General features: G+C 39.6%; 3 protein-coding genes and 1 long non-coding RNA gene across 15 annotated transcripts; 1 reads left to right on the plus strand and 3 right to left on the minus strand.

Moving 5' to 3' along the window:
• Nucleotides 1-5379: 5379 nt before the first annotated feature.
• PRRC1 (proline rich coiled-coil 1) lies at nucleotides 5380-36585 on the minus strand. 6 transcript variants are annotated; one of them, XR_013924911.1, is made up of 10 exons: nucleotides 36271-36398; nucleotides 28936-29052; nucleotides 24760-25146; nucleotides 23325-23482; nucleotides 19344-19446; nucleotides 14616-14779; nucleotides 13361-13464; nucleotides 10654-10756; nucleotides 6505-7054; nucleotides 5380-6400 (listed from the first exon to the last, which is right to left on the minus strand). XR_013924911.1 is itself a non-coding variant. In XM_080372402.1 (9 exons), the coding sequence occupies exons 2-9, from the start codon at nucleotides 29030-29032 to the stop codon at nucleotides 6845-6847; spliced, it is 1326 nt and encodes a 441-aa protein (XP_080228528.1). In that variant the 5' UTR covers nucleotides 29033-29052; nucleotides 36383-36585; the 3' UTR covers nucleotides 5380-6844. The 6 variants fall into 6 exon arrangements, 5 of the variants coding, with proteins under 5 accessions (XP_080228528.1, XP_080228527.1, XP_080228529.1 ...); XM_080372402.1 differs by having other exon boundaries at nucleotides 5380-7054; nucleotides 36383-36585; XM_080372401.1 differs by having other exon boundaries at nucleotides 5380-7054.
• A 3578-nt stretch (nucleotides 36586-40163) lies between these two features.
• Nucleotides 40164-172923, minus strand: MEGF10 (multiple EGF like domains 10). 6 transcript variants are annotated; one of them, XM_080372397.1, is made up of 26 exons: nucleotides 149658-150035; nucleotides 144760-144823; nucleotides 123987-124118; nucleotides 121097-121198; nucleotides 119599-119699; nucleotides 111231-111323; nucleotides 96799-97045; nucleotides 96063-96183; nucleotides 94036-94172; nucleotides 90390-90602; nucleotides 84309-84483; nucleotides 83331-83451; nucleotides 80862-81025; nucleotides 77451-77553; nucleotides 67528-67674; nucleotides 64606-64740; nucleotides 64109-64237; nucleotides 61019-61147; nucleotides 59120-59248; nucleotides 56437-56565; nucleotides 55727-55963; nucleotides 54252-54379; nucleotides 53959-54082; nucleotides 48156-48200; nucleotides 45489-45695; nucleotides 40164-44532 (listed from the first exon to the last, which is right to left on the minus strand). In XM_080372397.1, exons 3-26 carry the CDS (start codon nucleotides 124100-124102, stop codon nucleotides 44372-44374), a joined length of 3393 nt encoding a protein of 1130 aa, XP_080228523.1. In that variant the 5' UTR covers nucleotides 124103-124118; nucleotides 144760-144823; nucleotides 149658-150035; the 3' UTR covers nucleotides 40164-44371. The 6 variants fall into 6 exon arrangements, with proteins under 6 accessions (XP_080228523.1, XP_080228521.1, XP_080228518.1 ...); XM_080372395.1 differs by having other exon boundaries at nucleotides 144760-147379; XM_080372392.1 differs by lacking the exons at nucleotides 144760-144823; nucleotides 149658-150035 and adding an exon at nucleotides 150066-172923.
• A 296-nt stretch (nucleotides 172924-173219) lies between these two features.
• LOC308056678 (glutaredoxin-like protein C5orf63 homolog) lies at nucleotides 173220-182612 on the plus strand. 2 transcript variants are annotated; one of them, XM_080372416.1, is made up of 5 exons: nucleotides 173220-173355; nucleotides 174565-174640; nucleotides 178733-178853; nucleotides 181345-181401; nucleotides 182162-182612. In XM_080372416.1, the coding sequence occupies exons 3-5, from the start codon at nucleotides 178737-178739 to the stop codon at nucleotides 182339-182341; spliced, it is 354 nt and encodes a 117-aa protein (XP_080228542.1). In that variant the 5' UTR covers nucleotides 173220-173355; nucleotides 174565-174640; nucleotides 178733-178736; the 3' UTR covers nucleotides 182342-182612. The 2 variants fall into 2 exon arrangements, with proteins under 2 accessions (XP_080228542.1, XP_080228541.1); XM_080372415.1 differs by having other exon boundaries at nucleotides 173239-173355; nucleotides 174527-174640.
• Nucleotides 182613-183532: 920 nt separating this feature from the next.
• LOC308056683 lies at nucleotides 183533-190229 on the minus strand. Its single transcript, XR_013924916.1, has 2 exons — nucleotides 184589-190229; nucleotides 183533-183584 (listed from the first exon to the last, which is right to left on the minus strand). It is a non-coding gene; the product is annotated as an uncharacterized lncRNA (long non-coding RNA).
• Nucleotides 190230-225884: the final 35655 nt, after the last annotated feature.

The following is a 225884-nucleotide window of genomic DNA, read 5'->3' on the forward strand; positions in this document are numbered from 1 at the left end:
ATCACTGCAGTAGCTCAGGAGCAGCAGCTGAGTTTTTTGGATCTGTTATTCCTCTGCAGCACTGTGTATTCACAATTTAATTGCCAGGTCCCAGCCTGGCTGCCTTACAAGTTCAATTGGCTGGAATATCTAAAGCTTTTGACAGAATTCTGCACAATAAGACTATAAATCAAACCAATTGGCATTTTTTCCTTTTAGGAACTGTAGCTCTATACACCATTACTTCTATGCAAATAGGTTTTCCTTAATTGTATAACCGTGGATGGAACAGAGCCATGAAGTCAAAGCCAAATGGCTCCAAGATGCAGGATGTCAAAATGTGAGTCCTTGATAAATTAGACAGACTTAATTGTTGAAGTTAGAATCCACATTGAAAAATTAACCAAGTTCAAAGCTATTTTATTCTGGTTTTCAAGTCTGTTAACAACTTTTGATGGGATACAGAATGTTCTCATTTGCTACTCATTCCAGTGTCTGCTAACAGTAGGAAATTAAGAAAGTTGCTTTTTTAAAAAAAATTTGCTTGGTCAAAAATTATTAAATGAAATTCTAAACTAGACCCACAAAGTTCTATCTTTCAGAGTGAATACTGTTCAGTGATAAACTCATGTTCCATCTGCAAAATTTACGTCACATCATACTGTTATGAAAAAAGACTACTTTTACAAATATCCTTAAGAATTTTTATTAAAATTCTTGTTTTCACATAGAAGTTCTTCAAAAACCTGCCACTTGAAAAACTAAAAAACCTACCCTAAGCTGCATGCAAGGTTAAACATCAAAGGCGACTTGTAAACTTATTAAACACAGATACTGAATCACTATTATGTTAAGGGTCTCTACTGCAAGATGTGTGTATGTTTGGGTGCTCTTCTAAAGCTGGCCAAAACCAGCAGTAGCAAACATACCCGGTTATTCCATGTTCCCACCTGATTTTTCAGCTACCCTCTACTATCTCCTGCATCCAGGGCAACGAATAAAAGATAATTAAGCTGCTGTACCTTTTCCTCCACTACCCACTAGACATTCCTACTTCTCTGATACTCCCCTGATCACTTTCATATCCTTTCATATTAAATTCTTTTGTCCTTTTCTGCCATGGCTCACTATCTTACCCAAAGTGAACAGGTGTCTAAAAAAAAAAAGACTAGTACTGGCAGGCATTTCTAAAAACCTTTTCCTAAAGGAAAACATTCTGGAAAGTGTATGAGCAGTCATCAAGGCTGTCTTGCTTCTGATTTTGGATAAAGATGTTCCAACAAACTATATTTGCTGTTTCAGCAGGCCCCACGTGCCCCATCCTTTCATCACAGATGTTTATGGCAAATTTTGAGAGGGGTAGCTGGATGAAGCTTATCAGATTAGTTTCAACAAATGTGTGGGGAATCTATAACCAAGATTTTTCTAACAGAGCCAGCATGCTGTTCTGAATGGTGCCGTGATAAGAAACTGAGGTCAGGCCCAGAGCAGTAACATTTCAAGTCATCCTAGGTACAGCCAAAACAGAGCGTAAGAGCAGCCCCACGTAACTTCAGCTGACTGAGCAGAGAGAGCTTACTCTGTTAGGCAATCTGCAGGGGCAGAAACCTCCACCAACAAAGCTGTAACATCTTAACCCACTACAGCTGCCTGTATAGTCAGTATCTGATTAAGGGGTAAGAGCTGGGATAACCGTATACCAAGGCAAGAGGTTGTTCAGGCTGCTGACTCTGCACATGAAGTCCAGAAAAATGTTTCATCTGAGCAAAGCAGTTTTTGCACTTAAATTTTCAGACCTTCTATACCAATAACCTAGTCGCGCCTTCCTTCAAAATCCTTATTTCTGACATGATACCTACAATTCATCTATCTAACCCCACAGAGAAGGCATGCCAGTGTATTTGTTTTAAACATTAAGGAGTTGAAAAGAGTAATAGTTACTTGCTCTTATTCATGGCTGTTGTATCTTCAGTGAGATCAAATCAATTGCAACAGGACTGAATTTGACCCTGGCACGTATTTGCATCTTACATCTCATTTTAACCTTTGTTGTTCTATGCTATGTATCCTTAGGGCAGGGCACTTGGATCTCTGTTGGATAACTTTTAAGCAGGCCACAGGTATTTTGAAAAAATATGGAGTATCCTTTTTCTGTACAGAATGGATATACTAGCCGTGGGATAGAGGGAGTACTGGGGAAAAAAAAAAACAAACAAAACTAAGTCTAAACATTTCATTCTCATCTGAACACTCATTTTTGAACCAGACAGGCGGGCAAACAGTGCTTGCAGCAAGCCTCTGAGAATCCTCCTTTCTCAGTTCTGGCCTCCCAGCTTCCTAGTCATGCAGTCTGGTCCAATGTTCACAATTCACTCATTCCGCTTCTGGGAACCTCTCACCCCATTTCAGTTTTCAGCCTCATCACTGCATGGGAGTATTTGCAGGGATACTTCTTAGCTGAGCCATCCTTTTATATTTTCTGCTTATTTTCTTTAAACGTTATACTTTCATGGAGGGTTACTTGTGAAGCTGGACCAAATGGACAGAAGACATTTATTTAAAAAATCATACCAGAATTTCCGACTACCCAAAACTCCTGCTACAAATGGGAAAGCTTGATAGTGGCCACTAGGAGTAACTGGTCACAGAAAGTGTGTGACACAGAACATCTTTTTCACAGAATGGCTGTTGCCATAGCAGGTTTACTCCCCTTCAAGTAAACCAATTAGAATAAAAAAGCTGAAAAAACACCTTCAGCTTCTCTGTGATTTACTAAAATGTCACTTGCAGAAACCAACAAAAATTCTTTCACTGACTCTTAGAGTTGGTATCACATACATATAATAAAGGAATTTCAGAGGGTTCTACACTCACCAGCAGGTGCTAGCTCTCACTTCTTTACACTGCTTTCTTAAGTCCTGAAACTATTGTTCAGCCTCAGAATAAAAATCCAGTATCCTTCCTACATATAAAACCCTTGTGCTGATTTTTCTGAAGCTCCATCTCTTACTAGCCTAGATCTTAAGTTCAACCTGAACTTATCACAGCTCTGTTAAACACTGCTTTTACCTCTGCTAAATACTACTTTGCATAACAGGTAAAATCCTCCCAATGTGCAATGCACAAGTGAGTTAAAAGTCACTTCCTTAACGTGTATAAAACACTGCACTTGAACACTTAGCATAAGGAGCTGCACAAAAGCAGCAAGGACTGCCGCTTAGGGTACCAGGCAACAGCAGAGCTGATGAGCCATCTTCAACATCTTAAAGACTCTGTCTCAGTTTAAAGATCATGTAGATCTGCTTCCATTTAACGCAAGCTGAAGAGTTTAGCTGCATCTAACTGAAACACACCTTAAAATACGTAGTGTAATGGACATATTTTAACGTGCATGCAGGCATGTAAAGGTTTTTAATCAGGACATCTTTGTCAGTCATGAAATAGTGATTAGGCAGTGCCTGAGAAGTAGTGCTGCAATCACCTGTCACAGTCTGGCCCCAAGGAACTGAACTGACCGTGTGCTGGCAGTGAATGAAATTACCGTACCATTAGAAAGAAGTGCGGCAATAACAATCAATGCACCACCACCACAGCAGTGTGCGCTTTTCACTACATTTTGGCTTACCTGCAGAGCAGACCATCTCTTGCAGTCTGGCCTTCTGCTCCCTGCTGACTACGGTGCAGCAAGGCAAGCGTTTCAACAGAAGCTGGTCAGGCCAAATTATATTCTTTTCACAATGTTATTTATCATCATGATCTCCTTGCTGAGGCAAGTACATCCAAAATGTCATAACAGTACTGAACAAGCCCATGGTCATGGAAAAATTGTTTTAGTACCACTTGCTACAAAAGATACAGTAAACAAAACAATCAGAACAGCAATTACAAATGTGGAATAAATATACCACAATTAACATAGCTAGTCTTCCTCTCTGGATGTATCCCCAGGATGATTTTCAGCAGTCCTCTATATCCTCCATCTTCAAATGTGGGAGCTTTTCCAGAGCTTTTGTTTATGACACCCATATTTGAGCAAACTTACCCATTCACAAAGCAGAAGAAATGGCTTCTGCAGCTGTATCTACACTGATGACTAGCAGTTTAGAACTGCCTTTACATGTCCAAATGTTTCCTGCTATCTGTTTTTCTAAGTTTGTTTCAATATAAATCCAACACAGGATGCCAGTTGAGTTTCCTCGCCTATTATAGCCCACAACACAATCCAGCAGATGGTAAAAAGCTGAATGTTAACTTCCTCCAGGATTCATAGAATGGTTTGGGTTGGAAGCGGCTCTAAAGATGATTTAGTTCCAACCCTCCGGCCAGAGGCAGGGACACCTTCCACTAGACCAATGGAAATCATCCATGCCAACTGCAACTCAGACCCTAAAAAGGGTCTTCACTCAGACATGGAGTAATTTCAAACGTTGTTAGCTTTCCAGAGCATACTGCAGACATTTTTCCTTTCCTTGGCTTCTCAAGGAAGAAGCTGAGCTCCTGGCTTTTATGTGAGGATGTTATTTTTTATACATAAACAAGCAATGCTCAGTAAAGGAGGGAACTCATCAAAAGTTATCAAGTTGAGCCATTTTAGTGATTGGGTGAACAGTCAAAACTACATAAGACCTTCACTGAGCCAGAGAATCTGAATGGAGAAAGACCAATTCACTTGACCACATCATACCCCAACACTCAACCATGAGGAGGAAAGCATACGGACAGAAGATCAGGTGAGGCAGCTGCTCTCATTTTGGCATAAAGCAAGCATTTTTCTACATGAGAATAGAGACCTAAAAATTCTCTAAGGCAGGCCATGGCAGCTTTGGAGTATGCCACATTGGCACTCCTCATGAAATAACTGGAATGCTGGGCCAGTGTCAACACAATGAACCTCGTGCTGCAAAATGAGAAGCTGCCTTCTGCCTCTACTCTTTCCACCTCTGAGAAACAGTGAAGGCCAGGAAAGGAAGAAAGAAAATAGAAATTCCTCTCCAGTTTTAATTTTAACTCATGCTGGGACACAAACCTACTGATGATTTCATGTCCTCTTCTTTTACATCATGGTGGATGCTGTAAGCAGGGGATAAAAGGGAAGCATTCAACATATATATACTGCAAACTGAAATTACAATAAAAGCAAAGATGCCTTTACTTGATAATGTAAATGTACTTTACAATGATAAAGGAAAGTCCCCATATCATCCTTCAGTTTATGACAGAAAGAAGTGATCCCAGAAAGAGACCTCAAGACCACAAGAGTCAGGTTATGTTTGTTTCGGTTTTTTCCCATGCAAGACAGGCATTTAATTTGCCAAATTTGTAATCTGGCCATGAAAATGTAATTTCAATAACAGATGTTCGTCAGCTATATTAAAAAAAAAAACAAACCTTTAAATTAGATATAGTCCTCCATGAAAAACATTTATTCAACTAATTTACAGAGTAAGCCAATTAAGGCAAAATATATTACTTGGAAATGGGCTTTCACTGGGTACAAATATGAGCTGGCTTAACAGTATATTGCATATAAAAATTCCTTTGAAAGCATCTAAGAAAGGTAAAAGCACAGCAATATAAGCTGAAAAACTGCTTCTTTAAGGCAAACAAAAAGTATTTGTTTATTCTTCATTTCTTAAAAAAAGGATTATTACCAAAATATGTTCTTCACAACTACTTCCGTATTTCTAAACAAAGATGTAAGATTGTGTGAGTATGGATAGAGGGTATTTATAGGCATGAAAAAATCAGACACCACTGAAGACTTATATGAAAAGCAATGAGCTCATGACATCCAAAAGGCATTTAACACTTTAAAATGTTTAGAAATCTCAGGATAGCAAAGCAAGTGATACACATTGCACCATTTTCCACATCAAATTGCTGACAACCATAACTTGACAGAAAAAAATTATAGAATTCCATATAAAGTTTTTTGACAGAAAAGAATTAAAGAATTCCATGAAGTTTGGAATCAGTGGAGTAAATTATGCTGTTGAAATTACTGAGATAAGTTCATGGGTATGTGGTATGTGATCTAAAACCCATTGAAGCTACTCAAAATTTGTCTGGTGTTTTACCTGGACGTGAATTTCACTACTGTTACATAAGAATACAGATGCAGCATGGAAAATGAGATTTCAGAATTATTTAGCAACAACTTTAACTAATGGAGCATGGATTTGTGCTCTTCTTCAGCAGCTCACTGTTATGTATTGTAAAAGTTACTCAGCATCACTTCTGAGAACTTTATATATACAGACATCAAACCTATGATGTGTTTAGGTATCACCTAAGCACAGGCCCCAAGAAAACATCTAATACAGAAAGCAGTCTCTCTGGATAGAAATGCATGTATAACATAGATGTTATGCAGTCAGCATGTTTATATTACTAATAGAATTGAAATAGCTGAACAATTAACCTCTTCTTTGAAAAAGTATGCTAACTAAAATATCCCCACAAATGCCTAGTATGCAGTCAGCATGTTTATATTACTAATAGAATTGGAATAGCTGAACAATTAACCCCTTCTTTGAAAAAGTATGCTAACTAAAATATCCCCACAAATGCCTAGTAAGATGTCAAATAATAGCACATTCCACTTTACAAACTGTAATGCTATTTGTCCCTGTTGTAAATACGTCTTTGTTCTGATTTCCTGTTTTGTGAATCATATGGGAAATCATATAGTAATTAAAAACTGCAACTGCTCATTTCCACTATTGGAAATCACTTTCACTTCTTAAAAAGTTTTACAGTTAGATTACGGATCTGTGCTGTATCGACTAAGATTCAGAGTATGTAGCTTTCACTTCAATTCTAGAATCAAAACCAGTATTGCTTAGCGTCATGGATCAGCCTTCTTTCAAATGGTCCTGGGTGGTAAGTGTTGTTTGTACATTCCTGCTAGAGCCTTAGCTGCACTGTAGATCATCTGCCGACGGGACATGCCAGTGAATACCACGTGCCAATCCGTCCTGTTGACATTCTGTATATTCCTCTCAAGCACTTCACCCACGGTCACCAACAGGCCCGACCATCTCAGATTGTAGTCCTGAGGAGTGAGACTCTTAGCCTGTGTAACATTGTGAGAAGTGATTATTGAGAGTTTGAAATGAGTAGTTTTCTTTCTGTCTTCACCATTACTAACTTTCCTACGTAAACATCTTACACCAGTAGGACTACACAGGAAATTAAGAGTATTAGAATCCAAATTTCAGACTGTCCCATAATTTGCCTAGCCAATTATACTTTTTGTATTTATTTGCATGTACCATGATCCAAATAACACCTGCACAGTATAAAACTAAAATATTATGCTTAAGAGAGTAAAGACATTCTGCCATTACCAGGAAGTAGTTTTCTCTTTTAAAGTAGCCAACAGATAGAATCGATAATGATACATATTTATACAATGACTCTTACCCTCCAAAGGTTTTAAAAATCATGAAAATGTCCCTCTGAAGCAGTGAAGCAGCCAAATACAGGAAGATAGCTCAGCCTGGCAGAAACAGAGGCCTGAGCTATTTACGTGGGATCACAGAGGGACTGCATACTGCAGTTGGAAGCTGAAGGAAAGAGTGCAGGAAGTATCACTGCATTTATCTGATCTGGTGTTCATCCTAGGCAACCACCTCTGGACAATGTGGTATACAGTGAAGGGAAGACTGTTCTTAGTTCTCAGTTCTTTATAGCATTGCACATTGGTTTTAACTCTTCATACAGATTTTAATTTGACAAATATTGGAGTTAGTCTACTTCCATTGCATGTACGGCGGATCAAAGTTCATTAGTATGTTCCAGCCTTCCTAAAACTACTGTCTTGCAACAATAACATAAATGTGTTTAGAATATGCAGTCTGCTCCAATATTAAAATAACTTGTTATTATCAAGAGGTACATAAAAAGGCAGATTTCTTAAGCAAAGGAACAGGAAATTTTCCTTATTAGTCAGAACATGTTGGCAGCAAAAGCAACTAAGAGTACAGTTAGCTGCAATCAGGGACTGAATATCTGCTTATGATATCTCATGATCCACAACTGCATGTAACTTCATAAATCACTTGTTATTTTTACTGCTGAAAATCAGTAAACTTCAAATAAAATTTAAAAAAACCAACAAACAACCTTGCAGTAGCTTCCCTTTATGTTTACAATTTTTGGCTCAGCAATAAATGAGGTGACACCTGGTCTCTCAACAGAAAAAGGTTCTCAGAACAAGCCCTCAAATCCACCTTTTCAGCTCCTCAAATCAAGCTGTATTTAGCTACAAATAGCCAAGAGTCTCATATCATGTGCTCAGAAAATCCATGCCATTGGTAAAGACATTAACAAAAGAATTATCTATTCTATACAGTTTTACCACGATCTCCACTACACAGAACAACAAAACACATAGCTAGCAAGAATTTTGAGAAGCATAATTGTTTTTAATGTTGCCTCTATTAAATAGTTAGTACTATGAATAACAAATAACATCACCTGTCCAAAACGTATTTCTTTTCTGTTCTTAGTCTGAAATACAACTATATAATTGCTGGGTTTTTTCCTGCCATAATCTAGATTTTGCTTAAAGGTATTGGATAGGATATATACAAACACGTATTTCTTGCACACCCCTGAGAGAAATCCACCCTGATTCTAAAACAGACACAACAGGAACAAAGGTAACAACTGGCATGTACACAATCAAGAGCCCAGTAATTCACCACCACACATTTTGTGTAAGTTAACTGAAATATATAATAACAAGACTAGGAAAAAATTAACTCTGTCTGCTGTTGATGATAAGAACAGTTTTCTTTAAATAGGAGAGTAGAATTTGATCTCACTCAATTTAAATGTTTATAGTTCCACAGAATCTCTGCTATACGCCAAGCTATGCAGTAAATGGGTTGCATAAAAGTTAAGAATTTTTTCTATTACAAGGTAAACACTACCTCTCAAAGTTACAAAGTATGCTTACTCAAGATAAAAAAAAAATCAAAAAGTTAAGCTGTTCACTGTGGTTTTTAAATGATGAAATAGAGAATTCTGTGAAACAAAAATTGAAGATACCTGTTGTACTTTATGTTTTAAAAAAAAATTTACTTCATATCAATGCTCCATAGAGAATGTGACAATTATTTAAGTAGTAACCTCACATTGCTCTGTCTGTTTTCATAGCATCCTAGAATGGTTTGGGTTGGAAGGGACCTTTGAAGATCATCTAATCAATGAAGTTGTATCTGCTTAGTATTTTTTTCCTGCAGCTTCACGTCTTTCTCCAATCTTTTTGAAAAGTATTCTAGAAAACTTCAGAAAGACAGAGCAATATTTCTCCTTTGTCATCATCAGCTTTTCAAAATGGTAAGAACTCTGAAAAATAAGAACTAAAGCCAATCCCACAAACACTCTTTCTATTGAAATTGGTACTATAAAAAAAAATCAAAACAAAACAACTAAACAGTTACTATTTGTTTTCTCAAAACAACTCCTTGAGGGTCAAACCCCAAACAGTTTTGTTTTGAAATTCTTCATGGAAACACTTATTTACAAAGACTTTTCAGAGCAGAGTTAACTAATACGTGACTCATATCTGCTGTCAGGCAACAAGCAGTGACTGGAGTTTAGAGTAATTCCTAGTGTGTGAGCAAAGAAATGTAAACAATGTTATGAAAAATTTCTATTGGTGATATTTAAGAACTGCACACTACTGTGTTATTTTCAATGGGATGAACTATGATATTTTCAAGATTTAAATCTTTCCTTTTCAGAAATTTTACACCCTTGTCAGAATAGCACAGTCAGAAGAATATCAGCCTTGCCTTTTAAGTTCATGGCGGAATTAAGTCCAAGCACAGATCTGAAGAAGGGGTACCCTTTATTTATTTACTTATTAGGAATGAGTTTTTAGAATACTAATCAGTACAGTATGCTGCCTGATTGCTGGTAATCAACAACTTTATAAGCTTTATTAAAAACTGAGTGGTTAAGATCTCAATTTATAAACTTCTGCCTAAATTAAGTGTAACTTGACTGAATTGCTAACACATACACATGCACACATACACACTTTATCGTTACATAGTTTTGTTGGCATTAGATGAAACTACAATACATATGTATAGCAAGTTAAGGAAAGGAAACCAAGCCTTCAGATGGGTAAGAATGCTTACTGCACTTCCTTGGTGCAATGTTTAGTGCACTACTTAAGCTGCAAAGAACTCCTTCTACACCTGAGGAAGAATAAGTATTCTTACTTCTTCCATGTCAAGATTCATGAGGGTTAATTTTGAGTCACTGAAGCAGACTGATGACAATATTTCAATGACTAAAGTTTTACTTCCTTTTTAGGCGAGCACGTCTTTGTGATTAGTTTCTTCTGGGTTAGTATTTCTTCTTGGTTAATTTCTTCTTGGAATATTTCTTCCTCATTAATAGAAAAGTAAAACTAGTATTTCCAAGTGCCATGTACTATAGAGTAAGACTCATGGATCAAGAATTGCTTTGCCACAAATGCCTGAATATTTTTACGTAACACATAAACATGAATCAAAACTAGTTTTTAACCTCATTTCATAAATTAAAACATTCAAGTGGAGCAATTATCATTAAAAACTGACATCATAAATGAAATTAAAATCTAAGTCTTATGTCTCAACTGCTAATCCAGTAAGAAAACAGAAAACTCACCTGCTGAACATATTGTAAAGGCACTGGTGTTGCTTGAGTAAAAGCTTCCAGATGAATTCCATGAATTGGATCCTCAATAATCAGACATCCAATGTCAAACCACCTACAATGACATGACTTTTAAGTACTGAGTATCGCTCAATTAAAAACAACATGTTAGCAGTTGAATTATGACCATTTTACAAACCCTACTAACAGATATAATAATAATGTAATAATAAATTTCATTACTGTTCTAGGTCAAGTAAAAATCGAGTATCGTGTTACATATATATAAAATTATAGTCCACGTGTATGCATGTAAGTAAACAATATACATAAAAGTATGTAAAATACATGAAACTTACAGATCAAAGAAACAAAGAAAGCTGGTGGGGTTGGCATGTGTGCAGATACATTCTCTTGACCCTATTTATTATGCTACAGTTCCCACTCAACCTTTGAAAGAATGTTCCTCTTTCCCTAACAATTAAAAAAAATAACCTATGTCTCATTCATGCTCTATATTGAGAAGACTTTTGGGTATGTCTAATTCTGTTAGAATATTTTAAATTACTTATTCAGAGAAACACTTCTGCGCATTTCAGAAGAGTGCCTGCTGTAGCAGACAGAGTAAAAGCTACTGAAGCAGTACCCAAAATGACTCCCCATCTAGCTTGCAAGAACATTAAATCATTTCTCCCTATCAACAAACTAGTAACACTGACATGATGCAAATAAAACCAAGGGCAATGCATCATCACCACCTCACTGTATTCAATTGTTGTTACAGTTTTACAGTTGAGCTGCCACAGGACAAACATACTCCAGGGAAAGCATAAACACAAAAACCAAGGCCAAGAACTGTAAAAGATTTAAAAAGGAAAACATTATTTTAGTTGTTGTTTCAGATGTCGTATATATGTGTCTACATATAAATTGTATTTTATTCTTTAAAGCATGGGAAGCAGGGTGGTTGTTATAAAAAAATGCAAGACTTCAGTTTCAAGGAACAACTGGCTGGGCCACATAAGCATGTTAAAGAGTTCAGTGGAGCAAGACAGGAAGAAATAATTTCACTTGCATCATCTTCATAGCAGGGAACAGAGCACTGCTATGCTCTGTAGTACAGGACTACCTCACTTGCACTTATGGAAGACTGTTAAAGTTTCATGGTTAAATGTAACTTGCTTCTAATTAATAAAAGAGTCAGAGTCTAACGGATAAAATATACATAAAAGAGTTTGCAACCTTTTCAGCAAATGGTATTCAGGACATGCAATTGGAAGGGGAAGTAACATCCTTAAGCTGTCTGATGGACAACTGAGTTGGTTCAGCTAAACAGTGTCTGATGCTAAGTATTAGTTGCAGAGCTCTTAGTATATTGGTGGGTGGTTACTTGGAAAGTCCTCTCCTTTGGACAGGCAACAATGCATCCCCCATATTAGAACTGTAACACCATAATGGTCACTTCAGAAAAGTAAGTAATCAGTTACTAGCACCATGACCTATCATTTCATTGCAGAAAAAAACAAGGGCCAAAAATAGTTTTCTGTAACAAATGTTTTCTAATTTCTACTTAAATGTTTTCTGTAACACCACAAGTTTTCAATGCAAGGAGGCTGTCAATGTTGCCTACTGGATAAAAATTAAAGCATGCATTAAGTTATTATTTGGTTCTACTCTAATATTAAGATTAGAAGATTAAGACATTCTTGAGGCCTGTAATGTGTGGACAGAAGAGCTAGCATTCCTTTCCATAGCACTGGTCCTGGGTGAGCTCTTTCATGTTAAGTACTTTAAGCAACATTTTCAAATTTAGGAATGAGTAAATGCAAAGGACAAGAACAGCAATTACTGTGAAAAAGGAATCTCATTGTCATAGTTTGACCTTTGTGGAAATAGAAAAAAACATCTAAATCAGATAAATAAACACTAAACAAAAATTGAAGCATTTCTGAAGTCTATTTACTTTAGAAAATTCACCAAACCATCTTCCACTAAAGGATACTAAATGTAGCTTTAAAAATGGAGCAGGAGTAGAGGATGTGTCAAAAAAATAAATCAGAGTCCATCACATGAACAAAAATGCAAACATTAGGGAAAAAAATGAGTTTGCATTAAGAAAAACGTAACATTGTCCTTAATGTTTTGGAACCTAATTATAAAGCTACTTCAAGAACTGTCTGTCAAAATGCATGTTACAAAATGAAGTTGTAATGTATTTGAGAACACCATTGCTATGTCTGTGCGGTGCAAATTAAAAGTAGCAAGTACATTCTTGGTGAAAGGAAAATGAATAATACGTTATCTGATAAAATTGTATTACTATAAATACCAGAACATCTCCCAATATACTTTCTGAACTGAATACAATTTCAGAGAAAGAGAAGAGAGAGTGCGCACACAAGTGTGAGCAAACTGCTAGCCAAATTCCAACTTTTACACCTTCTTAATTTGGTTATTTCAGTATAACTTCATTGTGGTTTTATCCTGTGAATCTTGAAAAACTTGACAAGAATTTTGTATATTAAAGTCTCAAGATGTCTGGACAAACAGCTGAACATCATCACCAAAATCAAGTCTGCCAAAGCGAAATGGAAAATACTCTCTCCTTTCTTCTGCTCAGTGATACTGCCAGCAACTTCTTAGTGGCCCCTCTGAGTCAACAAAGAATATTCCTGTTTGGTTTTTTTTCCCCTCCCAGGCATATATTCAAAGTTCTCACTTGTCAGGAAGCAATTCCTCAATGAAGCTTTCTACTGATACAGCAGGCTGTTTTTCATGTATTACTCCTGTCCGACGCAAGCTGTCTATCCTTTCTTGGGCTCCCTAAACAGTAACATAAGCTGTTAGACAACATTCTCTTAGAATGACAACATATTACAATGCTTACAGAAGAATGTGAAACGAACTCCAAAATATACTTTTCATGTTAATCAGAAAATATAAAAGATTTTTTTAAATTACTCTTATTTCAGCGTTAGAAAAACAAAAAAAGCAAGAAAAACCATAATGGAATCTCAAACTAACAAAAACTATGGTTAAATGAATCAAGTATTTTTAGCTTGTTAGCTTTCTATGAAAGAAACCTAGATTAGCATGCAAAGAATTCCTAACCTGTAACTGTACCAAGTTTCATTATTACTTAAAGCATCAGTGTATTTTTCTGTTACTCACACCGGCATTTTTGCCACTTAAGATTTGTTGCATCTAGATCCTTTAAGAGCTTTGGACCAACTTTGTAAGATCAAAGGAGAAAATCTTTGTTTTGGCACCTATCCAACTAAAATGTAGGAGTCATTCACTCCAAACCCATTATCTCTCTGAAGTTGTAATAGAAATACTACTACTACTACTACACTGCAGTAGCTAAACTTGTAAATGTAAGGTTTGCTTACATTTAAGGAACAGAACACTAAATAATTGTTTTCAGGGGTTTTAGTTATTGACCAAGGTAGCAGCTACACCTAGATACACCTGATGAACATACACATTTTTAATTGCAAAGCTGCACAGCGAATTCTTACTTTTTAAACATAACACAGACCTGTTCAGGAAGATCCCTGACAATCGTTATCAAACTATCTTTAATCTACAGAATTAATGGGGAGACAATTCAGTCTCAAAGAGTCTCTTTTAATTTCTAACATTCTCAACATGGCATGCTACTAATAGACTAAGAAGAAATGCCTGATATACTCTGCAATTATAGTAATATCACAATGTATGCTAGATGTGATGGTAATCTATGACAGTATAAGAAAATTTACATAAATGTTCTTCATTCACTGTGAATGCGTTTGCTAAAAAACCCAAAAACTATTTCAAAAAGCTGCTTTAAACTTACCTAATGATCCAGATGGCAATTAAGAAAAAAAAAATTACCTTCCCTTTATGGAAAATCAGATCACTCTGGGTGAATGTTTCCACACTCTCTCTTTGCACTGGAGGTACCTTAGTACTGTTATATATCAACTTACTTTTAAACCTGCAGCATAGCCCACAGGTTGGGGCGCGATGTTAGATTGTGCAGCCTCTCCAGTAACAACAGCCATTCCAAAGACTTCTTGAAAGGCATCTCGGATTGCTGCGACTTTTACCTCCTTATTAGAAGTAACAACTATGTCCAGTTCTCCCCCAGTTTCTGTAAAATACATACAAATAAATATATCTGCACATGTATTTTTCCTCATTCTCACTGTAAGCTAGTTCAAATACATTCTACATCTTAAAAGTATGCTTCAGATGGTCTTCTTTTTCTCGTGCACTGTACCAAAGTTCTTTTGTGAAGCAGAAGTAACTTAAGTTAGCAAGTAAAAGTTAGATGATCAGCTAAATGGTTCATGGATGAAAGACGGATAACAGGAACTGACAGTTGTTCAGCACTTGAAAAAAAGCAAACCACTTATTTATGGTGACAATTCATGGGTGCAGGCGAATAACACAGACATCTGTTTCTAAGGATGTTCTGGTATTCTGGGAAGTGGTAAGGAACGTTGGTGTGACACAGAAACTCCTCCTTATGAGAGGGACCAAGAACACAGATGCAGTCCATAAACCCCAGTGAACAGCTGTCAAATTACATGAGCTTTAAATGAAAGGATCGCATTACTTTCTAGACGTCCATGGACTGTGAATTTCAGTGTAATTTTATTTTTATTGCCTGTCTGCCTCCCTACAGCTTTACTTTGGTTTTTTAGATATTAAATATCTATGGAACCAAAAAGTATTTTTGTACCATTTCCATATGGCAGTATCTCCATAAAGAATGATGAGTCTCCACTAAGCTTTTTTAGAATAAAACAGAACAGTTAATTAATTAAAAGAAATCTAAAACTACTACAAAAGATTGATGAGCTTAATTATACCTCACATCTGCTTTTATCACAGCTGGATCATTTTTATTGTCAAAATTTATGCAAAAAACCCTCATCAAACTTGCCCCTGCTGTGACAAGCTTTCTTACAAACAGCTTAAGCTTTTTTCAAAAATGGAATATGACATTTGAGAAAGCTGCATAAGTAAATTGCATCAGCAAGTGTAAAGGACAAATTAATGGACATGTCCACAAACAGGCACTACAAGCAATAGGTACGGTACATGCCTCTTGCCACCCTTAGGCCAGTGGCTGTGGATGATGGAGGAGTACAAGGAGAAAGCACTACAGAAGTCAGGAGATCTACTGTCATTTACCATACAGCATCTCCTACCGCTTCTGCTGAAGACAGAATATTAGGCTAGATGAACCACTGGCACTAGAGCATCTCTTCTATGACTAAAAACTGACAGAGTTGGGAATGTCCAGCCTAGAGAAGAACAGGCTCAGGGGAATCTTACTGATGTGTACAAATACCTGAAGGGAGGCTGCAGAGGATAGAGCCAGATTCTTTCCAGTGGTGCCCAGTGACAGGACCAGAGGAACAGGCACAAACTGAAATACAGGAGGTTCCATAAGAGAATCTGGAAAAAATTTTTTATTGTGAGGGTGACAGAGCACTGGCACAGGTAGCCCAGAGAGGTGGTTGAGTCTCCATCCTTGGAGATACTAAAAAGCTGCTTTGACACAGCCCTAGGCAACTGGCTCTAGGTGGCCTCACTGAAGGAGGGGGATTGGACAAGATGACCTTCAGAGGTCCCTTCCAACCCACGCCACATGATTTTGTGAACCAGAAAGGCATTTATTACGACAACAGTAGCAAACTAGTGAAGAAACAGCCTTTTTAGCCTGTCATTTCCCAAGCCAACTGACTGTAGAAAAATGTTAAGCTACCTCTTAAAATTAAAAATAAAAAGTCCAGTGGGTTTGCTTCTAAACACTAACACTCCACTAATTACAGATGCTGACAAAATCAGTATTTATCCTGATGTAACAAAAATTCCTCCATTGATAATGATAAGTCTGAAGCTTAAATTTCAAAGAAAAAACGTTTATTATTTTGCTTGTATTACTTAGCAGACCTCAGTTACAGGAAACATCATCCTTTTATGAAGACTCACCAGAGACAGACTAGAAGAGTAGTAAAACAATCTATTTGGGATTTAGGCTATTTTGTAGCTTCTTATTTATCAATTGCTTTACTAAATGGAAATGGGTGTATACTGAACTTTGGGCAATTGTTTTAAACACTGGGTAACAACCGGGCTAAAAAAATTATTGAGAGTATCTTTTTTCATTGATTCTTTCTCGATAGAAATCAAGTTAACATAAGTAAACAAGTGCTGAAAACTGCCTGCAGGTTTTTGCTTAAGTTAGCCTTGTTTGAATGCCCAGGGCCAGAAAAACCATTAAAGAGATTTTTAATGCAACTGAAAAGTAACCTGTAACATACCTAGTAAATTACTGCATGGGCACTTAAGAATGGTAACTGTGCCCCATGCTTGTGTACTGCAAGAGCAGGATACAGATTATGTTCTTTTGTATTAAGGATTATCATGTATCAAAAGCTTATCTTTGTTCATTACAGATACTACAGAGGGGAAACAAAGATATTACATGCATTAAAAGAAACAATTTCTGACAAGATCTGTCACACGCTGTGGTAATAGTAAAACCTAAAATACAAGAAATTAGATATACCCTGGTAAATTCAGAGCACTGTCACATTAAGTTAAGCTCTGGCACTCGAACATGAAATTGCATTGTATCTTGTGTAGTACAAACTTAAATGACAGTTCCACATACAATTCAAGATTCCCTGATGCCTTGCATTACAAAAGCATTGATGATTATGCTTAATAAGGTGACCATTTTCCTGTGCAGACAGGAATTTTCTATTCCAGGTGCCTGCCTCAGATGACATCTTCACAATATGCTAATGAAAACAGTTCAGCTCTTTTCAAGAAAGAGATTACAGAAATACATTTTCTCACATGACCAAAAAAAAAAAAATCAACCACCTCATCCAGAAGTTTTGGTAATTGCAGGCTTTGCTGTGAGGAATCTGAAAAGTGTCTGGAATTGCAGCAGTGGAGATAGAGAGAGCAGAGAGAAGTGGGGCCACTTGTTGAGGATGTGGCTTTTGTTGATCCCAGAAAACATTTCTAGAAGGAGGTAAATACTAAGTTTACAAATCTCTGCCCTATTTTCACCATCTGCAACTACAAAACAAATGCAATATATTAACAGCCAAGATGTATATAGATACTTCCCCTTTTAACATAACTTTACAGAACTTTGAGATAAACACTGAATTTTCTTACACTAATTGAACCTTACATTTTATTAGAATTACTTCCTCCTCTAGGTAATGTTCTCTCCAACGAATACCATGGCAAACTATCCAAACTGTTACTGGATACTGACAGATCCTATTTTAAAAAGGGACAGTCACAACTGCAATATAAACCTTAAATACAGCTCTCCAAATTGAGCATAATCAACATTTACTGAAGCTTTGCGTTGCATCCTGCTACTCCACTCAAATACTTTCTTAGCTGCTGGCTGGCCTTCTCACTGATTTCATATCCCACTATCTCCTCACTGATCAGCTGCTGGAGTATCTTCCCTTAAATGTAAGAGAATTAACTACTAGTCAATAATTAGGTCAGCTTCCCCTTTTATTCCACACACTGTCCACTGAATTAGTACAACAGTGCAGCAATGTAGTTAGCTGGATCACAGAATAGCTCCAGCTGAAAAATAGCCCAGAAAAACAAAATGCAAAAACGTTTTAATAGTTTCTCCTCAGCCTTACCAGTTTCCTGAATAGCTTTACCTACATTCAGACAAAGTGCAGTACTGGCACAACTAAGAAGGATGACTGCTTACCAGACTGCTGGAAGGAAAAAAGAAACTAACCAAAAAACCACCAAACAAATAACCTCCCCCTCCCCCCAAAAAAAAACCAAACCAAGCCATCACCTTAATTACATCTTTTGCTTCCCTATTTTAATGAAGTAGAAATCTCAGGTCAGTTATATGTGTCATGCAATGTACTCTAGTAAAACAAAAAATGGTGAATACCACAATGCTTCTCCTTCCTATTAATTTTCAAGCTGTAATTGAAATGCTGTGCTCTTCTTTCCAGGTTCAATCCTCAGCAATACTTCAGACTTCAATAGCCCATTTTAGAAGTTTAATGTTACTACTAACTGATTCAGGAACTGCTTCAAGTTTGCCAAATTTCCTAAAAATAGTATAAATACTATTAGGCTAGAAAGGTGGAACAGCTGGAAGTCAGAAGAAAGCCTCAAAAGCTATGTAAATATCTCTGTCCTATGCCCCTCTGAGTATGTCTACCTTTTGGGTTGTTTTAACTTTAATGTGATGGCTTACACAATAGTATTTAAGCATGTGATCCAACAGAACACATAAAGTGTATTTTAAACTCAATTCTGTAAGGCTTAAATACAGACAGTGGGAGAAAACAGTACACAACTTAGAGATTATAGACAAGATCTCATCATCTTTTTTTTTTTTTTAATAATGTCCTCGTATTTCACAATCTGAATTCAAGGGTATTACTATACCACTATCTGAACTATAGCAAAATACAAAGTCAAATGAACCTCAAGACACACTAAAAAGTCATCCTCCAGAGTAAGAGTTTGTTTCACTGGACAATACACTTCAGAAATCAGTACGGTGTTGTCAGTTTGAATTAACACACTGCAAATGCAAACTGTTAAAGTGTACAACTAGTCTGCCAATATATTAACCTCTCTAACATTTACATGTATTACTCTAATGGTTTGTCACAAATACTTACTGATATATGGAACCATGCCAGGATCCAGTGTTGTGATCATGGTCTCCACTGAATGTTTGGTTTTATCAAGAACAGACTTCACCATGGGATTCTCAGCTACACCCTAAATTTAAGCAAATAGATTTCCATGTTATCTTCTGGGTTTTTTTCTCCCTAGAGACTCAAAATGTTACAGTTAAAAAACAAACAAAACCCAAATATTAAGCTACTTTGTGTTTTTACCACATTTACACTTTGTAACACTTACTGTATCTCAGTCCTCAGCAAAAATGCTACAGGATATGACTATCTGTGCTTAACTTTTCAGTTACAATGAAGTTCAAATCTCATCTTTACCATCTTCAGCATTAATGCAGAAGCAACCCCACCAGTGATGATGGGCAACACACTTGATGTAGTCCTACTCTGGGACCAGAAGTATTTAGCAAAGTTGTAGATTCCCAATGCTAATTATAGGTATCATCAGACTAGGTAGCTAGATTTAGACAGTGATAATTCAAGCTGAAGAGTCTTTCTTTTCTAACATTCTTAAAGACAGTGGGATCTATTTTTGAATGGCCCATTACTAACAAATGTTTCTAGTGCAACTGAGCTGAAAGTCCTCAGTTTATAAATAGATTCTAAACACTGCTGGAAAAATATTCCACATCCTCCAGCCAAATCACAGGTGGAACTGCTAACAGACCTAAATGTTCATTAAATATAAACACAAACACTGTACTATGTCTTGCAAATAGTCTTAAAGAATGTATCTTGTCAAAATTTTGTTTACATTCAGATAAGATCACAGGGTAGAAGAGGAAAAATACCAGTGCTGAATCATTGAGAGACCAAGCACTGGAAACTATTTAAGAGAAACCTTCTTCAGTAAACAGACTGCTTTCAGTCTAATATTAAAACTGCACATGCTTGTATTTGTTCCACTAAATGACAAGCATTACACAGGACAGCACTGTTCACATACATTTTTCCAGACAGTTCTTACTTGCTACACCTACACAGTATTTCAGAGAACTGCAGAATCAGATTAGTTTTAATTATCTCAGAATCTCTTGCTCTGTAAAGCTTCTTTCCCACAAACCCAGAATGGTCTGGGTTGTAAGGGACTTCAAAGATCCTCCGGTTCCACCCCCCACTGCTATGGGCTGGGATACCTTCCACTAGATCAGGTTGCTCAGAGCCCCACCCAACCTTTGAATGCTTTCTATTTCTTCATAGCAAACTTAACAAATAAAAAAAAAAAAAAAAAAACCAAACAAAAAAAACCAAACCACACACAAAAAAGCCCACAAATTCCACACCTCAATTCCTGGGATATTGTATGGCTACTAAAAAAGGATTATCTTATTCCATGCCTCACACTGAAATAATTCACTACTGGGTTCAGGTACTCTTCTCACCACTATGCAGAACACTAAGTCTGACTGTAGAATTCAGTAAGGAAAACAAAACAATTACAACTAAGCTTTTTCAAGCCAGAGACCACTGTACCTACTTGCTTCTTATGAATATAACACAAGACTTCTCTGAATGGCAGCATTCACCAAGTAATACATACACTCTTGTGACTAGTCATGCGCCCACAGAATGCTATCAAGAACAGGAAAATGAATATTCCTCCCTCAGCTCTCTCATAATTTGAAGTTTGTCTATTGTTTTAACAAAAAATGAGTAAATGCTATGAGATCCTTAGAAAATTTTAAGTAGGCATTTCCAGTTCTAGCATCAATCCAGTAATGCAAAGCCAAGCAGCACTTCTCCAATCAGCAGACTGGTTGCCTAACTAACATGAAGTCATTATCCATTTCCAGCAGATACTCAGGTTCCTAAGCAGCAAGAAGCTGCTGCTTCTACCTGTGTAAGATGCCTTTACTTTCATCAGCCCAGCACAAGCACGGAGAAATAATCCATAGTTATAAACCAATGAAAAACATGAAGTTATCACAACACTGTGAACCATAATGCACCTAAGTTTAGAATTTCTACCAAGTCAATTCTAAGTCAACAAAAACCTGAATTGCTCAAATGCAGAATCTTCCACGTCGGTAGAATGCAAACACAAATCTTTTGAAAATTCAGCTCATGGCTATCTTGCTCAAACAGTCGAATATGCAAGCTGTCAGGTGCAATGAGTGCAATAGTATCCAACTTTGCCTCTCATGTATTACAAAGAAACTGACCTTGGAACTTCTATGAAACTCTCAGCCACCTTTGACATATCAAGGAACTGAAACAGTCACATTCAATTCTAGTCCATTAATATGTCAATTTTAGATTGTCACAACCTTGGATATTCTCTAGCTTGAAGGAAATTTGGAAGAAAGGTGCATGATTTCTCAGGAACAGCAGTGGGAACTACTTCAAGAACAGAAATAAAGATAACAGCTGCAACTCCTGTGTAAGCTCTTCAACAGGGACTCCAGGATGCACTTCTGTAATAAGTATCAGTTTATCTCCCAGATTCTGGCTGATTTTTAAATAACCCAGACTCTGATGTGTGCTTATACACATCAGGAACTTGATGGCTTCAGTATTAATGAATGATTCCTCATCCTTCCACCTAGGAAATTCTCAAAAACAGGTCACTGAACACACAGAGCACATGTAATGCTTAATAGTTCAAACAAAATCTAGATTTTATTAATGAAGTCAATGACACAGACTTTCTCCATAAATAGAAAGAGGACACCTTTTGCATCTTACTGGTACAAAGGCAACAGTAATGTGCATGAGACCACCTTTAAAACTAATTTGCCATTATAAGCTCTGGTACTTCAAAGCAGCTACAGAATCATGTTAGAAGAAAAATGTTCTCTTCTGGAACATTACTATCTACTGCAAATAGTAAAAGGAATAACATCTTCCGAGAGATGAACAGTATTATCTGAAGGAAGAAGTGTTTGTATGATCATGAGAAGACATCTCTCTTGAAAAGGGCAGAATGACAACTCTGCTCTCACCGTACTGATGGAGGATCCATCTTGCTCTTTAAGCCTGTATCACTGTCAAGATACATATCCCTGGAATAAGTGAGGGTTCAGTCTGTTGTGTCACATAAATATTTTTTCCCCAGCTTTTCACTTCAAAAGGACTTGAAAGTCCCTCTAAAACTGCAATCCCATTGGGACATCAAAATTACCAATTCTTTCTTCACATTTATAGTATGAGACAATACAGAAAATGTTACTCACGTAGCAACTTTCACAGCTCTGAAAAGGGTACAGGTTAATGAAATTCTGTTACTTCATGTTGCTGCTTATTTCCTCTGTATGATTAAATCACACCACAAGGAGCATCTGTTCTGCACTGTATACTCCATGCCTTCTAGCAGAATAGAAAAATCCTACAAAATATCTTACACACTACTTAGGCAAACTGTTCTTTGATTGAAGAAACATGTATTTGTCTCTTCTTGAAGAGACTTGTTTGTTATAGAACAGGTAGGATTTGCATCCCATAGAAATCAAACTTAGTTCATCTGGAAATGATAAAGAAATGGGATGTGCAAAGAATTCTGGTGAGGTGAGGAAAAACAAGACTTTTTCTGCATCCAGTGGCTGTGAAGTAAAAATTAGCATTCAAGTCTTTAAGAGGTTCTAAAGCTTCAACTGATTTAAGAAGACGTGATAGAACCTGTTCGGTACGCATGTCTTCCTATCACAAGCACTATTTGTTACAATAAATTATTATTTTTATATTTATATCACAATATTTATTTATAATATTATAAAATATAATATATTATAAATATTTTTTTAATAAATTAACCTAGACACCTGCATTAGTGTACTCTTTGCTCTCTATAAAGAGGAAGAGCAAAAGCATAGTTTCAGCAAACACCACTATTAAAAAGAGCCACCATGCACGAGGCTGGTAAAAAGAGGATTTATAGCAACGTGCATTTAAAAAACAAGATACTTCTTATTATAATAAGTAAAAAATGGTAATTCCTCATGAAGGGTAACAGAGAAAACCTCATACCTTTATAAAACCCCACAGTCCTCCAGCAGGTACTCCACCTTGGGCAGTAGATACTCTGGGGTCTTCATGCTCCTCAGGAAAAGTGATTGCTGAACCAGTCCCAGGAGCCAAAGGTGATGAGAAAGTTGCTTGTTGAGTAATAGGATCTGCCAAAACGCCTATTAAGAGGGAAAAATAAAACACAAGTGTTCATTTATTTTATTGTGTTTAATTTGTTATACTGTAACAACATGCAATTGTTTAACAGGAAAATGAGCAGGAAGAACAGAAGAATACTGGGCTGATTCACTTCACTTCTTGAAGACCCCAGAACAATTCTGCTTGTTAAAGGTTAGCAGATACAGCCACTGTAAATGAGTTCACCAACATCTGCTAATAGAACCAGGACTGCCAGCACATTATGTATAAAATTAAACACTATTTTTTTTCTTAGCAGATTAGTTTAATAGTGGTGCTTTTTATTGCACTCAAATTTTCATAATAAGCCCTCAGTAGAGGAAAAGGAGGAACGGGTGTTGCTCTTAAACAAAGAAATAGGAATGTTCTCATACATAATAAAAGAAAGAGAAGTAGGAAATTTTCTAACACTGAGTGCTGGAAATCAGTAGCAGCAGAAAAAGGAGCAAGCAAATTAATAGCTTTAGATATTTTAAAGGAAAACAAAAGAAACTCAAACAGCAGAATAAGCTTGAGTCTTCGCCCCATCACACAAGCCTATTTTAACAGATTTTGCAACACTAGCCTTAATCGAGAGTTATTTTTATTTTACATTGTACAACTGATAGGCCTTTTTAGACATTTTCCTAATGGAGACTACTTAAGGGAGGTATCACCAATAATAGTAAAAGCCTGGACCAATTGCAGTTGAAGAGCCAAGTTTCCATTCCACTAACAGAAAATTCCATCAGTTCAGCAACTGCAGCAATTGCTTGCATGGAAGGTATGTATTATTAGCTGTTCTAATGCAGTTTAGTGGCTGGAAACTAAAAAATAGAAGCTGGTGTCATGTGATGAACAGCTTGTTATAGATAGCTTTTCAGAACAAAAAAATGAAAATTATGAGACTACAGCCTAGAGATATCATATAATTCTGTGGAAATCCAATGGCTGAAGTTGACTCTCTGGTCTAAACAAAAGATAGACATATATATTCAGCCAGGCTCTCCTGTGCACGTTGAAAAATAAAGCTTCTCAAATTAATATTTTCTTTCAGCCTAAATGCCAGCAGAACTCTACTAAAAAGCACTCTCCGTCTTAGACCAGGACTGTATTTTAAAGCCTACTCTCTCTTCTTCTGAGTGCAGCTACATTAATTAAATGTACCCAGAATAATAAAGCAGGTGAACTTGCAGGACTCCATCAGAGTGGTGGGAAGACACTCAGGAGATCCCTCATCCTGTCTCACAAACACAGAAGCATATAAACAAAAAGTTACCTGTGACTGGAGGTGCAGAGAATGATGGCATCAGTGGGCTCTGTGGTGCTCGACCAGCATGACCTCTGGTAATGTCATAGGTTGAAGACATGGAAAATCCTGAAATGGGGGGACCAGCGGGAGGTGCAGAAAGACCAGGGCCAGTAGTAGAGCTTAATGGAGGAGGTGCAGAGAACTGGGATATGGAGGTACAAAAAGCTGAAGGGACAACAGGAGGTGGGGCAGGAGTTAGAGGCGGTGCAATAGTAGAAACTGTTGCAGAAGGCACAGGTGGAAGAGAAGCTGAAGTCATCACAGGAGACGGAAGTGGAGACACTCCAGCTGGCAAAGATGGCGAGTATGCAGGAGATGATGACATGCTTGGTGTAGCAAGGGAACTGGACATAGCTAGGAAAAAAAAGAGGAAAAAATGAATTTAAAAAAACCTGAATCACAGATTCAGTTATGTAATTGTTCAAATATTTGACAAGTTTTGACCTGGTCAACTGTTTTAGTTCTGCTTGAGTTTGTATACAACAGCAACTGCATACAGTTTTTGGTAATATCTCATAAGCCACATTTTTTTTCTTTCATGACCCTATTTATAAGCTTAAAAAGATGTCAATATTTGACTACAGAATTTATTGCAGCTGAAGCCTGCCTCAGAAATTTCTAACTAGTACTGTTCTTTCTGAGTGACTGCTTAATCAATACAAATAACGATGATGCAGGAAGTGCCCATCTTTAAGAATAAAACCTACACACGTAACGTCTGGGAAAGTGGGACTTACTTCAGAGGTATGGTTCTGTGAGATGGACTGAGCACCAGGCTGTCCTCTCCTCCCTGTCATCCAGCCTCCTAGTCCTTCTGCTTCCTGTTTCAGTCTGGCCCTCTGCTGATCCTTAGATAAGCCAGTACTGCCCTCTAAGCCAAGTTTAGCTGGAAAAATTAGGCCAGAAAAACAGAAATTGCCAATTCTGATAGCAGTAAACTGCTGGATCAGCTCAAGCATCTCACTGACATCAGCCTAAACACCAAGGGCAGTCAAATGATATGCCAAGTTGCACAAATGCAGTGGGCTCCAAACTTTATCACACACACCTATCAGTAAAAAAATTTTTGGGATGCACCCTGCCATGTAAATTTACTTATTTGTAATCTATTTAAATGTATCATTGTACTAGTGTGCTACGTATAAAACATATACAATAGAAATTTAAAAAGTATTAAAGATGAAAGGAACAAATTAAAAATAACTTTTTATTTATGAAAAGTATAAACACTTTTCTGCTCCCACTGAAAACTGATTTATTAACATACTATTGAAATAAAAAAATACCATGTTAATAAGGGTCAACATAGTATATAATACAATTATTATTAATAACTTTTTAATATGAGCAATGTGATTAAAGAAGCCTCATTATTTTTTAAATCTTGGTTTAGCACCTCATGATACAGCAATTTTTGTATTTTGATTCTTGGCTTTAATGGCTGTCGTAGCTGGAAAAGATACCACACAAAGACACATAGATCCAAATGGAAGAAGTGCATTGTTGGCTGTGCTTAGTAAATCATGCTGTTTGTTTTCCATTCCTACACACCAATTACGCAAAGGTTCTTCTTGATATTCAGCTAGCAAATTTCAATCTTCCCTGATGTCAATCAATTGTTTTTGCAAACTAATCAGAAGATGTTGCACTTTGGAATTTTTAACAAATGGGTTCAAAAGCCACTGACACTCTTATGTCTAGAAGATTTTTATACAGGTCAGGAAATTCTCTTTGCAAGTTTATGTGTATAGACCTGACAGGTTTTATATGCAACATTTGCATTGTTTTCAGCAACAGGGTTGCATAACAATTGAAACATTTCCAAATACCAATTTTCAAAATGCTGTCTCAAAAGCATGACTTTCTTACAGTAACTACTTTTTCTATCAAGCCTTGTCAAATGTCACCTTTACCTTAAAAGTGCAAATTATGTATGTGTATTTTTTTAAAAAAAAACCTACTAGGTAGCACACTGCTGTCAACCTACCTGTCATCACAGAAAATGTCAGCAAGTCTGGAAGACTTGGCTTTTTGTAAAAGAAAAAAGTTCACGTCATCTTTTAAGTTCAACAACTCTTTTTAATACCTTGCCACAGAAAAACTAGCAAACATCTGTGCAATACAAAAAAAAGTCATGGTCACTCATTACAAAGTATTGTTAAAAAGAATCAACTATTTAATGACCATTTTTACAAAATCAACCACATTGATGACATCCTCTAGCACTCTGTGCACTTCTGGCTCCAGTTTCTTTGCTGCAATAGCTTGCCTATAAATAAGGCAGTGAATAAGTTTCATGTGTGGTGATCCCTCTGTAACCTCATTCCAGAATCCATTTTTATCCTAGTCAAAGCAACTACTCCATCAGCAGTTACGCTTACACAGTTTTAATAAAAACATTGCTTTTATTAAAGAAATAATTTACTGTTGAGGATATAACTTCTCTGGCACATCCTCCTTTAGGATTTGAGCTTAAAGTGTTCTTTCTGTATTTTATTATTGAAACAGAATTTGGTAAAAAAAGTAAGCTGAAATGTTAGGAATATCTGTACTTTCAGGCGATTGTGTAGCAAACCTCCCACATTGTGTAATTTGTTTAATACTTGTTTCTTCAAATCTTCAGCAATGTTTTTTATGCGTCTTCCAACACTATTTGCTGATGAATGCATTTTAGTTTGTCACCATACTGTTATTCATGTATTATTTCCGACATTTTTGCCACGTCATGAAGAATGAGAGTTTCGCCAATGCACATAGCTTTTTGTCTTCATTATTAGGTAAGAAATCTCCAAAGAGGCTTCTAAAGATTTATCATTAAGTTACTGATTTATTTATTTTTCTTAAGTACTGGAGTGAGTACTGTATCATTTGAAACATTACAAAAAAGGGTTGTAGAGGTTTATTTGCATGTTCTGCTTGGTTTTCAGATGTCTTGCTAATCATGGTGACTTTGTACTATCCTTAGCTAATACCTCAAGGCACAATATACACTAGGGCAAGGTTCATAGTTAACAGCAGCAGATGTAAAGTTTATTTCAAAATGGACCTCTTGAAAATTCTGAATTTTTTTTGGCCAACTTTTTGTCAGATCTGATTGTTAGCCATACTATGCAGTAAAAACAATGGCAAAGAGGTTGTACTAGAGTCAGAGAAGTGTCAGCTCTTCCATTTTCTTGTTGGTTGCTCATGCTCGCATTATCAGTAGTATTTTCAATCTGTGGTCTCTCTGCAGAAATCTTTTTTAAGTCAGTTTTCCATATTGGGGGGGGTTAGTTAAAACCAGATACCATAATCCATAAATCCACTTAAGCAGGCACACAAACTGCAAGGCACTGCAACATGATGAAAGTGATCAAACATGTGAAGATGTGATTGTCATCCCCTTTGCGTCACGGAACACTCATTCTTCCCTCAGGATGTGAATGTCCAACTTTGGACCAACTGAGTGAGTACACGGGTGTCAAGCAGTATATTAAATATTAGTAAAGCTTAGTTACTTTTTTATTTTTTAAAGAAAAGTAAATAAAAATGGAAGTTCTATTATTTTCTTCCCGCACCCCAATGGACTGCCTCGCACACCCCCTGGGGTAAGGACACCCCACTTTGGAGTCTACTGCACTAGTGTTACTCAAGGTAACAACACCAGATATGTCAGAAAATTAAACATTTGGTATTTAAAATACGGTGTTCAGATTCTTGATAACATGTGTTCAGATACAGTGTTCAGGTAAAGTGCTTTAATTACCACCCACAATATTAAAAACCAAGTGATTATCCAGGTTTGCCACTATCCCTGACAAGAGTGTAAATTTATTTTGGTTCTGACCCCCTTCTATGCTGCTCATCTTAACTGTGCACTGCATTAGAAGGTATTATTTCTCTGGCCCCACATCCTTAAAAAAACACAACTCCATTCACATGACTTCATAGAAAAGTCAAGAACAAAAAAAAAATTTAAAATACTCTGTGTGTCAGGTGCACATCAGATAAGCAGCACACTTCCATGATTAAGAAACAATTTAAATTCTTCCAAGTAGTCTGGAGAAGAGCACTAAAATTATACTGATTGCAATGTTTTTGGACGAATCATTGTACTTCAAAAGACATGAATAAATGTGACCAAGTTGCTGAGAAGTTCTGTACCTAATGAGACAGGTGTAGCAGTGGTGGCAGCAGCCTCTGCTGGGCTCAGTGGGGGCGTGCCAGGTGGAGTTGTCTCTATTCCACTCTCTTCCATCATTTTCCTTCAGCTACAAAAAGCTGTGAGAAAAAAAAAACCAAACACGTGTATCTTGAGAAACAGGGGAGAAGATTTTAAGTTAGAATGTAAAGGCCACAACACAGTGATTTACATTTCTGAACAGAGCAGGTAATTCAAACTCTTGAAAAAAAGAAAAAAAATTGACTGATCTCAAGTACATAATTACCCAGTATGTCTCATTTCACCCAGTGTATACTCGTTTCCTGTATCTTCCCTTTATTTTTAGTGCTGTGATTAACAGCTTAAACTCCAAGCCCCTTTCTAAAAAACCTTACTGTGCATGCCCAGTTACTGCTTCCAATGTATACTCGTGGTACTTAGATGAGTAATAATAGAGACGTAATTATACATCACAAACCCCATATCCCATTGTAAGAAAAACTTAACTACAAGGTAGTATTTTGCTGTATTATTGAGCTGTAGTAACTCAAACAGGAACCTGTTATTTTCAGAGCTGATACACGACAGGATGTAAAACGTGGCAAGAGGCAAGACAGAGGACCAAACTCTCCCCTTTCTGGCTGGGAAGGTCCCCAACTACCCAAGAAGCTGTAGCTCTTTTGGGCTAAAGCACTTTAGCTGATACTCCTGAGCACCACACCTGAGCACAAGCACCTTGCTAAACACCATGAACTGTGGCATAGCTGCCAATACCCCAGGAGTCCTGACTCTGTGACCTAAGCTCTAACCACGACCTTGTCTACCTTAAAGCAGAAGCATTTTGGGGTCAGCTAAATAAACCTCCAGAAAAGCCAGAAACCAGCTGAAATTCACTTCCAACATGAATAAAATTACATTGAAATTACTTGGCTGAAGGCCAGATTATGTTTCAGATTATGTTCAAAGTATCTTTTAACAACTTTGAGTAAACCTTTAATATATACTAATTCTGGAAAAGTAAAGTTATATACTTATTTTAAAATCTTAAATAAAAGGGCTTAGGAGAAGAAAAGGAGAGGGGGGAAATCAAGACTCATGAACACCTTGAGATTTTTGCTCTTCACTGCAGAGGCAGCTAACTGGCTTCCTCCCAAGTCTGGTAAACTGGACAGCAACGATTTGTACCACTCCCTGAGGTAACAATTGTTAAAGAATTCTTAAGGAAATAAAAGTCCCATATAATGTAATCCTACGTATGAAAAATAGATGCATTTTCCACCACATCCATTACATCAGCAGCTACTGAGGATTCCCAGCTTATTCCCTTTCACAACTTAGAGGAAAAGACTTAGATAATGCGTTGAGTAAAAATATCCAAGTGTAGATAACCAGAACTCCACTTACAAAAATACAGTGGGTTTCCTGTCTTTAAAAAACAAAACAAAACGCACCAAACCCCTCACTGTTGTTTTAAATGTATATACAACTCTTAAGTTTGTATGGATGAAAAAATCATCAAACTGTTATCACCAAACTGAAAAATCTAGGAAGTAGGATGTCAATGTTATGTCTTGACAGGCTTACAAAGTCTCGAAAACAAATGAAAGTATCAAAATCACACAGAAGAAATTATAGTCCCTCTGACAAACCAGTAGATTTTGCATAAGTAATTCAAGATGAAGCATTTGAGCCCAGCCTCAGAAAGGAAGTAGATATGGTTTATGTGCAGCAGTCTTCATGAAACAGTTATGACAGAGGGATTTTAGGTTCTGAGTACCTCTTCAATTCATTTAAAAGCTTCTCTTCAGATGGGTCAGCAATTGCATGGTGAGGAACTGACTGTCCTTGCAGAATAAGTACATCTCATCATCCCTTAGAAAGGAACTGCAGTCTTTCATCAGACTTCACTAAGCAGCAGAATTTGTAATAATAAGATTCTGTCTTTTAATCAAGCTACACACATTTACACTCCCCCTCATAGAAGTATTTCTGAAGTCACTCTTCTTCCAATTACACAATGCAAAATGAGAAAGAATTTTCCTTTGTGCAACTAAAGTATTTGCTGACCAAAACCTCCCAGAAACATTTTATTTTATCATAGCTTTTTTTAATCTGCTGCTTGGTATCACCTAGTGCCATGACAAAAAACTGCTGAGATGTACTTACTAAAAATAAACACCACGGCCATGTAAAATGACTGAAAAAGTTCCACAGTGTGGCTTTTCAAAAACTCCGTACAAAGCTTTTTGAAAGCTTCACAGAGCTATTAAAGTTGGGGAGGGGGAAGCAGGGGACAACCCCCAAAAAGCAACCTAACTGACATCTGGAAAGTTAGTAAATAGTAGAAATGTAAATAACTCTGTAGTTGCTTTTCCGTATTAACTTTACAATGAGAAAAGTGAATTAAGCATTAAATAGAAACAGCAACCCCAAACCTGCAAAAATTACCATTATAATTCAGCAGCTGACTCGATAAACCACATGGAACTGTCTTAAAATTTGAATTTAAAAAAAAGCAACAATCAGTAGTGTCGCATTTTCTCCTCTGACTTGTAAGCCTCTCTGGGAATGGCAACCATCTGCAAATCCCGCCTGGCCAGGAGATGGAAGCTTGAGAGAGGAATCCTGCCAGTCACAGGGCTTATTTCCGTTCCCTTGAACTTTGTGGGTCCAGGTATGCACCCCTAGGCGCCACAAGCTGGATACCCTCAGAGTGATGCCCAGTCAGAAGCATACTGCTACCTCCCTTCTGTTCTGGCTTAAATTTTAATCCTTTGACCCTAATACATCCCATACTCTTTCCTACATCATCCACTACAATAAGTAGAGGTTTTGCCACTAGCTGGGGAAAAGGAAGACTTCTCCCTTCCTTTTGTTGGAAGAGTAGACAACCTCCTTTGTTTCAAAATGCACAATCACAATTTCCCTTTCTGTCTACTCACCCCCGATGCCAATTAGAAAACCCTGAAGCCTAAATGCTCCTATATTCTTTTCCCTTTAGCTTACCCATTCCTTCACACAACCATCAATCTCATTGTGAAGTCCTGATCTGGTAGAGACTAAGATGAAGCCTGCACAAATAACAGTTTTCTATACACTGAATTCTTAAGATAATAGTTAGTTTGCATGTACTGCATGAAAAAATATAGATAATTTTTTTAAAAAAATAAGGCTAAAGGAGAAAGATAAGACATGAGAAGAGGGAATACACAAAGGGAAAGGAAAGCAAAGTACAACAGGTGTGACAGGAAGCTAATAGCTCATTGTATTGAAAGAATCCAGCACTACTTATAATAAAAACTGATCCTACAGGATGTATGGTTAACACTTTAATCTAAATGACCTACCTGAAACCAGTTATATGTAAGAAATATGAAATCACCGGGGTGGAACAAGAACATGGGGGAAAAAAAACCTCAAGCAATCTAGAGACTTCAGTCCCCAACATTTCCAATGAGGGTTTCCAACTTCCCTTAGGGTAGTTGCAGGAAAAAAGTTCCCCAGTAAGACCAGTTTACAAATCCTAATGAAAGCTGGATGTCAAACTGGACTGCCTTTTCAGTGATTCTTCACAGTCCAAGCCACAAACATATAATTTGCTGCTAACACCTAAAAATTCAGCCTAACTTCTTAAAGAGAGATTTTTGTGCATTCTTGCGAACTAGAACACTTTGTATTACTAAATTGAAGAGACAAAGGAGAAACCTAGACCGGCAACAGAATCATATGCAATTAGGTGAAAATAACAGCAGTAGTGCCATCTAGTGATTTGTGATCGTGAATTTATGTCGCGACGGAGGGAAGACACAGTCACTCAATACGAGTGATCAGCAGACTTCATTTATTGTCTCTTACAGTCACCTTTTATGCCTTCCTATAATTAGCTCATACATATTACAAAAGTTAAGCTCATTATTGGTTAGTTGCCTAAATACCAAGCCCACCCCTAGTTTCTCTTCTGTAGTTATCTGTTCCCACCTGCAACATTCTTTTCCCACCAAAATCTTCCTGATACTGTGTAACAAGGACAGCCAAAGACAGTGTATTTTGCTTTACTTCAGATAAGCTGAGAGCGATGTGCATTTTTGTCCAGCCAGCTGGACTATGTCTATGAACTTTTTCAGCTAGCCAGTTATCCACAAATTTATTTCATAGATTTTGTAATTTGCCACATTTAGCTAGAATGAAACCTTTTTTTATGCTTACATGAAAGTAAAACAAAGGGATATGGAAAAGCAAAATACAGAAAAACACAGAAAAAACATATTCCCAATGATCAGTCAAGTCATCCTTAAACCAACCCCTTTAAGAAACAGAAGCACGAGTTTTGTGAGGCTTTCATCAATTATTAGTATTATCGAAGACAGTATAGAAATGATGTTAAACCCCCAGATTACAAAGAAAATATAGCATATCCTCAAGGTCTTTCCCTAGTTGACTGGTAACTATATTTTACTGATTTACTGATTAATTTCATCAATTAACCTAAAGCCGAATCTTATCCATTAACCTAATTCCCAAATGCAAGGCCTGTGTAAACTGAATGGAAAACCAGGCTAAAATTGTAACTGAAAATTTTAACAGGGTTCATGTTAAAAGCAGGAATGAAATAATTTTATTGAGAGACTGAAAGGCTGAATGGGCAAATTATTCATCTTTTGACTTAAGTTTAATAGGAACTAATTACCTTTGTGCCAGTATTTTGCAATAATCTTAATGACATAACTACACTTCAAAAGCATTCTTCAACTCATTACTCTAAAATATAAAAATTCACAGTTAATGATAAGATTACCTTAAAATGGAGATTAGCAAATTTCACATGGATAAAACCACATTATCTAGGAATTAGCCATATTTTCAGTCATCCTTAATTAACACCTTCTTGTATTTCCGTAGATGCTCCTACTAAGAAAAAAACCTCCACAACATACTTCAGAACTCTACAAGGCAAAACTATTCTCTAAACAGAGCCTCAAATGAAACAAAACCACAGCTGCAATACTAAATTCAAATGCTAGTAAACTTCTCATCTTTAATCTTAATAGGTGTAACTATTTCAAGTAAGTGTGTGGACCAGTAATGGTTACACACATTGTTAATGGCTAAGCACAAGTTGACAACTGTCTGGAATAAGGACCAGTCATTTATTTATTTACTTGAACAAATCAATTGTTTGGAGCTATTCCCAATGCAACAACCTCTGGAAATAAAATGTTACATCCCAGGTTGCTGATAGACAGATTCACAGGCACATACTTCAATTCAACAGGAGAGAAGTCAAAGAGAAAAAAAGCCCAGGAACGCAAAGATGCAAACAAGAGATTAAAAACATAACCACCAAGAAAAAAGTAAGAAAGAAAATGACAAATGAAAAACCTTCAGCTACTAAAGATGAAGTGAAGCTGACATCCATAAAAAAAAGATTAACACTTAAAAAAACCTAAAACAAAAACGGAGTTAACTGTCAGTATATTAAAGTTTCATCTGGAAAATTGCTCACATTGGCTTACTCCACTTTAGAAAGGGAGAGAACAAAGTCAGGGGAAAAAACTTCTTCCAGGCTCTGGTCTGTTAAATGCAGGTAGGTTCCAGAGGGCATATAAAGGTTCAGTGAAGGTAAAGGAAAGGCACAAGGGGATCATCTGTTTAATTACATTGTGTTAAATTACTTGGTCTGAAATACAAAGCCTTAGACAGGTAATCAGGAAAGGGAGAGGGATGGGGGGAAAGATAGCAGAACCCCTCTATACCTGTTTCATATTCATAGCATAAACACTGTTAATTGCACCACCAAGATCACTTTTTCACCCTTTAAAAAAAATTTTAAAAAGGTCTGTTTACCAAGCAGAATCCAGTACATCTCAGACCTAATGCAGTACCCAGACAGCATGAAACACCAGGCATGCCAAGAAGGGGTTCACCTTGTATAAGACTACTGCAGATAATCATAGGCCATAGATACCATAAAAAACTGGCAATCTGACTTTTCTAAAAACTTCCCCATCCCTGGGAATTGTTTCCCACATTCTTAGTGCCATTGCCAAGCCCTGGGATTTGGTCCAGACCATACACACCCTTACTACCAAATATTTAAGTATCACAGTGCTTACCTAGCTCCACGGACCATGTACTTCCGTATCACTGATGAACACAGTCAGAGAACTACTGATCTAGTAGGCAATGTTACATATGACTACAGAAAACCATCAAAGAAACAGCTAAACAAAGCCACATACATTCTACCAATTTGCACCAATAGCTGTAATGTGATGCAGCAGCTCCAGCAGTGTTTTTTCCCCAAAATAAATAATGCTTTTTTCAAGTGACAATAAAAATAAACAAATCACATAAATAGGGCACAAATCACTTCAACAATGCCTCCAGAGACACTATAATAACTAATACACCTCCTGAAGCATCGCTTCTATCAGTAACTAACAGACCCTCAAGTGTGTGATTTCCACGGTCAATTGCACTAACTCAAGCTGAAACCACACGGGTTTACCCAGGCCAGCATTTCCAGACCTAGCTGCCAGGCTGGAACACAGAGCCTTGAGACACAGTGCCTGTCACAACATATGTGACCTAGCAAGGTACCAGGACCAGCCAACTGGAAGTTCTATAGAGTGCAGGTCCATGCATGTGTTTGCAATGCCAGCAGCCACTGAGGCAGCAAGGAGTCCTGCTCACAACCCCACCTTACAAAAAGCCCCAAAACGTGTTCCTGTCAGCAGGGAGGACAGGAGCTGCTGCCGCTGCCCTAGAAGGACAGGATGGTTCAGAACAAGAGGAATATGCCAGAGTGTCCACAGCAGGGTCAGGCCCCTGGCTGCTCTCCAGGACTGAACCCGAGGAGAGGACGACAGTGCACCCCCAGGTATCCCACCCAAGGGGAAAGGCGCCCAGGCGGGAGTCTCAGGACGGCTCCCGGAGCTCAGGCCGGGGCCTCTACGCTCGCAAACACACGCAGCCGGGCCCGCAGAGCCCCGGCTCCGACGGGGCACAAAAACAGCGAGGCCTAGGCCGCAGGCCAGCCGCAGCGCGGGCTCCCGGCACCCCCCGCCCCGGGAAACACCTCTGCGCGCCCCCACAAGTCTCCCGCGCTGCCCGTAGCTCCGCCGCCCTAGCCCCCGGACCTGCCCGAGCCGCTTCGGGCCCCAGCGGTACGCAACAGCCACAGCCGGCACCGGGAACGCGGGCAGTCCGCCGCTGCGGTACAGCGCCGCTGTACAGCGCCGCGCCCAGCCCGGCCCGGCCCTCCGGCCGCTCCCTCCCCGCCGCCGGGGGCGACGGGAGCCACGAGTGCCCCTGCCCGGCACGACGCGCGGCGTCACGCAGCCCAGGCGCCAGAGCCCACCGCCTCCCTTCCCGCGGCCCACCCGGCCGTGACCGCTGCGCGGGGAAGCCGAAGCCCAGGCCCCGCCGGCGACGGATGGAGATACCGACCGGCTCCGCCGCGGACTACAGCTCTCAGCAGGCTTAGCGGCGGCGCGCAGGCGCTGCCCGGGCCCGCCCCGCGATGCCACGTCTCCCGCGGAGCTGCCGGGCGCGGAGCGTATCTCAGCCCCGCCTGCGGCGCTCGCCCTGCACGGCGGGGCGGCCGCCGGGCGCGTCCCTCCCGCTGCTCCGTCCGAAATGGCGTCGCGGGGCGAGGGACGGCCCTTCTGCCACGTCGGCGGGCGGCGGCGGGAGCGCAGAGCGGCCAGCGCGTGCTGCCGGGCGCTGGGGCGGGGGGCGCTGGGGCGCGAACCGACACCCCCCACCCCCCGTGTTTGCGGGCTGTCGCACCCTCACACCTGTGCGAGTCACCTGCTGCACAGATTTGAGCGGCCCCTCTGCTGCCTTTCTTTGGCTACCAGGGAGAAAAAAATGTGAAGGACTTAAGTTTTTACATCCTTAACAAGCCCTCGCGCACCCTTTTCTGGATTTCTGATTGTGATTTTAGTTACAATCGCTTGTATTACATCCCATCCGTCACTCAGGGACGTTACATCACATCAGGCCATCCTCAGCCCAGCAGCGCCCAGGCAGCGCTGGCTGCCCCCTCCATCCCGCCGCCTGCCCCCTTCATCCCACCGTCACCCATCCTGAGCTCGGCATCGGCGTTCCACACCAGTCAGAAGGCCTCAGCCATGGCCTCCCCAGGGCCCTGCCTTACTACAACCCAGCAAAGCTGCACCCACAGCCTGCCCCGCACCCGCTAGGCGGGTGACCTTGTCCTAGCAGGATCTCAGATCAGCTAGACGGGACTTTCCCTTTGTAAACCCATGCTGCGCGTGCCTGGCAAGGACATTGTCCTTGAAATGCCTGTCAGTAGCACCCAGTAGGATCTTCTCTGTAATTTTTCCAGGTACTAATATTCCAGCCTAATATTAGTACTTGGAACTAACTACAGTACCTGGAACTAATTAGCTCTACCCCAGGGAAAGGGGAGAAAGCAGCACAGGTGGGGATAGCAATGACACCTGCACTGTCAGTAACACCGAGACTTCTTCTGCAGTTTTCAGGCCTTTATTTTCTTTTACTGCCTGAAAATTAGACTTAACGCTCCAGGAGCCCTTGACAGCCGGCACGTGCCCCAGCTGCTGGCCCAGCCCTGGTTTTGGCAGCACCTGGGGCGTCTTCTAGTGCTGCTGGTGGGGTGACCTCTTCTTGGCTGGAGAAAAGGGCTTGGTGCTGCCGGCCCTCCTCTCAGGGGGTCTCCGCAGCCCCTCAGGGGAGCATTCCCTGTCCCAGCTGGAAGAAGATGGACGTGCTGCAGCCCCTCTGGGCTCGTCCTGGGGCTTTTCTTGCTCCCTGGGGATAGAAGCAGGGTCAGAGAGATGGCTGCCAGGACACCCACGGAGAGCAGCTGCTGAGGTGCTGGGGAAGTCGTTCATGTTGGGTCCTGCAGGGCTGTGGGAAGGGGCTGGGCCAGATGTGGGAGACCTTCCTGGGGAGGCACCAGGGTTGGGGGGCAGCTGCAGGGCCACCCTCCCACTGCCCAGCAGCATGGCCGTCCTCCAGGCCCAGCAGGTGGTGGGCCTCCCTGCTGCACTGTTATATAGTGACATCAATAAGCTGGTGCACAAATGTCACCACATGGTTTTGGAGGTGGGATCCCAGCAGCTGGACCAGTAGATCTTCATCCAGCCTGAAGAGGACCAGGAGGAGTGTGACAAGGCCCTCCACTATGGCTACGCACCAGTGCTAGTTCCAAAAGATCAGTCCCAGCTCCAGAGGCATGCAGGTCAGAAGGGGCTGGAGGAGAGATGGGTGGTCCCAGAAAAGGGAAGCCCAGATGCTGGGTTGGAGGCCACTGGGAAGAGTCCTGGGCACCATCCCCACAGGCTGTCACTCTGTTACCGCAGGTCTGCAGGCAGCTGGACAGCCAGGTGCTCCTTCTGCCTGGCGGCTGACAACTGATGACGCCACATGGGGTGTGATGGCACGCTCCTCAAAGTCATCCTCCACCCACACCAAGTGCAAGATGGAGACGATCCTCCTCTTGCAGAGGGGGCATTCAGGCTTGGTCTCAGCCCACCGCAGGATGCACGGGTAGCAGAAGCGGTGGAGGCATGTCATCACATAGCTGGCCTCCTCCCAGCTGTCCAAGCAGATGGAGCAGCAGTTCTCCAGCTCTGTGGCCGTGCTCTCCACGTGCTGCGGTGGGCTGGGGGGAGCCGGGGATGGTGAGCAGCTCCCTCTCACTGGCGCTGCAGCAGCGGGTGTCACGCTAGAAAGGGAAGAGAGGCCACGGTCACTGGCTGGCCCGGGGAGGGGTGGAAGACATGCCCAGGCCCCCCCAGAAGGAAAGCCTCCCCGCTCCCCAGGGCGAGGTGTCCCCCGCCAGCTCACCTCTGCTGCTGCGAGCGCCCCTCCTGGGTGCCCCGGCTGCCTGAACCTGGCAGGGCCGGGGGAAACCCTCCGACGGCTCTGGGGTTAGACATGGAGAGCTGCAATGCACAACTTCCCAAGCATGACACCAACACCAGAGGCCTTGCTTAATAATCCACGTGTCATGAACTCAGTCAGCTGGAGCATGGGCACAAGCCAGATGGGTGAGGCTTGGCCTGTGGATATTAAGCAGGGAAAGACACCTGGTCACAATGCATTGCTTGGTGATGCTGTAGCCCATGTCATGGAGTAATTCATCCCTCGGTGGCATCAGACCAATTGCTCAGTGACATCAGAACCCATTGCTCAGAGATACCACAACGGGACATCCTTGCCTGCAGTGCTCACCCCAGCAGTGCCCCAGGACAAATGTCTGAGGTTTCTGCAATGCCAATGCCCCTCTGCAGCCCCCCACCTCTTGTCTTGTGCTTAGCATCAGTGTTTCATGCCAGTCACCGAGGCCTTGGCCATGTCTTCCCAGGGGCCTGTGATGTCACACTGGTCAAGGCAGACATCTGCAGGCACATATGGGAAGGGGGTTCACTTGGTGACACCTCCTGCCTCTCTGGGAGGCTGCAGGACAAAGTCCTACAGGCTTTCCTCACACCCCAGCACTGGGCTGGCCAGCCCTCTGGGCTCCCCTGATTCCGTCAAATGCAGCACATCACTCACATAAGTTTTCTCCTAACTTTCTTTCCCATCCAAACCATTCTATGTTCTCTGACTTTATACTTAGATCTTAATGGCAAATCTCTCATCCTTGATGAGACTCTGATAGCGAAGAACAATCTCCCAGACCATCTCTCCGTAGCCAGTGGTTTAGATTCATTGTAGGGGGTCAGAGTTACAAAACAGAAACTCCAGTATGTTATCACCTTTTATGATGTTTGTACTTTTGTTACTGACTTTATGTTTAATCTAAGGCTATTATCCTCTAAAAAGAGGAAATGTGTTGCTTTTGGCAACTCAACACCCTAACTTTCTCAGAGTTAAAGCTTTACGCATTCAAGAGACAGGCTTGAAAGAACCACCAAGTTAACATTAGTAATGAACAGACAGTAATCACAGAAGTTCAGTTGTTCACAGTCAGCCTTGATTTTCCACAAAACTTCTCATGAACTACTTGATTTTTAGAAGAGGGAAAATAAAATATTGCTTTGTGGTCCAGCATGGGCATGATATCATTTTTTTCTATTACCCATGTTATTCCAAGATCCATCCGAAACAAATGAAAAACAAAGGAAAAAAATTCAAAGCATTTCCCTTCTTTCATTAGAAACTTTTATTACATTAACCTACAGGTATGTGAAGCGAAATAAATGGTAGTGAAGGACAGAATGATGAACATCAGTCATCTTTGGAAAATAGATATATTTTCACAACCAAACACTTTTTGTTACAGCAAAGAAAAAAAGCCAAGCATATTTGATAGGTTTTCTTTAAAAATATATTACAGTTCAATCATATCAAAGTGAAGTCTTGTGGGCTAAAAAACTGAAGACAGAAGAGTTAGATTCAGTGCTCTAGCACTAGTATGAGTGTACCAAATTACAAGATATTCTGTATAGTAATTAATAAACATGCACCCATCTGTTTTCAGTCATTTAAACTACAATATATACAATCTTTAATATAAAGCATTTTTGTCAAAATTAGCTCTGTATTCTTCAGTTTGGACTTTAGAGCTTCAGTATAAGGATTATTATTTGGACATGTATCTAATAAAAAATTCAACTGTAGTCACAGTACTTGGAAAATACAATATATTTTAAATAACGCATTCCCTGGTTTTGATTTTACTTTATTCTAATTTCACTTCAATATGGACTTGACTTTGCAGATTGTCTCAGCAGAAAGTATGAGTATAATGAAATCTTCTTTCCCCTGTAATCTGCATGCACTTCTCCAATTAAAATTTATGGGAATTCTATGGATATCAAGATAAGGACAAATTTTGTGTGTAACAATGTGTTGTGATTAAAAATCTTTGATACAGTAAAAAGCCTTGAGGTTTATTATGCTTCTAAATGACCAGAATTAATATATCTACATTATTGAAAACCTAAAGTTTATACTCACTACTTACTTTTAAATCAGCCGTTAATTTCGTGCAGTATTTTGCACTTTATTAAGCTGATAACAAGTTGCTAGGGAATAGCTATCTCCATTTTCAATGCTATGTTTCTCACTACTGTAACATGAATATATAGAGAGAGGCAAGGCATCTCTTTCCATTTCTGTCTGTGGTGAAGCCAGTTCTCTCGAGTAGATGGTGTTTGCTGAGATTATTATATCAACTTACTCATTAAGTTCCCACCACAATACAGTATGCATGTTCAGAAATATTTAAGTTCTCTAAAGAGCATACTGCAATCTACAAAAAGAGCTATGTGACAGTCACAAGGACTGAGCTGAGGGTCTATTAAATTGACAGCAGAGCGTACTCCAGAGCAAGCCTCCCTAGTCACGCAAGAGACAGCAGGATTATGAATGCAAGTCCCATGTGCTTTTTTACCTCTGGAATGATACACAGCTATCATTTAAGAATAATGCATTACCCCTGCAGGCAATCTGTTTTCTGAGTGTCTACCAAAAACCATTCACTGAAGTAAATTCACAAGTTGTTTACTTGACCTATATGTATTGCAAATCCAGCTCAGATATATGCATACATTGCTTATGCTGACTACACAGCAGGGGTTTTACCCAGATATAGAAAGGCAAACTTTGGTAATGTGTATATTTAGAACATACACAATAGGCAAAATTACCAGAAACTCATCTGTTTTCATGAATATTTGGCTGAATAGATCACTTGAGGATATGTGACATAGTCAAAATTTTTAAACAAATACAATTTAATCAGCTCTTCACTTTTTCATATAAAATCAGAACTGTTTGTATTATGAAGATTAATTTGTGTAGTGGTCTCCACATTTTACACAGAGTAAGAAAATAAATTTTTGTGAGCTCACAATTGCTAAATACAGCATTTGCTATTCATGGCTTCAGAGAAGAAAGGTTTTATTTTAAAGTGTTTCACACAGTACAAACACATGTATATACCAGTAGCTCTACATGTTACCTTTATGCATACAAACCCAATCGATACTTTGTCTTACAGAGGAATTAAATTGTAACTGGCTTTTGAAATCTTATAGTTAATTTCTGTACTTGCAAAATCCAAAGATAATAAAATTATTTATTCCAAGGATACACAAGCTATGCCCAGGGAATTGCAAAACAGACAGTGCTCATGGCCAGCGAGAACGAAGAATGTTATGGGGCACTTCATACAGGCATATACATTGTCAGGCCTGGGCACATTTGCAACAATGTCTTCAGATGCACATCTCTCATCTATCATCACTTCAGTTACAACAAATAAAAGTAAACTGTATTTCCATTTCATCTCTGGGGCTCCTTTTAAAAAAAAATTGTAAAAAATTTGTAAAAATTTTTTTTCAGATTTTCTTCCAGTTGAGCCTCTGTTGTATTTAGTATTCCAAAGGCAACAGGTTGCAACTGTGGCTGTCACAAGTTTATTCTTTGCCTCAGACTGTTTTGCAGTCCAGAAGTAAAGACAAAAACGGTCATGGCACTCCCTGTGCTAAGCAGGAGAGCACATGCACCAAACTCTTGACCTATTGACTGCTCTTCACATCATTATAGGATGTCACAGGTGTCATATGCCAAAATGTGACCTCAATACAGAAAGAAGAGATGACTGGTGCTTCCCATTATATGCCATACAATGCAACTGCCTGTATCCTTTCTCCATCCATTGGGGGTACAGCAACCCTCAGGACAAACTACTCACAAAAAGCTACAGGGTCACCTCCAGGACATGGTGGAAAAGCCTGCTGGGCGGGGTTATAAGCATGTTAGCAGGTAGCATCACTGACAGCAGCAGCAGCTGGAAGTGATGCTGCCACATCATTTTTAGGTTTCTAAAGGTAACTTTCCACTGAAAAAGAATGTCCAGTTTTATATCAACCATTTTATTTTTAGGCTGATGTGTCTAGGGGACAATTTTGCTTCAATGGATGGATACTTTGGCAAATTTAATTTCCATCAAATTGTGCAGTTCATAACAGACTCCCCTTTGGAGGGACAGAAGGCAGCCTTGTGGAAAGATAGTCTCCACCCATACAGTCAATAGAATAAGCTAAACTTTAAAAAGGGACTGTTCTTTACTTTCTTCCATATTCGTGCTATTATCCTTGACAAAACCACATTGATTTGTCTTCCCTATTAATTCAGTTATGCTATTATGCTAACCACCTCTGACAGACACCAGTAAGCCATGAATTCTTACTTTAATCCTCTTCCCTCTGCCCAGAGGTCCCTTTAACCAGACAAAGTAAGGCCAGTTCACAAAAATGCAAAAGAAATGGACACACAGTAGAATATTTTTGCAATTACAAGCTAGATCACTAGAAACACAGACACATAGCATAAAAATGGAGACAAGTTAATGAAGAATGAGGGTATATGTGTCACATTATTAGCAATGCAAAAGACCAGCTTAAGCATGTGTTTCCCTACATCAACTATAAAAAAGAAAAGGTGCCTTTTTAGCAAGTATGCACAGAGATTGCTTAGTTATTTCTAAAAAAAAAAAAAAAATCAGAACAACTTACTATTTTTATCCTATATTACAGTCATTATTACTACCTGTTTATAAAATGTAAACCTTTCCTTGCAGTTAAGATTTACAGCAGTCATCACCTTTGTCCACTCCTTACATAATCAGTCCATGGTGACAAAAATAAACAAACTGATTTAATGAAGTAATTACTGATATGTTATGGATTATTAGTTGTGTGTGGCAAAAACAGACATCAGAACTGCAAAATACAGAGTTGAACAGTAGCAAAAGATTTCTTGAAGATTGGTGCTGGTCTGGAGTACCAAGAGATCTTGAAACATCATATAATACTGATGTATGCAATGCTTTTACCTCCAAAACTATTCAAAAGTATACCCACCACCAGTAATGGACAAAAGAGCCTGTTGATAGATTTCCCAAACAATTGCAGCATTGTGCTTACTTATCCCCAGCGGATTTCTTAATACATCCTGACTAAAATGGAAGGTAAAATTTGGCAAGGCAGTTTTTCTTCTACAGAACTGGTGAATCAGATCACTTGTACTAGGTGGTATTTGGTAAATTGCACTGTCTTGGGAGTATTTCTACTCTGAAACATGAGAAATATGAAGTCTATATTTAAAGCCGGTGAAATTGGATGTTATCAAAACTGATCTTCAAACTAGTATTTTTAAGCCAGTATATTACAGTATAAATGTGTTGCATACATGTTTCTATAAAATTTACTGCCATGAAAAAAAGAATGATCAGGATCCCCAGAGTGTGGCATTTGTCCATCTGTCACTTTTATACACAATACAAACCTCATGTTGAGATTCTGTTTAATGTACAGCAGTTCTCTGCTGGACAGATTAGGAGCCAAATATGATGGTAAACTACAGAAAGGAGCACAATCATGCCACTTTGCCCCTTGAGAGTCCCACTGTGCTACACATCAGCTTTTGGGGTCATTCATTGCTGACCCCCTTCGCAGAGGATGTGGGGCTATCTCGAACTGGTAGCAAGTCATAATGACATGGAATATGGCTGTTTTTTGGAAGATCATAAGGATCCTGGCTGAAACGTCTGCTGCTGCTGAATGTTCCCTGGACAACACTCACCGTAGGTTCTGCGATAAAAGAGAGCACACACATTCAACACTACAAGTGGCAAACAAAAGGCAAACACTGTATTTCATTTCAATTTGTGTTACAAAATATCCTCTCCTTTCTGCTTGAAATAAAGATTCCTTTTAATGATGAGTCCTGAAATGCAGGTTAAAAGAAAAGGTTGATGTTAAGGGGGTTTGGCTTTATGGTGAGTTACACCTGTGGGCTCGCAGCAGTGCCCTGCCACACTGACAGAAGTGGACCAGCATCTGTTCTTTGTGTGTGGACAAACAAACAAACAAAAAAAAAAATCCCAAATTTGGGGCTTTCAATCAAGATTTTATAAAAATCCTTAGAAACACAATAGGAATATTGACGGATTTCAGAGGAATCTCTAATTGGGGACAGAATATCCTATGACATGTGAAATACACTTTATTCCAGAGTACAGAGACCATTAGGATAATTACCATTCCACAAGACCCCAAAGTTTCCTGTAACTATGGTAACTATGGTAATGCAGCAACTAGATAGGGCCCACAGCAGTGAAATACTATGTTCCTATGTCTGTGGGTGAAGATGCTGCTTTTGCTGATCAGGGGGAGATAACAGATCTTTTCTATCCCTCCCATACACTTACTCAAGCTGCATTCAGTACTTAAAAGCCAAATCTAGAGCTGAATTGTATTGCAATGAAATGCTAAGTTTATCTCATGCTGTTTAAAGAAAGGTTTTCAAGCCAGGAAAATGGAGAGGTTATAAAACAGGGCTGAAGGTATTTCAAACTCTGTTCTTGTGAATTACACCACTTGTCTCAAAAGAATGAGATTGTTGTTATAGCTTTTGAGTAGAAAATATCATCTGAATGCATTATCATTTTTTCAGTAGTTTTTCATGTGTTTTGGATAAACTGATTAAAATAAAAATGGCCCTGTGCTCTCGACCTTCAACATCTAGAAGTATATTTTGTACTTGCCAACTTCATAAACATTCTTATTGGCTGAAGCAGAGCCGGCGATCTCAGCATATGGGGAGTCCCTGCGTGCTGGTGACTTCATTTCAACATATCCGCATTCTGAACTTTTTGGTACAAGAGCTGGTGGGTCTTTTATGGTAGCATATGGGTTCTCAGAACTACTTAATGAGCAATTACTTAAATTGTATTCTGAGTTCTTCACTATATCTGCAAAAAGAAAAACATATTACTTTGTCAAGCATGCTACTTACTATGAACATGGCTACTAATCAGGGCTTTCTTTAATTTTGAGTTCTAAAAAGTAACTCATAAATTAACATTTAAATGGAAACCAGTCATAACATTTCAAAATAGTTATACAGCAATTAATGAAAGCACCTCTACTGCTATGCTTTTTTATGGGATTGATTTTGCCATCAGTGAACTCCTGTTTCAAAGTCTGAGAACCTTCAATTCTGGATAAAATAGTAGCTAGCATGAAATACAGCTAACATGTAGAATCAGTTTTTAATATGCACTTCAGAATACTTTTTGCCTTTCCAAGTGTTGAACTATAAAAATAAGTGATCTAAGACTGTTCCCAATAGCAATGTCTGGGCAGATGGTAAGGTGACTTCCATGGATGGCCTGTTTGGTGCAAAGTCTGAGTAAGCAGCCATAATAAAAGAGTAACAAGCTTGTCTTAAGTTTCTGTAAGGTGCACATAGAAGAACTGAAAAGGACAAATCAGGTGGCTTGTAATTTCAGGATTTAACTGAAGGATAGATAACTAGTTTAAGAGAAGATGCATTTTCTTATGCTGGGAAGAGATTTTGTGGTGTCTGTGTTACTTTGTTCCTGTGTTCTTTTGTGATATGCTGTGTTATTACAGCTTTAGAGCTGAGACTTTCTCAGTTGTTCCCACCATAGGACTGACCGCGGTGAACATATCAGTGCTCATAACTTTGTGACTTCTTTAAGATATATAAATTGGGCTTCTCCTAATAATAGAATCATAGAATCATTTAGGTTGGAAAAGACCTTTAAGGTCATTGAGTCCACCTGTTAACCTAACACTGCCAAGTCCACCATGTCCCTAAGTGCCACATCTACACATATTTTAAATACCTCCAGGACTGTGACTCCCCCCACTTCCCTGGGTAGTCTGTTCCAACAACTCTTGGCAAATTAATTTTTCCTAATACCCCATCTAAACCTCCCCTGGCACAACTTGAGGTCATTTTCTCTTGTCCTATTGCTTGTTACTTGGGAAAAGAGACTGACAGAGCACTGGAACAGGCTGCCCAGAGATGTTGTGGAGTCTCCTTCTCTGGAAACATTCAAAACCCGTCTGGATGCAATTTTGTGCAACCTGCTTTAGGAGAACCTGCTTTAGCTGTGGGTTGAACTAGATGATCTCCAGAGGTCCCTTCTAACCTTGACCATTCTGTGAATCTGTCTCCCTACAACCTCCCTTCAGGTAGTTGCAGAGAGTGATAAGGCCTCCCCTCAGCCTCCTTTTCTCCAGGCTAAACAACCACAGTTCCCTCAGCCACTCCTCATAAGACTTGCTCTCTAGATTTTTCACCAGCTTTGCTGCGCTTCTTTGGATGCACTCCAGCACCTCCATGTCTTTCTTGTAGTCAAGGGCCCAAAACTGAGCACAGTATTCAAGGTGTGGCCTCATCAATGCGAAGTACAGAAGGATGATCACTTTTTGCTGGCCACACTGTTTCTATACAAGCCAGGATGTTACTGGCCTTCTTGGCCACCTGGGCACACTGCCAGCTCATATTTAACCAACTGTCAACAAACACCCCAGTTCCTTTTCCGCTGCACAGCTTTCCAGCCACTCTTCCCCAAGCCTGCAGTGTTGCATGGGGTTGTTGTGACCCAAAACCAGGGAATGTCAGGTATAATAAATCACTCCTTCAGCTTAATTGGTTTGCATTATACACAAGGTGACAAACCAGCTGCTGTTGTATACATATTTAACTTATTATTCATATGGACTTAGCTACACTTTTTTCATTGTTTGGTTATCCAGGCATTCCAGTCACTGTTGGCATACCTTAATCGTGTAACAGAAAGTGCCACATACCAGTATGGTCCAGTATGAAGTCTTACAAGAAAACCGTATAATTCAAAAGATCATAATATCACCACCACCCTACATTTCTGTAGCTTTTCATTCCTCTCTATGTATTAATATTTTGTTACCCTTTCCAAAGGCCTGTACTGAATGGGATGAAGCACTGCAAGCTTGTACTCATGCAGTCCTACATTGACCACATCAGTTGCAAGAAGATTTGGCTCTCTTCCAAAGCCTTTCATGAGAGGCAGCATACATCCTTACCTGGCTCACTAGGCTGAATTCAAGGCCATCCCCCTTGTGCTGTCTAGAATGGAGCCATTTCGTGACTCGAGCATTACAGAAACGTTTGATGTATGTGACACATAGGGGACTTAGAAATGCTTGGTTTGTTGGTTTGTTTTTTTTAAACCTTCCCCTCAAAAAAAGAAAAAAAAAAAAAGCAGCAAGCAAACTTCATGCATCAATTCATTATCTAGGAATAATGTAGTCCAAAATTATTTTACATTGTCTTTACAAAGAAACCAAAGATAATTCAAAAGATTAAACTGAATGTCTATGTCGCTTCATCTAAATGCAACAGAAAATAACCTCACCTTTCAAGGACTTTCCCAAATATCCTCTATCAAGTCCAAAAGCACCTGGGAAAAATGATGTAAAAAAGAGTAGTTTTTAAGACAAAGAAAAGTGATTAGATAACAGCTTCTAAAGCTGGACTAATTTCTACCTCAGCAGAATAATTCTCTTACAAGCACTGTGAAAGCGCACAGTATAGGGTTACAGAACCATTGTTATTACTTGTTTGCACACTTTCAAACAGTAGCTCTATGAACAGGGAAGGCAGCTAAGGTCATAAGGGACCATTAAATTATCTAGTTTAACCTCACAGGCCACTACATCTTCCCCAGTCACTCTTGAATGAGCCTAAAAATGAATGTTTGATTAAAGCACATTTTTTGTCTGGGTAAACAGTATCTACCAGAAAGGCATCCCATCTTGACCTGAAAATCTCAGAGTATGCAAAGTTTACTCCAATTCTTGGTACTTTGCTTCCAAAGTTAATCACTCCCATTGTGTTGTCCATGGTTACTCTGTTCCAGTCCCTTGACCTGCAGGAATGGCCTTAAATATGTAGCATCTACATATTTAAGTCTACAGCTTTGCAATCATCTGTTGGTAACAGATTTCACTCAATATAAATGCCAATATGAACATCAGCAAGCAGCAATGCCTGACAACTGAATTCAGATCTTTGAACGATATTATGGAGTGCTGGTTTTTAATCAGATTGTGTTGTGGTACTATGCTAGAAGCCTTACAGAAGCCTATCACTTTATCTATACGTCTTTATAAACAAAATCCATAGTTTCCAAGAACAAAATTAGGTTGTTTGAGGAGATCTGAACAGGAAACTGCCAGAACCCCTGCCTCAACAAGTTCACCAGATGCACACCACTAAGCTTAAGCCAGAGAATTGATTCAGCAGGTGGAGGTCAGTTGGCAGGAAATAAATCAATTCCTGGTAGAACTGTGCCCTCAGCCCCACAACAGAATTTAATTGATTTAATAGATTGTGCAATGTTAAAACCACTGATTAGAGGATTCTGTCAATTCTTAAACCCTATCTAGCTGCAAAACAGGATGACATTAAAAAAATACTGACTATAATAAAAAACAAAGCAATAATACTCCTAAGTAGCTCCCTACATGGGTGGAATTAATGTAGGGCATTGTGAACTATAGTAGTGAAATGGGCTGGGACGATACACCAGCTGAAAAACAAAACCTGAAGTTATGGGGAGGAGATCACAAAGTAAGACCCTTGAAACAGGGGACAGAAACTAGATCAAAGGTAAGCAAATCTAAAAACCCGTGAACAGGAGGAATTAATTATGGAAGGATGCATTAGTCCCAGGCATTCCCTGATTTCAGGTCAGCCTACTAGCATTTTTTTGAGTCTGACTGAAACATTCCAGAAACAAGATAACGGTGAAAGGAAGGAGCATATTTTAACAGTCCCCAGAAAGAAGACAGCCCTTTCCTCCTTCTTAGTGAGGAATTGAAGGACATGAAGTGAAAAAAAAAAAAAAAAAAAGTAATGTCTGGAAGGCAATTGGGCCTTTGGGCCTGCCTGTCTGGAAAGTGGAAACTTATCAGTGGATAAGTGATGATGGCCCATAGATTTTAATTCCAGTTGATCCTTAGAGACAGTTGGCGAAGCTTTTAATAGACACAGGAGCAAAAAATTCAGTTCTAACACACCAAAATGCCAAGAAGCCAGGTGCGTGATCTGGACGGCAAAGAGTTCAGATTACTAGTGTGAACAGCTTGTAATCCTCACACTGATCTGGAAACCAAAATTTTAATATGGACACGGCTAACAAACCTGTGATATTGTTTGAGATAATAAACTAAAACCACTTGTGTGTATTAAGGTGTTGATCTAAAATGCATGTGTTTGTATTATTAATTCAGAACTTCAGTTGTCATTTAACAAACAATAGTCCTAATACTATGTGTGAGTAGTTTTAGGTATATTTACAATCCAAAGTTATCGTACCCAAATGAAACAAAGCTGTAGGCTGTGAGGTGAAGGATATAATTAGGGTAAGTTATGCTTTGGGTTAATATGCTTATGGATAATACTACACTTGGAATCAAAAGATACCAAGAGTAAAAACAGAACATCATCAGTCCAAGTCACCCATGGTTTTATAACTTAGTTCTAACCTTTACATAGGGATTTTCAGTTGCCTTCAATGAATCTAGTATTCCTGCTTGTTTGCCTCTACCTAAATCTGTGGAAGACCCCCTTCCCATGGGTATTCTTCCCACAGACATAGCAGGGAGCTTGCTGAGATTGTGGAATATAATGAATACCCTCCAAGCAGTGAATCTTCATTCCTCTGAAAAAAAAGTGTTGCTGTGAAATTCAGCTAGACAATTGATTTCCCCACCATTAGTAGCACAAAGTGTATGTGTTTTGAAGAGGAAAATGTAACTTTCCCTGACATCATATCATATGGGCAACAACAGATTTGTGACCGCGGATACAAGTAACCAACAGCCTGAACTATAATCAACTTGTAACTACATCCTGTGTGTACAGTGGAATAAAAGGCAAGATTGTCCCAAACCAGATATCTGTAATTATAATTGTGCCTGGTTCGGGTTTGATGAGAATGGACCTCAGGGTTTTATTCTGTTTGACCTGGGATTCTCTTTTGTCTCAGTGTCAAATGAGTCAGTGTTTTGGTCTTGCCAAAATGTGATAAATTGTTCTAGTTGGAACCAACATGATTGGGTTAAATACTATTGGATGCTTTACATCACCCTAAAAATAGACTGTCTGTGCTGGAATCACAGTGTAACATATAAGGCAGTAAATGTAGACTTTGCAGTGATTGCTCTGTTACCCCTGGTGACGCTCCAGATGGTTTGATCTGGGCCTGTAATGATGGTAATATGTATACCTCTTTATGGGCTGGGTGACCTGAACTCCAGTGTACCTTCGGCTTCCCAACATTGTGCTCCATGTGAAAAAGGACTAGTGTCCGACCCCACTGGGTGGTTCACATGGAACAGATGAGAACAGAACTCAGAGGACATGTGGACAGGTGGCAATACTCAGGAGCTGCCACCCGCATAACCTGGGGAATGGAAGGATCATGGGGATTTTGCTCTACTGAAGCCAGTTTTACAAGCTATGTCACAAATGACTCTTTGGAATCACATGGCACTGGGCTTTACGTTGTTACATCAAAATGGACTTTGTGGCTACCTAAACCTCCCCAGTACTGATTGCTGCATCTATATCCATGGTACACAGGACCTCAACATCCAACTAGAGAAGATATGACAGGTGGAGGAAGACACCTATGGACTTCGAGAATCAATGAGGAATAGCTGCCTTTCAAATGTGTTTCATTGGTTTGGGCTTGGTGTTACTGGTTGGATCCAAAGTTTAATACAATATGCTTTGATGTTTATTGTGATTATAATTATCATAACCATAGCAATATCTTGCATAAAATCAGCTATAATGAAAGCTGTTAACATTAAGATGATTCAACTTACTAATTATACAACTTTACTGGGAAAAGATGAAAACATGGGAGAGAGAGACAGACTGCTCAGTCAGTCTAAATCCACATTATATGGTGGTCCGCTTGGTGAGTTGTGACTAAAGTCCACAGGGTGGGATGTGGTGGTGTGCTCCCCACCTCCACCATCTTGACCTAACAATGAATGGCTGTATTCAGCTCGAAGTGGAGTGCGGAGTTTGACTTGAGCAGCAGCTCTATCCCGCAAAACAGATAATGGATGCAGTCTGACAAGTAGGCTAACTGAGTGACACCCCAGGTAGGCAGGGACCTCACAGCCTGGTGTTGCTTCAGTGAAGGCCAGGAAGACTCCTGCACATCTGTAACCATAAATCTGTGTCTGTACCGAATCCTTCCCACTTATGCACTGAGTCACTGGGCCCAACTGACCTTCCCGAACTGACACCTTGTTAAGGGCCAATTGGCACACCATATTGACTTAGTCCCACCCTGCCATAAGTATAAAAACTGGCATTTTAGATTTTTTTTTTTTTTTTTTTTTTTTGAGGATGAGAACTCTTAACTACGTGACAGATTGACATGCCTGGACCTCTCTCCTCACCAAGAAGAGATGCCTCTTTGGTAAGATTTGCACCACTGACTACGTCAAATGTTACTTGGGATAATATTACTAACAGAAGTGCTCTACTCTTAACTCGAGCTCTATTTTTGCAGCAAGTGTATTTACCAACAGCAATTCCACACTTCTTGTATCTGTCACTTTAATAAATCATCTATTTGTTCAACTTTGTGAAACTGTTTCAGTGAAAGTCTTTAATGGGACTCTGACAGGCAAATGTTGACTCTCAGTGAAAGTCCTTAAACTGGGCTCTAACACACAAATATTAAGTCTGATGAGTGGCTGTACATATAATCCTTTAGACTTAAACACATCGACCAAGTCTGAGACTAGGATTGGATCTAGCTGCACCTAGAGTCCTCTCTGAGGAGTTCAGAAAGCAAGGGGACCCTTTCTGAACCTCATGGTTCAACAGAAGGGCTGTCTAAAGTCTATCTCCCTCCCCATCCTAGACGTATAATCCTTTAGGCCAAAATACCAACCAAATCTGAGACGAGGATTGGATCTATCTGCACATAGACTCCTCTCGGAGAAGGTGTTTAGAAAGCATGGGGATTCTCTCTGAACCTTATGACTCAACAGGAGGGCTGTATCGTCATGCTCGTCCACTCATCAGACACCCCATCTTTATTTATTTGATCTCATGTCAGCTGTTCTGTTGTTTTTATCTAATGCCCAGGTCACCAGCTTAGAGTAACCCAAGTAATCTCATTTGATCTTCTAGAAAACAGACATAATACCAGAATTCATCCAGTCCTCTAGAATTTCTGTGTTACTCAAGATCTACTGCAGTGGGTTAACCACAGCCATTATCTTGCAGCAGTCTTAAGTGCTAGTACAAATGCTCTAAGAAAATGTAAAGTTAAACACTGACAATTTCGACTGAAAACCTTTCCTAAAATAGATCTGAGCCTGAATTGTGATTAGACCAAGACTGGGGATGAGCACAAAAAATTTAATACTGCATACTGTTGTTCCAATTCCCACAATCTGATACTGATAAGGACCAGAAATGAAGGCAATTAATTAAATTATACTGGCACTGAAAGTCCCTTTTAAGGCTTCCACTGGTCAGAGACATGGTCAGTGCAATCCAATCTTTCTGGAATGCATGAGATTGGGAAAGGATGAAAAGACAGCAAAAGATAGCATAAAGCAGGATATGGCAACTCTCACCACTTCTCGGGAATTTTTATTCCTAAGGGCAGTGCTCTGTCTTTTGACAAACAGGAGGCTTAGTTGGGAAGATGCTCATAGAATTTACATCTGAAACAGCTCAGATGAGAAACTACTTTCTAAAGCTTTGACTCTATTTGGTCAAGATTTTTTTTTTAAAAAAAAAAGGATATATGTAACCTCTCATTTCTTTAACAAAGATAGGTAATTTTGCCAAAGCAGACTGTTAGTGTACAATACCCATTATTTTATGAAACTATTTAATAAGCAAATATTTTAATAAAAATAATAGGAGTTATTTTGCATATCATGTCTGCACTGGGCATGAGACTGATTCACCATTCCTTACAAGGAGTCACATTTTTACCTCTAAGGATACTTAAAGGAAGATCAAACCTATAATCCTGAACCTCACACACAGTCTGAGATGCCTGGCATTACCTTGAGCAAAGAACCAGGAAAACAACCCTGCCTTCCAGTCCATTGCAAGCACCATGAATCATACCCACATTCGCCTCCTTTGTTGTTTTTTTTCCTTACCAAGCTCATTGAGGTAGCCACCATGTTTCCAGTCTGCAGGCAGTGTTCCTGTGTAGTCCATGATGGTGCCTCGTTTTCCAGGTTCTACATTTTTAAGGTTCACAAATAGCTGATTGTTTTTTGCCTGTTTCAAAGAAAGACAGGTAATAGAAATTAAAACCAATGGGAATTTGCTGAATTTCCATGTTATAATCAGGGAAAGCAAAAATAAACCAAATATGAAAAATTAGGGAAAAATGTAAAATAAACCAAAGGCTGGTTTACTCAGAAGCATCCAGATTTTTATGCTTTACCTTTGCCAGGGTCAGTCTGTCCATGTTGTTGACATGAGGGGGGGTAGTGCATTGAGTTAGAGTATGATAACTAGGGTTAGAGAAATAGTGACTGTTAGCATTTCCACCATTACCGTGAGGGATGGTTTCTGAAAAGAAAAAGAAAGGAAAATGAACAACTAAAAATAACGTGCCATTTCTTTCTTAAGATGTTTTTGGCAGTGCTGCACTGATTTCAGAATCTGAATTAGTTTCTTGAAAAAAAAATCTAAAAATCTTGGACTCACTGAAAGAAATTAGAGATACAGTGCAGAAACCGACTAGTCATGCTCTTGCTTTCAGCAAAGTGCGCTCACAAGTGTTACTTGCTAACTTCTCTTTCTGCTGCGAGGTCTTGCTCTCTTTTGCCTCTGTAGTCATAGCATTGTCCTAATGATATACACTTTTACCATCGAGTTCACAGCAGTATTTTTTAGTGCTTCAAGAGCATCACCACCTTTGCTGACACATCTTCCTTGACTCTGAAAACTGTTTCTGCTGGCTGCTGCTTTCTTTAATACCTGTGTGCAAAAAACACAGTATTGCCTGAAGTTTCACGTACCCATTGCATCCCAACTCAAATTCACTTTCATAGGTCGAAAGCTCCTGCTTTGTTTCAGAAGCATTGCTCCTTCCCTTCATTTGTTTCAGACTTGAGCTACTCTGCAATCTGCCTGTTTACAGAATCTTGCCACAGCTAGTGTAAAATCCTGATTTTCTACAGCTATAGCAGTCTTTCGGTATTCAAGCTGTTGGCATTAAATTTAAAGTCTCGGTAGGAACCATATTTCACCACACTTTTCAATTCTGTTTAAAAACAGGCACAAAGGAATAGAAATGCCCATAGTTCTACTGTTTCATGCAGAAAAACATTTGAGGATGCAAAATGTTATGTAATAAAGTGAGGTATCTGGTCACTTGTTCCTTATAAGTAACACATTTTACCAGGGTAAGCCACCTTCACAGTTTCAAAAGCAGAGATTAAAAGACTATGATGCAGAACAAACCAAGCAGCTACAGATATAGGGGCAGCATCTTTCTGAACTCAGATAAACTGTCTCTGATAGCTGAAAGGTAAGCACACAGGTCTACCATCGCATCCCACTGGTCTCATGTCCCAGTTTACCAGCACCACTGTCAGTTTGATCTCAGGGGCTTCTTTCCTGTGAAAAGCAGTTGAAGGCACCATATTAGTCTTGCCCTTCCTAAAGAGGGCAATGCTTCCCTGCCTCTCTTTCCAGGAAGGCTTCCAAGGCAAAACTGTAGACACCCTTTTTGAAATCGAGTATGTCCTGTTCACAGCAGTCCTCGCTAATACAAAAAGGTGAAACATGCATATTCAAGCCCTGTTAGGGGCAGATCTGAACCCCTTCAGAGCTTAGCTAAAACAGCACACAAAAAAAAAAAAAAAAAAAAAAAAAGATAGGAAAAAAAAACCTGTTCCAAATATAGCTTACCTGAAATGGTATAATCTGCATTGATGACCCTCATAGCAGGGGTATAGGTCACTGCGGGCATATTTGTTTCTTTTCCTTTCTGCTTATGTCTGTAAATGATGAACAGCACTAGCAGGAAAAGCACAACCAGGACAAGAATGATGATGCCTGCTATAGCCCCTATCTGGTAAGAATCAGCAGGGATGGCAGTACTGGTACGGCTTAAACTGTTCAAGTTTCCCACTATAATTACACCAGCTGAAATACAAGAAGAAATGAAAATATGTGGCAGAAATTCAGAGACTTACGTGTCAAAGGCTGAAGAAAATATTTCACTTCTAAATCTTTCTCCTAATTTAAATCAATTTTTAATGCCAAAATGGAACTATGTCAGAAACCAGTGTGAAGACAATCCTAGCCTTAAGGAAAAGCACTCATCTTCTTCATAGAAAGAGATATTTTCATAGAGTTTAAAATGTAAAGAATATTCCCTAGTCAAAAGCACAGAGCAGGTAAAACACACGCTCTTATCAGCAGGTTTGGACAGCACAGCACTAAAACGTTTCATGCAACCTGCATTCGAGTGCTTCGTTCCAATAAACTATCACTGAGGCATCTAATATTTACAAAATCTATAGAACATTTATAATTTAATAGCATGGACTATTTAAACACACATGCCTTATCAGATCGATTTAATTTACAATAATTTTATTGCATCTAGGGTTTACCTTGGTCACACCTAGCCCCTTTCCAGCCTGGGCTGCAGTAACATGTTCCCGTGATGTGATCACAGGTTGAGTTGTTCAGACAGTCACATATCTGACGGCATCCATACCCATATGTACCTTGAGGACATTCTGCACAAAATAAGTGTGAATAAAAATCAGACATAGTCAATATTTCTTGAATCTTTTGGTGTTACAGATCTACAGCACCCTACAAGGTAGCATTTGTTTCTAACCCCATACGTTTCTGTAGAGGGCCAGCAGATGGCAATGTGTTACTAGAGATAGACCTCTATGGAAAAGATTTTCTTAAGAGGGTATCTTATTCTGTGTGTGTGTGTGTGTATATGTATGTATGTGTGTGCTTGTAGGAGCAGGAAAAGGAGAAGGAAAAGGAGAAGGAAATCGTAATCAGAAGTGATTTTCCTTTACCTGCAAAGTTGCTGCCACTAAGACAGTGAAATTAGGGGGAAAATCGAAACAACAAAGATTAAAAGCATAGAAGACAGTGAAGAAATGGTCAAAATGTGAACAAAGTGCCAGTTCTACACAAGAATGTCAGTTCTAAACCACGTAATCGTATGAGTAGAGCTAGACATGTGGACAGTGTTATGTCATATGACAGTTGTGCTGATGTAGTAAAACAGCAAGAGATTAACAATGCCATAACAATGAGTCTTATATTCACCACTCATTTATATAAAAATAAAACTGGTCCTAGGCTGCTTATAGCATACTTTGATACTATAATCTATACATTAAGAAACTACTTACAGGAGACTAATGCTAAACTATGAAGAATTAGATAACTGGAAGAGTTTTGCATGATTTTTTCTCTCCCAGAATGCTTTGAATACGATAATTAATTACTGATCAAAGTGTCTCTTACATCATGTAATTAGCATGGTAAAGAATTATCCTACACTGATAAAAATTCTTTCTTTTATACTGCTGCGTCTGTTACTGGGTGGCTTGTTAAATTACTGTTCTCATGGTTTGAGGAAGTGTGGCATTTCTTCACCTTCTGAGACTCAATTTTCTGATATCTCTCAGGAGTTTTATAACTATACTAACTTGGTTTTGTTGTTTGGTTTTTTTTTTTAAGAATCTAACTCATCTTTAATGTATTCCTAATTTATAATAATTTGCAAGATAATGTAACACAGTAGATGCCAGAGAAATGTTCTTGCAGTCTTGATAAATTGAGACTCAAGTGGGATTTCATGCTTATATACTTTCTCCTCTTGGTTACATTCAATAAAACAAGTTTATAACTACTGAAGTCAATGGCTGGGCAAAAACCATCACCCCATAATATATTTTGAAATCTTAGTTGGAATGACAAGTCACTTTTTAAAACTGACGTTCAATTCACTAATACCAAAACATTTGTTAAATATTACTAAATCATTATCAAATTATGGTATAAGATATAAATTCTATAAAATATAATCATAAAGTTAGATTTGCCAAAGTATTCAAAATTGTTTTTTGATATCATGACATCAAGAGAGGATCTTTAGAAGTTTATCTTTTCCTAAACATTATTGCTCTTTTGAAGTGAAACACTGAAATCATTGGAGTGGAATAAGAAACTATAAATAGGTAATAATTACATATTATCACCTATTATTTCATTGAAATAAATACATTCCTCTAAACCATTCAGATTTTGTTGTAACTGTATTTATCTTAGAAAATAAAATCCACTTCCAAATTTTTAGTGGGTTTATTATTTTTTTTTTATTTTTATTATTTATTGATTAGCCTTAACATATTTCCTGTTGCAGCTGGGGTTAGACCCAATGCTGGGGAAATAAAGTGTCTGTAAGGATGGTAACCTCCCCTCCCTTTTGTTACAGTGCTGCCAGGTGTGGCACATGCTATCTTGGCTACTGCACAGCCCTTCAGATCCAGGTGCTGCTAAATCAGTTCCAGTTACAGGTAATTCATAGTGTCCTACACACATCAAAAGCAAAGGCCTTTGCATGACACAAGGATAGGTTTAAACCTTCACAGTAGTGCGCTGAATGGATTGCTTTGCACTGCACTATAATGGGTGAGGTGTGGGAGCACCACTCTGTGATGTTAGCAAAAGCTGGACTGAGTTCTGTGCTTATGAGACAGATTATTCTTTCAATGTTATACCACCACTGATGTCAGTGATGTTATTCTTGATTTTCTTGGATAAAGAATGATACACATATGAAAACAAAATTCCATTTAATATTTTTTTATAATGCAATTGTATTGTAAAACCAAATTGCAGAGATTAATTTTATCCACGAGGATTGATGTGGTACTTGTTATCTTTAGTTTTCTAACTATCAGTTTTAGTTGTGGTTTATGCTAATGATAGTTACTTGGATTAATTTGTCACTTTTACATGTCTGAGTTGTTGGGGTTTTCTTTAGTTTTAAAAAAAACCCAGAACATAATACAAATGACTCTTACGTGTACTTATAAATTGAAGTAAACAGCCATCACAATCATAATCAGTCTTAATAACTACTTCTGTGGGCTTTTATGTTTGGAAAAAGCCTAGGTCCAACTCCTGAAACTATTTTGGCATCAAAATTCCCACTGAAGCCGAAGTGCTGTATCACAACACTGGCCAAAACAACAGAGGGTCAGCTCAGGGTTTAGTATTTGCTATCAGGCACAAACAATTCCCATCCCTACTCACTCTGCTCACAGTGCTTCCCCATGAACCCTGTGCGGCAAGTGCACTGCCCACTGATGTGGTCACAGTCCGCTCCGTTCTGACACTGGCATACCAATGCACAGTCCTTCCCGTAAAAGCCTAGGGGGCATCCTGCAATACAAGGAGGGAGAGGAGAAAACGAGTGAAACAACCACTCTAGAAATAAAGTGCAAATATTCTGGTTAAGTATGTTACCGAGAGGTCATTTCTGTAGCCCTGCTACTCAACATGGCATTCTATAAACACAATAGATCCAACACCTACCCTATTTCAAGTGGTTTAAAATACACATTAGGCAAATGCTACGTGAAAAAGAGGTTGGGGAATTGTGCAGACAGCAGATGTTCAGAAGAATGCAGCAAGAAGTGCTCCTTGAAGAAATGAGTTTAAGAAGATATTTGAAGGAGAAGAAAGAGGGCAGTTTGTGAACCAGAGCAGGGAGTCTGTTCAGTGATTAATGAACCTTTGGACATATTTTCTGGACAGTTGATGTTGAAACATAAAATAAATAAAAATAAAAATAAAATAAAGACAAAAACAAAAACCAAACAAACCAAAAACCGCCCCAAAACAAACCAAAACAAAAAGCCCAAACCATATTGTATCTCAGCTCCTCACAAAGATACCATTTCAGTATGAAGAAGACGTATCACTGCAAAGAGATCATTATTCACCAGCAGGAAGCAAAACAACCATGATAGCTGACAGCTGAATCAGTATAGTAAATGTCTTCCAGAGCTGCATCCATATGGCCTTATAATATACCTGTTATTTCCTGCCACTGACATTATTCAGTTGAAAAACAAGAGTTCTGTTTTTATGAAAAACTTGTATTTATACTCTGAATGCAAAACACAGTTAGCAGTCTTATTTTTCTTGAGTTCAAAGACAGTGATTGTGCCCAGATTACAAACAGTGGGGGTGCCTGGACTGAAGATAAACCAAACTGAAACTGTAATATAATAAAGATAAGAAGCCAACTTTATCAATATCTATCTAACAAATATTTATTTCTCAAACTTTGCATGAACTCTTACCCAGCATATAGTAAGTGCCATACACCTACACCCAGTCACTGTACAGCTTGTGCTTTTATTTTAATGAAAAGCTCCTGGAAAAAAGCCATTATTAATACATTAATTACATGGGGAAAATTGCAAAATAAATTATAACATTACAGTCTAGTGAGGTGAAGTTTCTAAGTTCCAAATAAAATACCTTCTGTATCAGTATATGAATTGCAGCAAAGCTAAAGCTGTTGTTACAGTTGCCCCTGGGAGGCAGCAATTACAGATATGAGATGTACTGTACAATCACTTAGCAGTGACTCAGGGACTGTGCCTCAGTAGACCACAACCACAGCTAAGCTAGAAGCTATTCTCATGGCTTCAGTCAGCTCTGTGTTACCTGACAGTCTTGGTTGTTGGGTTCTTGCTGCTGGAATACTTCTTGGGGAGGTTTTGGAGAGAAAAGTAATTAGATGCTACCATCATTCCACCCCGTGGGGAATGTCTGCAAAGCTGGCACCATCTACACTATGGACTACAGTCATAGCTGCCCATCTGCAGTGGTAACATCTGAATGTCAGTCATTCATTCTGCATGTGCACACGACACTCTATCCACAGGGATGCACAGCTCCAGCCAAAAGTTGTCTTCCTCTGAAGGATGACTTAAGAGGAGCCCAAATGTAGTGGTAAGCACTCTGCCAGGTTTACACAGGGGCTTCCCCTGCAGCCATGGAGTTAATGTTCACAATCAAAAAAGGCAACTTCACAATCAAAAAACGTTCAGCAGCATCAGTGAATAAAGTATGAAAAAAACTGAAGGAAAATTCTGTCACGGATTTGTAGATCAAGAACGGATAACAAAAGTCACTTACTTTGTGTACAGTAAAGGCCAGTCCATCCTGGGGTACATTTGCACTCCCCATCATAGGCACTGCAGTAAGCTCCATTATGGCAGTTGCATGTATGGATGCAGTTTGGTCCCCAGTGGGAAGGTGGGCAAGCTAAAACAACCCAGAGCAATTAATTAACCACAAATGACAAAGATCCCCATGAATAGAACTGCTTACATTCACATAGCAGCACTGCTTCATTTGGGGTTTGTTGCTTTTCTTTTGAACACATTTGTTGGGCTACTCCATTTTGAGCAAATAGCCACAGGTATTTTTCTTTAACTGAAAGATCATTTTACTCTAGATAAAGTTCTCGAAAAGATCCAATGTGTGAAAGAAACCAGTGATAATACTTGATACTGAGTAACTGGGACATTCACAGTAGCTTTCTCATAGAGAAGCCATGTAGGTTTCCTTTCCTAATTTATTTTTCAATCTGCAAACAGTTCAGTTGAGCACAGTCAAGGGATAAGCCTTCTAAGCCTCAAAACTGAAAGAGAACAGAGAAGGCTGAAACACATGCTATAGCCTACAGCTTTAGAACCAATGCTAAGCTTACTTCTTTTACTTCCACTCTTAGATTCTACAAAATTGCCTATACATGGTGCATATAATCAGGACTATACCTTAATGAAGTTAAGTCAGTTGCTTCTGAAGGTCCATTAATCAATACAATATTTCTAAAAACCAAGTAATTATCTATAAAGTGGAGATTTTTTTCACTCACAATCATGTCAACATGTTATGAGATAGAATTTTACTAACTGCTTTGAAAAATGTCATGCTGAATGAATTTGATATTATGTGCTGCCATTACAATAGTGAAGTGGTTCCAAAATGCTAATTAGTATTCAGAGACAGCAAAAGATCATTTTCTTCGTGTCAGAATATCACTAAATGCAGAGGGGCTCTAAGAATAGCCCCTTTCTACTGATTAGGATTCACATCCTTAAGTTTTGTTTGTCTTTTTAGTAAAGAGATGCATAATTTAAAAATAGTTTTGTGGAAGTACAACACGAGTATTTCACAGGAGAGAAGAAACAGGTCAGACACAGAAGCCTTGGCTTTATTCCTGTGTAAGTTTAAAAAGGTTGATACCTCCTTGTTGTTGTGTACTGATTTGGTTGTCCAGAGACCTATCTGGGAGCAATAAAAATTCTTGAATCCTTTAAATGTTTCCATAAAGATTCATCTATGTGTGAGCTGTATTTTTGCAAAGTGTTATCTTTGCCCAGATTGCACTTCATTAGGAAATATACTATGTTGTATTGAAAAAAAAGTATACTAAGTTTGTTGTTTCCACTTCAATTGTGTGTTATAATGATTTTTATTATTGTTTTGTATTTGAAATTAGTGGCCAACTAAGAAGGAATGTAAATTACATATAGATGAAAGGTTAGAAGTTTCAAAAAGGTCACTAGTTCCAAAAAGAAATTAATGGAATCATTATTTTCCATGTGAACGAAAGGCCTTTATACAAAGCAAATAAACTTCCTCTGTTACGGTTCATGAGCACAGCCTCAATAGACGCTTCCATTCATATTGCTGGCACCATTCTCTTGTTATTGATTCAGTGAGTAAGTCCCTCCTCCTCCTAAATACGCCTATTCTGCTACTCTCCCAAGTACCTACTTATTTTACCATAAAAACAGGGACCTTTGTTGCTACTGCCGTCCAGAGGAATAGGCCCAAGATTTATTTTGGTATCATATTGAATTGTGCATGCTAATCACTTCACAGAATTTAGCCAGCAAAGGGTTTTTTTCCAAATTGACCAGATGTCACATTGCACTGGTACAGAGCCAGCTAACCTGGACCAGTCAAACCATAAATGATATAAACCAATGAGGCATGTTATTAGGAAATGCACCTCCCTGGAAACCCCAGCACAATGTCTTTAAATTTCTGACATATCAAGGTCTGGTATAGCTTCTTTTATTCATAAAAATGGGTTGACTAAAATTTTGGCATGTATTTGTTTCAGACTGTGCAGATTCTGGAACCTTATGGAATTGGATATGCTGTTTGTGAGAATTTTGCTTCAGATATTTCTTTCCTGTCATTGGTAATTTGCATAGACCCAGCAAGGCATCTGGAGAAAGCCTTATTATTTACTAAAATAACTCTATGAAACATAATAAAATCAGGGCCTAGCCCTTCCCATTTTTAAGTCTGTAACAAAGTCTTCACTGAGTTTATTGTACCAAAACAATACTCAGTGAGGTAGAATGACACTAAAAATGTGCATTGTGAAACATTTATAAAAGAAAAAAAGAGAAATATCCACCAAAAAGTTGTAAGCACTTAACAAAAGTTATAGTGAAAAATTTCTTAACAAAATGTTCAAATGTTTAACAAGAATAAGGACGATCTTGCAGCCAAAGCACTAACTTGCATCTGAGAAAATCTTGGCTTTGTTCTGAGCCTTGCCAGTTGCTCTCTATGCAACTGTAGTAAGAAAAAAATCCCCTGTATTTCAGCGCCTCAGCTCCTGATTTGTAAAATAATAACTTTGTTATTCATGACTGTCCTGAAGCCCTGGTACATTCACAACACTAGTGTGATAAAACTAAATAATTACACACAAGCAAACAACAGATCAAGAACCCTCTTTGCAATGCAAGATTCATCAACTCACAGACTTTTTCATGTTGGAAGAGACCTCTAGCATCACTTAGTTCAGCATCCTACTCAAAGGATCTTCAATGACAATAATTTCACAGCCTTTTCCAGGCTGGAGACTTCAGAGACACTCTGGACAGTTGCTATGCTTGACCACTTTCACAGTAATTTTATTTTTCTTTTCTCTAGTAAAAGTCACTCTTGCTGCAACCTGTGCACATTGCCTCTTGTCTTTTCACAGTGCATTTCTGAAACGAGTCTGACCCAGCTTCTCTACAACTCCTCTTTGGACAGTGGAAGACTGGGAATTGATCCCTCCTAGGAACTCTTCATTACATACCATAAGGTCCTCATTTCTGACTTAATGTTTCTTTACCAAAAGGTAGAGAATTTAAATAGCTGAACCCTGATTAATGGTTGTAAAAATGAATAAAAAAAGTGGATACTTACGCTGAGAGCAGTCACTACCGATCCAGCCAGGGTAGCACTGACAGGATCTATCAATAGGATTACACGTTCCATTATTGGTGCAGGTGCATATTCCAATGCAGTTCTTGCCAAATCTGCCACTGGGACACACTAAGAACATATTGTCAGAATTAGAATTCCTTAGCAATCAGAAGAAGATTGTATTTTCTTTATTTCAAGCGAAAGCAACTGATGTTTGGATCAAGAAGCATATTGCTTAGTATAAAGTAAGGCATTATAAATTCTGGTAAGCCCATTATACACATTCATTATACAAATCATACAAATAAGAATACAGTGGGTTTCATACTTAAGGATCAGATGTTTAAGCAACTTAAACCTGCTTAAGATTCCTAATTTATAAACTGCACACACTAACCCTGAAATTATTTCTGATTTTATAGTTTCCAAGTGATGGAATGTAAATGATTACAGTGCTTGGTCTCTGGATCCCACAGAGTCTTTATTACAACTTGTACCTTCATTACAGAGGGCTCCTGTAAATCCAGGTAAACAGTCACACAAGCCGGTAATATGGTGGCAGGGACCACTACTGTGTACACACTGGGGGCACGTCTGGCTGCAGCGGTGTCCATAAAACCCAGGGGAACAAACTGGAATCAGAAAGAACAAACTGTCACTGCTTCCTGCACCTTCTATACAGCCGTGAACTACTCTTCAGTGCACTTGTTCCTGATGTTGAATTAGCTCTGTTTTCTTTCTTTTTTTTTTTTTTTTTCTTGCAGTGGTGATTGTCATTATTAATACAATTCAATGCTTTACACTCATGAAAGGAGATCCGCTTGTTTTCCTCAAGGGTTTAATATATTCTGGTTAGTAATGACTTAGTTGACATTCTATTACTTGTGAGACCACACTGTACTTGGGTTATGTTTGAAATGCATTTATACTTCATATATTATACATATTTGGCTATACGTTATATGCCCTCTACAATATGAACATATTTTAAAGCATATTTGAAGAAAAGTAATTAAAAAACCCAGAGTGAATAGTTTTATCTGTGGATGAGTAATCTTAGACTTTGACCTCTTATGTGCTTCCCGACTTGGAATACAAATAGCCATTACTTCACAGACAGGAACGTAAATGTTTTCTAGTCATCCTTTTGTTTAGGTATTCACCGTACTCATTACATGATACAGACATTTATGCATCACCTAATATTTAGAGAACCTGAGACAAGAAATACAGAGTTGCCCACTTAATACTTAAGCTAAAGTCCCTAGTTTCTTTAAAAAAAAAGGGGGGGGGGGAATGCTGTAACATAAAATCTCTTGCTCTTTTGGCATTTATTTCCTGATACATTAGAATATTAGGTAATGCACCAAGAGAAATACCTGTTGCACAGCAGCAATTAACACTGACAAAAACTAACTTGGAATCTTTTCAATATTTTAATTTCATTCAAGATTCAGACTTTTAATTACACGCTTGATACAAGTTATGTGGCCAAATCTCTAGAGAGATTAACTTTTCCAAGTGAAACAGTGCCAAAAGGTCTTCCTGTTTACTGAAAGGCACTTTCTGACTGGGATCCAAATTATTCGTGTGACCTTTGTCTTCCTGGCCTCCAGACTGTGCATCAGAGAGGGGCACTGAGAGCCACTGGACTGGAAGCCTCTCCTCCAGGTTATAGGCACAGTTCCAAAACACAGGGAACATTTTTACATGTAGTGTTACACTTAGTCTGCCTTTGGATTAACTGATTAACTGCAAGGCCTTTAGAGATTAGATAGTGAGAATAATTACTGCACTTAGTTAGAAACGTTTAAGGAACACTAATGCCATACTAATGTGGGATTTAGTAGTGCCATAGGCAATCACATTCTTCAGCTTGAAATCTTGCTGTTCCCAGACTGTTAGGACTTTGCCCTCCTCTGGTTCTCCTACCTTCTAGTAATCATTTCATGTCATCTCCTGCCTTTCAAGCCTCTTGGAGGATGTAGTAGCATCTCTGCTTGGCCCTACTCCACCTGCTTTTGTACCTGGCTTCTGGGACACTTCTGAAAACAGGGCTACCCTCCAAGGGCAGAGGACTCACATTTCTCTTCTCTGAACACCTTTCCCTCACAGCTTGAACAACTCAAGCTGAAGATGGCTAGACTGCTGGTGAACTCAGACAAATCTTCTTGGGAGGCTAGATATTTTGCACATCATCTTATTTTTGCCTCCCTGTTTCTGGTATGATTTGCCTCAGTTCATCTGTAACTCTTCTTGTGACATTTAAATTTTAGAGAGACAAATTTTTCAAATGCAGCTATGGCTACCTATGATATCTTCTACCGACTGTGAGGCCCTGTACTGGTTCTCTTCATAGAAGCTGGTATGGGGCTGTGTTTCGGATTTGTGCTGGAAACGTGCTGATAACACAGGGATGTTCAGTCACTGCTGAGCAGCGCTTACACAGAGTCAGGGCCTTTTCTGCCCCTCGCCCCACCCCACCAGCGAGCGGGCTGGGGGTGCACAGGAACCTGGGAGGGGACACAGCCGGGACAGCTGACCCCAACTGATAGTCCATACTGTATGACACCACAATCAGCATATACAGTTGGGGGAAGAAGAAGGAAGAGGGGGAGGGACATTCAGAGTGATAGTGTTTGTCTTCCCAAGTCACTGTTAGACGTGATGGAGCCCTGTTCTCCTGGAGATGGCTGAACACCTGCCTGCTGATGGAAGTGGTGAATGAATTCCTTGTTTTGTTTTGCTTGTGCATGTGGCTTTTGCTTTACTTATTAAGCTGTCTCCATCTCAGCCCATGAGTTTTCTCACTTTTACCCTTCCACTTCTAACCCCATCCCACAGGAGGGGGAGTGAGCAAGTGGCCACATGGGGCTCAGTTGCCAGATGGGGCTGAACTACAACAGGCCTGACCCCACTAGCCACTCTCTGCTGCTTCCAAGTAAGTGCTAAAAAAGTAGTAATTAAGCCAATGATTGCTACCGGACTCAACAGGCAGCTAAGGATTCTAGCTTCTAAAACTTATGCATGTTTTATTTGCCTACCAAAATACGTATTACAAAATTCATGTTCATCAATCACATTTGGAAATGCTTTCCTTTAGAATGGAATCCCCTACTAAATTCATTTCTTAGAAAGTCACGTGCACAATAATGTCATGGCACAGACAGTGAAAAAATGTAAAGTTGTACCATGACAAGAAGAGCACTACTAGCTGGAAACATCTACTAATTCCAGATAACACTCACTTCTGTATATTCACACATTTTGACAAAACGTTCAACCAAGGAGTGTTTCATAGTACTTCATACTACAATTAACAAAGCATCATGGTGTTAGATCATATGTATTCAACAATCAATCAGTGATTCAATGCATTAAAAAATCAAGAGATTTTAAAGCATTTATCTTGTTCTTACTTCTCTGACAAGTGGTGCCTCTGTATCCTGGTGCACACTCACAGATTCCATCATCTGGAGAGCAGGATGCTCCATTTTTGCAGTAACAAGACAATGAGCAATTTGGACCCCACTGTCCCTCAGCACACACACTGTCACAGTGAATGCCTGCAACATAAATAAACAAAACTGTCAGCCTTTGTAAAGAACTCTTATGCATAGTTAGGTTAAACCATTGGTCCTCAAAGGTCCTCAGAGGACCCATTTTAAAACACAGCTCACAAAACCTGTTTATGAAAGTATCACTAATATCTGGAACATAGAACAAGAACATGGTAAACTTGCATCTCTGTTCCTGCCTTCCCCCCAAAACAGTGAATTTCTTTTGTATTCTATTTTTAACGATATGTACATGAAGGCTGATCCTGAGCTCTGTAGTAGGGAAGCACTTCTGCAGATTTACATGGAAGATAAGAGCTCCATGGGATGCTACCTCCAGGCTTCCTGCCTGCTGATATTTTAAGATCTCCAAAGATGAATGCAAACCTCTCAATAGCATAAAGAGTTCCATAATTTTCCAAGTCCTTTACACATACAAAATTTTAAAAAGGTCTTTTATTCCTCTCACTTTCACCGCTGGTATCAATAGAGAGAATTGAAATAAGAAATTAATTTAAATGCAGCAAAATAATGGCTTTTGCCTTCTCCATAACGGCTGTTTCAAAAGAGCAAAAGCTTATTTTCAAATTTTATGTTGGAGAAATGCATGACAAAAGGTATTGCAGAAACTTTTCCTTCTGAATGTAAAAATTCTTAAGGTCTGACATAATTTTCTGTAATAATGGGGCACAGGACATGGAATGATTTCTAATTAGTGGTGAGCTGATTACTGCTCAAGCCTCATACCAAATGGAAAAATGTAGAGCACACAAAAGGTTTCCAAACACACCATGTGAGCATTCCAAAATGCTTAGCTGCAACAGTGTTAAGGATGCTGGTCAGTCAGTGCTTTGTCTAACCATTTTGGCATAAAATTGATTACAGAGGCCACAACCTGAACCCTATGCATAAATCACAATACAAACCACTAATTTTAATCATCCAATCATGGGATGTTGTTTTTCTTTGCAATGCAGCAACATTAATTATAACTTTCCTGTTTGTTTTTTCCACTATCTGCTTTTAAATAGCATGCTGCATGTTAAATGCCAGCAGGCACCACTGTGGAACTCAGACCATATTGTGTCTACAGTACTTTGCATTAACAATTAAGTATTATGGTAGTGCCTCTACTGAATGAAGCCCTTTGCTAAGGGAAAAGTGGACTGAATCCAACCACAAGCATGTCTTGCTTTGTAAGTATTTCCAGCAAAATATGACACAGGCTTACTAGTTGCCAGAGTCCTAAAAAAGTAAAACAGTTTCACGTGTGACAAGAAAATAATATTTTTAACTTTGAAGAACAAAACTTACTGTTCTTCACAATACTGAAAAATAATTACACTGTTTACTGATAGACCAGACTCAGAGGTGATTGACTCCTCAACCACCACAGCCTGTGCTTTGTAAATCTGTGTATATTCAAAGACTAACTCTCTAATCAGAGGAAAGGTAAAACTCCAGACTCTCACAATGTTTGTTTCTCTGCAAGACAATCAACAGATAGAATAATCAAATATGTTTCAGCAGACTGCACCAACTAATGCCAGCAAGAAAGAAAACACTTGTCTTTCAGAATCTAGATGCTAACTAGCAGCAGACAGTACATGGGGCACCTAAAAGCCCCAATTGTTCAATGATCATTGGTTAATACTGACCTAAAACAAATGTCAGAAAATGAAAGGCTTCTTATATTCTTACTTTTTCTTTATTGCCTGCATTGGCAATGTCATTCTCCTATCTTTATCTACATTTGAGAGACAGTGTAGACTTGCTTCTCAGTAGCCTGGGTCAATTTTTTCATTAACTACCTATTTGTGGATAAATAGATAAAAGAGAGTGGTTTGATTTTGAGAGATGCTGATGTGCATGAGCAGGATGAGACCATAGCATATTTTTTTTGAAACAAGACCACTTATTTCAGCTGCATAAGACTGCTCTGCTTGAGGTTCCCAAATTTGAGAACTCAGGTTTGTAAGTCTGTGAAAGCACAAGCAGACACATGCAGAGCATTTCAGCATTAAGCCTGACATTCTCTTCACATGTTATCTGTCATATCATACATAGCTTCATTCAGTGAACCCTGCTAGAGAAAAGACATGTTTCACGGAGTCTTAATGGGTTTCAGTGGTGTTCGGTACACAATGGTCACTATTAACAAGTCAGCGGTTGCCAAGAGTTACCATAGTGCATTATCTGAGATTATGTAGACCAGTGATATACAATAACACCAGGCTCAATTATATTATCTTGATCTGTGCACAGAGGATGCTTTATGACAGCATGGTGTCAAAGGGTGATACTGGGTACACTGGGATGTAAAAGACAAGGGGCCCTGTGCTGCATAGAGTCACGATACTTAAAAAAGCCAACAACTACCATTAAAAAAGGAAGAAGTTCCTCCAGTACACATCAGGGAAAATGATCCATTAGGGTAACGGAAAAAATTAGCTTTTCTTTCCCACTTCCACCCCTTATGAGGAGGTAGTCAGGTGAAGAATATCCCTCTACTTAGCCAAGAAACAGTGTATCCTAAATACCACTGAATAATAATTATGACAATATATTGAGAGAGTGCTGAACATTACTTCTGTCTCACTGTAAAAGGAATTTTATTACATAGTCATTATTAATCATAAGCAAAACCAATTTCACTCCTTTGTGTGTCAAGAATGAATGTAGCAATGCAGAAACACTAATTTAATGATTTATTGCATCTCTACTTATAAAAGTAGTTTAAAGTTTCATTCACTCACTGTTAGACAAGTTCACAAGGCACTTAAAAATGAGAAACTGAGTTTCACATCTTATAGCTGTAAAAATCAAATATGTTTATTTTTGAGAAAATTTAGAAATATTAAAATGATTAAAAAATAAAAAGACAGTTTCAGACTGATGTTTTATATGAAATTTCAGCAAAGCAAGCTATTTTTTTGTAGAAAAACTAGAAATTAGTGAGGAAAAAGAAACATTTTTACTAGAACTTACAAAGCAAGATTAGGCTTAGCTTTTACAACAGTGGTATCAACAGTGTACTGGCTTATGATTGCCACAATTTCAAGGGAATATTAATCTTTTATGCAATAAAATTGTTTTTTGAAAGTTTTCACATTGATTTTGATACTGATAAGGATATCTGTGAGGAAATGTTTTCGCCAGAGCTATGGACAAAGAGCTCTTTGATGGCCTTCACGAGTTGCTAGGCAATAGCTGAATGGTCATGATAAACTTCAGCTAAGCTGCTCTGAAGAAATGCTCATGCATTTAATGCCCAGTGCTTTATGCTGGGGGCCTCACATCTAAATCAGCATTCCACCAGCATTTGTAATTGCATGAATGAAGTAAATAATTATTTAGAGATACCAGTGTTTCTGCCCATGCTAGCAGAGTGTTTAGATACTCCCTATGCTATACTTTTAAGTTGAGACTCCATGGTCCAGCCAAGTCAGATCAACAGAGAGCTAATTTGTTTTAGCACTCAAAGGGGAAAAAATCTACCAATTATTTCTTACAATCTTCCCAGGCAAATTTATTACTGGACTAAGTGCAATTTTCCATCTTAGGAGTCCATTAATCTGATTAAAAGTTATCAAAACTTTTAAAAAAACTATTTTTTTCATATAGAATATGTATTTGCTATACAACCTATCTCCATGACTCATGGAACTTTCCAGTATAGTCTCATAGAATTAAAACCTCTTTGTATTTTGGTATACTTCCTATATGTCAGAGCTAAATAGAGCATACAACAGCTTAAACCAGACAAGGATCAAGCCCTCAAAACTGGGGGAAATCTTGGTGTCATTAAAGCTAATGATACATTTCCATTATGGTCCAAGATCTCAACCTTCATATTTGAGAGAAACAAACACTTGATCATTACTGTTCAAGGACGCTGAGACGCACTGTGAGAATTGCTTCCCTACTTCTCTGTCAAATGATGGATGAGCAGCCTAAAGAAAGGGGAGAAAGAGCACAGAGAAGAGGTAAAAACTTCATAGGCACTATTCAGAAGTACTCTTATTGTCTTTAAGGGAAGAGAAGTACGCTGCTCCCTAACTGAAGATATCCAGAAGACTCAAAGTAAGGAGCTAATTGAACGTATCAAAGATTTTTCTCTAGGAATTCAGACCGCTGCTTCTTCACTGCAGCAGCAGGAGAGTTTGTGCCCATGAGTTTTGGTAGGAAGCCAGCTGCAAAAGCTTGTCAAAAAAACCAGCCCTGTATCAGAATTTGAGGACAAAAATCAGCATCTGCAAATTTTAGTGGCAGGATCACTTTTGAGATATCCCTGGTATCCTTCTGAAGGCCATACTGTTGCTACATACTGTTATCCACTCCAGTGGTGCTCTGCTTTTCATTTACTTCTTTTAGGTAGCCACAAGAAAGTATTACTTCTCCTTTTCTTATCTTCTTGATAGGCAGAAAATAAATTTACTTAATCTACTGATTTAAAGTTCTTCTTCTAAAAGGGTGGTATATCTTCCACATAAAGGACCACCACAACACACAGGCAATAAAGATACAGACACAGTGAAGTCCAGACATAGGGGCAGGCCAAACCTCTTATTGAAGAATTCATCTTCCTAAGATTGGTAAGTAAATAATACTGCTTATCATGACACAGTGCCCACATATGATATCATTTTGCAGTACACTGCATATCCATCACAATGGGACCTCGTGCTTCAGGAGGCATGGGGAAATTGGACAAGGTGGAGGTAGCCCATGTTCTTGCAGGAGGTTCTCAGCTTGGGTGCATTGGTGTGCCAGCACCATGCATGCCACTCCAGCAGCGGCTCGTTTCACAGTCTTAAGATGAGGAAGATCATTGACAGTACTTTTATGCCTTTTTTCTTTTATGTAGCAGGGGGAAAATATACGCACACATTAAAAGCTAAGGAGCAAAGGAGAGTTCTAGTTGACACTTCCCAGGGGACCTGGTTATTTGCACCAGCAGGGCAGGTGTCAGATGACAGTTCTCCCTGTTATAATCCAGCAACAAATGTGCCTCTTAGAAATAATGTCAGGAGCACATGGAAAGACACAGCACTTCCTCACAGAAACAACACATCTGGTGATGGGCAATCTGACTAGTGTCAGCAGGTGTCCGGCGCAGCAAAAAGTCACCAACACCCTATCTGCTGTAGCATATGGATGAATACTATGCATGCTGGTAAAATGTAGGCTGATATTACTGCATCTGTCTTTTCCAAAAACCAACACTATTGTTTTGGTACAGATAGCAGACTAGTGGTATTTCATAATCCCTGGCACTGCATAACCTTTAAATTGATTTTAAAAATAACAAATGTTGTATCAGTATGACAGGACATTTCTTCACGAACAGAAAGGTCCAGCAGAACTGCACTCAAGAAAGCACAAAAGTGATGTGTTATCCTAACACCCACATTACCATAATACAGTAATAAACAAACTGAAGAAAAACCTTTGCCCTTTTTACAATGCTTTAATGTGAAATCTCAGTTTGCAAGAATATGAATTCTCTAATCTTTTAGGTAATTTGGAAAAATTTTATTTTGACAGCTGCTTGCAGAACAGATAAGATTAACGGATGAAATAAACAGCTATTGTGGTGCTTGCTGGGTTGTGGTCACTTAAAGAAGCAGTAGAGGTGGCTCTTTAATGGAAGTTAACAAACTTTTGGTATAAATCATTAGGAGAATTAATTATCATTACCTACTAGGAGAGTACATTTTCTGCACCTTTCTTCTGCTTTCTATTTTAATGGTTCTTATTTTTTTCCACTGTCTAGTTATTGCACTCCCTTCCAATGAAGAAAAGTTATTTATAAGATACAGTGAAAATGTCAAGGGATGAGAGCGTTTGGGGCAGACATCATCCTCTGCGTGGGCAGATGTTTCTCTTTTGTGCCATCCTGTCATGTGGCTCCTGGAACATGATGGAATGGTCAGATTGCCAGGAAAAAAACATCACCCTTAACTCTTGCTTTTCTATGCAGAATTAAGCTGCTGTATAGGGAGCACTTGGTGTACACTACAGAGCGGGTAGGATTTCTAACAGGAGTCCTATAAACAAAGTCACTTTTAAGATGAAAAATCTAAGTATAATCCTACGAAACAGAATTTAAATTAAAAAAAATATATGAATTAAAACAGAACCTCATTAAAACCATTTTTAATTATTTTGTGACTTTTGTAACAGGTCATGACAATGCAATAGTTAATAACTGAACTTACATTTTCATTCATAACTAGGACTTACAGAGCAAAAGGTAATACATTGGGCACGTTAAAAACAAAACAAAACAAAAACCCTACATTAAAACCCTAAACTATATAACATCTTATTGTTGACCCAATGTCAGCTGCAGCTGTATTTTGAGACTAAAACACAGTAGCATGTTAACCAGGCTGCCCTTCAGTACATGACAACAGCACTTGTGCCCACTTCAGCAGCTCATAGTTCCCTCACTACCCAAGGGAGCACGCACTACGGGGCCAGTGACACCACCCCCCTCGGCCAGCATGTTTCCTGTTCCCCAGCATTATGGTACAACTATGTCATCCAGCAAGGGAAAAATCTTCCACTCTTTATTTATTTCTGCAAAGTTATACGAACTACTCCCTCTGATGAAACTCCCTGGGGAACATGTAGACAACTGCTCTGTTCACAAGGCTGAGAAAAATACTACATTTAAAGTATTTGTCTGGAAACGTCAGATAAATTTGGGAGCGTCAAAACATTTGGGGAACTTTACTTTGGATCCATCAATTTATTCTTGTTGGAAAAGAAAAAAAGACTCACAAGTTCACATTTTTAAGCTTCCTCGAATGTATTTACTTTTTAATACTACCCTCCCAATGGTTATTAAACAACTAAATCCTTCATTTGGGTTAGATAAGTATTACACTGATCCAAAATAAATTGCTCCCTCTCTCTCTTTTTTTTTTTTTTGTAAGTAATACTAAGCACCAAGAACTAGTAAGTCTGATGGTTACTTCAACAAATTTAACAGAAAAAATCTAAGCTGTTCTAATATAATCTGTTGCATTTTAGTACCTTTGTATGTTTTCACAAATCCTCCATCTGCTTGTCCACCTATTATGCATGCAAATATGTATACAACCTCCCTTCTTAATCCTACAATCTAATGCTATCTCTGCAATGTAACATTACAGTACAGCTATTTGGGAACCTGCTTCTAAAGTATTCTTTCCATTTTTTTAATCATTCTAAATATAAGTATCTACACAAAGACCAGATTCCTCATAGGCATTGCTCTAACATGTGAAGTGTAGGAGGAGGATTTTTTCAGACACTAAGTATAAAGCAAACTATGCCATTTATGTTCTGTTGTGTGTCTGGACATCACCAACATGTTGAAACTAGTCTGTTACACACACTGTTGTAATGACATCATCCAGGGACAGATGCTCAATTTTATCTATAATCACATGTGAAGTCTCTTTCTGGTGAAATCTTTTTCTTTTCCAAATATGAACATGAAATCAGATTTCACTAAAGGCAAAAATATTGTCTCCTTCTCAATACCTGAGCTCAAGCACAATCAAGGTTCATGCTGTTCTTGAAGGCTTTGTCATGTCCCAGGCTAGTTTTATCACACTGGCTATGTAATTTTTATAATCTGTCATGAAAAGTTGCTAGATCTTTAGTATGGCCTTTCAAAACTACCTATTTTAATCTGGTTTCATTCATTAATGTACTTTTGGTTTCTGATGATTTCCCTTGATTTTAGAAAACTCACAAGTTGTAGTTTGAGCAGTACATCTGGAACTTTTGAACGGCTCTACTCCCTACACCATGGTTGCTCAAGATCAGCAACTGTTCACATGTTTTTTTAATATGGCTATTCTTTGCTTAATAAATTTAAAAATTTAAGAAATTGTATTTTAAGCAGATCCAAATATAAGTTTGACAAAGTGTGCCCAAACACACACATACACAATTACCTGAAGCTACCTGAAAGTAAGAACAGTCATCAAAGGCCATTAACATCATAACAACATAATCACAGATTAGTGTCTCACAAAACAGTAATAGATCGCATAATGCTAGTAGTATTTTTTCATAATTGGCTCAATTAAATTTTATTATTTTTCCACGCTTGTGGCAGTCATTTCCCAGAGGTATCTCAGTGGCTGATGGTAAGTCACACTGCAGAACAGTTTGGAACAGTGGGGAACAGAATGAAATCAGCAAACTCCTGGCTCAGCTAGGTGAGTGCTAGCTCTGGAAGCTTCCATCTTTCACACTGAAAAGATGACAGTAGGGAGAGTCAGCAGTGAGAGGGGCTGACTCAAAGAACTTGGCAGAAGCCTAACATATGGACAATTTGCACAAATAATAAATGGCTTGGTCTTTCAAAGCAAAGCAGGAGCTCTTCCTGCCCATGTCTGTTATCCCCTACAGACTTCCACTTCCTATCTCTCAATAATCATAAAATTCATGTTCAGAACAGAAAAGTAGAAAAAATACTAGGTAAGCTGTAAACAACTGCAACTAATCAACCTGAACTGCAGACATAGAGTATTACCTACTTTGAACAAAATGCCTGTGATCCATCTCCAGAGCTAGAAAATAAAAGCACATAAAAATCTAAGTTGGTGAAAAAACTCAGTAAAGACTGTATCTGGGGGAGTCACAAGCTCTACACAAACTTTTGTGAGCACAATGATTTGCTAAACTTGTCAAATAAATGACTTGCTGCAGATTGTCTGCTCACCTCCACCTACTTCATATGGAAGCACCAGAGAAAAAAAATTATATATAATACATCATGAACCTGTACAAGTCAATTAGGAAAAATACTAATTTATAAATGAGTGAATGGATAATAAATAATACTGTTATATCTGAAATCTCAAGAAAGAAATAATCCTTTCTTTTCACAACAGAAACATGCTTTGTTCATTAAAGGCATGTTTTTCGTGCTAATTCTCATTATTAAATGGAAGGAGTCCATACAGACAGGCAACATGTAATCTGACCCTTGCTACACTACAGTACCACAGTGAGACACCAAGTCCAAAACACTCTGAGACGCAAACTTATAGTGCTAATTAAACTGTATTGAAGATGGAACAGTCTTCCCTACACTTAGAGCTTAGAAATCTACATGAGAACTAAAACTGCATTCCAGAGATAAAAGATAGCTTGCCCTTTGTCATAGTTTTATCACGTTTTCAAAAAAACCTTGTTTTCCATAAACAAGAGTGCAACAACAGTCAAACATAAAGTTTGATGAATAATTAAAAAGATATATTTCTTAAAACAAGATTGAAAATGCTGGAGAAATTTTCTGAAAAAAGTGCAACAATTTTCATACAGAAAAAAGTATGTGCAGATAAACTTATTTTCTTCAAAAGTTTGAGAAACTCAAATGGCAGCAGAGCTTCTGCATGACTTACCCTCTTTATGGCTGCCTAAGGCAAAGTTTTCTGAGTGCTTGGATGTGGTGCTTTACCTACCAAAGCTGCCAGCACAGCCTTGAATATTTACAGTTATTTGCCACTTTCACAAGGAATCGTATTATGGAGGCACCCAAGTTTTAAGATTTCCCCTTCTGTTCCCAGTTTTCTGCACATCCCATGCTTCACAAAGTTTCCACAGTTGTGACTCACAGAAGGGACACAGCAGCCACAGAACTGGACCTTTTCTCTTTCCAACCCCACATACTCTCCTCAACCCCACATGCTCTTCTAAGCACAAAACTGAAAGACAACACCAAGTACCACCACAATGGAAACTCTCTTTGTCCTTCATGACGGTCTCTTTTGTACCTGACCATCCTGGTAGACAGCGACAGTAACCCGTGGTGGGATGACAACCGTCTGCGTGGCTGCAGTCACAGCGTTCAGCACAATCCATACCATATGTGCCATCCTGTGGCAACAACAACAACAACAAAAAACAGCTATGAGATGACGACAACTGGGAGTTAAGAGGAGAACAAGTTCTGGTCAGTACTGCCTCAAAAAGCAACCACAGACCTCTTCTGAACCCATAATCTACTTTCTTAATATAAAACACCTCTGCATTTTGGGAGATCTTAGTCTCCTACATTTTCATCCTTTCATTTAAGAGGGGAAGATAAACAATTAATTATATTCTCTTGAAAAATCCCAGACTAATGGACCTGGGGACAGTGATTCAGAACACAGTAACACAGACTATCAGAGGCTACAAGGAAAGTGTTCATGTACCAGCCCTCTAATTTCCTTTACAGCTGAATTCCTACTCCAGGACCTGGGGGTCCCTTGATGGGAAAGCAATTCAGTCTCCTTTCTACCTCAGACCCCGAGCTCTCTGAGCTCCCTGTGTATTGCTCAAAAAGGATAACACATAAAGCCACAAAAAGCTTTCTAAAAAAAAGCAGTAAAACATTTGATTAAAATATATCTTCAGTGGGAAGTTTACTGCACAACAATGCAAACTGCATCACTTTCTTTTGATTAAGTCCTTCCCTCTGCACTACAGCATACACTGTGTTAAAAAGGGAAGCTCTTTGACTATGAGACAGTACACAAAACAAAATTATTTTTTGACTATGCAACTTTTTTGTTGCAAAGTGTCTCAAATGAGAGACTAAAATTACAAGTTGAACAACCCTCTTTGTGTATTCAGCTGTGCCAAAAAAGCACAGCTGATTTTCATGCAACTGCATCAAAACATTTGTATTTGCCTTTTCTGCTTCTTTCGTAGAAGGTGCCACATATATTTAGCGGTTATTCCATACAAAATCAATCTAATAAACTAAAACATCTTTACAATTGCATTCTCAAAACAAGGCAAAGTACAACAGTAAATTGATCTGACAGAAAAAGTGTCAAAACCAAATTAAAAAACATGGAAAAAAGACAGTATAATTTAAGGTAATACTTCTGGGAAGTAGTAAAAAAAGGAAGAAGTAAAAAAAGTGAAAAAAAAACCACATCAGGTTTAAATCTCAATCATTTAAATTTGAGGCTAAAAATTTGTCTTAATCACATTAAAAATCAGAATGAAATCTATATGAAAATTCACCAGTTATTCTTCAATGTTTGTGCCTACATTTCTATTGAGTTCCACAGGATTTAGCTATTCAGTTCCATCTTTCAAGTCTCAAGTAGAACAAAATCTTACATTACTTGAGTATAAGGAGCCTTTTGCTTATGTCAAAAATACATTTTTATATCCAGAAAAAGAAAAGATTAAGTATTTCCTTTGCATATGATCAGATTTGTTAAGAGTAAATCCTCAAATATGTTGTTGAAAAGCGGTATTTTTAGTCTGCTGTGTATTTGGACAGAAATTCAAATCGGTCAAAGTGCAGTAACAATCTGGGCAGTGATATTAATTTTCTGAAACTATTGAAACAAACTGAAATACACTGGACACAACAACTGGACACTGCCAGGGAGGTGGTGGAATCACCATCCCCGGGGGTATTTAAAAACCACGTAGATGTGGTGCTTTAGCAACAGGGTTTAGTGGTGGACTCAGCAGTCCTGTGTTAAAGGTTCGACTTTGATGATCTTAAAGGTGTTTTCCAACCTAAATGATTCTATGATTTGAATTAGTTTTCTGTTTATTCTCCTGCTCTGGAATTTTGAGGCAGAATATGAATTTGAAATATGTAAATTTTATGGCCATCATTTGACACAGACAGAGAGAGAGAACAAGACAATAAGCGTGGGCATGCTAAATTATCTGATGTAGAAATACTAACAAGCATTCTTTTGCTAAATTTGGAGCAGTGAAGGAAATGCCATGAAACTATAACTATCTTTTTTAGTAAGTTAGTTTTGGAAGAGCTAATGGAGCTTGGAAGATCTCATCATCCTTCAGAAATAGACACTAAGTGATAAACAAAGCTCCTTTAGAAAAATTTAGTCTTCTGATGGAGACGCGTTATTGGAAACACTGCATAAACATGTGCAGATAGTACTCTGATTAGCTTTCCAGAGTATTTAGGAATTTGCTTGCCACTTCACTGACTATATTAGCGTAAGCTATAACTCATCTTAAAACCAAAACTAACTCCCCCAAAATAACTTCTGAGTATTCTGAGAGCAGATCAACAGAACAAATTTTCATTCAAAACAGAGGTGTAGTTTCCAGTCTTACGTTGTAGTTCAGCTACTGCTATAATTTCATTGCTCAGCAGAGCTAGTCCAAACTGACAGAAGCTTGAACATGATATAGGAGGGGAATTTACAACCTTTATGTTCAGTTCAGGTGATTCCTTTACAATTACATTAAAACAACAACCTGCTATGCAGATAGTATTGCACAGTGAAAGTATTGTGGACAGAAGGAAAATGGAGAGAAGTTTATTAAAATAATTAAGTTTGTTAATAATTTTCCAGGAAGTTGAAGTCCATCATTTGAAAAAATGGACTCTGGAAAACCCCATTTTTCATATATTTCATTTTTTGCGTATGAAAGGTAACTGAAACCGAAATTACATAATAAAACAAATCAGTTCTGAATTTTACCATGTTTAGAATTTTGAAATTATATACTGTTATGGCATCCCCAAACTACAGATTACAAGGTGGAAATTAATTGATGAGGAGTGTGCCTTTGTCAACACAATGATTTCTAATTATGCAGTTCTCAAAGTCTGGGAGGCAGTGGAAGTCAAAACCCTGGCAGAAATACAAAGACAGTCATGGGACTGGGTAACAAGAGTGCCTTCTCATGTCTGACTGAGAACGAATGACAGTTCTTCATTCATACTGTACTATAGATACAAGATAATTTAATTTAAACTGTGTAGTAGATATGGCATTTATTTTTGGCCCATTTTTTCTTTCATTTTTTTTTTTTTTTAAAGTAATTTAACAGAAGCAGTTTGGATAGCATTTGATGCTGATAGACATGGAAAAAACGGATTCTGTGTTTTTCAACAAATTCTAAAGGATCTGCTGGAAAGTTTCAGGTCCACCCTTAAAAGTGTGAAAGCAGAAAAAATGTTCTTATGTGCATTTTCATTTTGTGTAGTCATTTTCTGTGTTATCTGGTGTACTGCGCAGCAGAGTTCTTCCAGAAAAATTGTTGGTACATGTGTCTAATCTTGAACCCAGTCATATATAGGCTTGTGCAGTGCTCCTTAGGGACTTGTCCCCATGAAGTCAGAAGAATGATAGAAGCATCCACCTGCCCTATATTATCCTACAGTGCAAAAATCAGTGAAATTATTAAACTACCTGGCAAGGGAGTTCACATTTTTCTCCTCTCCAGCCTGGGGCACAGGTACAGGTTCCATCCAGAGCATTGCAAGCTCCTCCGTTAAGACACTGGCAAGTTAAGTTACAGCCAAGTCCCCAGGTACCACTGGGACAATTTATTGAGCAATCTACACCATGCCAACCTGCCAAAAATAAGAATTAAAGTAACAAATTAATCAGGTTTTTGTCTATTCCTAAGAACGTTTCACTCCGCCCAACATGTGGCCTCTCTTGGAGATGTGCAGTAGCAGGGTAACATTAACTACAGGCAAGTTATCAGCAGTTTCAGCTGCAGAATTGTCCAGGTTTGAACAAAGGTGCTCAAGGGCACCTTGTAACATCTGTGCACAGCACACGTTTGCAGATGGGTGCCAACACACAAAAGCAATTGATGGGAGATCTGGAATGAAAACAGAGACACCTTGAAATTTCACTGAGGAGCACTAAACTATACTGAACATTTTAAGGCATAGCCTGAAAAAAATTAGGAATATTTTCCCTAGACTTAAGCTGCTGCTTTCATAATATATGGTTTTAACAGAAATCTCCAACACACAAAAAAAGAGAAAACATGAAGAACTGCTCAAGTTGGATTTCTCCAAGGAAATGTAAAAGACCTTTTAGATGATTTCTGTACTTCTCTCCAAATACAAAAAAGCATGAAATAGACAATGGTTCTAAAATGCAGCATTCATCACTGATGATGCCTGATAGCAATGATTCACAGACTGCACACTGGACAAACAGAAATGTACATAGATTTTAAAAACTGCAACCACCTATTGGATGCAAGAGAAACAGCATGAGACAGTCATACATTATCATCAGTAATGACACAAGCCAAGTTTCTAATTTTATACATTGTTTACAGTAAGTGAAGGGAAAAATAATTCCGCACTGAGCCTAATCAATAGACTATGCAAAACACATGTACTGAATTGAAGCTGCCTCGTGCCCTGGATTGGTAACTTCAAATTTAGGGGTCATTTCAGGAAAAAATGTTATACTACATTAGCTAGAAAACTAAGACAGTTTCTCCCAAATGTTGTTCCAAGATTTACAAATTTCCTTCATTACATTACAAGTATCAGGGTTGATTTAATTTCAACATTTGCTGTCCTTTTTCATCATAACATGACTAAAACTGCACAATGCACAAGAAGATAGGATTATGCATGGTTTACAGAATATTTTTTCTTCTCACCACCTAGCTACTTAGCAGTAGCTACTTTGCTACTTCTAACAGAGTAATCAGCTCCATTATCTCTGGCAAGAGTAGAAGCTGGAAACTCTCCACATGTGCTGCACAACTGGTTTAATTGTATCAGTCCCTGACAAATTTTGTGGCTGTTTGTCTAGGTAACTAACACTCCTCCCCTTCTCCACCTTCGAGGATTTTTACAAGAACATTTTCAAATGGGGTGTCTATAACACGGGCTAGGCATGGGATTTGCTTGGGAGCATTCAGCAGCTTGCCCTTCCCTTCTCAGCAATCCAGCATCACAGCTGAGGGACACTGGACTTTAAATGCTGAAAAACAGAACAGACGTATTGCAAGAGAGCTTCCTTAAGTAAAGTTTAGTAGCATATTTTGGGTTGAACAGGAATATCATGTGGGCCTGCAGACCTTTATATGGGAAAAGATACAAAGATCTCTTTCTGCTAGCAGAACCAGTGCTAGAGGACATCTGAGATACGGTTCTTCCAGGCAAAGGCATGTGCTACTGGGAAAGGCAGAGGTGGGCAGGTACATACAGTTTCTCTCAGAAGTACACTGGCCATCAAAATTACTGTTGGGAGGAGAGAGCCAAGCAGAGGGGTCAGGGAATGTGAGTCCACCTGCACTAATACTGGGACATTCAGCAAGTTTCTTGTGGAAGAAGGGAACAGTAAAAGGCTGAAAAGGGTGTTAGGCAATGTTTTGTCAGGGAATTGATGAGGAATAGAGCATTCAAATATAAATAATGCCAGTAGATACCAACATCAATGCTAAACTGGCCGGAAGAAGTCTATGATGATTAAAGGGGTGAGGGTCGCAGCCAGAGGTGGTGGCCACCCAGCCTGAGGGGAGACAGGGCTATGTACTTTGACTAGGAAGGCTGATATCAGATAAATTGCATACCAGTAGTTCCTTCTAGCAGACCACGGCACTACCACAAGAGACAAGTGGTGGCCCATCTCAGGGTAAACACTAGTAATTCACCCAGCCACAGTACCCAGCCCACTGAGAACTGCATCAAAGAAACATGAACACAAGGTATGCACGCTCTTATGTGAGCAGATGTTTTCCTCATTTTCACCTCCCAGAGCAGCACAAGCATAAAGTATTTTGTGATACAGCCTTCAAGGTGGTCTGCTTTTTATTGTTTCTTTCTTCTTCTTTACTTCAAAAACAAAATTTCATTTTATGATTACAGAAAAAGAAAATTAATCTTAAGAGACGCTTACCTGCTTTGCAAGTACAAGAACCATCCACTGGTGAACAGATGGCTTCATTTTTGCAGTTGCACATGGATGAACAGTTTACTCCGTATGTCCCCAGAAGACAAGGAGTACCACAAGCAGCACCCTGAATTATACAAAAATAGAGTCTAAAAACTCTTTGATGAGGTTCAGACAATACAACTTAGAAATTACCTACACTGACTCAGATACTATAAAAGCCAGAAAACATAGAGCCCATGACTGTCCTAGGTTGGCACTAAGCTATCCTGAATTTAAGGGAGAGGGAGTCCTTCATCCTTCTTAAAGTCTACAGTAATCACTGGTTTTCTATTAGTTGCTGTGAGAGCTCAGGTCACATACATAACAGCACTTGGTTAGATCAATGGACAGTATTTTCAGTAATAAAGAAGCCCTTTATGAAACCAAAACACAGTAAGACAGCAGTTTAATGGAAAATAATATGGATATGTAAAATATATTTAAGAATTATTTGACTGAAGTTTTCACAGTTATTATTCCTAGAAAAAGTCATACTGTAAAACGTTTTTTATGTTAGATTATCATCCAATGCACAGGTAACAGCAAATGTACGCAAAAGCTGCAGAATAATCTGCCCTGAAATGCAAAAACAAATGTCTTTGTCTAGAGTTTCTCCAGATGGAGCATGAAGAGTTGATGTACAAGATAATGACTGGAACTTATCATTCTTCCCTTTATTTACACCTCAACAGCACACACTCATTCTTATCAACATCTTATAAGACACATCACTTTTCTTTCTTGAAATGGCTTCATTTCAGTACTAAGAACCAATCACAAATTTGGCCTTCTCAGGGTCTTGCAACACACCCAGTGATACCTAAATATCTTTGCTTCTCTTTTACCATGGTGGGGAAAGGACACTCTGGCATCTTGAAGAATTTTGCCCTTAACTAAAGGCAGTGGAGTCAAAAAAGGACTGTGAAAGTAAGACTTATTTACCTTAAATCCAGGGGCACAGGTGCATTTTCCAGTCACACTATCGCAGTCAGCACCATTTTGGCAGCTGCAGATCTGCTGACATGACTCACCATAGAATCCCGGGGAACATGTCTCATTGCAGTAGAGTCCAGACCAGCCGGGCTTGCAGGAGCATTCCCCAGACATAGGGTGACAGCTGCCAGGAGGGGATGAAAGGATAAATAATTCAGGACTAAACATGACATCATTTTTTTTTTCCTAGAGAACAAAATGCTGTTATAGATAGGTTGTATAAAAGATCTTGCATGCTATGTGTAGGGATGGTTATACTCCCCAGACCACAAAGCAAAGGGTTCTGTGTATGTATATACAAATGCATTCCAATTAAGACAAGAAATGTAACATCATATGACATATGATTCTATGATATAGGCATTTGGGGAGGACATGGAAAGAAAAGAAGAGGTATCAGTCTTCCATAGCTAGTTGAAAATAAACTATCTGAAACAAAGTTTTTACCATAAAATAGATATCCATGGTTACAAAGATTAAGGTGATGAAACCATTAAATTCCCCAAAATGTATTGTTAGGGTTGCACTCCAAGTATAATAGGATCATTTCCATAACAGTGCCCAAACTCAGCAGCATATTGTCTGAGAAATACGATGCTTTGGTAAAATAGCATGGCATAATAACACAGCACAAAATGAGCAGCATGCATGCTCTTTTCTTTAAATAGCTGGTTGAAAAGAGGATAACTGGCATCTTTCTGGGAATGAAACAAAATCATTTGCATTGGGCAGAAGTCAGATACACCATCATAGTGACCTTTTGCAGACTATCTCCCCTATGTTGGCCATACCTGGTGGCAGACCAGCTGTCTCTACCTGGAACAGCAGTTTCATTGAAGGGCCAGTCAGACAGCTGTTGCCTCAGAACAAATGGACATCATCAGCTGTGCAAAGATATATGTGCTGGAAAAGTGTACACAATGGGGTACTCTGTAGCACTCTGGCAGACAAAGCACTCACTTAATTCTCACCAAAGGAAAGCCTTAATATCCAAATCCAATATATTTACAATGGGAAGACTGTTTAAATATTTTTTTGCCACTGATTGAAGTTCATTTAAATGTGCTGGAAAAAAAATATGCCTTTGTCCAGCCACATTAAATGACCCATGACAAGAGCCTGATTTTGCAAGATTTGCTGACTCCTTGTGGGGGGGTATGTTTGAAACCGAGCATTTGAAACTGAAAAAATACGTACTGCATTTTTAGGTACCATAACATAAGTAATGACGATATTCTTTGAAAAAGTTGAAACACAACAAGGGAATGCAGTATTATTTGCAAATGCTCTTGGACTCACTGTTGTTAAACTTAGATTCTCCTGTTGCCAAACACAACCAATTGACAACACTCTGCTGATCAAGGGAAGTATGAATTACAAAGGTTCAAATGTTATTACGCGTTCTGGTCTCTATATATTATTGCATACAGTATGATATCATAAGAATTTGGGGGTCCTGTAGATATTAAAATCTCTTTAACAATATTAAGCTAGTTTACATAAAGTGAGAGGAAAGGTCTTTTCAACTACATGATATATTCAGAAATGTTTCAAAACTCACGGTGTTCGTAGTCAATAGTCCTAGTTATTTGTTCAGTTATAAACATACCTGCCACAAAATAAGCTGAAATAGAGCTATTGTCATATAGAGTACATGAAAATTATGAAAACACATGATGCAGCAACATAATCAGATTTGTTGCCTGTTCCTAACTTCCTGTAGGCACCCACTGGAATTTTGGATCAAATTCCCATGTTTCTTATCAGTGGAAGAATACAGAGTAGCAGATATTAAAAAATGTTTCAATCCACAACTGAATAGTCATTAGGATATGAATTAGAATATATTTACAACATAAAATTAGTAGCACTGTCATTTTAAGACCTAAATCCCAGTGTTTTTGTTGTTGGATGTTTTTTTCCTTTCAGGGGAGGGGGAGAACACACGCATGAGCAAGCATTGGCTATGAAGCAGAAGCATTGATATTCTGTGCCCCCCAGTGAGTGTTACTAAGGCATACTTGCACATATATTGATTGACACCAAAATTAGTATTCCGTAATTTGTAATTAGATGTAGGAAGCTGGAGCACTTCTGAGGCTTTTTGATGGGTTCTCATGCAGTTAGCTTAATTAGCAATAAGATTTATATATTAAGGTAGAGAAATAAGCAGGTGTTGAGAGATATTGCCAGTACATCTGCTTTTATTCCTGGTCTTTTGTTCACACTTTCTGGAAATACAACTATACTCTGTATTCTGTACAGACACCAAAAATATACTTGTGGGTAGTTGATACTACTTATTTGAAGGTCTTAAATGAGCTTAATGATTTTAATATGATTTAAAGAGGTGTTTCATGATCACAATATCCACAATAAATTTTGTAGCACCCTATGCAATAAAAAATTTCCGTGAAAAACTCTTGTATATGTATGTACAAATCCATTAGAAAAATGCAAAATTGCAAGATGCCATCATCTTGACTTCAAAACTAAAACCATACTGTATGAACTAAGCTTGTATCACACCATAAAATTCCACTCAACCCTATATATGTATCTCAGAAAAAGTACAAGACAAAAGAAACCCCATTAGAGCTCACATCATGAATAAACCCTAATTCCAGCCTCAACTATACGAAATCAGTTGGTGATACAGAATGACCCCAGCTGATCTTACCTATAGGTGTGAAGCAGTGGCGGTTGATCACCAGAAAGAGCTTACAAAAACAAAACAAAACAAAACAAAACAAAAAACTAACAACAGGGACATCTCAGATTTAGCTTGGATATCAACCTGAAACCAGTGCATATACTGTAACACAGGTCTGACAAATATCCTTTGTAAACCTCCTAGATAAATATGCAGCTACAGACTGCCCTCTTTACATTTTCTGAATGATCATCATGCGTCACTTGAGTAAAGGCATGACAAAATCCAGTCTAAAAGTTTAGGCTAGAAGAACATTCCTGTGCAAAATGAAGTGACAATGTTAATGAAGGCAGATTAAGGTCTGACAAGTTTTTGTAAACCCCACAGGCTGTGTATAGAAGTGGCAGGGACACATGGGTCTGCTCATATCAGCTCACAGCGCTGCTGTCGTACCACACTACGGAAACATGTTTTATGTGGTCTTAGTCTTAGTCAGCTAGCACTCACTCTAGTTTTTTTCTTGACTACCAAATAAAAAGAGCAAAATTGAGTGTCACCTAGTCACAGCGAACAGAGGTCTGTGTCTGATTTCCACTCTAGCTCAAATCCTTTTATGTACATCAAAAGATATCATAGAGAAGAACCATTTGTGAAAATACTCTTGGCACAAGAGGGTTGTTACCTACTGCTGTCCTCCGGACCCCTCAAAAAGATTAAAATCTCTCAAGTATATCTATATCTAACCCTTCACAAAGCATTCAATAAAGGCTGCTGATACAACTAAGAACAAGGATGGGCTTGCCTTTCAGCCCCAGGAGCTGCCATCAATCAATAGCAGCAGTGAAATCCCTGTAGATTAGCCTACCCAAAATGCAAATTACAATTTATTGCCAAAGCTGGTTTGATGCCATTTCCTCAATCAAAAAACAGTAATAGAAATATGTATACATTTTTAAACTAAGATATACCATGTTTTTTCGTATTTGAAGAAAATGGCTAGATACATACTTGTATACTGCAACTTATGTACACATATTTTACAGCAATATTTTTTGATGCTAAGTACTTTTTTAACTAAACTTTAGTTCATTTCCATATCTATGAATACTCAGAATGTTAAGTAATAACCTGGGGCTCTGAGCCTAGCAACAGCTCCTCCTCAAGGATATCTAAACTAGTGGTCATACCCAGATGAAAAATCTTTCATGTTATCAAGGCCCCTCAAAGTCCTAACAGAATTCTAGACCTACAGACACATGAAGTGTATTTGAAGAAGGAATTGCACCCCCTTTTTCATGCCCTGGGATCACTGGTTGTTACATTGCTGCTAAATGGGTTAGTGCTATAAAGAACCTTTGGCTACAGCCAGCCCAAACAGCACTCGTGGTAGGGCAAGTAAGGAATAAGGCCCAGATGTGCTTAAAAAGTTGTTTTCTGGCTGATTGATATTTAGTGAGAGATGAAGACTGCCAGACACCACAGACTTCTCAAAAGATTCTTAAAAGTGTAAAGTGTCTGCAAGGAGCTTTGTCTTCTATACTATTAAACTTTGATTTCTGTTATTTGGTGGTCTTAATGACTAGGAGGAAGGAACCTATATATGAAAAATACACTTGTGAAGTCATGAAAATCTTTGTTTAACTCATGGATCATTATGCCCTTGCAAATATGCTCCTGTACCTACAGGGCTGTTATAAGTGCCTTTTGATTTGTCATACAGATGGGGAAATGTTCAAAAAAGGACAAGGCATATGCTGCTGTTTACGTGAACATTTGTGATCTGATTTGACCACAAGCTGTCTTCTAGCGACATAAATGAAGGAACAGCTGTTTGAACATGAATCAGAAGTAATCCCTGTAGTATCAGAAATACTATACAGTGTAATGCATTCCTGTCAAACAAGTCTGCAGACAAATTTTCAGGAAAGCAGCTAACCATAATTCTTAATACAATAGCATTCAGTCTACTACCATAATTTGAGAACTAGATAGGTCAGCATGATGGTGCCATTTATTCTTGAATGCATTGCTCAAAGAATGAATTGCTTGATTTTATATTAAAAGCTCTTGTGTTTTTTCAAAATACATTTCAAGTAAATGGGATCAACAGAAGTGCAAGCACAGAACTGTAAAAACATATGAATGGAAAGGGAAAACAATTCAGTTTGCTGTCACATGGTTTGTCAATGAAAGGTATGTTGAACAACTCAGACAATCCCCAAAGTAATTTTTCACAGAGGCCTAAAAGAATAGTTATTTCCATGTATGTGCTTGAGTGCTTTAACATCACTGCTAAATTCTAACTAAAGGCTTTTGTTTTATTTATGAGGAAAAGTGCAACTTATATACAACATACAGCAGCATTCTATGTGACAATCAAGTTTCCACAAATTTCTTTCAGAGCTATTTTCAACAGCAATAATTTAGATTATGGTCACAAACCTTATCTAAGGTACTGTGATTAATAATGCATTTAAGCATAAGTGAATGCACACTGAACAAAGTATTTAATCAAAAAAAACTGTGTTTTGTAACAAGAGAAAGCTGTCCAGAATTGTTCTACAAATATGTTGGCTTGCCTCGACTGACATCTGACATTCCTCCCTCACAGCTGAAAGTTTGTCTCCAAATAGCTAGATTTTTCATAACAATATGCTGAAACACTGCAAAATCCCCAAAGAGAAACAAAACTCAAAATATTGGAGTCATTATGCCTGAATAAGGAGGTAAAAGGTAAGCCAGTAGGAAAGCTATTTTCATTTGACTTCCAGGGATCAGATTTTAACTGCTTTCTAGAAAAATCACTTGAGTAACAACAAAAAAAATATGTATTTCTGACACCCAGGCTTACAATTGGTAAAGCTTCAGAAATTTTGTATTAAAATAGTCACCTACAGCAATTCTTATACACGTATACAGAAAGAGAGAGAGAAATGGACTCTACTTTCATGCCCTACTCCTAAGATTATACATCCATTGATTTTAATTCAGTTATTTCTCACTTACGGTACACCAGAATATGCAAGGGATGTATGACATATACTGATTTTATATGGTGAACAATACAATATTTATTCATGCAGTAAGTACAGACAAAGGTCACGCTTTGTCTTAACTTTTATTTCAAGGGTCAGAGACCAAATACAGTGGTGAATATTAAGATGAAATATAGCTGCAAGCACTAAACTGCAGACACTCCTTTGGGTGGCTATTTTCTTTCTTGATGTTTAGAGAACACCAAATACTCTTATAAGTCTTTAGTTGCTTCAGTTGGCATGCAAGTACTAGAGCAATCAGGAAATATTTATTTTAAGGGTTTTTTTTATTTCTATATTCTATATAGAAAAAGAAAACGGGCTAAAGAGTGCAAAGCCTACCTCCAGGTATTGGGCATGTGGCAGGGACATTTTTTATCACACTTGAGACCATAAATTCCTTCAGGGCAAAGCCTTGTTTCACAGTGCTCTCCAGTGTATCCCGGTTCACAGAGACAGGCACCACTAATATGGTAACATTTCCCACCATTCAAACACTTGCAGGTCTCAGCACACTGCACTCCGTAAGTGCCCACTGGACACTCATCTTGACATCTGTGAGAAATACAAACAAAAATTAGTTTTATTGCCCATAAACTACAACTTCTGGAGTTTTAAGGCAAATACTGTTTTATGAGGAATCTCTTACACTGGTCTAAAATGCCTCTTAAGTAGAGCAGGAATTTATGTAACTTCATATTTAAAAGTGCCTGTTTCTCTGGTTTCTTTTGCTACTCAGATAAACAGGCTTAAAAACGTTGGCTCTGCAAATTCCTTTGGAAAAGGTCTCCCATCCCTCCAACAAAGAGGACAATGTACATACACAGAACATTGCGCTTCACGTTCAGCAACCAGAACAAAACTAAACTCTCTTAAATCAGACCTGAAGTATGAAGGAATCAAGTATTTTGTCCCAAAAGCCATCCATCTGTAACTTTTTAACATGATCTAGATTGTCCCCTTAGCAATAGTGTGAACAGCCAGCAGATGTGCCCCTGCAGATGCCCAGGCAGGAAGTTCACTGGGAATCACATTCAGCAGTTTCTGATGAGAGAATTTTCTGTGTTTCCAAACACATGATATTTCCAGAATACCCTTCTTTGCAGAATTTCTTTCTAAATGTTTTTGGTTGGGTTTTTTTCTTTGTTGTTGTTGGTTTTTTTATTAATTTTGGTCTTCAAAAATCCATAGGACATGGAAAAATCTTCAGGAAACCAAAAACCCTTCTTTTCATCTGACTTTTCTAATAGATGAAAGTGAAAATTAGTGAAGACTTGAGTTTCACCAATATGGGAGAGTAGCAATGATTTTCCTTAAGGAAAATATATCCTAAGAGAGAGACTTCTTCATCAAACTTTTCTTCTTTCGTTCACAGAGCTTTTAGAAGCTGACTTCTCTAGCTAACATTGCTTTGAAGTTCAACATGTGACAGACATTATTAAGTATCAAACTGTATGTTCAGCTGTCCAGCCTGGTTACTAAAAGACAATTTTCAATATCCTGCTTCTGAAACTTGCAACTCATTTACTAATGAGTTTCCAGGTAGCAATTTCATTTGGTAATGTATTTAATATATACAATATAAAATGAGCTCGCTATTTTCAGCTTTAACTTCTCTTGTATAACTGAATTGTTAAAATTCAGAATGCCATTACTGCTACAGCATTACTAAAGGACCCAGCACTAAGTGCAATTAAATTATTTGATTATGACAGACCTCTCAGCTCAACAGGTTCATGCCTCAGAGCAAAGGATGATAACATCTCATTGCCTATGTGTCAGGGAAAATTCCCACATTTTTCAGTATAAGCATCTATAAACTCTGAATTATGTTGACAAAAAGACAAATCAGATAAATCTCAAAGCTTTAGGGTCAGAACATGTTGGAATCCTGAGGTATGCTGTGAACTCAACAGGTGATATCAGGCACATAACATTCTCTGCAATTTGGCTGCCTCAAAGTTTCACCAAATTATAGATTGTATGAAAATATTACTTGATAAAATAGCACACTAATGATGTGTCAGTTTATAACCTGCTTATTTCCCCAGTCCTATAAAAGAATTTCCTTGGTGGTCTCTTTCCATTTTTCTTATACACTTGGGAGTTTTTGTGGCTTTTTTTTGTTGGTTTTAGTTTTTTTGTGGGTTGGTTTTTTGGTTTTTTTTGTATGATTAGTAGTTCATTACAGGAGAATTTCAAAGGCACATGACACAAGGCACTGCAAAATGTAACAAAATTTGTCAGAACCCTCTGAGGTAAAATCAGTATACATGTTCACTTCATGCTTTTGCAGTATTTACCTCATTCTGATACTGTTATACAGAAGTTTCAAGGTATTCGTAACTCTGCCCTGACTGAAGCCAGCAATAAAATCTCCTTTCCTTCAGAGGTATAACATAATAATAGAGCTAATAACCCTGTCTAAATGTTTCCTAATGAAGTTATACAAATAAAGCTGAGAATAAATTTTCTCCAAATGACATTCAGGAATTCCAGACAAATTAGACAAAATTTAACCTTGCAATTTTTTACAGTTTTTTAATTGCATCTTCATCAGTTTCTGAAAGACCCTATTCCACTTCATCGTGAGGACAGATATCAATCAAAATTGTTAAGCAGAATTATAAATGTAGTTTAAACTAGATTCCCTTGTGTTAACTCAGATCATCTAGAAACTGTCAGATGCTCCAGGAGTCCTCTTTTTCTTGCTGACCAAGATGACCAAGTTCCAGGAGTCCACCACACCAAAAAACTCAGACAAATACTGTTAAGTTACACACAGAGGTAGAGAACAGCTTAGCACTTTTTAAAACCATCCTTTTGCTGCTGGTATGTACATGTTAGCTCAGCAAATGCCCACATATTTCTTGTCACAAATCCCTCCCTTGCCAGTCCACTGACATGAAATATGAACCAGATCTGCAACCTTGCTTCTGACCCATTCCTGCCCTTGAATTATCTTGAAAAAGAAAATAATTGCAATTATAGATTGTTTTGCAGGAAAATAGGGAGCTCAGACTTGCGACAGTGATCAAAATGCCTATAAGGCATCTCAGATTAAAGTCAGATTTAAATTCCAAGACAAAAAATTGAATTGCTTTTAGAAACACCAGTGCAGTGCATTGTATAGACTCATACAGATACTCCCTTGATTTCCCTGCTAACTTGTCTGTGTCTCTTTAAATGCATCTACCACCTTCTGCACTGTTTATTCACAGATGCAAATTTAATTTTGGCATCCAAGTAGCTCTGGACTAATTGTTTCTCTTCTTCATGAGGTTTTTTTCCCCCCTTATGTCTGGCACAGCTCTCTCCATGTCCTGTGAACACTTGCGTGGGAAGTGCATATGGTTATAATACCTACTATTGTTGGCAGAGATCCCCTGGACTGACCGCAGTGATTAAGCTGCTGCTGAGTTCAGCAAATGAGTCATGTGCTGTTTAAAATATATACAGGAAAACACTTCTTTCAACACTTTCTGCTGCCTTAAAAAATGGTGTCTTGCCATATTATCTTTCCAGTCTACCAAAGATGACTTTCCACAATCAAGTCAGAAAATCAAGAAGTTTCACTTCTTCATTTGAATGAAATAATTTAGGAGACAGCTCTCCATCTTGCTCACTTTCAAGAGGAACCAAATGAGCTTCCCTTGCTACTATGATTGCCAAACATCTGCACAAAACCCAGCTTCCCTCCTCACTCCTTCACCATATCCCAAACTGCGTCATTCTGCAAGCCACTGAAGTAAAGGCCCACCAGACACTGCCAGAGCATGAGCCACAGCAGGAAAATCCTGAAACCCAAGCAGTTCCTTCACAGGCACTTTTAACTTGTGACCCAGCATCAGCTAAGTGACACAGCAAACATTCCATAAGACTCTCTTAATTGTATCACAGGTATTTCCATTCTACTTCCTACCAGCTTCTTAACTTTCTCTGTCACAGCATACCCCTTGCAGTCTGGCAAAAAAAAAAATTTCCTTACCGTTCCCCCGTGTAACCTGGGCTGCAATGGCATTGACCTGTTGCTGAGTCACAAGTCCCTCCGTTGTGGCACTGGCACTCCTGGGAACAGTTTTTCCCATAACGACCCTCAGGACAAGGCTGACCACAGACCATGCCCTGTGTGTGCAGAAAAAAATCTTAATATTAAGTTTGGTATCACAGTGTGAATGGACAAGGAATAAAGATTTGTAATGAAGGAAGATCAAGGAGATCTCATGCAGACGTCTGGTGCTGATCTTGGAAACGCCAGACTGTTCTCCAGCTTTAAACACAGAGTATGTTTCAGCACTGGAGGAATAATCTTCTAGGATTTCCATTTTGGAAGCCGAAGTTGATGAAAAATGCTATCTCTAAGGAACAGTGAAAACACTTAGACATTTAAGACTAATTGATGTCAAGCTCTTCTCAATTTATTTATCTGGAGTGGTATGTATCAAGACATCCGGAAATGCCCTCCAGTGAGTAGCAGTGTAGAAATCAGTAATTGCTGTAATGCCCCAATTATACTACTTTATGATAAGTTGTTTCTTTCTGATGAAAGGAAAAGCTGCTTGTAATTTCATTTAAAGCAGCACATCTTAAAAGCTTAGGTAGGATGTCTGCTTCCCTTCAGCGGGTTTTGAATTTCTGCACTGCTATTTAGATCCTTGGAATTAATTGCACCTGTGTAGTCAGGGAACCATCAGATCTTAAGACTTTTAAGAAGCCATTTCAAGAAAAACATATTTAAAGGCATTTCATCAGACAAAAGACATGCAAGTATTTCAGCGAACATAAGATACTGCAGAATTCATACCTGGCTACTTTAAACTTTCCTTATATGAAGAGCAAAAAACGTTATACTGTCACAATTGTGTTTTGCAGAATTGAAAAATCTAAAACTTAGGTTACATGTAAGTTAACTTTAAGTTATGCTTAATAACTACTTGGAATGGAAAATTAGTCAAAGGGCTAAATGATAATTTGCTAGTTAAAACACACACTAGTATAAAATTGCCATCACTGCTTTATATGCTATCTCATTTTTCATTAGCTGTGTTTAGGCAGAGAAAGGGAGTCAGGAATTTATGCAAGCATTTGTATTCTATGACCAATAATTTCATTCTTCTAACACAAAGTGGAATAAGAAGTAGAAATGGCCATAATCCAAGTTAGGCAGTCAGGTGACTGGTGCTATTCAAACACACAGAGATGATAATTTGTAACTATGTTCTCTAGTTGGTAAAAAACTGACCTCTGCCACAGGTTATCCCAATATAATATCTCAATTACTGTCAGATAATTAAAGTTCAGTAAATGTGGATATTCACCCAAAATTGACATTTAAATAGAAAATATTATTAACAAATACTATTGATCAATATTATTTGCAAACGTATTTAAAGAAATTATTTGGGCCTTGATCACCTTCCACCTTCCAAGTCCATTATTTGCCAACTCAGAGTCAGCAGCCTGGTAGCAGGGGAGGCTACTTGCAGCTCCGAGGTCAATTCTTCTTTCTCTACTCACTGACAAAAGGGTAGAAAGTCTAAAGATAATATCAAAGTTCTCATGTCAAACTTCCATCACCAACATTTAACACAGTATCTGAAGGTTTGGGGGTTTTGCCACACATCCTAAACATATGAAAACAGGCACCAAACCCACTGCTAAAATACATAATGGTGTCACCTCCTTATAGTATCAAATTGTATCTAGAAATTAATGACTTCTAGACAAGATATAAAGGATGTTGCCTTGTCACAGTATGATTCATGTTTTCTGCTTCCCAGAATCTGGTGTGGTTAAAAAGGCAGCACAGAACTGGAGGATTTTCTGTAATATGTGGTTTTTTTATTCAGACAGTATTTTATTCCAATCCCTGATGATGAAATATGTTTCTCATTACTCCTGACTACAGGCAAACTGCATTTGCTATCCTCATTTGCTACCCTTTTTTGATGCTGCCCAAAATCTACAAATATGGAAGTTTTAAGGGGTTGTGTAGATTTCAGAGAGTGTTTTTACCATCCATCCAGGCGGGCAGGCACACTCCCCAGTGACGTGGTGACAGACACCTCCATTCTGGCATGGGCACCTCTCCTCGCACTGTGACCCGTGCTTCCCGGGGGGACAAAGGTCCTCACAGCTGGGGAGGTGGTGGTATACAACAGAGACAACCATTACTTTAGCATACGCTCCAGTCTCCAGCCACCTCTTTGTTTTTAATGCTATCATTAACGTTTCTAGCCAAAAGTATGAAACATAAAGCTGTCCAACATAAAGAGACACACACTGAATACTGTATAGCATCCATGCAACAAATCTAAGGAAACAGACCTAGCAATCTAGGAATTATTTCTTCTTAAAGATATTTCATTCTACACTGGTTGGTGCTCATCCATTATTACCGACAAAGCTCAAAATCTATTCTGGAATGACAAAGTCAAGTAGCTCCATGTTTCAATGCAGTTTTCCAAACTTGTGGCCAAACCATTTTCATGGTGGTCATGAAGAAGCTCCTGCTGCTATTTTTTGTGGCTTTCATTTAGCAGTCCAGATCGAGGGCTTTCTCTCAGCTACATGTCTGTGTATTGCAACACAGTTTGCCTAGCTGCTTCTTAGCCAGTAGCTCTGCTTCCCTGCATTACAGAGCAGCCAGACCAACAGCTTAGTGTTAAAAGTTAATCTAAACTCGGTTTCTCTTGTTAACACTGTTTAAAACTTGTATCTCTTTCCCATAAATAATATACCCACTGCTTACAAGGCACCAGTGTATCCAGGAGGACATCTGCACTCTCCAGTCACGTGGTCACAGGTGGCTCCATTTTGACACTGACATTTCTGATGGCAATCATTTCCATATGTCCCCTGATCACAGCGTTCCTCGCAGCGCCAACCTTTGAAACCAGATGCACAGTGGCAGGCTCCAGTGATGGGGTTGCACAAGGCTCCGTTTTTGCACTGGCAGCGGCTGCTGCAGTGAGGTCCCCAGTGGTCACTGTCACATGCTGCAGGGGTAGAAGGAAAAATTTAGTGTTTTTGTAACTGCTCATGTTGCAGCACTGAAGATACTATGAGTCAACAACAAAAAAAAGGTTACAAAATTGAACCAGTTACATAGTACATCTTCAGTTCTCTTTGGTCCTCAAGGATCTTGTCAGGTAGACGGAATTTAATTTATGCATACAAATTAATTTCTTAAGCATAAAAGCAAACACTTTACAATGTGAAGCTCTGAAGTAAATGCAAGTTCTAGTCTCCAGTTTCAAAACTCTTCATTATGACTCTCCATCATCAAATGACACTTATGGCTCCAGGGAGCTTCCATTTACACAGAGAAGTCTTGCTAAATTTAAAAAGTAAAAAAATACAGTCTAAATCCATAAACAACTGCCTGAATCCCACAGGGAAGTTGTAAGACTTACTCATTATAAGATCATGATTTCTTTCAAATCTAGAAATTCCTACTTGTTGAAATAATTGCAAATATTTCCTTGTCAATCTTGCAATATACTGACAGGGCAAAAGAAAACACAAGCAGCGTTTCACCAAGCAATAGAAATTAACACTTATATGGTTAAACTCCATCTGGATGTTACAAATTTGGTTATCCAATGTGTCTTCACGATCATTCAGATGCATCTTTTCTCATCTACCCCAATGCAGCCCATTAAAACCACCCAGAGGTTATTTCAGCATCAAAAGAAAAACCTTACTGTTAAGGAATACATTTTTCTTCAGTAAGAAACACAGCAGTTCTGTAAAAAGCCAGAAGATTAAGGTCACCTAGAGTTCAACAGGAATGTGCTAATCATATGGTCAAATGATCTGATTTTACTTTTATGTTCTGTTGATAACAGCAGTACAACGGGAAGGCCTCAATTGCAGCAACTGGAAGCCCAGGATCTCCCCTTGAAGACTGACAACTATTGTTCTCCCAATCTTTTCCTGGGGCAAAAAAAGCCAGGCAGAGAACAGGCACACTTTCCTAGACTAATGCCCAGTAATTCAAGAATCCTCCTCAGGGCAGGAATTATTCAGCTATAGGAGCTGTTCATTCAGGCTACACAAATAAGAAGGGATTAGGGTCTTTTAAAGAACCTACTCCTTAAGATATTTTTTTTTCCAGGAGAGGTCACTAGAACATGCATCCATAATGGAGATATTGTGAGCTCCAACAGACAATAAAATACAGAGCACTGGGAAGTACCGTATGCATCCTAAACACCCAGAAATACCGTCAAACTGACAGAACAAATGTCCGTCTCCTTACTGGCCTTTCTTTTTGAAGATGTATGGGTTTCGTTCTGGAGTATACTACAACACACTGTTGTTTACACCACACAGCATCTTACAAGTTGCCTTTCCCCATGATAACTCACATTTATTCTGAACGGCTGTATGTTTATTTTCAACATTTCTGCATGGAATAGAAAGTGTAATCCTCATGCTTAACCAGTCCCCAAACTGTTGTCAGGAAACAAGCTATTTCAGGATATATATAAATATAAATGCATGTATGGGTAGTGAGACCTCTGAAACAGTCACATGTTCTATCACGGTTGCACAGACACTCTTACTTTTGGGTTTTTTTGCTTAACACATTAGTCTAGATTCAGACAACAGTCTTCCTCCTGCTCCTAGACAGAATAGACAACTTCAATTTCAGCTATTCATCATGGAGTAATTCAAAATAGTAATTGTAATGATGATGATGACGATGATGATATTAATTAAAAAAACCAAACCAAACCAAACCAACCAAAACCACCCTGCCCTGGTATGTCTGAGAAACAGAAGAATTCAGACTGATTGCCAGACTATGACTGTTTCAGTGCAGATATCCATCAAGGGTGAATATGGCCTGACGTGCTACAGATACAAAGACATGACAGGCAAAAGAAGACTTACAAGCTTGCATTCTTTCACCAGTCACTGGAAATGGGATATCTGGTACAGTGCAACAACTTGCAGGTAGCTGCTTGAAGGCCCAGTGTAATGAGTCTCAGAGCCACAGGGACCAGAAACATCTACTACCACACATCTGCCATTGCATCCAACACCCAGGCACTGAAACTGCCTTTCTGGAAACCACAACACTTGTGAAGCAGTGGAGGCCTTGTACTCCCTCTGCTCTTTTTACAATCCCATCCTCAGAATGTCTCCCTGGAACGCACCCTGCTGTCTCCTGCAGATCTACTGATGTCCAAGGTGAACATGCTGTGTCTGTGAACTTGAACCTTTCTTGACTATTTTACCGTAAAAGCATGTACCACACAGTACATGATAATTTATTAGTTTCCTGGTGTGATCTTCTCTGTATGTTTTCAGGAAATCATTGAAATGAAAAGCATCATGTGACTGCTAATAGGATTTCCAGTCTCACGACCATTCTCCCAGCAACACCCAGGTGGATAACAAATATTGACTATGCAGTTTTTCACTACAGCATGATGGCGAAGCATTCCACCAGGACAACGGTGGTTCCACCATAGTATGACAGCACAATAGCCCTTTACGCAAGGTCTGTCACCAGCCTAGGATCCATCTGTGAGTTATAGGCAGAACTGCAGATAAATTTGCAGGATTAATAACAATAAATATTAATTTTGAATGAGAGGGATAAATCACATTTTTTACCTCTGTGTCCCCTGACTAATAATCAATAATGTTCCCCATAGGAAATGAAAGTGTTTTGTCAGAAACTGGTGCTCAGTATACTATTAAAAAAGAAGAGTGCGAAGGGTAAAAATGTTTCCTATGGTGTGTTTGGTTTATTTTAAATTAGTTTTTGATACTAAATTTACCAGCTATTATATCAGACTGTTTCTGCTGCTTCCTAGTATTCAGACACTGAGAAAGCCGGGCTAGAAGTCGAACAGCTGCTAATCTGGTGGAATGGGATAGTCTTTGAGTTAATGACTACGGTCAGGTTACAGGCTGTCAGCTGGACTTTAATCAGAATAGCTGCTCTGACTGTCCTGACTGCAGCAAGGTCACAGGCACATGCACACAGGCAAACACTACAAGCACACACACAGAGAAGTGTCAGCTACTGGCTTCTGAACAGATTTGGCCTTGTAAATCATTGTCTCAACACAGGGTATATGCAAAAGGGAAGCAAATTACAGAGACAAGAGTCCCACGTTCAGAATGGTTTTGGTACAAGCACGATGCATCTCAGCCCAAGTAACTCCTGGAAACAGTCTGAATCCAATCCCGAAGAAAGACAAAACCCAGTCAGTAAAGCACAGTTAATTTTCTCTAGATCCTTTCTGCCTTCACCTGATGCTAGGGCTGGGAGGAGGCGCGGGGTGGGGGTGGCGAATCAAAGTAAATGTTGAACAAACACTGTGGCATGAATGCCACATCTTCTTGCCATTTTTCTTTTTATACTTTCTGTTCACCTGGGAATATCCTTTTTGTCAGCGCAGTACATGCTGTACACATCACACAATGCTAGAAATACAGGACAGAGAACTTTTTTCTCCAAAGGTTACTCAATGAAAGCAAAAGTTTGCCTTTGGGAAGAAGGGCACTGCACTTTATAAACCCTCATTTCAAATGAGCAAGTATGGTATGAAACTCTAAGACAAGACAGGTCTACCACCATAAAGAAATGTTTGCTGAAACTAAGTGCCAAACAACAACTTTAGAAACATAGAGAAACTCAAGCATTGAGCAGTGAAAAACATCCTTCAAAAAGAAATCGAAATATGTGATGCAAATTGCTAGCATTTTGAGACCTTTTGTAGCATCTTTTAAGATGTAAAGTTCTGTATTTCCTAGTATAACTTTAATGCACATTGTTGTTATGCTGGGCTAGATGTGGTTTTATGTACATGTTTCTGTGAGTGGCTGGTGATTTGCAAATTGGAATAGTGGGACACCTGACATTTTATAGCACAAGGTATGAATTTTTATAATAACCTGAAGCACATCTGAAAAATTTGGTAACTCTTTTATTGCCCCTTATAAACAAAGAAATTTTTAACTAAATGTGGTTACATACTTGTAAGGCAGTTTTCTGCGTTTTTTTTTACTGATTTTTTTAAAGGGCAACAAAAATAGAAGTGCAAATGAGTCTGAGTTTATTCTTGACAAACCCACCTTGATCACCTACAGTTCTGTACTTCTCTAAAGAATGGCCTATAATGAGAACAAAATAAGGCTATCAAATCAAGTCAAAGAACAGTTCAGAAGAAAAACCTCCTTAGAAAGTCTAACTTGCAACTATATTTTAAGTATGCTACAGTTTCCTTTATAACACAATATTCAAGGGAGACAACGTTTATTTGAATGCTTTTTTTAAGATCTTTCTTCTCTTTTTGTCTTTCTTTTTTTGATAATGAGAAGGTGAAAGTGAAGAATCACAGCAAAACTAAGATTTACTTTTCTTGCTATCATTTTTGTAGCTGTCTTATACGCAGCACCAAGACAACGGAATGAGATTTTATTCTGGTTTACACATCTTCCTGCAACACACACTGCTGTGTGTTTCTGGAATTACATACCACTATCACCAAACCAGAGGAGATTCTTACCGCAGCATTAGCCTTATGTATTTTTATGGCCTTTTAAAACAACTGAAAACAAAATTCCAGACATAGAGTGAACGATATCTCACTTGGAATGCAATATTGTGAAGTGCACGTTTAAATAAGCAAACCGTGGCAAATATGCAGAATTTCTACCTCACCATCTCCTCAGAACTCCCAACATAATTTTGTCAGATAGGTTCAAGGAGCCACAGCCTTCAGTAAGTGAAAGCTGATTTTCCTTGCTCCAGCATGTATAACAAACTGCACCTTTGTTTTCAACTGTTTTCAACTCTAACTTGAGCATCATCTGTGACTAACCTTTCATCCTTTCCAGTTTGTCACATCAAGGTCAAGTCTAAATCTCTTTGCCTTCCTTTGCATCCCTCCTTTGACTCTCATATCTCTATTGTCTTGTCCTTACTTTCACAGCCTTCATGGTCTATCCCTGACCTATAATTTCTCATTCAGTATCCAAATATCAACCTTCACATTTACATCACCAGTGGCATTAGCCCCTTTGTTGCATTTTCAGACTATCATCTTTCTTGTTTCTTGTCAAGTTGCCCTCCATATCCCAAGCCATAATATCCTCCTTCACACCCCTACGTTATCATACCTCCTTCCTCTGAAGTCCACAGAAAGTTGATGTAGCAGGTGTGTTAAAACCTCTACCTGCATGGTCATTTATCAGTGTTTGCTTCCTTCCTCATTACCTACATGTTTCCAGCTTTGTGTTATCTCTTTTCTTTTCCTTCAACCACAGTTTCTCTAGGGCAGAGGCAACCTGTTCTGTATTTTTACTTGTCGAAGGAGTCCACAAATCCCCAGAAGGGACAGCTGTGAGGTCCACCAAAAAGCAAGAATGATCTTCATCTACAACTAAAAGTAGATCAACTGCAACTTGCCCTGTTTATAAACTACTCAACTTTTGGAGCAGAGGATATAAATAAGAAAAGAGTAATATTTCTAGGTGGGCCCACAAGTGACCTACACTATCAGGGAATGACCACCACAAATAGCCAAGCATAGCCAGTGTAAGTAAAATAGGCCAATATTGAGAAACTTTGATTTATCCAAAGGAGTAGCCCACTGACAATTTTTTTTATTATAAATTGCCCTAAGGCATCATTTAGTGGTTGGAAGAATTACTCTTCCCTCTGTTCTAGAACAAGAAACATTCTTGTCCTGACATAAATATACATTAGTGGAACTAATAATTCAGATATCTAACTGGCAGTAAGTAAAATCTGATGAATCATTGTAAGAATTTCACAACAAAACAATAATTTTTTATGAAGATGGCATTTAATTTTGCAGGTGAGAGAAGCCATTCACCTTAACTCTCTCGTGACCTTAGTAAGGAAGCACAACCAGGACGAGTCCTCCCATTTCTTCATCAACAACAGATGCCCATCTAACTTTCAAGTGTCAACAGAAGGGAAATTTAGCTTTAATCCATGTGTTATGTAGTCTTGTATATTGCATACCTGAAAATGTGTTTATTGTTTTGGCCAAAAAGAGTGCCATAATTACAATATGAAGGCTTGCAAAGACATGGCATACACCCCATTCCAGATTAAAATTTCGTCAGAAAACTGGATGTCCTTCTTTGACGGGAGAGAAGGTATATCATATACCATGACAACAGTCAAATAGGTCATATATTACATTAAGGCATCATATACCTTCAGTCTATACAAAACTAGACTTGGATAATCCCTCATGGATCCTCAATTCCTCTTAACTGATAAGGACATGAAAAGTCACAGCCATGTAAATGCTACTTTTAAATATCTTCACTTCTGAGTGTGTTTGTGTTCTGAACAACATTCATTGATTGATTCATTAAGTAAAAACTATGACAAAAATACAAATGTTGTCACTAACCTAAATCCACATTGCCCTGACTGAAAAGTTTAGAGAGTATTCTTGAAACTACTCTCTGCTATTATGATTTGTTTAGCTTCAGACGCAAATTGATGGCATGTGTTTCCTTTAGTACATACAGATAATAATTCTCCCAGCTGGAATTTAATCCAAAAAAAAGTAAATTCCCACTGATCCTGAAAGTTATAAGTATTTAAGTGTGTTCAAAATTTGGCAAGATGCATTAAGACACTAGTGACATCAATCCGTATGTCAGCCTGGATTGCAAGACAGTAAATGTAGAACACAGCAAAAGAAATGTCAGAGATAAGTCAAAAAAGCCAGAAAACAAAGTCAGATATTATGAAAAGTAGAATAAAAACACCCTATAGGAAACCTTTGAAGTTTTATTTAATATAAACATCAGCTTATTCTCCATATATTTTTTTATATGCTGTGTTCTACTCACCTCTGGATGTTATGAAAATACATGCACATGCCTATCAGAATTTTTTTTTTTTCCTTTAGAGAATCATCCATAATTATATAAAATCTCAATGCCTTTTAGCAAAAGGCTTCTTTTAACTACATCCCAGACACAGAAATGCATCGTAGTGGGTTTTTCCAGAACACATTTTCTATTAAATTTGGATTTTCTTTCAGCCTTTTGTTTCTATCTGTTTTCATTTGTTATACTGTAGGCTTTTTACCCTGTGGCATATTTCTCATTCTTACTTTTTGTTTTGTATAAGAAAGGATTTTTATTCAAAATGCTAAGCTTTAATTTAATTTAGCAATTTTTTATTATTATTTTTACTTTGTAAAAGCCTTTTGATCCGTGAAGTGGAAGAACAATGAAAATGTGTTTTTCAGATCCCATAAAAGACTGGAACTACATGCCTTTCACATGTCATAAATTTCAGAAGACTCTTTAAAGTGCTTTGGACATCAGAACAAGGTTGGATAATTGCTAAGGAAAACAAACACAGATGGTTCTTGGTGTTCATTTTATTGTGCTACTGAGATAAAACCTGTTAAAAATAATCCTTATTATAGGAAAAGTTACAAAATTATAGTAATATGATTGTGCTACATAAAATGGACTTTTGTCCACGGTCCTGACTTTGTACAGATCTCCTTGTAAGATCATAAATTAGCCTTTCTCCTTTTTTGCAATGACTTGAAGGCCATCTTAATTTTTAAGCAACAAATGTTACCCTTCATATCCTTGAAAACTTGCTAAGTGAGCTACTAACAATACACAGCTCCACCAATATACAAGGCAGATTGAAATCAAACCAATACTAAAACCATGTTACTAGAAACACTGTAACTAGAAAAAAAAATTACACAGATATTATTCAAGAAATCAACTTAGGTAAATTTCACAAATATACGGAGTTTCTGAAATGGTGAAAAGCAGAAATGAAAAGCATCTCTGATACAGAAAATGTTTGTGAATGAATAAAACTATCACCATTTACTGTAATGCCTTCCTTCAGTAAATCTCAACATAAGTAAATATAACTTTGTTTTGTAGAAAATATATTTTTGTTTCTGCTTTTGCTTAAAGATCGGAACTGTAATTCAGCAAAATGCTGAAGCACGTCCATAAAAATCTATTAATTTTCCTAAAACTTCAAAACCAGAATACTTTATAGGGCAGAAAGTATATTAAATGTAAGAATACTTTCATTTCAATCACATCGTTGTACTGGACTCCAGAAAAGCACAGCTGCTACACAGCTCTGGGACTTTTGATACTATCTACCACAGTGACACTGTAGTGACTGTCAATAATGAAGGTGATGGCAACTTCCATTAATACCTGTTTCCGTATTTCCCTATATTGATTTAACTTGCTGATGGGTTGGTTTCTTGATACAATGATATTCAGCCTTGGTAGAGGAGAAAATAAAGAGTTCAGCTGGCAAAACTGAGAAGTCAGTTAGGGGAATTACAGAACTAATAATTACAGAAAAATCAAAGGTAGTGAAAAGCATGGCAAGACACATGTAATAAGAAAAGGTTAAGTTTAAGACTGTTAAATGACCTGCTGTCACTTTTGCTAACACAGGACCCATTTGCACATGTTGTTGGTTGGGAGCCAGAGCCAGGGTCAGTTCTGCATTACTTGAATGAGCTATTTCTCTACGTTTGCCATAAAAGCAAATAGCTCTCTGTCAGGATACTCTGCAGTTTCACTTGTGTGTTTAACAGTTTCTTGGTTCTGGGAATCAAGCCTTTCTGATGCAAGCATGTGGTTATAACCAGAACCTATTTCTACAGCCTGTTGAATAGGTTGGAAAACTTAAGGACGAGCTAGCTCTTTAAGCATATCTTGCAAGCTCTGTTAGTCAAAAAGCTTTTAACAAACAAAATCCCAAAGCAATGCCTTGGTTAAAGCAGCTCAATTCAAGATTCACAAGCTGTGCCGTCAGAGTATACAAGATGCTCCCAGGCACCTTGCTTGGTACGTTTACCTAGGGGGCTGTTTTGCCTGGGGTGAAAGTGTGTCTGTGGAAAACAGTCACACACCCACCGCTGCAGGGTTAATGGAAATTACAAGCTCCACTGAGAAACTGGCAGTGGTTGTAACTCACGTGAGTGTCTCACACAAACTATGCCAAGGGATCCAGTTTCTGCCATCTTCTGTATCTGCCAAGTCCCATGAAGAAAACAGTGAGATTTTCATGGGATTTGCAAACTTTACAAACACCCATGACAGTAAAGGAAATCTGACAGCAGCAGAACTACAGTACCTTAGAAGTTTCCTTAACAATTAAGTGCATTTAAAGGTAAGATGTTTCTCTAAGATGCCAGCTTTAAACACTCAGCTTAATGTATTAAGGAAAAAGCCAGTTCTTTTCTCATGCTTTATAAAACCCTGGAGCCAAATTAGACCTTAGTGCCTCTTGCTCTACTCCCATGCTTTGACTATAGTCCCAATGAAACTGTTAATCACCAACAGAATCAAATTACAAATTAAAATCCAGTGATTCAAACAAACCTCAGATTATTTAAATACAGTAAAAATAGAAAATACCTATTCATATTTCCACAAACAATCCTAACATACTTGTCATAAACTAAAAACATGTCATTCCCTTTTTCCTTTACTGCTCAGGCTAGCTGGGGGCATCACAAAGGCTATAACCTTTGCAGACAAGTCAGTGTAATATTGATTTTGGCCTTCTGCCTCTGCTCCAGCTTATTCAGAAAGTGTCCTATTGATTTTGAAGGAATTATTTGTGGACTACTAGGCATGAGAAGAAAAACAAAGATAGTGTCCTGATTGCTCAGTGGGGCTCTGCGTTAGGCTGCATGTGTATCTTGCGCACACATTCAAAACTGACAATCAGATCCATCCATGTATTATGTATTACAGCAAATACCATTGCAAGAGTATGAGCAGAAAACAGGCGGAAAACATAATCTACAAATTTAGAACACTGATCATCTCTCAACTATCACTACATATAGCAACTTTTACAGAAGACTGCTTTACACACAGCCTGTAGTAAAAATGCTCTTATAACATAACAATCCAATCCGATACAAGTTTAAAAATATAAACAATAATCCAGTTTGGGAGGGAAAGGTTGTGTTGGTTGGTTTGTTTCTCAATAAAATCTATTTGTTTACAATTTTAATATGTAAACATACCTATCTTTATTACTGTCTCCTTTTTTCTAAATTTTGTCCTTGTGGCCAGCCCAGAACTGATCAATTTATACTTCCGAAGTTCACAAACACTTCTTCAAAGGGGTGCTGACAGCAATGCTGGTTGTGCTGATTCACTTACTCCAAGGGATAGTTCAACACATCTTCCATCTGCTCCTACACCACTGACCTGACTACTGTGTTAGGTCAATAAATATTTATTAGAATAAGTTGTTTCACATGACTGTCATCTCTCCCGCTAGAATGGAAGCATTCTGCAAATGAGTGATATCTCAGTCCAATTAGTATTTCTTTTCAGCTGTATGTATATTATCATCATCTCCCCCATCACTTCCCATTGAAATTCATGGCAAGCAAACACTGCCTAATACTGTAAATTTCCTTTAACTAAAAAGAAAAGGCCTAAAGAAAGAATACGTCTCACATAGCTCCCCAAGGAGGTATTATGTAATTAGCCAAATTCCAAGACCACCACTCTGGTTTTACTCACAGAAGAATACATCAAAGCCCATTTTCCTCTCAGGTGGGATGCAAAGCATTCAGAAAAGCAGAGGATGTGATGGAGAGGAGAGTTATGGGCTGCGCTAGAACTAAGCACTGAAAGAGGACAGCCTCGGTAGTCTAGTCAAATCCTCCTCTCTCCTCGCCCTGAACTGAAAGCAGCTGCTGACCTAGGCTCTTAGGAACTGGGTACGACTCATCACAAAAAGGAGTTAATGGTTGGTACAAAAGGAAATGGGAGTCTCCCAAAAAGTTCAGTCCCTTAGAAAGGTTATTAAGCGATAGCGCACAGTGATATGCAAAGATACGGGAGGAAGCTTGCTGATTCAGCTTTTACTGCACAATGCATGCATTTAGTCCATGCAATCACTCTGTCATTTTTGGAGAGAACATTACAGCATTTAGGAAGCACTTCTCTACAATTACCACCCAGAAAGCCAGTGTCACATAGAAGCTGTGGCATATGGTTTAAATTATATATATTTTTTAAACACACTGGGTAAATATAACTGAGAAACAACAGATAAAATCAAGCTGGGGGTTGGCAGATGGACAGCTACTGCAACAGGACTAACTGTTCTCAGAGGCTTACAGATGAAATTCCTTTGTAATGAGAATAATCAATCCTAACAGAGAAATAATAGTACTTTGGAAGAAAAAGTTCAGTCCTGCAGTTTTACAAAAAGTTTACTGCTTAGGTAGAACAGTTGCTTCCAACATGTTTGTGTCCATGAAAATGAACAGATTACTAAATCTGGAAGTTTGCCTAATGTCTCACACTTTAAGAATAACCTCTCCCTTTCAGTCACATCATTTTATTTGGTCATCAGTAACCATTAAACCCATGAGTGTCTGCCTTATAAAAATCCTGGCCTGCCTTGTAATCATTGTTCTTTCTCCATTGTTCAGTTAGCTAGTTACATAGTTAAAATGTTTATATGACACACATTATCACAGTATGGCAATTTGTGTATGTTTTTCTTGAATAAATAACTTGCCATATCAACAAAATTATTATTTTTTTAAAAAAAGTATCTATTTTATCTCATCATACCTTGCTGCTACTAAAGCTAGTCAAGTTGGAGATCATGCAGGAAATACAGGTAAAGGCAAAATATGAAAATCTCCTACGCAGAGCAAGCAACAATAAAAAGCATTGCCAGAAAGCCAAAACGCTATCACTTAGTGTCTTTCCAACACTACCCATTGCTCTTCAGTTTGATCTGCTCTCAGAAACACGGATAAGGAAAGCATGCACAGCTAGCAACAAACAGCAGCACTCAAACTCAGAAAGACAATCTGGTGAAAGCAACATCTTTCTTAAGTTTGCCCACACCAAATGGGATAAATTCCAAAACAAATGTCCCTGTAGCACACGCACAAAAATTTCTTCTTCCTCAGCCTACCTCCTTCTCCTAGGACTACACTAGTGATCCGAAACAAATTTCAGCATTTCCAGTTAGCTCTAACGTCACACAGAAACCTTTAGAACATCAGCAACCTCTCCAGAGACCACATTGTTCAAAGGTACATGAACAAAGGCTCTTTCAGCTTTGGTCTGTTGTGTACACACACCAGAGAGTAGTTTTGCTGTTGAGGCTGCTGTAACAAGCAATCAAAGGCAATCAACTGAGGAAGAAACAGAGGAGAAGAGCTGCTCATATATTCAAAATGAATTATACCCGACAGGTAAGGGAAATGGACCCTGGAAAATCCTGTGAGAGGAAGGATTATTTCCAAAGGCAGATTTAGATGTTTCTCTCTCATCTGAAGTGCCCTTTCAGCAAGTTTTGAACTTGGAAATCTCAACAAATACCAGTATCTCCCAATTCTACATTGTTTAGCGATACATGTTTTTTCTGCAGGTTTCAGTAGTTACAGAAGAGCTTGATACATAAGACTTTCAGAAAGAAAGATAACATTTTCTGACAATTTCTTTTGACAATTCAGCACACTAAATTATGATCAGTATTACAGTAACAGTGCATTACTAACTCTTTCAGTTTTATGTCTTACACAAAACTTGGTGTTTCTTCAGAGCTGTTTATGAAAAGAATAACATGTAAGTATATACAAAGATATACAACAAATTTAATAGTTTCTAAACGGTTAAGTTCTTTCTCATGTAACTTATCATCAATCATTTTTAACTGTCTCTCAAATTTCATGAAATATGCTGCCTGAATCAGTCCCAGATGAAGAGTCACTATAGCACCTTGTTTGCAAAAACCAGAACATCTCCCTATTTTTGTTAAGCAGAAGAAAATGAGAGTGAAAATACAGCCATATTATTTTTGTCCTGATCATGATCTAGGTTTTTTACAGTTGTTACTTTTATAGAAATCCCATACTAGGTAAACTAGCAACGTAATTATCTTTGCAAGACATCAAGCTCTGGTTTATGAATTAGAATTTTATATGGTCTGTTAAATTTAAATTATAAGCATATTTTTTATTGTTGACTAAAATCTATTCCTTTCAAGGGGACAGTCACTAGTGGTGACCCACTTGTAACTTGATTGTAACAAAATATATGGTTGTAATGTCAGCCTAAGCATTAAATTTCCAAAGAACTTATAAAGGGGAACAGAAAGATGGAATAAGTAACACATTATAATGAATAAAAAAATCATTAATTACTCTGAGAAACTCAATTTCAAGCATAGGGAAGAAAAAAAATAATTCATGGTCTGCACAAATGACTACCTTTGATGGAGGAAGCGACAGTGCACAAACACGCCAGCCCTGCCACTGAGGGGTTTCTACCCTCTGTTCAGACCTTATTTACTTCTGCAGCCTGCAGCACCTGGTTTTATGCTCAGTCTAGAAAAGAGCAGTGACTAAAAAGGTCATGAAGTAGTATTATTTTACTGCTTCGCTTTGTGTTTCTGACATCTTGCTGTTCTTGCATCAAGTGTGTGATGGCCTTGATCTTTGTAATTTCTTTACTAAGTGTGGTCACCTGCTCTCTGGGTTGCATCTGACTGCACCCACACACACCAAGCAGGGAAGATGCCGATCTGCCCCTGTCTCCTGGCACACATGTCCTCAACACTCCTCTCTTGCTCCCCTCATCTCCTGCAGGCACTCTTAGGGCAAATGGGAAGAGGAAGGAAGTTGGAGAAACTTATCTAGTACATGAAAGTAAAATGGAAACAGACTGAGCAGACAGGGAGCAACTAATAACGCAAGAGGGGGAAAATGCAAGTGGGAAAAAGGACAAGTTAGTGGCAGAGTGAAAAAGGAGGACAGAGTTGTGAGGAAGGCTTTGCTTATAGCTTTTAAGCATGTCTTAGCACCATCATTCTTTGTGTATCAAGAAAATAAATTTTAAAATAGAGGTTTTTCTTATAGTTAAAACATAATTTTAACTATTTTACTCCAGACAGTAAGTTCTGTATTATCTGCATGTTTCTGAGCACAAAATAGCTCATAACATTTAGTAGTTGCTACAGGGTAACACTGTTTGCAAGTTCAGGTCACACAAAGTAACCTGACCAGAAAGCAGGAGCTCAAGCACGGGATCAATGATCATCTGTCCAAAAGAGAGAACAACACTGCAGAAAGTGAAGAAGACAGGCAGAAGCAGGTGAAAACTCACCACTGGAGCAGTTGGGTCCTCCCCAGCCAGGCTCACACTGACAGGTGTTCGGAGCAATGCAACGACCATGGACACATTTATCAGCACAATGAGCTGTCAGAGAAGGAAATAATAAAAGAATTAATGAACTCCTAGCACTAGCAAAAATATTCAAAACTTATTCCTCATTCAGATCTTCCATCTCTCAAACATCTTTTAAAAGCAAAACAAGCATGGGCGTATGAATGTTTGATGATATCTCTTCAGAATAAAATTTCTTACTTCACTCTCTTCTATTTCTCCAAAGTTTGAAGGCTCCAGCTAAAACCAAATTGGTGCTACTAAAATACTTAAGCATTTGATGAAAACTGTCCACATTTAATGGCAAAAGAGTCACACTATGATACAGGTTAGAAACACATCTTAACATGGTCCTGGCCAAGAGGTTCTAGGTGGCCCTGCCTGAGCAGGGAAGCTCGACTTCCACATGTCCTTTCCAACCTCAACCATCCTGTGATTCTCTGAAGAAAACTCTCATGCCAAGAAAAGGAGGCGAACTTCTGCACGTATAAAAAGAGGGGTTCTCCTGCAACGGCATGGATAAAATACAATTTTCAACACATCAGTATTTTAATATTGATTTTTCTGAATGACTGCACAGTCCATATGAAGCACAACAAAACAGTGATGAAGACTAAGGTAAGGCATGAGATATAAACCCTATGAATCACTGCAACCTTTATTCTAAGTGCTAAGCAGAGCTGCTTGAAATTTTTCTCTACAAATTTTTTATTTTAGTATTTTCAAGCTTCTACTGTTAAGGCTTACTTTGAAACAGAGCTCTTATTTGAAACCTTTAAGAAAAGCTTGAAATAACTTTGATATCCAGCACATTGATGTAGATGACTCAGAATACTATACATTGAAGAGGAAGAATCTGCAATCAGCAACCGTTTACTGGCATTATATTCACCACAAAATACCCTTAACTTTCAAAAATATATACACTGTAATATTTTCCTTCCAGTTTGAACAACAATAAAACTTAAAAAATGTGCACAGGATGGGAATTTTCTTTGTACCAACATTTCCAGAGGAATGATGACAGGAATCTGATCAGTCTACCAATGAATACAAGGCGAACAATGGGAAAAAGACAAAGTTGGTGTTTATGTGAAGTTTAATGGGACTACACGTGAATCATTTTGGTTCTGAACAGACTGAAAATGCTCTACATTAATTAGGAAAAATACCTGCAAAATGTTATGGGTTTGTCCTAATTAAACATGGTAAAGCATGTTGGCCATCTTTACATTTTGTGTGCCCAAGAAAAAGGAAAGGCACACAGGTATCAATCGTGCATACTATTAATATTACTATCTTTGGTTATCTGGGATCCCAGCTATTAAATGCATATTTTACAGCCTTTAATTTTCATTCTCAACTTTTATTTCTAATAAGCTACTTTTCAGATGTGCATTAAAATTATCTTCATTAGAAATCAACCAGGACACTGATTTTTAAACGGTACATGACACAAGGTACAAAGCTATTTCATTGTTCTCTATTTATTTATTATGAAAAGAATGACTTGAAATAATACATGACAATTTTCAGTTAGTCTTATAACTAGACATTAATTACTTGTATCTTTGAAGATTCTTGCCTAGTAAGTGCTTCCTTGGGCACTGAAACTCTCCCTAAACCAAATGTGTGAAAAATCTTACCGGTAACCTGTAAGACAACAGATGGTAGCTGTACACATACACATCTCTGCATGTGCACATGTATGAATAACTTAGTCTGTACCAACATACTCAACCCAAATTCCTGAGCAATAAGGCTAAATACAATAAAGTGACATTCCACCACATACTCTGTGAGACAGGTGGAAAAAAATAAAAATCAAAATGTAAGAAAGGGGACCCATTGAAAGGTACAGAAGTTCTTTGAGCATCTCCTTGCACAGCCCCTCATGCCATGCTGAGCACATAGGTCCTTCCTATAGTCCCTGCATAACAGCACGTGCTATGGCACTGTGCAAAAAATCATCAATTACTTCCAATAGTTAAACAGAGTTATCTTAGAGCAAATGTACAACAGATGAAACTTTGGGTCAGAGCGTTCACAAAGCAGAGTCATCTCACAAATTAGAGCTGTGTTCCTTTCTTAGCCACAATAGTATAAATCAACAGTAGCTTCTCTTCAGCCACTGGTGTTTCAGTTTTCCAGTAACAGAATGTAAATCAAACACAATTCTTAAAAACAGGCTACCACTACTAAATCTCTATGGAAGTCATCTATAGGTAGGAACGTCAGGGGTTTTGACAGGCAAAACTCTGCTGACTCTAATGACAAAGAAATATGGGATAAGGACCACTGAAGAAAGTTGTATAATATAAATATTGCTGCTTCTAAGTAAATTCAATTAAGATATATACATATATATATATATATATATATATATACACGGCACACAAATACACATTTTTCCCCAAAGCCAGGGTATATGTAATTCTTTACTTTGAAGAAGCTAAAGCCAAGAATATTCAAAAAACTGTTCAAGATATGCAAAAGAATTAAAGATATCCAGTGTTTTCTTTTTTTAAAAAAAAGTTTCTTCTCTTAGTTTTGTATGGAATTATTGGACATGAAATAAGAAAATACTTACATGCAAAAGCAGGTGAAAAAATTAACATGAAGTCTTTTTGATACTTAGCAGTGTAAAGAAGCACCAAAAAATTCACTGGCAGCAGCAAATCACAAAACTCTTACGTTCTTTTGTAAGGGAAAAATAAATTATCATATGAAAAGCAATCTCATCTTAGTCTTGTGTATTTCTTTTTACATCCTATTTCCCCTTTTCTTCTGTGTCTTACTGTTTCCTTCAAAATTGTGTCTAAAACCTTGCCTTGTCCAACTTACAGGTCTGTTTCAGCATATCATATCCTTTCATTTTCTTAAGAAACAAAAGGCAGATTTGCTCTTTCTGATTATAGAGTATCAGCCTGCTTGAAGTATCTATAAAATATCTGCTGGAGTGTGGCAATTCCCTGTAGCAGCCCTTTCTGCACCACAGAAGGAGCTGCCCCAACCCCTGGACACAAGTCCACCAGGCTGCTTCAGCTCTGCTCCCAACACGTTTGTAGGAGCTGGTACTTCTGTAACCAGCTGAAGGAATATGCTCTGCTAAGGAAGCATAGCAAAGTGAATCATTGTGAAAAGGCATGTGCAACCCACCCAGACCACCACCAACACTATTACAGCAAACTGAAAGCGATGTGAGGCAAGGGCTTGGCCAACAAGCTCGCAGACATGCCTTAGCACCACAGCTTTGCAAGGGGAGCTCATACCAGGGGGATTAAGGCGTTCATGCTAGAGGCATAGAACATATAATACAGTTTTGGGTCAAGTTGCCACTTTCAAACACTGATGTGTCTCATACTGATATCAATGAAGAGAGGGAGAGAGTCCTCCAGCTCAAGAGAAGGTTGCAATCCAGATGTCTACTTATATGCTGATGGGCTCCAACATACTCCCTGCAGTGCAAATGCAGATTGCTCCTCCATTGCTATACCTACTTAAAGTATTACAGCTGAGTGGAGTAATTCCTGTGTCCTCCACTTCCACTTCTGAACTAGTGTATATACCAACATTGTAAAACTTGAAATTTCTGAATGGCATTTTATGAATTTGCTCTCCATGATTAAGAAAGTGACATGAAGTTATTTCATTATAAGTCACCATGGACAACACTTAGACAGCTGTGCATTGCATTATCTGATGTTAGAAGAAGATACAGAACTTCCAGTAACAAAATTTGAAAAAATGTATTTTTATCTTTAATGAAAGTTTATGCAAGCATTTGAGGATTTGTTACTTTTTCATTTTGAAAAGCCAGACCTAAATAAATAAACATGCACAAAGCTTGAAATGTTTTGTTTGTAATTATGCATATAAATAAATGATCAGGAGAATCAACTCTGGTTCTACAATTAGACGTCCACCTTTTGAACAAATTAATCACATCATCAAATGAGAAGATACCTGAAATCATACTTGACTTCATGAGATTTCACACCTGAAATCTATTAAATAAAATTCCTATCAATTTTGCAAAAAAAAAAAAAAAAGACTTTGAAATCTTTCATTTCAGAATCATGCTAAAAATTGAACAAACTTTGTAAACCAAAGAAAATTAAATAGAAGATTGCACTTTTTTTATAAAAACTTTTCAGTCTGTAGCTCAGCCTACTATCTATATGGCCAATCTCCTAGGGATTGCCACTGATATTAGGAGATTAGTGACAGTAAATTATTTGGACTAAATAAGAGACAAAGTCAATCACTCAAGCTGGTATGGGCATTTTAAGGCCAGGAGTAAGTTCCTTTACAGAACTTAACCGAATGGTTCTATCTTTGTATCTGCCTATGAACTGCATTCAGATTATCTCAGAAAGTCCATCAGATCTAAACATTTAGTACATTCATTATAATTTTTAAGATCAAAAATAAATAATCACCTGAACTCCAGTTAGCCTACTCTTCTGCGAAGACAGTGCACAACAGTGAAGTCAGAAATTGGCACATTATTCATATCCTTTATAAACAGTAGTTGTATGAGGAGAGCACAAACCAGGGTGATACTGGAAGTACTAACAGATATCTTCATGTTTATAAAACAGTCCAAGTACTAACTCCATATAATGTTGGAATTAAAGTATAATTTCTTTTAACCATCTGAAGACAAATCCAAATGGCACAACTAATGAAACACAGAATGATTTTTCTGTTCAGCATGACTAAACGTTGCTTGCCATAATAAACTCAATCTGCAAGAGAATATAACTGTACTGGCCAAAAGTTACACACAAAAAATGTGCTTATTATAATATTTATTTACATCATTCAAAACTTCCCAAGAGGTTCCCTGGAAAGCTTCCAAGGGCTGCAGATGGGGGCTGATTTCTGATGTCACTTTGTTGCTTACCAATAGTGATGTCAATGCAGCATCATTTCAACATACTCAGAAACACTGGTAAGAGAGGTATCTGAGTTGCTTAACAGACTTTTTAAAATTTATCATAGCTGTAATGGGGTGGTCTTTTCCATAAAGCTCTTAACAGATTATCTACTTCTAGTGTAATTGTCATCTTAGCAGCAGCATTAGTAGAAAGAAGGGGATGCTAAAATTCTGTATGAGTTTGGACAGTTTACAGTACAATGGTTGTTTTTAATCTAGAGAAGAACAAACAGAACAAAAATTTCCATATGAGGATAAAAAAGGCCTGTTTTTATATTTTCCATATATAGAGAGGACACATATTCCAAATACATATTCCACATATACATATATATATATATGTATGTATGTATGTATGTATGTTTAGATACATATACTGAATCCAAAGAAAACACAAAAGAGATTTTCTTCAAAAAGTTAAAACATAACACAAGTTTCACCTGTAGAAAGTTTTCAGGAACAAGTATGGAAATTAGAGTCACAATTCCACAGAAATCTTGTATCCTAAGATTAATTCAAATTAATCTGTTTAAACTGGACTCCAAAAGACTCAAAAAAAATCTCACTTAAATTTCAGCCAAGGCTTTTCTCTGGCTGTTGGTCATTCTTTTCCTTTGTAAATACAACATTTACAGACTTCAGCAACATGAGGCTGGCACATTTTTGCAATTCTTTTTGCACTGACAAATAATTCTCTTGCCACTGTAGACAGTGAAATGGCATTACCTCTAGTAAGTACTATCTCTAGAGGAAGCGTGACTGGTGAGAATTCACACTGTAGGTTCCTAATTATTTTTAAAAGGAAGTCACAAGATTTCAATTCATCACTATGTACTGAAGCGTTGAGTCATTCCAAAATCATCTACCATTAGAATTTTCTAATAGAGTTTTCTAAATTGAGAAGTCAAATGAGGTAACAAACAAACAAACTAAAATAAATATCAACAGCACCACAAATATTTTAGCCTTTCAGAAGTATTCTACACTCTCCACTAAGTAAAACATACATTGCATGGAAAATAAAACTACTCTAATGGAAAAGCTGTGTGCATTGTGGAGCAGCAACCGTATAAAAGCAGATATCCACAACACTTCAAATGGCTTTGACTCTTTTGCATATAAAAAAGGGGGGAGGTGCATGTGTGTTTTCCAATGCAGTTGCCATTTTCTTGCAGAAAAGGATTTTGTGTTGGCTTTCTGCCAATGATATTTCTGCTATGATAACAGTCCTCCCTATATGACTATCTTACTATTTGATCTCAGCTGACTGCATCACACTTGCTTTCCACGTTAAACTGGATGACTAGTATTATCGCAGTATATGCAGGCATCACCTCTTCTAGTACATACAAGTCCACTATGAAGAAAGCTGGTTGGAACGATGGACAGAATGAAGTACTTGCTGCCTTCTGTTAACTAATGGGCTCCCTCATTGCCCTGAATCCTCAGCTCCAACTGAAGACCATAAGGACTGAAGGTCTCTCTATGCCTTCCAGGGCCAACTATTACAGAATCAAATAAATGCAAGTTAGCTCGACTTAATGATCTTCATTTTTACACAATTTGAAGTCTCAGGGATTCCAAAGTTGCTTCAAAAGTCTCAGCAAATGTGTTCCGAATATCAGCATTTGGCAACTTCTTATGTAATAACTAAAAAATTAGTACATCCAATGTGGTCTGAATGTACTAGATTCTGTAATTACTACATATACTATAGCTATGTAAAAGCTGTAGCCAGAGTCTCATCATCAGACCTCTCACTATCAAACTGTTATATACTTCAAGAAGTATACTAATTAATAAAAAAATAAATATGACATTCATATATGCTGCATAATAACCAAATGTAGCTACAAATTGGTTCTTACAGGTCTAATGCATACACATTAAAAACAAAAAGGTTAAAAAAATTGCCAATCTGATCTCAGATAATCCATTTCTTTAAAGTTGTTTTTTAAAAATATCATTTTGACCTTGCTTTTTCATGTGCATAAAACACTTTAAATCAAAGAGCGTACTGCTGCATTTTCAAATTCCAGGAAGTGCTGTAAAACAAAAATATAAATTAGGATAGCGTGAGATGTTATGACATTGACAGGGTATAATTTTCCAGGGATACAAATAAATCCTGTTGGTCATTTTCAGTATGCGCCTCACAACAAGCAGAGAAGCACAAATTAAGAAACTATTTTGCATTTGTATTGAAAAAATAAATGTAATGTACATACTGATCCTGATTTTCAGGCTCAGGGAAAACCAGAGAATTACCCACAGCACTGCCATCTCCTAAACTGGGTTGCAAAATCCAGTGGCAATGAAAAATCTCTTGTTATACATCATTCCAGAGAACATCTTCCTGGACAAGCTTTTCCATACCTTGATTGCTATGCTTCACCACTGTCATTATAGCCATAAGGCAGACAAAAAAGCAATGAGTATATCTCCAATTTTCTTATTCTCAGCTGTTAAAAAACCCACCAGGTAAAGCAGTGGACCTCAACAAGTCAGGCTGAAAGTGCGCTGTTAGAGAGCCAGCCTTTTGCACGCACCTCAGTCCAGGCCCTGCCCCAGGGCTGGTGGGCTCCCATTTGACTTGGGGACATGACACAGAGCCTCACGTGAGAGGAGCCAAAGCAGCTGCTGAAACAGCTCACATGCTGTAGCTTTCCCAAAAAGCTGGCTTTTCACTTTTTCCTCTTGGCAAGACTTGCCCGTTGGTTACCTGTTCGGAAACTGAGTGGCAAGCCCAAGCACAGCCCCTGCAGGCCAGAGGCCCCAGCCCCTCACCAGTCTGCTCTCACAGGGCCCAGCATTTCCAGAAAAAATCCAGCTATACTGCCTCAGTCCTTCTGACATTGTTCGATAAGGTTCCAGGGCTCTGGATTAACACCTCCTCTACATCCATTCTGCCTTTCTAACAGGCTCTTGAATGAATACCATTTTAAGAATCAGACCTTCCTAGGTCTGCACAAGGTTGTACACGACAAAGAAAGCGAGCTGAGCTAAGGCCACCACCAGGCTCTGGACACAGCTCTTCCCTCTTTAGACTTAGGAAGATGTGGAGAGACAGGAGCACGTGCCACACGAAAAGGCAGCGCTGCCGCCTTCAGTACATTTGTCCTGTGCACTTTCCATATGGTCGTCAGTTAGTATCACACCAAGGCTGGTTACTTAGACATCTAAAATCCAATTATCCTGCCATTTGCATATGCACAGCACCAACTGACTTCAACAAGAGCTGCATGTGCACCACTGATGAATAACCGAGTCCCCATAACTCAGCGTCCTCAAGTCGCTCATCAAAGGGGAGTCAAACCAGCATTGTGAAAAACAAGGAATTTCAAAGCAAAAAGAAGCTAAACTTACGGACACACATTTCCCTGCTTTCATAAAATCCAGGGCAGCACTGGGATTTACGCCTGTACATTGTTTTTTCACCATGTCTGTAGGCAGTACGGTAACTGATCCTAAAGAAAAGAAGGAATGGCTGTTTACATACAATTCATGGTTCAGAAACAAAACAATATATATTCTTACACATTTTAAAAAAACATTCAGGTATCAGTAAGAAGAGAGAAAAAAGGCTCAGAGAGATCTTGATTTATCTGTTGTTGAGTTTAAGAGTCTTAGTGGTTCCCCAGCAAGCCTTATGTCCGTGGGTGGCCAGACAGCAGGAAAAAAAGTTAAGGATTTTGGCTACTTAATTAATATGCAAACCAGAGCATCACTGCCTTCTCCATTAGCATCCCCTATGGAGGCTAAAAGCTGAAAGTACAAATCAGTTTGCTGGATTATTACAGCTATTGGTTTCCAAGGGAAAGACTTCTGGGGACCATCCTCCCCTGAGCGAGTCAGTTTTCTAGGGGCAGAGGTGTCATGAGAAAAGAAGTTCTGGCTAAGGCAGGAGATGAGAGGACTCAAAGGAGAGCTGGGGCCTCTGAGCAGTCAGCATCACCACATGCCCCTCTCCAGGGGGGCGGCTGCATTTTGCTGAATGAAGCCCTGCAGGGCTGTGGTGCACAGCACACAGAGAAATCAGCACATAAACCCATCAAGAACTGCAGAAAATATAGCCTCCTTCCGACAGGAGCAAGTAGTATTTACCAGAAGCAGGCTCTCCCACCGCTGTCTCCTCTCTGCTCCCCACTGTGTTCATAAATCTCCACCCCCAGCTCTCCTGGCTGCTGACCACATACTCCACCAAGCAGTACACACATCCCCACACCGCCTCAGACAGTATGAACTCCCAGCAGAGAACAGTTCATATATAAACGGTGTCATAGGTAGGCAAAGTATAATCTCTTTTTGAACTCAGTATCTGCTTTTTACATACTATCTGATCCCTCTCCTCCAGCTGCTCTGCCCCAGGGAGCCTTTCCCACTGCTGATGGCTCCTACTTTATGAGCATATCCCTCTAAGGAAAATGCCTTTTACAACTATCATCAGCTTTTAATCATTCACCCCTTGCCTACTTTTTGCATGCACAAGGAGTTTCCTTTAACAAACCTTTTTATTTTCCTTTCAAGCAGCATGCTTTCCCCAGAACATAAGGTAGCAAGCAACAAGGGTTCTCTCACGACATTGCTAAACAAATACACCTTACAGGGTCTGGGGAACTTTTGCACTTTTTCCCAACCCATTTGTTTTCTATTAGCACTCCACAGGATGATACACCCCGATTTGATAATAAAACATACATGACATTGCTTGGACAAGCATTTTACAGTTGACACAGACCACGGCAGTTAGAGACTAGTTACTATAGCTAAAATATCCTACATATCATGCTTGATTTTGACAGACACAAAATCTGTACAAATATCTACAATTAACAGTTTGATAGTATTATCAATTATACATCACCTGTGTCGTGTGCACTTAAACCAGTTTAGGATGTCAGTACAACTAGTGTAGTAAATTTGATCAAAAGGATGCGGATATGACTCTTGCACTGTAACTGAGTAACTGAGGGGAGAAAGAGAGAGACAGCAGAAAGATTATCAAGCAAATCCTTTCTACTCCAGTCTGATTTAAGTCATTTACAGAGTCCTGGTCTAGAACGTAATAAATATAACAAAATATTCATGTGTAACAAAAACACACAGGTAGTTCAGGTTTAAATAAATCATGAATCAGCTAACTTTATAAAATAGAAGATAACAATTGAAAGGTTTTCCTTCCATGAAGCAAAGAAAAATATATATGTGGAGAGCCATCATGTCTCTACTGTCTAGCACATTTGATGGAATAGTACTACTAGACATTTAAATAAAAGTAATGTGAGACTAATTCAAGGAAAAAACCAAACACCTGTGTCTTAAATGAGCAGCAAATTGAAGTAGTGTGTAGTACATGTTCTCCCGTGGCAATAAACTTTTACTAACATCACTGGATAGCTGGAAAACTAGTTAGGAGCCAGAAATATAGGTTTCTTCTGTTATCATACAAAATAGAAAAATCTCACCAGATTTCCTGAGGAATTTCTGTTAAAAACTGTAGCTGTATCCATAGCAAAACATATTTATCAGTAGTGGAAAAGTTTGCTAGTGTACTTGGATACTAACTAGGTGTTAGCAGAGAAACAGACCTAAGTAATAATTATTGAAAAATTATACAACCATTATACCATAAAACACTGTCTACTCAGCAATCAGAAATGATAAAATATTAGTCCATACCTTATTTTGTTTACCAGCTAATTTTTAACAGAAAAACTTTTCTTTTTCCAGAAATGCTACACAGAAGTCCTACCGTTATTTTCTGCCAAATTATGAGCACAGTGTCCTAGAAATAAATTCACATTCTGAAGTCCGGGGCCTGCAGAAATGTCAGTGGGGCAAGAGGAACAGAGCCCTGATGCAAAAGGAAAAATATTGAATCCTAGAAAACTCTTCTGCAAGCTGTTTGTGCTTGCAGTCAGTCAGTCCTTGATTGCACAAGGGGCTAGAAAACAGAGATGCATGGCACATTCCTGCAGTGGACTAATTCCCAGGACCAGCCAAGACACTTACTGTGTAGCCAGCTCAGTTTTCATTCACTTTCACTCACGCCCTTTTCAACCTCTTAGCACCTATTGCAGCGTAACAGCTACAATCTCCCCTTCTACTGTCATCACCTATACTGAGGGAACACACATCCAGACCCACTTACTCTGACCAGAACGTACTCTCTGCTTTTCCTACATCCATGTGAAGGCAAACAACCCTAATCCATCCAGCTGTCCGACCTGGTCCAACAAAACATCAGTGGGGTGCCAAGGCTTGCCCAAGGCTCTGCGCTCTTTGTTCAAGGCAGGGCACACTCTACCCCTTCTTGCTGCGATTGCGGTTCATTTGTAAAGACCATTTTACTACCAGCTGGGGTAGATTATTTAAAGTATATAGCACTTCCAGTGACAACAGCAGTGAAGAGCTTGTAACTGGGGTTTTACTTTTTCATACCTGCATACCTTTGTCACCTACTCTGAGCAGAAGTGTGAATGTTTCGGTGAGTTTACTTGGGAGTTCCTCCCCATTTCTGAAACTCATCAGAAGGAAAAAAGTTCATGCAACAAAATGGGTACGCTTGCTAGATATATTTTTCTTTCTGTAGATCTTGACTAGCTTGTTTTAAAATATATTATGCAATGTAAATAGTTATAGTGGGGGGGGGGGGGTGTGTCCCAATTTGCTTTTGCTACATTGTAGCTTCCCTCAAAACCACTTTTATCTATAAGAACAGTAAATAAATCATACAAAAATATAGAGCAATTTCCTGTAACATTGTGTCTGAGGACTGTAAACAGCTATTTGGTATGGTAACTACTTCATACACACATTGTTGTATCAGCCAAATTGTAGACAATGGTAGGTGCAGAGACTCCAAATGCTTCACATGAAGCTCAGATAACTTACTGTGGAAAGTTCTTAAGTGATTTTTTTAGAGGGAGGGAGGGAGAGAGAGAGAAAAACTTCACAAAAAAGTAAACAAAAACTTTCTTTGTAAAGACTGAGCCATACAACCACGAATAAATGTATAGTGTCTTAGCAGCACTCCCAGAGATTAAAGATAAAACAGAGTTTACCTTAAATGTAGGAAATACTGATGTCCTCAAGTGAACAGTTAAGCCTGTCTTAAGGACTAGCTGATCAATTACTGGCGTAATAATAACAATGAGACCATAAGGTTTTGTTTCACTATTGTAACCTTTACACAAGAAAAGAAGCACTGCTAACCCTTGTGGCTCAAAGTCTCCTACTCACTGTGGCATTCTCCTTGCAATTAACATGAAATTGGGTGAACAAACAGACTGACTAAATTGATAAATTTCTGTATGTTATAAATTTCTGAACCTCATCAAGGAATTAAACAAATCTTAATTCAGATTCTGTGAATGTTGAATAGGAAAGAATCAGCATAATCAAATTTGGCCAAACTCCAATCTGGTTAATTATATTTTGCATATGTAAAAGATTTTCATTTAAATTGAAGAAAGCTATTTTTATTCACTTCTTGTACCCAGATGGTTGTGTAACATTACTGGTGCCACTGTAGAGGTTTTTGCATTCTAAACCCTACAGCAAAGACTGCATTTCAGTCCAGTATGAAAGAGCCTTTTATATATCCATGAACTTACCTTGCCCATGCAGTAATGCACTTTTTTTTCCTAGTTCATAACTAAAAGCTTTAAATAATTTAAAATGTGCCAAGTGAAATAAAACAAACTTATTACAATCAGAATTTGTGTCATGAGTTTTCCAGAAGAACATATTACCTTTCCCAGTGGCTACACACATTGGGATCTTCCAGATTCAAAGATAAAGCTGTCCCCATCCAATGGTACAGGAGTATGACAGGGAAGCCAAAAAAGGAGTTCAAATGAAGAACCATCTTTCCAAAAAAGTGTCTGTAAGAGAAAATATTTATAATATGTCAACAACAGTATACAAATTATAAACAAGCTAAAAGTATTGACCCATATATAATCTACATATATGATACAAAGCAACAGTTACTTCAAGAAACACACATTGCTTGCCTAGCAGCAGCTGTACCCTGCCCATGTTGGAAGACAAACCCAAATCTAGTAGTTTCACATGAGTGGCAGGGCAGTCAGCTGATAAATAAACTACATTTTAGAGGCCCCACTGTGCCATCAAAGTGCAGACAGCCAGGCTCAAACTCCACACCAAAACACAGACCCTCAACTTAAAATAAGGGCTGTCCTTTGCTTGTGACCACAGGTTCAGCTGATGGCACACCATCAGAAATCCTACACATCACTTACTCACAGGAAGGGTTTCTGCTACTCCATTCATTGCCAGCAGCACTCCCAATCCCTGCAGCTTACACCAACTTCTTAAAAAAAAAAAAAAACAGATGCCGCTTCTTAAGCAGCATCTTTTGTAAAAAACTCTTCCCCAAAATTACACAGACTTCACTACTTAGCCTCCCTAAGGATGCCTGAGCACACAGGACCCAGGCTAGCAAGGTGGGTGATGCTCAGGGTCTGTTTGGGAAAGGCTGCACGCTAACACATGGGCACTACCTCAAGCTGGGTATCTCCATAAACTACCTTCTACCAGCACCCAGGCAGCAGCACCACGTGGACAGATGCAAGTTAAAGGAAAAAAAAAAGTAAAATATGTTCTCCAAGACTCAGAGGGTGGGTTTTTTTAAAATTTAAATATATAAATGAAATTATATATGTCCGTGAATACTCCTTATCAATTCTTCAAGATGCTAAACAATGCTACTGGAAGGTGCAATGCAAGCTCAGGACTTGCAAAAAATTGTGTGGTGTCTTTACTTTCCACAACTTTTAATTCTCAGGCAAACAGTTAATCAGGGGGAGGGTTTAAATGACTGCTTTACACTGATAACAGACAGCCTCACATGTTATCATGCATTGTTACTGATCTTTAAAGTTGAATTCCCAATATATATATTCCCAAAAATACCCCCTGCTCTGCCAGTCATACAATTTCCAAATAGAATAAAAATTCTGCTTATAAAAAAAGTTATTCTAATAACATAAACATCTAAAAGATAATACTAACACTTTGACTAGGTCAGTCTTTGTTTTCAAGCAGATGATTGTAATTTGCATAACAAAACACTTTTAATCCAACCTGCTATTAATCAAAAAATACCAGAATGAATGCTGGTAACCAGTACTTTGTAATGACTTAAGATACTGTATCTCCATTTTAGTGAACATTTGACGCTACGTCGTTATTTTCACACTAACTTTAACACTATGTGGCTAGAGAGATTAAAAAAATAATAATCATTGAGTCCAATCTGTAGTATAATAAGAAAAGTTTCTAATGAATGTATTTGTTTTGAAATAATACAAATACTTTAACAATGTAAATTAATCAGAAATAGGGGTTTTTTTTACTTTAAATATTACTGAACAGAATAAAGCAAACCACACCAATAAGTTTAAGAGAAACAAGTCCACTGAGCCATGAAAAAAGAAATTATTGCATAGTCTTACTTTACAATACCTTCTTAAGAAGTCAACATAAAAAAGCTCACAAAACCCCAAACTATTATATTTAAGATATCTGAGGATACAGAGATGATCCCATTTTGCTAAATCCCTCTGGAAAAATCAGAGCTGCTGAAAGACAGTTCATGGTCTGTAACTGTTTCTCTGCAATCACACTGCATAACAGAGCAGTCAATGTGCAGTTGTATAAAACGCAGTAAAAGCAGCTGTATATTCAGCTAATAATTTCAACAAAGTGGTGATTTCCCTCAGTGAAAATAGTCACTTTGATTATGCAGACTGTAAACTATATTTCCTTTTTTTTTCTTTTATTCTCAACTTCAGTAACTTTCCTCTTGGATACATTTAACAAAATTTAAAATTAAAAAAAATAATTTGCATGAACCCCCTAGAGTAAAACTTGATTGCATTCCAGATCTTTTGCTTAATTATTAAGGAAAATCAAAACAGAAAATCAGTACAACTGATTAGCATTGCTAAAGTGTTTATATTAGCTATAAAAATGTATATGACTCACTTAACTCTTGCTGTCTACAGTTCACACTGAGATACCATGTTCAGAGACTGACTTTTCATATTATATATTGCTTAAATTATCTCACCGAATAATACATCAGTATCTTCACCATCTACATGTACGTAGTACTTGGGGTTTACATACTGAAAATGCTCATGTTGGAGAATGCCTTCTCTGCGAAAATTAGTAATTAGTAGATGTATGAAAGAGCAACTCATGCTGAAACAGAAAGGTCCTCCGGTCTCCTACAGCATATTGTATAATTTATGTTCCTGAGCCATAAATGGGAATTTTGCTGCCAGGCATTGAGCATTCTACTGTGAGTAGCCCTGTTGACCCCCTTAAAAAAGAACTTCGGACAGGCAAATGGTTGTTCCCAAAATGCTCTCCAGCAACACGTTTGCTTATATGGGGAGGGGGAAGATGTTTCTGAAACTTCATACAGGCATTAGCAATACATGTTTTCCAGTCTTTTTCAGGGTTAACCAGCATGTACAACTCTCTTGATGCTGACGAATTCTCTGACTTCACAACCCAACACACCACGTGACAAATTTAACCTAGCCCATGGCATTTTACTGCCAGGTCTTTCTTCCACTAAAGTGCATGACAGAACATGTACATCTCAACAGAACACTAAAATCTTATGGCTCCTTAGCATTTGTTATACTATTTGAGGCAAAACCTTTTTTTAAAAAGTTTTAAAGATGACAAGGCTGCATCTTTACCCTCAATTGGCAGGACCTTCAAGGCAGGTCCTGTGCAATATGAGGTCTGTTTACCTCAGAGACTTCTCTCTTCCCCTGGACTTTAATACAGCCCCATAGTTTAAAAAGGTTAACAGGAAAGCAATGCAGCTCCATGAAGCAACCACAGACTACTCTCTTAAATTTCTGTAATCTAATTAAGGAAATTTAACTCATTATACATGTATTATATCAAAGGAAGATATTAACGATCATCAATAATAGTAACATTTAAAAATTAATCTGATCATCCCAAGGCATATTATAATTACTAACAAGCTCATTTTCAAATGGTGTAACAGGTGCACAGGTATCCCAAAAATATACTCCCATAATTTACAGGTACTCCACTAACATACATTTTAATGTGAGCAGCTACACAAACTAAATTCATCTCGCTAGTACGTACATGAAAAAAACCCGCACATGCACCATATAAACACAGGCAGTTAACCATTACTACCCATCATCTGAGATTTGTAGGCACTTTTTCTGCCACTAACATGCTGATAGTTTTGCACACATTTTGCCTTGGTTTGGGTTTTTCTTCCCATAGAGTTCAGCATCCAAACCAGAGAAAGAATAGATAACAAAAAAAAAAAAAAAAAAAAAAAAAAGACAAACAAATGCTTCTCCTCTATGTAGAAAACTGAGACACGATTACAAATTAATCTCTCAACTCCCCCAGAGCAGAGCCACAAGCAAAACTCAGGGCACACAGCTCTCCCTCAGATTTGTTGCAACAAAAGGTAAATAAATACAAGTGGAACTGGGAAAGCAGGGGAAGGTAAAACAATGCAAAACATAAAAGAAGTGAAGGTTACAAAGTCAAGGTTGTGAACAAGTATTTTTTTGGTCAGCAAAATTAAGTGCTGCTGATGAATTAAGCAGGATTAGAACTGCATGAGCAACAGAGAATAATATGATACAGTTGCTAACACGACACAATGGACCCAAGACCAAGGGAAATGCTGATGTAGCTTTCTCATTACCGTTGCAAAAGCATTTTTACCAATGCAACATAAAAAATGCAGCAGGAGCATGCTATTTAGTTAGAAGACAAACTTCAGAATAGTAAGAGACTTTCATACTCTGTTGGGGTATCTCTAAGGTTTTACAACACTTGTGTCTGCCTTTCTGCAGTGATACAGCACAGGTATGTTGAACTGTTCTCTGGGCTGTAAATCCCATAGGCTGTTCTTAATTACAAAGCATTAACCTGCATATATACTGAATCCTATTTTAAAAAATCTTCATTCTGTCCATCACAGTTAAACTTTCAGACTGAACTAAACCACACAGTCATTACTGCAGGGTCCCTTGCTGGTGCCTCTGCCTCCACACCCTCCAGAGCATGACAAAGCCAGCATCCTGTAATAGACTTAGCGCCTGCTACCCACAACTGGAAATCACAGCTCCAGAAAAGATAAAGACTTTTTCTAAAGATTTTCTGATGAAGAATTGTTTGGCCCTTCTCTTCCTGCGCAGTGTTTTTCATAACATTATACTCTCCTCACTCCTGAGGTTCAGCTCCAGCTGCTCTATCAAGGGCATAATTTGTTTATAAAATCATCTCTTGCGCTACCAATGTCAGGCAAAGCAAAATTTGAACCTGACCTAATCTTGTCAATGATGATTAGTCCTGTGTTAACATCTCTGAGAAAAAACCTGATTGCTTTTATTGATTACATTAGAGAATTAATGGGTGAAGAGCAGAAGGCTTTTTTCCTTTGGAAATCAGTATATCAGTTTGATGCTGCATCACATGAAACCTCACTCATAAACAAGTATGAATTAATCTGAACAGAGGCATTATCACACAGGCCCTAGACTGGCTGAAGAAGTATAATCACAGCAAATGTAAATAAAGTAACTGGTCTTTTCTCAAATCCTTAAAATATTTCACTCCAAAGGCATCACCAGTTAGGGGAGTTCAGAACAACCGACACACAGACAATCTGGCAAGGCTGAGACTGACAGAAAATGCGTGGGATCTGGACAGCCAATACAACAGTTTGCTAAATGACAACCCGATAGTGCCCTAAATTGAATGACCCTTTCACACCCCTCATGATCAGAGATTACAAGGGCCCTTGTTGATGCAGCTTAATCAAACCTGACCCTCTTAGATTCTGCTTCTTTACTTTTAAACCTCACTGCTCATCCAAACCTGTGCTAACCAACAGGTATGACCTTAGCCATGCACTCATTGACAACGTGATCCTGCTGGATGAATTTGCTAAATATATGACCAGACATAAAATTTACTAACCCAATCACTGAGCCCTCCCTCAAAACCCTGTGTTACCCTAGCACATAAAACGAAGAGCCCCTCCAGTTTTCCTCTTCACATGTTTGCTCTTCTGCAACCTTTTTCACTCCTGAAGTCCCTTTGGGGGTGGCAGCCACTTATGCCCATTAAGACAAGTTCAGACCTACAAGCCAACACAGCCGCACCCCACGCTTCCCTTCTCACATGCTAGCGGGTCTTGGATGGAGAATCCCACGGAGTCACTCAAACACCAGTTACGTCACAGACTCAAATTTGTGTTGGTATCTAAGATTCAGTGAAACAAACTGACACATTTCAAGACTCCAAAGGTGTTTAAGATGGACTAAGCACACAAAATGGAAAAACAACTAATTTAGACAGGTACCAGAAGAATAACCAAGTCAGAGGCTGACTGTGCTGCAACAAGTCTCCTTTATGGATACAGATATACTGATACTTTTTTCAAGTGTCATGTTATTAAGAAAACTAAATCACTAACAAATTGTCATTTTTCTTCAGTTAATAGATTATTTTAATTTTTCTCTCTCTCTTCAATTACCAGAAGTTTCTAGGAAAATAAGGTTTATGCAATCACAATGTCTGTGTATGTGTTCTGGCCTCATGCTCAGTAACTTCTAAATGCATTGGTCATTTAAACTGGAGTTTGCAGAAGTGAAGAAGTCTTGAATTTCCAAATTCCAGAAAATCCACTGATACCTCACAAGTCTGGAGACCAGGCATTATTTACCCATAAGTCATGGAAATATCTGTTTTGAAAGCTATAGCATCACAATTCTTGAAGTAACGTTATCACTTCACAGGCTGCACATCTGTACCATTCCTTCTAAACATAAGAGTAATAACACATGGTCTGATCTTAAGTTACAGAGAGCACCTGTTGAATGATTTTGGAGTACGTACCTCCTAATTAAATACAAGAACTTTCAGGTGGAAGCCTGGAGAGTTTGGGAGCTGTCACACTACACATTGCTTTTTAAGTGTCAAACAATCTCTTCGACTGCAATTACAAGGACAATTCCATTTCCGGAATGAAATAAGGTAATGATGAACATTGGAGGAAAAAGAAATCTTTAACTCTCAGTGAACATCTGGTTTACACTATCAATGTCACCCTGTGCCACAGAGTGGACCCAGATGGCTGGCCCCTCCATAGCACTCATGCCCCAGCATCACACTGCAGTACAGACCCAAAAGCACAGGGCTGTTCCATCACCTGCATAAACTGGGTCCTTGAGGACTCCATATTTCCCTGCAAGTCACTCAGCAGTATCTTTGACAAGACTTGTTCTTACTGTAAAAGATCAGATGGGAGTTTCCCTAGGATCTTCTGGCCTTTTGAAAAGCAAGACTCTTCTTGGTGCACCAATTTCACTTACTACCATGTGAAACTCTCGCTATATAGTGAGTGAGAGTTTCCGTAGCTGCAAGTTGGCAGGCATGACATACCCATTTATCAGTCCTCTTCTCCCTCAAATCAGTATTAAAAGGAGAGTGAAAGGAAGTTCAGTGGAAGTCAAATTTGCACAAGGCAAGGAGGCACAGTAAAGACAAATGCCAGCATGCCAGATCCTTTGCAGATGGACTCATTATTATTCCTCAGGGGCAGGCTGCCAAACATCACAGGCATGGGGTCACTTCACTGTAGATGTCATTGTCCACTAAATCAGAGTACTGTTCACATTAAAAGATTTTTTTTTTCAGGCAGATAACAAGTATAGGTCTTGAACATGCAAACTGTTATCATTAAGGTTACCTACAGCACATGGTGCTATACATTTAAAGATTATTCACATGGGAAGTCGACAGGATGAACTGTCAACAAAAATCTTTTGCCTAAATGTGCTGTCCAGTCATTTTCCACTCAAATGAAAAGTTACCAAATAAAGACAGTCAAAGCTGTCCAGAATCCAAACCAAAGCTTCTGAAAAGCACACTTTCAGAACATGAAACAGCAGCTAGAACATAAACACTGATATACTTCTTTTACACAAGATGTTTAAGTGAACCATACAAAACTATGTCAGGTAAGTATACTGGCTATATATTTCTGTCCGGGGTATTAGTGGGCAATAATTTATTGCTTTAACTTCAGGCTCTTATACAAAAAAAATGGGAAAATTCCTCAAGATGCTTAATGCTCCTTTGCCCCAAGCCAAATAACGAAACCAGAGAAAGCAATGGACAGAGAAGCTCTATCTGAGATGAGGAAGGACAAACAAAAGGAAATTGTTTCTAGAAAGAATTTATAATAAACTGATTTTTGTAGGCACAGACAACTGAAAATCTTCACAGGATGTGTCTGTACTGTTGATGGTAGTAGCATTGCCTGAGAGGTGTATTTTTGGGTAATGGCAACGTGCAGCTTGTCACCAGGGGACGACTTGGGATCAAGACTAGTTCCCCTGTCCACACATAGGGAAGGGCACCCAGGAGTTTGGTTTTAGAAAGGCCACCCTCAATCACCATCTCTTTCCGTTAAGCATGTGTAGATCTTCGGAGGTTGCCATTTCCCAGCTGACTGCCCATTTGCAGGCGAGCTATTGCAGCTGTTCGTTGGCTGCACCCTCCAGCCAGACCTTCAAGGTCTTCCTCCTCCCCTTCCAGCCCCTCTCCACAGCTGCAGACTGCCCCAGAGCTGGCCAGCTGCTCTCAGGGAAGCCATAGGCCACATTTTGTAAGAAAACAGTAGTGGGATGCAGAGACATGTGGGAGACAGGGGCTGCCTAGTGATGTCACCTGGCTGGGATGAGGCTGTTGACAAGGAGACCAGCAGCTTTCAGTCTGTACAAAGATGGTAACTATCAGCCCTGGGCATCTTTCCCAGGGTGGCTGTTGACAGTTAACAATGAAAGCAAATAACACATATTTTAAGACAGGCTACAGGGCTCGATACAAAAATCTTACCCACACAGACTTCTTCCCTGCCCTTTCCCTATTTTTATTCAAGTAATTAACTTGTTAGTGGACCATCAGTCCATATATTAATCACAGGGCTGTTTTAATACTACAGGTGAAGGCTAGAAGGCTAAAAGTAAAAATGGCTGGATGTATGTGTTTAAGGAAAGTTCTTCCTCAAGTTAGATGTTAGCGGCGTGTAACAAAGCTCTGTTTAATACAGAATAACATGATAAATCTGTATCGAATTTTTAGCACAGCCCTTTAAACAGACAGCATCACCGAACATCTGATACTTCATTTTCTTCTAATTGGAATCTCAAGAAAGGATATTGTATTCATGGATACAACTGTGAAAACTTTGTGGTTGCTGACCAGATGCCTGGGACAATCCTGTGGTTGCCTAAATACAAATGCCCTGGTTCCACTTCTGCGGCAATTCTCATTCATGGTTTTACCCTTTTGACTGTAGTTTTTGTGACCCCTTTTCTCCTACTATCTCAAGTACCAGCCTTCCAGACACTGTGTCACTTCCAGTTTATTGCCAGTGTATAAGGAAGTACAATCACAGGACTCAGGCAATTCCTTTAGCTTCCTGGCCAATTTAGGATCCATTTCAAGTGTGCACACCTTTCTTTAAAAGTCTTCTGCTTTCTTGCTTTAGGCCTCTTCAAAGACAACCTCTGTTTCCTTCCTTCCCCCATTGCATACACACTCTCTTTTTGCACATACATTTCCATCATACATTAGATTCTTCCCTTTCCCAGACACAGCCTCTGTTATCACAGGCAAAATTCTTCAGTCTGCAGCTCCTGACACTTGTCACAGCCTTTTGCTGGACCTTTAAGCTACAAAAATCAGACATACAGATACCCAGGTTTGTTTATACCTTCTAGTTGCTAACAAGCTGTTATAATTTGTGCACAAATTTGTTGGTAACACTGCTTCAGTACATTTATCTTTGTAAATCATCCAAGGAAATGCCATTTTGTATATAATGCTCTAGAGAAAATAGTTGTCCTTTCAGTCAGCTCCTGTTTTGATGATTTAGACTGAGCATTTCACTCCTGTAAATCCTTATAACAGAACTTTGTTAGATTTCAATTTTCAAATTATCTCCTTTTTTAAAAAAAAAAAAAAAGTTAATTAACTCTGATGCCATCTCATTTTAAAAGCTTCTGAACATTTCAGTGCATTACTCAACAGCTTTTCCACCTCCAGCAATCTAGTTCAAAGTATCTATGATTCATTGCACGAGCCTCCCACATCCCCACAAAGTAAATCCAAAACACTCTGGTAGAAGGATGGGGAACCCAGAAGTGTTTCCTTTGACATTTCATTCATTTACTACTTCCATCTTTTATTTTGGTGTTTGCAAAGGTTAGAATGGATGTAGTACTCCTGCATTCTTTCCTCAATGGGGAAAATGGAAGATCACAATGCAAAACCAAAAGAGACTGGTTAATTCCAGATTCTTAACAAAACAACAATTAAAGGGACAAATCCTATTCCCATTAAAGTCAATGAGAATTCTGCCTTGAACAGCTTGCAGTGAGACTACAATATAACCTGATGGAGGCCATCCTACAGGGTGAGCAACATCAAAGACTCTGGTTTTCACAGTAAAATGACTCAACAACATTGGAAGACCCTTTCAGTGCATCTTTTGAAGATGCTGCTAGCTGGAATAAATGGAAGGAGCTCTATAAACCATGTGCAACACCAGACCCGTTTTCCCACCTACTCACTTAAATTCTCACCCATGTCCCTGCCTCTGTCTACCACAGTTAATTTACTGCTGCTGAAGGCCCTAACAAGATGCCAACAAGTGATCATACTGTGTCCATTTATACTAATGGCAGCTGTGTATCATTGCTACTGCCCCAGCAGAAATGGGACAAGACTTAAGTTTTGTTCTACCTGTACACTTCACAATGCTTGCACACACAAGTAGTTATAGAAACAATACTTACACCTGTGAGCATTCTCCCTGACCTTTACTTACTAGCTTGTTTGATTTGCACTGCTCCCTGGCATTACAGGGTGACAATTTGATCTCATTATCCCATCTGTGGCCTGTAATACGTACAGATGTAATATGAACAACAGGTTAAGAAGCAGCTGAATATTTACAACACATAAACTCAATCTTACATTCTTTTTTAAAAACATTACAAACTTAAAACCATGTTTGCAGTTGTATAGTTTTAGTGCTTAGTCTCTCTGTCAGCAGAGGAAAAAAAATATATTCCTAGGGAGAAATTCAGCTTGCCAGGTGCCAATGGTGTCTGCAGGTCTTCCCTCTTTCATTTGTGTGCATGCGCCTGCACACACCTGCACACTAGTGCACATATATACATGCAGGTAAAGGTACACAGACACAGAGAAAGTGAGTATACTCCCAATAAATGCTTGAAGCTCTAAGACTAAAGCTGTGCTTTAGTAAATAAAAAAAAAAAGAAATACAACTGCTACCAACACTCATGATGGGCAGTAAGAAAGCATGTTTTTTCCACCAATGACAAAGTAAACAACTCTGTATTTTATGCACAAAAACACTCTGATACTAAAACAGTAATTTCATATCAAAGTTTCCAGTTCTGATTTATGTCAGTTTCAGTCTTCCCTTACATAATTTTGAAGACATCTCAAATAATTACATTCTTAAATTAATTTATTTTAATGATGAATCAGACTGTCCTTTAAAAAGAATGCCTGGTGCATCATTAAAACAAACTAATGAAGGCAAATGCCTTTGAAACCCTAACATTCAAAAGACTTTTCTGGTTGCAATTAATATTTTTTCAAGATAATGTCTCTTATTAAAATATGTTAATTTACTTTGGCTACAGGTTATCTGAAACCTTCCTAAATGTCTGCTGCTAATTCCAGCTGAAGGCAGTGTAATTTGAACCCAGAAGAATCAAGACCAAGTTTTTATTAACTTGAGCACAAGGCCCTAAATCCCTCAAAATGTTATCCTTCAGGACACATGTTGCCTTCTTTAAACCCATACCTCTTTGCAGTAAGGGTTGTAAAAGGACAACAGTAGCAGGAGCATATATCTGTCATTGCAAAAATGGTTTATTCATAGCACTGCCTGACAAAGCACTTCTAGTAACAAGGCACCCTATTCAGAGACCTGAGTTTTGTATGCCAAATTAAAAAAATAATAATCTCTATGATGGTGGGTTTAATGAGGTACTTTGTTACTTTCGCTAGTAAAAATTAAAAGAGAGAGACAGAATTCTTCAGTTTAATTGCCACATCTGTTATTAGGCACTTTACTGTGATTGACTGGAGTGTATGTGTCAGAGCCTGTGCCAGAAAACAGGCAAACTTTACAAGCAAACTTACAACTTATAGCTCAACTGGCATTAGCAGCATCTCTGTTACAACTTATGCTGCCACTCAGTTAAAACTAAGGAACGTTGGCCTTGGTTCACTTATTCATTAAAAATAAAAACAAGTATTGCAAATTGTGCATGGGTGGTTTTTTTAAGGGAAATTAAAAGCATTCACTATTTTCAGAAGGTGTAAATGTGCCATCTCTCATTAACGGATGAGCCACATAAGCAACCCAGAGTTTGGAAACTGTTCCGGATGAAACTTCACATTCAGCAGTACATCTGCTGCCTTCCTGTGCTAGCAAACAACCAACCAGCCAAGAGGGCAGTGAAGAACAGCGCAGCATTTGCAGAGAGGCTGGACCATCACAGTGAGGGAGCTTCTGGAAGGGCAAAAACTGAATGGACACTCCTCTGATCTGCATGGAAATCCGGGATGAAATGCAAACTCACTCATGAAACTGCTTGTTCTCTGTGAAATCCCGAACAGCCTAAGAGCCTAACACTGCCAGTGTCTGCCAGGTCACCTCGCAGGCTGCAGAGGGGACACTCCAAGCAGCTCAGCAGGGTGCTTCGTGCACAGATAGCAAACCTGATTGCAGCTCCCTGGCAGACAGTGCAAAGAAGTAGGGGAAAGCAAAGCCCATGTAAAAGGCAGAGATCAGAGGAGCCGTGATGACAGGAGGGAGCGCATCCTTCCTCCTGCCCAAGGTTACACGCTGGGTGGTACCGACAATTGATTTCTGAAGGCTGAAGACTCAGGTTCACAATCAAGACACCTGGTGAAAACTCCATGTTTGGGCTGACCAACAACTGCTATTACACCATTTTTACTACCAGCTGATCTTCTTTTGGCTCCAAAAACCAAGCTTTTATTATCTACTAGTCCTGACATAGCAAAACAACTCTGAGCTTACACACACTTTTTCCCTCAACTAACTGCTTCTTTCCAATTTCACACAGGCTTTCTACTAGGAGCACAGAAATGTATGTTGCTATTGTCAGCAGGGAAGATGGACAGGCCAGCTGCCATATTACTTAAAATTACTCCTTTTCATCCATTTCATCCAGTAAGGAGCAAGGGATTATTTGGCCTTCCCTACCAATATTCTGTGCTGCTCTAGAGTACAGAGACAGGCAGAATGTGTAGGAGACCAACAAAAACTGTACTAATATCCATTGCATCCACTCCTGAAAGGCAGAAGGATGCCCCTGTGTTGAAAGCTAAAGCAAAGCTGTGTACCATGGGCTGGGGCAAGTGACAGGCGCTTCATCGGACCCAACCCATCAGCTGCCCAGTGAACTAAGCCATGAATAAATCCTTCTTCTCTCTGGAGGGCAGGTTGGGACACTCTAATTCTCTCCCTCCAGGAAAGCAAGTGACCACTTTTTGGAAAGAGTCTACTCCGATGGGTGAGATGAGCCAGGGCAGATGCTCTCTGTCACTGTTTGAAGGTCTTCGTTGTGCTCTCAGGAGTCCAAGGTTGCTCCATGCTGCAAGGGGTTCCAGCAACCTTCATGTGGCTCTCTGTTTCTGCGGTTTCTTTCCTGTCATGTTTGCAAACACTCCATCTCCCTCAGACTCTTTAATTTAGCAAAAGATAAGATTCGCTTACTTAAGCACACTTATTTTTAGGTGTATGTTATGTAATAATCTCACATTAGTATTTTTATCAACAACGCACTACAAAATCTAAAACACTTTCTAACACGAGAAGGTTTTTTACTCTTAAGACTACTCTTAACACTGTATGTGGAAAATATTTAGACTCCTATCTAAATGTTTTACCTCATTTCATAAAACAAGTCAACAACAGAGCTGAAAACAGGATTTAGGTCTGCTAGTCTCCATTTTCATCATACCCTTAGGAACCATGCTGCCAGTTCAATATTTTGCCACAGTGGCAATAATCTGCACATTGTGCTTACAGTGCTAACCGTAGGTGCAGTGTCTGAATTGTGAAATACAGACTTTGGGGCCTTAAGACATTTACAAGAAATCACCACAGGCAATACAACAGAGAGAATTTTTAACAGATTTCAGTCACCTTTGAAAAGGCCAATGACTTCTTGTCTTTCTGGCTTGCTTTTTTTTTTTTTGCTTTTTTTTTTTTCCCCATTGGTATTCTTGTTGTAAACTGCAATTTTGAAAAACACACACATATGTTCTAAAACTTTGGTATTTTCCTGGAAATAGGCAATACAACAGAAAGCAGACTAACTTTTGGAAGTGTAGTGAGGAACTCCGACAAGGGAAGAAGAGGAAGCTTAAAGCAAATCCTAGGATGCAGTCTCCAGAGATGTTTCTGAATGTCAATAGCCATTTTTTGAGTGACTGCAATTGATTTCTACTTAATTCCAAAAACTTCCTACTGCAGACCAACAGGCAGAAACCTCAGACTTTTTTTACATCTTCTCTCATTGTTAGATGAGAAAGAGCATCTGTTCCCTCCATCCCAGCACTACTTCAGCAAAGCAGCCCAAGCAAAACAAAAATCTATTGTCTGAAGTTGATCCGCTGTCAAAATATAAATCAACTTGTAAAAGGGTGTGGTACACACAGTAAGGTTGACAGTCTGCAAAGATATACACAAATTCTTCTGTATTTTAGTGGCACAGACCAGAACCCCAAATCACTGCACCCTTTGAGGTTCACTTACCATGAATGCATATCCCGGATGGTGTTATTCATACATAATGCAAATTGGCATGAACTAGTGTTCAGCAAGAAAGAATGGAGCATATCCTAGAAGTGCATTAAAGTTGCAGAGGAACAATATTGTTCCAGAGATTAGATTAAGTCCCCCAGTTCTCTGAAATGGGTTATGGAGATGGAAAAATCTACCGACAGCAGTGGGGACACTTAAAGCAAGGAAGCATCTCCCTTGCTGTGTTTTTGTTTCGTTTTTCAACAACTACTCACCCAATCTTCTCATTCAATAATTAAAAATGCACTCTTTTGTAGGTTCACAGTCTAATCAACTTCCCCAGAACTAGTGAAATTTCTGTTCAGTACTATCTTCTGTCTTAAATCCATGAAACCCTGTGGGATACCTGCATAGCAGAATTTGCAATATGTAATGCCTTTGATCCAAAACAACCTTAAAGCATAAAGAACACTAATACTGCTAAGCATTCTCAGCAGAGCCCATTACACAGCTGGAAATTCAGCTAAAAGAAAATGTAATAATCTATTAGAGGCCAGTTCTAGCTTTTGGGGAAGCAGCTTTGGGATATCTGGATGACACAGATGTGCGTGTGTTCACAGATGCTACAATTCGTTACCCAGGTGATGCACAAGGGATCTGTGTTCCTGCACCTCACCTCAGTTACTCTGAAAATCCACTGGTCTCATTTGAGTTATGCCTGGATTACTCAATGCAAGTAAGAAAATCAGTCTCTCAGCCTCCCTTCTCACATGTCTTGTGTTTTAAAATAAATGAAACTAGATAAAAATATTGAAAAAAAAAAAGCAGCACATTCTTTGTATGTGGCTAAAATCTTAATGAAATCTACTACTCAAATTAAAATATGCATTTCAACCTCACTGGCAGGTACCCTTCAGAAACAGCTGTTATTTACAATATCAGTTGTGGCAGGGAGGGAAGAAAAAAAAGATTAAAAGATCAAATTACTCTTCACTTCCAAACAAGCCCGGCCACAGCTGTACATCATCTTCCGAGCAACTGCTCTGCAAACACACAACAGGGCTTCTGTCTTCCCACAGGGTTTGCTCGGGTCACCCGCATGTGGCATGGATTAAAGCAGCACTAAAGCTCCATTACAGAGCAGGCGGAGGAGTTAGTTAAACGAACAAGTCTGCAGTGCCACTGGTAAACGTCCCGTGCAGCGCTCTGCCCCACGGTATCTCCGCCAGTGCCAGAAGGAGCCCACTCACAGCTCTCCCACGGTCTGTGGCTGGGGTGGAAAAAAGGACCCAAATTATTTTCTTCGCTTTTATGTTCTCACTGTCTAAACAGAAGGAAGTCGGAGGCAAGGAGAGAACTGTGTTAAGAGAAGGTTTTGTAAGCAAAAAGAGTATAGTGAAGCAGCAGCCTATGATTTCGGTGGTGATAGAGCAACAGAGTCAGGCAGTCTGTGCAAATTGTGATTTTTTTCTTTAGAAACACCATTGTCAAAACTGAGAACCTGAGGAAGGTGCAGTGCCCAGATCAAACACCTGAGTACGTGGCACAAAGACTCTCAGCACTGGCATGCCTCCTCAACCCACCGGAAAGGCAGAGCTCATCCCTCAGTGCTTGGGAGGGCTACAGCCAGCGGGCTGTAAAACCTGGCCAAGGTTTAAGACATCAGATCCCTGCGTGGTAAAGGAAGGAGACAGTTTAACCAGGACTGTTACACTTGGTAAACCACCAGCCTTCACACACCTCAGCAGACAAGCTTTTCATAAACATGACATGGAGAAACTGCAAAGCGTTATGTTTTTTTCTTTCCTATGGGTCATGCCAGGAAGACAACACCAGCGCAAAGCAGCAGCAGCTGTCCAGCCACAGGTGCCCAGACCTTCATCATGACAGGAAAAAAAAAAAAAAAAAAAAAATCAATGTCAAATCAACTGGCATTCCTCTGCATAAAAAGCAATCATGTGGTTAATCAGAATTCACAAAAATAAATAAATAAATAAAAATAGTAATGATGGTAATAGTGAACTGCAGCCAGTGAAACACTCCTTACCTAAAGAGTATCACAAACTCCCACCAAAGGGAAAACCAACACCACCCTGCAGGAATACTGGCACCAAACAGTATTCTGCCTCTTCCAAACCCTCCAACCAACATACAGCTAATGTGGACAGCTATTAATTACTTCTTAAGTACCTAAATTTGCTGTTTTGGCAAATGGCCTTTGTCTGGTAGAAGGTACTGTCAAGTAGCAGCAGAGGACATGCAGTTTCTGATGAAAGAACCACCGAGGGTTTATGGGCATTCACCTGCTCACTCACAAAGCATGGCAAGAACTCACAAAGCAGGTGAGTAACAATTCTGGATGCAGCATCACAAAATCTGGGGCAAACAGGAAAATGGTACAACTGGGCAAATAGGACTCCCATTTAGTAGTTCACTCTGCTTAGACTGAAGTGTCTGTTTATTCCTATTACAATTATTTAGATTTCCTATGAAAGCAAACACCGCTCTAGAGACAACATAAAGACTTGCTGAATACAACTGATAAATCTCCTTCCTATCTTCCCATGAAATCGTTGAGGTGCTTAGATTCCTGAAAGTCTCCTAGTTGCATCATGAAAACCAAAATTTTGCAAGTTTCAAAGTTCCCATATTTTGATGTCACTGAATACAGTAATTTGAATACTTCTAATGCATCAGAAAATTCCACAACAATGGCAGGACCTGACAACATCACACAGGACTGCCACAGCTTACATCATGACAGAGAGCAATGCCTATACCAAACCATATAGAGCAGGCAAGAATCATACAGCACCATCTCAGCATTAAGCGCCATGCATAATTTTTAAAATATATACTCAAATGTCCTTGTCTTTTGTGGTCCCATAACCAAACGTAGTACAGGTGGATGCGATTTGAATAGTAAAGCACTCCTGGGACATGAGCTCATTCACACAAATCCAAACATTAGTATATGGAGCAATAATTTCCTGTTGCTGAGTTAAAAGGCCACATGAGAGATGGGATTTCAGATTCAGAGGTGCTGTTTGCTTTGCTGTCTTTAGGAGACGGACAATGTGCTGTTTCACATTACATGCACTTTCAGGACACTCATAGTGACATTATAATTGAAGAGATCCTTATGCACAAAGAAGTAATTATATGGATAATTAAAATCTACTGCTGTCATAAGGCTGCACAGTGGCCTACAAACATCCTTTAATGGCAGCACATACAGAGATCACAAGCATCATTTCTATAGAGCTTGCAAGAGAAAAGGAAACCCTAACTTCTGTGCAGTCTGGCACCCTTCTAACACAATTTTTAAAAATTGAGTACCGATCCTTTTCTTGAGGACTGGGGAAAAACAGCCCATCTAGCCCAGCTTTACCCTCAGCAAGCATTTATTCACCTGACTTAATTGGATCACTAAATTTCTTACACCAACAGCTCATTCTCCCTCTGAGACCAGCTGGGCTGTATCCACAGTATTTATTTCTATCAAAAAGATTTACTAAAACCTCTAAGGTACGCATTGGAGATAGAAGGTGGTCAGGCATCTAACTATGCCAGCCTTCCTGCCCACATCAAACACCTCCTGTTTTTTCACCAGGAGCAATGAGAGTCTTCATGCACGCTAAGGTTAAAGAAAGAACCAACAACCACCAAAAAACCATCCAAATGTCAGGCCAAAACTGGCTGGGATTTTTACTGACATGGCAAATTCAGACAAAATCATTAGGCTCTCTAGTTTTGATCCTCAACCACAAGCAACTTGGCATAAAAAAGAATTTGGCAGCAAAAGTGCCAAGTTCACAGAAAACCTGCAACAACTCCTGAGTCATGTTTTTGGAGGAGGGGGGTGAGCGCAAGGAAGGGCTGGCTGCTGGGGGCAGCCCTCAGCACATGCTGGATGCTTGGCCCTTCATTGGTGCAGGCAGAAGTAACGAAATCATCAGCTCTTCAGGCATGTGTATTGTGCATTTAAATAGAGCTACCAATATACCACGCTTCATCATTTATCATTTGCACCCCAAACACAAAATACAGCCTGACCCTCTTCGGATTAATTCTTGATGACACAAAACACTTAATATAGGCATAAGTAATTTTGGTGATCACCTCTCCCAAAAGTATAGACAAAAAACCCTCCAAAGAAAAGTCTAATGACAGAAAACTGAATAAATAAAAAAAATGAATTATTTAATACTACTCTGGCACCAGTTGCAAAAAATGCTTTCTGTCCCTTTTTGCACTTCAAAAGTAAAATATTCACTCAGAAAGTGTAAACAGAGTAGGGAAAATGTGTCAGTATAAACAAAACACAACTGAATATGAATATTAATTATGAAATAATTCTGTATTTTGTATATTTTTATTTTGAATTTCTGTATTCAGAAAGTATAACAGTGAGAGCAAAATTTAAAAAAACACCTATGTCACATTAAAGAAATTGAACTCATGGTGCTTTCTTTTTATACCAGTATCAATATGCCAAAACACAGGCAAAGACTGCCCTGTAAATTACATGTTTCCCTTAAGTTTTTAGGAAGTTTAGGAGCAAATACATTCAAAAGCAAATGCTAGTTTAATATGGTCCTCTATGTAAAAGGAAAAATGGAAGAAACTGGGGAAAAAAGCCGCTTACAGCAGTAGCTAGGGAATGAGGCCAAAATGCCTTTGCCAGGTGTGATCACCAGTGACTCCAGTCATCATTGGGTGCCACGTCCTGTGTGCTGGAGAAGACAATCCAGCCCTCAGGGCTGCAAAGGCGAAACAGTTGTTTTTAAACAAACACAATTCTAATTGAAGAGCTTTCCCCTCCAGCTGCTGTATCCTATTTTTTAAGTAGATTTACAATGGCTGACGAAAGTATGCTGCCTTTGAGGCCAAGACTGCCACAGCTGAAAAGTTGTCAGGGACATTTCTTCATGTATCAAGGGCTCTGATTCTTGCCGGTGGTCTTGAACCCTTTGAAGGGGGTTTGTAAGTAATCAAACAATTGCTTCCCACAAATACACATGAGCATTACTTGTGCCCAAGTTCCAGTGATCATAGTATGTGTCTGTTGACAGACCAGTGCGGTCCAAACTTTTGTAAACACTCTAGAGGAAACTAAAACTCAGTTATAAATGCTTGAAAGCACACTGTAGGAAGCAATCTTGTAGCACGGAGGAAAGGAACTGAAAGATCTACTTGGTCTGTTGACATACTCTGTCTTTTTCCCACCATGTCTGTCCTCAGTGCTGCGTTCCATGGTTTTTGCTGATTCCTGACAGCAACTTCTAAAAAACCCAAACAAATCAATTATGACATTTTGTACTTACAACTTAACTGGACCTTGGCGCGCACACACTTATGTGTGTACACACACACACACACATCTTTTTCTTCTTCTTTAACATGCAAGTGCTTCCAGCGTATTCACATTCTCGGGGTGACCAAGCTTAGTGTGACTGTTGGCTTTGGGAGGAATCTGATGCCAGCCAGCCGAGCATAATGGCCTCTTTGTCTGGCTGTCAGATGAACAGCGTTGTGTTACAATCATTGTCACCCTGGGCTTAAACTGCAAGGCATACTTTCACACAAAACATTCACTTTGGGGGCTCTTTTTAGCAGAGCCCTGTGATCGAAACTCTTTTGCTCCTCTTCAGTTAATCAGTTCAGCAGCGCCGAAACTTCAAAAGTCAGGATTCAAAAGCTCTCATCCAAATCAACTGATTCTGAAACTTCTTTATGGCTCACATGAAGAAGAGGCAAGTAACAGAAAATAGCCATCATCTAAATCACTCTGCATGAATCAACACCAAAATCAAGTGTTGAGCAACGTGTTTAAAAAAAAATAGACTGCCATAGTACAAAAGGTCTGAATGAAACCAACAATAGTTAGAACAGAAATAAATTTGATTTAGTTCACATTTGCAGTATGTGAGGCCAGAGGGACACCAGCGTGGTAGCCGGATCTCCCTAAAAGCCAGTTTAGAAGACAAGCACAGCATTGCAGCTGCAAATTCCTCACCTTTATTCAACAACCTGACCTTGCAGTTCCTGCCTGTGTCTACAATGCAAGACAGACACACCCTGTAGCTCTGAGCTTCAGATATGAATTATGAAGGTCAAAACTGCACATCAAAATGAGACTGCAGCACACAACTCCCTCCAGCACACGCTGGCTAACCATGGGAAACCCCAATGCATGGGTAGAGCCAGAGCTAGGGAGCTCTCAGACAGCTCCTGCACCCTGGGCTGGCACCGTGGCAGAGCTGCAGCACAACTGCAGAGTATAGATGGTCCACAGCACTGCCAGATCCACTGCAAACCATGAATAAGGATCTCATCATGACATTACCTAAGCCCTTTGATAGCAGAGTATTTTGTTTCACGTTAACAGCTGGGGACCGGAAGAATCCCAAGTCAAAGTTATCTCCACCTTGAATATTTTTATGTTTCACGTTAACAGCTGGGAACCAGAAGAATCCCAAGTCAAAGTTATCTCCACCTTGAATATTTTTATCCTGCGCTTCAGAAAAATGTCTGCAAGATAAAATCAAAACATTTCCACAAGACAAATATGAGTAACTTACCAAGTGACAATGCTATTACTTGCTGTGTAAATCCTTTAAGTTCACCAAGTGCCCCCAAAAAATCCTGAAAAATAGATAAACAAGACTCCTGTATAGGAGAAACTTCAAAAGATGCTGTGAACATGCTGAACCCCTTGAAACCCTGAACGGATGTCTTTTTTTTTTTTATTAATAGAATTATTCTCACAGGGTTAAGACCAAAGTATGCTAAGAATGACATCCTCCTGCCCTTACTGTCTCTCTTAACCATTTTGTGTTGCATCTATCTCTCATAGAGTTACTTATGGAATATAGCGCTACTCACTTAGAAAAGGATCTACTCCTCAAGAAGGTAAGCACAACATGGCAAGAACTCACAGCATAATGCTTGCAATGTGCAGAAAACTTTACAAAGCCATGGCTTCTTTACAAAAGAAATGGGAGTGTGCATGGAAAAACAAACTACCAGCTTGCTGTTTTCTTTCCCATTCATTTTCCTTTCCTTTGCAGTCCATCAAAGTAACATACCTTCTGCCAAACTCTGGTTTAGTATTCCACCCTGCCACTGCTCACAGATGTATCAGTTGCCCTAAACACACATTATCACTGTCTTGATGATTTTAATTTCTTGGGCAGCCTTGACCAGCCCTCCTTCTCTACATCCTTCACCACTGCTTCGAGCACACTGTCCCAGACCAGCACTGCACAGGAGAAACACCACCAGGCTGGGTCAGGGCCCCCCATTCTCATGCCTGGACAACTTCATCCAAACCACAAAACCCTACTGGTCTTCTCTTCCCCAGCCTGACAAACCCACCTTCTGCACTGCCTTAAGGTCATAACTTCTCCAAGCTTCTCCTTGCCTTTCATGGTCTCTTCACATACCCAGAATTTTTCATACTTAACAAGATGTTGATCCCTTCTTTGGCAGGGCCATGGTACCCACCTTCATTGGTGGTCTTTCAGAGAAATAGTTCCATACTGTCTCCTATTTGAAGACTCACCTTAAAAAAAACCCTAAAGGGATTAATGATAAACGTTTTCATTTCCATGATTTTTGATGAATAATAATATGACTGTGGTTTGACAGCTGTTTTCATGAGTTCATTGTTCTTCCTTATTTCCTGTTGTCTTTTGTCATAAATTTTAGATTATAAAAGCCAAGATAATTTCTACTATTGTTTTGTGCTGTTCTACAGCTCCTGTGATGGTAGTGGTGGGACACTAGAGCCATACAACCTACAGCTGTTAGTGCTAGTGTTTCTATTTTAAATATGGCACATTAACATGCAGTCTTTATATTCAAGTTTCTTTGCAAGAGTTAACTTGCATCTCTGCATGCTCAACAAAAATAATTTGTTAGGCTTAGAAGAGTGTTCTTTTACAGCAGCAGAAAAAAAAAGATTCAATTGCATTCCTGAGGTCACACAGCAACTTAATGTCAAAGTTAAAATTATGCTTTCTGCTTCCCAATCTGTATTTTTTTGTTGTCTTACACATCCAAAGAGCTCAGAATTAGCACCTTGTTGCCCACTATGTGCTAATTTCTCTGACAATCAGATACAAAACAGATAAAACATGAAGAGCTGGCTGTCTACATTTTAATATAAACCTAATGTGCACATCCAAAGGCATGAACCACAAATCCTTACAAAAGCAAAACATCAATTAAAGACCAGACAGTTTGAATAGGTTAATTAACAAGAATGCTGACACAATCAATAAAACTATTCTAGTAAAGAAAATCCATCCCTCCACAGAATACTCCTCCTATTTTTCTAAGAGACAGTTTTCAATGATACATACTCTTTTCATAAGAAAAACATTTGGAATATCAAGATACAGATTCTTCTCATAGATGAAAAAATAACGCAGTTATATCTAAGTTCATGCTATGCTGATTCTAGCTTCTCTTTCAAATCTTAAAAGGGGTATATGAGTACCAATTACTGGTAAACTTATCTCTTAATATTACAAATCAGGGTCAAATTCCATTGCTGACAGACTTGATAGCATAACTTCTATACAGTGAAATGTGGTGCCACTGGCATCATTCATCAAGGAAGACACTGCTTAGTGGGAATAAGGATGTAAGAACTTTGGCTGTAATTCCACTCCACATCTAAAAAGAGGTTTATAGTGGATCTTTACCGCTCCACACCATGTTACATTAAAAAAAATTAATATACTGGATCACATCCATGTTATGGTATTGTTTATGAAGGAATCAATGTTTCTTAGCTTTGACTAAAACTGTAGCACATATGCAAAGAATCTGTTTATTTTTTTCCTTCCTAAAAGCCACTTACTTCCCCTAATGAGAAGAGGTAAAAATACCTAGCAGAGTAAAAGCTATGTAGAGACACCGTGCAAAACTCCTGCCAAATAATCTGAATATAAATTCAAGGGATTCTTACCAGCTGCAGTCAAAAGCCCACTCCAAACCTGTTAGATGTTAATCACACTTAAGTATGTTAATGCACGGTTCCTGTGTTCTTTGCATAGATGAGTTAACTGCTTTTGTTAAACAGCATTTGCTTCTTTAGGTGTATGTCCCCATACAGTAGAACACATCCCTTTGTGGAAAACGTGGTTATGAGTCACTGAAGGACTGTTCACGCCATCAAACTCCTCTGATCGCCTGCAGGGCAGGAACAGCTCATTTAACACTGTAACCACTTATAGGTCCTCCTGGTGCCCAACCTACGAGGATGCAAGCCCACACCTCCAGCTGCCTTTAAAGTACTGGCAATTAGCTATGCACATTTTAGCTAGAGCAGCTAAATGGTAATATATATGGTATATAAAGGGCTATAGCATCATGCTATTGAGGCAAAGGCACTGCAGTTTCCACCTATTGGGGCTGTCTGGGGTGACCTGAAACTGGCATGGACAGCCCTGCCCCTAGTGCAGGCTAGAAGGCATCCTAGAACAGCACAGGCTCTTGACCATTTCACCAGCTAGTACGCAAAACTGGGCAAGTCTGGTAAGTGATTTCCAGGGAAATTAAATAGACACAACCACCTTACTTCACACAAGTCCCTGAGCAGCCAGCAGCTGAGATTTTTTTTGCAAGGCATGGATTGTAATAGTGAGCAAGACACAGAAACATCATTGCCAATCCAGTGAATTGCTCATCATAAAAGTCAGCAGAGACTTGTAACATTCCAGGCTTGCAACTGCTTCATCTTAGAAGCCAAACGCAAAGCCATGCCATCTCCACAGCACATTAACAATCAATACTGACACGATGCAACTGATCCTTCTCTTGTGGGAGTGATACACATTTAAATTTGATTATATGACAAGGTCTCATGGTGATTACAATTGTCTGTCTAAGAAAAGTTAAATAAATTTTACTAGATAAAAGTCCCATGTTTTGATGCTGTGCAAGTGCATGAGTTATGTGAGCAAACAAGCAGAAACTTGGGCTTAAGTTATGTTGTTTATCCAGTTTCTTAAAAATCTGGAGCACACCTGCCCAGCTGGCCTTTCTGACTTGAGAGGGAAAATAAAAATAGGCTTCCTAAGATCATTTCATTTGCCGGGCCATTGAGTAGCAACTGAAACTGATAATTTGGCCGCCCAGGCTGTTATTCTCCTAAATTTCATCTTCAGCCCAGACAGTTGCATGCCCCCCCCCCCGCATTTAAAGAACGCACATACCTAATTACGTATGCTTTCCACCCGATATTGTGTTATTTGGCACAAATGCCATTTAGGGGTGTTGACAAGGGAACTGAAGCTTGAAGCCAGCTTTCAGTTTCAGTCTCACATCAGACATGCTGCTCAGTCAAAGCATCTAAGACTTTTCAGCATAGATCTGTAGCTTATCTGCTGGTAAACAAATGCTGCTCTCCAAACTTCAGTTTTTCGACTTTGTTCTTTCAAGTTGCTGGATAGAAACATTTTTTGCTAAATAGTGTCATTGTGTTAATCTGCTTTCTAAACTGCTGCTGCCAAAGCTTAGTTACAAACCTGAGAAAGTATGCCATAAAACACCTTCAGTACTGATGGCACGTTTCAAACTGAAGTTTTAAACTCACTTGATAATTAGAGTTGGTACTTGAGAAAAACTTCAGAGCTGTGCATGATTCTGGGAAATACATATCTGCTTTGAATACATTTAAGTACTCATAATTGGCAGCAACATCTAATTTGTAAGATTACCAAAAAGTCCCGCATTCCCAGTTCATTCTAGGAAAAACAGCTGCTTATTTTTTCCTAATTGATTTGTGCCTGCATTTCCAGATCGAGCCTACTTCTTGGCTGAAACGGAGAATAGGAAATATTTACACTGCTATGACTGTCGCCAAAAGAAAAATCTGTGCAGGATACCACACAACTGAGAATTTCTCTAGGCAGCTTCTTCTGAAAGACACACGCTGGAACGAAGTCGAGTTATTAAAGAGATGTGCATTTTCACGTGCAAGTCATTGCTTATTTACACGTACCCACAAACACCTCTCCACCTCGGCGCGTACGCTCGTCCCAGGCTCTGACCAGGGCTGCCAGAAGCTGTCCGCGGGAGCGCACGGCAGCCTGCCCGAAAAGATCCCCCGCGCAAATCCTCCGCTCTGCGGTGCGCCTGAACCGACCCGTCGCGGCGCCGCACCGCTAGCGCGGAGACGGAGCGATGCGGGACGCGGAGCACGGGAGGAGCCTGCCCTCAGCCCCCGCGCCGCCCCACCGCCCCGGCCACCCGCCGGCGACAGCGCGGAGCAAGGCGCGGCGCCCGGCTGCTCTGCCACGGCGGCGGCACCGCCGAGCGGGCCGGCCCCCAGCGCTGCCCGAGGGGCGATGCCGCCTCGGCCCCCCCGCCCAAGGGCGCCGCCGCGCTGCTCCGCCGCACCCGCACCCGGCACCGCGGCTTCCCGGCGCCGCACCTGCGGGGCGGGCCGGTCCCTGTCCCTGCCTACCTGTCCCGTAGGCGCCCGCCCCGTCCCACTGGGCGCCGGGAGCCGCCGGGTGCCGCCGCCGCTGCGCCGAGCGAGGGGCGGTGTGTGCGGCGGGGCCGGCGGGGCACAGCCCCTCCCCCGCCCGGGCCGCCCCCGCTCCCGCCCCCGCCCCAGCCCCCGGCCCCAGCCCCCGGCCCAGCCCCGCCGCCGGGGCGGGTAGCGTCCTGCAGCGGCGTTCGGTGGCCGCGGGCGGGCCGGGCCGAGCCACTTACATGCTTCTCGGGCTGGTGTCGCCTGTGGGGCGCTCTTCGCCGCGAAGGCTGCCCCCCCCCCCGAAATACCCTCCCTCCAGTCACTCGCAGGCAAAGTGAAAGCCGCGTGGGGGGCCCCAGACGTCGTTTGTTCAGCCCGGTGGAGGATGGTACCTACCGAGCGGGTGACAGAGGAATAAAATCGTGAAAGCTCCTTGGGTCCCACGAGCTCGAGCTGCTCGGCTCCTCCGTCAGAAGACCCAAATCCTCACAAAAACAAACGTAATTTGCTGCCCTGCGGTACTGCTTAAGAAAGGAAGGACACCGTTACTTTTCCACTTCGGTATATATTTTTGCATAGTTAACTGGAGATACCTTCTATTCCCCAGATATTTCAGGTAAATCAGACCTGTGAGCCTGCTTCGTCGCTAAAGTTGCAGCATGGAGCACGGAAAAAGAAAAATTCCGTGAAACCAAGCAACCGCGACGTGTCTTTATACGCAAGAGACTGACAAATGTCGTCGTCATTCCCCCACTTTTTTAGCACAGCCTCTGCACAATACACAAATTTTAGTACGTTTTAGACGTGAAAAGTAATCACAGATAATGAGGACAGTAGCTAATCTACCAAATCAGCTTTTCGAAGGGGAAATCTCCCTGGCGTAACTGGTAAATATTTTTGCCTATAGATGGGATTTTGCTCTTTGCCCTTCACATACTGGGAAGTTATGCCGTTAAAGCATCTTTGCCTTACCGAAGAGCGGGCAGGTTTTACTGCTGGCGGTGGGCCAGGCCGGGGTGCTGAAGCAGCGCCCCGTTTGCGGGGCGGGGGGGGAAGCCCCGGCCGGGCTGGGGGGTGCTCGGGCTGCGGCGGGATGTGCGGGAAAGCAGAGACACCTGCTGTTGCTGCAGGAGTACAGGTCTGAGAAACCCGTTCGAGTACAACGGCAGCTACACAGCTGTAACAGCTGTAAACCTGTCCGTGGATGATGTCCGATTTACCGAAAAATCGATAACCCAAATATTCTCGTGGCGTGTATTCCTAATCCTTGCACCTAACCTTGGTAGAACTGATGGCAGTTTTGCTCTGATCTCAAGTCTAAATGATTAAAAAGCACTAAGAAAAAGCATTAAGATGGCAAATGCAAACAAACAAAACAAAACACAATCAAGCTGATTCAAATTAAGTACCCTAATTACAGCCATCTATTTTTAGGCAATCAAGAGCAAAATGCTAATTGTCTGTACAAGGAGCTGATCTGACCAGCTGAAGATCACCAGTGGTGTTTATATGCTTGTTGCTTAAATTTGGTTAGCTTCATAACTTCACTGTCCTATCTGTTTGCTCCTTCTCAATGCGTGTACGTTAAGACTCATTAGTGTTTTAGAACACTACAGTTTGTCCAAAGCAGTAAGTTTGTAATTTAGTTGCACATGACTGTTTCTCCAGTTTTGGTGTCAGAAAGATATATTCATTCTCACATCCCCAGTTAACACATCAAATGAAGTCATGCCAATTGTGTTACTCCTTTCTGACATCTCTTAGAACCTGAAGAACTTGCTGTGTCTTTTAATCATTTGCTCATCTGTAATCTATGCATATAAAAGTTAAATAGTAAAAACCATATATTTATATATCTTGTCCTCTTCTGCACTGAGAACCACATTCTTCTGTGAATTTTCTTTAAGGGAGGTTGTGGAAGAATAAGTAAATAAATAAGTAAATACTTTATAAGAATATGCTCATTTGAAGGTAACTTCCTATGTACTACACTTGTCATGGTACATATACCAGGTAGAAAATGAACAACCTTAGCATAAAATGATGCAAACATGTTCTACCAATTAACTGGGTCACTTTTGACAAGAAGCTCGTTCTTTTGTTTGTTGGTTGGTTTTTGGTTTTTTTTTTTGGCAGGGGAGTGGTGCCTCTTCAAGCTGAACTTTTCAAAGTACTCTGAAGCCAATAACCCTGTCTTACTATCAAGATAAGAATTAGTTTAGAGATGTGAAAGATGAACAAATCAGGGCCAAAGCCAAAACTATTGGCTTTAGAAGCCAGTTTCCACATCTCTCCTCAGTCTGAACATCCACACTATTTCCCAGTTGCTTGAAACATTGTTCTCACTGATGACAAATGGAGAACAACAGTACAGTTTGTTTCCACTGTCCTAAACTGATCTTCTTAATCAGACAAAGTTGGAAAGTTGAAATTGTTGTTCAGTGAATATGCTCAAAACCCATCTGAAATACAATGGCAAGTGTCTTTCTATAAAAATTTGTGAACCTGCAGAGGATTATACTAGAACCTAGTGGTCCCTAAAACTCAAACATCAAGTTAAGCTAGTCATCGATGCAAAGGGCTATTAAGCTGTCTTGGGATGGGGTAACCTAGCCTCTAAAGATGTTTGTCCATCACTACTGACTAGCCGTGACTTAGATATGTTAACTTTTACACTGCAACAGCTGACATGATATGAAAGCCACCCTGTGTTGCGTACTCAGAGATGTGCTAGGCAGTGTATCCAGATTGTTGACCAGAAGCACATACAAAGCTACAAAGCCTTTCTGTGAAGAAGTTTCTATCAAGAAGTCAAGATTCTCAACAACTGATTGCAGCAATCAAGAAGTAATTTCTGTTCTGAGTGGGGGAGAGGGCTACCTATCTTGAATACCACGAGATAATAAAAATCTCTGACTTGTTAATGAAACCCAAATAGTCTTAAATAATCTGAGGACTACAGGGCAAAGAGTGAGACATTATGTTGGCACTCTGCTGTTACCACTTATGCTCTTCAATTAAGCCAATAAGGCTTCATTTCAAAACACTACATGTTTTAAAATATGTATATGGTTCACATGATTTCTATGTAAGCACTATTATTTCTCCACACAAGTAACACCTTAAAATAAGTATTAGCCAGTCTCACCCTCTGACTCCCTAAGAAAAATTAATTGTATGATGATGTCTTTGATCTGGTTTTTCTTTGTATATGGAAAACCTCGAAAATATTGTGTGGAACATCTGGATTCTAGAGAAGAGCAGAAATCACTGAGGAGATTGTCTTTGACCATATCAGCATCTCAAGGCTTTTGAGCACACCCACAACATTATGAGTACACGTAAGTGACACTAGGTAGTAGCAAACCTTCAAAACAAAGAGCCTAGTTCCAGAAGAGGAAAGGTATTGAAAACTGTCTATTGAGAAAAAGAGTGAAATAAGCATAAAATATGCACAGAAACTGTTATTTACAGTTATACAATATTTTCCACTTCTGTTTACTGCTATGCCAGCCAAGTATTATCTGAGAAAAAAAAAAAAAAAACTATATAGGAAAATACGTAACATGACTGATTCAGCTGATACACAGAAACACAATTGCATTAGAACACACAATTTTTACTCACAGTCCAGACTGTGTCTACAGTTTCACAACTGTCAGGATTTCTGGATGATATATTCCTTCTCAGAAAATGAGGAATGAAGGAGAGAAGTGGCATGACTGTGAGTTACAACTGGTTTCATCATTCTTTAACTTCAAAGAGACAGGAACACAAAGTAACCTGCTGCATTCCCTGAGTACCTCGTGTATATGCTGTTTATAAGGGGAGGAGTGCTGTCTGCTTTCAAACTATAATTGTAGGGAAGAGGAAAAGAGAAAAAAGGGGATCACTGAAATCAGGATGACTGTTCCTATTCGTGCTTTGGCCTTCAGAAGGCTACGGTGAAATGAAGGGGTGATCGTAGGCTGGCCCTAGGCTTGAAAGTAAAACATTCTGGGGATTGGAGACAGGAAACTGGAGAACAAAAGGGGGTGAAGCGTTAGGGGTTGGGGAAGAAAGGATGAAAGTGAGGGAAAAATACAAAGATAGTAAGGAAAAAAGTCCAAAATAAAACACAGAATGAGGAAGGAGAAAGGCAAAAGCAAGATAATATGAAATAAGTCATGCAAGAATGGTTTTTGAATTGTCAGGAACTTCAAAGACGTCCATCCTGCATTTCAAGACAGTCAATATTTTTAACAATTCCTCATCACTTTGTAAGAAAAGTATTTTGGCCCTAGTTCTGGTCATTAGCACAAGTGGTAATGCTGCTATGGAATGTGATAATGATGTGATATCAGAGAGAAACAGGACAATTTCAACATCACTGACTCTTCATTTCTTTTTGGTGTAGATTTTGGGACATATCACAACAGGTTTTCAAATAAATCTGTAAATGATAAAGATGATGAAAACCTAAGTATGAAAATGAAACTGTCTATGACTTGAAGACATAGGTAAAAAAGGCAGGCAATCAGTATTGGAATTCCTAAGCTTTCTTTCGTGTAAGTGTTAAAATACATTTTATGTTTACCTTTGAAAACAATTTTTCTTCACTTTACAGTAGTGACCAGGAACACTATCAGGTGGAAAAAAATACCTCCTGTGGCCAGCAGACAACTAGGTAACATTTCAGGCACAAGAAAATATGTACAGCAGACCCAAGCAGTCCTGTAAGATCATCTCAGCAAAACTAATTAAACTTACACTTAATAAAAATGCACTTAAGGTATAACAGTATTGGCTTTTGGAGAAGTACAGCATTCCCTGTGTACAAAAGTTACCTTTACATTGCAGTGTTCCTCTTTAGAAAAATACTAGTGTTGCTTTGCTTGAGTAATGTAATAGGAAAATGCAGAATTGTTCACCTTACTGCCAATAAAAGGGCAAATAAAAATAGCTTAAATATAGTTCTCCAAAATTACTCTTTAGTCTTTTATAACACTATATACCTAAAAATTCTAAACTTCTTGCAAGCATTACTTCAGTAAATGTTGAGGTACTTATACTTCTCATATATACATTGGTAAACTGAGGCTCAGACTGGCTGACTGACAGAGCTTAAAACTGAGCTTAAAAGTTTTGAATCGTGGTTCCCTACTTGCCAGTATCAAATGATGACTCTAAACTGCTCCAAATGTAACCTTTTCCCCCAGAACTCAGAATAAGTTAGTCTTATGATCTAAAATCTCAGGATGAAATAAGTTCCCTTGCCTTTCTTGGTAAACCTGTAATTTTTACACAGTGATGAAAAGGACAGCTGTAACATCATCTTCAGTCTTATCAACAGGCATACACTCTCTGTTAAAGAAAAGCCTAATGACAACGCTTTTTCTTTTCCAAAATAAGATTTTGTTCTGTAACTTTCTAGCATGCAAAGATCGTAATGCCACAGGGAGGTACTATACTCCATTCAGAAGCAACAGCATCATGTTACATTAACAGACCACTGAGCAGAAATGAATATAATAGATTGTCATAACTGCAGAAAATAAAAGACTGAATTTTTCATTTCATAGTTTCTCAGTATCACCTCTTAAAAACAGGTTTTCCCCCCTATTACAAATAAATGTTGGTGCTTTGAAAAACAACCCAAAATCTTGGATTGCATAGGCTCTGATAAACCTGCCACTTCAAATTCTTGAAGTTTGCCAATAAAGTCTTCAAATTTAATTTCTGGGAAAATGCTTGCTCTTCTGCAACGATAATTGCAGGTTTTCGGCCTGATAGATTACACATGAGTGAAAAAGAATATATGTAAAGGTCAACCATATCAAGACACCACTCTAACCCAATAAAGTGATTTTCATTTACATGGTGACAATAGAGGAACCTTTGCTCTCTGTACTTAGAATCATAGAATCATTTAGGTTGGAAAAGGCACTTAAAATCATCAAGTCCAACTGCATAGAAATAATTAAGTGTTGTCTGCCGAATTACAAAACAGGGATCTTTTTAATGTGAGGCAAATGTGGTAGCCACTACATTACAGAAACAGTCCTTAGGTACTTGCTCTCGTATTCTGGGAGAAGCGCCTATAGTCAAAAGTCATGGCACACAATTTTATTTGCTCAATGTTTAGTGTAAAACTGTAATTTCTCCTGTTTAAATATTAGATCCTGTGTGTATAAATGCTACATATTAGTGTATTTGTTTGAAGTGACAGAAATAAGCTCTATAATTTTCAGAAAGTTTGCTCATGTGGCTCTTTAATGGTGTTTTCAATATAGATTAAGAAGTTAGTGTTGCCATACATGCATTTAGACCCCACAGTAAGAAAAAAGAAAAACACTCACAATAAATGAAGAGCCTTATGTGAAGTTAGATCTGATTTATATAAGTAACATTTAAACACTTACGTTTGTTGCACTACATAAAGGCAAATGGTTTTCTTGAACCCACAAGAAGATATAGTGCTTCTGTAGCAGGTTTTAGGATCGTATGAGAACATAAAAATAATTTTTCCAGTTCATTATGACCCCTTGATAATGTAGACTTCACTTGCATATGGAAGAAAAAGAAACTGAGGTTTGGTGTCAGAGATATTCATGTAAAAATCTTGACATACAACTTCGCTATAAAAACCCTGAGGTTGATATGTTAAGTAATTTAACATTAAAGAGAACTTAGAAAAGAGATAAATGAGGCAAACCCATATGTAAATTGGCTTTTAAGAATTTCTTCACTTTATTCTCTTTTTTTAAATCTAATTTGTTTTACAGAAAACTAAAAACAAAATAATAAATTACACCCTTATAGACAAATTCATCCTCAGAATTTGGAGCAAAAAATGAAGATGTCCAGAGCCTCATAAAACTAAGCACACTCTAAATCAATTACACCTCTTATATGCAGTGAACAGAAGAAAAGTATCGCTCAATTATGTCCACAGCCTCTGAAGTGTTATGCGCTGCCTGGTGCTGAATGCTGCCCTACAAGCTTGTGTTGGGAATCGTCAGAGATGCCTCATATGTTTAGCTCAGAGTTTAAATACAACAGATTCTGTAGCACTTTTTTGTAGTCACTCTTTTTTAAAAAGAGTGGAGGGTTTAAGTAACCATCCTTAAAGATTTAGTGCTTTTTATTTACTTTTTAAATAAAACTATGTTTGGGGATTACTTCTTTTGCATTGCAAACTTAGCTTAAACAGCTTCTTAGTTTTCCTCACTAGGGGGATGTTCTTCAAAGTTAATGCAGGCTGTATTAGCAGCTACATTTTCTGGCAAATTTGGGAATTTGAAAGGCTAGAAAAGCCTGCCAGGCTAGAAAAACAAAAGTGGGAAATACTACTACATTCCTTCCAATGTAGTGCAGTAGCCTGAAATTCCATTAGATGCTGCTGGGTATTTCCTACCAGCACTTTGCTTCACCTCAAGTCCTGAAGGCTTATTTCATTATGAAGTTGTGAATTGCCAATTTTTTAGCATGGTGGATATCTAGAAGTGTGGCCCACTGCCCTGAATGCAGTGAACCAGGAATGGTTGTATTGCAAAGGGTATATGGAAACAGAATTACAAAGAAAACATGCAGATGTTGCGTGCAACTCCAAGACATTGCAGATGTGTCTGTTTAGCAGAGCTCACCTCTGCTGCTGCACACATTGATATCTAAGGCAAGAGAAATCAATAACGTAATTAGATTTGCAGCTATGCAGTCTTGCTAGCAAAATCCCTATGCTGATGAGGGCAATAGATCAGCACAGAAGCTTCAGTGTGTCTCAGACTGAACACAGCAGGTCAGTATGTTTTTATGGTATTATTAATTATCATTGGGTTTTATTTATGGGGGGGTTCTTTTTTTTATGATGTAGTATATCCTCACAACCCGCTGGAAACTAGGCTACAACCTTTGCTTTCCCCCACATAGTAAAGTAGAAATGACATGCTATTTTTACACTTCAGCATTTGAAAGACGCAGAAGCTGACGTGGTGCCTGTTAATATGTGGTCCATCAAACATTTTATACATCCACAACCAGAAAAGGCATAATACAGTAAGAGGGGAACTCTTGCATGGTACTTTATTCTATAGTTCACTGCACTGTCTCAAGAATGATTGCAGTGACTCCAGCCACTGTGATGCATCTAAGTACACATATCGAGCAAAGTAAATGGAAACCACAAGTCCTAGAGGCAAAGTAGACTTCTTCTGTAGGTTTTTCCAGGAAAAGGAAGTCAAGGCTATTATGCAGTTTTAGGTACATTCAGAGAAAGCAGGACTTCATACCCAACACTGCAATCAAAAGCATCTAATGGAGGTAATAATGTCAGCATGAATATCTTGTGTGTTGATTTTTAAGTTGAGGTGACCTGCACTGAAAGCCAAACTTTTTACTGAAATTGTTCTCCTCTGCCTTTGCAGTGCACAGTTAGGAGTGCACTGGTTGAAAGTCGGAGATAGTCATCTAACAGGGACACTGTCTCCACACATTCTTTCTCCTGGCCATACTCTCAATGACAGTTTAGAGAAGGCTAATATAAGGCTATTCAGGGGCATGTCTGAAGGACATATTTAAGTGTTGTGTAGGTGTAAAGCAGACTATGCACATCAGCACAGAGCCTGGCGAAGGGCACCATCTGTAATGGAATATATTTGTTTAAGCAGAGCATCAGATGAAAAAAAAATTGTTAGCATGCAAGAATCTGCTCAGAGCTACCCCAGGTATGTATGCATGGCCCTGAACTGACAATGCAAAACGTTCCTCCATCTCTCCCTTGCTAGGGGACCAAGCAAGGCAATAAGCACGAGCTGAACCTAGGGTCAAGCACTTGCAGCAGCATTTGCCTGGGAAAGATTCCAGGAGTGTTCATATACTCCAAGACTCATTTTGTCATAGTCTTTTCCATAATGTTACCAGAAGGATTACTAAAATTCTGAACTTAAAGTTTCCTCATGTCCTGGCCCTTTGGCTGTATAGCTTCCAAAATACATTTTGAAGCAGATATACTTGTCATATGTAGAAGTCTAGGTGAAAAAAAGGTATTTGAGAGCAAGCGTTTTTATTCTGAAAGACACTTATTTAGCATTTTGATACCTACAGCAGAAGGATACTTAAACTGCTTTAGTCTCAGTTCTCTGCAAGAGTTTACGAGCAGAATATTACGACTGATAAAGAAATATGCTAATTCTTATAAAACCACTGTTATGATGAAGCAGGAATGACTCTATAGATAAAACTATACTCTGTTAAGCAGCTATTTACATTTGACTTTTACAAAATCATATTTTCCTCTCTAAATTTCTTAGGTATAGTCTTGTACTGAGTAAAGTTCCTGTGGAAAGATTTCTTAAAGTAAGACAAGAGTTTAATGACTTTTATTTTCCTCCTTCAGAAAAATTTTCAGTGCCATACAGTATCTGAAAAGAATATCTACTTCTGCCTTAAAATGTTTCTCTGCTTCATGGGAACAGAGTTTCTGATGAAACCTCCATCTCGTTCAGTTCATTGTTAGCTTTCCTAAAACTGGACGTCCAGACTTGAATGACAAGCTACGCTCCACAAGTATACAGCCTTCTTCCAGTTATAATGCATACATCCCATTACAGTAGTATATATTTTCCCAACCAAATTGATGAAATGGTAATACTTCACATAGCTTGATTTTTTTTCCTATAGAATAACATGTTCAAAAAGTAGCTGAGATTATGAACAAAAAAAAATAATACTTCTGCAGTTTTACTATTAATCAGGGAATTTTGAGAGAGAACATCTAAGGCAAAGTAAGTTTATAAATATTCTATTATTAAAAAATACTTGAAGGTTAAAAATCAGCTGTTAGGCTTATGGAATGGATATATATATATATATAAATCAGATTATCATAAAACTGTAGTATTTTTTCAGAAAGTAGGTTGGTATGTTAGACAGTTTAAGAATCTTCATTCAAGTTTCCAAAAATTTTTGCAATAAACTAGCCAGCCTCTCAGCTAGGTACCCCTTGCATGTTGCACAGCACAGGAAGCTGTATGTACCTATAAATGGTAAAACGTCTTTTAACATGAAGCACAACACATATTTTGCAAAAATGTATATATCCTACATAACATATCTTGAGTATTTGGATCTTTTTTTTTTAATTTCACTATCACCTTTGTACATTTTAGATTAAATACAAGCACACTTGATCTAGAAACCTCTCTATATCATTTACTTAATTTTCAGACTTCTATTAATGTTCAAAGGACCTAATTATAGAAGGTCTTGAACTGCTAACAACTCCGTCCAACACTAACTGCAGACAGGATATAGCACAGTTACTGAAAAGTTGTACTGACAGATTTCAGTCATGTTTTTTTCTCATGTGCCAAAATCATTACTTCTGTTCTGTATTAAAGTTAAATGGATAAATGATTGCAAATGTATTTATGAAGCCTGTTGTTCATTTCAGAGGCCAAAATCATTCCTTTCTTTCACAAATCCCCTTGAAAGGTCAGGACAGTGCAATATTTTCTCAAGATCTCTTAATTAAATTTCCTGCTATATAGTTGTATCATTCTAAAGGAATTGGTTCCTAAGCCTTTGACAGAATATCTAACAGCTCAAACCTGAAAGATGTTATTGGCATTATTGAGTATTGATAATATGTACCTGTTAGTACTATTGATAACAACACTCAGTAGCTATTAGTACATTAAAATGCCAGTTAACTTCCCATTAGGGCAAATTCCCCGCTGAGTTCTACAATGGTGTAGCTAACCTGCTAAGTATTCAGTGAGGTCAATTTAAAGCAAGCTCAGGTATCTCTACTGTGCTGCTGTCATTTTTCTGCATGGAAAGATAATCTGGTAGATAGCTGTCAAAAATGAAGAACAAAATACAAGGATCTTCTTTCTTGCCATTTGTTCACCTGTACACCCACCAACCCATTTTCACTGCCATTTCCCTTTGTTTACTTACACTTGCCTGCCGAGTTGTTGTGGGTTTTCTTGCTTCAGCACTGTTGCCTCCATCCCAGCCACCACCAGACTGTCAATTGCTCACTCTGAAATGGTAGTTCTTATTTGAATGGGTCTGAAAAATAATGTCAGCTACCAGAGGCTAAACGGTTGTTGTTTCAGTACCTAAGGCAAACCCCTGAAATATGGGTGAAAAATTAGCATGCATGGGATATGGCAATGAAATAAGCACCTCCAGCATTACCAATGTGTAAATGTAATAACCAACAGATACTACTAGAAGTGTTTCATAGACTGGTCTGGTTTTGGACAGCATGCACTAATTAAGCCCTACTTCAATCTATATAACCAAAATTCCATCCCAAACTCAGCTCAACTAACATCCTTTATACTTCTCTAGGTGCTTTAGATGATAGTTCAGTCATCAGGAAACACTGCCTGTTGTTTCTAGTGCATGATCAAGACTAGGATTTGTAGGTCTGTGTTGCTGGAACAAAATCCGTTACCTGAGAATTCCATTGTTTGAGCCCAGCTGAGCACCAAAAATCTGGTGGCTGGCAAAACAGAACCACATCAATGTTTCATTTCTTTCCAAGTGGAGCACCAATCTTTGGAGTGATTTATTAATACAGGAATATCATTACACAGGCTGTGAAACAAACTGCAATGATTTTTCAGACTGGTTTACAAAGAATAAATAAAACAATAGAGTCAGTGCAAACAATTACATTCTCTGTTATCATGTCGCTGTCTCACTTTTGTTACAGGTATGGCAGGATTTTGTCAAAATGCCATGAGTGGCAATGACACTCAAAGGTGTCACAGAGCACCTCCCCCCAGTCCTGGTCCCAGGGGCCAGATGCACAGAGGCCCAGTAGGTGTGATACTAGAAGGTGCTCAGAATACTGTCTCATTATTGAGAGACCATTACACTAGCAGAAAGAGGTGTATACAGGACCTCCAGAAATTATTAGCAGGGCCCTTATTTCAAAACTGAATTGCAATAATACACGTTAGCGCTTTCTAAGTATCAGGAGACTAGGTTGGCAAAGACCTACATCAGGCACTACTTGAGGTCTAGGTCAATTTGATTCATTTTAATCCATATTTTTGGATATAGACATGTCTGTCTATGAGCTCAGAGATGGCTTCGCAGCTTTCTGTGAATAACGAAAAAAGTAGACACAAAGTAGTAAAGGTTAGTAGCAGAGGGTGAAAACTATTGGTTTTTAATAACTTTTTGAAGACGGATTTGTATTCTTCCTCCCAATACACTCTATCTCATATGCAGAGCATCAAGGTTTCTAAAACAAAATCCACTGTCTTTCATGAGCTAAATAAATTTGTGTATTTTCGTGTGCATTATAAGAATAACCAGCACCCATCAGAGGGAGTCAGTTTACTGCAGGATTTTAAATATTGCAAAGTCAAGCACAAGCCACAGGGTGCCGCTATTCTCACTGTCAAATAAACGAGATTTTCTGCATTTTACTCGCCCAATAAATTTAGGACAATAGGAAAAGTTATAATGATGCTAGAAATGCAGTTAGAAGAGCCGAGGAATGATTTTTCATCCTGATGACTCTCCTTAAGGAATTGCAAAGTATGTTACAATTGCTTCACTGCAGTCAAACCTATTAAAACACGAAATGAAATTTAGCATGAACAGAAAAACAGCAGGGGAGTACAACACAGAGACAGACAAACTCCAGACAACTCTTTGTTTTTCTCCACTCCATCATCACACAAAATTCTGATCAGCTGCTTTAGTCTATGGTGTAATTAGCTTGTACCATCTTTAAGCAGGCTCTTCGCTTTTTGGAGTTGATCTCCCAAGATCATGGTGCTCCACCTGCTATGGTGTTATGCACAGACTTCTTAATTTAAAATCTGTCTCATTCGTCAGCTGCAAATGCTTTCTGGCAGTCTTATCCTTCTGTACCTGTTAAGTATATAAGGTTAAGTAGCTAATGACTTTCCAGTGCTTGCTTCAAGAAAAACTGGTCTGCACCAATTGGTTTAAAATCTATAATGAAATGGCCTTGCCAGAGATTAGCTCTGCTTGATCAATAAAAATCATTGATTCATTTGCTTTGTAAGGAAAGTTTTAGTACCCTGTTAAGGGAATTATAATGCTTTGCAGTTTCTTCTTGTAGTAACCCCAAAGTGCTGAAGTGCTTGCTGAAAGGTATGCTGATTTTGTAATAGCTTGCAGTGATAATTCTCAAGAATAACAGATTTTCATGGGTTTTAGGAGCTACCTTGCTGAGGAGAATTTCACTCCTTCTCCATCAGCTACTGTAGAAACATGACAAACAAAAGACTGTCCTACTTCAACTACTGTAAGACCTTGTTTTTGTTGGGTTTTTTTCCCTGTTGCTTACGCTTCTTATTTCAGTTCTCAGCTAGGAACTGGAACCTACTTCCTATTCCTTTTTCTGAGGTTCTGACATATGAATGGAGACCAGTCATCATCCTCACAGAAATGTAAAACCAACAGCAAAGCTGAATAAAAAATTACATATCAACTAACATTAGCACAGGTACAACAGTGCAATATTTATTTCCAAAGTAGTCGCTAGGAATAAGTTATGGAGTGCAGCAGAGATTAGCTGAGTTAAAATATACTAAAGCCATCTATGTAGGAATTGGTATTAAAAAAATAAAGGGCGGTAAATGCTAGAATAAGTATTGAAGCATAAACAGATAAAATTATTTTAATCTCATACTCATTCCTATATAAAGATGCAATCATCTTCCTTACAAGCTTCCCACCTGTCTGTGAAACTACACATAAATACCATTAAGAGAGTCTGTGCTTTGATTACATTCAGTATAATACCATATTTCCAGTATCATTCTATAAATTACCCAGACCTCCAAATGTATTAGGCACCTGTTAGAGTACTGCTACTACTAATAAAATTATAATAACCCATTACAGACTCTATGTGCACACCATTTCACTATTGAAAGTAATCAGGGGTGGAAAAACAGTCAGTGTGAAAAACGTTACAGCACTGAACTAGAGTGCTTACTATATTGGCAGACAGGATCAAAATATCACTGAGAAAGAGTGGACTGACTGTAGGTTATTTATTAGCTTTTTCTTAGCATATATGGTATGATAGTCAGTAGATTTATCATCCAGCTTTAAAAGGGCAAGCGTTCATAGCCCTTAGGCTCACTTCTTAAATTTTTAAAGAGTGTATGGTAATTCTTACCATACAGTTATCATTATTTAACAATGGGGGGATGGTGGTGGTGGTGGTGGTGGTGGAACTAAGGAAAAAAGATCTGACTGTTCCCAAAATGGCCTAGTTTTAAAGGGATCTGATTTTCAGACAAACTATTGAAAACTTCATGGAAATCACTCTTGGAAATCTCCGGTACCTCCATGGAATTCAGGAATTCCCTGCTGTGACATGGGAAGTTTTCTTCAAGTTTGTGGGTAATATTTGTTTTCAAAAGATCAGTAACAAGTAATGATTGATTAATTGTAACACGAGATATCAACAGGCTCCTTACAAAGATCAGGTAGGTCAATGCAGTCAGTGCAATTACTGAAGATTCTAAGTGTTTGAATTAAAAGAATGCAGAAAAGTTGGGAATAAAGTAAAACTCACCAATATGTTGTCCTGGTAAAGGCTTATGATGTCAAAGCATTTTTAGGCATACCTTTCCATAGAACATTTTCAAAAGGAACAAGCATTGGATAGTTCATCAAATTTGCAAATGCATTTAAACTTTCAGTTCATCTTAGGCTACTTTGCACTGTTTTGGCAAGGACAAAAATGAAATTTGCTGATCAAATGTCAGGTCGAGAAGGCTCAACATGAAAGGAAAACTTAACAGCTGTGAGACAGCTACAAACTTCTGCTACATTGCAGAATACACTACTGCTATATTGAGTCAAGTATACAGTTAATTTATGTCTCAGGAACAGATAATTTTATCTCATATTGTGAAATTACTTTTCACCAGTTCATCTGCATCACAGAATGACTTGCAAGTAGATTTGACACGTAAAAAAATATTGTAAAGGTACTGTACAAATTCTGAGGTTGTAATAAGTAGGTCCTGAAAGCTGCAATAGGAAAAATACTCAATCTCTTTGCCCTTGCCATTTGAAGACAGTATTTACAAGCACTTCCATGCAAATAGTTTAATGTTAGCAGAAGAATAAAGCAATACAGTACCAGCTCATCTTTAATATGCAATGTTGGAGCAGTATTTGTGGGACCAGTCAAAGCTCAAACTTTCCTCAGCTGCTGTGAAGAGGGAACAGCAAATCACTAAGGACACTCCAGGCACAAGTAATAGTGCACAAAAACACCTGTTCAAAAAGTTCGGAGTTTTGCAGCCGGGTTATCTTCTAAAATAGTTTTCAAATAGTCACAAAATAGTTTTCAGAACTCTTCCATTTCTGTTCATACAGCTATTGATTTGTTGTTTTTTACATAAAGCTGAGACTTCCCATTTTCTTTTCTTCTGTCAACTGGTGTACTTTGTTGTTTATATGAAACTCTTTGGGCAGAGACTCTGCACCTGAATTTGTTTAAAACATTATAATTTGTTTCATATATTTTCCACAAAGTTGAACAACAGTTTCCAGTGACTCTATTGAACTTGTGATTTTAAGGATTAAAAATAAGAATTCAGAGGTTTTCAAGATTATTTAATTGCCAACTATTTAATTGGCTGGTTTTTCAGACAATGTTAATTTAGAACCAAAGAAAATGTCTACAGGTCTGATGTCCTTCTTTATTCATGCTAGTACAGTGATTAAACCTAAGATAAAAAGTACTTAAAACTTTATATGGCTTTATGAAAACTTGACCAAAAACAAGAAACATTTGGAAGTTCATTACACTGAAGAATTGTTAATTTTAATGAAATATTACACCTGTAAAATTTGATTGCTTGTTTCAAAGTCTTTGATGGATTTATACTGCCTGGCTGAAGAATCATAGGCACATTTTAAAAGAATTAGATCTGTGCTGGTTACAGCCTTTGAATCATGGTGCATTATTCTGTTCTGACAAACTGGAAGTCCTTGACCAGGTAATTATATACAACATCTTGAGGCTCAATTTTGCCTCCTGACAAGCACTCCACTTAGCTGAAACCAAAGGAACATCACAGCATGTCTTCCAAATCAATATTCAACTTCCTTGAAACATAGGGAAAACTTTAAAAGAGAGCCTGAATGTTGCATGTCACTCACACCAATTTAATGTTATTTTTCAGAGCAAAGGAAAGAAGTGACTACAACAAATTACTAATATAATAATTTCAAATTTATCGTCATCATCATGAATCCAGATTTGCTACTTCATCTGTTACTTAATTTCTTTGATCGGTAATATTGCATTGACCATGTAAGTACTCATGCACCATCCTTAGCACCAAACTAAGAAATAAAAATATATGAAGCGACATGAACTCATCCTGTCCATACTGAACAGTTTTCCCAAAATACTTGTTTTCTACTAGTTGACAGAAAGATAGTAAAATAGGACTGAAATTCTTCCCTTTTTACCCAAAACTGCACTCAAAGAAGTAAGATTTGCAGCATGTCTGAGAGATTAATAAATTAGATAAACCAAGAAAGTAAAAAACTTTCCATGAGAAAGCTCTGATGGATCTCCTTTTCTATTTCAACAGACTCACCAAATCCCTGTCTACCCAGCCCCACTGAAGCCAAAGCAAGTTATGCATTTTCTTTTAAAACTTTCTGTGTTTGCCGCTCGGGAAAAACTAACTTGTCCTTTGCATTGCAGGACTAAAATTGAGTTACTTAATTATCCTTCCCTCCTATGGAATCTTTTTACCTTGTTCAGAACAACTCTTTTATTATCTTTTCATCTCTTTCTTTCACCAAGAAGAAATATAATGGAACACACCATACTGAAACAAAGTCTCAACTGCAAGAAGCTTCTGCATTTATCCTCAGAAACCAGTTTTGTTGAATATCTACTGTATTATTTAGATGCCCATGCAGTTTTCAGTCACATTCCAGCCTTGTTTAGCATCATATACATGTACCTAAAAGAGCCACAATTTTTCTTGAGGCTACAATCTGCCTGACAGCAGAGTTGGTTGTTGTTTTTTTTTAATATGAAACAACAGTTGAAGGAAGTGGAAGAAAACCACAGAAAATGAGGGCACACGTATGAATAGTACAGGCACCAATGGACTACATGTTATGTGTCCAATTAGTTTCTGAAAAAATGAAAATAGCCATCTTCAACACAAATAGGCTGCTCTGTTTTTCTAATCTTTCTAGTATTTCTAATGAACTGCATCATTGTCTTGAGGAAAGTTGAGAAACCGTCAACACTTGAATCTCTTTTGCTGGCCAGTGTACAACAGATAATATTATTCATATTAACATTACTGTAGCAGTTTTGGAGACCTAATCAAGGGTGAAAGCTGACTTATATATAAGGATGCAAAGTATTAAAGATACCTGCATGTCCACAGTCACAAACATCTGCACACCAAGCCTCACCCATCTGGCTTGTGCCCATGCTCCAGCTGAGCTGAGCTTGTGAGATTTGGACCTTTCACTACTGCTGTCATACTTGGGGAGTTGTTCTGTGCAGCTCTCCATGTCTAACCCCAGAGCCATCGGAGGGTTTCCCCCGGCCCTGCCAGGTTCAGGCAGCCGGGGCACCCAGGAGGGGCGCTCGCAGCAGCAGAGGTGAGCTGGCGGGGGACACCTCGCCCTGGGGAGCGGGGAGGCTTTCCTTCTGGGGGGGCCTGGGCATGTCTTCCACCCCTCCCTGGGCCAGCCAGTGACCGTGGCCTCTCTTCCCTTTCTAGTGTGACACCCGCTGCTGCAGCGCCAGTGAGAGGGAGCTGCTCACCATCCCCGGCTCCCCCCAGCCCACCGCAGCACGTGGAGAGCACGGCCACAGAGCTGGAGAACTGCTGTCCGATCTGCCTGGACAGCTGCAAGAAGGCCAGCTACGTGATGCTGTGCCTCCATCAATTCTGCTACCCATGTTGTACCACCAGTTCTGCTACAAAGGGCTGAGAGCAAGCCCAAGTGCCCTCTCTGCAAGGGAAGAGTGCAATCCATTGTGCACTTGGTGTGGACTTTGAGGAGCATGTCATTACACCACACATAGCATCATCAGTTGCCAGCCACCAGGCAAGAGAAGCTCCTGGCTGTCTAGCTACCCGCAGACCTGCGGTAACAGAGCGACAGCCTGTGGGGATGGTGCCCAGGGCTTCTCCTGATGGTATCCAGCCCAGCACCTGGGTCTTTCTTTTCCAGGACCACCCATCTCTCCTCCAGCCCCTTCTGACCTGCACACCTGGAGCTGGGACTGATCTTTTGGAAACAGCACTGGCAGGTAGCCATAGTAGAGGACTTCATCATGCCCCTCCGGGTCCTCTTCAGCTGAATGAGGATCTACTGGTTCATCTGCTAGGGTCTCTCCTCCCAAGCCATACAGTGACATTTGTGTACCAGTTATTGATGTCATTATGCAATGGTGCAGCAGGGAGGCCCACCATCTGCTAGGCCTGGAGGATGGCCATGCTGCTGGGCAGTGGGAGGGTGGCCCTGCAGCTGCCCCCCACCCTGTTGCATCCCCAGGAAGGTCTCCCACATCTGGCCCAGCCCCTTCCTGTTGCAGCACAAGAAAGCTATCAGGCTGCAACAAGACTTTACCATCGGCCAGGTTCTACTGTCTGTGCTGTTTCTCCTTTCTCCAGAGGCCAGACCTCACTGCTCCTCCTCTGTCCAGCCAGCCTCTCCTCATCTAGGCCTCCTTCTTCTCTCTGCTTCTCCTGGGGCCTCTCCTACTTCTGGGATGCTCTCTCTCCTTCCTCTGCTTCTGCCAGGTCCCTCTTCATCCAAAGCTCCTCTTCTATACCCCTTAGAGCTATTTAACTACTTAGCAGGAACCAGCCACAGCTGTACGTTATCCACGTCAGCCAACCCACCGCCCCTGAAGCCAGCCCACAGCTGTATATTATCAATGTTACTCAACCCACCAACGCAACTCAATGCCTTCATTCCTCTACACCTTCCCACAGCCCTGCAGGACCCAACATGAACGACTTCCCCAGCACCTCAGCAGCTGCTCTCCGTGGGTGTCCTGGCAGCCATCTCTCTGACCCTGCTTCTATCCCCAGGGAGCAAGAAAAGCCCCAGGACGAGCCCAGAGGGGCTGCAGCACGTCCATCTTCTTCCAGCTGGGACAGGGAATGCTCCCCTGAGGGGCTGTGGAGACCCCCTGAGAGGAGGGCCGGCAGCACCAAGCCCTCTTCTCCAGCCAAGAAGAGGTCACCCCACCAGCAGCACTAGAAGACACCCCAGGTGCTGCCAAGACCGGGGCTGGGCCAGCAGCTGGGGCACGTGCCGGCTGTCAAGGGCTCCTGGAGCGTTAAGTCTAATTTTCAGGCAGTAAAAGAAAATAAAGGCCTGAAAACTGCAGAAAAAGTCTCGGTGTTACTGACAGTGCAGGTGGCGGTCCTCTTGTCCATAGCAGGCTGCCATGGGGTTTCTCCTGCTGGACTGGCAAAGCCACACTGCCCTGCTTTGACCATTGTGGGCTGGACCTGTGCTCTCAGAGTGCATCTCTCCAAGAGCACTGCACTGTGGGTTTTGGCCCTCTGCTCTTGCAGGACCCCTTTCCCTTCAGCAAGGTGCCATGGCGTCTAGCCCTCTGCTCTTGCAGGGACCCTTTCCCCTGATTCAAGCACTGTGGGGCCTGGCCCTATGGACCTGATGGGCCTCTTTGTGATGATCTAAGCACCACTGAGTTGTATCGTCTGGTCTTGCTGGGCCCACTTTCCCCTCATTCAAGCGCTATGGGCACTCGAGCTGAGAAAGGTGGATGCTGCTGCCCTCGAGCACAGGCTTTCTTCCCAGTCTTCCACATCTAGCCTTGATGCTGGCATTTCTTCTCCTCCACTTGGAAACAACCACTCTTTAGTAGATGGGCACTGCCAGTTCCCCCAGCACCTGTCACCACCACCACCACCAGCCCGCCCTATTGCATGCTCTCTGCAGGACTTCCCACAGCACAGCTCCTCTCTGCTGTGAGTGAACCCTGCAGAAACAGCAGCCCATCTTCTCCATGCTCCCCAGGACCCCTCACGCTCCTTTCACACTCTGCTCTGTGACCCCTTCTGCAGCCAAGCTGGCCACAGAAGATAAGGGACGGGACAAAAGGAGACTGTTGGGTTTGGTACCAAGAGCTGCTGCTGCACCCCAAAGGAAGACCCAGGTCCAAACGGCACAAAAGACCAAAGTTCAACTAGAGATTAAACTGGTAGACAACAAGAAAGGGTTTTTATATATGTTAATAGCAAGAGGAAGAAAACATGGGATTTATTCTTGATGAACTGGAACTATCCTGTTCTCTTCTATTTCTTTTAGTGCCTTTTTACTGAAGAGAGGTGTGGACAGTTAATCTCTTAACAGTGTTGTACTGCATTTCAAATACAGTATTTATTGTCTAAATAACAGAAAGTGTGCAAGGTGATGAAAAGCATATTGTGATATATACCAGACAGAAAAATGTGAAGCTGTACATTAAGTCAAAATACCAAGGAAATAACCAAGTAATCTGGAAGACAGCCTAATTGAAGGCTGCTGGGGACAGCAATCCATCACAACATATGTTCTTTGTAGTCCAAATTTATGGAAGCGGTTTCCCACATTATTTAAAAGAGATGCAAAAAAAGACAGGGAGACCTGTGTACCATAGCAGGATGCCTATACAGCAGCAGATTTAACCATTGAGTCATAACTGTCCTTGATATTTAAAGACATCCTTTAGAATGAAGAATAGGGTGGAGTTGCACTACTTTCAGATTTTAGAACATATTTGTAAATAGCAAACTTTGCAGTAATCCATCTTATTCCTAATCACAGCAATAGTGATGCGTGTTCTAAGGTAATAATTCTTTCTGCACCTATAATATTTTTCTTCTCAAATTGCTATGAACATTAAAAAAGATTCATCACACAACTAATGTATTAAAACCAAAGGTAATTTTGTGCTAAACTAAATGGTACACCAGAAAGCTGCCAAAACAAAACTGGTCAGTTGCAAAGTACTCTAAATGGTAAATTGACTTTGCAGAAATTTGTAGTACAAAGAACCCTCTTTCTTTTTTTTTTTTTTTAAAGATACTTATCCCAGATTATAAACAATCTGGTTTAAGATGAAACCAGCCCACAACAGATACACCTTAGTACAGAACAAATAAACATGAGTGACAACGCTAAGACCAAAAGCTCTTGAAAGTTACTTTCCTCTTGCCAACAGCACACAATCAAATGCATGCTGTTCTGAACAGTTACCCTGCAGTTAGTGGTCTGGTTAGTAATTGAACTCAGTTAGGCAATATGCTGCTCACATTGAAATCAGGAAAGGAACATGGCCGGAGCACCACTTAGCTTCAGCAGCAATTCTGTTTGAAAAAACTGACCAGTTTGGGAACTGTGTACCTATCTGCTCCACATTCCTTTGGAAATCCTAGGCACGTACCCTGAAGTAGGCTAGACTTGTTTTTGGAATGAGAGGGATAAAACTAATCTGGGACCTGAGATGTCAAGAACATGCTCTTTACTTACCCCTGCTTTTCAGTCAGCCTCTGCTGAAATTGCCCTCTCCCCAAACGTTTTCCTTCCACCCCATCTCAGACATTACTAGCCAGGTGAAAGCCAGTTTAGCAATTCCCTCATGTGAGGCTTGGCAGATCTAGGCATATACCAGTGTCAAACCTCAAGGTCTGATACTGAGTTTTCTGATTCTGACACAAAAACAAGCAGGTGGTATCAGCTGCCAGCATTACATCTCTATTCAACAGAAGGGATTAAGATAGCAGTTGCAAATGAATCACTAGGATCTGGAGCTGACTAATCCTCATGTTAGTTTAGTCTGCTAGTTAATTAGATATGTCACATCAGCAGGATAAGACTGCTGTCCTGGAAGGCCTTCCCACTAAATCCTGCTGTACTTCTCAAATCATAAATGAAGAGGGGAAGCTGACTGGAGTCTATATCCTAGAAGATTTGTCACCCAGCCTCAGCCTAGGAACAACTACAAAAGCACAACCAATATCCCAACAGAAATAAAGAAACTAAAGGAACATGAGCTTACAGCTTTCATTCCCCAGCATGAAAACTTGCTCTTTTTTATTGGAAACACTTTCCTGGAGAAAGGAAAATGAACAGGTCTGATAACTAAAACACTGCACGGTAGGCAAATAGAGCATCAGAGGCAAAGAAGAAAGGCACACTACGTATTTCTTTGTGCAGGGGCCAAGTGTCTGTCACAACAGGAGGGACAAAAAGCTCATCGTTTCAGACAAGAATGCAGCAATTCATTTCAGCAGGGAAAGAGTTCTCCCTGGGAGTGTCAGTTTGATAACTCCTTTGAATTAATCTCTTTCCTGTTTTTATTGAATCCCATTGTGTCAATTTGAGCCTACTTCAATTTTAATTTGGATTTATTTACATACTCCAAAATATTCTTGTTTGATCCCAGCTTCATATCAACCTCTGATTTGCTTAGCATACATACCATGTAATGCTTCAAGCTGTTACAAAAAAAGTAGAGTACCATGTTCAGAATGGATATCTGTAGTTTCCCACTCTTTTTTCCCAACGTTATGCTCCATCATGACTATACTTGCTGCCTGCATTAGATTTAAAAAGGTAAAATTTAATAAAGCAACATATCACATCTTTAACAAAAATCTGTTTTATTTACAGTGCTGCTTCTTGAGTCACATGGAAGTGGAAAGTCTCAATAAAACTGAAACACATACTGTCAAAAAGACAATCTAGACCCATTTTCTTTTACTACATTAAACTTATCGCAGTTTCAAAGGAAAGAAACTAAATTAAAGCCCCCTTACTCCCTTTGGATCCAACAGAAGCAGCACAAGCAAAAGAACTGCAGGACTGGTCCTTTGCTTAGGGGAAATTTCTTCCTTTCTATACCTATGCTGCCTATGATTTCTCAGTGTATTTCCCTCACACCTTTCTCTTACCACCCCTAGGTGCTTTCATTACTGTGACCTTTTGTGCTGTAATGATACACCCTGATAATGGGGATAGGGGGTGGGGTGGGGGTGGGGGTGTGTGGTCAGGGTGGGGTGTGTGTGTCCATTCTACCCAGAGCTATTCCTTTGTCAGCCTGCGTGGGTGGCCAAAATTAAGGTCTCGCACATCCATCCGGGACCGAGAAGATGACGAGGCAGCTGGCCGCTTTTTGATACACAACGGAGGGCCCGGAGTAAGAGGAGCAGAGGGCCAGAGCGGCGCAGGGCTGATGCTGCAAGCCAAAAACCCTGTGCCGCAGGAAAGAAGGGCGTCCGGCCCCGGGTGCGCTCTCAGCGCCTGGCACGCTGGGCAGCGCCGGCCGCAGGGATCCAGGGGCCCGGGGAGAACGTGGGCGGGAGTCAGAGCAGCGCCCCCCGCCGGCAGGGCCTGAGCGGGGTTGTGTCGTACCAGGAGGCGCGCTCGGGGAGACGGAGGCGCCGGGGGAGCTGGGAGCTCGCGAGAGGCCCCAGGCGAGGGGCGGGGCGGGGCGGAGGCGAAGGGCGGCCGACCGACCGACGGGCCTATCAGCGCGGGGCGCCGAAGGAGCGGAGGGCACCGCCCCCCGCCAGGCCGGCCTCGCCGGGCAGCGCGTCCTTGGCGGCAGGGCCTCGCCCGCCACCCCTCGGAGTGTGCCGGGGGACGGACGGAGGCGGCAGGCCGCCGCCGCCAGGTGGGTGCCCGCAGCCCCGGCCCTTGGCGCAAGCCCAGACCGGCGCGCAGCGCCCCGTCCGCGCCCGCGGCCCGCCCGGCCTAACGCCGCCTGGTGCCGAGCGCCGCGCCAGGCCGCGGGGCCCGGACGGCCGCCGCAGGGGCCTTCCCGGCGCTGGCGGTGCGGGCCGTGCGGCAGGCCGGGGACGGGTCCCCCGCCCGCACCGGGCCCGAGGCGGCCGCCGCGGAGGGCTGAAGCCGGGCGGGGGCGAGCGGGCCGCGGCGCTGCAGGCTGAGCCCCGGGCAGCCGGCGCGGGCGAGCCCCCGGCGCTCGCTGGTGTTGCGGTGGGCTCTGACCCACCTGTCTGTAGAGGGCGCTGCTGTTACAGGCAAGCCCGTGGCCAGCGACGGGCACGCTGTCACGGGAGGGAGCGGGAGACCGCGGGATACGCTTTGACCGGTTTTTGGCTCGGCCCCGGCCCGGGGCGGGGCAAAGGGTCATTTAGCTGAGGAGTTTTCAAATGGAAGTGTTTTAAACAGGCTTTTAAACTCTATTATCATTTTACTTTGTGATAATGGTCCATTGTCTATGCAAGTTCCTTAGTCTCCAGGAGTGGTCTCGTGGCCATTACAGCAACCTACTGATTGTTTTTCAAACTGAATGATGAATGATCAGACTGAATGAATGAATGAAGTATGAGTAGCCTGTATAAAGAAGGGACTGAAAAGTCCCCTCGGTGTGCATGACTTTGGTGGAGTGATCCCCTATGCACCCAGCGCTGCCGAATAAAGATATCTTTAGCTCGCGTATTGATGACTGATTCTTTAAATCAAAACTGAAACTTGGAGCATATGCCTTGGACCAGAGTCTAGAATGGACACCTCTAGAGGCATCACAAAGCAAAATTTTTTTAATATTAGGGTGAAATTATACTTTTCGTCTTTTTTTGGGGTGGAATGCAATGGGTTTGTGGCGTTTACCCTGGATTGCTGTAGTTTGGAGGAGAAAATGTGTAGAAATATGCATTGATTATTATATAACATCATCTCATGGAACCAAGTGATATTATTGATGTTTTTGAATTTTAAGTTGATGTAAAAACCTGATTCTTCCTTGAAGACCTTTAGAATTATGTGCATTTGCAAAAAGAAGTTCAAGATTTTCCTGTATTTTGCATGCCTCCTCTGAAAAGCTGCTGACGTAAAAGCTTTGTGTGGATCTCGACTACAGGACTTGGTGTCCCTACTCACTTGTGCTCCTCCGTCTCTTGCTGTGGCACCGTATTTTGTTGTTCAGCATTTCCCTGGTAAGCAATCAAACTGACAACAGCAGGCTCTTACATTTGCACCCGCTTACTGTCCCCATTTGCTTTCCATTGATACGCCTTTTGTCATGCTAGAATGAGGATTAAATGGAGAGTAGGAGTCAGTTTAATACACACTTACAAAGTTTCTTGAGGACAAAGAGCTGAATACCTCTAGGACATTTTCAATGTAACATTTCCCATGTTTCTGATGTGTTACTGTTATCTTGCAAAAAGAGGTGTGATTTGTCCAGACAAATCCATTTATTCTGTCAAACCCAGGTTAGGCTTCCAAAATCAAATACTCCATTAATGCAAAGTGTATACAGACAGATGCCTGCAAGTTCATAATAATTTCATCCTTGTGTATATGTATACAAATCCATGGGAAACAAGACATAAATATATCGATAATTATGCATGTAAAACATTGAGAACCACAGAGCAAGAGTATGTTGGTGACTTGAAGCTAAGGTTTAAGAGTATATAGCATCATTAAAAGTTACATTGTTAGTGAAAAAGACAGCCATGCTTGCCTTTCCTTGATTGATGCCAAGATAAGGTTTATATAGATAATTATCTCATCTAAGTCATGGTTAGGTTTAGTGTCACATTTTATTTTTGCAGCAGATAACAGAATTTCCATCACCTAATAAATTCTTAACAGGAAATGAGCCCAGTTTGGCTTTGTGAAATACAGCATGGGCCAAGTCCAGACTTGGATGCATCATTTGTTAAATGATTTTGTGGCATTGTAGTATAGGGGAGGGAAAGTTCTGAAGTTTGCAAGCATCCTTCTTTACATCTGCGTATTAATTTTTTTCCTCAAACAAATCTTTATAATTACTTGGGGGTAGGCTAAAGAGAGCTCTAGAATAATCATGCTGAAAGATTTTGTCTATGCTTTTAGCATTTTAGTTCCTCCATAACAAAAGACAGATCTGCTACAGATATGAGCAGGATGTGAACACCTTAGCATATCTGTGAGACACTTTCCTTTTTGTCAGTGATGAAACCAGCATGGAAATGACCTCTGACACTGGAGCTCTGCATTCCAGCAATGTTGCTCAGCTTAGTGCAGGCCAGTATTGGGAACCTGCTTGTTCACACGATGGTAGTATGCACACACTAAACACCCATGTGGCTCTGGGATGCTGTTCAGACAGATTGAGCTGCTGCACTAGATTTGCCTGATGAGTGATTGGATATTCACTTTCATCAGCTCCTGATCACAAGCAACTATACTTAACCCTTCACAATATTAGAACCGTTCAGTGTCTGTGCAAAACCCCTGCTATTTGGTTTTATGTATGATGTTTTAACTTCATCTTATGGGGGCAGAGCCATAGTTGCAATTCTGTGAGGCTGGAGTTGCACCGTTTTTTAGCCCAGATTAGATGCAGCAGGTCTGACTGCTGGCCTTCCTAATGATGCTGTCTGGCAGCTGTGGGCTTCAGAAACATAGGGAGGTCAAGCTGTATCATCTATACAGTGGGAACATGATGCCATCTGACAGAATCTTGCCCTCCCTCAAGGTTAGAAGTGTCAGACTCCTTTTTGCTGATGAAATAGCAGAGCATAACAGGGGCCTGGATGGAGAGTGGTATCATTTTATGAATTAGGTTTACTCCTTTGAGTCTTTTTGTAACTGGCATTACAGTATGGCCTTAGCATCATTCTACATAGGTGATTATATTGGCAGCCAGGATTCTGTTTTTCTTAGCTTATTTATAAAAACATTCAGGCAGTCTTATGCTAACTCTGGAAACAACTTCCTCTTGCTTCAGTAGTAGTACACAGCAATGAAGATTTTTTTCCTGAATTCCAAAGCTATTATTGCTTATAAGTCTTTAAAATTTTTAAAGAAGTAAGACACTGTGTTAGCTTCTTTCTTTTTGTGAGATCTTGAAGCTTAGCTACTGATACTGCCTTGCTTGTGCCCCTTCAGTTGATGTTTAGTTAGGAATTGTCCACTGCACTCAAATTTACCAGAGGGTGGAGGGATCAAAAAAGGAGGCATAAAGAGTGAACCAGAGACATTTTATACACATACATGTATATATGGGGGAATAAGGTACATGGAAATCTAGGCTTTATTAATTCCACTGTTCACAGAACATTTTGGGAGTGCTTTCCTTGTTTTTAAGGCACAAAATTTGGCTTGCTAGGCTGGCAACAAAAGTATTCATTTAAAAACTTGCAAGAATGCAAATTATTTGTTTTGACATTTTTATCATGCATGTGAGTAAGCTGACATGTTGTGATTTTTTTATTTTCTTTTTTTTTTAATGTCAAGATCACATCCATTCTGGGCACCTATTTCCTGTGGATGTAAAAATCTCCAAGTATGACTGAGACTGAGGCTATTTACTGGCATCCAGATTTGCATTTTTCCAAAAGGTTGCAAGCTTATTTTTGCACTTATTGTGTAAAATCCCAGACAATCAGATTTTGACCTGGCTAAGTAAAACAACAGCAGTAACTTCCAAGGTCTATGACCAACGGCAGTGTGTGCTGTGCCGGTCACCAGCAACTTTGCACTAACAGCAAGCATACCACTCTGTCCCTGCAGCTGACTTTTACTAGTATCAAGCCTGACACATCCAGATGAAGAACCCTTTCTGTTCCAAACTAAACAGTAAACACAAATCCCATTCATTGCAGAATACTCTGGTTTAGACAACTTTATTTTTACATGGTCAAAGAAAAAAACAAATTGAAAAAGAAAATAATTATTTCCTACCATCTGAAATTTGATAATTCAGACTATAATTTTCGAAGGGTAGTACCTTTTCTTTGTATTTTCTCTGTTGAAGCTTCTTCTAGAAATATGGCAAGTTACCCTTACCAGCGTCCTTTGGGGAAAAAAGGTGTCTTTGACACTGCAATAAGGCTGGTGAAGCAGTGTCATGTCACCCATTTGATTTTCCTTGTGGTTGTTGCTTAGAAACATAACAATTAAGCACCCTTAATTTTAGAGTCCACTGCAATATTTTGTCCTTCCTTAGCAGTTATGCTAGCTAAACTGTCTTTCTTAAAACAGAACTGTGTAATATTAGTACTGAGAGGTTCTGTAAATGCACTAGGCTCTTTTTTACTGAACATCCTAAAACGTGATTGTCAGTCACAATGTAGTCCTGCTTGCACTTAAGTTGTTTGAACTTGTGCCATTACATTGCGTGTTTGTGGTTAGCTGTAGTTAGAACTACGGGTAAGTCATGCCTGAACAGATACGGTACAGAAGCAGTTTGGCATCTGTAAAAGGACTTGATTTCCGGGGTGTAAATTCTGATGTCAAGTGTCGCATCTGCCAATAGTCTCTATGCAGACTCCCTTTTGCTCTGGTTTTTGCTTTCAGTCCTAAAATGCCTTGTAAAGGTCCCATTAAGACACGAGTTTGGAGAAAGCACTGTTGTTAGTGTTATTATGAATAGGTGCCTTCAGGGCTCCAGTGTGGCATCCCTCAACAACACGAAATTTACTTAAACTCTCCCAAAGAAATCACAAATCCATCAACATCTTTCATTAATTTTATGTTGCAGGAAGGCCTCAGGGTAATGCGTGTGCTTTCAATATTACCAAGTTAAATTGCCTTTGCTGCAGCTTTTTACTCACTAGCAAAAAGCATTGTATTCATTTTCTGATTAGGTACAGATCAGTTTTTTCATGGAATAATTTGAGTAAGTAGAATATGTCAAGCAGTGCAGCAAGATTACGGATGTTCAAAGCACAGCACTTTGCATTTTCTTAATATCATGTAATTTTTACAGGCGTCTATGCAGTTGAAACAGTGGAATGCATTTATGTCAGCATTTTTGTTAAGAAATTTAAAAGAGGCATTTAAGCAAGGTAGCATTGGTGTTTTTTTCTAAATGGAACTACACTTTTTGAGCTATGCAGTGTTTCTGGCCTGCTGCATAGTAAACCATTTTTCTGATTAATATGTTGGTACCGTGAACATAAAAATCCTGAGAAAATGGTTTGATTGTGTGTATTTTAGAACTGCGTTTGAAGTATCATATTTGTCTTAACATTAAATTTCGTGAGCTATGGGTTGCCACAAAACAATTGAACATTTTCTTTTTTCCTTAACAGGACAATGGTGCTGTGTTTTCTGAGCAGAACATTGCAACTAGCAAGACATTTATCCAGTCCACTGGGGAGACAACTCTGTTCAGCCAGCACAAATAAGCCAGTGCTGACTTTATTCACCAAGGTAAAAGTTGTTTACAGAATAAAGCTAGGCAAGACTGCATATTTATCAGTGGATTCCTGATGAAATGGCTTGTCCTTACTTTTTGTCCACTTCAAACTTTTATAGTATTGTGCAGTTTGCTCTGGGAGTGTCTTTTACACCAGGCTTTATAGCACAGTCATACTCTTACTGTAGCAAGCCAGTAGTTACAACCAACAAGATTTCAGCGTAGTTGTGTCTCAGTGACACTACAGTCCGTTTACAAATAAAAGCTCACCATCTGTTTATTAATCAGAGCAATGCAAGCTGCCACAGCTCGCTCTCCTGCCTGATTCAGCATCAACTCATTCATAATCCAAATGTGATAAGGTAGGAAATAATGAGCTTACCTTTGGGTTAATAATTGGAAAAAAGTTATTTGTATTACTTTTGTGTCTTAAAATTTCTAACTACTTAAGACACTGTATGAAATCATTTTTTCTAATAGTGTTCAAGTTCTGATAGAGTTCAAGTAGTTCTCCAAAGTGGGCTATTGTTGAATGTGTTTTTAACTTAAAATGTTTTTGATGTATATCTTTTTTGCAAGGTTACTGTTAACTCAGATCACTTGTCCTGTCTAGCTTTGCTGTGCAGCTGTTTGATTAGCTGTTTGATTACTTATGGCAGCACAAAAGAAGCAGTGACAGGAAGATGGATCTGCTTCCTTCAGCATCATTGCCAGCTTAAAATGACCACAAACCTGCAGTCTAAGTATGCAGCACAAATGGCAGTTATCTGTAGAAATGAAACTGTCCCTTCCACATGTGTATTGTCTAACAGATCTAGCTATCAGCGCAGCATATGTCAGTTTGGGAAGGGATTTTTTACTACCTCAGCAGTAGGAATCCTTTTTGCCACCGTAATACACATATGAGAGAGAAGGTTGTCCAGGACAGCTTTATCCAGGCAGCCCTATTACAAATTAACATAATTTTTTTAAAAAAAACATAAAAATTACAAATAACAAAAAAAAAAGTGATGGCAGAGACCTACTATTGCACTGTTCTACTGAAGAATATGTACTAATATAAATGGACTGTCTATTTTTAAGTATTTATTTTATTTATTATTAAACAGATTTCACTGATAGTTGGAATGGTTCACTATCTGATTTTAAACCAGTTCCAATGTTATTAGTACTACATAGTGCTTAATCTTGCCATCAGAGCAATAAAAACATACTCTTTGCTAAGAGTCAGCTTAGTTTGTCAAATGCTTTATGTGACTGCTACGTTAGAAGGCTCTCTACAGGCCTAGTGGAACTGATTATATCCTGCTTTAACTGTAAGGAGCTTGGCACGTTACAAAACTGATGTGCAGGATTCTGGGACGTTCCTTTCAGTCACCAGTATGAGGTATATCAGTCCCTCCAAAAGCAACAAGAACTAGTAAGAATGCAGCACTGTTGATCTTTAACATCTTACACAGGTTTTCAGAGCACAAGCACTTGTCTGTATGGGAAAGACAATTTAGATTAGATGTGAATTAAAAGTAGAGTATTTAATCCAAATTAATTCACACGAAGGAGATAAGAAGTAGCTGTTTCAGATTGATTCCATGTTTAAACAAGACTTAGGAAGACTTTAAGTGGGAGGGAGAGGAGGTCTTTTCCAGCTGTGAGAGGTACTTCATAGGAGAATGACAGAGCCATCACCTTCACCACTGTATACTTTGCTACATGAATTACAGGATAAATTCTGCCATTACAAACACTGAAGCAACACACTTTCATGTGAGTCACCTTGTCAGGTATGAACGCTCTAATGATCATGATGTGTGATCAGCAGAAGTCAGCTGCATAACTATAGTGGAAGATCAGGGAGTTTTCAAAATGAGAGGTTTTCTTTGACTCCGTCACTGGTCAAAACAATGCAGCTGTTTGCTAGATCTCCCTGCTGGAGTTTACTGTCCTCGCAGCTCTGCAGGTTGGAGAATCATGCTTAATTCCTTTCAGGCAAAGTCAGCCAGATTGTCTTAAATCACCTTCTTTTGCTATATGAACTGACCCAAGTGACTCAGTCTGAAACAGATTAGAAATTACTCATGCGACTTCCTCATTCACCTTCTACCAAGGGACATTCTTCTGTCAGAGTGGTACCTGCAGTTGTTTTCAGCTAGCGATGGCAGTGCTTTGAATAGTCATTGTTGCTGACCAAAAGAAGGGGTCAGTAAATGTCCTTCCAAATCATGCCCTTGAATCAGCCTTTGGAAGAGCTGTTGAAAACTGTTAATTTGTATCATGAGAAAAATAAAAGCAAGTGAGAAATAATTAAATTCTGTGGCTGAATAATTTATTTTCTTCTCAACCATGCTGCACTGATAATGATTTAGAAAGCAGTAAGACAGGGTGGTATGGGGGAGGGAACCCACATTTATAGTAGTGATCACTCCAGTCTGAGCACGTTACTTTATGGTACAAATGATCTTTGTGTTTTACTGCATGCTTTAAGTTGGTCTGAATATTTTCTTTTAGAAACCATGCCCTCTATGTGATGAAGCAAAAGAGGTGCTTGAGCCATATAAGAGAAGGGTAATGTATTACAATACTGTATGTATTTTCTGTATATAAAGAACAGTTAATCAGGATTCTTTCTTTGTAAAAGAAAATGGCTTGGATTTATTTGCATCTATTATTATTTCTTGGGTGACCTCATAAAGACAATTTCAGCACTGATTTCCATAAAACTCATTATCCAAAACCATTCTGTGACAATGCTACTCATAAGTATTGGCAAAGTAAACCAATATACACTTTGTCACAACTATTTTTAAAATCTCTGCTTTTGTAAATACTATTGCCTTTTCTGATAGAGGAATTTACAACTGTTACGAAGCAGGTAATGATATAATTTGGGAAGGATTTTAGTGAGTGGGACTTCAAATATTTAAACTATAGGTGATTGCCATTCTTCAAGTGGGTTTTGATCACTTTCTTGAAGGAAGAAACTTAACAGACCATTAAGAGGGTTGCACTATGCTGCCCAACAGGCAACTGTTGTGTTGCCAGAGGCATATTTGTTGGTGGTGCTCACAGGGGAGTGGTTCTGCACAGAAGATGAGGAATGTTGTTCTGGACTAGGTAGAGAGTCCTTTTCAGATATGCAGCCAAGGATTGTGGCTATGTGCCTTTTGTATCCACAAAATGGGCAGTTGTCTACGACATGGAAGAATAAATGTAAAAACACCAATAAACAACCCTTGTATTTCTGAAAAAAAATATTGATCAAAAGACAAGCAGGTATGGTTTTTCAGTGTCCAGTAGCTACTAACATACTTATTTTCCGTCACAGTTTATCTTGCAAGAAGTGGATATTACCCTTCCAGAGAACTCAGCATGGTTTGATAAATATAAATATGACATACCTGTTTTTCATTTAAATGGGAAGTTCCTGATGAAGCATCAAGTAGACATTCAAAAGTTTGAGGACCAGCTTATGAAGCTGGAGTTGCAAAATGATGGAAACCAGTGAAGAAAATTCAGCTGCTCTGGTGTGTATCTGAAAGGACTGTGCAAACATAAATTGTGTGAAAAAGCAGTATTTGTTATATGGCCTTACATTTCTTAGAACATATAGTACCAGTGTAATAAAAAACTTGAGTGACTTGTATTCTATTTTGTATTAATCATCCAGCCCAGCTGCACCTGTAGCAACATTTTCTGTTCCATTCATTTGCTGCTATCCTAGGCTGGCTTTTTATTGACAGAATAAATGCTGCTCCATCACGGCAGATAAAGTGAAATGTGTTTGTATTGGATTTGTAGGGCAGGGTGCTGGTAGTGGGTGAGCTACAGGGGTGGCTTCTGTGAGAAGCTGCTTTAAGCTTCCCATGTGTCTGACAGAGCCAGTGCCAGCTGGCTCCAGAACAGACCTGCCGCTGGCCAAGGCCGAGCCCACCAGCGACTGTGGCATGCCTCTCTGATAACATATTTCAGAAGGGAGAAAAAACCTGGGCAACTGCAGCTGAGAGAGAAGTGAGAATATGTGAGAGGAACAGCTCTGCAGACACCAAGGTCAGTGAAGAAGGAGGGGGAGAAGGTGCTCCAGCTGCTGGAGCAGAGAATCCCCTGCAACCCAGTGAGGTCCACGGTGCAGCAGATGGCCGCCCACGGCTCGTGGAAGACCCCACACTGGAGTAGGTGGATGCCCAAAGGAGACTGTGACCCCACGGGAAGCCCACGATGGAGCAGGCTCCTGGCAGGACTTGTGGCTCTGTGGAGGACCCATGCTGGAGCAGTCTGTTTGTGAAGCACTGTACCCCATGGAAGGGACCCACGCTGGAGCAGTTTGTGAAGAACTGTAGCCTGTGGGAGGGACTCATGTTGAGGAAGTTTGTGCAGGACTGCCTCCTGTGGGAAGGATCCTGGAGCATGGGAGGAGTGTGAGGAGTCCTCCCCCTGAGGAGGAAGGAGCAGTAGAGACAATATGGAACTGATCACAATCTCCAGTCCCTGTCCCCCTGCGTTGCTGGGGGAGAGAAGGCAGAGAAATCGGGAGTGCAGCTGAGCCTGAGAGGAAGGGTGGGAAGAAGGTGGTTTTAAATTGGGGTGGGTTTTTTTTTGTTTTAGTTTCTCATTATCCTACTCTGATTTGAATGGTAGTTTTCTCAAGCTGAGTCTGTTTTGTCCATGACAGGAACTGATCTCTCCCGACCCACAAGACTTTTATTATTTTATTTATTTTTTAATTTATTATTTTATGTATTTTCTCTTGCCTGTCCAGCTGAGAAGGTGCAGTGATGGAGCAACTTCGATGGGCACCTGGTGTCCAGCCAGGGTCAACCCACCATGGTGTTTAGGATTGTTACTATGTGTAAGCTGTAGGTCTGTAAGAGACTTCTTTGAAGAAGTCTGTAAGACTCTAGCTGAAATGTTCATTTGAAACAGACAAGAAACAGGGCATTTACTGTAAATTAAAAGGGTGATTGATTAAAGACAGCACACTCACTGAAAAAGAGTCATATCTATAGAACAATTACCACAATCTGGTACAGCTGTCACAAACACATGAACACTGAATAGTTTATTTTTCTTCTAATGGGATGTACATATGTTGTACCTAAGGTTGTTTTATCTACTCAAGCAAGTGTTGTTCTCCTTAGTACTTGAGTTACTGCCAGAAACAAGAAAAAATAGTGAATGATAATTGAGCCAAAAGAACCAAGTCGGTAATGAAAATGGCATTTATTAACTCCAACCATGTCTTTCTGAGTGCTACTACTTTCAGAGTATAAAATGAAAGTGAGAAATGTTAAGCGTGTCTTTAAAAATTTCCTGGCCAATGATATCGGACTTTTCCCTTAGAGTTCAGTTATGTTCTTAAAAAATCCTTGGTCATACATGGTGTTTTGCCCTCCTTAGGGATGCTTGTGACCTCATTCTCTGTCATAAATCCAGTGAACAGAGAAAACATGTATCACTGGTAGGGGATCACAGTGCTCAGAGTTCTGTTGTAACTGAGTCCAGTTGTTACGCTTTCTGGAATCACATTTCAGTTCTGTCTGCATGTATCACATGTATCATACGACAATACCTTTTTATCAAGGGTTACTGCAGTTCTGTTAATGCATTATTGGCAACGAAGGGATGTGAAGTAGGCAGACAATGCCTAAGTTAAATATATTTTCAGGAAGAGAAGAAAGATTAAGGAAAAGTCAGCTGTTTAAGTAGAATAGTCTGTAATAAGCGCTAGAGAAACTTGTTGGTATTTTTTATCTACTTAATAGATCTCAACACAGAAACTAATACCTACCTGATGCATTTCTGTTCATTCTACAATGACAGTATTCAATCATCTGTCATTGCCAGGAATTTCAGAAAACAAGGACACTTACCAGATGTGTTTTTGCAGGGGGAGAATCCAGACACACCAGCTACCCAGTTAGACAGCAGTAAACTGAAAATCACTAGGATTTGTTACGGAGTTCAGGTTTTGGAGTATGGTTCAATAAGGTGGCAACTGATCTGCTATGGTCAGTTCCTATATATTCTCATCCTACAGTGTCTTTAGCATTTGACAGATCATTTCCAGCTCAGTTCCGCAAGATAAAAGATTTCTGGGCAGTGGGGGTGAGAAACTAAATCTGCCTTGCAGTTCAAGCAACATGAGTCCACTCAGGAAGGGATCTGATAGTATCCAAGAGCTCCAGGAGGGAAAGCTGTGCCCTTTTTACAGCAGAGAGCTTTAGGTAAGTTTAGCCGCATCATCAAACTATACCCTGTGATTTATAGGACTTCAGAAACTTCCATTTCACCACTTGTCACCTTCTTTAAGGAGGTCTGCGGAAAGAGAGTGCCATCAAACAATGGATTTACTACATTTGCAAGAGCTAAAGAGAAGCTTAGAAGTTTAAGCATCTCCTTAAATCTGTTTAAGGCTTTTCTTCACCAATTCTGTAAATGATCCAAATCCAAAATCACAGCCTACTGATGCTTCTAAAGGAAAACACTCATCGTGTTGTTAAGTAACCAGTATATTGTTTTTGTAGCTTTACTTTACCTTTAGAGCCTGCTGCTTTACCCTGATGTGGTCATTTACACTGTAGAGGAAGAGTAAGTTGAGGAGACACAAAAAAAGAAGCTGAAGTTTCTCAGAAGTAAGTGACTGAACTTGAATAACCTGGCGAATGTGAAGTGTGATGCTTTCCCCAACATGAGGGGGGAAAAAAAAGAAAAAAAAAAAGGACAAAACTTGAAATAGCAAGGTACTTCTTGAATTGTATGTTGCCGCATAGCTTTGTGCTATCAACAGTGCTTTTCATCACCATTGATAGAAGAACAGGACCTTAGAGACATAAAACTTCTATACCTTCTGCAATTCATGATGCTACAGTCGAATTTGTAAGTGTACCAGAAGCTACTGTTAAATAACACGCCTGAATTACCTCTGTATGAGCAAGTGCCATTTTCTTTCCTTCAATAGCCTGAGATGGTTTCAGAAGGCCCAAGTTTTTCCATAGTAAGTTTTTGTAATGAGAGAGCTGGCATACAGCACTTGTCACCCATAGTTCAAGCACTTCTTCTAAAATATACCATTATTATCTCAAAGCTATGGAGGACAGAGGTCACATGGACTTGCTCCATTTCCCAATATACATCACTGACAGAGGCTGGAATAGCCATCAGAGCAATTTGCCTTTGTTTTATTTTTAATAAGGCCAGTTTTGAGAAGAAAAAAAAATGGAAGCTAAAAGCAAACTTCTTAATCATGCAGGAGATGATGAATTCCTTTTTCCTTATTCACTCAGACTGTGGAGGTTTTCTTCTATAGCCAGTGCCAGATTTTTGCCCCCACTCCACCTTTGTTTTGTAAAGTGAATGATAACAGGATTTTTATAATAGCTTCTATCTATGGCATAGCCTTTATCAGTGAGATGGAGGTTTTCCCTTAGCTCTGGCTGTGGGTGTTAGTTGCATATAATGTACAGAGAAGGGGTGACTGCTTCTTCCAACTGTTCTTCTGGTGTACAGTCAAACACAACACTGCACTGTGCATGCCTCGACCTATTTTACCTGCCAACAAACACAAGTAGCAGATTCAGGTGTGTAAGAAAGGTCATTGTAGACCCATGTTGCAAGCAACAAGCCTGGACTCCAGGGTTAGTGTTCTATGGTATGGAAAGATGACTGCCAGCCATTCCTCTCCAAATACCACGTTGTCCTTCCAAAGCCAAAACATGGTATACACTGCCAAAACCTTCTAGCAGTATCTGAGATGTACTGTTCTACTGTTTTAAGGGAGTGGAAGCCCTGTTCTCATTAGTTTGAACACAAAGATAGGAAGTAGAAACATGTCAATATGGAGTGTTGGTGGCACACCTCAAAGAAGGAGCTGTGCTATAATCATTTCCAGATAAAAGCACCACAGGACAAGGTGATGAGCAAGAGCGTGACTGTTCATTTTGGACCATAGATGCTGCTTTCTCCTTACAAAATTAGGTTGTGTCAAGGTTACTGAAGATGTTATCTCTATTACCTTCTCTGAGGAATACAAAATACTGACATAAAAAACTCCAGGAGGCCGCCTTCTCTTCCAAAGCCAGCAGCCCTGCGCAGTAGAATAAGGCATTCAGTGACTATCTCCATATGTGAACACTAAGAGTTCACATATTCTGAGTAGCAGATCAGACAGAGAAGTATTTCAGCAGCATCTTCCATTTTCCTGCCATTATCAGTCCTAAAAAATCATGTGAATTTGTGATTCTATAGGCAAAATAATTTACTAATCTCATTGGGACCAGAATTTTACCTCAAATAGTTAACTACTTTCCATTTCCTTTGACGTGGGGAGATAGAACAAGTGTTTGGGTGACTTAACATGACTAGCAGGTCTGCCACCTTCATTTTCCAAAACCAAGAAAAAACATATCATATGTAAATTGGGGGAATTTTTCTTCTTTTTGAATATAATAAATGCAGCAGGGTCCCAGCACATGCATCTCTCTAACCAAATGTGTCAGAAGTATAACACTAAAACAAGAAGGCATATGCCCCTGCTGAATATATATTTACAGAGGCATATGTGACTTCGTGAAAACTGGCAATTTACTCCTTGACAGTGAATGCTGGCAGGAGTGCAAAGCTCCACAATATACTCTCCCTGTAATATAAAAAAAGCTTGAACACAAGATGAACTTATTTCCTGTTTCTGGACAATTAAAAAGCACATACACAGTGTTCCATCTCCTTTCAGTAACCATAAATAACAAATACACACCAGGCTTACTTGCTTATGTATTCTGCTTCTCCGGGTCTTTATTTGTGTCTTTTAAATAACACACAGTACATAGAAGGAATTGTCTCATTTCTTTAAGCATAGGACTCCTAGCACAGTGTCTTCCCGTCCAAATGGCCTGTGAGACGTAACCTCAGATTCCCTCCCTAGCTCTTGAAGTAAGCTCTTTCTGTAAGGCATCGTTCTCTTTTTACCTCTTATTAGCACCTTACTCCCCAAAGTAACACAAAAATCCACGCGTAGGCTTAGCCAATTCTGTAAGTATTAAACTCTGTTTCAGTCTTGTGCATGCATTCATCTTTAATCACATGGCCACCTGGATTAACTGTGAGTGCAGCAACACATGGAAGTAAACAAATTCACAAGTGCAAGTGTCTGAAAGATCACAGGTCATTTTTTTGCTCAGTGACAGCATCACTTTCCAGACAGCTTTGCTTCGTACTGTACCAATATCATGTCTGTTTTCTACCATGCCCTGCTGGCAAGAAGGCTCCATTCCATTCTTGTGAAGTTGCTTGACCTTGGATACCCAAACCTGAACTCTTGCAGGGCAGGGCTGGAGCTGTGAGACACACCTGAAATGGAAAATTTCAGCAGTTTGGGAACTCAAACTGAATACCAACTTGTGCTTGGCAAAGGCATAGTAAGAACAATAAAACCACCCTCTGTTCTCTACCCTCACTTCTCATAGCATTTCAGATCAAATTCTATTTCTCGGTCTTCATCTTCAGGTGATACATAACATATGCCCAGGATATCTAAAGGGTAAAATGATACCCTCAAGTGTCTGTCTTGTCTCTGGAATGAACTGCATGGGTAGAGGACGCTCCAGATCATCCACATTTCCCTTTAAGTTGCCTTCTGGACCATATACAGCTGATCAAAACTCTATGCACAGAATATGAAATAAGTCGCCCCCAATCATACAGACACCCAAATCTTCCTGCAATGAGCCACAACTACACCCACCCACTTCTCTCAGGGAGAAGATGAAAGAACAGCATGTGACATGCCTTACTGGAATGCACCTAGATAGTATGGCAATCAGGGAATATAAAACCGTCAGCTTTAATTCAGAGCCTTACCATATGCCATATATTTTTAGCCTATCTCCTAAAGAAATGAAGCTTGGACCATATAATCATGTATGAGTCCGGTTCTTCTCCTTCCCTTCTCCCCCTCCTCTCCGACTCCTTCCAAGGAATGTTTAACCCAGGGACCAGTTCTTCAGCTATTACATGATGGTTGGTCCTGATGATCTCAAAGGTCTTTTTCAACCTAAACGATTCTATGATTCTACATTCCCACATATTTCCTGAACATCTGCTCCCAGGAAAATGACAGAAATCTCTCCAACCATGTCCACTGAGGGGCAGGGGGGGGAGGAACCGTGCTGAAGGAAGTCGCCATCCATTTTGGCCAGCTGGCTGCTCCTAAGGAAACAGCAGAAGGGTAGTTCAGTACTGACCATGACATCAAACATCTCTCATCCAGAAGGCCTATCACAGCAGATTCTTCAAGAAGTCACACTGCTGCAGTGGAAGGAAGTTTATGAGATAAGGGATGACAATCCTCTGGTAACCAGCCTCATTAACTTTGTTTCTCACAAGACTGTTTAGTTGGAGACAAGTGCTTGAAAAACATTACTGCAAAATTCAGATGCTTAAAGAGAAAAAAGTGGTCAGAAACCACATTTATCCACATAGGTTTTATGTGTGTATAGGTTAGATGCACATTTACACTTCTACTCTTAAGAGGTGAGGCATCCATTGCACGAAGGTTTCCATGGTGGTAAGGGTTGTCACTGCAGGTATGTTTTTAAGATGTTATCAACATTCCAACTCCACTGAAGATCTATAATTCTGCTTAATTTATCTCACCTTCCTTCTGCCAAGGTTTACAGAGTGACTCCAGCAACCAGTGCTGGGCCCTTTCCTTTTATTTTATTACACAGGTAGCACCTGTGTGCACCTTCTGTTTCCAGCTGGAAGAGCATCTCTGTCACTGCGGGTGAACAGGCAGCCAGGTCCAAAGATTAGGTGAGTTTTTTTCTCCACTGACGGAAAAGCAGACCAAAGGCAAAACCCCCATGTGATTAGGCTTTCTAGCAAAATTTAAGTGTATCTTGGTGTTTTAATTTGCAATTTTATCAAGAGAACAGAGTGGTTTTACAAAAATACAGCAAAGTGGCTGCTACCTCAGCCCTACAATGTGCATTTATTTTTGAACCAAGTAAACAAGGTTGCTTGAGAAAGGCCATGAAATAAACTATGATTATGCAAATAAAAATTTGAGCCCGCAGGTTTCCTTTAGGTTATTTCTTACTGCCTTAGGAACTCGGAGCTGTCATTTTAGATACAACTTTAACCGAGTTTCAATGACTTGGATGTTTTCCTTGCCATCAACACGAGGTTCGCAGCCACAAGCCGGAGCGGGGCACAGAAGAGCTTTTTCTCTCTTAAGTGGAGGGGCGGGTGTTCTGAGGTTGTGACTTCTGGCACGAAACCGGTGAGTTGTTTGTCCAGGTTTGCTCCTTTTAACTCAGACCGGTGTCTCGCACCGCTCCCGTTAGCACCGAGGCTTGCGGGCGGCTCACCGGCGCTGAGCCAGCCCTGCTGACGGGGCAGGGGCGGCCACGGCCGGGGGAGCGCCCGTGGGGGCCGTGTCTCGCCGCCCGGCCCGCCAGTGCCGCCAGGGCAGGCTGGGCCGTGCGGGCGGCGGCGCTGCCCGGCGGGACCGGGGCCGGGGCCGGGGCCGGGGCCGGGGCCGGACCGCGCCGCCGCCGCCCTCCCGCCCGGCTCCGCGCTGCGCGGCGGGGCGTGAGCGAGTGCGCGCGGGCGAGGCCGCCGTCGGCGGCGGGGGGTGCGGCGGGCGGCGGCCGCTGGAGCGCCCCGGCGGCCGTGGGGGAACGTCCCGCGTTCGCAGGTGGCGGCGGCGAGTCACGGCGGCGGGAGGCGGCCGCCCGGGAGCGCGTGGCAGGCGCGGCGGTGCCGGACGGCGTCGGCGTGACCGTGGGGCGGGCGGGCGGCGCGGTGCTTGTGGCTGTGCCCGCCGCCGCGGAGCGCCGCTCCTCGCGTTTCTGCCCGCGGATCCGCCAAGCACTCCCTGCGGCCCCGCGGGGCGGCGGCCCACGCACGTCGCGGGCCTCCCGTGGGGGCTCCGTCGCCGCCTCCCGGAGCCCGGCTGCGCCCCTGAACTTCGCGAGCAGAGTCGGCAGCGCCCGCCCCCGCCGGTGCGGTGCAGCCCCTCCGCGGCGGTACGGCCGCAGCCCCTCCGCGGCGGTGCGCCGCCCGCGCCGGGGCAGGCAGCAGCCGGGCAGGGCGCGCCGCGTCCCCGCCGGGAGGAGGCCTGTGCCCGAGCGTCTGCCCGCGTGTTGGCGGCAGCGGAGCGGCGGCAGCGGAGAGCCCCGCAGCGGCGGCCGAGCCGAGGGCACCGTACGTGGGGCGCGCGGGGCTGGCGGCGGCGCGCGGCCGGTGTGAGCTTTGTTGGGCGGCTCGGTGGGTTCTGCGGGGGGGCGGCCGGGGGCGCGGGTGGGTGAAGTAAGTGTAGTTGCACACGTGCAAATAAAAATGCCCGGCTCTGGGAGGAGCGCGTTACCTGTGCAAAGAGGAATTACTACTGTTTTATCTCTTTCTTTGGGTTTGGTTTTTGTTTTGTAGTATAGCTGAGGTTTAATTTTAACTCTGTTATTAAAAAAAAAATAAAATCAAAACCAGTGCCACTTGCAACAATGCTCAGGTTGAAGTGATCGCGCTTTGAGACTCTTTTATCCAGAATTACCTACAGGACTTTCCAGAGGTGAGTGGTGGGGGGAGAAGAAACACAGTTTGTTTCTGTTACAGAGGTTGTGACGAACCCTAGTCCTCTGTGAGATCCAGCCTTGGAGCATCCTATCCCTTCACCTCCACCCCCACCCCTTCCTTTCCCTTTTCCTTGCCAGGGGTTCTATAGCGCTTTGCAGGTATAAGGGATTATGAAACTGCCCAGTACTAATACCCATATATTTCAGAGTAGTTTTAACTTTTAATGTCAACAAATTTTAAAACTTAATTTTATCCCTGTGTTGTGCTCATCTTTGGACGTGGGCTGTTGACAGTGCATGCCAGCAGGTATGCCGAGGAGTGCCTCAAACTCTGACTGTACACTGCAATCTAGCCATTTCAAAGTCCTGAAACCAGTGAAAGCAGAGGATTTTTATCTGTTAGAAATTACTAGTTTTGGCAAGGATATTTACAGCCCACCCAGTGCCCACTGAAATACACAGAAGACTCTCGATGATGACTCATGTCTGTGGGCTTCAGACCAGGCTGCCCGTGCAGTGCCGGCTGGTGCTGATCCCAGGCAGAGCACTCCTGGAGGTAACCCTCCTACAGTTCCCACGGTTTGTAAAGGGAGGGGGATAAGGGAGAAGCGGCAGGAAACAACAGCTACTGGGATTATAATTTGCTTTATCTAAGTGTATTTGCCAATTATAAATAGTGTGGCATGTGCATTCTTTAAGGCTTTAGGTGTCGCTGACCTTTAATTAATTGCTAGTGGCTTAGTCTGTTGCTGTGTTAGGCTGGAAGCAGCCGACTTGCAACTTGTCTCTCCCATGCTAATGACTACTCTGACAGTGTCTCGGGGTATATGATGTCCGTTTTAAAAATTCCAGATGGTGGCTTGTGTGCGGTGGTTGCAGGCTTTTTTGTATAGTAAACTCATCAGGGAATGTATAGACTAGGTGGCTGCCAGATTTCCCAGCCAGAAGGGACCTTGTGTGTCATCTGTTCTGATCTCTTGCTTATAGGCCACAGCATTTCATAAGTAAGTTCTGTATCTAAAGGCTGTAACTTCTGTGTGGTGTTCACTTGCCATTAAAGACAGGCTCCATTCTCAGCAGGAGTTCAAGCATGTTTCAAAGTGCCTAGCAGCTCACAGACTTGAGCTTTAAATGGATGAGTAATATCTACTACTTCAGATGTCTGTAATTAGGATAAGAGCTATTTTGGTCTATCAATAACAATTTTGCATATAATGCTTATTAAAACGCATCAGGATAATTATAGTTCTTGTGGCATATGTACTGGTGGAGCCTTCTCCTTTGCATGAGGATGAAACACTGTTGGGGGCTTCTCAAAGTGCCTTTGGACTTGCCATTGGAAAGTTCTTTGTCCTCTCTGAGCTGTGGTGCAAAAACGAGACCCTGGTTTCTGCTGGTTTCTTCTGCCTTTCTGAATTTGCCTGTCATACAACAGTCAGATTCTGTCAGAAAGGGGCTTTCTGCCTTACCCTGCCATGGCTTTCTGCAGAAAGAGGAGAAAGTGCTTTGTGTCCCATCTGGACTTCTCAGCCCTGGGTAGCAGGTTGGGAAGGTTGGCTGCCTCTGCTACCCCATGGCATGCTGATGGCCATTATTGCTTCCCAGTAGTTGTAGCTTGTTAGATGATTCCCACTATTTTTTCCCCTTGGCTGAACCTTGCTGTAGGGCTTTCATCAGAGCAGCCAGAATGATGTAACACCACCTCTGTGTGAGCAGACAGTTGAGACTCTTGGAGCATGTTGAAATGGCATAAGGCAGTGGGTATTACAGTACCTAGGAGACCTCCTCCAAACACAGCACAGCAAATTAACGCAGATATGATAGCACATTCTATGTTGTAGCTACAAATTCTCTTCTAAAATTCCTACTTCCATTGCTGGTTAGCTGCAGATACTGTGGATACTGACCTTCAGGACCCTGCCTGAGACCAGTTTGTCTGTCTGCAGTGGCTGAACAGTAGAGAGGGGTGCTGTTTGTTTTGCATCCTCCTTTGACACTACTGGAGTTGGATTACCTTCAAATGTTTCATATGCGGTTGAAGATTAAAGAGGTTACAACAGCTATATAGAACAGCTCTCCGGCAGAGTCCTGCCAAACAAATATCACAGCCTAGTGTCATGCTGTTGCAGGGGGAAGCCCTGTCTTTGAGAGACAAGAGGAGAAAACATGGAAAGTAAGGGGGAATTTGGGGATACAGTTTTCTGGCTTGCTCAGCTGCTTTTCCCCACAGCTCAGGACCAGTGCGGCATGCAGATGAAGCAGGACCTCATGGAGAGAAAAAAGCCATTCCTGCTTCGCCAAACTGCTGGCTGCAGGACTAGGTAGAAATGGGCAAGGTCAGGTACTGGCTGTGCTTTTATCATGGTCTTCACACATGCCAATTTATCTTGTCTATTAACATGACTATTGCTGTTTCTGGTGCCTCAGCTGACTCCTATAACACTAGTTGTAATGTGTATGTTCACAGCCTGCAGGGTTGCACAGGAGAACATCAGAAGGAAAAGCTGGAGGGAAAGAGAAAACAATGCAGACAGAGGAAAGAGAGGAAAGAAATTCGGCATGTTGCTGCTGAGATATGCAGCTTATCTGAAAGGAAAATTGTCATATTTCTTCCCTCTCTCTTGCAACACCTTCCTGAATTTGTATAGAGTATTACTTGTTCCCTCTCTGCGGTCAATAAAACTCTTTCAGACATGTGCGTAATATTAGGAACCTCATCTACATTTGAAAACACAGCTTTTGCATACATGTTCTTTGCAATTAGTTTTTTCTCTACGTCGCTTGATACAAATTTTGGAGGAGTTGTTTTTACCAGCCTTCTGAATGGATTCATTCTCAGACCATCACTGATTGAATGACATATTACCCTAAAGATAAGTCCAGCTAGGTAGAGCAAGCCCCGAGGAGCCATTGTGGGCATCCTTCACTTAAACTAGAACATGCATTATAGGCTGAGAAAGAGTATGTGGGAGCATTACAAAGTTAGGCACAGCAGATTTCCACTGCTGAAGGGGGTGTCTGCCTTTTCTTCTCTGACAGGAAGAAATACTGCTGCTGCTTAGAGCCACGGTCTTAAAGGGAGGAAAAATATTAATGACACAGTGCAGGAAGGCTTGTCACAGAATTGAAGTACAGAAAATCACCAAAGTGATAATACGGAGTAGAACGCTTTTCAAGGAATTCTCACTTACTTGTATGTCATCCTTGCTGTGTCAGCCTACTTGGTGCTGTGCTGTAGTTATTCTTCAATTACCTTACTACGGTACATCCCTTCCCACAGCACAGTGTCTTGGATCTTTTTCTTCTGATTCCTGAACCTTTTTTCACATGAATATAAAATAACAGGAAAGGAAAAAGTGCTGCAGTATCTTGCTATGCTCTCAGTTAAGGTTCATGCAAGGCACTGTAGACCAGAATTAATTATTAATTACAATTATATTTTGTGTCTTAGAGATATTGATGATATTTTCAATTCCAGATTTATGCCTCTCTAATTTCCTTTTTTTCCACTGCAGCAACAAAGCCAGCAAAGCTCTTAAACACATGCCTATTTTTAAGCTTGCCAGAAGTCCCTTTGACTTAATTCAGCTGAATGGGCCAGGATGGCCAAGGGCAGTCATTTAATATAAAACTGTTGCTGGCCTGATGGTAGTCTAAGTTGTGGGTTTGTTGTGGTTTTGAGGGAGAAGGAGGGAGGGAGAGATGGAGGAGCTGTTTCCTTCTGAAGACTAGCACGACTGCCACAGCTATCCTGAGTAAACTCTCAACATGTGAATTCTTGTTATGTCAAAAATTCTAGTTTCTTGGAACTTGCTTCCATCCTGAAGTTAAGGTCTTTAATGAAAAATTCAAAAATTTTACCCTTGGAAGTATCAGAACATCTTGTTTGGCATTTGTAAGGTGAAATGTTTAGTTTCCAAACTATGTGTTTGAGGTCAGCGCTAATCCCAGCATGAATCTGTCTCAGCCCAACAGGGTGCTCCTCAGTCTCTTGTGTACCCTTGGTGCCCCTGCCTGGTAGAGGTCTGGAGCAAGGCTGCCTTTCCCATGGGACACTGGCATCTCAGAGGTACTCACAGATTGGTAACTCCCAGATACTAAATGCTTAGATTCAGATTAAGACCCGAGATGAAATGCCTTAGTAAGTTCTTCCCAGTGTAAGGAGGTGGTATCCTGTGGGCAGATTTCATGTTGAATAACCTCCATTTTCAATGTGAGACTCATTCATTCAAAATAGTTTTACCAGGCCTTGCTCATTCCCACTGAAGAATCTGAGGAACAGCATTTTAAAATGGGGTTTTAAATGGTAACATCCACACATTTAATTGTAACAAAACCACGTGTTAAATGTGTCTCAGGTGTGTCTGTTTCTGACCCAGAGTTTGTCTACATCCCCATTCTTGGCACTTTAACATCCTTTCACTCTGCCTTGTCTTCACCTTTTTTTCTCCCTTGAGCTCTTGTGCTTTCCTCTTTTATCATTTTGCTGATACTTACCTGACACTTTTTCTTTCCTCACTGGCCTTCCTCTTCTAAAACATAGGTGGTAGAACCAGTATATTTGCCACACCATCATTCTGCTTTTGATTTTTACCCTTTTCTCTACTCACTGTCAGCTTGCACACTCTAAACAATTCAGGACAAGGATTTCAGTTTTTTAACAGTGCCTGGTGCAGTAGGTCCCCGTGCTTGGACATCGGCACGCACTACTGTAGTAATCATGGTGATACCTCTTTGATTATATCAGGGAGACAGTAAAGGAAGTAAACTTCCATGTTCCATGTGTGTGATTGTTATTTCCCCTTGTCTGCAATTTGTTTTGAATTGTGTCCCCTTCTCACCGGTGTGTTTTACATGAAGAACAAAGAAAACCTTTTATTATGTGGAGAAATGGCAAACACGGAGCATGTTATGCTTGGGACTATTGAATCATACAGAGCTTTTCAATGCCCAAGGAATTTGTACTTGTAAATATGAAACAGGAATGAAACAGTTTGGCTAAACATCATGAACTGACTGATGTCCTTTCTGCATTGCACCAGAGGTGGGCTTCTGGGGTTGGGGAACTGGCTTCCTGAGCTGCCGATGTGGGGAACATCTACCCCTGTTGTATGGAAACATACACAGATATAAACTGGTAGAGAAACTCGTGGAAAATACGTATACCACAGGAGAAGACTAGGGCTGGTCCTTAATCTGTTCCCCACAACCTCCATTGTCTTGCTGTGATGGAGCCAGTCCTGGAGGTTTGTGGGAATTTGAACAAGGGATATGCCAGACTTCAGCTCCATGCTCTGAGTTTGTCTCTTTTCCCTGTAAGCCAAGGGAGCCTTCAAACATCATCGTGCTCAAGGACACCTCCACTGCAGCTGTGTAGAAGGACACCCTCCTTCCTTCCCTCCGGAGCTGAAACAATCCTGCTGTGCCTGAGGCTTTGCAGAAGCCGGAGGGCTCACAGCAATGCTTGCAAGAAGCAAGCTGGCCCCTTCTAAGTGGGAAGGAGCCTTGTCAAAGGAGCTGGTCCAGAGAAATGGGCCAGGACTGGTACTCGGCTGGCTTATTGGTGAGCTGACTCAGAGACATATGCCAGCAGAAAACTGTAGTTTGTAGTAGGACTGGTGTGGGGATAATGCAGCCCACAGAGTTGGATCACTAAGTTACCAACGAAAGGGAGGGAACAGGAATCAGTACCAGGGTTAAAGGGGGAAGGAATGTAGTCCTAACACTGCCATAATTTGGTTTAAATGGGGGAACTGTGGCCCATGCGGTTTGCTGAATGTCACCTAGAAAATATATGTCTCTTGGGACTATGGCACTTTAATTGCTGGCTGCACCTTCCTATTCTTATTTTTTTGTTTTCAGCAGTGATGTTATTTAAGACTTCAGTTGGCGCATGCCAGTGAATAGTCTGTTCACAAATTTATGTTGCTTAATGCAAAGTAAGGGCTAGTAACATCATCCGTACGGTATTCATGGATAAGGCAGCTAACAACCTGGCTGGTGAAGTTTAACAAGCCGTGCCATTTCCAGTTAACCCCAGAAAGCAAGACTGAGAGCTGACAGCCTCATAGCTCCTATCCAGAGGTTGCTCAGCTCTACAAACGTCAGCTATTTAACAAAGCTGAAGAAGCTTAGGCCCTGGGTTGTGGTTAGGCTGGAAGCAACTGCGGTGTATACATGCACTCCTGAATTACTCCTCAGGCCGATTAGGTTTTATCTAAATAGGAGTGGAAATAGTGTTTGTTTGCTGGTGAAAACCACAACTTGCCTAAGGTCTTCTGAAAGTACAGTGTGCCTGTAAGACCGGTGGGTATGGGTACATCCTCGGGTACGGGCAGGTGTCTCCTCTCTCTCCCCATGCTCAGAGCTGCAGAGAGAAGCCAGCTTTATTTCTGAAGCATGCTACCCAGCCGCAACCAATGGGCCCTCAGGGTACATTTAAGGGTTTTTTTACAAGCAGGGGCAAAATTGTTCTGCCCCTGCTCCAGGCTGCATTAGAGTTGTTACTTCATATTTGTCCACGTGCCAAGAAACAGTCATACAGTTCTGGCTTGGCTGAGAGCATTAGCTAGATTGAGGTTCCTCTTTGCCCACAAAAGCCTATGTAAACATACTCTCCTTTGGCACCATCCCTGGTGCAGTGTCCCACACTGACCCCAGACTGGAGCTTTTTCAGGCTCCAGAAGCACCAATGTGATGGGCAGATAAGCATGTGCCGGTGAATACCAGCCTACAGATGCAAGGTGTGGGGCGTTTATCCTTTGGAGAGCCTGAAACATTACTAACCCTGCTAACATGTGTTGTCACATCTGGCTAGTCTAATGAAACATAAAGGTATAAGGCAAAAGACAACCCTGGCCGTAGGCATGGGAAGTGGCCATTTTACCTGTAACCACAAATGTAATCTTCACACCCTGAGTCTATAAAACGAGATCCACAGCATGCTCAGCAATGTATGCGTGTGGACACAACACATTGTAGTCACAACATAAACATGTAGATAGAGTTTTACAAATGTCACAGCAGCCATCAAAGTATTTGGAGAGGGCTCCTGTGCACAGACACACAAGTTGGTGTGTCTCTGCACCTGGTACAGCCAGAAGGGACAACACCACAAGCTGGTCTGAAGCATTTTTCTGAGCCCTGCCCCAGTGCACATACATTGTCCTGTTGTTGCCCTTTTCCTTGGGTTATTTCACTCCGTTACCGTTGGTTGGCTGCTGCCAGCCAGGTTGTTATAAGCTGATTTTTTTAAAAAAGGCCATAATTGTGTGAATGTTATTTGATACATGGGTGTTGTAACAAATTTCCACCTAACAGCAATGCATTTATTATGTTTTGTTCTGAGAAGTGCTGGTTACTAGCATGCTTGTTTCCTGAACAACCAGCTTTCTGTTCTGGTTGTCACTCAGTTTGATTTCCTTATACCACAGATAGTCATTAACAATATTTGACTTATTCCTTCTGGCAGAACACAGTGCTTTGACATCATGATATCTCAAAATAAACAGAAAGGATGAGGGGCCCATTTATAAAATAGATTATAGCCAAAAGACTTGTAACCAATATGGGCTGACAATGAAAACAAGGCATACTTGAAAGACGTGATGGCAAAAGTGTCCACAGTTTATTAGTCTTTAATGTCAGTATTTCCATAAATGGAAGTTATGAATGAATCTGTCCCTGATAGCTGCCATGTGGCAGCATGCACAGATACCTGTAAATCTTTTGGCTCATTTGTAATGTTCTTCCATTTTTTGGTAAAATCATATGCAAACCTGAACACTGAAGCTATTAGCATAAAGTGTCTGTATTAATTTTAAGAATATCTCCATCCAATTTAACAAATTAAAACTATGTTTTGCAAATGGAAATTATTCTTCTGAGAACATTGTTCTTCTAGGCATGCAAATTTAGTTTTTTACCCTTTTGTTCCACAATATCTAGAAGGCTGAAACATTTTTTTTGTGACAGAATAGCAAATGTGTTTTTTCAGATCTTGACAAATGGAGTATTGTCACTTCTCCCCAGGTTCTTGAGTGTGCTGCCAAAAATGATTATGTTTCTTACCATGTCTGCCAGAGCCATTTAAGGAACGTCCTCTTCTTCAGTAAAGTCCTAATTCTGGAAAGAGTGAGTATGGGAGGAAGAGTTAGAGCAGATTGTCTCAACCAGACGTGTTTTGCATTCCGTGTAAGGAGTTTCTTGTTAACCACAATTTATTTTATATCCAGCTATTCCATAAAAGCCAGGTTAACCGTGGGGTGTTAGAACTTGCCTAATTCGTATAGGTTTCTGATCAGAGTTTCCAGTCATTATATGTATTATGATAACAGTTTTAAAATGCCATTTCCTAATGGGTTTGTTAGAATAGACAGATCCTGGAGCACTTGTAAAAAAATCCCTGTTTTTCTAAGGATGACTCCAGCCTGTATGTACGTTTCAGTATTTGGTAAGATGGCCCTGTGAAGTTTGACGGGGTGGCGTTTGCATCCTGTGTGGCTGGAAAACAGCAGGGGCTGATAGAAAATGTGTAACAGAACAGTTGCAATTAGAAGCAATCTGTGATGGTTACACACATGTAGCTGACGTAACATGAGTCTACTCTATTGAAGCCAGAGCTCGGTATACACTTTTCTATGTGTGCCTGGTGTGCTTTGAAAGCTCTTGGGATCTGCAAAGGCAGCTGCTTTATGGCACAAGTGGCCCTAGGGTTTCAGAAATAAATTTAAACAGGTGTATTGCAAGCTGCTTCCATCTTGTTGTGAAGGTTTGGGAGAATGGAGTTCTGGGAATGCATTTGTGCGCTGGCAGTAGTGGCGTGGGAGGTACAGTACTGTTACTCATTCATAGTGAAGTAGTCCTTTCTCACCTTGCTTACAGTCTGCAGATCAAAGCTCGCCAAAAAAAAAAAAGGTTTGGAGTACGTCTCAACAGATGAGTAATCAACATCTCTTCAGCAAGTCAGAAAGTTAATTTGAATTCAACCATGTATTTAAAAGGAGTGAGATTTCTGAACTACAGTATTTCAGATATCTCTGATAAAAGGTATTAGCATTGTAACGTAGTCTGTTAATCCCAGTTATTAATTAAAAGTGGGTTTTAATCTTTTCGTTTTGCTTTCCAGCGTTGTAACAGTTCCTTTTCTTTGTGCGTTTGCCCCTTTGGATTGAATTTTGCTGTTTGTACTTCCAGTGATTAGGCTAGGAAGTTTGCTTTCATGCAGCCATGCCTAATGTAAACACAAGGCACAATTTTAAGACAGTTTTTAACATTATGCCCATTATATCAAAAACACAAGAAAACTGCAATTCTGCTATCTCTGTGAAGATAATATTAGCAGAATTCTCATCATCTTTACACTGTGCTTGTTTGAGTCTTAGCTTTGTGTAAGAGCTCTTGTGGAAGCATTCCATAAAATTGAATGGAGATTAAAACTAATTGGTTTCTATGTAAGCCACTGTAAAAATTTGAGTAATAAGTTGAAGTAATTGTCTTTTTGTAAGGCTTTTTTTCCTGCTGTTGAAAAACTTTGTCACAAAGTAGTTATTTTCCTCTCTCATTCTGTAAGACACTTCATGATGGAAAGCATCATTAATTGCATGTTTTTTAAAAAAACATAAACAATGGAAATAGGAAGGAATGTGATTATTGAGCATCATCTGTATCCCCAAATCTTCAGTGATGCAAAAGCAAATTACAGGAGCACTTCCAATATCTCAAAGATTTTTTGCTGCTATTAGTCATAGTGGGTTTCTGGCCAAGAACTAGTGAAGATGTGAAATACAGTTTTCAGATTTCAGGTCTGAGCTTTAAGCTTTGAAAATCCCATGTAAGAATTGAGCAAGAAGGTTAGTCAGTAGTGTAACATGAGATGAGAAACATCACAGTGTTAGCAGTTAGGTTTTGGCGTGGTGTACTTGTGGTATTATTAGCAATTTTAAAGGACTGTTGTGACATATTGGAAAATATTACAAATGGGAAACTTGACTTCTGCAGAGTAAAAGGGAGTAATGAAGCTTCCCTGTTGGGTTGTACTTTGAAACACTGGAGTAATTTTGGAGGTGATCCAGTAACATGTTAGTAGTTAATAGAATATTGTAACAAATGGTGGCCAGTATACATATTAGAAAACCAAGCAAATAGCACTTTGAATTATAATATTGTACTGCAATTAATGTTGTTTTGTAGAAGGGAAGGAAAATGAGATGAAGTACCACATGTGGAGATGTGAATGTTTTGGCTTTAGGACAATTTCAAGACAAACCGCCTAGACATTGTTGTTCTGCAGGTAGTATTGGTAAAAGATGCAAAACGTGTAAGGAACCAGTAGAGGAAGATTTGTCAAAATTGTATCAGGTGGTACAAGGGAAAGATGAAACTCCATCAGCTTTCTTTGAGCTATTATGCAATGTGGCTAGGAAATGGACAGATGTGGATTCAGAGAGGGGAAGTGATGCATTGACATTTGTGACTGTTTGTGTGAAGTTGACTCCTGTCGATGGGAGGAAACTGCAAAAGATAGAGTGAGCAGATGCAATATCTGTCAATAAGTTATTAGAGGTATCATGGAAAGTGTAGAATAATAGAGGGGAAGAGGAGAAGAAACAACAGGAGAAAGATCAGGTTAAGAAGGAAAACCAAAAAGCCTAATTATTGGCTGCAGCAATAATGGAAGGCAATCAAAATAGTAGAAGATGAAATGAGGGAGGCAGGCTTAGTCGCCCTCCTATTTGAAAAAATAATGGGACCCCCTTGAGAGCTGGGGTAAACAAACCTTTGGATAGAGACTAGTGTGCTTTTTGTAAACAAAAAGAGCATTGGAAGAGGGGATACCCTCAAAATCAGTTTCAGAGGAATTTTGTAAGGAAACAGGAAAATCCCAAGGTGGCAGAATTGCTTATGCTAGATCAAGATTCAGATTGATATGGACCAGGGGATGAATGAAAAGTTTCCCCAAGAGAACCCCTCATTATCTTAAAGTTGGGGAATAAGAAAACAGATTTTTTAATCGATACAGGGGCAGCCTATTCAGTATTACATACCTGTAAAGGTAAATTGAGTAGACAAAATCTGTCTATTATTGGGACCACAGGAAAAAATGGAGGTGAGGCCATTTTTCCATCTGATTAAATGTGGAATTGGAAATGGAGTCTTTACTCAAAAATGTCTATACATTCCCAATTGTCTGATACCTTTGTTCAGAAGAGATTTACTCAGGAAAGTAAAAGCACAAATTGTTTTTGAAAAAGGAAATATACAGGTACAAATACTGGAAGAGAAAGCCGTGGAAGTGCAAATGTTTACATTACAGGAAAAGGTACAAGAAACACCAGAACATGAAATGAGCCCAGAAGAGGTATTGAATGCAGTAACCCCTCTAGTATAGGCCTCCAGGATCCTTGGACTCTCCCACATGGCTGAACCAGTAATCATCCCATTGAAACCTGGAGCACAACCAGTAAGGCAAAAGCAATATTCTATGTAGGTAGAAGTAAAAGTTGTTTAGAGCCTTTCATAGAAAACTTCATGACTCATGGACTACTACAAGAATGCCAATCAGAATATAACACTCTAATTTTGCCAGTAAAGAAGCCTAATTTCAATGACCTAATCTCAAGACCTGAGAGCAGTGAATCAGATTGTGCCAGGTGTCCACCCAGTTGTGGCAAACCTTTATGTGTTACTGACAACAATTAAAAAGATGGTTTACTCTATTAGATCTAAACAATATCTTCTTTAGATCCCCTTGGAGCTTGAAAGTCAAAAGATACTTGCCTTTGAGTGGGAGAATCCAAAAACTGGTTGAAAGACCCAACAATGTTGGACCATTCTTCCACAGAGAATTAAGGATAGCCCAACAATCTTTGGAAATCAGCTTGCCAGAGAATTGAAAAGCTGGCAAAAGTAGAATATGGAAATAACTTTACTGCAGTATGTGGATGATCTCCTCCTGGAAACACGTTCACTAGAGCATTCTATACGGTATACTGTTGACCTTTTGAATTTTCTAGGAGCAGCAGGACATCGAGTGTCAAAGAAAAAGGCACAAATTGTGCGAAAGACCATGACTTATTTGGGGTTCGCCATTACTCAAGGCCAATGGAGCCTTCATTCCAAAAGACATGAGGCAATTTGCCACTCTAAATGAGAATTGAGAACATTTCTAGGAACGGCCGGATGGCGTCGCCTTTGGATCGTCAACTTTGGGCTGATGGCTAAACCCCTTTATGAGGCCCTGAAAGGTACAGGAGAATTTCTTGAACCGACTCGAGTGCCAGACTGCTTTCCATCAGTTAAAAGAAGCCCTGGTGTCAGCACCAGCATTAGGACTTCCCTATCTGGAAAAACATTTTGAGGTTTTTGTGAATGAAAGACAGCATGTCACACTTGGAGTTTTAGTACAAAGGGTTGGATCTTGGAAAACAACAGTTGGGTATTTTTCCAAACAATTAGATCAAGTAAGTAAAGGATGGCCTTCTTGTTACTGTAACCATACTACTCCTAGAGGAGGCTAGAAGATTGTCTTTGGGACAGAGAATAACAGTGCAGGTACCCCATGCTGTGAGAACAGTTTTGGAACAAAAGTGGGGACATTGATTGTCCCCCAGCTGAATGATGAAATACCAGGCTGTGCTGTTGGAACAAGATGATGTGGAACTGTGACTGACAACTACTTTGAATCCAGCCACCCTGCTGCTGTTGTCTGGGGAAACTGAACTGGAACATGATTGTTTGAAAACTATTGAACATAATTGTTTGAAAACAATATATTCAAGTAGGATTGATCTGAAAGACAGACCTATGGATTCAGCTGATTTTAGTTTGTTTATAGATGGGAACAGCCAAGTGACTGATGGGGTTCAAAGGGCAGGATATGCAATTATTTCTGGAGAAGATGAAATGGAAGCAAAAGCCCTTCCTGTTAATGCTTCTGCTCAAAAGATGGAGATGATTGCTCTAGTTTGAACCTTGGAACTAGCAGAAGACTATGAATATATGGACAGATTCTAAATATGTTTTTGGAGTAGTTCATGCACATGGAGCAATTTGGAAGGAAAGATGTCTCCTTCTGTCACAAGGAACACCAGTCAAATAAGGAGAACTAATCAGAAAATTATTACAGGTCATAAGTTTACCTAAACAAGTGGCAATAATACATTGTAAAGCACATCAGTTTGGGAATTGACAGGCAGATTCGTCAGCAAAAAGAGCAGTGGAAGAAAAGATCTTGGGAATGTGGCCTGAAAATTTGAAAGGACCACTGATCTACAGCAAGGAAGTTGATCAGTTAGCTAAATTGCTAAATGCAGAAGGAAATAAAGGAGGATGGTGGATCAAGGAAGACGATCAGGTGGTAGTACCTTCAAATATCATGACAGAACTCATAGAAAAGGAATACAGAGGAACACATTGTGGAGCAAAAGCTCTTACGGACAACATTAAACTTCACACTTTAAGTAAAGGAATGGGAAGTGTAGCTAGGAGTATTGTCAAGAAGTGTGAAATTTGTCAGTAAAATAATCCCCAGATACATCGGAAAAACCAAAAAGGGAATACTCCTGGTGGCTATTGGCAAATAGACTTTTCAGAACTTCCCCAGAAAAATGGGTATCAGTATTTATTGGTATTAGTAGATACCTTCTCTGGGTGGCCAGAAGCCTTTCCCTCTTGCTCCAATCAGGCTAGAGAAGTAAAGTATTGTTGAAAGAAATAATTCCTCATTTTGGAATTTCAATTGGAATATCTTCAAGTTGAGAACCTCATTTTGTAGCAAAAGTGATTCAATCACTGGCAAGAACTTTAGAGATAAGGTGCCATTTACATATACCATGGGGGTATATGGTAGTCTAGTGGAGGCTGCTAGTCTAGTGGGAAAGTAGAAAGAATGAATCAAATTATTAAAAGGCAATTGAATAAAATTGATCAGGAAACTTATTTAAAATGGCCAGATACTCTCCTGTTAGCATTATTGAGAGCCAGAATTACAACCTTACCAAAGTGTGAATCATGAGCCAGGATCTACAGAATTTATAGGGAAACAGTGTCTTAAAGAATATGTGATTTCTCTAGGGAAGGTTCTGCCTTCTTTCAACAGGTATCTACAATTAAGAACACCTTTGGGCCTGGACACTGCAGTTCATGAAATTCAGCCAGGAGATTGGGTTTATTTAAGAACTTGGAAGGATGAACCTCTGAAGGAAGTTGGAAAGGACTCCTTCACGTTCTCCTGACCACATATACTGCAGCCAAACTTGATAGAATAGGACCCTGGATTCATTACATCTGAATCAAGAAAGGACTTCCACCAGATAGGTGGACTGTGGAAAAACAAAAAGAAAAATATTTGCACGTGAAACTTAAAAGAGTTAATTTGTGAATTGTACATGGGTACAGGGCTTCTCTTCTACTGATTTAGAGTGTCCTCAAGGAATATTAGTTTTTGTTGCAGATTGTGTATTAGTATGTGTTCTAATCACTTTATGGAAACTGAAATTTTGATATTTGTTATCCTTGTGGGAGAAATATTGTCCTTAGAGGACAATTCAGTTTTGAAACTGATACAAGGATTCAGATGGTTACAGAATGTAATGAGTATAATTGCCTGCCTACTGTTGCCAAAATCTATTAAAAATTCTCTAAAATGGGGAATTTTCCTGTTAAAGGACACTGCAATGGTTGATCTTAGTAAGGCCCTAGCTGCAGATACCACTTGCTATTTGATACAAAATAGAACTTATTTACTGGATCTGACTAATAAAACTGGGGAAAGGTGTTACGCTTATGAGATAGAAACTTATCCATGATCAGGTATTATGCAGACTCTTGCAGCCTGTGATGGAGAGCCAGAGGCATATGGGACAGTGGTAACAACTGAGACAAAAAAGGTTGAATGTCCCTGGCAGAGTACAAAAAACAATTGGTAAAACCCTATGTGAGATAAATTGAAATATATTAATTCTACCTCTTGGTGTTTTGAATGGAAGGGAGAACTAGCATCCTCAGATAGTTCTAACTATAAGAATATTCTCAGAGAACCCAAAGAAGGAGTGAAAATTCCTGCTTGGAATTGCATACATGTATTTAACTGTACTAATATAGGAATATTACAAAATATGATCAGAGTCTATGATGCTATTGCAATTGAATGTGCCTGTAGAAATTTGAGTACTACAGTTGGATCTGGAGGAAAAAATACCTTGTAGCAGCACACTTCCATCCCCTGTTTACACTGTCTTGGTTTTAAGTGGTGGAACATGGACAAACATCACCAATTTCAATGCCCAATCATCACATTACCTCCTAAGCTCTTGCACTATGCCTGTTATGGAAAAAGAATCCATTAACCCCTCAACTATGGGGTAAGATTTAAAAAGAAAGAAATTCAGATCAGTGGAATAGCCCCTTGATAGTTACTACTGTAGGATGGGGATTTGAAGCTTTCTTTGCTCTTGGGGTAATGGCATTTGAAAACTGAGTGGTGTTGACAAATTTAAGATGGCAAATTGAAACATTAGCAGATGCAACTGAAAAAGGTTTAATGCCAGTAAATAAACAAGTCCAGGCAAATAACCAAGTGACCATACAAAATAGATTATCTTTAGACTTCATGTTGGCTCAGGAACATGGGTTATGTGGATATCTAAATTTAGATTCTGAACGTTGTTGTGTGCATATCCTAAACATAACAGAAGATTCAAATTAGTAGGATGAAAGAAGTGGCCCAGAATAGCAGAGAGTTAAGAGAATCCACAGAAAATAGTTGGATTAATAAAAATTTAAGAAATATAGGAGGATGGTCACTTACAGGATGGCTTACAAGTTTGGTACAGTTTGACAATTATGGTAATCATGATAATTGTAATCATAACTATAACAGGATGTTTAAAACAAGAAATAATGTGAACTCTGTCAGAAACATAATGTTAATTAAAGAGTGTAGAAGTCTCAAATGAAATATTTGAAACTTCCAAAGGGAGGAATTGTTACTTCATAGACATACCTTTAGTTATATTTTATATATTTAGGTAAAACAAACTAACAGTTTAAAAATGAAGTTATAACTCTAGGGATAGATACTAACTCAGGAGAAATGTGGTATACGTGGTATTGAAGGACTGTTTAGATTGTTTGTAAAGTCTATCTAATTTATGGCCCTGTTATCCATAGATAAATCTTAGGAAGTAAGTTGATAGCTGTCAGTGTTACAGATAAGGAATCTTTCAGGGTTACACACCAGCTCAACCAAAGCCATTTATCTTCTTAACAAGAAGTTGTCAAGATAAGCAAGGACTCTGGTGTCCTCAGGACAAATTGAGATGGGATATTTTTCCACAAACAATGAACAAAGACCCTCCGAGACCCTTGCACAGGTGTAGAAGACTTTCCTTTCTCATCACAATTCATGCAGGCATTGAAAACTGTTCACTCAACACCATAAATAAGTATTAGTTAGGTGTTGTAATTGCATTAGTTAGGTGGAGAGTTGTATGTTTTAAGTATTAATATTTGGTAAAGAATTCTAGTAGGTGTTCTTGCTTTGTAGAAAGCTTCCACCTTGCACCCTGTGCAGAACGAAACAATGTCTCCTCTCTAAACATACTTTATGTGTTTTGTGATTTATTTTGAACTGAAGGTAGCAACAGCTTTTAGAAGCCGAACCAATGCATCTCGCCACTTTTGCTATTGTCCAGTGTGCGTGGGCTGCAAAAGACTGCATGGGCTGAATTTCTCAGTTTGGGAAGAACTTTAGGAAGAACTTTTTTTTTTTTTTTTTGTCATTCCCCATTGTCTCCAGACAGCTCAGTTGCACAGTGAGAAAAATTAAGAGTTATATACATTTGTCCACTGCTGACCAACTCTGTACAGCAGAGTCTTCATTTGGCCATGTCTGATTTTAAGTCTTCTCATTTCTGCCTCTGTTTCCTTGTGAAATAGCTAGGCCTTAGTATTTATCTGAGAATATATTTAGAAGGAATTAGTTAATGCATAGAAGTCACGACAGTATTGAAATGCATAGCCTTATCATCTGAAACAATTCTGTGCCCCTGTTAGGAACAGTTTTTAATTTGATCTACTCACTATGAAAAGTATGGAATATGAAATTAAGGGGGAAAATACTTATATCTAATTGGATAAAACTATGTAGCTACTTTTACTTAAATTCCCAGGTTACCTGACATAGTGTTTTACTTAGCTGATCTTAGCTGTTAGTCAGCTGTTGCCCGCCCCAAATATGTGGCTTATGTTTAAGTTGAACTTGATGACTATAAATAGTCAGTGTTTTGTTTGCTCACTGATTAATCAGAGAATACCGTGACTATTCAGCTGTTTTTTTCTTTAAGATGTATGAGTCTCTTAAATTGAAATCCTTGCTAAAAAATATTTTTATAATATATTTCGACAACGAATTACAAATTGACCTGTAAACCAGAAAAGGGAGAGGCAAGAGACACATACTTTCACAAATCCATGTGAATCCTCAACCTTCCATAGGAAAATCCTCAAGCTTCTATAGGAAGGGGGGAAAAAACAGCCCAGTTTATCTTTGAAAATTGTAATTCCTAAAAGAGAAAAGAAAAAAGCAGAAGAAAAAAAGAAAGTATGTTTGTTATTAACTTGAACAGAATTTTGAAATGGAACAGAAAACTTGTGCATCCCATCTGCTTACAGGAGTACATTTGCTGGTGCCAGACTGAGACCCGACTTTGGTTACTGATAGGAACCATCCTTTTATGCTAGATTAAGCAGTTGAATACATGCCCAAAAAGCCTGGGGTGATTTGGATGAGTAGACAGTCATGCAGCAATGATTGAATTTGCATCTGTTACGAGAACAAGTATTCATTCACTCACTAAAATTTCTGAGCAGAAACAACCTAAGCTTACAAATGCAGGGTACACCATGCAGACAGCTGCTGCAGTAACGTGCAGAAACTTCTGGACTCATATTTTCATGTACAGTTCTCTGAATTAAACACTTTTAACTTTAGGCAACGGGATTCAAACCAGTCTCTCATGGCCTTTTGAAAGGAGCATTCAGGGGACATTTTTCTTGTCAAGGAGCTTCCAGCAGCATGTGACCCTTTAGCCAAGTTTCAGATCCCTAATCTTTGTCGAGTCTATAGGTGTGACCTGGAATTCTCTCCCTCCCCAAGCAGCAGATGTGTTGTAGGACTGTTAGAGGGAGTTTGAGGTCTGACAGAAACCAGTGTTGTGCAAGATGCTGTATGGATCATTGAGCAGCAGTGGGATTTTGCTGCATCTCTGTAGTAATCAGGCATCTCTCAGGGAAAATAGGAAGCTGGTCAATGGTGCTGTGCTGGTGAAACTCCTGTATGGACTGGCACTGCATTGCACCACTCCCTGTGGAGTGCAGAACTGTGGTGTGTGATACAGCAGTGCTCTCTGGACAAAATCATCCTAACTGGGATGGCACTACTGTAAGCACCTCAGCGGCTGGTCAGTCAGCTGCAGTTGTATGCTGCCTTCTGCCGCTTTTCATTTTTGTCTGTACTGGGTCTGGCCGAGATGGAAACAACTTTCTTTGTAGCAGACCGTAAGGTGCAACATTTTGGGTTTGTGGGCTAGAAGAGTGTTGTCAAGGCTTCTGTTCTTCCCAATTCCCCTCCCTCCTCCCCATCCAGTAAGTAGGTTGTAGGTTTTGGGGGGAGACTGACCTAAGCTGGCCAAAGGGATTTTCCATAGCATATAGTGTCATGCCCAGCAATAAAACCTGGGTTAGGGCAGGATGGAGTGGGAGTGTTGTCCCCCAAGGTGATCATTGCTGGACATCTCTCTGCCTGTGGGAAGTGGCAACTGACCGCCTTTGTATTACTTCTTTTCTTTTTTTTTTCCCCCCTCTTTCCTTCACCTGTTAAACTGTCTTTTTGTCTACCCATGCCTTTTCTTGCTTTTGCTCTTCGTGTCCTCTCTCCCGTTTTTCAGGGAGCAGGTGGGGTGGAGAGTGAGCAAAGCTGTATGGGCGCTTGGCTGCTAGGCAGGTTCAGCCCACCACAATGCTGTATGAAGGAATTGAGAACAGGAGTATTGGGCAGGCAATAGGATTGGTCTCCTACGAGGATGCTACTCTGCTTTCTCCTTGATGGGACAGAAAGCAATACAGATGATCATTTAATCCGGGTAAGGTAGAAGGCTCATAGTTCCTCCTTGAAAGCAGACATGAAAGTCATTAGCTGGGTGGTAGGAAGCATGTGGGGATTTTTTGAGTCTTGTCCTTTGATTGAGTGCAGTCTAGGATCTTGCTGGCCTCAGCAGCACCTAGGAGTCACCCTGAGAACACAGAGGCAAAACAAAGCTTTGATTTTCTTTGCTCTTAAGTACTACTAGTAAACACAAGCTAAAACATATTTCTGTTCTGTGAAGTGAGATAATGGATGGCAAGCAGTTAAATAGATGAGTACATATTTACATATATATACACACATATATGCTTATGTATATATATGTGTATATATATATTATGTGTATATATATATTTACATATACACACACACACACACACACATATATATATACATACACATATAATAAATACATAGCATAAATACACATTTCCTAGAGGGAATAACTAAGTTCCCTCTTTTGTGTACACTGTAGTCAGACTTACTTTTTACAAATGATGTCACAATTTTAAGTAACTATGGCTGCTTAATGAACTCATTTTTTATTTCCCTATTATGCATTTTCTCAGAAAGAAAACCAACAGCCTTACCTTGCATACCTAGTATGAGGCTGCAATGAAAGGGTGACAGATTGGATCGGTGACTTGTGCTGCATTAGTGATCTTTTTAAGATATGTCAGTGCCTTATTTTTTTCCCCATTTTTTCAAGGGGAAATTTCACCTTAGCTGATTTGGTTGTTTTGACCTCCTAAAGCATTTGACATTGTCCCAGTCCCAAAAACAGAGTTGCTATCACTACCCAGAGGCATTTCATGCTGAAAAATTTGCGCTGCAGTAGGTGAAGATGGCAAAACAGGAAAACTAGTTAAAAATGACTAAATAGGCTCTGCTTCTTCAGATAATGGAAGACTCAGAAGCTGAAGCCTTGTGTGCTTTTTCCTCTAAGAATGTACTAAACCAAGAGGTAACAGTTTGGTTAGGTCATATGGAAGGAGTCCCCAGACTTGACTTTCCGACATTGGTGTCACCAAAGCCTAATGGAAATCACTCCATTTTAAATGAAGATCTTAAATGCATATTCTAGGCAACTCTTACCCTTTGGTCCTTCCTGCTTCATTAAATGATATTAATCTTCCTCATCATATTGATATGAGTCTCTTGGGTCATCTGTGGCTATCAGAGAGTCTTCTAACAGACTATCATCTTTCTTTTTTGCTTGGCTTTGTATATTTGTCAGCACTCGAGGACAGAGCCAGTCTCCATTGAAAGAAACTTTGTCTGCAAGCAGGAAGGGTACTGCAGTGAGCTCCTAGAGGTGCCCCAGGGTGACTGGCCAGTGTGGCTGAGCTATGGGTAGTGCCTGTTTCACTGTCAGGATCTGCTGGCGCATGCACCAAGACTAGAATTGCAGAGCAAAAAGATCGGTCCTGCCCTGCTCTGCAGACACAGTCTGTTTTGAGTCCTTTGTGGTCCTGCCTCTTGCCCTCCTTATCTTCTTTTGACTCCTGCAGTTGTCACTAATGAGTAACAGTTAAATCTGTTTCTCCTTTCTTAGCATTTATCCCTCTGTCATTTTCTCATTAGCATATCTGTCTGAGGATTTCTGAATAAGGGTCTCCAAAAACTTGAACACAAAAAATTAGACCACTTACCTTTTTCCTTGTATGTGAATTTGGCTATTTAATTTAGCTATTGGTTTTGCTTCTCCTTGTTCTCAGTCTAGCTTGTCAGACTGGTAACCAAGACCTGCAATCTCCTGCTCAGTTGTACTGCATACCAAGAACAGTGTTCTTAATTCTTTTATGTTACCTGTGACTGTTCATTTTCTTTCTGACCCTGTCCTGAAGGCAATTAACTGTAGATTGCTCTGACGTTGTTCTTCCTGATGGCCACAGCAGTCCTTGACACAGGTTTGTCACCTCCTCTTTGGATGCCTCCACAGAACCAAATTAAAATTCTCTTCAATCCTTGACACAGGTTTGCCATGTCCTCTTTGGATGCCTCCACAAAATCAAACTAAAATCCTCTTCAAATTCCCACATTACCTCCTTGATACCTGTCTTCTGTTATAACCACTTCTATTACCTGTTTGATCATTCAGGCCTGCCTCATTACATTCTTTGACTTAGTCTCTTGTAATCTTGTCTGTGTTTTCATTTGTACTCGTACGTGTGGAAAGTTGTTCATGGCTTTGTCCTCAAAAGGTTCTTGTCTCTCCTCCTCCAGACCCTTCTGGAAGATAGCCTGCCACAATGTCTACAAGGAAACTGGCTGATTGATAATGACATACAAAGGGTAATTGCAAATAGTTTATACGTTCCTGCTGGAACAGGGGGGATGGCAAAGATGACCTCTAGAGTTCCCTTCCAACTTCAACCCTTCTGTGATTCTGTGATTCCACTTGTAAGAGCTATCCTCGACCTCTTGTCCAGTAGTTTTCAGTGTTAGCTATATATAATTAGAGCTGACAGTCCATTTAAGTTAAGCAACAGCCTTATCTTGTAAATAATCACTGTAGCACTATAAAAGGTAAATTATCTAGATGTGAGCACCTTTTACCTAAATAACTTTTCTTATTCTCCTCTAATTTACACTCTGTTGCTTTTCCATATTTATATTATAAATTCTTTAGGCCATTCTTTTTCCTTTGGAAAGTTCTTCATATATTTGCACAACCATTATCAAACAAACAGCAAATCACCTTTGACTGTAATGCCACTATCAATACAGACTAAGTAGCTGTGGCATTCCAGAAGAGTTTTGCTGTAATTTTGCATGTGATGTCCTTGTTTTCACATGCTGCCAGATTCTGGAAAGCCATAACAAAACTGCAGCTTCAGAGCTAATGGAGGCTGAAGGTCTGACTGTTACCCATCACGCTGTCAGGTAGCAAACTGCTTCAAACCAATTGGGCATTTTGAGAATCTTAACTTCGTATGTTACCAAGAGGAGTGCCAAAACTAACAGAGGCTGATACGCACTTCTGCAACTGGTAGTTTCCTCTTACTGTGTAGAAATTTGAAAAGTCACTGAGGACAAAGAGGATGTGGTTTGGGAAGAGTGACTTCATATTAATGTATGTGTCCTACCCTAGGTGCCTGATGTTTTGGATAGTAAAACGGTGGGGTCTCATTTAACCTGAAAAAAATGATAATTGAATTCTGTCTGGACTGCTGATTAGCCCTTTAATATTTGAGATGGTCAAGCAGCAACATGCAACAAACGACAGAAGCATAACATTGCTTAGAAATACAACTTTCAAGGCTGTTATGTTCACTTTCCAGCAGCCTGCATTCAGCAACTGTACTGCAAAAGCCTGAGAATAAATTTTGTTCACTGAGGGAGTCTGTAACCCAGTGGTGCCTGTAAGTGATCAACTGTAATATGAATAGTCTCTGTTATGTGCGTATGTATGTATGTATGTATGTATATATGTAGAATGTATGTAGGGAACTGTAAACATGTGAACACAGATTTCCTCTCTTTTTTTGCTCACTTTCTTACTGTAAGAAGGTAAACCCATCAATTTTCCTCCCTTTCTATACTTACCAGTAATACTAAAAATTTTTCTGACTTAGTGCTGTTTGTGACTAGATTAATTTTTGAAGGGAATCCTTATGAATAAAATGTTAGTACTGGCCTTAGAATTTAATCTATTCCTTAATTGCAGGCATAATGCTAAAGAATATTTGCAGTATCCCTTTACTTTGGTTTGAACTGTGGATCTCAAACAACTTCTAGAGCTGTGCCTTTCTCAGACTGTAATCAGTGTAATCAAGCAGAGATCAGGTTTCTTCTGGACATTTGTCAATGAGACAGAGGAAACTGCCTAGGCAGTTTGCAATGGAGCTATATGTGAAAAATCTGTAAGAATTTCAGCGACAAACCTTTTCTGCAGCATCCTTGCCCCGTGTAAAGGCTGGTTTGTGGCCAGCGTATACAGATATGTTGAATTTTCCGTCACAGCAGCTGCAAGTTACAATACAAATAGACCAATATGTCCCACCTCATTAAGTGAGCATTGCTGTGTGGTCCAGATGGTCTCTTAAGCAAAACCTGAAACTCCCCCCGATTTGTGTCTGTTCATTTTCATGCAGCATATCGAAGCAGCTAGCAGAGAGCGGCACCGGAGAGAATGCAGGCTTTTTAAATAGGATAGAAAATCTTGGTCAGAAGAAGTCTTTCAGAAAACTGTTAATTAGTATAGGAAGAGATCCTGTGGACAAAACCACCCTATTCTTTAAGGAAAAGTTAAATTCTGACTCTGATCTTCCCCACTTTGTTGTGGCCTTGTAGACGTATTGTGAGAAAAAGCAGAAGGTAGGCATTTCTCCCTTAACCTGCGGTACATAAATGTTCTCAGACCCCTCTCCCTTCCTCTCTCCACGACAAAGGAAAATGCCAGGACTGAATCTAAGCCTTTGCAAATTTCTCTCTAGTACACAAAGTGTAGTAGTGGATATTTTTCCTTCTCTAGCCTCTTTCAGTTCTGAAACTGAAACTTCCTTGTGGAAAAGGGGTTCAGATCAGGCACGTGTGGTTTCATCCCAAAAGAAATCTGGGGAAGCATGTACAAACAGGCTGGCATGGAGACTGGAGTTAAAGCCTAGCAGCAGTGAACAGGAACTGCGCTCAGTAAGATTTAAGGTGGAAAAGAAGGCTCCATCTAAAGATGCTTTGGAGTTGACCGTGTAACATGTTTCACAACTGATCTTAATGGGATCCTGCGCTAACACTTGGTTATGGTGTTTGGAGGACAACGCAGGTACGTCATGCTCTGAGGTGCAGCCTATGAAAGTGATGCCAAATTTTCCTTCTAGGTTGACAGAGCCCTGCTACTATATAAACTAACGTACTTTTACACTTCACGCTTCAGCTGTACTGAATATTGCTGCTGTGGCAGCATAGCCTCTGGAGAGAGCAAGTTCAGCCTAGCAGGTGAAAGGGGGAAACGTGGCAGCCGGGGCTTCCTATTCCCATCACTGCCGTTCATTCTGTGTGCAAGTGGGAGAAAGCCAGGCAGTACTTCTTTCTGCTTCAGTTTTATTATTTGTAAAATGAAAATTACTGTCTTAAAATGATTATTTAAGTAATATTTTAGCATTGATATTCCTTGTTAGAAAGGCATGGTGGGTTTGTATGCTACAAATAACTTCAGTAAACTGGCAATAGGAATGTTGTTTGTCTGTGATGGTTGAAGGACCATATTCTTTTAGGATATCTTCTGAAGTTGTACCAGGTATGCTGATTTACTTTAGGTAGCCTGCATGACACATCTGTTGATAGAGATACCCCTTTTGGCAGCGATCACCAATCACTAGATTTTCCTTAATAATAGCTGAAGGGAAGTGGTTTGTCTTTTCTTTAGCTTTACATTTTACTTCCCTGTGCTGAAGCACTTGCACAGTTCATTCCACTTCAAGGTTGCTTCAGTGTTCTAAATAAAATGATTGTGATCAAAGCTTCACTTCAGAAGGGAGTTTGTAAGGGTCATTAACAAGGACAGAATAGCATTTCTTGATTTTTACACTTTGTCAGCTCTCAGTTTATTTTCATAGTCTTACAAATGTATTTTCCCTTCCAGAAAAAGCTTTCCTTTTTTTTTTTCTCCTTTTTTTTTCCCCTGGAACTCTGGCTTGGCTTTTGTAATTGATGAGTTACTTTGGTTGATTACTATTTCATTGTCTTCCTTTTCTCTGTATTTGCCTTGCTTTGTTACCTGCTTTCTCTACTGCTTCCTGCTGTCTTCTTCACTGCTGCCATTGGTGGTCTCCCCATCCACGCCACTCAGGGGTTCTTAGCATGACCTGCTACCAACACTTCTCACTTCTAACTCCAGTAATTTGTGTTGGCTAGGCAGGCACTGGAACAAAAGGCTGCCTGCAGAACCTTCAGACTGCATTTTTCATGCTGACAGGTTCTTCAGATGAACATGGCACTCACCTGTAAAGTCAACTGCATATACACTAAACAACAGGAGATAGCACTGTGGTCTTAGTGTTTTGGACTCTGGTAAGCAGAGCTCTGTAGCAGTACACAAAAGCTGTTAAATTACACCCAGAAAAATAAATAAATAAATGCAAATTGAAATAAATAAATGCAAGCCTGTCATTTATCTCTGTTTAGCTGAAATGATACAGAAAGTATTTGAAAGTTGAGGAAAATCTGATGGCGAATATCCAAGGTAGCTGATGCTAATGGTCTGCATCTTTAAGAACTCAATATGTTCACAGAAGGTATTGACGTGGGGTTTGGGTTCAATGTGCACACTCTATGAGAACAGACTGGCAAGATGGGAACCTGCTGTGAAACATTTTAAGGCTGATTACTACACCTTTTTTGTAGTATAGCTAATGCCTCATCCTACCAGAAACAGTGCAGAGAGCAGAATTTATTTCATTATTCATTGGTGGAAAAAATTGTCCTCTGTAGCTGTCTGCTTCTGATAAAATCTGGTTATGGATCTGCGGACCTTTCCAGAATGAGGACTAGAAATATAAACACAATGTCTGCTTTATTCAATGTGGTCATGGACTCAGGCTACCCTCTGTAGAGAATTCAGTTACGTATATGAAACTCCAGCCATCTGCACTAGGTCTGTTCATGGTGACAACAGATAAGACTGTGTCATCACAGATTCGGGATTTGGTCAGATAGAGAGAAAGCCTGTAGGTAAAGGAAAGCTCTTCCAGCAGACCTGCTTTTTGTCAACAGGGACGTGTGCCTGGGCAGCTGCTTGATACGCTACCTCTGTCCCAAGCTGCTGGTGGGCTCCAGAACCACAGTTAGATATTTGGGCCTTTTTACTTGAAGGGAGGAACACTGCAGGTAAAGAAGCAATGATAAATCTCTTATCTAAGGCTGTCATGAGCATACACTGAGTCTTTATATAGGAAGGTTAGGCTTTTGGTTTGTAGGTTTAATTATTTCCTCTCAGCACATGTGCAAGGTGAACTCCAGATGGAAATGCTATTAAATTCATTATCCCATGGCAGCAAGCAAATGGAGAGATTGGTGCAGTATTTACCATGTTTTCAAGGTCAGTTATTTTCTTTCTGCATTTTGAATATAAATTCATGAAAAGATGACTTTTTAGTAGTAAACCAATTCCTGAATCTCAACCTTATACACCTCTCCTCTTGTCTTGTGTCACCATCATGATGCATTACCCCAATACAGAGAGCATGAGAGCAGGATCTCCTGCTCTGGAAGCTGTGACCAGAGAGTATTTTGGGTGCTGCTCTACTCTGATGCAGCTTGGCAAATGGTTGTTCAGCAAAAATTATTAAAGTATGCAACTGATTAACAAAAGGGGGATAAGAATACTGTTTGGAAGGGGTCTTGAGTTGTTTTGGGTTGTTTATAGGAACAAGAATAACATTTATAAATCCTCGGGTTTAGAATTGTAGATAAGCAATAGCATGCATGTGATGGTGTTCGGTTATGACTGGAGGTTTGTAGTAGTTCTATAAAGAACCAAAGGTGGAGTAATTAGCTTTGCATGATATAGAGGTAAAGATAATTGCATGCTTGTATTGACTGTTCTGGCTAAATAACAGGAGTAGAGCCATTCAATTACACTGTAGGTGCTGGATGAGGAACCAATGCTCCTCTTTTAGGCTGAGTAAACAGTTTTTCTAGAAGTGTTAGTGTTTTCACAGGAAGGTAAGTAAATGGCTTCTCCATATTCCACATGTTGTGAATAAAATACCTATGACATAAGCTATAAATCCTTTCTGAATGATCATTAGTACACAGAAAAATCTAAGGAGAGTTGTGTTAGCTTGGTGTGTGAAGCCTGCACCCTGCTGGGAACATTTGCCACTGTCGGGAATGTGTTTAACATGAAACATAAGACAGCACTAATGAATATTGGGGAAATGGACAATGCAAGTAGCTATCAGCTGTTAATTTTTGTTATTTGATACAGACAAGTTTATACCATATTAAAGATTTTTGAAGTGTTATGTAATAATACAGAGGGTTTTAAAAGTGTATGTCTTCCTTGGCAAAAGTATCTTTTTCTTCCCCTGTGTGTTATGTTTTGTGGTTTGGTTCACTTTTATCAGCACTACTGGCAGCTCTTCAAACCCTGCACTCCACCCAGAAGAAGCAGCTGAAGTGAAGCTGTGCCAAACCAGAACTAACGTAGTGTTTGTTTGTTCAGTCTTCTTACAGGTGCAATTTACAGTACTTTGCAAGCAGTCATTCACAGACATTCACAGCAGTGGTGGAGTTTCTCAGTATATATGCTGAAAAAAAAAAAAAGAAAAATCAGGGAAGTCCCAAAGCAAAGTCTTGGACCATAGTACTACCTGTGACTTAGGTATGATCTGAACCTGAATCTACTCCATGATTTTGGGTCTGTTCTCATTTTTCTTGTGTTTGGTAAGATGATGTCACTTGTAACCTTGGGGGGAAAATGTATTGCCCCCTTAAGCAATATCTTGAGTTCCCCCCCCGTGTCTCCATTGCCCTGCTACTGTCAAAAAATCAGTAGGATAGGAATGTGGATCAAAGGTAGCATATAGTAAATTTGTTTTGTTATTTTTAATAATAAAAATATTTCTTGACAAAATACACTGACAGGTTTTGTCAGAGTTTGAGAAACTAATCACAATATTTGTATGTTCGCATTTGAGCATTTAGCATCTGTGGATTATCATATTTTATTTCCATAAAGCTGTCTGATCTAATTTAAGGAAGCGAGGAAGTGTGCTAAAAACAGATACATGGAACTGAAAAAATTCTCTCTGATAAAAGTATGACACAATTCACAGACTGTCTGCATCTTTGTAATCACTCTGGTAATTGCTAAATGGCAGTGTGTTATAGCTACTTTTAGCATAAGGGATTACGCAGGGAAGTATCAATCATGGCTCTAGTCCAGTATTTGTTCATAAAGAAAGTACCACTATGTATATGAATAATTAAAAACTCCACCTTCAAGCAGTGTGAATTAATTTTCTTTTAAACCACTACTCAGTATTAATATTGTAAATGGATACTGATTTTGTCCGTCGTTTGTTCCCCCACCCCCTTTTTTTTGGTGTAACCTTAGACAAAGAATGAAATAACTAATTAAAGCCAATAGTGTTAAATGTTTCAACTTTTTACATTGTTTGTAAAATAATTTATTTTCAATCTGGAAGCAATGTGATATTCCTGCATCCTAGGACAGAAATTTACTTGGACTAAAACCAAGCCTGGAGGACTCATTTTATCAGAAGCGATAGCTGATTTTTAGGTGCATCTTTTGGAAGCATTGTCTCTGTTTTCACTACATAGAAAGAAAAGTCGATAGCCTGATTTCTTTCCAGTTTTGTGAGGTCCCACCAGAAGCTGTGGTGTGCATGTATGTACACACACACACAGACAAACACAAACACACGCACATATTTGTCTTTAAACCATACATTAAATACTCTGAGTTGATTTACAGGATGTCTCAGTGTATTGAAAAAACAGAACTGTGCAACAGAAATGGAAATATTCTTGATTTCCCATTAGGTCCTGGCCCTCATTCAGCATTTTTTGGAGGGGAGGGGAGTAGCTTGGCAGGATATAGCAACAGATTTTTAGTACACACTATGAAAAGAAAGTGGAATTCTCTCTGCATGCAGACTCGGTGCTTAAAGTAGAAAAAAGGATGCATTTTGTGCTTTCTCACCTTCTATGCCTGAAAATATTTTTACTAAGCATCTGGGGTATAGATGTGTATTTCTTTTCAATTTCATCTTGTATTTTTTATTCTCACTGAGGGTTCATTGAAATTTTCATAAATTTGAGCAAGAGTTTGGTCAACCTCTGCTTGCAAGAACAGGGAAGAGTGTTCTTCATAGAGTTCTCTTTACCCTTTGGGTTTCTATTAGAAACTGTTCAGATTTAAGTCCAAACCCCCACACTTGTGTTTAAGATCCTTTGTGTCTTATTTGTTTGGGTTTAATCTTTGAAATGTTACAGTCAAAGCAGGCTTTTTACCTTCCTATGGTTTCCTGATTCAGAAACAGGGAAGTCAGATGTCTAGTATTTCTAAAAGAGAGATAAATACTTTCACAGTGATAAGGCTGGGTCTTTCTATGTGAAAAGAGACTGAGCGCATTGACACATTTTCCTGTCATTTGTGCATCTTTTTAATGGGTTGAAATGCATACTGGCAGCCTTTCATGTCAGCTCTAAGTCTCGGTAATTTCACTCTAGTCTTAATTCTGTTTTCCCTGGAAGCATTAACATTTGTGATTACTGTAACAAGAGTCAGAATCTTTCAGTTGTGTTAAAAGTCTTCTGACTTTGACATGTGGCTTTCAATAAAGAAAAGAGGATAACTTTTTAACATAGAAAGATTTGTCAGAGTGCTTTCTGTGTTTGCAGACCGCTTTTCTTGAGTAATGATGTCAGGCAATTGTGCCTTTCTGAGCTCAGCTCATTCCTTCCCAGCATCTCTGTAAGATTAACTAAGCAACAATGAAGATTTACAGGAGTTGCATGTTGGAAACATGATGGCAGCAGCAAGCCTGACAAGAGGCCAGTTGTTCCCCTGCCTGTCCCCCCAGCTAATTGTGTCCTCCTCTAACACAACCAGTGTGGAGCTACCATGAAGCTGAAATAAGATCAGCAGAAAATGCAGAAGATGCAAGTTCCTGGTTGTTTTTAGTCATTCATAAGTAAAATGATTAAAACCAGCCTGGGAAAAGGCAGCATCATGGAGACTTCTCCCCCTTCTTTGGTAATCAGAAGATTTCGTGATAGATGAGTGTGTGGGGAGAAAGAAATAAATAGTCTGTGTTGCAATTGTCACAATGTCAGAGATTTAATTTTTCCTAGGAATTTTTCTTCCTAGATGGAGGGTTCTGTGAAAGAGATTTCTGCGGAAAAATACCCATGGACACATTGTGAACTGGAAACCTAGTGTCTTGCTCTTCTCCTAGAACTCCCACTCTAGATGGTGGGAAAATAGCTTTATGAATGTTTGCAAGCCTCTTTTTTCTCATTAGTTGAGTTGATTGGGCTCCTTTATTCTTAGATACCATCACTTGTAGCTCTTCTTGCTCGGTACAACATGTATGGGAAATGGGAGAACAGCTGGTTGAAAGTAAGAGGGGAAAAGAAGATACCCTGCAAAAGAGAATTATAGCACATGGAGACAAAGTTTAAGCTTGAGATGCAGGAGTGAACAGGGAAAAGAGAGGATTAAAAAATTGTATATATCTAAAAGGAAAAGATGAAACACACTTAATTCAACTGGGAAAAAGGCACTCCAGCCCTACCAAAAAAAACAGTAAAGCCAGGAGGAGGAGTGGGAAATGCCAAGGTGACAGAGTAAATTACCTCTTTCTAATTTAAAGAAGTAAGTGATTTACACTGTGTAGTTTAACAAATTACAAAGTCGCGTTTAAACTTGGAATTCTTTTAAGGATTTTCAACCATTAAATGAAGAGCAGGGAAGATGTCAATAGGAACGGCAGCAAAGACAATCCTAACTGCTTTGTGAGCTTACTTTCTGGGCACATAGGAACTGGGGTCATGAGTCTCCAAGTCACTCACTAGTCCTAGTCTTCCTGTTCACTAGTCCTAGTATTAACTATATGTTAATAGTGCCTTGGATCATGTTTTAGTACCTTCCCCTCTCTGTGTGCTGTAGTGGGAAGTTCAGGTGTGGTGATCAGTGCTCCCTTTCGCAAGAGTTGAAACTTCATTGCTTCAGGTTTGCTCACCTGCTGGATGGGGATGTTGCACAGAGCAACTGTGTTTCACTGTCCCTTTGAATTAGGTGCTGACATTTACTAGGTGCTGGCCTATCAAAATCAGGGGAGATAACGCTGCTCATGCTTAATATACTTCAAAAGAAGTATATATTTTTTACCTTGTATGTGGGATTTTTCTCTCCTTTCAAAGAAGTGAAAGGCAAAGAATGACACTGATGAGGATTACAGCTTTGTTTATGCTATAGTCTTCTCAAAGTATGCATCATAACTTTTCATCTGAACATTTTTTTTAAATAAATAGCCACCTCAGAATAAACCATTGCTACTTGCAGTTCAGTAGCTTTTGCACTGCTTAACAGGGTAGGAAATGATTAAGAATACTATATCTGCTGTAGTCCTCAAGGTAGCTTATGGCAAGGGAAAATTGCTGTCTAAATTACAAATTAAACACAACATTAAGTTTTAACAACTTGTTCTTATGAAAAAGTCTTTGGCCATCAGTAGTAACAACTCACCGCCTTGTATTTTTGTTGTTAAGTGACTTGGCAAAGTGAGTTCTGGTTAAATTCCCATCATTCCCACGACCATACAGCACCTCCTGGTGTTTAGATACATATAAACACCTAAAATCAGGCTTTTGACAGCTGAAACTTTGTGTATTTCCAGTGCTTTTGGGATGTGGTCACAGTGCATGAGACTCAGCACAGATTCATTCAGTTGCTGGAAAACAGGCTTCTGAGCTTGGGCTCTAAGACCTCCTCTATGCAAGCTACTGCCGTGCATGCTGATTCAGTGGCTAGATTATAAGGAAGGTAGAAGATGAGATAGTAAATAAGTCCTAATGCATTCAGTAATTTTCTGCTACTGAAAGTTATGCTGACAAGCATCTACAGTAGATGAGTTCCATACTGCAGAGGAGTCTCTTCATTTGCTGGAATACATCTTCTATGGTCTCAGTTAAAAGAATAAAGGTTTTACAGTCTTTTTTTAAAAAAACAACAACAACAACAAAACACCAAAAAAAACCCAAAAAACCAAACCAAACCATTAAACAACTTTAAGTTTCTTTTAACTTTGTAATTTGGAGCTTTCATGCAGTCATCTGTGTCATATGCACAGTTCTTAGCATGATAGGTCACATTGATTGGTACTGGGTGCACAGTAGACTCTAACAACAGGCTCCAAAACGTGCTGTGAGGCTTTGGGAAGAGAATTACGGACAGGGAAGAGACATTGTGAAGAGGCTGAGAGAAAGCAGGAAGGACTGGTCTTAATTTGCTGTTTAGACTGGCTAATGTGGCTTGTTCTGCAAGGGTGATATGACACAAACAGCTCTAGGGTAATACTTTGAGTATGGTATGACTGTGCAAAGTATCTAGTGATGAAGGGTTTTTTTTTTTATTATTATTATTTTTCTCTTTCTTAGTAAGAAGGAAAATAGCTAAGCTACACAGACAGTGCTGTAAGAGATGGACTTACTCTCTAGGACAGAGAATGTTAGATTTGTCTTTTGCCTTTTTATAGCACTCTTTCTGGCCATGCAGTTTTCTTAATGGAGTCATACATCAAATCCTTTCAGCTGAAAGAAAAACAGCAGCATTAATGACAAACAAGGAAATCGGGCTTTGAATGCACAAATGAAGGCATTGAGAATATCATGGAAGGAAGCTCAGGTGATTGTGGCTCTACTAAAAGGATGAGAAGTCTGTAAAGATGGAAATGGATAACAAAATTTTAAAGTGTTCAATGAAATAGGACAAGATTGAAGCTAAGTTCTGCTTCCTTTACCATATACATAGGCGTAGCACAAAGATCTTTGGTTAATTTTTTTTTAATACTAACACAAGCTAGGGATCCAACAAGAACATAAAAGTGCTCCCAGGATGATCATAATCCATTGTTTCATCTTCTGGGTCACATTATAACCAAACCCACTGAGCTGTTACTGTGAACTAGAAGTGGTAGAAAAAGTTTTATAGTGGTAAGCTGTTTCAAAATCTTGAGTTATTTGGGAGAATGATGAGATTCACAGTGAATTGTTTTTTCTGCGTTGGAATCAGTTTGTATGCTGTACAGTTCATATGAACAATTAGTCATTGCAGAAGATTGATAGATACATTTTCCAAAGTTTTTAAGGTACTTAGTTTAAGTGTGAAGCAGTGTGAAGAAAATTAAAAAAAAAAAAAGAAAAAAAAAAAAAGAAAAGAAAAAAAATCAAGTTACCAGGGAAGCATATGTTTGTTTTTCAACTGCTGGCATCCAAAGGTACGCAGGGAGCTATAGCACAGGAGTTGTCACTTTGGGTTTAGAGGGAAGGAAAGAAAATAAATACAGGGTGGTCCATGGTTCTTGATTTCGCTTTGCATACATTACTTTTCAGATACTCGAGTATGTGACTGCACTTTGCAGAGCAAAGGATTTGTCCACAGGATTTGTATTTGTTCTTTTTAAATGTTCGCTGCATGAAAGAAAATGGGTTATACACAGTCTACCAGGATATCTGGGAGAGAATGGGAAGCAGTTTCTGGGAGTGGAAAGTACTCTTTTTTTTAGGTATGCTAAGTTTGAAATCTCGTTGCAAAGTTTTCATGCTAATTATGTCAAGATTCTGTGAAAGTAAATGTAGTAGATCTAAAAGACAGAAATCACAATTACTGATAGCTGCAGCATTTGAAAGTTCAAAGCTGAAGACCAGACAGAGAAATAATAGTTATGTATAAGCCAATGTGAGTTAACTACCTACGTATCACCTAATTTTTGTCTGCATTTTGTTAAAGACTCCATTACACTGTGTCTGCTCATGCAATATGCATAACTACAAACCTACATTTCCTCAGTGCTCAAAATTTGGGAGGGTGGGTAGGAAAACAAACTTGGCATGCTGATTTTTGTAGTTCACAGTCTCCATGGAGTTGTACTTGCTCTTCTATTGGTTCTATTTAGTATGGGCAGGAAACTCTTTTCTTGTAGATGTTATTGAAGAACTTAAACCAAACTTCTCAAGATGCTTTTTCAGTTTTGAGGTGTCCTTTATCATCTGGTGTTTGGTAACTACCTCACTTGCTCAGAATTATAAAGAGTTCCCACTTGGGTACATTCCTGAAGATCATGTGAAAGGGCTGGAGAAGGCACAGGCCCAAAGTATCAGGCAGAGGAGAGTATTAGATCCTCTCCAGTAGAAAAATAATAGGTGAGGATGGGTTTGAATTTTGTACAGTGAGGAGTTACCTATGTGTTCAAAACATAAATAGGAATTATTTATTTGACCCTATAACAATATGGAGGAAACAATATTTTTGGGGTGCAAAGTTATACAAAACTAAGTGAAGGAGGGTTATTTGCAATGCTAGTGAGGGCATATGGCTCTGTACTCATACACAGGTACAAGGTCAGTGGCTCTGAGTTTGTTTACAATTGTCAGAAAAGTCTTCTGATGCATTGTACTGACTTTCGTTAAATAAATCCATGCTACAATACTGAATCACTTAAAGCTTTGCTTGTGTGCTTGGAATTCACTTAATGGAAGAAGCACCCAGAAGGCAGCCCTTGCGCACAGGGATTTCTCAAGTTACTTGACCATGTTTAGCCAACAAAATCTCTCTGCAGTTTTGTGGTAAGTGCTAAACAAAT

Source organism: Falco punctatus (genome assembly GCF_963210335.1).
Source record: "Falco punctatus genome assembly, chromosome: Z".
Classification (NCBI taxonomy): Eukaryota; Metazoa; Chordata; class Aves; order Falconiformes; family Falconidae; genus Falco; species Falco punctatus.

Excerpts from the sequence above, each read along its gene's own strand:
- PRRC1 (XM_080372402.1), bottom strand. The coding sequence starts at position 29,032 with ATGATGGAAGAGAGTGGAATAGAGACAACTCCACCTGGCACGCCCCCA. Across the intron at positions 25,147-28,935 it reads TGCTACACCTGTCTCATTAG|CTATGTCCAGTTCCCTTGCT; the intron begins GTACAGAACTTC and ends TTTTTTTCCTAG. Across the intron at positions 13,465-14,615 it reads GCTATGCTGCAGGTTTAAAA|GGAGCCCAAGAAAGGATAGA; the intron begins GTAAGTTGATAT and ends GTTACTGTTTAG.
- MEGF10 (XM_080372392.1), bottom strand. The coding sequence starts at position 124,102 with ATGGTTCTTCATTTGAACTCCTTTTTTGGCTTCCCTGTCATACTCCTG. Across the intron at positions 119,700-121,096 it reads TTTAAGTGCACACGACACAG|GATCAGTTACCGTACTGCCT; the intron begins GTGATGTATAAT and ends TCTTTTCTTTAG. Across the intron at positions 48,201-53,958 it reads TGGCTACCTCAATGAGCTTG|GTGCTTTTGGACTTGATAGA; the intron begins GTAAGGAAAAAA and ends CATTTTTCCCAG.
- LOC308056678 (XM_080372416.1), top strand. The coding sequence starts at position 178,737 with ATGGTGCTGTGTTTTCTGAGCAGAACATTGCAACTAGCAAGACATTTA. Across the intron at positions 178,854-181,344 it reads TGCTGACTTTATTCACCAAG|AAACCATGCCCTCTATGTGA; the intron begins GTAAAAGTTGTT and ends ATTTTCTTTTAG. Across the intron at positions 181,402-182,161 it reads TTGAGCCATATAAGAGAAGG|TTTATCTTGCAAGAAGTGGA; the intron begins GTAATGTATTAC and ends TTTCCGTCACAG.